We start from the raw sequence: 274,311 nt of genomic DNA on the forward strand, positions 1-274,311 counted from the left end.
ATCCACCTTTGTCATGGTAGGGAGAACACATCAATGTAAGGGTGGGGTCATCTAAGATAGCACAAGGGTTTAAGACAGGGACAAACCATACTGGAGACATGAGGGAGGGGAAAACAAACTAATCAAACATTCCAACTAATTAATCTATGATTGCAAAACAGGAAAACAGAAAAACAAAATTGATACAATATAAAGGTAGGCTTCAACAAACGGTGAACTGAATAATTTCCTTTAAATTAGCACAAATAAAGTCCATGAGGAGAGTTGGTAATCCCTGCAGTTCCCCAGTAGATTTTCCCAATATCCTCTGCTAATTACTATGGATGGGCTCACCTGAGATGGAAACTCAGGAAACAAACAAAAGTTAATAAACTATTTTACTCACTTAAAACAAATTAATCAAATGTGTGCACCCATTGTTAATTTATTTTAATTAAACAAAGTAAAAAATAAATGTTTTAATTTAAAGAAAAATAAACAAATACCAACACCTATGTGGTGGTTTGAGGTTCAACCACCACGACTATTGTTGTAATATTGGGCTATATAAATAAAGTTGAATTGAATTTAAATTGAATACGTGCTGACAGATGGAGAACACAGGAATGCCCACTTTGAGCCCTCTCTCTGTCTAAACAATACTGTAACTTAGTTTTGCTGAACTCCAGCTTGACGTTGCCCTATCCGATCAGTCAAAAGTGGCCAACCAGGACTTGTGCAGCATAGCCAAAGCTGACAAGTGTTACCCATCAGGCACGTCTGACGGGCGCCACCTGGTGATGTAAGCTCAAGTCCCGTATGCTCATTTCAAATGTGGTTTTGTGTTGTCTCACTAGTTCTCTGAATTACTTTTTTTTTAGTACCAGCTCTAGTTGTAAGGTTCTTGTGGCTGCCCCTAACCTCCGAACAGACCTTCAGAGAAGGTCACAGCATCATTTAAAATCACAAAGAGTTTTCATCTGAGGTGAATTGCAAACATATTTTCAGGACAAGATTGTCTTGATCTTTGTGTTTATTCATTTAAAAGCTTAAATTCACAAACATATATTTGACCTTTTCACTCATCCACCCACCACACACCGACTGGTCTGTCTGCCTCCTTAATGATGCAATGGTAAGTTTAAAAACAGACACACAACTTGGCCGTCTTTAGTCAGTCTCTCTGCAGCAACTGTGTCTCATGTAAGAAAAGAGTGAACTCATAATGAGAGCTGAGGCTGCATTGTGTGTGTGTGTGTTTGCGAAACTGGCACTCAGTCGCAGTATGCACGTTATGTACTCAGCATGCCAACTCAGCCTCAGCACTGCAATGCAGCGCTATGCATTTGGCCAAGTCATGCCACACAGACACACAAACGCACACACCCTCAGAGACTCACACACAATGAAGCATGTGTGAGTCCACACTGACATGTAGCGGCTGCGTGTGTGCTTGGTGTTTCTGCATGCTTTTGTGTGACTGTTAGCCCTGCTGTGTGTTTGTCTCTGCGGCGACGAGCTCTGATGATACTGTCTCCCATCCTCTGCAGGGCAGTTAGCCGCATTAGCTCCCTGCTTGTCCTCAGATGACTCCTCCTCCTCCTCCTCTTCCTCCTTGGCTGTCTGCTGTATCGCTGCCTCCCCACACACACCCCCCCTCCCTTCTGTGACACATCAGACGATACGACTGAGCAGAGGAGAAGAAGAAAACCTCTCCCAGCACGCTGTCCTGCCTGCTGCATGGAGGAGAAGCAGAGGAGAAAGAGGAGCAGGAGGAGGTGAGGAGCTGTCCTTCTGTCTGTGTGACATCCATCTTTATTTAACTGTATCTCTGCTGTGTGTCTCTAGAACTGTCAAGTCTCTGTAAAGCAGTCTTTCTCTGTGTTTACACTGTTGTCTTCTGGCCATCCGTCCGCCTGTCTGTCTGCAGCTTTAATGTACACAACAACAACCGTGACCTAAACTTACCTGAACTGGACTTCCTTGGACCAAACTAGTCAGTGTCAGAGCTGTAATGGGCTGCGCTGTGCTGTTTTTGACTGTAATGGGCTGCGAAGGACAGTGCTGGACTGTGGAGGGTGGAGGATGACTGTACCTGAAAGCAGTAGATCATAGGGACCTGAATGACTGCACCAGACTGTAGTGTGTTCTAGAAGACTGCTCAGAGCTGGATTCTGCTTGGAGGTCTGCAGTAGACTGTTTCAGACTAGACTGGTATCCGGAAGACTGTTTTGGACCACACACTTAACCATGGAGGCTGTGGGCAGTGATACTTTTTAGTCACGTGACATGTGGGCTAACTTGGAGGGAAAAATGAGTCCATGTCCAAGATGTCAGCTGACAAACAGCAGGAGCCGGATAGTTCTTTTTCAAAGTTTTTGTTTAATAAATACTTTCAACACCTCATAAAAATCTAAAATGAATAATTGTAAGTTTGAAATTTGGTTCATAGCACCAGCAGAGTATTGCAGTTACTTGTTTCTTCAGAGAAACCTTGAATTAAATTGAAATTCAGGTCTCTCCACGGCAGGACTTTGGTGATATTTGCTTCTATCAGGTGGAGTACACATACAAAAGATTGACTTGGACTTTGTTTTCAAACGTCAGGTAAGCCACTCTTGCTGGCAGCCTGTGTCTTTTTTAACGTCGTGAATTTAACTTGCATCAATAGCTGCGTTTCCATTGACTATGAAATTATACAAATTGGATTTGCGATAACAAACTCGCTGAATGGAAACACAATTTCGAAAAATGCTCACTTTTATCAAAAAAAGGTTTTGGCGCTTGGAGAAGGTGGATTTGGAGGGGTTTCCAAATTTGACATATTTTGCAGAACTGTAATGAAAAACTTTTTTCGAATTAAATGAGCCACACAGCTCGTCAAAAGTTGAGCGTGTCATGCAGAATTGTTGGTTCTACAGCTGCTTTGTAAAATCACCGACCACCATTTCCCAAAATGGCTTCATCTGTAAACGCTCCCATGAGTAAGGAGCTCGCCGCTGCATGCCCTGAATAAGACGCCGACGTCTCATTTGATAGATGATGATGGGCGATAGTGCTGTGGCAAAAATTTGAATGTAACTGCTGTAAATCACATGAGTTGGTTTGTGTTTATCCGCATAAATATGATTTAGTGGAAACGGTGTAATTGTGAATTTGTGGGGGTTTTTTTACATTTCTGGAATTTTAAAGTTTTAATAATAATAATAATGGATTGGATTTATCTGCACTTTTCAAGACACTCAAAGCGCTTACATTGTGTCCATTATTCATTCACTCCTCATTCACACTTGGTGACGGTAAGCTATGGTTGTAGCCACAGCTGCCCTGGGGCAGGCTGACAGAGGCGTGGCTGCCATTGCGCGCCTACGGCCGCTCTGACCATCACCGGGAGCATTCATGCACATTCACACACCAGTGGAGCCACACTGGAGGCAAGGAGGGTGAAGTGTCTTGCCCAAAGACACAACGACATTTTGGCTGGTGGGAGCAGGGATCGAACCGCCAACCCTTCGGTCATTAGACGACCAGACAGAAACGGAGCTAATGAAAAGTTAAAATTATCACTATGCAATGGTCCATCTTGCAATTAAACAATTAGCCATAAACAAGGAAGTATTTGCAAATATAGTGGATGTAGGAGACTGACATCACCTGCTTGACCCAGGAATGCCAATGCAAAAGTGCAAACTCCCCAGTTGTTATGAAGAAATTCCATAAAAACATCAATTCTGCACTATTTAACTGTCATTATCTAACATTTTACCAAATATTAGATAGTGACAGTTACATTTTGTGGATTTTTTTAGGGCAATTTTCCTTTTCTCTTTTTTTACAGGGCTTTGTGCTCTGCATCCTGATTGGCTGTTGCCCTTGTCAATCAATTACTGTGCTGTGTCAGAGTTGCATAAAGCTTTCATCACGATCAATATCATTCTATAACAGTGGACTTATTTTTCTATGAAAGTTTGAACTTTGAGAGTTTAAACACTGTAAGAGAATGAGAAAATGTTCATGACTGTCTGAGAAAAGTGAATGAAGTCTGTAGTGAGGAGTTTTACAGCGTTAAAACATCTATAACCCTACTTTGCAGATTTCACCTATTGCTGGTTATTTTTAGAATGTGACTCCCCACAACAAATGAGGAAACGATGTAGTTGGAACCTGAACAGTATCTTCACAGACCACATGTGGTGGTTCCAGTAAAGCGGCAAGTTTGTTATTTGTCTACTCCTGGCTGTTCTGACCTATGGATATTGCAACAAACAGCAATAATGGTGGACCTCATCAAACTTTTGGGACTTTGTAGACTGAGACAGATTATCTTGAAAGGTAAAAAAGATTAAGGGAACCTCCCTTGACTGTATAAAAGAACTGGACTGAGCGAGTGTGACGTCACCTATAGAAATGCCTACTTCCAGCTCCAATGAAATGAAGTTAATTCAGTTTCTATCTTTCCGTGATAAAGTCGCCGCCATTTGAAGCCAGATGACGACAGTAAGCAGTGGTTGGTTCGGGTTGGTCTGAGTGAATATTTCTATGGCAACTACTGTTGCCAATCAGGAGTGAGCTTGTTTGAAATCCACACCTCTTCCACTGAAAGTAGTCTTGGGAGAATCTTTCAATCAAACATTTCAAACGTTCAAGGTGGGAGCCAGTGGGCCCCACATACTTCTTCCGAGGTAACTAATTGGTCAGTTTATAACTTGATTAAATTGCACTAAAGAATTGTATGAAAAGAGGATTATCAAAAACATGTTTTTTTTTAAAAAGGTATCGGAGAAAGAATGGTTATTCTGACGAATCGACCGACTGACTGAGTAATAGAAGTTTCTTTCTCTAGGGGATTTTGGGTTCTTGGAATCAGCAGGTACTTCCTGTTTGGAACGCCAGGGGGAACTCAGTCCAGTTCTCAAATACAGTCAATGGGAACCTCCAAAAGAGTGTTGTAAAATGTTGTAAAATGTTGTTGGATGTTGCAGACTTGAGAATGTAGACTGTAGTGTTTAAAAGGCTGTTTGTTACGATTCTAAAGGATTACAGTTAAGTAACATGCAGCTTTCTGTCCAATACTGTAGAAAAAGTATATTTTATGGGCTGTTTGAAACTGCAGCCAGAGACTCTGTCAGACTTCAGCATCAATCTGCAGCGGATCTTGTGGATTTGCAGCATAATGGACTGGACCAACGCAGTCTCTAGTGGATATTTTTCAGACTGCCTTAGATGCTTTTTGGTGGAGACTAACTATCATGGGCTGAAATAAACAAGGAGACTGGGAAGGACAATTGTAGACTGCAACTGTACCAGAATCCAGTGGACTGTAGATGATGTTCCAGCCGACGAGCAGTAAGTAAAGCAGTCTGTCTTGGTCCATGGCAGCTACACGTTCTGAACTACAGCAGATATGGTTGGAAATACGAAATTATGCGTAATTCCAGTCCCCACAGTCCTGCATGTTTGCCAGATATTCTTGCCCTTACCTTCTGGTGATTCCCTGGGTGAGATATGTCCAAGAAGTCTGAATTTTCAAGAGCAGGAGTGGCAGAAAAGAAATCAAGAGAAACCTGGAGTTGTTCATTTCTGCATCAAGTTATCTGGTTAGAATGACTCCATGGGTTAAAGTCCCATCAGTTGTCATATATAGGTTTCTCCACAACAGACCCATTCCCTCGAGAAGCAGTGAGCGGCAGTCAAGCCATACTCAGGAACCATTTGGTGGTTTATCCCCCCAATCCAATGCCTAATGCTGAGTGTCAAGCAGAGGCTTTGGGTACCATTTTTAGTGTCTTTGGTATGACCCTACCCTGATTTGAACCCACAACCCCCCCAGTTTTAGGGTGTAAACTCTACCAAAAGCCTTCCAGTGGAAGGCTTTTGGTAGAGTGGAAGGCTTTTTGACTCATCCTCCCCCGAGGACATACAGGAGGGATGTCAGGGAAAAATATGAAAAGCTGGAGGAAGGTGTTTGGGAAAGAGAGGTGTTGGGCTGTTTGGACACATGGAAAAAAATGATTTTCGTGTCCACATTCTTTCAATTGCATTTAAGGTGTGATGACTTTTTTTTTTCTTTTAGTTAAACAATTGACATGTATTATGTAAGAATATATTCTTGCACTAAGATTGTGTATTGCCTTCCACTGACACTTTTCTTTTCAAATCTGTAAAAAATGTCACAACATTATTCAAGTTGGCTTTCAAATAGAGCAAGTTAATTTTAGAGACAGATTCCGATGGAGAATTTTCATTGTTCTGCTGCTGGATGAGAAGTTAAAAACATCTGAACCTGTACTACAACTCCACCCCTTGTTTTTTATTCCAGCTTTTCTGCTTCTCTCTGATGGCTTCCTCCATTTTGATCCACCGCTTCTTCCTCTGACCTTGATCAGACACAAACCTGCGTGACCTCATGGATCTGAAACATTTTGGTGGAAATCTCCTCAGTATCCCTGACACCTAAACACCTCACCACCTCATACTGTCAGTCACTTCCTGTCCCATCTCGTCGTGGAGTGATTCACTATGTCGGAGGGACTGCTTCAGGTGGAGATCCCAGACTTCGGGAGCAGCGTGCTGGGCAGCTTGAATGAACAGCGCCTGCTGGGCCACTACTGCGATGTTTCCATTCTGGTGCAAGGTCGGGCCTTCAAGGCGCACCGGGCGGTGTTGGCTGCCTCCTCGCTCTACTTCAGAGATCTGTTCAGCTCTGCGGCCGAACCCTCCTCTTCTTTGTCATCTCCTTTACCTTCCACCTCCCAGGCCGTTTTCGAGCTGCCGTCTTCAGTGACGCCAACATGTTTCCAGCAGATTCTCTCGTTCTGTTACACGGGCCGCCTCAGCATGGCTGCCAGTGAGCAGCTGGTGCTCATGTACACCGCCGGCTACCTGCAGATCCAGAACATTGTGGAACGAGGCATGGAGCTGATGATGATGAAGGCTTCATCTTCCCCACTTTGCTGCGATTCTCAGGTATTAGAGCTACAGGCGGTCCATGTACTCAAGATAAGTTTGACACCCTGAGGAATTTAAGTAATCAGGTAGTGATGGTGTGTTTGATCAAATGCTACAGTACAGTCAGCAAGGGGACAGTAGACTGACCTTCTGGTACTTCAATGTAGCCACCTTTCCACATTTATGTCAGTGCAAATGTTGGACCCAAACAACACCTAATCAATGTTTTCTATTAATTGTTAGCATGCCGATCTTGGCATAACACTGCATTACTTCTATCTATACAGAAAGAGCTATTACTGGCACTTAGTGTTTGTAAATTTTACTGCAGGTTCATGGAACCAAGAGGTCTAAAGCTACGTTCACACCGTCTTCAGTAACGTGCGTTCAAGCGACCACTCTCAATGAAAAGTAAAAACGAGTGAATGTGCATTTTGGGCTTTTCCATTCAAAACTCTCACGTTCATGTGGAGCTACACACATTTATGTCAACGGAAGTGTCAATAGTTTGAAAATTGATAATGGAGGAAAATTTAAAATTGCAGTTTGTGCCCGGCTGAATTTATTAGTCTTTCATATATAGAGCTGTGAAGAATAGAGCTGTGAAAGAAAAGCATGGGGCAATTTTTACCTAATTTGTACCACTTTGACATTTTGCACCAAGCCTCTTCCAACTGTAGGTGGTGGACATGTGCTAGAAAACAGTAGAAAAAGAAAAAGAAGCCCCTCCCTGCTTTTTTCCCTTTTGACTTCAGTTGTTTCAATTTTTTTCCAGGAATGAGGGAAGATAACGCTATATAGAAAGCAACAAAGTAAAAATAAACAGGATAATAATGTGAAATAAACTGAAGAATTATCCTTTTAGCTTAAAATTTCATGTTTAAATGTCTTTTCCTATTGAGGAGGGCTCAAGATTACATGTTTTGAATTTGTGCTACAATGAGTGTCAGTGTCTTCAAATAATCTGTGACCGTAGTCTAGTAAAATGCTAAAATAAAATTAAAACTTTGATTTATTGCAACCAAGGTTGTCAAATACAACCTAAGGATATATTAGCTGACATTTATCTTCAGAAAATACATACTAAGGTTACTGAGTACTTTACTGTGATCTGTCAGAAACTAAGAGAACTGCAGAAAAACTACTGTATTTTTGGATTTTTTTTAAACCTCCTGGTTTAAAAAAAAACGTTATTTAACACAGATTTCTCACGTTTGTTACAGACAAAATGTAAAACTATTCCATTTAGTTATTTTAAATGTCAAGAACCAAGAGTCTGTCCTACAAATAACTTTAGGACTTGAACAATGGTCATGGTTAATTTGATTAACTTTAGTAGCAGTAGCAGTAACATTTGTTTACAAGGTATAATTTATTTAGCAAAGGCGTGGCATAAACAAAACTGCCTCACTCTTTATTTACAGAAGAGAATCTATAAAATCACTTGTTCGGCTGACGTTTTTTTCAACTATACTGTGTTTTGCTTGTTTTGTTTTTTCCTTTGAATTTATCTAGACAACCTCAGCAGAGGAGCTTGGAGGTTTTGACGCCCCGACGGTTCAGCAGCAGCAGCAGCAGCAGCAGGTAACCCCCCTGTTGCAGGAGGTTAGTCTGAACCAGCCATCCCTGAGCCCAGAGGAGCTGCTGCTGGCTGTCAGCAGGATCAAGCAGGAGAGAGCCGACACTCCTCCTGCAGAGGAGAATGGAGGCGAAGCCAGGTGTGCATAGGAACAACTTCAAATCCACTTCATACACGGGATGATCAGACATTAACCTCATGATGTATTGCACCATTTTACTGGATAAAACAATTTATAAAAATGTGTAAAAAGCAGGAATCAAGAGAGCATTACTTGCACGTTTCTGATTACATGCACTTTAGTTTTAACACGTATACATAGGGATTAAGAGGATACTTAAAGCATCTCAAATTTTTATTTTAAAATTGTTAAAAACCCTTTAGTAAGAGAAGTAAGAGAAGGCCCCACTGGACATGCTGTAGCTGTGTGTGACAGCAAACCCAAACAAATAAAGAAGTGTGAATTATGAAATAGCTTGACCATCTCATGGCTTCATGTAGAGTTGTGAGAAGATACAGGTGCCTAGTAACCCTTTAACACCGGAGCTTTAGCTCCAATGTTGACATTCTGTGAACTAACGTAACTCTGCAATCCTTAACGAGATAAACGTGATTCCATCAGGTTCTGACGCAGAAATAAGTGGCTCAAAGCGTCGTCAGAATCAGCTGGAGTTACATTCATTGGGTAAAAGATTGAAGAGCTAGGGTTTGTCAAAGAGTGTGTTTCATGTAGGGGTCCCCGACAACATCTCTGGTGTTGCTATGTTCACACTGGGCATCTTGAATGTGCTTAACGTGCTTTTCTGTTTGTGCGTTTAGCCCATGTTCACACTGGACTAGTGAGAAGGGGCATCATCTTCTTTTTCTTTTGTTTACTAGCCCATGTCCGCCACCTAAATTTGGAAGAGGCTTGGTGCGAGATGTTGAAGCTGTGCAAATCTAGTGAATCTTGCTCCAGGCTTTTTCTTTTACAGCTTTCTTTTAATATGAAAGACTTGAAATCAAAGAATTCTGGTCAGGCACAAACCCAATAACTTCTCTTCCACGATCAATCTTCAAATTGTTGGCACTTACGTGAATTAAAGGGACGCCATCCAGACGTCACTAACAAATCCAAGTCCCTGATTGGGCAAAGATCAACCTGGTTTAACTTTTAACGTGTGTTCAATGGCCGCACATTTTGTATGACAAGCCTGAAAATGTGCGTGAAAATGTGCATGAACGCAAGATTTTAGAATACTGGTACCCAAAGCTCACAATTAGCGCGTTTACATAGACTTTTCATTGGGAGTGGTCACTTAAAAGTGCGTTGCGAAAGGCGGTGGGAATGTAGCTTTAAAAGGGTAATATTACCATGGGAAGATAAATAACATGGCTTGCTGGTTTATTACATTTTTCTTCTGTTCAGAGATTTTTGTGCAAAACTGCCTCCAACAAGCAACTGTTGAAACCGTGAGATTCTTCCAAAAGGTTTTATCTGCTTTGGTTTAGTCTTGAGAGCGACAAGTTAACCAAATCACACGAAAGTAGATCAATTTATCTGCCCATTTCAAATGTCCACTAATGTCATAGAAACTAAATCCTTAAATTAACCTGTGCATTCTTCTGTCTTCCATGATACACCTCCTGGTTACCCCATATACAGAGCAGATGTCGTTGGCGACCTGCAGTCAACGAGGAACAGTGCTCTGTGCTACCTGAGCACTGGTGGCTTGATTCCAGGGCTGCAGTCCTACCTGCTGGCAGGCGGGGGGCGAGCAAGCCCCGCAGGGTCCAGTATCCCAACAGACTCGCCTCCTTCTCATCCACCAACTGAGGAAGACCTGGAAGAAGATTACTATGGCAGTACTATCCACCCGGGGCTCTATCAGCACATATATAGTCATCCTGGAAACCCCTACAGTCCGTCTTCAGCTTTCCATGTAATGTTTCATTTACCCAAACACATTACGTTTGCTACCTAGTGTTCTCTTTTTGTTCTTTAGTCCCAGAGAAGCTGGAAGTGCTGCCCCTGCCACTGGCTAACGACCGCCGGCCCTGCGTGCTGGTTGGCCGGGACAACATGGCCTTGCCAGCTAGTCTGATCAGTCAGATTGGGTATCGCTGTCATCCGTCGCTCTACACAGAAGGAGACCCTGGAGAAAAGGTGGAGCTGGTGGCAGGTATTTTGTGTCATGGTAATGGGATCATGAGTGGGAGAAGACGGGAGGCCTGTCGTCAGAGGCAATACATCTAAAAATATTGGCGTGTCCTTGTGTTTTTTAGGTTCAGGCGTGTTTATGACACGTGGTCAGTTAATGAACTGTCACCTGTGTGCTGGAGTGAAACACAAAGTGCTGCTCAGGAGGCTGCTAGCCACCTTCTTTGACAGGTGAGTTTGAACACCCCTCAGTTGGATGTGGTAGTTTAAATTTATCACTGAAATAGGAAGTGTGCGAATGACAATATTTTGTTAGGGATTAATTATGCCACCACTATTGCCACAGCTAACCAAACAGTAAGAACAATGTGAGCCTTAGATTACCTTTTTTTAAGCTGGTGTTCTCTCATCAACAAAGAGCTTAAGTCTGAGTCACATGCACAGATACCGGAGGTCGATCCTTACGAGTGCTGCGGGTTTATGGGTTTTCCGAGCTGTGGAGGAATATAGACAGGTGGGGCTGCATCTTAAGTGGACCACAGGTGTGTCTTGCAGTTGCGGCTCCTTTGAGGCTCATACGGTCACCTCTAAAGACTTCATTAAAATAGAACGTACCATTGTCGTGCAAGTGGTTAGTGCATTGTGAAACATTTGTAAGACTATTGGAAGTTGGATGCACTTATGATGTACGGGTGAGGTGTGAGTACTGGCCCCTTACTGACCCCGCAGGAACGCCGCATGCACAATAATGAAGTGTACTGTGAACAGGAGGTAGGTGCCGTAGTGTAATTTCCTAATTTCCAACAGCCAGGCTGTGCGACACTTATCATGCGAACAGCACTAATAAGCTCCGTGCACAGTCTGCAGGATTTGGGGGGTTAGAAAAAAAGGGAAAATCCATGCGACACACCTGCATCTCACCTTTTACCCTCATTTATTCTTGCATGTTCTATAAGAGTTCACGATGACCTGTCGCCCATGTTTGTAAAAAAAAAAGGTTTTGCTCTACAGGTTCACTGAGCAACCTTGATATTTTGTGCAGGCTACTTGTGTGCCCTGAGCAGGTTTGCCTGTTTTTTGGCCGCAGACTGCTGGTATCCACCCATAAGGCCAGTTGTGACTAAGGCTTTAAGTTTGTGCAAAGGATATGAACCCATCTAGAGAAAGTAGTTGTGCATCATCAGCATAGAAATAATAGCATAGCCATGCATGTAACCTAACATTTTATAAGGTAAGTGCATGTTTATTCCCACTATTTAACTCTTGTGCTAAACTAGGCACTTTGGGAACTTTTGGGTGCTATACTTCACACATTGGGAGTTGGGTCATCTGGACCCACTAGACAGTGCTTTGAACCTTTTCTCTTCAATGATTTGTGATCTTCACTGGTGTCCATGGATTACATGAAATCCTGTCCACCTTTATCCACCTTTGTCATGGTAGGGAGAACACGTAAATGTAAGGGTGGGGTCATAGGATAGCACAAGGGTTAATAGAACAATTAATTACAGGGGATTTTTCTACTGCCCTGGAGCTCCAACTATGTGTCTTACTTGTGATAAATGTTGATTAGATTGTTGTGGGCTCTTTAGAAACACTTTAGCCAACAGCTGTGGGACAGGGATCCGGTCATCCACCAATGATCCAAGCCGAAAGCCCCTGGACAACCGTGTGCTAAACACAGTTAAATGTAAGTCGGATTGTTTTGGTAAAAGCTCAGTTTTTAATCTCTTCAGCCATGACATGACATTCTCATTCTCCTGTTCCTCAGTGTACTGTCAAAACTTTGCTCCAAACTTCAAGGAGAGCGAGATGAATGTTATTGCTGCCGACATGTGCACCAATGCCCGAAGGGTGCGCAAACGCTGGCTCCCAAAGATTCAGTCCCTTCTTCCTGATGGCCTTCACACTCCTGCCAATGTCCATCCTCGCAAGAGCAAAAGGGGCGGAGGTGCAGCAGGAGAGGTGGGGCCACAGCCCAGCGGAAGCCCCTTCGATCTGGACCTGCGGCAGCTTGGTGCCTCCTACCTCGGCTTGGATGCTCCACTTTTTGGAGATCGGCGAGAGCGAGAGGCTGCAGGCGATAAGGAGGCCCCGTCAAGCCTCCTGCCTCACCTGCAATTTGCGGGGTCTCGTGGAGGAGGAGGGGGAGGTGGGGGACAGGTGGAGGAAAGGCTAACCGGGGAGGCACATGGGGAGGAGAGGAACGGACAGACCACAGACCTCCCCCTCTCCTCCTCTTCCTCTTCTTCATCTTCCTCCTCACACCCTTCCCCTCAGCCTGCAGAGCCAGCCCCTCCTCAAAGAGGATTGGCTGACACAGATGAGAGGAGGGAGGAGCCTCTGGAAGAAAGCCAGTAAGCTTTCAAATGCATCTGCCTACCTGTACGTTAAAACAACAGCTACCTGCCCCCTTCCCTACACCCGTCTGTCCCCACCGCCTCACTACCTGTCCGCCTGTCTACCTCTACGCTCCTGTCTCCGGCTCTACTGCATGTGAACAGCCTCTGCAGTCCAGTACACAGGCCCATACACCAAAACAGAAGATAATGGCAAAGATCTGAAAAAAGCATTATAAAGCTTCTTGATAATCAGGTTGACATTTTCTGTGTTTGATCCAAAACAAATAAAGTCTGGCAAAAAACGTACACGACTTAATTTATATTTTGTGTGTGTGTGTGTGTGTTAGTCTGGGGGCGGAGCTGGCAGGCCAGACTCTTCCTGGAAGGGGCTGTTCCTAACTTTCATACGTATGAATACAATAACTCACTCGTTTTTGTGGATTGAGAGGGGCTGGTGCTCAGAGGGGAGGTTTTTAGAAGAATGCTCAGAAATACGTGAACAGATCAAAATACCACTTTGGAGTTGTTTTTTGTGGGGAGTGAACATTATAATACACTTAAAAGCTCAAAAAATTAATTTTGCATGATTTGGCCCTTTTATCACCATGGTTAGGTTAGGCGGAATAAAGAGGTACTGTAGGTTGTCACATTACCATGGTTCTCTTCCATCATTATATTGCTCTAAGTGTGAGGGAGGTAAGCATATAATGCTAAAGGAAAGCCAAAATTATCCTAATTTGCTTGATAAATACTCAAATGAGTTACAACCTACAATAAGAAATAATAGCAAGACGTGAAAGGAAAAAATATATTTAAATTCCCCCTTGAACATTGCTTTGTAACTTTAACCCTCAACACCTAAAAATCAAACATACCCTAAATCTTCAAGCATGTTCGCAAACAACACAAATCAGCCGATTCTGATGCAGAGAAAAGCAGCTTTTCTCCGCATCAGAATCAGCTGATTTACGTTGATTACATGAGCACTTCCCTATTGTTAAGCATTGTGGGTCAGCGTAAGGCTGCTTTTCTCCACTTCAGAATCTGCTTAAATGGCACTAATTGAATGAACAGTTGAAGAGTAATGGTGGTTGAAAAAAATTTAAACACTGGAGCTTCAATTTCATTGTACAATGAACAATGACAATAAAATCTAATCTAATCTAATCTAATCTAAAGCACATTGTGCTGCTGAGAGTTTTGAAAAGATAAGCTTTTTTCATAGGCTGTTTAGACTATTGGCATTGGATATAAAATGCTGAAGAGTGTGCTGGAATACAACAAATGTGCAAAAAAAAAACAGGAAGAACAAGCAAAAAAAAAACTGTTAAAACAGTACATAAACATATGTAAATGAAGAAACAATAATTTTTTTCAAAAGTAAATGTAATATGGAGACAGTAGCAACAATTAATAGGCCTGTTTGCTAATCATGCTAAAAAAAAGAAGCAAAAACAAATCCAAAATTGATTAATGTATTAAACAATCTCAATAATAGACTTTAATATAATAATTATAATAATAGACTGGAGAAGGTACCAGTCCTCTGGAGGACATCCTGCCTGGTTCCGGTTCCAAAGGTACCTCGTCCTACAAAACCGAACCACTTCAGACCTGTCGCTTTAACTTCCTGATGAAGGCCATGGAGAGGATCATCCTCAGCCACCTCCGCACCCAGGTGAGCTCAGCACTGGACCCGCTGCAGTTTGTATATCGACCAGGTATCGGGGTGGATGACGCCATCATCTACCTGCAGCATCGGGCCCTGTCTCACCTGGAGGCCCCTGGGAGCACTGTGAGAGTCATGTTTTTTTTTATTTCTTCAGTGCTTTCAATACCATCCAGTCATCACTGCTGAGGAGGAAGCTGGAGGTTGCAGTTGTGGACCAACATCTGGCTGCTTGGACCATCAACTACCTCACAGACAGGCCACAGTTTGTGAGGCTGCGTGACTGTGTGTCTGATGTGGTGGTCTGCAGCACGGGGGCATCTCAAGTGACTGTGCTCTCCCCATTCCTGTTCACCCTGTACACATCAGACTTCACCTACAACTCCCACCACTGTCATCTGCAGAAGTTTTTTATTTTTTTATTTTTTTTTATACACTGTATTTTATCCCACGAAGGGAAATTCTTTTCTCGGCATTTGACCCATCCCCTTGGGGAGCGGTGAGCTGCAGCCGAAACCGCGCTCGGGAGGCATTAGCGTTAAGGGTCTTGCCTAAGGACCCTCACTGGGTGACGTTAACTGCTCGCCATTGATATGGTAATTGCCCACAGTACCATTGCTCATTCCCCTCCGGGAATCGAACCCTGGTTTCCTGCGTGGTAGCTTCCCACCTTACCAACCGAGCTACCCAGCCGCCTTTCTCAGATGACAGTGCCATTGTGGGCTGTGTATCAGGGGGGGATGAGCAAGAGTACAGGGGGGTCATCTCTGACTTTGTAGGCTGGTGTGAAAATAACCACCTGCTGCTAAACACCTGCAAGACAAAGGAGCTGGTCCTGGACTTCAGGAGGTCCTCACCACCACAGTCACCGGTGAACATCCAGGGTTCAGACATTGAGTTTGTGGACACATTTAAATACTTGGGTGTTCACCTCCACAATAGACTGGACTGGACCAATAATACGGATGCTTTGTACAGGAGGGGCCAGAGTCGCCTTCACCTGCTGAGGAGACTGAGGTCGTTCGTCGTGTGCAGACAGCTGCTGAGGACTTTTTACGACACTGTGGTGGCCTCAGTGGTCCTTTATGGAGTTGTGTGCTGGGCGGGAGGCAGTAGAGGCAGAGACATGAGGAGGCTAAACAAACTGGTTAGGAAGGCCGGCTCTGTCCTGGGCTGCACACTTGAGTCTATCGAGGAGGTGGCGGACAGGAGGATGTTGGCCATGCTAACATCCATCATGGATAAGCCCTCCCACCCCCTGCACCAAACTGTAGAGGCGCTGACCAGCTCCTTCAGCACGAGACTGTTGCACCCACAGTGCAAGAAGGAGCGCTACCGCAGGTCATTCCTCCCCACAGCCATCAGACTGTACAACACAGTGACACACTACGGACCCACAGGTGTTTTTCATTCATTCATTTATTTATTTACTTTTGTTGTAGTTGTTGTTTTTCAAATGTTCTTGTTCCTAAACGGTTGTTTGATTGGTGTGTACTTTTTTACTAATTTATTTTTGGATATAAAACGAAAAAAACATCAACAAAAAAGCTTGTATCACATGTTTGCAGTGGATCACACGCCACTTTTGTAGCTGTATTTATTTATAATGAGAATGTCACTTTTGATGTCCTTTTTTGGCTGTTATTTATGAATGTTGTTTTTGCTGCCACAGATAAGTGAATTTCACCATCGTGACATAAATAAAATCATCTAATCTAACTTTAGAAAGATTAATTCAGTCCAGACCTTTTCAATAGAGGCATAATTTGTTGAAATGCCCATTTAGGCAGGATAAAGTGAATTGAACCTTTTGCTGTATAACCATGGATCCACCCACATGCCAATCACATGAAAAAATAACTTTCCCCCCTAAATAATGTCAAAACTTGGTCGCCAATGAACTCAGAACAGTCCATGTGTATACAGTAGGAATAGACTAACATACAGGGTAATGTTCCCTCACTATAACACGGCTCACCTTTTACTGACTAATTTTTCTTTGTAGGTTTGAACTTGGAGAGCTTAAACGAAAAAAAAAAATCAAAAGAAAACGTGTGAAAATGTTCATGTCTGTGTTAGAAAAGTGCATAAGGTGTGAGGAGTTTTACATCAAGAATAAATGTAAAAAAATATGACTATCAGGACAACTTAATACATTTTGTATCGGCTTTAAAGTAGAAAACATGCGAATCAATGCAAATTTGCTCCTTCGTAACACCAACCTATAGTGGCCATTTGAGGAACTGAAATGTTTAACACCTCATAAAAGTGGAAACCCAACCCAAACCGAAATGCTTTTTATTTTTTTTAAACCAACATCTGTTTAGTAGATAACGATGTTTGAAGTTTGAGTTCCATTGAGAATGAGGTTCAGCTGTTTTTAGCAATGGCAAGTGTTGTCATGTTGCTTATGTCAAACTTTTGGTTAACTGTACACTTAGCAACCATACCAGACTGTTTTTACACTCCGGTCCTCATCTGTGTAAAGTGGCTTTAGTATCTACAGGTGTAGTAAAAAAGTAGCAACAATGCTCAACCATCAATAAAACTAATAAATATTGAATTCATCCATCTTCCTCCGCTTATCCGGGACCGGGTCGCGGGGGCAGCAGTCTAAGAAGAGATACCCAGACTTTCCTCGCCCCAGCCACTTCCTCTAGCTCCTCTGGGGGGACCCCGAGGCAGTCCCAGGCCAGCCGACAGATAGTTTCTCCAACGTGTCCTGGGTCTTCCCCGGGGCCTCCGCCCAGTGGGACATGCCCGGAACACCTCTCCAGGGAGGCGTCCAGGAGGCATCCGGACTAGATGCCCAACAATATTGAATTGTTTTATTTTATTAGCTTTAAAAAATTTTTTTTCTAAAAGGTGCATATGTTAAATACCAGTGAGGACAGCTGTTTTGTCCCAACACGTCAGAAGACTCAAAACTACAAAGAGTAAAAGTAAAAGCCTATGTTGTCATGGAAAAAAAGTAATAAAATGATAAATATTCTGCAAACATCATGTAGTTAAAACATTGTGCATACTAACGTTTTAGAAAATCACATTGTAGTTGAGGATTGGTCCGTATAAAATTCTTTTAATTGATGCCATCAATCAAAAGGCTCTGCTTTTAAACCGGATGTTGGGAACTCTGAGCGCCATTCTCATCAGCTAATCAGAGTTGGCCAGGTACATCATCAGCCAATCACATCGCTCCAAACGCCACTTTAACCAATCACGGAATCTCATTCCTCTCGCAAAACAAATCATGGAAATACCGTCAAACGTCAGCCAATCACAGCGCTCCTCCCATCTCACCAGCCAATCCTGCTACAACAACATCCATGATGTTGCCCGAGACTGCGCTTGCGCACATGTTAGACAGCTGATAACTCATCTATTATGCTACTTGGCTAAATTAAAAAAAAAAAAAAATCTTCGGAGACCTGACAGATCCGCCGCCAGAACACCGGAGGACCGAAACACAAAGTAAACACAACTCTTAGAACAGCAGCATTGGGCGGATGGGTACACGGATGCGACGGTTCGCCGTGGGTATGCTGCGACTGTGGCTGAGTTTCGGAGGCTGCTGGCCGCTCGGCGCCTTCAGACAAAGCTCAGCTAATAGGCTAACATATCAAGCAGAGAGCGGTGCTATTCCGCAAAGATCGGAATCCTGGCCACCTCAATCCACCCGTTACACGCCTCACAATCGGCCTGGGGTCTGGTAACCCCCTCCCACCACACGTTCACGCGACTAAACTCGGGCTATTACGACTATTTAACCCGTTTCGCGTCTTCGGTAAGTAGCCTAGCTCGGCCAGCTAGCTGCCGTGTAGCCGTGGCTTGCCCGCCATCTTTTGGAACTCGGTGGATGGATGTTTTGTCCGTTTGCGGGTCGACAGGGGCGAACTGGCGGCTGCAGTTACAGCGGGGTCTTTGCGTGGTTTGTGCGGTGCTTTCACGGCCCCGTTCGCCAGGGGGCACGTAGCTTGGCTGGCGCGGCTGAGTGTGCGCGATAAATTGGATGTTAGCCGTTGGCTAGCTCGTTAGCCACTTAAAGGGTAGCAGTTAGCAGCGTGTGGGGCTGCTGCCGGACTCCCAACAACAGCTGTTGATCACCGCAGGACTCACCGGGATCTGCTCTGCTCGGGCAAGGTAATAGGTGCGCGCGACACCTGACAGGCAGGTAAAACGCTGATTTTTGTTTCTATTAGGGGAAAACTTTGAAACGGTTGCTGGCCCGGTAATATGACACTAAGATCCAGACCGCCTGCCGGTCTTCAGAGAACCCACCATGCTCGGTGATTTTGGTACCGACGCGAAAGCTACGGTAATCAACCGGCAGCTGTTCAAACCGTAAAGAGCAGCTGGATGATCACACCTGACGTGTAACAGCTGCTGACACGTGAACCGTGTTTACATCCATCACCCGGGACTTTACGGAAGAAGCAGTTATCCGGGTAACCAGCGAAGGAACCGGTTTGCTAACGAGTTCTCGTCATTTGTGGGGTCTGGCAGGAACATGGAATTCTTTGAAGTTGTACTGTAATCTCATGAAAGTCACTTGTTGTTTGATCATTCGCATGGATTACTTGATTTCAAGTGGTTGAGTTTGTGTGATGCTGAGTTTGAGATGTCTGCAAGATCTGGGAGAAACATTTGAATAATGTGGTGTCAGCTGATGATTTAGGCTAAAATATATCATGCTTGGAGTTTTTTGATTGATTTTCTGTCAGCGTGAAGCAGCCGAGTCATTCTAGTTCTCCAGGTAAAATGATCTTTTGCTGATGTGCTAAAGAGTGTTCATTGATGAGTCTGACAGGAGAAAGTCCTTCATGATCAGTGTTGTCCACATCATTTGATCTTTATTAGAGTAGCTGTTTATTGTTTTTTAGCTAGAATTGCCTGAAAATAATGTTAAAGACCCACTCCGATCATTATGAGTAAGCCATTTTTAGCCACAAAAAGAAGTTGTTTACCAGGAATTGTTTTCTGCAGAGCGGCAGTAGTTCATCAGAAATTCACCTCTTGGGGGGGACAGGACCATTGGTGTGGACCAACCCCACCCCCTTTTCCCACCACCCATAAATGAGAGCTCTCTGTTTACATGCTCTCCAGCTCAGACGAGGACAACAAGGATGTACAAGTAAATGAATCAGAAAGGAGCATAGCAGGGAGCTTGTGGCCTTCCCACCATACTTTAAAAACAATCTTATCAAACGACGTTTTTTCATCTGCTCCAGTTTCACAGTGATTTGCATAATGAAATACTCAGAAACGGTCATTTTAACGTTAATTTTCTTTATATATGTCCATCATCTGAAAAATGCCACAAGAACTTGTTAAAAAAACACACACACACAATTTTTATCAGAGTGGGTCTTTAAGAGCTTTGAGATTTGATGTGCAACCAGAAAAAAGAAATCCGTCTATGAAGAATGAACTCCTTCACCTTCCTCTGATGCTTGTTTTTTATGGGGAAAATAAAAGGTTTGCATGAACGGTGGTGTCGAGTCAGAAATAGCTTGTGGCTTCAGTTTGAAGTTGGATTGTAGTGATTCTGTTCTGTCAGGGTTTCAAATGTCAATAAAGAGCCACGAACAGAATGTAAAGATCAGAGCTGCTTTACATATTCATTAGTTCCTGTACGGTTGTTGATTAATCTACAGGCCGTATCTCAAAGTCCCACTCTGATCATCTTTTGATCTGTTTTCTAAGCGTTCCCAGCGTACTTTTTATGATGTCGTTTTTAACCAAAATCCAAAAACTTGTCTCGTTTTCTAGGACATAGTTTCTGCCGAGCGGCAGTAGGTCACCAGAAATTTACCTCTGATTTGTGGGCGGGACTGACATCTCATCATCCCTTTATTTACATGCTAGCTTACAGCCCCTCACAACCCCCAAGCTAACATTAGCAATGTAGCAAAAACAGCGAGCAATATTGGAGCTATCCAGTCGTTTAGCTTTGATCCAGAATTTCCGCGCAGACGAGGAACACATGAAACTATTTATCTGCCAGTGATGCATCAGAATGGAGCGGAGCGGGGAGCTTGTGCCCCGCCCATTTCAGTTTCTTCGTCACAACTGAGATCATTTTCAAACAGCATCTTAGAAACGCAGTTTTGATCTTAAATTCTTTAACTAATGTCCTCCATTGAAATGCTGCAAGAATGTGTTAAAAACACGATTGCTGGGATGTTTTATTTTTTTTTCTTTGTTTTGTTCAGGTGATTGCTGGTGTGGTGTTTGCAGCAGACTGTTTTATTCAGATTTTTAATTCATGGTGAGATCTACCCCCCAAAAAAAAAACAGCTTGAGCCAATTTCAGCTTAATTTTTGTGCAGCTTGATGAAAGGATTTACCAAAGTTAGGTTTGTGCTGCTGTCAGATGTAAGTCGATGTAAATGGAAGGAATCATAAGTGTAGGCTATTGTTATTCATAATAAGGATATTATTCATCATATAATAAAGTGTCTCCTGTCAGATCTGTCATGCAGCTCCAATTATCACCAACATCTCACTTTTTTGTGGCTAACGTTTTTTTTTCTATGGATTCTAATACATAATAATGCATTGATTATTCAAATTAAAATAATTAGAAGATTGTTAATTATGCTAATGAAGTAGAAGGTAAAACAGCAGTCAAAAGGAGAAATACCTGAAAAAATAACAGATCAAAACCTGTTAACTTTTTTTTTTACTTTCGAGTAATTAAATCTTAATATATAGTAGGAAAATTAACAAATAAGAGCTCCAGTATGGAATGCTGGAAAATTCAGCTTAACTTTAAACTTAAAAATTGACATTAAAAAAATACATTACCCTATGATTTAATTGAATTAGAGCTCCTGGTTTTTGATTGTTTCCATTTACAAATGAATAATTTAGTCTCTATGTAGTCAGTGTGATTATTTTTTGTAAAATAACCACATGTATATACTTTTATATAAATGTTTCTGCCTCATAGAGAATCTCGATCAGCCATAATTTATTCTAGAACAGCACAGGGTTACTAAATGTTATGATGTTTACATATATATATATATATATATATATTGTGATCTCACACTTTTATGGTTAGTTTTTCATTGTTATTATTTGGAAATTTAAATTTACAAGCCATGGCTGCATTTTCAGTTGTTTCAGCTAATTGAAATATTTATTTTTAATTATTATTTATTTTTATACATTTTGATAAATGTGCCTCTATTCACTCTCAGAACATGTTAGAATTTATTTTTCATTTGACATCTCGAGGTTTCTTATTTGTTTTTTGATGTGTTGCCATGGTGATTCCATAAGTTTGAGCTCTGCTTCTTCCTATCAGTATCTGTGTGGTGAACCCAGTATTCTCCTCGTCGGGGCAGCAAAAGCTGCAGGAACAGTGCTGAATTAAAGCCGCTGTCCTCTGCTTTAACATTGTAACAACATAAAAACATTTTCTTTAGTCGTATCAATCCATTTGCTCCTGTGTTCTTGTGCGATCTGATCTATTCTGGGCCAATCTGATCAGTCAAAGTAGGTCTAATGTTTTAGAAAGACATCGGTCTGATCTGATCTGGTCCAGTTTGATTTGTTCTGAGATTTTATGGAGTTTTCCTGTCCCATCAGGTCAGTTCTGGTTAGGGTTGCATGATATGAGGAAAACTTACGATGTCCGATATTAGTGATCAGTATCACAATGACGATAGGATTTGCGATATATGAGCAAAAAGCCATACAAATAACAACTAAATACATCATTTCCATTTCACTGCATTAGTTTCTCCAGATAAAAGTCAATATAACTTAAATTATACATCAAATGACCCACGTCTACACAGGGAAGGCGGGTCAATGACATTAAGGGGTCCATCCGATTGGTCAAATGAGTAAAGGGTTTTATTTAAATCGTTGATTACTTCAAGCCAGCGTGAGACCGTTTTAGCATGTGAGTAAACTTTTAAGGTAACCATTTATTGCAGTTTGCGCTGTCTTGTGCAATACGACGATACATTTCAGGGGTTGACATAGCCCAGAAATTTGCACTGGCCCACAGGGCCAGTAGTTTTTGAAAGTTACTGGCCCGACACCGCGCACAGCGAGACCCGCCGCTCCGCAGGTGCTTGCAACTTTAGGGGGGTCCGGGGGCATGCCCCCCCGGAAAATTTTAATATGGTGCAATTTGGTGCATTCTGGTGACATCTAGCACTTATTTATACACTTTTCAATGACTAAAAATAGAGCATATCAAACTTAAATCTGCTCTAGTCTGTTTCAGAAGTTTTGGAGAGAGCACTGCAGTGTAGTAGGTAACACTAGTTAAGAAGTTTTCATGCTGCTTCTAATCACTGCTATTTCACATTTGTTCCTAATCAATAGTTAAGAAGTTTTATTGACTTTTTTGCTCTGACTGCCTTAAGGTTCTGCTTTTTGTTACTGTTGCAAAGTTACATTTACTTTTTAGTTACTTTATTTACCTAATTAAATTAAATAATTGAAAAATTAAATACAATTAAATTACTGAGATCATTCAGCTAACTAGAAATACTTACTGCTTACAGTGTTGTAAAGAAAAACAAAATTAAGTAGTTTGACCTTATACTCCATTTGAGTCTGAGATTCAGGTATTTTGAGTTGCCTTTGATTCTTTGACATTCAGCTTAAAGCTTAGTGCATACAGTTTCATCTTCAATGCATTCATTAAATATCTTGCTGTCCATACTACTAATTAATAACTACTAACATATTCCTATCTATTCCTGCCATGTCTTCCACATCTCTGACATGCTTCAGTCTCTCTTCAGTGACGGTGTTGGATTTATGATCATTGCGGTGAAAAACCACCAGGGGGCGCGCTGATATGTGTGTCAGTTTAAATATATCTGCCTAAAATGTAATAATAACCCACTGGCTTGTTCCTTCGTTGTTGCTGTTTAACATTGTTTAGTATTGAATTGTTACATTCAATAAAGTTTGAAAAAAAAATTGATTGAGCGCGTGCCGCGTGGTGCTCGGCAGTGACAGCCACGCCCGCAGGCGGGAGAGGAGGAGAAGAGTGATAAAAGGTTTCCCATAGAAACCCTTGAAGTCTGAACACAGGACTAGCAGAAAAAGTGAATTATAAAGACGAGGTAAATCTACACGTTTTCGAAAAATATACTTTATTGTAAAAGGTGAAAATTGTATTAATTGTTAGATATTTTAGTGGCCCGAGCGGACAAGTAAAAAATAAAGTCTTGTGGTCCTTACTGCTCGAAAAACAGGACCGGGCCAGCGGACAAACGGCTATGTCGAGCCCTGCATTTGTGAATTTTTTTATTGTTGGGAGTCGTTTCTCCTCTGTGCCGGGTTGTTCTGATGTGATTTCATGGATGCCAGTGGGAGGAGCTCATGGGCTTGTGTGTCTGTGTGTTGCAGGTTGTGCGATGGGATTTGGGGGAGTGTGGATCTGAAGCGTTGACAGCGGAACTGAACTGAACCCCGACACACACCCGCACGCACACACACAGGGAGTTGTGTTTTCTCACCCGCAGGTCAGACGCCGCCGTACCACGCTGCATTGCTGCGTCACTGTCGTCCACCATGTCGGACGCCCCTGAGGCTGCCCCCGCCAGCCCCCCTTCCATCACCAACCCACCTCCCCCAGAGGTCACCAACCCTAACAAACCGGGCAGGTAGGAAGCGTCTGTCTGCAGCACACGTCCACAGTGGGTGGAGCCACAATGAGACGTGCCTCATGGTCATGTGCCTTTGTGCTGCAGGAAGACCAACCAGCTGCAGTACATGCAGAACGTGGTGGTGAAGACTCTGTGGAAGCATCAGTTTGCCTGGCCCTTCTACCAGCCCGTGGACGCCATCAAGCTCTGTCTATGGGTACGCCACGGCTCCCGGCGCCACTCACAGCCACACTGCAGCAGAACTCCCGCCCACTAACCTCATCCGTGTGTGCAGGACTACCACAAGGTGATCAAGAACCCCATGGACATGGGAACCATCAAGAAACGCCTGGAGAACAACTATTACTGGAGCGCCAGCGAGGCCATGCAGGACTTCAACACCATGTTCACCAACTGTTACATCTACAACAAGGTTTGTCTGCACCAGACTGTCCCCGATGATAATACTGCTGCTGTTTTTGAAATTCATCGCTAGATTCTCCATCAAAACCATAAAAGCAGCTGACTTTGGACATCAGAGGGACTTTCTGTGTTCTTTACATCTCATCTCACATCGATGAATAATTTAGCAGGAGTTTTTGTTTTTCTAATGGGGTAGTATATGATCTATTCAGTGGAATATCGCAATATTTTATTTGGCAATACTTATATCAGTTTCAAATCCTGTCAAAAATGATTCTAATAATACATTATCTATGAGCAAACCTGTTGTTCAGCATCTTATTTTGGTTTTCCACCTAAACCCCTGACCACTAGTTGGCAGCGCACTGCACCGAGCCTCTTCCAGCAGCTCTACACCAAAACCACAACATCACAACACCACAACGAGAACCATCTCGTGGTAGATGTTCACTCATAAGAAGCGCATTTTTTTTTGTTACAGAGTTCAGTGAGACATGTTCAACTTAGTTTAACTATGAATTGGTACCGAAAACTTGGTGCTAAGTCGATACCGGTACCGCCGCATACAGAACTACTGGTATTGTGTAAACACATGAAATTTTATGTTTTGTTTCAGACATTTCAATCACTTGCATTTTATTCATTTTTGCTGTACAATTCTAGCCAATCATTTTACCATTGTAGCGATTGTGGGCGGGCTCATGTGAGAAGGGCTGAGGCTGTGAGAGTAGGCGGAGCTTCAGTCAAAGTGCTGAAGGTGAAGTGAGTGAAAGTTGTCATGGCGATGAGCGATGGAATGCGTGTTTACTTCAGCGTGTTTAAAAATGGAGATCCAGCGCCGCAGCGCAGACTGTCAAGGAAATAAAGCATCTTAGACACGTTCAAGCGCTCTTCATCATTCTGTCACACTGCTTCATCACACTTAAATGTTTTTGAAGCCCCTGTTCAGGCATTTCAACTGTTTTAAAAGTTTAAAAGTTCAACATCAGATGAAATCCAAACACTACCCATCTTTCATTTTGACCGAAATAAACTGATTGCCGTAGTGGAGATTGTTCCTTGTTTCTTTGGTCGTTTAATCCGGCAGCCGTTTTATCTCATAAAGTACATTTTAACCACCGGTATTTGTTTGTGAGATACAGCTGCACCTCTTAATGTTCTAATAATGAAATTAAATGAACTTAATACAGTTTTTGTTCACGTGAAAGTTGTATTAGTTTTCAGAAAAAAAAATTTCAAAGTCATACTCTTTCAAGAAATTGTGATATATTGTCTTTAGTGCAGTCTGTAGATATATTGGGAAAGATTTTGTATTGGGGTACGTATGGTAAAGTCAGACTCTTGCCAATAGATAGCCCTAATGTGTACATGTGTGTGAGAAAGACTTTAGGAGTAAAGTCTATTTTCTACTGGTCCGTCAGCACTGCGTTTCCAGCTGCAAGACGAGCTTTACGCACAAGTTCCATTTACAGTGTGTTGATGCATCAATTTTGCCGCAAGAAAACCCAGAGAAACGGGAGACTGGCGTGGGTTTATACATAAAACGTCTGTTGTACTTTCAAGAATAAATCTTCCTACATATGTATTTTATATTAAGGTGACGTCCCCACGCGATAACGTTAACACCACGGATAACACCGCCATGGAGAACTAAAGCAACATTTTGGAAGAACAAACACATAGCATTTATGACACAAAACGTGCATTTTACTATCGGGAAGGACAGGACATGGGGCCTGATTCTTTAAGTTTTGGGAAAGCAAAGAGAGCGGGACCAACTATTAGACACAAGGGTGGTCCTCTGGGAGCCGGGGGGGAAGGGGGGGCAGACCGGAGATGCAGCAGAGACCGTAAACTGACTGACGGTTGTTAGATGGACTTCCCACACAACGCAATGGAGATGCACTGCAGATGGTAAACAGTTGAGGGTTGGGATTCTCTGCCCAACCCTTGATTTGATTGGATGTAAATTCCTAGTCATGATGTGATCACTTTAAATTAAAGTTAAAAAAAAGATTATATTTGGTTTAAATGAAAAACAGTTTTCACAAAACTAGGGGTTGAAACTGAACAAAACTGAAACTTTTACTGAAAAACTTCTGAATATTTTAATTCAAACAAAAAAAATCAATGTTGTTTTTTTTTCTAAAGAAAATTAGAAATTGTTGCAGAGCATGGTTGCCTAACTCTGGTCCTTGAGATTCTCCACTTCCTCTACTTTGCTGCCTTTCCTGCACTTTTGCTGCTGATTACCTGGATCAGGTGTGTTCAGTGGGTCAGATGAGGACACACCTGAGTCAGGTAATCAGCAGAAAGCAGTGCAGAGAGAAACAGGCAGGGTGGAAGATCCTGAAGATCAGGGATGGGCTGCTCTGCTTTGAAGGAAAATCAGCTTCAATGGATTTTAGGAACTGACTTTGCATATTGTAAGTTAAGATCAGCATCAGTCAATTTTTTTAACCCAATTGAAACAGTGTGTGAATATATCCCAAAAAAGGAACAAAACATGAGTGTATCTGTTTAATTTCTCTCTTAAAAATGCATTGTTTGTGTTTGTGTTTTTGTGTGCGTGCAGCCCACAGACGACATTGTCCTGATGGCTCAAGCTTTGGAGAAGATCTTCCTGCAGAAAGTAGCTCAGATGCCGCAGGAGGAAGTGGCTCTGCTGCCTCCAGCTCCTAAAGGCAAGAAAACGGGCAAGCAGCCAGCGGCCACTACAGGTGAGACTGCAGCGGGACGCGGGAGCATTCTTCCAGTATGAAGTCATATTTCTGCCACCACTGGCTCAAAGATTCTCCACAGACGTCAACAACCTCACAGCTTAACAAGGCCAGGGTAATATTCCGCTGTTAAATAGTTTAGTTAAAGCTGCATGAGCTTCACAGACATGATGAAACAGGAGTTCTGGGACATGAAGTGATGTTTCTGCCCCCATATTGCCAACATAAGTCACAGTTTTAAGATCAAAATATACTAAATTGCAAACAAAATGTTCAGTTTTAAAGGCAAAACTTTCAATGTAAATAAAAAATATGAAACGTTTGCTTTCGAAATCTTTTTCTTTGCTTTCAAAATACATTTTTTGCGACAAACGCTTTTTAGATGCGTTGTCTCTCATGTCGCTTTCTCCCCATTTTTGATTTAACGTCAATAAGTTTCAGTTTAGTGTGACATATTTGTCACCAAACAGCCAATCGCAGACAAGAGGGTCAATGCTGATTGGTAGAGACCAGGGGTCGGCAACCTGCGGCTCCGGAGCCGCCCGCATGCTGTAACTATTATGTTCTAACCTCAGAACACGAATAGATTTGATGGTCTTTGACGGTTGATGGTTGAATGTACTTTGACTGATTTTGAATCATCTTTAATGTTAAAGATTCTGTCCATTGACTGCATATGAGAATTGGACTGAGTGTGACATCACCCATAGAAAATGAAATCAATTCAGTCACCATTTTTTGACGTTAATCGCACCAGAAATCATCAGTAAACAGTGATTGGTCCAATTCAGTCTTAGACAACATTTCTATGGCAACCGTTTTTTGCCAAACAGTTGTGAGCTTGTTGGAAGTCAACACCCCTACGACTTGAAAGCGGGCTCCACAAAAGCTGTCAAATGTTTTTAACGTTCAACCTGAAACCACATACCGGTAATTTTATTGAGGTATCTCATTGGTTGTTCATCTTTTGGGACATCCCTCCAAGGGTCGTCACAGCGAATTAGCTTGCATTAATTCGCACAGGTCGTTATGTCAGATGCCCTTCATGACATAAATTAGCATTTTAGCCGGGCAGGGGACCAGCGCACGGAGACTCAGATTTAGGCACCCTTGCGTCTACATACTGTAGTTAGGCAGTAGCATGAAGAGTCTTGCCCAAGGACCCACATTGGAGAAAGTTCATTGCACTACCTGGGAATCAAACCCTGATTTCTCATCAGCCAGTTGATTATTTGAAGAAGAAAAAAACTTGCACTAAAGAAAAAAATGATCTGAGGAAAAAATAAAAGGCGATAAACAAGAAGCTGTCCCGGCTGAACAAGAATTCCCGGATGGGGGACCTGAAACAGAATCACCAATGGGGGGACCTTTCTGTGTGGAGTTTGCATGTTCTCCCCGTGCATGCGCTGGCTTTCTCCGAGGACTCCGGTTTCCTCCCACCATCCAAACACATGCTTAAACATGCTACATTGTCCCAGGTGTGAATTAGGGGTATCGATTATGGTGATATGTCATTTGATTCTCAATGCGTTTTCATCAAGTATCGATCTTTTATTTACCCTGTAAAACGTTATATTAATCATCCTTTGGTAAGATGATTCCTCGGAGGGTAGATAGGGGCGCTCGTTGCGAGATTGGCTGTTGAAGAATACACACTCAAACAAAAATGGCGGAGGGGAAAAACAAGGAAAAAAGCGAGAGCAGCAAGTTAAAAGATGCGCCGGCAACATTGAAGCTGCGTCACCCGGAGTTGTGTGAGAAAGCCGTGGTTGTTGCTGGCCTGGAACCGACACAGCCCGGCATGGATACCTTTTTCCAGGAGAAGCTACCACCGTCTTCTGCGAGAGCAGAGGCAATAAGAAACGGGATTGCTGTTTAAGGGGAAAAGGGGCTCTGTCCCTTCAGCGAGGTGGAGTGCGAGGGATTTCGGTTTTTATTGAATGCATTAGAGCCACGCTTTGACAGTCCCTCTAAAATACTGAAAAAATGATCCCTGCACTGACTGTACGTCCAGACCAGAGCTATGGTTGAGATGGAAACAGCAGAAAGAGTGAGGTTCACGTTTGACGGCCGGTCCTCCAGGGCCACAGAGTCCCATGTGACGCTCATGGTGCATTTCATTAACTAAGACTGGGAAATGAAGTAGTATGTCCTACAAACCTGAGCAATGCATGAATCTCAATTCAATTTTATTTATATAGCCCAATATAACAACAATAGTTGTTTCAATGGGCTTTTTAATAAACATGAAATAATGAAGAACGTGAAGTCATATAATTCAATAGGTTAATAATTAAACGGAACTAAAGAAACTAAGCTAAAATACCGGTAGACATCCCTGCCCTTAGACCCCCTTCTCCTCCAAGCTGTGGTAGACGAGCGGCGTCTTGAGGCTAAAAAGCCTGTGGTTCAAGAAAAACATGAACATTTAAACATACATATGCAGCTTTTCCCATAACGTTTTGTTCACAAAGATGTTTACTTTTAGATGCACTTAAAGCTAATATATTTTATCCCTGGTCATTTATTTTGAAAGCAGTTTATGTCTTAAATAACTTAAAGGAAAGTTCATAGCTACTTGATTTTTATTTTTGTTTACACCACATTTGCCCCTAAATGGTGTCATTTATTTTTTAACAAAGACACTATAATTTGTTCACAGAATTAGTATCTGATTTACAGCTATTTAAAAAAAATAATGCGATGGCTATGGCTTTGTTTTTCAAGAGTTAATACCAATGTGCCTGACAGCTACTTGACTTATTCATTTTTTATCCTTCTTACAGCAATTCTGTACTAAATAATGGCACTGCTGTTCATGTTCACTATTGTTTAAACCAAATTTTACAGATATTTCCAAATGAAAATCGTCATATTTTGTCAAAGACAGAGTGTTACTGATATCAGCAATGTTACACAAAAGTCTGTTATTCATTACACTAAATAGGACACAAGTTGTTTATTATCATGGTGTTTAAAAACTAAAAAATAAATGGGAAATATTTTTCCAAAAAACATCAAGTTCAAGTTCTTCTTTCTTAAAGTTTGACATATCGTTAGTTGTTAGAGACGATATATATCTATATATATATATATATATATATATATATAGATATAGATATATATCACATTATCACCATATCGTGATAGTATCGTTATCGTGATCAATGTATCGCATCGTATCGTATGGTACACAGTGATTCCCAGCCCTAGTGTGAATGCAAGTCTGTATGGGTGTGTGCTTGGCTGGGATAGGCTCCGAAAGCGACAAAACGGGCTTGGAAGGTGGATGTTAAACATGTTATGGAAGCACAAATAGAATGACAGAGTAACAGCTGTTCATTTAACAATAGAAGTCTATGGGATTTTGACTTCTTGGATCAAGCCTTACTTCCTATTTGGAACACCTCGGGGGAGGAGTCACTCAGTCCAATTCTCATACAATGATTCTGATCTAAACTGATAGTTGAGAACTGTAGAGCATCATCAGCATAAAGTTAAACATTTGAATTAATGTGAGCCATAAACAGAGCTGACTGTTAGTCAGGCAGCTTTATAGAAATTTAAACCTGCGTCTGATCATTAAGTTCTTCCTGTGTGTTTGTTTTTCATAGTGAGCCTGCAGGCGGAGTCCTCAGCCTCCCCTCCCACCTCCTACCCCTCCCCCTCTCCCTCTCAGACACCTGTAATCTCCACCACACCCACTCCTGTCCAGGCCACGCCCCCTGTCCCTGCCCCACAGCCCCCAGCAACCATGATGCCATCTGCGCAGCCTGTTGTCAAGGTAACAACACATTCCACTCTACAGTGTTTGTTTGTCTGCTTCTCCTCTTAACTGGAGGTGTTTTTGTGTCTCCAACAGAAGAAAGGTGTGAAGAGGAAAGCCGACACGACCACTCCCACCACGTCAGCCATCTCTGCTGGCCGCGCCGACTCCCCGTCCGCCCAGGACACAAAGCCAGCCAAACTCGTCTCGTCCCGTAGGGAAGCTGCCGCCCGCCCCCCCAAGACCCGCCGCGAGACGGTGGAAGACGCGGCAGGCGTTGAGGTGGGAGGCGGCGGCGTGGGGGCAGCAGCCAGGAAGCCAGGAAAGCTCGGAGAGCAGATGAAACACTGCGACGCCATCTTGAAGGAGATGCTCTCCAAGAAACATGCCGCCTATGCCTGGCCTTTCTACAAGCCTGTGGACGCTGAGGCGCTGGAGCTGCACGACTACCATGACATCATCAAACACCCCATGGACCTCAGCACCGTGCGGGTAATGACATCAGCACACACCTGACCACCGCAAACATTAGCAGCTCTGAAGTCTTTTCAGTCTAAAATGAAGCTCTGGGAACGGCTTTTTAAAGGTGGGGGGGCAAAGAGAGTTGGGGATGTAAAGTTAGAGTTTGAGGTACACTGTATTCTAGGCTTAAAATAAATCATTTATTCCCTATTTATTTAAGATTGCAGTATCAAATGAATTTGCAAACCTTAAAAATGTTATTGCTTACATTTGTGGACTACTTTCTAGCACCATATTGGTTTTGGCTAATTGTGTTCCTAGAAAAAACAAAACAGATTTTTTTTCAGGAAAAATTGTTTAATCTGAAAACTGAAATTGTGCACAGAAGAATTTTAAACCTTTGCATAAGGATGTTCAGTTCCCAACTGATGCTAAAAAGAAAGCATTAGGTGCTAAAAGTGTTTGATGGAAACTAAAGATTTAGGTTTTGTTAGCTTCCCTTTTCTGAAAAACCTGTTTTTCACATTAAAATGGTACTACGAGAAATTCAGTATAAAAATTAAGCAATGTGTTGTTTTTTTGTTAGTTTTTTGGGGGTTGTTTGGTACGTTGTTTTTTTTTTTTTGCAGATGACGAGGATTCGGTGAAGGAAAATTGTTCATTTGTAGAAGTTGTTTCTACAGAAAAACAACACAATTTTTTTCTTTTTCTGTAGAGAATGCCAGTAGAACACTGAGAACTCAACCGAGGCTCAGATTATTTTTCAGGGCAGAAAGATTATCCATATTTAATTTTTACATAATTTCTGATGTTTTTATTTTTATCTCAGGAACATTTTCTATGCTAGTTTTTTTAAACAGCTGCCTGCCTAATTTATCTCTCTTTGAAAAGAAACATCTTTAGTGTCTGCATCTTTATTATCTGGAAGTGTGAAACATTCGAGAATCAGTCGCCATGTATTAAGCAGAGCAGTTTCTGGGACGTGAGAACAACCGTCTCAAAGAGAGAAAAACTCCTTAATTAAAGCCTCTGGAGTGTGCAGCGTTGATGTGCTTAGCGGTTTCCATTATTAGACACGCCCCCAACCAGAAATGTAAGAAAAAACTTTGTAGTCTGTTATCAAATCAAACTTTATTTATAGCACTTTTTACACATATGTAACACAAAGTTATTGCCATAGTAGCAGCAATTTTCAATTTAAAAACCAAAAACAAAGCTCTTTACACACACAATAATAAAATAAAACACACAAAATCCCTGCAAGTGGGGATTGTGTGTGTGTTTGTGTATGGAAAACGTGGAGAAACAATATTTGGAGCCCAGTCCACACGGCGATCCTCCCAATCCACGAAAACGAGTGGGTTCTCACATTGTGGCGTAGATAAGTGAGGAACCGCCCCTTCCAGGAAGAGACTCTGCTGCCAGCTCCGCCCCCAGGCTAACACACACGCCTACTTTCTCTGTGGAGCTAGCAGTGATCGACAGAACGCTTTCATTTTATATGCTCAACATGCACATCCATCTTTGCGAAAGTTTGGAAGTTGTTTGTTTTCGTGGGCAAAACGCAGACACACTGCAGAGGCTGGATGATGTCACGAAATGGGCGGCACCCACAAGGAGCGAAACGCGGGGCCTCAGAGATCATGTCGTCTACTTCTGTGTTGGAAATTGAGCTGCAAAAATAACTAATATTTCATAAGAAATTAGTTCATTAGTGTGGCAAAGGTAACGTGTTATCATATACATGGATATAGTTTACTCTGAAAGGCTTAAGAAAAGCATCATATGGACGTTTGAAATTTTAACGCACATTCAACAGCTGCACGTCTTAAAAAGTTGCGTCGCTTGTCGTGAATGTGGGAGTTTTGAACGCAGAAGCCCGGAATGCACGTTTTCATAGACTTTCCGTTGAACGTGGCTGCTTGAACGTACGCTGGGAAGTGTGAACTGCCAGGTTAAATGTCGCTAAATGAAGAGTTTAAAACGTTTTTTGACTTGTTTTAATTTCACATACATTCTTCTAGTCAGGATTACATACATTGAAGTGTTTTCACTGTAAATCTCTAATCAGTCTTTTATTTATTTTTTTACCTCAAAAGAAAAAGATGGATAAAAGCGAGTACAGCGACCCCCAGAGCTTCGCCACAGACGTCAGGTTAATGTTTTCCAACTGCTACAAGTACAACCCCCCAGACCACGAGGTGGTGGCCATGGCGCGCAAGCTGCAGGTACGTCGGAGCCTTTTCCCATCATCGGCTGTATCGGCCGGCGATCAATACAAACCTGTCCGCCTGTGCCCAGGACGTGTTCGAGATGCGCTTTGCCAAGATCCCAGACGAGGGCTTGGAGGTGTCCGTCCCGTCCACCACGCCGCTGGTCAGTAAAAGCACCGCCTCCTCCGACAGCAGCAACAACTCGTCCTCCGATGAATCGTCTGACTCTGAGGAGGAACGAGCCACGCGATTGGCTGAGCTGCAGGAGCAGGTTGGTGCTGTCGGCCAATCACAGGTTGAGAACTTTGTGGTTTTTATCATTTCAACATAATCAATATTTGATAATCTGCAGAAACACATTGATAATTGATTGATTTGTCAGAATAACTGAGCTCACGCATGCGTGGCTCAGCTGGGGTTGTGTGCGTGCTGATGGCCGCCGTTTTCCTGCAGCTGAAGGCCGTGCACGAGCAGCTCGCTGTGCTGTCGCAGGCGCCAGTCAGCAAGCCCAAGAAGAAGAAGGAGAAAAAGGACAAGGAGAAGAAAAAAGAGAAAGACAAGGAAAAAGGGAACAAGGCTAAGATAGAAGAGGAAAAGAAACCCAAAGCTGCTGCGCAGCAGCCCAAACCAGCCAATCAGAAGAAGGCGCCAGCCAGGAAAGCCAACAGTACAGTAACAGCCCCCAGGTACAGCTTTTCTCAGTGTCCTCTCGTAAGATTTACTCAGGTTCACTCGGTGGCAGACTCACACTCGTCCAACTCTTCCAGGCAACCGAAAAAAGGCGGAAAGACGTCGGGCGGGGGCTCGGCCAATGGAGACGATGGCGAGGAATCCTCTCTGCCCATGTCGTACGACGAAAAGCGACAGCTGAGTCTGGACATCAACCGGCTGCCGGGGGAGAAGCTGGGCCGCGTCGTGCATATCATCCAGTCCAGAGAGCCGTCACTGAGGGACTCCAACCCCGACGAGATCGAGATCGACTTTGAGACTCTCAAACCCTCCACGCTCAGAGAACTGGAGCGCTACGTCAAGTCCTGCCTGCAGAAGAAGCAGAGAAAGCTCATGCGTGAGTACAGCACCAATTCCATCCTCCCACGCTAGTCTAATGCTGCGTTCACCCCAGACAGCGTCCGCCACCTCTGTTTTGATCCGCGTCAAATTTGCTGGCCGATGCTTTTTCCAGACATAAATGTGATGCAGCTGCGTGCAGGGGGTTATAGTCACGAGTTCAAGTTGTTGTTTGTTAAAAATGTTCTTTTGTTACAATGTTTCACCAGAAGTTTTTTTACATGGAGCTTCAAAGTAGCCCGATTTGTTTCTTATTGTGTATCCATAATGGGTTTGTTTGTTTGTTACATTTTGTTACCGTATTTACGTTTTTTTTTTTTTTTAGGGGATCTTATCATAGTAAAATTAACTTGTTTTTAATCACTCCTGACATGACACTAAATTAGGAGGTCTTCATCAACCCTTAAAAATGCTCACATGTCAGATGACTAATGATGATAAAATCTATTGTCAGAACTGTTTATTATTAGATTCAGTTTAAAGCACATGCTCTTATCTTTTGCTGCACAGCAGGATGTATAGTTTCTGTTCAGAAGCAAAGTTCTTAAATGACAGACTTGCAGGTAGTCTTACTGCTTTAGGAGGATCTTTGACACATTTTTAATTTGAAAGGAACTTGAATATGCTGCTGTCAGATTAAAATAAATCCAAATTGTTATATGGCCTATTTAAAAATATAACACTGTTATAGTTTAATTACTATAAATATTTCAGGGCACGGGGTCCCGGAGCCTATATCGGCCACTTGTGGGCGAAGGCTGGACGTGTCGCCAAACTATGTCCTAAAAAAACGACAGGTTTTGTTTTACTTTTATCACTAAACAGCATAATCATCATTAAAAGAGAGAAAAGCTTTTACAATAGATCAAAAGATGATCACAGTGGGACGCTAAAGGTTCCCTTCCACATTTGCTAAGTGATCTTTGTTTTTCCGGGACATTTGGTCCTCCTTAGTTTTGGGTTTACTGCTCAGGATGCCAACCAAACCTGATGAGGGTCTAAGACTTGACATCAGTCTTCACCCGTTTGTAACAAGTTCAGAACCCACAGTAACGTTTGGTATCTCTATAACGTGATGTTCATAGCTACTCTATTACTGACCCCTCCCCCTGTCGTTCCAAACAGGAAGTACCCGTAGGTTCCAAGAAGCCAAAATCCTATAGACTTCTATAGAGAAATAAACAGCTGTCACTCAGTCATTCTATTGGTCAGAAGAACTATTCTTGCTCTGATCCTTTTTTTTTTTTTTATGTTTTTTATAATATTATTGTTTTCACTATATTTGTTTTTTTTATTGTAAGTTATTTAAGATATAAACTGGCCTATCAGATACCACAATATGTCTGCTGCCCCCACATCCAACAATCGAAACATTTGACAGATTTCATGACAGATTTTCAAGTGGTAGGGGCGTGTCCTTCCAACAAGCTCACTCCCAATTGGTGAGAGTGGTTGCCATAGAAATATTGACTCAGACCGACTCAAACCAATTACTGCTTATTGATGTAATCTGGCTCCAACGTGGCGGTGTCCGAATCGTAAAAAAATGTCAACTAAATTGACTTTGGTTGGAGGCGGAGGTAAACCGTTCTCTATGGGTGACGTCACACTCGCTCAGTCCAGCTCCCATGTACAGTCAGTGGTCACGTTCCTGGTTTGAACTCGTCCTCTGTCCTCTCATTTCAGAGAAAGCAGCAGGAGGTGGAGCCTCTGGGGGCGGGGCCAGTCGTCTGAGTGGCAGCTCCTCCTCTTCCTCCGATGACAGCTCCTCAACAGGAACCTCTTCATCCTCTGACACAGACTGAACACTCGGGGAGGGGGCACACGCCTGTTACTGATCTTACACACAAACACAGAATCAGAGAAACTTTGTTCTTGAACAAACACACAAACGACCCGCTCGGAACTTCGCACACACACACTCAGACGTGCAGACTGTATGTAAATAGGCTGACTTTGCTTTTTTTTTTTTTTTCCTTCTTTAGCTTTTAGTGTTTTTATTTTAATTTTCTGGATAGAAGCAGTCAGTCAGGAAAAGGGGGAGGAGAGAACAGGGGGCGGAGACAAATAAAACCATCGAAAGGTTTCCTCCTCCTTCTTCTGGACATCCGGCGGCAACCCCTGACCTCTGAGCACATTCCAGACGCACCACGAGAAGAGGAGCAGCCAATTGCTCGCACGGCGTCGGATTACTGATCAATCGAAAGTGTACGAGAAGAAGATGTGGATTATTGTTGGATTATTGGTTGATGCGTGGAATCCATGGTGACACGATAACGTGGAGATATTTTAGAGGATGTTGCAGGGAGGTGCTCCTGGGACCGAACTGATCCAAATAAAAAAAGCTTTTTTTTTTCTTTTTTTTTTGTGTGGAGCTGAACTTCACGATGCAGATCAGCTGACTGACGGAGCGTCTCTCTGCAACAAATTTTACCGAAATGTAAAAGTTCTTGGCAATTAAAAAAAAAAGACATTTAATGTGTGAAACTTGTTTAAATAAGGATCGTATTTCTGTTCAAATCCCCCCACGTCCTCCGAGAGCGACCCTGCTGGTCCTTCAGCCAGGATCTGCAACCTGCTGTCTGACTGAAGTTTGTAGGTACCAAAACGTAACCCTCCCCATACCCGTTACTAGCCCCGCCCCCATCATCTCCTTCAGAGAGCGAAGCCAATCAGGTTCCTCCCCGAACACTACATTTCCTTCTTCTGTTTGAACTTTCAGGTTGTGTGCCGAACTTGTTTGTGTCTTATGCAGTTCTGGATATAAAATGTCTCTGTACCGCTGTCCTGTCCTCGCAGGCCCGCCCACACCTCTCTCCCAGCTCCGCCCACACCCCCTCTCCCAGCCCCGCCCACACCCCTCTCCCAGCTCCGCCCACACCTCTCTTCCAGCTCCGCCCACACCTCTCTCCCAGCTGTCCCAGAGCTCTGCATGGTCTTTGACAGAATCCAAAGTCTCCTGCCAGTGCCGCAAATTACGGCTCTGGGAAATTATGTCCTGTGTTGCTTTCATCAGCCAATAGGGGAGAGGTGGGTGGGGCCAGCAACAGCAGTTTGGAGTAAAATTCAACAGCAGACAGTGCAGTTTATGTCTCATCCTTCAGAGCAGCAGCTCGGTGGCAGTTTCCTTATTCTCTGCTGTTTCTGACTGGTCCCTTGTGTCTGCAATCTTTTACGTGATTGGCCCTGTTCTCAATTTTTTTTTTTTTTTTTTTTTTTAAATGCTCCTTGTTGTGGCTTCCCCTGAAGGCTATCTGTGGCATTACTCTGTTTTTGTTTCAGCTTTCAACCAAAACTCATGGCCTTCCTTTGCGTGTGATGTCACTGGTCACCACGGAGACGGTTCAGCTCTTGTGTTTTCACATTTGTGGTCTGCCTTCTCTCTTCGGGTGAAAGGACGGCCTGAAACAGTCGCTCAGAACAACATTTCCTGTCTGAGGGTGAAAGACAGACAGCTTGTTGCCACAGCAACCCTTCTCTGTTTCCTTTTAGTTAATGGTTGAGCTTTGAAGCGAATAGTTAATTTTTGTATTTTAATAAGAAAAAGGAAAAGGTGATTTTATGTATTTGCATGCACTCCGGCCGTACGTTCTTTCTTCTGTATGTTTGAGCACTGTATAGTAGCTGTATAGTAGCTGTCTGAGGTGTAGAAGGAGCTCCGCTCAATAGAGACGCAGAGGACGAACCATCAAAAACCAACAAGTGAATTATTTGATGTAATTACTGATATGGGATCCTTATTTTCTGAGTTAATTTGTTTTCATAAATAAACCATATAAACTGAGGAATGTCGGCTAATTTATTATTCTTACCTCTTCTTGTACGGCATATTAATTTACCTGGAGGGGGCGTGGCTCCCGTTTACTTTCTGAGATCAGTTTATTGTTATAGAAGGACATCCATTTCCTCCTAAAGAATATAAAAGCTGATGCCTAAAATGTCCTTTGCTGATTCAGTTGAGGTGCTAAAGGCTTCATCGGTGCAAAGCTGTTGATAAAAGATGCTAAATGAAACGCTAACTTTTTAAAGACTCCCTCAGCTAAAAGTACTTCAAGTGTACTATAAGCATACTTGGTCTATACTAAAAAGCAAGGCAGCATACTTGAAGTTTACCTTTCATAAACTATATACACTCACCGGCCACTTTATTAGAACCGCCCTGATAGTACCGGGTTGGACTCCCTTTTACCTTTAGAGCTGCCTGTGTCAGTTGTATCCTCAGTTTCCTGTTCTTAGCTGACAGCAGTGGTACCCGGTGTGGTCTTCGGCTGCTGTAGTCCATCTGCCTCCAGGTTGGACGTGTTGTGCGTTCAGAGATGCTCTTCTGCAGACCTCAGTTGGAACCAGTGGTTCTTTGAGTTCCTGTTGTCTTTCTATCAGCTGGAACCAGTATGGCCATTCTCATTTGACCTCTGGCATCAACAAGGCGTTTCTGCTCACTGAATATTTTCTCTTTTTTGCACCATTCTCTGTAAACCCTAGAGATGTTTGTGGGTGAAAATCCCAGGAGATCAGATCAGCTCATCTGGCACCAACAACCATGCCACGTTCAAAGTCACTTTAATCACCTTTCTTCCCTGTTCTGATGTTCAGGTTGTAATCCCTCGGGTCACATTGGTTGCAAAGCCATCAGAACTGGAGTTGCAACACAGGCTGATGACATCATTTGAATTTTACGCCCTTGTGTTGGTCTTGTGTGGTTTGCATTCTTCAGTTGTAATTATGCAGCCCTCTGCAGACAGTAGATTGCATCCTGACAGCCTTTTCAATGCTGCTGTCCTGAACTGCAGTGGTTATCTTTGATCTTTCTTTGTAAGGCCTGTTAGTACACCAGCAGCTTTTTTTCCTCTTCGAGGATTTCAAACGGTTGAACCGGTCGACGTGTGTCAAAAACCAAAGGTATGTCTGAATAAACCCCTTTTGTAATTGAGGCCAAACTTTATTAATTTCAATCATGTTTGAAAATCTTTGGTGTTGGACCGGACGGAAAAGGAAAGAGGGGAACAAGAGAGAGGGACGTTAGAGAGAGGGGGGGGTAGGAGGGTGATAATAGGAGGGGAAGGGGGGTAAGACCATGAAGCAGCATAGAGCAGGCAGGTTTACTGGTTGTTTATCGTTACGGTACGGTTCACATGTAGTACAAAAAGGGCGGGGCCTGTTCACACACACTCAAATATTATCAACACACCTGCTAGCCGCAAAAATGTCCACATGTCAACATGCACACAAAACAGATAGTGTTCACGAACGCATACTTATGCCTTTAAACCAACTAGTGTGAAATCTTTCATTCATTCAATCATGCAAACTATTAGTGCAAAGGTGAGCTAACACCTGTGCTCAGGTGAGTGTTTATGTTCTTCTAAAATGGATGGTGGAATGTGAAAAGAAGGAGGAGGAGCGCCCAGCCACCCCCACACCCATACCCCCGCCGCAGCAGCAGCGGCAGCCGGAATTCCCCCAGCGCCACACGGGAACAGGCAGGGAACAACCGCCCCCCGGGCGACCAAGACCGCCACCCAGGCCAGGGCCAGCAGGACCGCCGCGAGGCCCCCAGAGCCAGAGAGCAGGGAGGCGCAGAGGGAAAAAGAGCGCCGCCCCAGCCCAGCCAGGAAAGCAGCCCCCCGCTGCGCCGGAAGAGCCCAACGCAGGGCCCCACCGGAGAGGGACGCCCACAGCCCCAGACGAGCACCCCACCACCACCCAGGAGTTCCGGGCATCCCCCCGCCCCAACCCCAGGTACGAGCCAGGACCCCCCAAGGGAGACCCGCTCCGCACTCCAGGCAGCCACCCACCCGGCCCACGGTTGGTCCAGGTAGGAGCAAGGCAGGGGCCCGCCGCCCCCGCCCAGGAGGGGGGAACCCCGGGGAAAAAAGGGCGGCCCATAAGGGATGTTATAAATATGGCCCGACCAGGCTCGGCCATGTTGGAAGTTTGGCGGGGCCCAGCGCCCAGGGGCAAGGACCAGGACCCACCCCCCAGGGACACGAACACCCCCGGCTCAGGTGTAATATGAACCCCCCCACCGTGCGGAGAGAGCACCGCCGGGCCCAGGGAGCCGGCACCCAAGGGACACGGCCGCCATCGCCAAGGGGCCCGCACCCCCCACCAGGGACGGGGTAGGGGACAGATGGACCCAGGTCCCACCTTCCTTGTAAAATGTGTGTGCGTGTATGGGTGTTTGAGAGGGTGTTTGTGTGCATGTGTGTGTGTTTATGTTTGAATGTATATATTGAAGGGGGAGGGGTGTGTGTACTAAGGGGGGTGCAGTTAAAATTGGCGAGTAGGGCACTAAGGGGACATCTCCTGATTACTCACAGTGATGTCCCCTCACCCTCCACACCAAGGGGCCCTAAATGTCTAAGGTGCGGTTAAAATTGGCGGGTAGGGTGCCAGGAGGACATCTGCTGCTTGCTGGCAGTGATGTCCAAGCACCCCCCCTACCAAGGACCCTACGTGTCTAAGGTGCAAATAAAACCGAAAGAGGGGGGGCCCACTCCATACGGCAACCATAGGAGGGGGGCCACTCCCAAGTAGCCCCCCCCCAAGGCGCATCGCAGGCTAAACCCCCCACCCCCTCACCCTAATATGAGGTTATATAAGGAAGGGGGTAAATTGGGGACAGCTGGTAGACTGTCCCCCGGTGGTCAAACAGCCGTCCCCCAGCCCACCCCCAGCAAAGGGGCCAGGGCCACCCAGCCCAGGGGCCCACCCCCGGAGGCGCCGACACCCCAGGCCCGGCACCACCCACCCCACACAGAGAGAGAGGAGCCAGAAAGCGTCGCCCCCCCCCGGAGCAAGCCCAGGCCCCCACCCCCAGACGCCGGCCCTAGAAGAGCTCTGGTCAGGCCTCGACGGGACCGAGGAGGCCAACCGGCCGAGGCAACCACTGATTGCCTCAGCGGAGACCCCGACCCGCTAGCCCCCCCGACCCGTACTAATAATGGGCCCCCCCTCCCCCCAGAACGCCCCCCCACAGGACAGGGCCGACAAGCCCCCCACCCCACCCCACCCCAGACCCCGCAGCCGAAGCGGGTGACACCCAGAGCGACCGGGGGCCCCGAGAGGGTTGCCCCGTCCCGTCCCAGAGCCAGGGAAGGGCCGATCCCAGCCCCAGGTGCAGATGGGCAGCCCATCCGGCGCCGCTGGGCCCCCCCACCCGAGCAGGGCCCCCCGCCAACCCCCCCCAGCACAGGCAAAGGGACCACCCCCCAAGCCAAGCCAGACCACCACCCCACCCCCCCACCACGCACCCCCACACCCAAGCCCAGAGGACCACGCAGCGCCCCAGCCCGCCCCACCCAGGCACCGGACCCGACCCCCCGACCAACGGAGCCCCCCACCGCCCCCGCCAGGCACCGGAAGCCCCGACCCCCACCCCAAACCACGGCAGAAGGGCAAGGAGCAGCGACGACCAAGCCCTCCACCCCCTAAGTCATGGAGTCAACCACAGGAGACCAGAGAGACTGAATTCTTTCAAAGTTACTTGAGCTTTGGGCTGACATTTTTTCCAAGCTGATATGATCAAACAGCAGATTTCTGTGTTGACTTATGTTTATATTTTTCTTGTTTTTCCAATTTATTAAAATAGTTTTTTTGGCAATACAAAGAGTTATGAAAATGATAGATGCTAATCCTTCTTCTATATCGATGGCACTCATGTCACCAAGCACACAAAGTGACGGTGAGGCAGTGATTGAAACCTTAAGCCAGACTGATAAATCGGCACATACCTGCTGCCAGAGAGCCCTGACAGGAGTGCAGAACCACAGTGCGTGCATGTAGCTGTCGGGTAGATTATTATCACAGTGCTCGCAAATGTCTGAGTTACTGAGACCCATCTTGAACATCCTCTGTCCAGTGTAGTAAATTCTGTGAAGAGTTTTGAGATGGATTAGCTGCAGATTTGGACTTTTTGTCAGTTTAAAGGTGTTTAGACAAAGTTCTGACCAGAAGCTTTCATCTGTGCTGATGCTCAAATCTGCATCCCATTTTTTTGTTGGAAGGGCAATATTGTTATCTAAATTACATAAAAGTTTGTATATTTTGGAGAGAGTTCTATTCATTGAAAAATTAATCAGAGTGGTAACTACATCTGGTAGCTTTAAATCGTCGTCTTTAATTTTATACTTTTTAGTAATACTTGATTTAAGTTGCTGATATTCCAAGAAGTTATTTATTCCATGTTTGTCTTGAAGTTCCTGGGGGGTTATGAATCTTCTATCAATAATTACGTGCTCTAGTTGTTTTATGCCCCCTGCTTGCCAAGCTGGGAAGTGAATCATTTTTTTGTTAATAAGGATGTCCGGGTTGTTCCAGATGGGTGTCATTTTGCACGGTTGAATTGATGATTTTGATATTTTGAGAAATTCCCACCAGGCTGTTAAGGTGGCATTTATATTAATGCTTTTGAAACAATCCTGTTTTTTAACTGTATGGCTAATAAATGGTAGCTGTGACAGGTTGATCTTTCCACATAACACCTGTTCCAAGTCTAACCATGAGTTGGTTTCTGGATTATTTTTTAACCATTTTAAGATATATTGTAATCTATTTGCAAGAAAGTATTTGTGGAAATTAGGTAGTTCTAATCCTCCACAGCTTTTTGCAGATTTTAAAGTTTTTAGACTAATTCTTGCAGGTTTGTTGTTCCATAGAAAGCTTGATATGGATGAGTCTAATGTTTTGAACCATTTTAATGGCGGTTGTGTGGGAATCATTGAGAAGAGATAATTAACTTTGGGTAAGATTTTCATTTTAACCGTGGCTACCTTGCCCATAAGGGACAGAGGCAGGTTGGTCCAGCGTGTTAGATCGTCCTGTATGCTTTTCAGTAATGGGGTGTGGTTTAGCTGCACCAGTTCTGATAGTTTGGGGGAAAAGTAGATACCCAGATATTTGATATTTCCTGTTTTGACTGGAATTGTGAGTCTTTGTTCCATATTCCTGTTAAGTGGTAATAAAACAGACTTATTCCAATTAATGGAATAGTCTGATATGGAGGAGAATTCATTTATGATCATTGCTGTTTCATTTACAGAATGTAAATTCCTTAAAAACAGTAATATGTCATCCGCATAAAGACTAATTTTATGATGGCTGTGTTTGGTTTTTATTCCTATAATGCTCTCATTCTGTCTTATTGCTGCAGCTAAAGGCTCAATGAATATAGCAAAAAGAGAAGGAGAGAGTGGGCAGCCCTGTCTGGTTCCTCTTCCAAGAAAAAACCTGTTTGAAGTCTGTTTATTAGTTCTAACTGATGCATTGGGGTTGTGATATAATATTTTGATCCAATTGATGAATGCTTCTCCAAAACCAAACTTATGGAGGGCAGCAATAAGGAACTTCCAATTAACTCTGTCAAAGGCTTTTTCAGCATCCAGCGATAGTACCGTCATTTCCTGTTTTTTAATGGTGGCAAAGTCTATTATATTAACTAGTCTACGGACATTATCATCCGAGTGTCTGCCTTTGATGAATCCAGTCTGGTCGAAGTGAATTATGTGAGGAGTGATTTTTTCTATTCTCTGTGCTAGTGCTTTGCAGATAATTTTTACATCTGCATTGATTAAAGAAATGGGGCGATAGCTTGAAGGACTAGTGGGATCTTTGTCTGGTTTTAGAAGAAGAATTATGTTGGCTGAGTTCATGTTAGGTGGCATTGATTGGCTCTCATTAATAGATGTGACAATTTTATAAAATGTTGGTGCCAGTAGTGCTATTTTTTTGGTAAATTACAATATATATTTGTTTTTTATCCCTTGTGCTATCTTAGATGACCCCACCCTTACATTGACGTGTTCTCCCTACCATGACAAAGGTGGATAAAGGTGGAAAGATTTCATGTAATCCATGGACACCAGTGAAGATCACAAATCATTGAAGAAAAAAGGTTCAGCGCACTGTCTAGTGGGTCTAGATGACCCAACTCCCAATGTTAAAGCGCCTAGGATAGCACAAGGGACCAATAAGGTTCTGTAGTTAGTGCATGTCTCATGACAACAAACTGAACTGAATATTTTAACACGAGCAATTGGGGACCAAGATGGCGACCGCGACCGCATGTAAGAAACTTCTGTGAGTTCTTAAAACTTGGAATTCGCTGCACAAACTGTTTTTTTCGCAGACCCTTTGCCTTGAAACAACAGCTAAAGTTTCTTCAAATTCAAAAGATTCTTCAAATTAATATTTGAAAATCTAAATTAACAATGATTAAGAAATCAAAAGATAACCGCGGCTCTCTCAACCGCAGCAGCTCTTCGGAAAATATGGAAGTGGATGCTTCTAAGGAAAAACGACACATCAAAAAAACCCATTCCTATGCATGTCAAATGAAGGATGATGAAGAATGCTCTTCAATGCCAACTACACTTATGAAACATCCCCCCAAGAAGGTGAGAGGAGAAGAAAAGCAAAATAATCCTGATAAAAGCGCTGCAACTGAGCCGACTTTGTCTGAGCTTCAGTCCACCATTATCAAAGCGGTTACCGAAAAAATTAACGAACGAGCAGACAAAACGGACCAAGCTGTGCATTACAATACTGTCCAAATTGACAATTTGAAGAAGTCACTTGAGTTTTGCCATCAGGAGGTCTTGTACTTGAAAAAACTAAATGAGAGCCTGGAAAAGCAATGTAAGGAGATGGAGAAGAAGGTTGGAGAGATGGAAACCAAAATGAATGATGCAGATCGCTACAGCAGAAGAGTGAATCTACGCCTGTCTGTTATCCCTGAAAGAAATCCAGAGGACGTCAAATCAAGAGTCCAAGATATTTTTAAAGAGATGTTACCTACCAAAGATTCTGCAGTGGTGGTTTCAGCAATCGACAACGCACACAGAATTGGAAAACCCAGTGGAAATGGAACCAATCAACGTCCCCGGCCCATAATCATCAGCTTCCTGTCCAGATCGGCCAGAGATCTCCTGTGGAAAAGTTCTAAAAAGAACGTCTACCTACTGGATCATCATCTTCGTCTCCAGGAAGATCTCACATCTGCTGATAAAGAAGCTCACAGCTGCCTATGGCCAGCAGTGGAGGCAGCCAGGAAGAAAGGAGAGAAAGCCTACTTTATTGGAATCAGGGCTTTCATGAACGGCAAGGAAATATTACTGAGTTAAGCTGATCTATGTTTGTAAAGGTCGGTATGACAGGATAAAACAGACTCAAAGTTTAAGGCATATTGAATATGTGCAGCGGTTCCTGAACAAAACCAGGAAGTTCCTAAGTGAATTTTCTCTTTTTTCTTGTTCTCAATAGTTCATGTCATTGTCTGTTCTGTGAATGCCAGGGGTATCAGAGACCAACTGAAAAGAAAATGCGTTTTTTTATATTGCCAAAATAAAAATGCAGACTTTTATTTCATTCAAGAGACACAAGATTCTGAAGCAGATAGGGAGTTTTGGAGAAGTCAATGGGGTAAAAATGTCTAGTTTTCTTTTGGTAGCAACAGGTCAGCAGGGGTAATTATTTTACAGGGCAAATTTAAAGGCCGCACTCTTGAGCATTTAATTGACAAAAATGGGAGATTGATTATTCTTATGGTGAATTTTGACCTATTTTATTTTATTTTAATTAATACATATGCCTCCAATAATCAAACAAATAACGATACAATCTTTTTAACATTGGAAGAAAAAATTAAGACACTCCTACAAAAATATCCCAACACTAAGATTTTATGGGGAGGAGATTTTAATGCTGTAATGAATGGCCATCTTAATAGATTTCCCCCCAGAAAAGAAGACGCCAAAGAGTTGAAAAACATATGTAATAGACTTGATTTGATTGACATATGGAGACGTAAACATCCTGATAAGAAAATATATACTTGGAGCAATAAGGACAGATCTCAGTGTTCTCGCATTGATTTTTGGCTCATTTCTAGTGACATAGAAAATACAGTTGATTCCGTTGAGATTATACCCAATATTTTTTCAGACCACAATACAGTGTCCATTAAAATTAATATGGAAACTGATGCACCCAAATGCAACGTAGACTATTGGAAATTGAATAATTTACTATTAAACAATAAAAAAAATTCTGATGGAGTAGAAAAACTAATTGATAAATACTGGAAACAAGCATTTACATTAAAAAAATATTCCAATAGTTGGGAGTTAATGAAGTATGAAATAAGATCTTTGGCAATATCATTTGGAAAAATAATTGCTAAAGCAAAGCAAAGAAGAGAATCAGAACTAATAAGAAAAATAATGATTATTAATGAAAAAACGAATTTATCTGATCTAGAACAAAACTTATTAATTTCTTTGCAATCAGATTGAATACAGTATATGAAAAAAAAGCTCAAGGAGCATTTGTTAGATCCAAAAGAAAATGGTTAGAACAAGATGAAAAATGTACTAAATATTTTTTCAACTTATAAAAAAGAAATTTTGAAATTTCCTGTCTACGTCAAATTAAAATTGGCAATTCAATAAGTGAAGATACAAAAAAGGTTTCTCAATATGTTGCAAAATTCTAACAGAAACTGTGTCAAACATACGGCCCGCGGGCCGGATACGGCCCACCAGGTGGTTTGGTATGGCCCACACATGAAGAGTAAAAATCACAAGGATGTTTAAAAAAGAAAGCAAGTTTCTAGTCCATTCCTGTGGCGAGTTATGATTTTTTAAAGAAATAACCGAAATGCGCAATTCCGCCACTAGGGGGAGCAAAGGAAAAGCTTAACAGGTGAAACAACATATCTCTGCATGTGCCAAAAACGAAACCTAACAGCTCTGTGTCTGGGTAGGCAGTAGTTTCGTTCCCTGTGAGCTTCATCACTGAAGGATGATCAGTAGTGACACCCTAATGACCAAAATGTTGTCAAAAAAGAAAAAAAAGGTTGAAGTGAAGTCCTGAGCTTTCCAGGAAAATGGAAAGCGTTTTATTTGTTCACGGAGCTGAATGCAAACCTGCATGCCTGGTATGTCATCAACAGGTTCTCCAAGAATATAACATTCAGCACCACTATGAGACTCACCATAAAGAAAAGTTTCACCATTTGCAGTTAAGAAAAAAAAAGATTTACCAACTATTAGCTGGACCGATAAATAACCATCTGGATTTACTGCAGCCGTGACGTCAGTGATGGAGCAGTGGCACCTAGCTACCTTATTGCAGACAAGTTGGAGCAAACATCCAATCCATTTTCTGATGGTGAACTTATTGAAAAATGCTGAAGGCTGCAGAAGTTTGTTTCCAAAAAGCAGTCGACCTTAAACATGAGTCTGTCAAGAATTATGACTCCAGACACAACATCTCTGAGGAAACATGGGCAGCCATATGAAGGAATCCAGTCATTTATTGTATTTTCAGTCACTATTGATGAAAGCACCAACATCACAGATATGTACAGCTGTGCATGTTTATTAGAGGTGATGAAAAGACCGTCACAGTGGAGTTTCTTGAGTTGATGGTCACAACAACAACTGATGACACAGTCAGCTCTCTAGTTACTGTGCTGGACAATGTTGGAGTGAACTGGTCACATTAAGTAATTTTGGTCACTGATGGTGCTCCATCAAAGGTCAGAAAGAAGGCAGGTGTTGCCACAAAATTCAGGTAGAAACCAGGAAAAGATTCTTATAATAATGAATGATAATAATAATGGACATTTCATTGTGTTTTGCACACTTGAATGACAGTAAATGTGTTTCTGCACAGGATTTGAATCCTTATATTAACAGTCTGGTGAAGTTTCATTTGAAGAATCTTTAGACATTGGTATATTGCCCCCAACTCTCAGACAAAGCCTCATCAAACTCATCCCCAAACCACAAAAAGATATATTATGCATAGAAAACTGGAGACCAATTACTCTTTTAAAAAATTGATGCTAAAATATACGCTCTTGTTTTTGCCAAAAGATTCAAACCAGGACTGGATAACATTATTGATGAAGAACAATCTGGTTTCATGCCTGGTAGAAATATTGCCAACAATATCAGATTAATACTTGACATGACTGATTATAATGAATATATTAAAGATGATAGTTTTATCTTATTTGTTGACTTTTACAAGGCATTTGACACAATAAGTCACAGTTTTATGATTGGAGTTATTAAAGAATTTGGATTTGGTAAAAGATTTTTAAAAGCTATCGAGGTTCTATACAATGGATGCAACAGCTCCATTAAACTGGCACATGGCACAACTCCCAGATTTGACATCAATAAAGGAATCCGGCAGGGTTGTCCTCTTAGCCCTTTTCTCTTTTTACTAGTTGCTCAGGTTATGGCCCTTCATATAAAAAAATGTCCATTTCGTGGTATCACAGCTTTAGGGAGAGAATTTAAACTCTCTCAACTAGCAGATGACACAACAATTTTTTTGCCCAATAAACATGAAATAACAAATGCAATCAAAGGAATTCAGGACTTCTCTGGAGTCTCTGGATTAGAAATGAACCTTAACAAATCGGTCCTGCTTCCACTTAAAGATTGTGATTCACCAGAAATCAACGGTATTCCAGTTAAAACTTCACTTACATATCTTGGTGTAATTATTGATAAAAATGAAAAAAATCGCAGTGAAGTTAATTTCAAGCCAATAACTAAACAAATTATCAAAAGATATAACGTGGTTAATGAGAAATCTTTCTCTGAACGGTAGAATCCTGTTATCTAAAGCTGAAGGAATGTCTAGACCTGTCTATATGTCTCTGTCTTTAGAAATGCCAAAACACATCTGTAACCTATAAAACAAAACATTATTTGATTTTATTTGGAGGAAAAATTGTCATTACTTAAGGAAAAATGTTTTGTGTAACACCAGAAAACACGGGGGCATGGAAGTATTAACCTTTGAAACTTTAAGCAACTCTTTTAAAATAAAGTGGTTAAGTAATTTATTGAAAGGGGAAGACAATATCTGGAATGCATTTCCCAAATGTTTGACACAATGGGAGGCATTAAATTCTCGCTAAAATGTAATTATAAAATTTAAAAATTACCCACAAAACTTTCAAACTTTTACAAAAAAGCCCTGCTGGCCTGGAAACTCGTTTATAAACATAATTTTTCTCCAACAACTTGTTTTATTTGGAATAACTGTAATGTACAATACAAGAATAAGTCACTTTTTTTCCCAGATGGTATGATAATGATATTGTTTTAATCAGACAACTTTTCAATTCTCATGGACATCTTACGTATGAAGAATTTCTTTTAAAATTCTGTATTCCTGTTCCACCCAGAGAACATGCAATAGTGTTAGATGCCATTCCAACCAGTCTACTTCAACTGTTTAAAGGGATTTATAACACAAGTCAATTAAGAACCCAGACAATTTTTTTGGACAATGTGGATACTTTTGTTAATTCAGTTTCCAATAAGCAAATAAGAAATCTTTTACATACCACAACCTTACCTGCTGGGATGTTTTATTGGGACTCCAAATTTGTGGACATAAACTGGACTTATGCTTGGACTATTAGTAATAAATACTGTCTAACTAACATAATAAAGGAGGTGTCCTTCAAAATATTGCATTGTATATATCCTACCAAAAAACCTTGAGTAGATTTGTTGTGTATATGGACCTGTCTTGTTCATTCTGTGGAACTAATAAAGGAAACTATTTATCATCTGTTTGTGGATTGCAGACATACAAATATACTTTGGATGGAAGTGGGAAACTATATAGGAAATATAACTAAACAAACTGTTACTTTTTTAGATAAAGACATTATTCTGGGTTACCTTAATGTCAAAGTAGACAAAGATTGTATCTTCATTACACAATTGTTTTTATTATTAGCAAAATTCCATATCCATAAAGCCAAATGGTCAAACTCCAAACCTAAATTCCAGCATTTTTGAGTGAAATCAATCAGTACTGTACCATTATCAAACATCTGCAAAACCAATTTAATTTTTGAAAAATTTAGAATTTATCAAACCCCAAAGATTTTTTAAGTTATGATTCGTTTTTATCTTATGTTGTATATGTATGTGTATATATTTATATATTTTTTGTTTTATTTTTGTTATATTTTTCTGCAATATGTACACATTTCAATTCCCCCTCAGACATTCACATTGTTATTGTATAATGTTGATTGTCAAGAAAGTATGAAAAAAAAGAAAAAAAAAACAGTCCTAGAACCGGAAAAACAATTCAGAAAAATAAAAAATGTTTTTTTTAACACGAGCTGCTTCTCGCGAGATCTTGCAGTTGTTTTGTGCGGAGCTGCTCAGAGAGGGTCAGTATGCGTTGCTGCCATCTAGCGGATGGGGGTTACAGTGGAAAACAAGGGTCAGACACTGAAGAACGCTCATGAATGATTTAAAAAATATCGTTGTGGCAGCGTTTTGAATCGGTACAAGTATCGCCACATGAAATATCGCTAAATCAATTATTTTCTTACATTCCTTAACGACCTAATTTCTATTGGTTAAAGTTCAACTTGGTTAAACTTTTAACGCTCATTCAATGAACATTTCGTTCATATAAGCTAAAAAACTGTCTTAGAAATGTACGTAGCTATACGTTCTCAGTAATCTGAACGCCTCGATTTTATCCTAAAAAATATGAAAAAGTCCGAAAAAGATGGTTTTCTATGTAAACAATAAACTTTGAAGAAAGCACTTTGATCTTTATCTTTTTAGTCATTACTTTCCAGTGGTAAATGTAATTTAAAAAGTCGACTTAAGCAGTCTTATAAACATACAAAACACATTCTTCTTTAATGGACCTCCTGTGTGTAAACAAATACTGTTTGCATGTAAACAAACATTTGATTTTCTTGTAGCAAAAAAAAGGGAAAAGTCTATTTGATCAAATTATCTTAATTTTCACTATTAGTTAATATTTTTCCTGAATATTTAAGAATTATGACCTGAATTTTTAAAAACTTCCTGTTTACTGAAAAATGTCACAAATGAACCGATGAATAGCTGCTTTGTTTTTATACTAAAATGAAAGTGTGTAAAAAAAAGTGAGAATAAAACAGATTGTAAACATTCTGAAACGTAGGCTGCCATGCTGCAGACGCAGCAGTGCATTGTGGTCTATGTAGGCGTTTTGCCATCTCCTGTGGTCATTGGGTTTAATCTAAGAACTCGGGTCCGACTTTGACCCGTTTTGGTCCTGAATCCCGTTCACATGATGCTGCAGATCTTGGAGCGTCCCTCCGGTTCCGACAGGCCGCTCTTGTCTCGGATCAGCACCGCCTGGTTCCCGTAGCTGCTGTACCAGGCTGACTGGCTCCGGTTCAGGTAGGTGGTGGGCGGCGCCGCCTCCGACTGCTGCTGCTGCCAGATCAGCAGGGACGTGTCCTGGTACCGCAGCCGCGCGAACGGTTCGGATAGAGCCTTTTCTGCCAGCGGGGGCCGGACCCGAGCCGCTGCTGGACCGGAGGGTTCCGGTTCTTCTACGCCGTCTGACATGGCGCTTCGAGGAGCAGCATGAACACTGGGAAAGCCGAAGTTCGGTCCAGTCTGGACTGGCTCACGTTCAGGTTCGAGTCAGCCATGTTGCGGACCTGAAGGAGACCAAAGGAGCGGCGTGATGAGTTCACGGCTCAGATTAAACGTAGGAAACTGGAAGTTTCACCCAAATCCAATTAGGCATTTAACTGAGTAAACCAATCAAAATGGATCCAGAACCAGACTGCACCTCTTCTTCTCGAAGTGAAAGTCCAATCTGTGACCCGGCTTTCTCCTCCCAATCCTCTGTTAATCTGCTGACATCTGCAGTCCGAAGCTCGCGTCGGATGCCGTCGGGTCACCGGAAAAAACACAAACGTTACAAAGTCCCGGATGTGTGTCCACTTCATTTAAAGTCGGATGCGATTTCCCGTCCTGTTTGGTTACAAACAAACGTTTTTTCAATTGTAAGAAGAGCGTCCAGTAAGAAGAGCGTCCAGTTGGGTATGCAACCCCTAGCAACCGTGTGTCCGCTGTTCAGTCCGGGTATGGACAAAGAACAGGGACCTAAAGTTCCGCCTTAACCTGGCTGACAGACAAAACGACTACAAGGGAAATGCTTTAAAGTGTTTTAAACATACCAAACAATCTTACTTTGAAAGTTGTTTAAAAACTCTACATTTACAAAATGGACGGGTTTCGGTGTGCAATACAGATTTCATTTTTTTTATTCAACCAATCATTCATCAAAGTTTTTCCACAATAAATGTATTAGTATTTTTTTGGCCACAAGAGGGAGACAAAGTCTCGATTCATGTCCCTCAATTGGCTTTAACTTCAATTTGTCGTTAAACTGCAGTTTTAAAAACCTTGTTTTAAATTAAAATCTGAATGGCAGATCACATCACGCACCTAGAAAACATTGGACAATCAACATATTTACAAGGCTGTCTAACCAATTTTTCTTATTTAAGTTGAACAAAAACAGAAGAGGGGCATGTGTTTGAATGTCCAAATACATAAAGAACAATCAGACAATGCCTTTGTTCAACATACCAACAACATACAGCAATTGTTTCAATAAAACTATTTAAAAAATTGTAAAAAGTACCAAGAAAACTGCAGCGATGCACTGAGACTTCTTACAGACCCAAGATTCAGATTCAACATTAAAATTTTTAATTTTATTTTTAAGACTTTATTACGATTCTTTACGTCTAAATTGGGGTGTAAATAAGCAAATATATATATATATATATATATTTTTTTTTTAATTAAAAAAAAGGACATGTTCATGTTTGCAATGTGCTGCTACTTGATAATCCATGACATTTCTCCCTATAACTTTGGTGTTTACTATTTGATGGGTATGTCAGCATATAGATCACATATGTGAAAGTTTTGTTCTTAAGCTTTTAATCGATTGTTTATTTTTAATAGTTTTACAATCACAGATTCTTATCAGATTGGAAAGAGAAAAGGAGTTTACAAAGAACTCAAAATGGTGTTCATCCATCATCAGAAAACATTGTTTTCTGATGATGGATGACATATATAAGAAAAGATTACTGTTAAAACTGTATTTCTGAGTATTTCTTTGTTCAAATCGTTGTGAATCGGGAGCAGATGAAAGAATTCAGAAAAAGCTTGTAACTGACGGAGACACTATCAGCAGGCCACAAGCTCCCTGCTTTGTTCCATACTGATGCATCCACTTGCAGACAAATAGATCCACGAACGTCTTTGTTTTCCTCATCAGAACTGGCTTAAAACCGTACGGCTGGATGGTTCTGATATTGCATACCATTTTTGTCCTTCCATCCATCTTCTTCTGCTTATCCGGGTCTGGGCAGCAGTCTAAGCAAAGATGGCCACACTTCCCTCTCCCCGGCCACTTCCTCCAGCTCCTCTGGGGGGACCCTAAGACATTCTCTGGCAAGCTGAGAGGCGTAGTCTCTCCAGCGTGTCCTGGGTCTACCCCGGGGCCTCTGCCCTGTGGGACATGCCCCAAACACCTCCCCAGGGAGGCGTCCAGGGGTCATCCGAACAACATGTCCAAACCACTTCAACTGGCCCCTCTGGAGGTGGAGGAGCAGCGGCTCCACACTGAGCTCTCTCTTGGTGACCGAGCTTCTCACCCTGTCTCTAAGGGAGCGCCCAGCCACCCTACGGAGGAAGCTCATTTCAGCCGCTTGTATCTGGGACCTTGTTCTTTGGGTCATGACCCAGACCTCATGACCATAGGCAGGTATTAGAACGAAGATCAACCGGTAAATTGAGAGCTTTGCTTTCTGGTTCAGTTCTCTCTTCACCACGGACCGGTACAACGACCGCATAACTACGGACGCCGCTCCGATCCGCCTGTCAATCTCACGCTCCGGTCTTCCCTCACCCGTGAACAAGACCCCAAAATTTTTAAACTCCTACACCTGGGGCAGGGACATGGTAAAAAAAATAATAAAACATTTCTTTGACAAACGGAAAATATGAAATACACTGAGTAATTAGTCAAGTTCGACAAAATCACTTTAAAAATATCAAACTTCAGGTTGTTTTGCCAAAAAGGTTTTCTTTTTAGTTGTGTATGAGCTGTTTGTTTCTGGGTACACACACACATACGCACCAACACAAACACACACACGCGTTCTGTATTTAGCCTGAACTCAGTCCAGCTTGATCCAGTTTAGAAAGCAGAATGCGAGCGGATGATACTCCATATGAACGCTGATTTATTCCAGAGAAGAGCTGCTTTATGAAGTCTGATGAAGAAACCAAATCTTTTTTTTTTTGTGATCTGTGTTCACCCTAATGTCTTGTTCTATTGGACACTGTGCTCTGTTTGCCAAAACAATATAAATACCTTACAGAAAATAAAACCAAAACGGATTTGTTTTTTCATTACTTAAATTCCTGAAAAAGGGAAAATATCAAAGAAGTCCAAAAGAATGGCAAAACGTTTTTTTTAGTTAGCTATAGTAGTATAGAAAACTCCACTATAGTAGTAGTACTATAGTGGAGTATCCCTTGTGCTATCTTAGATGACCCCACCCTTACTTTGACGTGTTCTCCCTACCATGACAAAGGTGGATAAAGGTGGAAAGATTTCATGTAATCCATGGACACCAGTGAAGATCACAAATCATTGAAGAAAAAAGGTTCAGAGCACTGTCTAGTGGGTCTAGATGACCCCAACTCCCAATGTTAAAGTGCCTAGGATAGCACAAGGGTTAAGGAAGCGCATTAGGGTGGAGGAATAAAAACAACAAAAACAGAAAGGTTAAAATAATACCAATAATAATTTAAACACATTAAAACCCAAACATTTGTTGTTGATTTACAACAGTTGCTTTTTTGGGAGATTTTTAGTATAAAATGCAACATTTTCTCTCATCTGTTCTGAATGAAACACTGGGTTCTACAGAAAGAAAAGATGGATGCAGCACTCCATCTTGGGGTGGCAGTGGCTCAGGCGGTTGAGCAGGTCGTCCAATGATCGAAGGATCGGGTTCGATCCCCGCTCCCCCCAGCCAACGCTGTGTCCCTGTGCAAGACACCTCACCCTCCTTACCTCCAGTGTGGCTCCACTGGTGTGTGAATGTGCAATGTGCATGTGCATGTCGTGACCTGGTCGTGTGTTGTGATGATAAGCTACAACAGTAGCTTATCATCACTAAGTATGACTGAGGACTGAATGAATAATGGACACACTGTAAGCGCTTTGAGCGTCTAGAAAAGTGCAGATCAAATCCATCCAACTCCTCCCAAAAGCTTATTTCTCCAAGCTAAGGGAACATCCACGTTTTTTTGTTGTTGACTTTCATTTCTGAATTACATGTCTGATGCTTCGTTCACACCAAGCATGAGTCGCACCTTCTTGAACTCGCTGAACACATTCTTGAACGTGTTCACACTGTACAAGCAGGGAGGGGATTCTTCTTCTTTGTTGTACTGTGAATAGCGCACGTACGGTTGGACGGGGCTTGGGTGCAATATGTGCAGATCCCGAATCCTGCTCCAAGATTTCTCTTTTCTCTTTTCCCACATATGAAAGACTTGGTGTCACTTAATTTCCGCCAGGCACAAACCACAATTAATCATTTCTCCTCCATGATCAGTTGTCAAACGGTTGACACTTTCATAAATTAACCCCTTGTGCTATCTTAGATCAGTGGTCCCCAACCACCGGGCTGCGGACCGGTACCAGGCCGCGGGACACTTGGCACCGGGACGCACAGAAAGAAAAAATAATTTCCATTTTATTGTTTTTTTTTTTGTTTTTTGTTTTGAAAAGTGACCGGATTCTCTCTGTTACATCCATCACACTTAACGCACGTCAAAGTCGCGACACCAAACATCACGTGATACACCCCGCTAAAATTAAACCCAAACAACCAAAATGAGCAAAAAACAAACTTCTTTAGAAAGTTGGTTTGACAAGGGGAAACGGTCCAATGAAGGGACAGAAGAGGAACCTGCACCCGCTAAAAAAGGGAAATCTGCCTTTAATAGGCAGCGGTAAACGTGCCTTGCGTTGCACCTCAACCCCACCCCCCACCCACCCCCCCACCGGTCCGCGGTATACGTGTTTCGCGTTGTACCGGTCCGCGGTGACAAAAAGGTTGGAGACCACTGTCTTAGATGACCCCATCCTTACATTGACATGTTCTCCCTACCATGACAAAGGTGGATAAAGGTGGAAAGATTTCATGTAATCCATGGACACCAGTGAAGATCACAAATCATTGAAGAAAAAAGGTTCAGAGCACTGTCTAGTGGGTCTAGATGACCCAACTCCCAATGGTAAAGTGCCTAGGATAGCACAAGGGTTACAGGGACACCATCCATATGTCACTACCGACTGATTGGTCAAAGTTATTCTTTCAATGCATGTTCAATAGCTGCACATTTTGTAGGTAGAGCCTGAAAATGGTCTAAAAAGAGTGTTTAGTTTTGAATCCGGAAGCCCAAAACGCGTGTTTTACATAAATAGTCTTCACTGGAAATGGTCGCTTGAACAAGTGTTGCTGTGAATTAAGCTTTACAATATGGGAACAGGCTGCACGGTGGTGTAGTGGTTAGCACACTCACTTAGAATGTCATGGTTTGAAGCCCGGCTGAATTCTTTCTGTGTGGAGTTTGGATGCTCTCTTTGTGCTGGTTTTCTCCAGTTTTCTCCAGTTTCCTCCCACAGTCCCAAAACATGCTTCAAAGGTTAACTGGTGGTTCTAAATTGACCCAAGGGGTGCATGTGTGTCCCTGTGACAGACTGGTGAATTTTTCAGGGTGTACTCTGCCTTCGTCCACCTTTGCCCGACAGTAGCTGGGACAGGCTCCAGCAACCTTGTGACCCTCAAAGCGATTCAGATGGATGGATGGATGGATGGATGCATGGATGGATGGATGGATGGATGGACAATCATAAAGTCTTCACATGTTCCATGTCTATTTACCACCTTCCTGGGCTCATTTGGTGTGCTGAGCAGCTGGTAGAACTTGTGAACTAAAAGTGAAATAAATCAGATAGAAGTTAAATCTATGAACATGTTTAACACATTCAAACTCCAAAACCAGAGCTAATCTTTCTAATTCAAGTGTTTTGTTCAAATCCACCTTCAATGTTTCTCTTAACCTTTTTTTTAATAGTTTCCAAGTTGGCAGTTCTAGTGTTTAAAGAAACTGTTCCTTTTGCCCCCCCTCCCCCCCAGCACCCTAAACAGCTGACTGCAGAAGAAGGTCAGCTGATCTATTTATAGCATATAGTCTCTCTGAGTTGGAGGTGCTCTGTCACAGTCCCACACACCTCCTCCGCCTGCCGACAAGCCTGCCTCCGTCATGCCCGGCAGCCAGGCTCGGAACCGGGTCAGAGACCGGAACAACGTCCAGAACCGCCCCGAGTTTCTCTCTCTGAACCAGCCGCCACGCAGGGAGCATGCTGCGGGGGAGGGACGGGGGGCCGGTGGTCCGAGGAGACCCGTGTTCAGACAGCAGAGTCAGCAGGAGGACGCAGGAGGGAGGTAAGCGGTCCGGAGGCTCCACCCAATGGCCCCCCCTGTGACATTTAGAGTGAAAACAGACCTGACCCTGGACCCGGTCCTAGAGCTGGTCCCTAAAACGGAGAATCCTGCAAAGATTTGGGTTTGAACTCAGTAGAAACCTCAGTAGAACCTAAGGGTTTTAGCACTCGCTCCTTTAGCTTCATTGCATAAAATTAAAAATGTATATTTGTAACAATAAAATAACATCAAAAGCCTTTTTATAGATATTTTTTCAGTTTAATTTTAAAAACTTTTTTATTCAACTAATGTTTTACTTAATAATTAGAGGCAACAGAAGATAGATTTGAAGATTAAGAGGAGTTCTTGAATATGCTTAATGGGCTCCTTCTTGAAAGGAGGACTCAGAAATAGAAGTGAGAGTACAGAATCTATAAATTACACTTTAAGTGTGACTAAGAGATCTTTCTAGACATCTAAACTTTTCAAAGTCGGACACCTAAGAACAGAAAAAACTTCAGAAAGTCCTGATGCAGAGTAAGAAAGTCCAGAACCAGCCTTGTGTTTCTTTTACACCGGGCTCGGAAATGTGGGTTTAAGCTTCCACTTTCAATGAAAAGTTTATGTAAACACACGAAGATGTGCGTTTTGGGCTCACGTATTTCAAACTCTTGCATCCACACGTTGGTATGCAAGTTTTGAAGTCCTTTTTGGATTCTATGTACAAAACACTTTTGGATTAAGACGTGGATTTGGTTGTGGCAAATGGATGGCGTCATTTTGAAAACACGGAAGTGTCAGATAGTCTGAAATCAATCATGAAGCAGAAATTAGTAATTGGGGTTTGTGTCCGGCTGGTGTTATATGACACCACGTCTTTCATATATCGGAATAGAGATGCTAAAGAAAAAGCCTGGAGCCAGATTCACCAGATTTGCAGCACTTTGACACTAAGCACCAAAACTCTTCCAAACATGTGCTAGTATTACTTAGCGACAGTCCAGTTTGAACACCATATGCTAAAAGCGCAGACAAAAACCCGTGTTCAGCACGCTCTTGAACATTTGACACATGCCCAGTGTGCCCGTAGTGTAAGGGCAAAGTGCTTTTATTTTGAAAGTCTAAGGACTGACAAAGGCCAGTAACGGAACGGAAACATCTTTGGGATTTAGTTTCACTTTCTGCAAAGGACAGGTGTTGAAGTTGGAGTCTAGTCAAACTGTCTTTGTGTGGTCTTCAGGGGGCCCAAGGAGTCCTCTGAAGGGGGTCCTGCTGCAGACGGGGGACCAAAGGATGCGTCCCGTTGGCCAGAGCAGGACTGCATGCAGCTTAACCCCACTTTCAGAGGCATCGCCATCAACTCTCTGCTCGCCATAGACATTAGCCTGTCCAAGCGTCTTGGCATGTGCGTGGGGGCCCACAGCCCTGGGGCCCCGCTGCGCTCCATGGTGAACCTGCTGGCCTTCACAGGACACGCCTTCCCCTGGATGTGTGGGACGTTGCTCTGCCTGTGGAGGAGCAACACCTTAGCTGGACAGGAAGTCCTTGTTAATCTGCTGCTAGGTGAGAAATGTGACAGACAGGTGACATGTCCAAAGTCCGAAACACCACTGTCACAGGGGAAAGTTGTCTGTCTCTCCGGTGTTAAATACCACTCCTGTCTGTCTCTCTGATCATTAATAACATTCCCGTCTTTCTCTCTTGTCGTTAACAACTCACCTGTCTCTCATTTTTTGTTAACAACTCACCCGCCTTTCTCTTTTTTTCCCCAACAACTCCCCCGTCATTCTCTCTTTTTGCTAACAACTCCCCCGTCTTTCTCTCTTGTTGCTAACAACTCACCCGTCTCTCTTTTTTCATTAACACCTCACCCGCCTTTCTCTCTTTTTCCCAACAGCTCACCGGTCTTTCTCTCTTGTCACTTAAAACTCCCTGTCTGTCTCTCCACAGCCCTGTGCTTGGACCTGATGACAGTAGCTGGAATGCAGAAGCTGGTGAAGCGGAAGGGCCCGTGGGATTACCCTCCAGGACTTTTGGACTACTTAGCTATGGATATTTATTCTTTTCCAGCGGCCCATGCCAGCAGAGCTGTCATGGTCTGCAAGTTCCTCCTTAATCACCTCGTCTTGGCGGTCAGTTGATTGTCATTTTCTTTAAGAGAATTGTGGTCCTGACTCAGGGGTGTCTGTTATCTTAACTCAGCAACTGTTCCACAGGTGCCATTGAGGATCCTTCTCTACCTGTGGGCTTTCCTGGTGGGTGTGTCCCGGGTGCTTCTGGGTAAACACCACCTTTCGGACGTAGGTTGTGGATTCGCTCTGGGATTCCTGCACTTCAGTCTGGTGGAGTCAGTCTGGCTGGATTCCGCTACCTGTCAAACTCTCATCTCCTTTGGCACGTTTCGCTGGACTCCACTGGTTTAGAACCAGTTCAGTCAGGAGTGAGACTGCTGCAGACTGTTATGGTTCAGTTCAAACTGGACTTTTGGATCCTTCAGCCTGCCAGACCGTCACCATTGTCACGTTGCTCCACTGGATGCAACAGACGCAGACTGAGCGGAAATGTGTCGGAATGGTTTTCACAGATCTCTCTGAGACTGGAGTGAACGGGTGAGGTCCGTGTTTGGGCAGGTTTGGACTTGTGTATGATGGTTTCATGATGGTTTTGGAACGTCTGGTCTGTATGGGTTCACTTTTACACACTACCTGGGGGATTGACTGTGGTGTCAGAGATCCTTTATGAGTTTTGTGGCAATAAACACATTTTTAGCTTCAGCCTTTGGTTGGTTTAGATTGATGACGTTTTAGGAGGATTTTTTAGGTTGGACCACCTGTTTCACTTTATTGTTAACTTGTGAGTGAGAAAGCTAAGCTACTGTGTTGGGAGGGGATGTTTACAGGTGGAGAAAACAGCAGGTTTGACTCTTTAAAGTATCGTCTAATATTTTTCTATAAGAGTAGACAAATAGATTCATAATAACATAATTTTTGACAAGTTAAACTTTATAATTACGTCTGACCTCTCGTAGGTCCCGCCTCCTTTAAATGTCAATAATAATGTCAGCAAAATAAAACTATGGAAGAAAATGTTCTTTTATTGAAAGAAAAAGAATATTAAAACAATTGTATGAACAGTGGTCATGGAAATTGTTTTTAAATGAAGCGTGAACTAAAAGGGTTAAGTTTCACTGTTGTTTGATATAAATGTGGTTTCATAATAATAATTTCCTTTTTGGTTTCTTTCTTTTTTCAGCTTTGTTTTTCACTGAAGGGATTATTTTTGTCATTATTATGATTCTTATGGCAGCTCTACACTCTTTCTTTTGGAAATGTCATGTGAAAGCTGGTGCCTCAATTGCAAAGGCTTAAGCTGCTTATATACTAGTAAGTTCTAACTTACTGTTTAAGTGAGCAGAAAATGCTCAAAAAACTTTAGTTTGATTTGCTAAACAACTAAAAAGTCACCCAAACTGTTGGAAACAAAGCAAGTGAACTCTGGTCTGCTGCAGATCAGCTGAAAAGAAACAAGAAAAATCAACTCTAGAGAGTTAAGGTGTTTCATCCTGGAAAAAGGAAACCAACCATCAACCTATTCTGAGAGGCCAAGATCATCTTACAGGAAGTCAAGACAACCAATTGGCTTGACAACCAAGTTAAGATTAGAAGGTTTTATTGCTTCTTCCGTCATCAACCAGCAATCTCCTACCTTAACGGTCTGGTACGGTTTAGAACGGTCCAGGCTATTCAGGTGAGGGTTTCCACTCAAAGTTGGACCGTGTTCTTGAAACTAACAACAACAATGGAGGTCATCCAGCAGCTCATTTTTTCTCGCTTGGTTTTTGGTGCTTTGTATCTACAAAACATTAAATGTAGTTTGAGAGAGGATTGCGGACGGTGAAGAGGAAAGCCGCTTTCTTGGAGCTTCCTTTTCTCATAAAGACCTTCAACCAATTAATGGGTTTCAACAGTAGCTCCGCCCCAACGGGTCTGTTCTCATTTTCTATGGACCTATAAACAACAGGGGCCCAATAATGGTACGGTTCGGTCCAGCTTAATGGGTCGATTCTACAATAAAAACTCTCAAAATAAGAGACTGGGGAGTGGGAGTTGGCTCATCCGTGCTCCTGTACCTGACCGTGTACCTCGTCTCTGGCTTGCTTCTACCACTGCTCCTACACCTGGTTGTGGATCCTGTCTCTGGCTCGTCTCACGCCCCCAGCCGTCCCCCAACTTCAACTGGATGAAGATCATTTGCTGAACATTAAATATGCAGTTGTAGAGTTTGATAAGTTAATTCTTCTCTATGAGTTCTGGTAAAAATTGCCAGTCCGTCCTGGGGGAGGATCCCTCCTTGATGTGGACACCCCTGAGGTTTCTTTGTTTTTTCAGGATTCCAGTTTTTCAGGAGTTTTTCCTAACCGCGATGGAGGGGCCAAGGGCAGGGATGCCAGTTTAGTTAGTCTGTTTAGTTTAAGTTTTAGTCTTATCCTATTGAATTCTATCCATTTATGATCCATTTTGATTGTATGTTTTCTTTACAATTACCGGCACGAAGCCCATTGAGACGACTGTTGTTGTGAATTTGGGCTATAAGAATAAAATTGAATTGAACTGAATTGAATTGAATTGACTGTACCCCTCAGTGTAAGCAAGACTAGTGTCTTTTGAAAATAGCGAGTTTTGACACCATACCTGACAAATAAAAACACCAAACAGTTGTGTTTGTGTTGCTGTGAGACCCAGGAACACAACAGCGACTGCTTTGTTTGTAAAGCAGATCTGCGATAACCCGAGATTAAACTTGAAACTTTGTGATGGGGGGGGGTGTGACAAAAGAGAAGCCCAAAACTCTAATGCCGTGCAGAAGCACACACCCAACCACCTGGGACAGATAAGCTGTGCACCAAGATCTTTCACCTTCACTGCATGAGCCATAAAGACAGCTACACTCATCCAAATACTTACCTTTCAGTAGAACGGAATATCAGAGGATCTACTGATCCCCCAAACATTCAGTCCACATCAGGGCTGTGTCCGAATTTCCATCCTAATCCCTAACTACTAAAAAGCGATATAGCGCAGAACTATCTAGTGCCCTGCATTTTAAAAGTAATTTGAACACGGTGCTCACGCATTTTTTTTTTAAACTGTGACTATGATGCCACAGATTTCACAAAGAGAAAATCAGATCAATACGAATTTGACTATTTATGAATCCACTTTGTTCTAATGACGAAAACGTTGATGGTTTATTTAAAAGAGTGCATTTAAATGTACGTTTTTTTAAATATAAAAGGAGTTTCTAGACTTAAAATAATGTTTTCTTCTTGAACATTTTAAAAATTAAAAACCTTTAATATGTTGTGATATCATTTGAGGTGTTGTACAAGTGTAGGATCAGGGCCAGCATCATCAAAACACATTTTTTTTATCAGGCATAATTTTTTGTTGCTAAGATTTTTTTATTAATTTTTTTTATTTTGGCTGGGTAGTTTCCGTGGAACTTTCATGAACTCTCCACAGTCTGGGAAGACTTTGGTTGATAAACACGGTCCATTTAGAAAGTGTTGAACAAAGACAGGAGCGTGCACGAGTGCAGCCTGGACCCCTGCACCAATAGTCAGGAAGATGGATCAAACACAAGCTGGCTTCACTCTCAAAACCACACAGACTTCAATGTGTGGCTGCAGGAGAAGCTTAAACTGAATCCTTCCTGATAAAAAAAACTGTAGCTTGAATGTTTCTGGAACAAACAACATTGAGACTGAAGATCAGGCATCTTTCAATGATCTGGATGGATGTGTAGGCTATATCAATTTTGTTTTGTTTATTTTTAATTTCCTCACATGTGCTTTTTCTGTTTTTGTCTCGATAGTGAATTTGTCTTTCAACATGTTTATTTTTCTGAGCTGATTTTTTTTCCATCTTCTTCACGCATTCTCACCTTTACAGCAGTTTTTCTTGGTCTGTTTATGTGGAGAGGGGTTTTTGTGGGTAAACTTGGTGCTGTGATATTCTTGTACTGGCATCGCAGATTAAATCTTTATTTCTGCCGTTGGTGTTATCCATTGACTGTATAAGGAGAACTGGACTGAGCGAGTGTGACTTCATTCACAGAAAATGCCTTGCTTCTGATTCCTACTAAATTAAGTCAATTTAGTCGCCATTTTTCCCACAGTATTTTCGTCGCCATGTTGGAACCAGATGACCTCAGTAAGTCGTGCTTGGTCCCAGTCGGACTGAGTCTACATTTCAATGGTTACTACTCTCTCCAGTCAGTAGTGAGCATGTTAGAAGGCCACACCTCTTCCACTGAAAGCAGACTCAGAAGAACCTGTCAATCAAACGCTTTGAACACTTGACGTGAGGCCACCTACTTTTATTGAGGCATTGGTCAGGATTGACTGATCGGTTAGTTTATGACTTGAATAAATTGCATTACAGAAAAGGGGGGGGGGGGGTAGGATTAACAAGAACGTGTTTAACCCTTGTGCTATCTTAGATGACCCCACCCTTACTTTGACGTGTTCTCCCTACCATGACAAAGGTGGATGAAGGTGGAAAGATTTCATGTCATCCATGGACACCAGTGAAGATCACAAATCATTGAAGAAAAAAGGTTCAGCGCACTGTCTAGTGGGTCTAGATGACCCCACTCCCAACGTTAAAGTGCCTAGGATAGTACAAGGGTTAATAAACACAACCAAGACACAACCAGACTTAGGGGGGGCATGGTCCCTTGGATAGACCTGACAGGTTTGTCTGACGGCATACACCTGATGACAGGTATGGTGATTCCTTTGTGTTTAACACATATGTGAGCACCTGCATCAAAATGGCAAAAAGAAAGTGACTGTATTCATCACAACGCTGAGAAAAATGATTTTAAAAAATGCATTTTAGCATGAAACAACTAACAGCTAACTCCTGTCGTGTTGTTTTAGGCCGATTTCTCACTTTGCTCATGATCATGGAAACCCCACCAGGTGAGATCCCAGACCTACAGGTGGATTGAAGATCACGTTCTTGTATTTTGGCGCAGTTGCACCAACAGCTGTCACCTTAACTTCTGGTCTTGTGGAAGTTCAAGCCATCTCATGGCGTGCATTTGCTTTAAAGTGTTCCACAGAAGTGAAGAAGTACACATGAAGCTTTGGAGCTTTAGTTGCAGATTTGCTGCCGACACTATAGTTCAGTCAGTCAGCATGGCATCCTATCATGCTTCAACAGCATGTTTGTACTTGGGGTTGAGGCCAGATAATGAGTAAGGTTGACTGACTTGACAATGGAGGACCATTTGTCTTACAAATAAGGCTTTTTATTGAGTTGAGATAGTTTGAAAGGATTTTCATACACATGAGTGTGTGACGGCTGGACGCTGTTGATAGTCCAGCCTCCTGAAGATAACCTGTCAACTGTTAAGAGAACTAAAGGAGTTCATCTTTTTTGTTTTTAGGTCATGTTGCAGGTTTTTCTTTGTCACATTAACATTTGACAGCTCAGTAGAGTTTAAATGCTCACATATTGATGTGTTATTTAATAAATTTGAGTCTCATATATCATTTATCTGCTTCATAGTGGCAAAATTTCCATCCGAGATTTTGTATACTTTACATTCTTTGCCGTTAATGTCAGTTTTCACATCTGTGTCTGCATTGACACAAACATTAAAACATTCTGGGGTTTTTTTGTAAGATGTAGCATCAAAATGTATGAAAGGAAAGATAATCAGCTGCACTTGTCTAGTTAACCTGTTAAAATTTTGCAAAGACAAACATTAACGGTTAATACAAAATATGTCTAACTTTTTTTTCTCAGCTTCATTACAATACAGTAAAAACATTTGTTGTTTGAGATGAAGTAATTGAACTAATGGAGTCAGTTTTGCCAACGAAAATGTGAACACAGCTGGTTTTGTTTGATGCAGCCTCCATTGGAGTAGCTTTACAGATCATTTTTAAGAATCCATCCATCCATCAATCATCCATCTTCAAAACTCGCTGAATCCCCTATAGGTTCACAGGGCTGCTGGAGCCTATCCTAGTTACTGTTGGCCAAAGGTGTGCCACACCCTGAACAGGTCGCCAGTCTGTGGTAGATCAACAACTTCTTACTGAGGTCAAGGATAATGTTTAAGGTTTGTTTTCAACTATTTGAGTGATCTTGGTCTACCAATCATCTTCTCCATGAGGGGGCTGAACGCTCTTCCCCTGAGCTCAAATCTCAATACCTACCTCTTCAGAATTGTCTTTCGTTCCTAATTTTATGATTTTAATGTCTTTTTATAACGTAATAAATGTAACTACTGTTTAATTCTTGTAGTTCTGTTTTATAATTTGTTCTTTACCTGTGAGGCATAAACTGCAGACAAACCCATCTGGGACCCACATTTTCTGCCCATTTTTTTACTATATGGGGCCCACTTGGCCTTGCTACTAAGATACTTCTTCAGAAATGTGCTGATTCAGAAAATCTTTTAAACGGATGGATGGTGTCCAGTTGTTTTTGTCTTCTGAGGTCGTCAGTCCACAAATGAAACATTGACATTTTTATTTATTTTTTCACTGACACACGCCTCCGTTCACTTTGCCTTTTCTTCATCAGTTTGGTGTTAACTTTTGGTGTTATTGGGATGACTTCTGATATTCCCACACAGAGTCAATGCTCAAAACAGGGAATAAAATCCAAATTCTCAATTTAAAAAAAAATAAATCAAAAAAGTGGCCCAAAAGCAGAAAAAGAAAGCCAGCTCAGATCACAAAAGGGGAGAAGGTTGAACAAAAGAAAAACTCACAAAGTTGGTCCAGAAGAGAGTCATGTACATCCAAACAGAACCATGAACAGGAACTTGATAAGTCTGAGCCGAGAAAGAAAGAAAACTGAAACCAGGTGTGAATGCTAGCAGGTGAGCAGATGAGGCCTGAGTGCATGTATGGGAAAACAGAAGGCTCAAAAAGGAGTTCATCATGTCTGACGACATATATGTCTATGGGTCTGACTGTGCAGAAAAATGTAATTTTACCAAAATGTTAACTTTATTTGGTGATTTTACTTTTCAGACACTCAGTAGTTTCTGTTATTGTTTCAGTAAAAGACTTAAACAATGTTCTTACTATGACCTTTTCAAAACTGGCTGAGTTTTTCGGTCTACAATTACCTGTGTCTCATTTTTTAGTATTGCTAATCTAGTAGAATCCCAAGAAAAACCCCTGGTAAATCAACGAGGAACACCTTGTGGATTCTCTGTGCACTGCACAAATTTACATTTGTGGGGTTTTCTAAAGGCAGGGTCCCACAGCCATTACGCACATTTTGACATATTGTACGGATGAAAATTGGTCATACGTGGACAAAGTGAAAAAAGTTGTGGTCTTTACGTGAAATTTTCACAGATGTATCACGAATGAACCACATTAAAACCATGACGGTACGAATAAACCACGCAAAGAACACTTAAATCAACGCAGAACTTGAACCGTGCATGATTATGGCGATGATTATGTGCAATTCATTAGTGATTCTTGCATCAATTATATAACTTTAACATTATGTGTATCCCATCTCATTAATATCAATTGCATAAGATTTACATAAATATTGCGTATAAACTACGTAAAATACACGCAAAAACGTAATTCTCAACCGACCCAAAATTTTGAACAGCTCAAAACCGAATTTACGTAAAGACCCGTCAGCTGACATCTGCTCACATAGATGAATGACGCTAGAAACACTCGTGAATATCGTAGATCACACATGTATAAGGCAAGACCGAAACTTCATCCGTGGAAAATTCACAAAATGTACGTAATGGATGTCTGGTTCTTGCAGGTCAGTGCCAGTTTGGTCAAAAGATCTGATCTGATCCTAAAACTGCAAAAACAAAGAAGTGTCACTCAGGGAACCGTTTATCTGCTACTTATTCACACTGGACTCGGTTTGAGCTGCTCTCATCTCATTTGGGTTTGAGTTTCCTCCTCTCACGCCTCCAGCAGCTTTCACCAGGTGATAAGGTCAGATTAACTCACCTTTTTTGAATAAAAGCCTCCTGAAAAGGAGTAGGATTTCAGAGCCTCGCAGCATCTCTGAACACCTGCAGCTCTCCTTCATCTGAACAGGTGAGTACACGGACTCAAACTTGACTTGAGCTGGATTTGCTTTTTCTTTGCTTCATTACTGTTTCCATAGATGCACCAAAGGTGAGCAACAGTTGTCTGTTTTACTCTAAATATGTGGAAAATTCACTCTTTTATTATTTTGTTTACTTCAAAGCTGCTTTGGCATGACTTGCTCCTCTTTGAATCTTTCAATGGAAACTGTCAGGATGGAATACAAAATAATGTAATTTTTGACAGTTTATTTGTTTATTTCAAAAGCTATATATCTTTGGATTAAGGAATTCAGGTAATTTGGGCTCCAAACTCACCAGCTGGCAGAACTCCTGTTCCCCCAGCTGGAAGCACTAGTCAGAGGGTTTCTGGTTCAAATCCCTGCTGGGTTCTCTATGTTCTGTGTGCATGCAGCTCTGACTGACTGACCAGAATGTCCACAGATAGCTGAGAAATCTCCAGTAACAACAGTTAAGGGTAATGTAATGGCTCTCATTCTGCTGTATTTTGTTGTTCTACAGTCTGAGGAACCAAATTTGAAGACAGCGAGAACGAGGAACGATGTCTCCTTCCCTTCTTCACTCCTCAAAGTCCACTGTGTTTGTAAGCAAAACATCCAAAAATGATTGACAAGCAGGAAAATTGATTTACGTAATTTATCTAACAATTTACTATATTTTCTTAACTGTGAAAACAAATTATTTTCTGACTTGATCTTTACCTAAACTTTGTTTTCGCCTTTCAGCTTTTATTAGGAAATAAAATTAGGAAATAAAATTTGTAGCTGTTTGCATGAAGTATTTGTTTTTACTTTTTGAGAATAACTGAACTTATTTCTAGCTTAAAGTGCGAGCATAAGAACCCAGAGAAGAAGAAAGAAAAAAGGGACCCAACTATAAAACCAAGATTCAGAATAAAGTCAAAATTGAATTTGAGGAAATTGGTGCAGGAAGTGTTAATGGGTTTCAGGTGGCAGGAACGCTCAATAGAATCCTCTGGGAAGAGCAGAGAAGCAGGTTAGTAACATACAGGTTCAGGGGCTTTGTGCACAGTGAAGGATAGGTAGGCGCAGGGAAGCAAGATCCAGTTGGATGATCTAAAATCCTCCACAAGGTCCGATGCCAGAGATCCAGAAGGCAGCGTCTAAAGGAAGGAGGCAGATCCAGGGGCAGGAAGAGAGTCAACGGCACCAGAGGCAGACAGAGAAGATGAAGAAGTCAAGTCAAACCCAGAGCTAGAGAGTATATTGGGTTTAAAACTGGGGTTATAGCAAGAACTTATTTAAACAGGACCAGAAACACACAGATGAAAGTAATGTTATGAAATGGTTGAGGGTTTTTTTTCTCATAAATTGCTCTTTCCCGTTCCTTCCAGATGGGGTTGATGCTCCTGGCGCTCTTCTCAGTCAGTTATCAGAAGACTGTGAAAAACACTGAGGACAGCAGTGGTAAAACCTTTCAGACACACCTTCAGAAGCAAACTTTTTTAGGGGAAAATCTGATAAAGTGGTTTTTGACCTTTCTGTTTCCCCGAAACAGATCTGAACAGAAGAGTTCGTGAAGTCTCTCCTGAAAAGTCTAAGCCCATTCATCAGCGTGTTCAGCGTGGTGCTAACAAGAAGGAGAACTATTTCATCACTCCTCCATCCTCCACGGCTGACAGTGGGGCCAAACTGAGGTGGCAGAAATGGGAAGGTTCTCTGCCGAAAGATGCAATTTCAGTCCTCAACAAAGACAAGGCACGTAGAGAATACATTTGCAGACTCACAGAGAATCCATGCAAAGCTGGGTTTTACACTCCTTCTGAAGGTGCATTCTGTCATTATGCTGATGGAAGAAACAAGAAACAATCTGACTCGTTTGAAATCCTTGTTAATGAAGATAATTTTGAAGATGTTAAATGGGAGACCTTTTCTATTTTTGCATTGCCTAAAAATCCAGTAAGAATTTGTGAGAATGAAGACTTGTATGTGGGACTGAGTATAAACGGTGTCCTGGTGGTGCATCCTAATGAAAAGTGTGCACCTCTGATATCCGACTGTGCAGCTTTGGTCGTTAGCTTTGATGATGTGGTGCGCCAGCAAATCACTGATGTCAAGTACAGCAATGAAAAGAAAACAAGCGAAAAGCTTCTGCCAGAAATCTTAGTCAAATCTGTTGTTTCCAATGAGGCCACAAACGACATCAATAAGAAAGTTGAACTCTCAAAGAAAACCACCAAGACAGAATCATGGACCGTCTCTGGTACTCTCAACATAGGTATCGAAACAAAGTTTGAAGCAGGAATCCCAAAGGTTTTATCAGGAGGAGTTCAGGTCACCGGTCAGGTCTCATTGCAGCTTTCACGTGAAACCTCGAGGACAGAAGAGATCAGCCATTCTGTTTCCCTAGAAGTTAATGTTCCAGCACAACGAGAGTGTACGGTTGTGATGCAGGGTTTTCCAGTTACAGTGAACATCCCCTTCACTGCACAACTCACTCGTACGTACAAAAACAATAAAAGCAAAACTGTACCCATCGTAGGGTCGTACAAAGGCAGCTACGTTGAAGAAACTAAGGCGGAAGTGACAGAGTGTGCTCTGAAAAAAATTAAAGGTTAAAAAGTCAAAAGTCAAGTAGAGCTGGAACGTGTGTCACCTAAAGACTTCTTCACTCATCTGTTCTTCAAGCAGCTGTGCTTTGCAAAATGAATGAACATGGAATCAAGTTTTTGAGTTCATGGACGACAAATAACATCTTTTTATTAATAATAGTTTTTGTTTTTTGAGGACACAGAAGTTTTAGACTTTAAAAAAGTCTCCAAAAAGTTTAATTGGTTCAAGAAAAAAGCATAAACAAATGCTTGTACTGTGAACTGAAGTGTAATTGTACTTTACTGTAGCCGGCCATGCTTTGCTCTTCTGTTATATCTAAAGACAATTGAATAAATGCTATTTGAAAACTAAACTGCTGTCTCATTCAAAAAGTTAAAGATATTTGAAGAATTTCTTGAGTGAACAAATAAAAGTGAAAGCATAAAAATTCAGTCCAGAGACAAATGGTATCCATGGTGGAGCCTAACAAGCACTGAGAACAGGTTCCACTTATACTTACTTAGTGCTGGGTATCACCAATACTTTCCAGAATCGATTTGATTCACCAGAGCCTGGATCGAATCCAGTCACAACCCCTCCATCCTCCACGACTGACAGTGGAGACAAATTGAAGTGGCAGGGATGGGAAGGTTCTCTGCCAAAAGATGCAATTCCAGTACACAAAGACGAGGCACTGTGGAAGCTCATAGAGCTTTTTATTTAAATGTTACTTTGATTCAAAAAGACTAAATGGTTCACTTTACGTGAGTTTGTCTCGTCATTTAGTTGAATGGGATAAAATATATTCAAGTTGGCTTGGCAATGGACGTAACAGCAAAAAAACTAAAGAGTAATTTAGCAAAACTGGAGGCAGATTCACACCATCAATCAGACCTGCTGCCAAGCTCAAAAGCTAAGCTTTACGATAAGAACTTAAGCCAAACTTCACCAGCCGCCTTGTTCAAGCACAAAACTTCTGATTCTGTATCCTACTGAACAATCAGATGCACATTAATAATCCTATTTAATATTAACATGAAGCTAGTAAACACTTTAATGTAAATCATAAAAAGAAAATGCTCCCCAACTGCAATGATGCAAGTGTGAAAATTAAAGCCATTTGTTGTTTTTTATATCTCCTAAAAATACAAATGCTTGAAATCAATTAAACAGTGAGCCCTGAATATATATTCTAAAAATAGTTCAGTTTTTTTAATGGAATTATGAAAATGAATACACTTTTCCATTACACTCTAATTTTTTAGAAAGGGTCTGTATGTTAGTATGAAATACACAATATTACCAATAGTATTGGCTCACCCATCCAAATGATCATAATCAGGTGTCCTAATCAGTCGGTCTGGCCACAGGTGTAAAAAAATCAAGCACTGAGGCATGCAGGCTGTTTACACAAACATTTGTAAAAGAACGAGCAGGTCTCGGGAGCTCAGTGACTTCAAGCGTGGAACTGTCGGTCATAGGACGCCACCTGTGCAACAAATCCAATCCTGAAATTTTATCATTCATAAATATTCCACAGTCAACTGTCAGCTCCATCAGAACAAAATGGAAGAGTTTGGGAACAACAGCATCTCAGCCATGAAGTGGTAGACCACGTAAACTGACGGAGAGGGGTCAGCAAATGCTGAAGCCCATAGTGGCAAGAGGTCACTGACTTTCTGCACAGTCAACTGCTGCACAGCTCCAAGCTCAAGGTCACCTTCAGATTAGGCCAAGTCCAGCACACAGAGAGCTTCATGGAATGGGTTTCCATGGCCGAGCAGCTGCATCCAACCCACACATAACCAAGTGCAATTCAAAGCATTGGATGCAGTGGTGGGAAGCACGCAGCCACTGGACTCTATACCATCTGCTATAAGTACCGTAGTGCATGCAACTTACTATTAACATGTTCAAAATAAATTTCAATAACAATTAGCTGCCAGTTGGCTGCTAGAAGTTTGAAGCTGGGGTAAGTATGGTGCCCTGGGCTCCTGTCCTCTATTCTCATTTACTTCTCTTCTCTAGTCCATTCATCATCCCCCTCTGAGGGAGCAGTAGTGATTCCAGATTCCCGTCGACTCATCTGTGCTCCTGCACTCAGCTCTGGACCTCGTCTCTGGCTTGTCTCGCAGCGTTGCAGCCGTCCCCCAACTCCATCTGGATGAAGTCCATCTGCTACACTATGTAAACATGTATTTGTGAGTTAGATGAGTAAATTCTTGTCTAAGAGTCCTAGTACATCGCCTGTCCATCCTGGGAGAGGATCCCTCCTTCATGTAGACATCCCTGAGGTTTCTCCTTTTTTTCCCCCCGGAATCCATGTTTTGTTTTGTTTTTTATACTTTTTCCTTACTGAGAAGAAGTGTCTGAGGGCTGAGATGCCCAGTTTAGCTTATTCTGTTTAGTTTAGCATTCAGCTTTTATATTTTATGACTGATTTCATGTTCTTATACAATTACCCATGAAGCCCATTGAGACGACTATTGCTGTAATATTGGGCTACGTAAATAAAATTGAATTATAGTGTTCCGGGATTAATGGCACAGATGAGTCCCATCTCACGGGAACTCACTTAATTTCAGCCTGAACTCTTGAAACTTTATTCAAACTAAATACAAATACAGAACAGACATCTGATTGTACAAAGAGTAACAATTACACACTAGGATCAGACTCATGGTTACTACAGAAGGAAACATTTTGACTTCAGAGATGAAAAACAAAAACCTTTATGAATGTTGTCTCTTTTGGTTGGGACAGCTGTGTTACTGTCCTCAACAGTGAGGCAGTGTGGCGTTGAAGTCGACAGAAGGTTGTTTACATTCAACACACCAGATGAAGACTCCAGTCAGGCGACGTATTTCCTGGATGGAGATGAGATGTGAAGCCCTTTGTTGGAGGTGACTGCTGCCTGAATGTACAAAGTCTGTTTGCCAAACTGCTCTCATACATGGAAATCACAGACTGCTGCCATTTTGTCGCACATGTTTCTCTTGCAATAAGCTGCAGCCGCTACAGTTTGTCACAATCATACAAGCACAACACAAACTGAACCCTCAGCTTTCAGTGAACAAACATACACACACGCACATGCTGCACCCTCCACTAACTGAAAAATTACCAAACAAAAATAAGACACTGCTTTACAATACAAGCCTACACAATGTGTGTAAAGTGGAGTTGACTCCGCCCACCTCCAACACCAGCAACTGAGCGAAGTTTGAAGTTCCGGCAGGTTCACTCACGAGTCCACCCCCTGGACGGAAGAGATTTTATACAAGGAACCCCCCTGAATGCCGGCCCATTCTTCTGTAAAGGCATGAACAAGTAATAGATTTTTTTATACTTGTGGACAGGAAGGAGATGTAAACACTTGACTTCAATCTGTCAGAGTGAGCACACAAAAGCTAAAGCAAACTCAAAGGAAGCCACACAGGAAACAACTACAAAACAAAAGATGAGACGCAAAATAGCAGCAACCATAACATTTGTAGACACGATGTTTAATCAACAGCAGAATAACTGGATGTTTGCACAGACATCCCATCATTACTTGCCTAAGTAATGAGTGTCTTTAATCTAAGCTCACTAGACTTCCAGGTGGACGGGGCTCGGGCAGGTCATCAGGCATTCATGGTGTTCATTCTGTGCCTAGCTGAGGCTTTTTGGTCCGTCTCCCTGGTTTAGTCACACTGTGACTTGTATCTGGGAGGCCCAATCTCAGGGGCAATTGGTCAAAACTACAAGGACGTAATCCATCAATCCACCTTTAGGTCTGGGGCTCCAAACCAGATCTGACCTGATGGAGTTTCCATGATCACGAGAACCGAGAGAAATCGGCCCAAAACAACACGACAGGAGTTAGTGGAGGATCTCAAAGCAGCTGGAACCACAGTCACCAAGAAAAATCCTTTGTCATACTTTACACAACAAAGTAGCCCTGCTTAAGAAGGGGCCGTCTGAAGTTTACCAATACCCACCTACGTGATTCAGAGAGTGATTGAGAGAAGGAGTTGTGGTCAGATGAGACCAAAAATCTTTGGCATCAACTCAACCTGTCACATTTGGAGGAGGAGAAATACCGCTGATGACCCCAAGAACACCATCAAGCATGGAGGTGGAAACATTGTCTTTTCTGCACAGGGCTACTTCACTGTGTAGCCAATGGAAGGATGGGCGGAGCCATGTACCATCAAATCCTGAGTGATAACCTCCTCCTTGGATGGCCCAAATGACCCAAAACATTCAGCCAAGAGAACAAAGGAATGGCTGGAGAAAAAGCATATTAGGGTCATGGAGAGTGTGCTTGACATTAAGGGTTTTGCCACTAAGTACTTTGTGTTTCTGTCAAGAAGGATCAAATACTTATTTCCTCCACTGTAAATATAAATCTCTTGAATGTGAAGAAGGTAATATAATAACTTCATTAACAGTAAAATCAGCAAAAACTAGATGTTAACGACTTCTCTGGGTTTGCTCTGCTGCTGGACAAGACAAAAAGGAAATATGATGGCGCACAGACCATTCCCAAAACACAAAATACACAACATATACGCAGAACATGTAACAAAATGTCCAGAAGAAACGGAATACTGCACATGCAGAATATGCACACCCAAATCTTCAATCATATAAGTTCTTTGGGTGGAGTTTTCTTGGTCCAGTTTGGATGGAATTTCTTGCTGAGAACTAAAAAGTTTTAATTGCAGCAAGCCTCACCACAAACTTCATTTCATAAAAGGAGGATAACAATCCTGCTTTATGGGAAAAATAAAAACTTTCAGCTCCAACACAGTTTCTGTCTTGAAGCTTTGGATGCTCCAATGTTTTTTTTTGTTTTTTTGTGTGGAAAAAGGGATAGATACTGATGTGAACGCGCTCTGCAGAAGCTGCTGCATCTTCTGGAACATCGTGAAGCTGGTGTGAAACTACAGGCATGGATGCAACTAATGAATCCTGACAGTTTATCTAAATTGTACCTAAAAAACACATTTAATGTTTCCTAATCTCCAGAACATTCATGAAAATGGTCAGTTCATCCTTCACATATCTTTCTTGCCACATAGTGAAGATAAGAAGGCGCTCTCGGTCATCCCCATCCTACACGATGACCCGGAATTCCTGGAATTCAAACAAAGTTTACAACCACAGATGTTATTTTTGACACACTGAAACCAAACAGCTCTGGACTGATTCCATCTGGCTCTGATGTTTGAGTTGTAACTGCATAAAAAGATAAGAAAATATTCAAGATCCCACCGATAGAAAGATGGAATTTCCCTCAGATGCTTTATTCTGCAGGTGAGTCACAGATGCACAAACCCGACAAACCCTCTGCGGAGTTGGAAATGCATCAGCTCCTACGACCACCTGAAGACACAGTCGACAGGTTTCCTTTGTAATAACTTTGAACAGCTGTTCCCCAAACGATTCATGACCTACAGGTGACGTTTTGATTTAAATAAAGCAGTTTATATTTGTGCAGTGAGGCACAAATGTCACAAACATTCAAGGACTGTCAGATTTCGGTAATGTAGAAACTACTTCGAGAGCAGACTGAAGCAGGTCGAAGACACTTGCGACAAACCTAATATTTTCTGACTGTGGTTCATATTCCTGTGAGATAAGAGAGAGGTGCTGCGGCTCCTACAAGCTAATGAAGCCTGTACTTGTTTTAAGACATCTTGGAATCTCCTGCGTACAGGCTGCTAGCCTGATGAGGGCTGGAAACGACCACTCTGCCGCGCCTGAAACACCTTAGTTTCCACGAAGAGGTTAGAAGTCTTGGAAATAGAACCTCTATCTGTCGACTCAGCACATGAAGAAACACGTGAAGAAACCGCAGATGGGCATACAGACAGATCTGGAGAACAATGGTCTCCAAGTTACCCTCACTTGTTGAGTCATTTAGATAAATGCCTGGGTGATCGACACAGTTTATGATAACCTTTACAACCAGGAGCCTAAGCAAAGACTTGATCCTGCGTACGGCCATCGACATTATCAACCACATCCAGCTAATCAGGCAGAGACTCAACTCGCAGGGGTCAGTTATGGTTTAGTAGCAACAAAGGCAAAACTGGTTTATGTCCTCAAATTCTGCCTAGAGCCCAGAGAGATCTACAATAGCCTTTATGAAGATGGTTTCATCACGGATGTACGAGTTCTTGGAGTCCAGCTTAGACAGTGGACAGAAGAGTGGGCAGCCACTGGCGATGTTCATGTCGCTGACGGGCCTTTGGAAAGATGAGGACGAGATGTCGGGCCGGAAGGCGTCGATGATGTGCTCCCTGTTGTTCTGGTCCAGCAGCATAAGCGTGACCTACAGACGGTGGGAATGGAGCGTGTTATCCTGTTTTTGTCCGTTTGTCATCTAGTCAGACATGGACTGAGGAGAGCAGTAGACCTGGCTACAGTTCAAAAGCTGCATTCACACTAACCGTGTCATGGGCGTCTAGTTTCAGTGTTAAAGTCCCACTCTTATCATCTTTTGATCTACTGTATAAGCGTTCCTGGTGATCTTTTAATTATGATTATGCTGTTTTTAGCCAAAATGTAAAAACCTGTGTTCTTTTCTAGGACATGGTTTCTGCAGAGTGGCAGTAGGACACTAGTAATTTGCCTACGAGTTGTGGGCGGGACTGTGGCCTGGAGTAAGCGCACCCCTGTAACTCGACATCCATTTGTTTTCATGCTCTCTCACTAGCATACAGCCGCACACAACCCCTATCTATCATTAACTGTGCTAACAGTTAATGCAAGCAAGTTTATAGCTATCCAGCCGTACAGTTTTGATCCAGAGTCCAGCTCGGACGAGGAAAACACAGACGTTTATAGATCTAGTGGTCTACAAGAGGACTAGATCTATGGAATTCAAATGGTTAAAAGAGGATGTGTAACGGTCATTTGTTTTGGTTAATAAATGCTGGTTAAGTTATGGGGAGCTTTATTTTGAAGGTAATTTTAGTTTGAAAATACCGGTAGTGGTTAGAGCGCTTAAAGCACATGTTATTGTGCAGAAAGAGACTGCTAATTTTAGGTTGAGGGTCTGTAAGATGGCAGGAACAGAATGTAAAACGGGGGAGATGGGAAATGAGTAGAGGCTTACTTCCTGCCATCCCGCCCACAACTCAAAGGTGACTTTCTGATGAACTACTGCCACTTTGCAGAAACAATATCTTAGAAAACGACACAGGTTTTGTGACCTTTGGGAAGGCTTTTACATTAGATCAAAAGATGAGTGGAGTGGGACTGTCAGCACCTGAAGTCATGACCACGCCGGTCATGTACACACCAGTGGTTCACATTTCTTTGCATCCTGCACGTTTCCCTTTGAAAAAGGATTTGACCAGCTGGTCTTTTACTTTTTATCAGCTAAATTTTCTCCACACTAAGGAATGAAAAAGCAGATCCTTCCTGCCTGGAGGAAACGTGCCTGGCTGAACACACCAACTATCTATAGGACAAGTGGAGGTTGATGTGTCTATCTCAGCTATCCCTGGAAGACGAAGATATGTAAATATTTGGATGTTTGATAATCCGATTTCGCACACTAGGGATTGGAGGATTTCTGATTTATCTGGCTGTCTTGAAGCTGCCGACAGTTAGAGGCCGGCTAATTGGAGCTTTATGTAGAGATACACCAGGCGGCTAAGACTCAGACTGGTAGAGATGTAGCTTGACCAAAAGCTCAATGTCCTAAACTTGCCGACAGAATGCTTGCTGTCCTTGAGTTTATTTGGACAGTCGCGGTTGACGTCACCAGCAGGTGTCACATTCTGCAGCGACTGGATGGCCGCTCCGATGGCTCTGCGACAAATCGCTTTAAAGTTCAAACCGGCCCTGAGGCTGCAGCCAACCGAAACGGTGTACTGGAGCACTTGGACCTTGCCTGCCCTGGTGCTCCTGGAGTACGGTGGTCCCCGCTATATCACGGTTCACCTTTTGCAGTTTTCTTAATGTAAAGTTTAGCATGCTTTTTACATCCTTTTTAACAGCACATTGTTCTGCATCCTGATTGGCTGTTGACATTGTCAAGAAATCTCTTCCATGTCGTCGCCTGTTCAGAATGTGTTCAGTTTGCAAAATATACACAAATCTTTGATCGCAGTCAGATCTTCGTTTTCATTCTAGAATCATGGACTTATTTTTCTATGAAGGTTTGAGCTTTGATCATTTTAACAATAGAGAAAAATGTGAAAATGTTCATGTCTGTATGAGAAAAGTGTAGAAAATGTGTAAGGAGTTTTACAGCCTTAAAACATTCGTAATCCTACTTTATGAATTTCACCTATTGAGGATTATTTATTGAACGTAACTCCCATGATAAACAAAGGAATCGTTTTTCCAATTTTTTCTCCTTTGCAATGACAAAGGCAACATGCAATTAGATTATTCATGTTTAGATGAATTTGTTTTTTCACAAAGCCATTTAGTCAGAGTCTGACGGGAGTCCGTGCTCTACACCTTTCAGGTCAATCCAGCCTCCTCTCACTGTCAGCATCGGATTCCGTCAGGGACTTTATTTTGCTCACGAAGAAACTAATTGTCTTCTTGCTTTTTCTACTGGTTGCTTTCTTCTGTAAAGAACCCGTGTTTCCGACATTTTGGTTAGATCAAAAGAATATAAAGCCCAGTCACGGCAAACCTTGGCTTCCAAAGGCTTTTGTCATTTATTTACCTTCTGATTAAAAGGCCACTTGAGAAGCGCGTCGCTGTGTCCCCGCATGACCACAAAGAACAGAGACAAGTGCGTACCGCGGCCCGTCCCGTCACCATTCAGGTAGATCCGCAGACACATCTTGTAGCCGTATTTACTCGTATAAAATGCTGAAATCCAGAGTTGGCCGTCAAATTCTGGGATGTGTCCAGAAAGAAGTTCTTAAATTGAAACACTTACCAGGAGAAAACATTGCTGGAGCTCGTCCAGCCATGGCGTCCTGCCTCTTCTTGGTGAAATCAGAGATTTTCCATATAAAGATGCCGTCGTAGGTGGCTGCGGACATGTCCTTCATTTTGCCCTCCATTTCCACGATGGACAGGTCCCTCAGGCTCACAGTCCTTTCCAGCTGACGGACCTGCAGCACAGTGGGGGCAAGACTTTCACTAATGAGGTCATTGTTAAATCACACTAGAAACAGCAGATGCAGCTGTAAGCAACAGAGCTATAAGTCACTCCTCACCTTATTACTAAGGATCTCAATCTTATCTTGATCCAGTCGATGCTGGCGGTTGTAGGCCTCCATGGTGGCGCAGGAGCGCTCCAACTCTCGGTTGAGGATGCACACGATGTTTTCAAACGTGCTCACTTTGAGCTCCAGCTCCTGGCACCGCCGGCTCAGCTCCGCCACCTTGGTCTTCTCGCTCTGCAGCTGCAGCTCCAGAGCAGCACCCATGGCGCTGTGGAGCGGGGTGAAGGAGGTGGCCAGAGTGGCGGCACATACACCCTGCAGGGGAGCTGTGCCGCTCCTGCCGAGCTGGCTCATCCTCAGCTCCAGATCCCTGAGAGACTGGTGGAGCTCGTGCAACTTCTGGCTGGCCACCTCCAGCCTCTGAGGCTGCAGGCTCTCCAGGCTCACCTTGATGCCCATGATGAAGTGCAGCAGCAGGTTGAGGTGCTCGTAAGAGCACTGCCGCTCATGGTCATGGATCTTCTCCTTCTCCACCTTTGAGAGAACACAAACAGAAAACAAAATGTTATTTAGCCACAATGGTCACAGAACAACCAAAGTGAATATGATTACAAAATTAGATTTTGAAAAAAATTTAAATTTAAAACTAAAAATCTGTCATGACAAAAAAAGATAGTTAAAACCTGATAACCTGGGGATTTAAAGCAAAAATCCTTACAATTTTCATTTTATCACAGCAACAGTCGGATAAAGTAAAGGTGTGCTGAGATAAAAACAACCAAATCAAATAATGTGAACAGATAATTGTGAGAAAAGTCAGCGAAAAGAAGCAATTCACATTTATTCTGACATGAAATGTTCCAGAAAAACTCATTCAAGAAAGATTTAATAACAGAGGGAAAGCAAGCAAAAACATTCAGATGTGTAAAGGCCATAAAATACATTCGAAAGTAAATAAAATGTATATTTAAACAACTTAATCAGGGCCTCAAAAGTCGCCGGAACGTGACAAAAATTCACAGCCCGTCAGTAAAATAGTCGCCTGCTACTTTTTGATGACAAAAGTTTCATTTAGTACCTTGCAGCAAATAATCTGTATACGATATAATAATAAACGCACCTTCACTTTGAGAAATATCCCTTGCCTGTTTACTTCATGGGTGCAGCCATTTTGGTTTTGGTGGACACCGAAAGGCATCAATCGTAAGGACATCTGTGATTGGTCGATAGCAAGGCTGCAGCCGTCCTTGACATCGGCCTCACAGAGACAGATCATCATCATGATGTTGCTGGATTCATGGCTACATGTTTAAACATCTACAATCTAGTGCACCTTCTTCTTTCTAGTTGGTATTGGTGTGGTGACCATGAAAACCTGGTTTAAATTCTGCATAAATTACAGCACTTGAAATTTAAAGTAAATCCCCCAAATAAAGCTGGGTCTGTACACCTCTGCACTGCCTTTTTGATGCAAAGCTATGAATGTTTGAGAAAAGAGTATTTTTGATTTTTTCAACGAGCTCTCAGGCCCATTTTTTAAATGTTTTTAACAATGATGTGGGACTTGGGCCTAAAAAAGCAGGTAGTTGGCTTTAACTGGGAGAAAACTTGACTTAGTGCCGTACCATCAGCCAGAACAAAACTTTAGTGTTTCCTCTGAAAATACAATGCTATAGATTCATTCAAACCAAGTTAAAGTTAAAGTTAAAGTTTGGAGTTAAAGGACTAAATCTAATAGCACTGATTTATACCTGAAATAGTGTGTGAAACTCTCATATGTAGCATCTGAAGCTGCCATGGAGGACCCCTGAAAATCTCTTTTAGTTAGAGTATCTGTTGTTTTAAAAATAAATTTAGGGTCATTTTTGTTCACTATTATTAGGTTTTAGAAGTGGAGGGTTATATCTTGTTCTACAGCATTACTGTATATAGTTTCTTGTTCTTTCAAATTTCTTGATGAACAGTTAATTTAGTTTTCCTCCACTTCCTCTCTGCTCTCCTGCATTCTCATTACGATAGTTTTGATCTTTTCTTTTCTCCGGGTTGCTGCAGACCACATACTTGGACAGAAAACACACTGGTTCAACAATGCAGCAAAAACATCACAAATGCAGGAATGACAAGGAGGAAATTGAAGACAAAAACATCTACTTACAGACGTGTCGCAGCCAACAACATGAAATCTGCATGGAGCTTTAAATTTACTGCAGAACTTAATATGGTCCACATACTGCAAAACAAGAACGACAGAAGCCACAGGTGCAAACAACATGCTGTTACATTTCATGCCTGTCCACATGGAGGAGAATTCTGACTGAAGAATGCGCCTCACCTTTTCTCTGGGGATCTTTTTCTTGGCACAGCCCTCACACATCATTGGGTACTTTGGACAGATTTCATCATGAGCCTGGAAGATCAACGAAGACAACAACTGACAATGTTCCTGCAGGCAGAAACACAGTGATGCCATTGTGTTTGCCCTCATTCCTTACTTGTTTGCATGTTTGTTACACTTCAACAGACAAATAAAGCAGGTAAGCTTAAACAAATTTAAGTAAGGGGTAATGGCCGATGGAGTGTGCAGTATCAGAAATTAACACATGCCGTGGAAGCCTGAACCATTAGACGCAAAATGTTCATTTGTGTAGCCCTTTGTAGCCCAGAACTACACAAGGGGCCTGAAGAGAGCTGGGACCACAGTAGCAAAGGTTATAATAAAAACCCACTAGGTTGTCATGGATTTAAGTCCTGCAGAGCTCTAAAGGACCCCCTGCTTCAGAAGGCCCATGTCCAGACCCGTCTAACGTTCTCCAGATCCTGTTCCAGAGGAAGACAGGTAGAATGTCATGTAATCAGATTAATTCATTTTTCTATTCCGTTTAGTACCTTTCGGGGTCACGGGGCTGCCGGGGCCTATCCCGGCCACTTGTGGGGGAAGGCAGGGGACACCCATCTAATCAGATGAAACCAAAATTGAACCCTTTGGTTTAAAACGCCACTTGCTCCGTTTGAAGTGGGAAGAATGCCGTTAAATCCCATAACACCAAACCTACTGTGAAGCATGGGGGTGGAAACATCATGCTTTGGGGTTCTGCAAAGGGGACAGGATGACTGATCCTAATTAATGAAAGGATGATTAGGGATGTATAGGGGTTACCGTGTGTACGACGGAGTTTTAGGGCCACGGTGAGGAAAAAAAATTCTGGCCAACACGACGAGATTAAAGTCGTCATGTCGACTTTAATCTCGTCATGACGAGAAAAAACTCGACACAAAGTTTCGAGAAAAAACTCGTCCTGTCGAGATAAAAGTGGAAATAAAGTTTCGAGATTAAAGTCGCAATGTTGCGCGACAGCAGTGAAGCGGAGTCTTTCAGGAGTATTCAGTGTTATGGCTAATGTTAGTGAGCTAGTGGCTTTGTATTTAAGAGTTTACGACAGAGTTTTATGGCCACCAAAAAAAATAAATTTTATAAGGAGATAAAAACTCGTAAATTTACGGGAAAAAAGTCATAGATTAACAAGGAGAAAACCCCGAAGTTGTCTGTTTATCGGAGCATCGCTTGAAGATGAAATATGTGGAGCCTTTTGTGAAGCTTTATTTCCGGATTATAGGTTTAAAACAAAGAGATGCTGAACCTTTTGGCGACTCAAAATCAGATTATTTTCCGTGTAACAGTCTTTCCGGGGTTCGGTGTCAGTAAAGCGGAGTTTCATATGTAAAATAAGTAGCTCAGAGACACGTTTGGGTGTAGAGGACCGCTGCAGCCTTTATTCTCCTTTTCATTCACATAACCTGAAGTTCATCTGTCACATTACGTCATGAATCTGTCATCCGATCACCAATGCGGAAGTAAACAGTGTTCCATACGCCCCCTCCTGCAGATGAAACGACCCGTTTGATCATTAAAAAACAAAGATGAATGAAAATAGTCTGTTATATTAGCATTACAACGTTGAAAAAGTCAAAAAGTGCTTCTCCTCCTCAGACGGAAGCATCACACAAACATAGAGATCTGGTCTTTGGTGGAGGAAGAAAGGATTCAAGCAAACAGCTGCAGGGACACCGATGACGGCTTCATCGGGCTGCAGTGATCCTACAAACCAACAATCAATAAATAAAACTTTAATAACTTGTAAATCAAACAAATGAGCTTCCAGACATTTGGAACGTTATCAATTAACATTCAGCTCACCTGTTCAACAAAGTTTAGTCGGTCTGCTCTGCTGCTGCACGGCGTTCACCTGCTGCTCTGCGTGCTGCTCACTTCCACAATAATCTCGTAAATTTATGAGTTTTTTTCGCTCGCGCGCAACATTGCGACTTTAATCTCGAAACTTTATTTCGACTTTTATCTCGACAAGACGAATTTTTTCTCGAAACTTTGTGTCGAGTTTTTTCTCGTCATGACGAGATTAAAGTCGACATGACGACTTTGATCTCGCCACGTTGGCCAGAATTTTTTTCCCTCACCGTGGCCCTAAAACTCCGTCGTACCATGTGCAACATGATTTCCTGGATTCTTTTTCACATCCCTTTTCTCACAGTTCCATTTCAGTTACAGACCAAACTTTTTGGATGGGAAAACCTGCAGAATTACTTGTTTGGCCCCTGTAACTCAGTGGGGCTGCATTCCCTAGAGGTGTTGCGTACATAGACATGACAGGAGGGAATTTGGAAGGTTTCACAGGGTGAGCACGAGTTCACATTTTTATATCTCACACATCCACAGGTGAGATATCACAGCCCCAGCTAAAACACAAGTGAGATATTGGGAAGCAGGCCTGACCTTGATGTTCTTCAGCAGGAAGGGCTCCTTGCAGTATTTGCAGTTGAGCGTCCTCTCCGGACACTCCCTCTCGTTGTGGCGCTCCTGCTCGTTGGCTCTCATCAGCTCTTTGCAAGAAGGGCACATGATGATAGTGAAGTCACAGGAGCCCTCATGACTGGCCTGCAGGTCACAGGGATGATGTCATTGTCTGTTTTCAGGTGATATTGTTTAAATAATGATTAGTAATTGCAGAAATGAGAAAAATCCTTTTTTTTTTAAAACTTTTTATAACTTTTATAGCCCATTTTTTAATACATCCCTCAAATCCCACTCCTATTAACAAACTTGGAAAGAGAAACAAATCAGGGCGAATCTGAAAAGTGTGATTGGTGAAAAACTAGAGAACTAGAAAAACGGTTCCTTTTCCTTCTTGTTTAAAAGTTCTTTTGGGAAAGGCTGCCACCGGGGGAGCATCTGTTGTAGCTGCATGTTCAGGCAGTTTGGTTTTGTCCGTTTTAATTTTAGATGATCTGCTGTGAGGAAAGCAAACAAAGCGTAGGTGAAAAACTACAATTTGAAAGGATTCTGAGGGACTTTTGCACTCTGATAGAAAGGCTTTCTTATGATTTATCTGAGAATTAGAACCCAACCTCCCCTTCCTGAGCAGGCAGCTTAAATTATTAGAAGTGCTGAAGTCCTTTTGCTGCAGGAGAAGAGTGCAGATGTTCAGACGTACATACAGCCACTAACCTCATATTCTTTGACAGTGCCCGTCCACGTGCATCCTTCGTTGGGACAGACTGCAGCCAGGGCCTCCACCTCCCTCCGTGCTGCATTGTCGTGGAAGGCCTGTGGAAGAGGAGGAAAGGGTTACTTCCACTGTGTCTGCTGCTGCAGCGTTACACGTCAGTCATCAAGAGCCTCGTGCTGCAAGGTCATTTTTCAGCCCCGGCTCTTCTGTTCATGTCAGGTGCAGTAGGGGAAAAAAACAATGTTCATAACAAATACAGAATTTGTTAAAACATTTACTGATAGAAAAAAACGTGAATACGATCCGGTCTAAGATGAGAAAAGGAGGAGATGGAGTTAAACTCCAGAACAAAGTAAAAAAAATCTACATTTGGAAGCATTTTCTATCATTGTGATTCAGATCTTCATATCAGAATCCAGAGCAGTGGGCTGCAGAACTACAGGAGAGTATTTCAAACAGTATCCTGCCTGGTCCAAACAAGAAGTTCCCTCAAAGGTCAAGGAGATCTGAAGAGTTTCATCTAGTGGGGTGAATAAAGCCTTACCCCATAGCTGGATTAGCACAAACCATAAGCTACATACTATCTTCTTAGTAAATGAAATCCATCAAGAGACTGGTCCCGACAGTTCAGACATCTGTGAAGGTCTCTGACCAAAACAAGGTCTGAATCCAGAACCCAAATCTGGCAAATCGGGTAAGAGCCGAACCAACGCCTGAAAAGCACAAATGGAGATCCATGTAATGTGGACTGATGAGCTGTTGGCTTTGGTTCTGCCGTTCTCAGGAGACATCATGAAAACGTTTGACCCTGTTCACCAACGATTTCCTTCCATTTCAGCGTTCATTTCATAAATATAATCGGGGTATTGTACTCTAATCCTACAGCTGTGGTGAAGACAGAACTTTTCTCAGTATAATCCTAAGCAGTCAGCAGCTCATCCCATTTCTCTGAAAGCAAATCTCCACTACAGTTCCAAATAAGTGGATGACATTCTTTTATACAATTAAAAAAAGGGGAATGAACTTTAATTTATTCAATTATCAGTTGTTTTACGGACACATGAGGGTAAAGAATTATTTAGATAAGATCTGACACCCTATTGATGTCACTACTTGCTGCTGCTCGCTTCTGGGATCACTTACAGAGTTTAATGTTAAGTTTGTTGGGAGTGGTTAACATCCTTGTCAGTTCAGACTCTTAGGTCTAATGGTGAACTACCTTGATCCAACTTTCAAAACCACTGGGGACATACTTTGATCTTTAAACTTCTAGTATAATAATACGATCAAAGTAGTGTGTGTGTGGGTGTGTGTGTGTGTGTGGGGGGGGTTATCCATTCAGGCTGAAGGTCCACTTTAGTCGTATTTTGGCTCATCTGATGCCTGTTGGGAAAGCTCCCGGTATCTCATGTAACTGGAATCCATACTTAACATTTTTTGTGCTCTATAACTTCTAACAAATGAAGATGTTGTAAAGTGTTTTGACAAAATGAATCCATTCTCTGGACGCTTGCTTGGGGTGAGAAACATTCATTCTTTTCGGTAGCGTTTCATGCAGCTGAAGTAAATCAGTAAATCCTTCTTATTTCTCACATTTTCTGTATTAATATTGAGAGAGCAGGGCAATCGTTTCTTCTTCTTCACAGATGTGCCCGATCTAGACCCCATTTTTGATTGGAAAAATGTTTGGAACACAGGCCAGCACTTTTCTTAGAACCCAGATGATCAGCGATATGACCTTAGTTTTATTGACAAACCAGTTCGGACCACTAAACTAACATCACAATATGAAATTTAAAGACCCACTCTGATAAAAGTCACGTTTTCTGTTTTTTAACATGTTCTTATGGCATTTTTCTGATGATGGAGACTATATATTAAGAAAACTAAGAATCAATCTGCATTTCTAAGTATTTCTTTATTGAAATCATTGTGCAGCAGGAGCAGACAAAAAAAACCCACACAGTTTGAAAAAGATTGTATTTGTGACAGAAAATACGCTGGGTGGGCCACCAGCTCCCTGCTCAAGCTCCATTCTGATGCATCCACTGATGAAAACTGTACGGCTGAACAGCTCCAATATTGCTCACTATTTAAGCTACCCCGGTAATTTTAGGTTGGGATTGTGAGGGTCTGTAAGCTGTCATTGTGTCCTTGGGCAAGAAACTTCACCCTCCTTGCCTCCGTGTAGCTCCACTGGCGTGTGCATGTGCACGAATGTCCCGGTGATGGTCAGAGGGGCCAAAGGCGCAAACTGGCAGCCACGCCTCTGTCAGTCTGCCCCAGGGCAGCTGTGGCTACATCAGTAGATACCACCACCAAGTATGAATGAGGAGTGAATGAATAATGGACACATTGTAAGCGCTTTGAGCATCTGGAAAAGCGCAGATAAATCCATTATTGTTATTATTATTATTATTAAACAACAGATGAATGATGGGAAATAGGAGTGGGCTTACGCCACACAAACAATATTGCCACAACTTGGAGGTGAATTTCTAACAAACTCTTGCTGCTCTGCAGAAACTATGTCCAAAGAAACGACACGTTTTTTTTTTAAATTATTATTATTTTGGCTAAAAACGGCATAATCAGAATTAAAAGATCACGAATTACTCTTAGAAATAACATAAAAACATGATGAGAGCGGGACTTTAAAGTTGTCCCTAACTGCATTGTAATGCCTTTCAGTTGAAAACAGAACTCTTAGCTTAATAATACTTATTTATTGATTATAAACAAACCTTTTGACACTTTTAGACTTTGAGGACCAATGGTGGAGGATCTTAACTCCTTGACGCCTAATTTTATTTTCACATTCATGCATGGACTTAAATAATTGTCAGTTTAAAACAATAAAAAAAAACCTGTTTTCATGTTTTTATGATGCAGTAATGCAGAGATAATGCAGAAATGATGTACTTACACCCCCCTGCTTGAGAATGGAGGTGGGTTCTTCAAACAGGTCCTCTTTGATGCACGCACTGCATTTCTGTGGCCCAGAGCTGGGAGGGATGAAGAACAACGCCCGTGAGTATAGAAATGCATATGCAGAGCTTCAATGCAACTCGCAGTCTCGTGCTCATGCTTTGGTATTCTTTCTATTGGTATTGGCCTAATTTTTAAATTAACCCTGAAAGCCAATCAGGTCCATTTAAAAGTTGGTTATTTGAGCTCAGATGCAGACACGCCTCTCTACATCGCCATTGTTGCCCCGCCCCCAGCGCTTTATGATTGGCCACAACACAGGTAAGGGCCAATTAGAAGCAAAAGCTGCATGTTAAAAAGGTAAGAAGATCTGAAGTCTTCACACACAGATCAGCTCAGCAAAGCTACATAGAGCAGCCACAGGACACATGTTGAAGCTACATAAACAGTCAATATGTTCAACGTGTGTTATACCCTTAGCCTGCCAGGTTGAGAAGTTAAGGATTTTCTTGTATCAGGATGTCAGAACTGTTCCAAATGGCAGTAAGTTTACTCGGTATAGAATAAGAATTGTCGTTTAAAGGAGGTCCCACCATGCTGTTTAATATTAATACATTTAAGAAAACATACCGCTTAATGGAACTGCTAATAAATGGAAAATAGGATAGTCTAATCCTTTCACATTAGCGGGCTGTTGGGTTATTATTAGACCATTTCAAAATATACTGTAGTCTATGAGCAAGGAAGAAGTTGTGTTTGGAAGTTTGGAAACTCTAAACCACCATGAGATTTAACATTTTTCAAAGTATTTTAAGCTGAGTCTTGATGGTATATTTTTTAAAAGGAATGCTACAGCTGATCGCCACTTTATACACCGGGAGGGAAAATAATAAATAATGACGCCATCCAATTGTGAAAAATGTATATTTCTATAATTAGCAAACTTGGAAAAACATTGAATCTTACATGCAATAAAAGCACCATCACAATTCACTTGGATGAAGTTACTCAGAACCTGTTTCATAACGTAACAAAAGGTGAATAAGCCAAATCCATACATATTAATGGTTGTGAATATGGCTACAAGATATAATGAAAATTTTAAGTGATCAATGTTGCGATGACGATATAACTTGGGATACGTTAACAAATAGCAAAACAACCAAAAACATCTTTTCCATTTCACTGCAACAGTTTGATTCAAATAAGCGTCAACATAAGTTATACTCCAAATGACCCTCGTCTATATAGTACAGGAGGCCAACATCTAACATAAAAAGGGCTCCATCCGATTGGTCAATGATGTAAAGGAGTCCATCTGATTGGTCAAATGCATAGAGGGATTTATTTGATTGATTAAATACTTCAAGCTGCCATAAGATTGTTTTAGCACATTTAAGGCAACCATTTAGCGCGATTTTCTCCGTCTTTTGCGATGTGCCTATTGCACAGCTTCACAATAACGATAAATTTGGGAGTTATCTTGCAGGCCTAGTTGTGAAGTTCTTAGAAATATTGATGGTATTTTGTTCAGACGTATCCAGTTCTATTTCTTTTAGGTATGGCAAATCACAAATGCAGTACTTTTGGTTTAAAAAAAACATACCGGTAGTTGCAATACTATTTCAACTTTGACCTATTTTTTTTTTTTTGCATTACTGTAATTGTTTTGAGTTGATGCCAAAATGTGTTTGAAAAAGCTATCAGAACTGCAGTTTATAAATGTAATACAATTTCAGAAATGTTTTTGTATTTCTTTGTAATAGAGTTTATGTTACAGTTGATGATGGCACAGTTGTTAAGGAGATTTCAAATTGTCATAAACCTTGCTGACCCCTGGTGCAAGTCTTTTACCAATGACACTTTTGCCAAAATGTCCATTGAAGTGTTGGAGCCGGAGGATCAATGACCTAGATGAGAGGTTTTCCTAAGACCCAATCTGATGAAAATTGTGTTTTTAACACATTCTTGTGGCCATTTTCTCATGAAGGAGGACATACAAAAATTGTAAGCTTAAAGTCACGTTTCCCCGTATTTCTTTTATTAAATCATGGTGAATCAGGAGCAGACAAAAAAAAGGACGTTGGAAAAAGAGCTTATGTGTGTCGTAGAAAATATGCCACAAGCTTCCTGCTCCGCTCCATTCTGATGCATCCACCCGCAGACAAACAGATCCATGTACGTCTTTGTTTTCCTCGTCTGAGCTGGAATTTGGATCAATAGCTCCAATACTGCTCGCCGTTTTTGTTGCATCGGTAATGTTAGGTTGGGGTGTGAGGGGCTGTAAGATAGCGGGAGAGAGTGTAAACAGAGAGCTCTCAGCAACATCTCAGAGGTGAAGTTCTGATGAACTCCTGCAGAAACTATGACCTAGAAAACACGTTTTTTGGTTGTTTTGGGCTAAAAACAGCATAACCTTATTTGAAGGACCACTATTGGAGTGGGTCTTTAAATACAGTAAACAACAAAAAAAATTATTGTTTTTCCCAGGAATTTGGGTTTAAAGGGATTCTTTGAAATTGGATTGTTTTTGTGTGGGTCCACATTTTAAGATCAAAACTCATTCAAGATCAATTTCCACTAACCCCACATTTCTATTGGGGAAGGGCCCCAAAAATGTCCCCCATTTGGTCCCTGGTTGCGCACAGAATCCATTCGTGTAAAAATACACCTGCGGATCTGCTGTCCGAACCCACCATTGAGACAGCAGTACCATGGTGGTCCGGACGCCCGCCGGCTTACAGAACCCGCTGCCAAACTTAAGCCAAACAGAACCGAACATCAGCGCGCGCGGCTCCGTGTGCGCCTCAGCCCAGGTTCTGCAACCGCACAGGTCAGAGGCAGCGCCGCTAACCGCTGTCATCCTCGGCTCGTCCACCTTCAGTCGGCGCGGCGTAACACGGGAGGAACCGAGACCGGAACGGTTGGGCAGCGCGGACTCACCTGACGGTTCTGTTGAAGCAGAAGCAGCAGAAGCGGTGTCCGCACTGGGCCTGCAGGGGCCTGCGCAGGATCTTCTCACACGAGTTGCACAGGTGCTTGTCTTCGAGGCAGTTGGCCAGGATTTTCCTCGGGAAGCCCGGCTTGCTGCCCTCCAGGGAGGACGGCGGAGACGGCTCCTGCTGGGCCGCCATTATTCCGGAACAGAACCGGACTCAGTGGGGTGTGTTCAAGAGCGCAAACGCAGCCGGGGGTGATTTTCGAAATAACCGCCAGCGGCCCCTCATCGCTTTTTCTCAGATTCATTCAGGCGCGTGCACCTGCTTATGTCACGAAGCCATGCAGACCAGGCGCGTTCACGTGGCGGCCGGGAACGCCGGGGAGCGATGCTGAACCAGGAGAACACCACAGAGGAGAGAACCTCATCAGCCAGCGGCTGGACTGGACCGCAACACCGAACCACCGAAGCTGCGCCAGCACCGGAAGTGGGGGGAACAATCGGTTCCCTTTACATGGGGCTCCATTAAAAAAAAGAAAGAAAAAAATGCTTTTTATACAAGTGAATCGGTTTGCGTGTGTATTTATATACTCTACATTTATGTAGAAAAATCTGTGTTAAAGAACAGAACCTTAACTTGCAAAATTACTAAAAGAAAACAGTTTTACCGCCATTTCTTCAATCTAGAAGAGTTTTGTATATTTTACCTTGCAACTGATAATTGTGATCAGGTACGATTTGCTAAATAAAAAGGTTAATCCATGACAGGGTAAATTAACGGCTAAAGCAATTATAGATTTGAACGTTTGATTTATTATTTAGAAGTCAATAATAGGGTAGTTAAAAAATAACCCAGCGAATTGTGATTTTTAAAATTATACACTAAAACCCTGAATATAAATAAACAGCTCGTGATTCACAAGGTTTTTTTTAATAAACATCTGAGTGCATACATACATGTTTTGTACCAAACAAATGGCAAAGCGTTATAATGCTACACAACATTTTAAGAACGGTTTAAACCAAAAGCGAGTGACATTGTCTTGTTTTTTTATTTAGTCCGTCCTTTTATTTTGAAGGTTTGAAACGGAAGTTGAACCTGTTTGCGCTCCTAACCCAGATCCGCTTTTTGCGGAGGAATGTGGCTGCTGTGTCCCCATCGGGAGAGCTGTATGACAGATGGAGGAATGCCGGGGGCGCGCAGGCTCCCGCCGTCTGATTACCGTGAGTAGCGGCTGTCACCGTCCGGGTTACTGTCGTTACCTTTGCGGCTGTCGCTACTCTGGCCGCCGTGTAAGGAATTTAAGCTTGAAGTACTAAGCTAACGTCTGCCGGGAAGCTAACACATGATAGAGCCGGTGAGGGACAGCGCTTCTCTCCGTTATAATTGGCTGTAAAGTCGACAGTGGGGGTCTGCACTGACCTTGACATACATCGTGGGTAACCTGTCTTTCATACTTTTAATGCGCCATTTTCTTAAAATTAGAATAGTTCTTCTCCATATGGATCCTCCTCGCGGTGAATTGATGCTAGCTATAACGGGATACCTTTTGGTTAGCTCTGCCTACGACTAGCTTAAGCAGCATAATGTTGCCCAAAAAGACTGCGCATCTGGGGCTATTTGAACTAAGTAGATTCTGGACAATCACCACCCACAATCCACCCTCCCCCAGCCTCTCGTATCCCTACACCGCTGCTGGTTGTCGCCTTGTAAACCGATGATAGCTAATTCATTGTTAATGGAGCCAGAGCAAGGCAGTCAGCTGACTTGTGTTGTGAGGCAGCTCATGTGTTTGATCGTCTGAAGGAGGTTAGAGTTTCAGAAGTTCATTAAGAAGATCCCCTCATCAACATCATCATCATCCAGTAAGGCCTGCAGGAACACGATTCCCTGAAATCCTTGTCATGTTCCAATGTTTTTTTGAAAACCCTTATCCCGTCCTTCTTTGTGTGTATTGTACAGGTACATCTGATCGTATTCATCTATAACGCTACACGTCTGAGTGTTTGTTGGTAATCTGATCATTCCATTTGTTGTGGAAAAACAACAGTGGGCTGAACTTTAGGAAACTAAAATGTGAATGGATTTCCCATTCATTCTTGATTACTTGTTTGTTTGTTTGTAGACATATCTAATTCATACCTGATTATCTTGCAAGAAATATAAATTAGAAATGTGTACAAACAACTTGATTATCTGGGGGGACCTTTCGGTGTGGAGTTTGCATGTTCTCCCTGCGCATCCCTGGGTTTTCTCCGGATACTCCGACTTCCTCCCACCGTCCAAAAACATGCCGTCTAGGTTAATTGTTTACTCTAAATTGTCCCTAGGTACGAATGTGAGTGTGCACGGGTGTGGGATTTAATAATAATAATAGATAGATAGATACTTTATTTATCCCGCAATGGAAAATTCTTCTCCACATTTGACCCATCCCCTTGGGGAGCGGTGAGCTGCAGCTGAACCGCGCACAGGAGGCAGTAGCGTTAAGGGTCTTGCCCAAGGGCCCTCACTGGGTGATGTTAATTGCTCGCTATTGATATGGTAATTACCCCCAGTACCATTGTTCATTCGAATCCTGGATTCCTGCGTGGCAGCCCTTTACCTTATCAACCGAGCTACCCAGCCGCACTATTTGTGTGGCCCTGCGACTGGCGACCTGTCCAGGATGTCCGCTGCCTTTGCCAATGAATGGCCGGGAATACCGGGAATGGGTCCGGCAGCCCAGTGTCCCCCAGAAAGGGACAAACCGTGTTTAGAAGATGAATGATTGAATATATTGCAAGAAATACAAGGAAACTGATAAACTTAATCTACGGGGCTGCACTGCAGGGCAAACTACAGCAACAACTGCAGCTGTGAGATTTATGATTACTTGCAGAAATGTGACATTCTGTGACTTTCCTTCTGTTAGACCGGAAAAATAGTTTAGAAAATTTACATTTTTTTACACATTTTATTAATGGCATGAACGAACCAGGACGTGAACATTAGGAAAGGGGTGCTTCACTGTGAAACTCCAGGCTGGGTTTGCCTCCATAGTTTACTTCGATGACATGCTGCAAAAAGACTGGAGTCTTGGAGAGACAAGTTCAGGAAAAAGCTTAATGCATAACGTTAAAAACAGTTACGTTTTTTCCTGGCATTAAACCTCTGCCTTGGCAAAGGCTTCTGCCACACTTAGGAACTGTTTTGTAGATTATTTTCCTAATTTCTACAGAGTTCAGAGCAGGAAGCTTGTGGGTTCTGTAGTCTTTGGAATGACCTAACTGTTCAAATCTCAGGGTAGAAACCTATTCACTATGCCAGGGGTCTACAACCTGAGGCTCCAGAGCCATAATTTGAAAAAATAGTGGGTTTGTAGTTTTTGTTTATTTGATTACAAAAACTACAGATAACTGAGCAAAATGTTGGTAAAAGGTTTTATTAATCTGTCAGTGATTTATTGTTAGAATCATCTTAAAGCACATATTATCTTCAGCTGAACAATGTCTGCCTTCCAGAGGCAAAGTTTTGAAAGTATGTATTTGCATTTACATGTATAGATTTTATTTTTGAAAGTCAGCCATTGTTTTCATGTTTATACTGATAAGTAAAAAGGGAAAAAGGATGAAGGTGCCCCAAAGTTATAATGGTCAAAAATGTCATGTTTGGTTTTCTTGCTTTTTTTTTTATTTAATTAAATTTGCAGCAGCAGGAGGGTCTTATGTGACACGGGGTGTATTTTATATTGAAAGGACCTTGTATTTGATGCTGTCAAAAGTAAAAATAAGTTTAAATTGTTGTACATAAGAAAAATGTAACACATTTATAATCCAGTTATAATAAATATGTAAAAGCTGCATTTTATAAATGACTGGTTTAATGGCTGCAAAAACAAAGTGTGTTTTTCTAAATGGTATAGTGCAGTGAGCCACGGCACACTTTTACGTTGTCAAAAATCCCGCGGCACACTAGCATCTAAAAGTAAAAAAAAAAAAAGGAGAAACTCATAGTCTGTATTGATCTACAACCCTTTTGCAATCTCACATGCATTTTAGTGATAATTGTGGCAGAAAAAGCTGGAAGTTGCAGCTGTTTTTCTAAAAGATGTAATAAAAGATAATTTAGAAGATTTAAAAACTGTTTGTGTGTTCGTTGTGGTTTCAAGATGTTTACGAGGAGAGACTCGTGCGCTGAGAGGTTGTCACTTTAACCCAATGCATCATGGGAGATGAAGTGCAAACAGCCGCTGAACGCACACAGACTCGCGTCTCTGAGCTTCATTGTTTTGTTCACTTGTTCCACGGTCTGACACCGGATTCTGTGAAAAGCTACACCGCTAAAGACGAGCTTTGGCTGGTGTTTTTGTTGGAACTGAGAGACTTTATGAGCTGAATCGGAACAAGGAAGTGAAGACTATTTTTTTTTTTTTTTTTTTTTTTTTACAACTTTATTGAACAAAGCATAAGCATACAAAATCCAGCATCAAAGATTCAGAAAGAGCATCAGCAGTGATAGTCAATGTCATCAATCCAAACTTATTGAATCATTTCAAGAAGAAAAAAATAATAATAATAATAATAATAAAATAATCAGAAATATATCCAAAATAGAATATGCTGATAGAAAAATAAATTATCTTAAAATATATAAAAGGGGATTACAAAATAATGATAATAATAATATTTATAATACAAAGTTTTCTTAGAGGAGGGGATTACCTATCAAACAAAAAAGCACAAATTATTTCAGTGTTACTTGCTTTGGGTGTATTAATTTTTTTTATATATTCATAAAATTGGAGCATCTCGAACTTAAATATGGTGAAGTTGGGAATTGTTTTTTTTATTCTGCACTTATGAATGTAAAATTTGGAAAGGAGAAGTAACAAATTAATACTTTTTTCTACTTTTTTATCATCCGAATTAAAATATGCAACTATTTGTTTCAAATTTAAAGCAACGTTACAGTTAAATTTGCTGTTTACAAAGCATTCTAATTGGTTCCAAAATTCAAGGGAAAGTTTACAAAAGTAGAAAAGATGAAGAACTGATTCAGGGAAATCAATACAAAAACTACAATTATTTTCTATATTTGAGAATTTGGATATAAACATATTTGTGGGGTAAATGTTATGTAGAATTTTTTTGTGTATTTCTTTAACTTTGTTATTTATACAAAATGTATCTGGCAATAACCAAGCTTTTTTCCAATTTATATCATTTAAAAGGTTGTTCCAAAATATTTCTCCTTTTGGTGTGATATGTCTTTTTTCACTTAAGGTATTCCGAATATATTTATTGTTGCATTTTTTATTGAGAATATCAATGCCATTAATCATTAAAGGAGAGTCAATTTTAGAGGCGTCTTGATATTTAAGGTGAGAGGTCATCAGCTGAATTAATCCTGAGGGGAGAGCTTTCATTACACCATTAAATTCTTTGCTGGTTACTGGAAAACACATTTTATTTAGAAATCTGCCATAATCCAAAATCGTACCATTCTCGTCAAAAAGATCCGAAACATAAATTATTTTTTTGTCAATCCAGTTTTGTTTAAACAAAGATTTATTTTGTATTGTTATGTCTTCATTGTTCCAAATTATACTTTTGTGTGGTGAGAAATTGTGATTATAACATAACTTCCAAGCAAGAAGAGCCTGCTGATAAAAATTTGAGAGATTGACAGGAATCTTTTTGATATTATAGTTACATTTTAATAGAAATTGAAGGCCACCAATTTTATTAAAAATATTGAAGGGGATGAAATACCAAATTGAATTTGAGTGTTGAAGGCATTTTTTAATCCAGTTAATTTTAAATGTATAATTCAAATCAGAAAAATTTATGAGTTCAAACCCTCCTTTACATGAGGGGGCATAAAGTTGTTCTTTCTGGAGATAGTGACGTCTATTTTTCCATGTAAAGTTAACTAAGAGGTTATTTATTTCTTTGGAAGTTGAATCAGGAACAAATAAAGATAAGGCAGGATAAACTACTCTTGAGATCCCTTCTGCTTTAGTCAAGAGGATCCTGCCAAAAATAGATAGATCTCGTTGAAGCCACATATTCATAACATCCTGCATTTTTTTAATTCTCAAGGAGAAGTTTTGCTTTTGTCTAGATTTAATGTCTTTAGTTATACTAATACCTAAATATGTAACTACATCTTTAATCGGGATACTATGAATTTTTTCATATTTTACGTTTTTAATACTTAATATTTCACATTTTCCTAAGTTAAGGTGTAATCCGGAAGCATTTGAAAAGGAGTTAATTGTGCTTATAGCAAGGTCAACTTGGTTTCTGTCTTTTAAGAATAATGCAGTATCATCTGCTAGTTGTGTTATTTTGATTTCTTTCTGAAATATAGATAAACCTAATAAGTTTGGACAATTTTTAATTCTTAATGAAAGTAGTTCTGCAACAATTAAAAAGAAAAATGGAGAAATTGGACATCCTTGGCGTACTGATCTATTTATGGAGAATCTTTGGGATGTATTAGGATAAAGAAGAATAGAGCTGCTAATGTCTTTATAAAACATTTTAGCGATGGAAATGAAATTTTCCCAAAGCCAAATAATTTCAGTGCATTATAGAGAAAGGGATGTTCTACAGTGTCGAAAGCTTTGTAAAAGTCTAAAAAAAGAATGAGTGCTTCAGAATCAATATGTTCTGAATAGTCTAATAAATCCAAAATTAACCTTATATTATTGCTAATATGTCGATTTTTCATAAAACCAGATTGAGTCTCGCTAATAATTTCGTGTAGATTACTTTTCAATCGTTGGGCATAAACAAGAGCTAATATTTTATAATCCACATTCAAAAGAGTTATTGGTCTCCAATTTTCTATCATAACAGGGTCTTTATTTGGTTTGGGTATTAAAGTTATTAAACCCTGTTTCATTGTAGCTGTCATTTCTTGTTGTACAATGCACTCTTTGTACATCTCCATTAGATGAGGATTGATAACATCCCAAAAGTGACAATAAAATTCTTTAGAAAGACCATCATTTCCTGGAGATTTCCCATTGTTCATCTTTTTTAAAGCATTAAGCAGCTCATCTTTAGTTAAATGATCGTCACAGATAGATTTGAATGTGTCTGAAATAGAAGGGATGTGTTCTTTTAGGTTACCTAAAAACTTTTGACTGTATTCTTCATTAAATTTGGAAATATATAATTCTTCATAGAATCTTTTTACATGGTTTGCGATTTCTGTTGGATCAGTACAAATATTATTATCAATTTTCAAGTTTGTAATTGTATTTCTTTTAGAATTTCGTTTTTCTAAAGCAAAAAAGTAGCTGGTATTTTTTTCTCCATTTTCTAGCCATTTTGCTCTAGATCGAATGAAGGCGCCTTTTGCAGCTTCGATGTATAATTTATCTATTTCATTTTGAAGCTGGGTTAAATTTGTCTTTTCATCATCAGAAAGAAAGGTTTTGTGTAATAAAGACTGTATAGCTTCCATTATCATATTTTCTTTGGCCTGTTTGTTTATGTTAAGAGTTTTACTACGTTCAATTGCTATGGATCTAACTTTAAATTTAAAGAACTCCCATTTCTGCTTAGCATTCATGCTTTTATTTCCAAATATATGTTTTGCTTCTTGTCTAATGGAATTTTCAAAATGTTCATCTTCAAGTAATTTGTTATTAAATTTCCAATACCCTCTTAATTTATTGTTTGTTTTGTGTTTTGAACCATTTAGTTGGATAGTTATCATTTTGTGATCAGAAAATGGGGCATAACAATGTGAAATATTAGTTATATATTGTAGACAATTACAGGATGTTAACCATAAATCTATTCTTGATTGCAGAGTTTTACGAGAGTTACTCCAGGTAAACTCTTTGCTATTAGGATTGAGAAAACGCCATGCATCAATGAGGGAAAGTTTATCAATTAGGAAATCAGTCAATTTAAATTGAGAGTTTAGAGCTCTTACCGGAAATCTATCCACACAATCATTTGGGGCATCATTAAAATCTCCCCCAATAATCAGAATTGCATCTTTATATTTCTTTATAAAAGTCTGTATAATATTGTAAACATCTGTGGCTAATTGTTTTGTTTGTGCTATTATATTGTGACCATACATATTAAGGATTATGAAAATGGAATTATCCAGCTTTAACGCCATTACTATCCATCTGCCATCTTCAGAACTCTTTTTTTCTAAAATATCCCCAGTAAATTTGTTAAAGAGTATTGAAACACCTGCAGAATGATTAGAAGCATGAGAGAAAAAATACTGATCACCCCACTGAGATTTCCAAACTTTTTCATCCAACTCACAAGAGTGAGTTTCTTGCAACAGAAAAATATTTCCGCCAGTTCTTCTAAGAAAAAGAAATAATGCTTTTCTCTTGGTTGTATCACGTAGTCCCCTAACATTTAAAGAAATTATTTTTAAAGAGTTAAACTTAAAATCAGTCATAGCTTATAGAACACAGAACTTGAAAATAAGAACTAAGAACAAATAACGATTCTATACCAACTTACCTAGCTTTAGGGATAAGTTGGAAACAAAAACTTATCGAAAGTTTGACATGCCTTCATGAGGTAAAATTCTAAGTCAACAAATGATTGTTGCAAAGGGAATATTTCTTAATTACCGACCTTTACAGTTACATAAATCAGTCTTTTAGATTTTCAGCTGAAACTCTCTTTCCATCGATGATGGCATCCTGTCCTCTCCAGGTGGCTTTCTTCCCTTCTTTCCGAGCTTTTTCCACCAACGGCCAGATCTTTCCTCTGTTCTGCCTTTCACGAAAGGTCAGATCTTCGGCGATGCGAAGCTTCTTTTCCTTCATGACTGCAGCATCCTTTGACGCCCTCCAGATTTTCTGCCTGAAGACTCGCATTGTGAATTGAATGATGACTGGTCGAGGCCTGTTTTCATCTTTACGCTGTCCCACGCGATGCACTGTGTCAATGAGAAAGCCAAATTTCTGCCTTTCTTCTGGAGCAATCTGGGCAAAAACCTCAAAAACTTTTCCTCTTGTTTCCTCCGTTGTTTCATTTGTGGATTCAGGAAGGTTGAACATCTTCAGATTCCACCTGCGACTGTACCGTTCCATCTCATCGGTCTTCATCTCCAGATCTGAAAATCTCTGATTCACCTCTTGCATCCTTTCCTCGCTTTTTTTAACCTGATGATCCAATCCTTCCACCACTTCTTTGATGGTTACAATATCTGCAGTGTTTCTGCAGATCTTTTCTTCAAGGGAAGCAAATCTGCCTGTTAATTCGCGGATTGCGTGTAGAATATCAGCATTTGACACATGTTCTTCTTTTTTTCCTGAACACTGTTTCTTTGAGAGAGGACTTGAAGCAGGAGATTCAAGCAGCAGTGCACAAGCAGAACCTGCGCCCTCTTCATCTGTGTCCATTAACATGTTCCCTTTGATTTTATCTCGTTTCGGCATGGCGTTAGCAATAGCTAGCTAGCAATTGCTATTAGTGGTGGATTGAAAGATCTTCCCCAGCAGGAACTCCCAGAGCGAGTAAGTAATGTTGAGTTCGTTTTTTTTTTTGTTTTTTTTTTTTATATTTAAGCAAGCTCTCTTACCGGTAGTCAGTCACTGTATTCATTTGTTGTCTTGTTACTAGGGTTTGGCACGCAAACTTCTGCAGAGTTTAGAACACTACAGGCTCCCGGTCCGCCATCTTGCCGAACCTCGAGTGCTCCTCCAAAGTGAAGACTAATGAGGGCAATTTCCCACGGCACACCTGACCATCTCCCACGGCACACTGGTTGAAAAACACTGGTGTTGTGGGACTTTTGGGCTCTTGCTGCGTTTTATTCTGTAAGAAACTGGCCCAAATGACTCTTAATCATTTTTTGATCTATTTTAAACGCGTTCTAAGTGGCCTTTCGATTATGATTATGCCGTTTTTAGGAAAAATCAGAATAGCCGTGTCATTTTCTACGACACAGATTGTGCAGGGCGGCAGTAGTTTACAAGAAACTCACCGCTGAGTTGCATCCAGGACTGTTGGCGCAGAACTAAGCCTCCGCTGATGTCCCACTGTGCCTCTGTACACCATCTTCCGCTAGCTTACAGCGCCTCACAACCCCAAGCTAACATTAGTGGTGAAACAAAAATGGAGAGCAATATTGAAGCTTTGCAGTTGTACGCTTCTGACCCAGATTCCAGCTCGGATGAGGAAAACAAAGACGTACATGGATCTGGGGCCGGGGCACCGGAGCGCCAGATGCACCGGGTGACACGCGTAGTTCCTCCGAGTGCTCCTCTGCCCAAAAGCCAGCAGAGGTCCAACAGGACGGCTCGAGGAAGTCGGAACCGACTCATAAGCCACTCGTCCTCGTTTGCCAGCAAGTTTTCTTGCTGTCTAAAGATGCGTTCACTCCGAATTCTTCCATTTGCCACATCTTCTAAGAGCGCAAGATCAGCCATTGTGCGTCATTACGCCTTGTGATGGGGCATTTTATTTCCCTCCATTTAATTACATCTGACAAGCTACAGATGTCGGTAATAATCGACGTGGAAATGGGAAATTGTTCAGCGCAAATGTAATTTCTTGTTGCTTTCTGAACGGTTGAGACATACGCCATACATTGTTTTATCAAAAATAAAAACAAACTAAAGGCATATGCATGAATACCATAATTCCATAGCTTATGAAGAAATGTTTTACTATGAAAAAAACTTTCCCCAGTGGACAATTAGTACGTCTGTCCGTCCGTCCGCCCGCACCTATATCTGCTCCGCCAGACGGACACACTGACGAGAATATCAGTTTGTACATTATTTCGTTCTGTTAACTATATTATTTATGAGGATGAATTGCACAACATGCCAATATTGCAGAACATATTTCACTTTTCTTTCTGCAAATAAGTGTTCGTTTGAATTTCTGTTGTATTTTTCGTTTGATTTTTTTTTGTTTGTTTCACTGCTGATCGGTCCAACGGGTGTTCGTGTAGGCTGTTAATTGTAAGACTTGCTTTGTGAAGTCTTCATGTAATTTCTGAGAGGCAGTATTGTCATTTTCACTTTCACGTGTTTCTTCCATCTGCCGACGGTGTCGCCGTTTCTCATTTCACCCGTTTTTGTGCGTACACCTGGGTCAGAGCTTGCGTGAAGGACTGCACATTTTCCCGTCAAGTTTGCTTTTTATAAATCTCAACTATTGCATAGAGAGTGGCGTACGCCTTCTTTTGTGCGTACGCAACGTTTATAAATGAGGCCCCAGGGCACATTCTGCAGGGGTCATGGCTCAGAGAACAACAGCATCATGAATGGAACACCGCTGCTTTAAGAAACGTCACAGCCACCAACGCCTTTCTTGTTTCCTTCACAGGTGACACTCCAAACATGGTAGTTTTCTTCAAAACGGACCACCAAGGAAGAGAAGCGGGTCAATTTTGAACAAAGTTGAAGCTCTCCACACAATCTTGGGTTCATGCGTTTGCTCCTAAGCATGGACTCTTAGGCTCCCAGTCTTTAGGAGAATCTGCTTCCACTCGTCCCGCTGTCACTTGACGGGCTGTCCTTGGAGTATCGCTCCTTCACCTGGTGCTGCTGCTTGACTGTCGGAAGACCGCACAATGTTCTCTGCTCTGAAGAAGCTGGTGGGATCTGAGCCGGGGCAGCTCAGGGAGAAAACCATTCCTGCCGGACTGCAGTCCATGAATCAGAGTCTGCAGAGGCGATTCGCCAAAGGAGTGCAGTATAACAGTAAGAAACCCTGATCCAATGGGATGCCTTTGTCAGACCCCCTTCATAATTGCTTTGCCACCTTTGTCTTTGTCAGTGAAAATCGTGATCCGAGGCGACAGGAACACTGGGAAGAGCACCTTATGGCATCGGCTGCAGGGCAAGAAGTTTGTGGAGGAGTACATTCCCACCCAGGAGATCCAGGTCACAAGCATTCACTGGAACTACAAAAGTAAGTCTTGGATGTGTGTGCCGTGCTCTTCTCGGGGCGCCACCTTTGGTCATGCTGTTGACCTGTGCTGTTTTATTGCAGTGGCTCCATATCAAGGTAAAGCAGCCTCGTTTCTGAGCTAGTTTCAGTGAACTGAGCTGTAGCTTAGCTTACTAGTGCTGACGTTCGCTCGTCTTCCTCGGTGCTGCTGTGTAGTTGTAGCTCTGCTGTGCTCCAGCAGAGCAGTGACTCCAGGCCTGTTCTCTCTCAGCTACAGATGACGTGGTGAAGGTGGAGGTGTGGGACGTGGTGGACAAAGGTGAGCCTTGACCTACAGACTGACCTCATCATCTTTTCATGCTGCTGTCAAATTCCAGACATTAAACTGGTCCCTTTCGTTTGCTTGTTTGCTCTCCTGTTGACGTCTCTCCTGCACTCATCTCAGGACAGAAACACCTTTTTCCTGAAGGTGTGGGTGAGCAGCTGTAGTCAGTAGGAACTAGCTTGTTTGCTGTGGGTTTGCCTTCTTTTGCTCTCTCCTGAAAGTCAATACTCTCAGGCCCTGGCTCCCTTCAGGTTTGCGGATGGGTTACATGTCAGCGTGGCAGATTTCTTTTCTTTGCAGTGTTTGCGCTGCACCTTCATGTGTGATGAGGGTTGTGAATTCAAAGTTGCTGCAAGTTGCTTAAGCTGCAGCTCCTGCTTTGCTCACGATCGACTAACTTTAGACCGAGAGCTTTCAAATCGACATGGAGCCATTTTCTTCTGCTCTGACTTGACTTTGTTTCCCTTCCAGGCAAAGGCAAACGGCGGGGAGACAACTTGAAACTGGAGAATGAACCACAAGAGGTGATGATCAGCTGACTGTCGTTTCATGCTCAAGGGCGACTGGGAGCTTTGTTCTCCCACAAGAACTTAATTCCTCAAAGCTTGTTTTTCCACTCTGCTCCCCCTCTGAATATTTTCCTAAACTTCTTACTCTGTAGGAAGAAATCAGTCTGAATGTCTAAAAAGTTTTGTCTGCACGTTTAAAAAAAAACTATGCATGGATAGAAGCATAGCTGCTTGCTGTTTTGTTGCCATATTTAGGGGGCTTCAGTGAATATGTTGGGGAAACCTTTCCGATCTGGATCTTGAAGGTTTGATCTAGATTTTTTCACCTGCAGATGAATATTCCCCCCCTAACACCTGTTCTCCTCTAGAAGCACGAAGCATGCTGAAGGACGTAGGCCTTTCCCGGCTGCCCTCACGATCATGTTCTCTTTCAGTCAGACGAGGTGGCGCTGGATGCAGAGTTCCTGGATGTGTACAAGAACTGCAACGGAGTCATCATGATGTTTGACATAACCAAACAGTGGTAAGAGCTCATGCTGCAGTCTGCATGTGAAGCCCCCCCCCCCCCCCCCCCTTTTTACTTACAGTTCCCTGGGACCAGGTGAGGGCGTTTGACTCTTAGCATGATGTATCTGAAGCTTCGACTGTACAGTGGGGCAAACAAAGTATTCAGTCAGCCACCAATTGTGCAGGTTCTCCCACTTAAAAAAATATTAGAGGTCTGTAATTTTCATTATAGGTAAACCTCAACTTTGAGAGACAAAATGAGAAAAAAAAATGTCTATTGTCTGATTTTTAAAGAATTTAAAAACCTGTATTAATGGGACCTGTTTGAACTGTTATCTATATGAAAGACACCTGTCCACAGCCTCAAATAGTCTCATTCCAAACTCCACTATGGCCAAGGCCAAAGAGCTGTCTAAGGACACCAGGAAACCAAATTGTGGACCTGCACCAGGCTGGGAAGATGCAATCTGCAATAGGTAAGCAGCTTGGTGTGAATAAATCAACTGTGGGAGCAAATATTAGGATATGGAAGACACACAAGACCACCGATCATCTCCCTCCATCTGGGGCTCCTTGCGACATCTCAAATTGTTCACAAGAACGGTGAGTAAAAAATCCCAGAAGCGCACGGGGGACCTAGTGAATGACCTGCAGAGAGCTGGGAACAAAGTAACAAAGGCAGCCATCAGTAACACACTATGCCGCCAGAGACTCAATTCCTGCAGTGCCATACGTGTCCCCCTGCTAAAGCCAGTACATGTGCTGGTCCGTCTAAAGTTAGAGAGCATTTGGATGATCCACAGGAGGATTGGCAGAATGTCCTATAGTCAGATGAAACCAAAGTAGAACTTTTTTGTTAGAACTCTACTTGTTGTATTTAGAGGAGAAAGACTGCTAAGTCACATCCAAAGAACACCAAACCTACAAGGCCTGCACAATAAATAGCAAATTTATCTTTATTGTGATATGAAGCTGTGAAATATGCACATCACAAAAGAAATGATAAATGGTTACCTTTGATGTGCTAAAAACAATCTTATGGCAGCTTGAAGTATTTATTGAGTCAAATAAATCCATTTATGCATTTGACCAATCGGATGGACCTCTTCAGCGCTTATACGGTATGTTAGAGGCTTGCCTCCTATATAGACTAGGGTCCTTTTTTGCTATTTGTTCATGTATTGCAAGTTAATATTGTCATCGCAATATTGATCACTAATATCGCACAGCGAGAGTTTTCATCAGATCATGCAGCCCTAATACCTACTGTAAAGCATGGGGGGGGGGGGGGGGCATCATGCTTTAGGGCTGTTTTCAAGTAAAGGGACCGGGATGATTGATCCGTGTAAAGGAAAGAGTGAATGGGGTCATGTATAGTCAGATTTTGAGTGAAAACCTCCTTCAATCAGCAAGGCAATTGAAGATGAAACGTGGCTGGGTCTTCCAGCATGACAACGATCCCAAACTCACTGCCCGGGTAACAAAGGAATGACTTCATAAGAAGCATTTCAAGGTCCTGGAGTGGCCTAGCCAGTGTTCAGATCTCAACCCCATAGAAAATCTTTGGAGGGAGTTGAAAGTCTGTGTTGCCCAGCAACAGCCCCAAGACATCACTGCTCTAGAGGAGATCTGCATGGAGGAACGGGCCAAAATCCCAGCAACAGGTTTGTGAAAACCTTGGGAAGACTGCTGTCATTACCAAAGTATTGAGTTGAACTTTTGTTATTGACCAAATACTTATTTTCCACCATAATTTGCAAATAAATTCTTTAAAAATTAGACAATAAGATTTTTGAGATTTTTTTTCCTCATTTTTTCTGCCATAGTTGAAGTTTACCCATGATGAAAATTACAAGCCTCCCTCATCTTTTCAAGTGGGACAGCTTGGACATTTGGTGGCTGACTAAATACTTTTTATCCCCACTGTATACGAGAACTGGACCGAGCAGGTCTGGTATCACCCATGAAAATCCAGGTCCAACAAATTGAAGTCAATTAAGTTGCCATTTCTTGTGAGCCGGGCCGTTCGACGTTTCCATGGCAACCGCTCTTGCCAACCAAGAATGAACTTGGAAGTCCACACACCCCTACCACCTGAAAGTGGGCTTGGGAGAATCTGTCAGATGTTTAAAGTGAGACTACATACTGTTACTGAGGCATCTGATTGGTCAGTTTATAATTGCAATAACTTGCATGAAAAAAATAACATAGTGAAAAATATTAGGATTATCAAGAACACATTAAAGAAGCTTTTTGGTGTTTTGGCTTAATGGAGCCAGCAGGTACTTCCTGTTTGGAGGGGGAGGGGTCACTCAGTGTAGTTCTTATATATGATCTGAATGGGACCTTCATGAAGAGGGGGGCAGGGGTTCATTGTGTTGAAGCATGAGATTTATGATTTATGACTGTTTAGAAATTGTCGGGTTTAAAAAAAAAAACGAAAATCTGTTAAAGAATGACAAGTTTATTATTGTGAGATCAATTATTTAATATGATATGTATTATGTTTGTACGTCTTTTTTGCAAATCACTTTTGTTTTGCTTAATAAAAAGTTTTAACAAAAGTATTTTGGTTTAAAAAGTTTCCTGAATTTCATGAATTGATTTTGCAGGTTGTAAATACAATCTGTTCCAATTTTAAAAAAATTCAGCCTTAAGAAATGTAAGACGAGAAAGAAACCTGCTGGTCTCTTTAGTCTGCAGATGTGCGCTTTTCTGTGTGTTCATTTAAAAACAAAACCTGCATCTATTTGATAGATTATTTGATTTTATTCATCAATGACTGCTCTTCAAAGATAAAAGTCCCTGAAAGGTCTTTTTTGTGTTTTGTATTTTGAAATTAATTTTACAAAGAGGAAGGAAAACATTTAGACTAAATGCAGATAAAAAAGACCAAGTTGGGGCCTCTGGACTATTTCAGCTTGATTCAGAATGGATTTGTCTGACGATGTTTAAGTTTGAACAGCAGCTGATAAACCAATGATTGGTGCATAAACTGAAGCCCATAAAAGAAAACATTCTTCTTGATCAAGCAGTGCTCATTGTTTCTCTCTTTGCTCTGAAGATCAGCATTAAAAAACCTTTGTGCGTTCATCACCCTTATGATGCTGCTTGAATCGGTCTATAGCGGAACATGAAATCCAGTTGTCGTCACTTTCCAGAACGGATGGAAATGTCTGTTTCCCTTCATTTCTCCAAATGTTGCTGCTGAAAGCTCTCTGTCTGCAGCCTTTGAAGGTTCTCTCTTCTTTATCACTTCCAGGACCTTCAGCTACATCATGAGAGAGCTGCCCAAGGTGCCCACCCACGTCCCGGTGTGTGTTCTGGGGAACCACAGGGACATGGGCGAGCACCGGGTCATCCTGCCCGACGACATCAGAGACCTGATCGCTGGTCTGAACAGGTAACTGAACGTTACTATCAGTTCTGATGGTCTGCTTTTTGACCCACAATCTGACCCAATCCGAACCGTCTTCTGCTTTAGCTGCTTATTACAAAAAGACATTTGCTGCCAACTTGTCTACAAAAAAAAAAGGATTTTTTAAAATATTTTCTGTCGCTTCAAATAAAAGTTGTGGGTTTTTTATTTTAAATCAATACAAACATCCACATTGGAGACAATAAAATGAGAACTACTGGATCTTGGTTATTTGTTAAGATTGTTTTTGGAAAACCTTCCAAAAAAGAACAAATGCTTTTCAATGAATCAACAGATGTGGTCTGAAGACAGCAGAAATGGAGGTTTTTAAAGCAGTTTTTACTCATTAAAAAATAATCGATTCCTCCGTCAACATCCAAAGCAACAGTTTTTTGCCACTAAAAAGTTTATTTTTGTGGATCAAGGATTCACGAATACTGAAAGGTTCCACCACCGTTTCACATTCCACTTCCTGTCCACACAGCCCCCTCAGTAGCTGATCGTTGCTTTTATGTGCATGTCCACACTGATTAAACGCCGTGGGACTGGAATGGTGTTTCCTGCATTAACAGGCAATGAGGCGCTACACCGGTACACTTCCAGCTAAGTCTGCAGACACAGACAAACATGTTACTGTTTGCACTGGACGATCCGAACATCAGCAACCTGGAGTCAGAATTCCTCTAAAGACGAGGCTGTAACAGCAAGGCTGATGGGAGGACGGACTTTAGGACATGAATGTCGGCTCATTTTTAGTCCACACTCATGCAAACTGAAGGGAAAGCAGGAAACCCCGTCAGGAATGGTTTTGTAGCAGTGGGAGTCCTACATTCATCAATCACAGAGCTGCTTACAGCCAAAGAGTCGACACACTTTGATCCCCTTTGTTCAGATGCTAAATGAAGATGCTGAACAATTTTAAGGTGAACTTTGACCTCTCATTGTGAGGACAGTTAAGCTTTTCTTTACCATTAACTAACCAGCGGCTCTTTCTTTTTTTTCTTCTTTTTTTTGCAGGCCGATGGGATCCTCTTACATCCACTACGCAGAGTCGTCCATGAGGAACGGGTTCGGCTTGAAGTACCTCCACAGATTCTTCAACATTCCTTTCCTTCAGCTGCAGGTCACTTTTTTGTCCTTCACCGTATCGCTTCAGTCCTGCAAATGTCCCATGTGGCCTCGGTGTATGTGTGCAGAGAGAGACGCTCCTGAGGCAACTGGAGACCAACCAGCTGGACATGGACGCCACGCTGGAGGAGCTGTCAGTGCAGCAGGAGACAGAAGACCAGAACTACGACATGTAAGTGTCTGAGAGCTCAAAAAGTTGAAACAGATGCTCTGTTGACATCTATGGGTTTAATCATTGTTAACGTTTTTTGGGCTGAAACAACTTTCTGTTAGCTTTGAATGGTAGAAAAAGTTTTCATTGAGTTCAGTTGACCTCTGTAATCTGTCGGTAAGCTGCCCCGATCTTTAGGGTTAGCGGGTCAAATTTGACCCATGATTTAAGTCAGTCTGTCTGGAAACACTAGACATGATCTGGTTTTGTTTTTCATCTCAGAACTAAAATAATATGTTTTCATATACATGAAAATAATGTTTTAAATTTCCTTAGAGCTCCACAGGCATTGTATCTTTTTTAAATTGTTTAAATTCAATACATTTCCGGAAAAAAATGAGTTATTATAGTGTCCGTGTCTTTGTGTTTGTTTGTTTGTTTTGGGACACTATTAGTTTTATTAGGCCGGTATTCTGTATTGGGTCATATTTGACCGTTTACATTACAAACGGAACTTTTTTTGGGAGACTTCTAGAATTTAATAAAAAGGCAATAATTAATTTTGTTGCTTTAAAATGTATATCTGAAGAAAGTGGGTCCATTTTGACCCGAACCCTAAATAAGGGTTAAATCCATAATGTTCTCATAACTAGGCAAATTTTGGTATTTGGATGTAAATAAAAAAAAATTAAAAAATGTCCCCCTCTCTGCTTTCAGTTCAGGTTTGATCTCCTGACAGACGCAGCGGTTGTTTTCAGACGTGTTCTCGTTCTGATGTCTTCCTGCAGTTTCCTGGAGAACCTGGAGTCTCGCAGTAAAGGCTTTGGTTCTCCTGGTCCAGCTAATGGCCAGAGTCCCTCGTCTGGCTCCCAGTCCCCCATCATTCCCCCCAGCGGGGCTTCCACAGGCAGCTCCAGCCCCAACACTCCACAGCCCCCAGTTCCAGCCCAGATGCTTCCTCAGTCAGCCTCTGCATCCATCTCCTCCCCTCCACCTCCCCCAGTACCACCAGCAGCAGCAGCAGCAGCAGCAGGTGGTGGGGCCGTCTCCCCCACGACTGAGATGAGGCCATCTGCGCAGTCACCCGAGTGTCAGCAGTCTGCAGCTCAGAAACGTGGCTTCATGTCCCGCTGGTTTGGGTCTGCTCCCGCGGACACTCCTGTTCCTACAGCCGGTGAGTCTGTTACGCTGCATGAATGAAGCGCCGAGCAGCGATTTAGTCGTTGCTCCAAAAGTCGGTTCATAGACCTGACGGTCCCACCGCATCTGGGAGGGGCTACTGCCAAATGTTTCTAGCCTGATTGCTACATGGAGCAGCGTCTGTATCTCATTTACAATGTATGGAAGACATGGAGGATGCTGAGAGATCAGGTTTATTTATCGTGAGGAGCTCTGCAAAAGCATCAGTTAACACATCTCCATGTCTGGGTTCACGACATCATCCAGAGACTCTCCCAGTACGGCGAGATCCACCATCTACTGCAGGAGCCGCATCTGCGTCACGTATACGACAAGCTTCTGTCCAACTGATAAGCAGTGGTCATGAGGTCATGGTCATCCAAGTTCTGCAGAAGAACGGCTGAAATGTGGGAAAACCCTCTGACTGTAGGAAATCCCTCTGAGGGAGACGGAGCATGCAGCTCGCCCTGCTTCTGTCCTTCGAAGGTTTAGACAGAATGATGCTGTTCTCTATAGTGACTTAAAAGAATGATTTTAACAAGATTATAAATCATATTATTCCTGCATTTTATTTATAAAGCATTCATTTTAGTCAATTATCTAATAAACTAATTTAGTTTAAAACAAACAAACAAAAAAAGCACAAAAATGATCAGCACAAGATGTCAATACACATCGTTTTGATCAAACTCAAAGAGGCAGCACAGAATATATTGGTAAGCCTTTACTACCCACCAACATTTACTAATTCATTCCCGTTCGACGGTGGTCCCCTGATTTGTGGATCACTTGATACCAGGACAAGCAGAAAAACTACACAACTTACATTCTTTCTGTTTTGATTATTATCTGATTCTGAACAATGTGTTTCATTTTGAAAACGACTAGATTCTCTCCTCCACATCTGTCCCAGACGTTTGGTGTGAAGTGCAGGGACCAGTGCTGTAGGTGTTGAAGTTTGCTGTTAAAGTAGAATTGTTCTTTCAGTTTGTGCCTAAAAAGTATCTACAGTGGAGGAAATTTGTCTTTGTTCCCTTGCTGATTTGATAGGTTTACCCACCTAAAGAGGAATTGACAGTCTGTTATTTCAATGGCAGGTTCATTTGAACAGTGAGAGTAAATCACAAACACTTTATCCATTTTCTCAGACCGACCTGAACATCTTAACTCTTTCCACTTTTGTTTAAACTCTAAAAATGTAAACCTTTGTAGAAAAATAAGTGCAGTTTTATTTAACGAAGACAAAGATCTGATCGCGATTTAAGTTTTATATGGATTTAGTAAACTGAATACACTCTATATGGATTGACAAGGAGTCAGGATGCTGATAAACATAAAAAAGATCACAACATACATAGCAAGAAAACACAGTATGTGCCGATTTAGCATAACTCTTCTGGTGAATGAGACACAGGCTCGGATCTAAAAATACAAGTGATTCCTAAAACCTCTCTTATGCATCACTGTCTCTCTGTGATCTTTTAATGAAAACTTTGTCCAGAACCTGGACGAACCTACAGGACCTGAGCTTTCATGTTTGCTTGGGTTTGCTTTTGCTGCATCTTTGGCACTCTCAGCCCTCTTCTTTGCTCAGGGTCTGCCGTGTTTGAAGTCTTTTTAAAACCATGGGATGGGCAGTTCCATCAGATTCAGATGTGTGCTTCTGTTTGAAGGGATTCCTGAAGTTTACAGGGTCGTAATAATCCGTCACAAGACCTGAGGCTGAGCAGCAGAAGTGAAAGGGTCCACAGACTCTCTGCTGGGGGGGTGATGTGATCTTGTTCTTTCAGACAGGGCGGCCTAGGATCTCTTTGAACTGAATGTTAGCGGTCTTCACTAACTTGTGGATGTTTTCCCCAGAGGAGCCTCCTGCATCCTCCGGTCCTGTGAAGGTGCAGAGTGTGGATGACTTTGTGCCGGATGAAAGACTGGACGGGAGCTTCCTGGAGGACAGCCTGCCCTCGAAGAGCAAACGGCCCCCACCCGCATCAGCTCCAGCCATGGACAGCGACAGGTCAGGCCTCTGTGCTTGTGTGTTCGTCTGTGAGCGTGCGCTCGCCGGTTTCCCCCTTTCAGCATGCCTTTCTGCGGCAGTGACGGCGAGGGCAGGGGGAACCCCATGGTGTCCGGGTTCCTGGACGAGCTCGATCCCGATGACAATGAACCAACCCAACCCCGGGCTTCCAAACCACCCCCCAGTAAACATGTCACCCTGACCAGCGATGAAGAGGGGGGAGAAGAAGCAGCGCCCATAATTACACAGGACCAGGACGTGGACAGCGAGCCCGAGCTGAAAGTGTACGTTAGTTTGAGTAACTCAATGAAACAGTCATTCTTATTTGAGAGGAAACGGCTAACTAATCAATTCCTTACATTTTTTGTAAACATACAGCTTTTTGATTTTCAGTCTTAATGTGAAAAAGGCAGCATTTCTTTCTTATTTTTTATGCTAAAATGTGTGTTGGTAGCTCCTCCCTAACGCAGCGGGAGCGTCAGGTTTATTAACTCCTCCCACACGCGGCGGGAGCGTCAGGTTTATTAACTCCTCCCACACCCGGCGGGAGCGTCAGGTTTATTAACTCCTCCCACACCCGGCGGGAGCGTCAGGTTAGTAACTCCTCCCACACCCGGCGGGAGCGTCAGGTTTATTAACTCCTCCCACACGGGGCGGGAGCGTCAGGTTAGTAAGTCCTCCCACACCCGGCGGGAGCGTCAGGTTTATTAACTCCTCCCACACGCGGCGGGAGCGTCAGGTTTACTAACTCCTCCCACACCCGGCTGGAGCGTCAGGTTTATCAACTCCTCCCACACGGGGCGGGAGCATCAGGTTTATTAACTCCTCCCACACACGGCGGGAGCGTCAGGTTTATTAACTCCTCCCACACACAGCGGGAGCATCAGGTTTATTAACTCCTCCCACACACAGCGGGAGCGTCAGGTTAGTAACTCCTCCCACACACGGCGGGAGCGTCAGGTTTATTAACTCCTCCCACACACGGGGCGGCAGCGTCAGGTTTAGTAACTCCTCCCACACACAGCGGGAGCGTCAGGTTAGTAACTCCTCCCACACACGGCGGGAGCGTCAGGTTTATTAACTCCTCCCACACACAGCGGGAGCGTCAGGTTAGTAACTCCTCCCACACACGGCGGGAGCATCAGGTTTATTAACTCCTCCCACACACGGGGCGGCAGCGTCAGGTTTAGTAACTCCTCCCACACACGGCGGGAGCATCAGGTTTATTAACTCCTCCCACACACGGGGCGGGAGCGTCAGGTTTAGTAACTCCTCCCACACGCGGCAGGAGCGTCAGGTTAGTAACTCCTCCCACACGCGGCAGGAGCGTCAGGTTAGTAACTCCTCCCACACGCGGCAGGAGCGTCAGGTTAGTAACTCCTCCCACACACAGCGGGAGCATCAGGTTTATTAACTCCTCCCACACACGGCCGGAGCGTCAGGTTTAGTAACTCCTCCCACACGCGGCGGGAGCGTCAGGTTTATTAACTCCTCCCACACGCGGCGGGAGCGTCGGATTTATTAACTCTTCCCACACGCGGCAGGAGCGTCAGGTTTAGTAACTCCTCCCACACGCGGCAGGAGCGTCAGGTTAGTAACTCCTCCCACACGCGGCGGGAGCGTCAGGTTAGTAACTCCTCCCACACGCGGCGGGAGCGTCAGGTTAGTAACTCCTCCCACACGCGGCGGGAGCGTCAGGTTAGTAACTCCTCCCACACACAGCGGGAGCGTCAGGTTAGTAACTCCTCCCACACGCGGCGGGAGCGTCAGGTTAGTAACTCCTCCCACACGCGGCGGGAGCGTCAGGTTAGTAACTCCTCCCACACGCGGCGGGAGCGTCGGCTTTATTAACTCTTCCCACACGCGGCGGGAGCGTCAGGTTTATTAACTCCTCCCACACACGGGGCGGGCGCGTCAGGTTTATTAGTACTGCGGCGGAAACCACAGAATTTCATTACAAGGTAGAGGCAAGGACAGATGTTCCTGCGTTCTGGGTTGTTTGTGACCCAATCCCACTTCATCAGGCAGGAATCCCCACAGAGGATCTGTGTATCCAGTTCGTTTTGTGAAAACAAACAAAACGGATGCTGAATATGTAATCAAATCCCTTAAAGTGGATCAGGAATAGTACAAATGTGTCAATTAGACGTCTGGCAGGGACTTCCTGCCCTTTTCATGAGTGACTTCCTGTTCCAGAGCTGCACCACCTCTCACCAAACCAAAGGCGGGGTCTAAACCCACGGAGCGCACAGGCCACGCCCCCGTCTTCCTTACGCTGACCCCAGCAGCAGTGGAGCAGCCGGCCCGACCCCAGAAGAAGAAGAAGGGTCCCTCGAGGGCGGAGGACTCGGACACAGACCCAGAACCCCCTGTGGCCCAGCAGATGCTGTCTTTCGTCATGGATGACCCTGACTTTGAATCTGAGGCCTCTGACACCCCCAAGATTGTAAAGGTACACCGCTGGACGGCAGTGCCCAAGCTCCCGGCGCTGCCAGCACGCCGCCTCATCAGTGCTGTTTGAAGGGGGGAAGAGAGAGATGTTTGTTCACATCTGTGTGTCTCTGGGTTCACCTCAGGAGACGTTTCCGCTCAGAGACGACCTCCTGTCCGACCTCTCTGACGAGGACATTCCTGCAGTCACGGCGCCGGAGCCGCTGAAGCCCACTGTGATCTCCTTCAAGCCCAAGGACGACGCCGACCTGTTCGGCCTGGGCATCCGGGAGGAAGCTCCTGCAGCGAAGGACAGCAGCGAGGAGCTGGAAGGTGAGCCGCTGTGGAAGAAGTTCCCGTGATTCCTGGGTTTGCTCAGCAGCTCTTCTTATGTTTTAACTCTGAAAGGACACCTGCCCCTTTAATGACCTCAGGCTGGGAACAAACTTAAAAATTTAGGTCACTGATTCTGGCCGGTCTGTGGAGCTGTTCATGCATGTTCTGAAATAACGCAGCGTCCCTCTTTTTCTTATTTTTTAGAGAAAGACGGCAAGCCCTCCTCCAAGGAGAAGAAGAAGAAGAAAAAGAAGAGCAAGGAGGTACATTTTTCAGCTGCTGCTCTTCTGCATGTGAGATGCTGCACTCGAGCGTCAAAAGGTTTAGAACCGGGTCTGCAAGCTGAGGCTCCAGAGCCACAACAAGGGCCTCCTTCTGCCCTCCACTGTGGCTCTTTGGCTCTGAAGAAAAATGCTAATAATTTGAATCAATTATGGGTTTGTATTTTTGATCCATTTGATTTAGGTAAATAAGTTTTGTCATTTAGGTTTAGATATTTACCATGTCTGATAAGCATCGGTAAAAGGTTTAACCTACAGGTAGAGTCGTTTTTAGACCCTAAAGCACATATTCTTATCTTCCACTGAATAGCATATTTTTGCTGTTCAGAGGCAAAACTTACATTTAAATGCATATATTGTTTTTAAAGTCAACCATTGTTGTCATGTTTATACTGATGGTAAACAGGGAAAAAAAGATAGACCAAAGTTAAAACGCTAAAAAAAATTCCATGTTTGGTGTAGCTTTCTTGACTGGTTAATTCTGTTCAATCTGCAGCAGCTGAAGGATCTCATTTGACATTTTATTTTAAAAGGAGCTTTCATTTCTGCTGTCAAAAGTAAATAAGAAAAATCTGACACTTTCTTAATCCTGTTATAGTAAATCTGTAACACTATAATGTATGAATGACTCCCTAAAAACCATCAATAGAATGCAGTGAAGGGGGGCTTTGGGGCTCTCTTTGGGCTCGGTCAGTTGGTCCAAATGGATCTTTTTGCGTTTCAGGCTGCAGACCTCTGGTTTAGAAGTTTAGCTGAATCCAGTTCAGGTTAAAGCCGTTTCTGCACATCAACCTTTTTGACGGTTGCAGATGTTGAGATTACCGCTAATGATGTTCTGTCATTAGATGGAATATTTCCAAACTTGCAGCACTGATACGGTTTACAGAATCGACATGTTTGGCGCTCCTGTAAGCTGCAGAACACGCCTAATGTGAGCTTGTTTTTGTTTTTGAGGAGTTTATCATGGACATAGCTGGTCGTGAACCATACTGTTTCAAACAGAAGAACGAGAAGTCTTCTGGTCACATGAAAGAGATCGGCTGTTAAATGCTGAGTTCTTGTCCGCTTGCAGGAGGAGGAAAAGAAGAAGAAACACAAACACAAGAAGAAGGAGAAGGACGAAGCTGCAGCTACAGAGGAGAAGGACAAACGGAAGAAGAAGTCCCGGTCGAAGAAGTCTGAGGTGGATGAGCTGGAGGACTTCTTGGGTGGGGGAGAAGGATTGGTCAAACGAGATGATGGAGATTATGAAGAGCTATAAAAACCGGCGCTGAAGCGAGACGTGTGACGTCCAGAGGAGCAGAGAGGAAACATCGGCAGTCGCTGTGAGCGGAGAGCTTCAAGCCATAAACCAAGCGAGGCTGCAGGAGGCTCCATCTCTACTCCTGCTGTCACTCCCATTCCAGCCAATAAGAGGAGGCAGCAGGAGCCATGCAGACTGTGTGGCTGCAGAACCTGAATGAGTGTCTGGATTTCAGTTGTACACGTGGTCTCCGCTGAGTGTTTGTGTTAACGTGTGAGCATGCTCAGTGATGACGGTGTCTTCATCTTCCCTTTAATTCCTTCGTCTGCTTGTTCTTTAGTCTTTTTTTTTTTTTTGCCTCTGTTGTGCAGGAGAACCATGTGACCCACGCTCCTACCCCGCCGCTTCAACGAAGCTGTGCATCACCACTCGCTTTCAGTTTACAAGCTAACAGACAAGCCGCTGAGCCACAGCAGAACACTTCCCGGTTCTGGTGGTTCTGAATCATTAGAACCTTGTTCTGTTTGGCTGCTCCACCCTATTATGTAGTTTCTGCTGACACAAGCTCCTTCTGCCCATAACATTTGCTGTGGAGAATTGATTTGTCCCCCCCATTTCAAGTGTTCTTACTGTAAGCTGGTGGGTCACATGACCCGGCTGTCACCGCCTTTTATTGGTGGATTTGTTGGCTCATTCTTCTTTTGTTTTCTTTGTTCTATTTATTTCTGCTTTGATGCAAATGTCGGATATTAGTCCTGGTTTTGCTTTTGTTTCTGCTCCACAGCCGCTCACTCCGACAAACTCCATCCAGCTTCCGGCTGCATAGCTGCAGGCGGGGGGAGGGGGGGCGTGAGACACGATGGACTCAAACGAGGCTCTTCAGCCCCCCCATCACCCGAATTAACATTTAATACTCCCAGCGTTCATCTGTATTTGCACACATTTCCACTCATTCATGGTTTAGATGAACAAAAATAACGATTTTGACATTTCAAAGTTGAAGCTATGCAGCATTTATCTCCAGTACTGTTAGCATTTTGGACTCTTTGTGAGGATAAATGCTGAAGGCCGTTTTAAAAGTCCACTCGAGTGCTGAGCAGGAACAAAATGGAAATAAACGTTTGAAATCTTTGTTCCAGCATGGAAACGCTGTCGGCTTCCTGCCTCTTCTGGCGGCAGTGAGGACGTCAGAGACGCTGTATCATCATGAATAAAGCTCTTGGTTTTTCTTTTCTCTCATGACCCATCTGTGCTCTAAGAGTTTACCCATGTTTGTCAAATAAAAAACTTATTTCTTCATAACAGGACAATATATTTGTGTGTTTATTAACTCTTTTCTGTCTTCCTGCATGCCTTTCATCTGACAAGCCCCTTAGAAATAAATTTTTACCCCTTTGACAAATTTACTATAAATAAGCAAAAAATCTGCCAATGGGGCAAGAAAAATGGTCTTATTGTTTTTTATATACCTGGAATTATTCTATTATATATAAATATTTAATATTTCAAGAAAAACACTTCTCAGATTAAGATTATTTTGCTAATAAAATCTTTTAGGTAAGATGAATTTTTCTTGCAAGACAGAAAATGTTCTTTACTTTAACCCTGTTTAACCAGGGAGGTCCCACTGAGATTTAAAAACTGTTTTTTTCTCTATATTTAGGAGAAGAATCAACAAAAAACACAACGAGCAGGCAAAAGCCCTTTTATTATGTCTAAGAATAATTTCTTGAAAACACAAGGTTCTTTTTACTTTTTTAAGATTTGTTTTTTGCAGCGTAGAGCAGGAAACGTGCAGCTCCAGAGCTCAGAAGGAACCTGTTCAGAACATTCTGGATGATAATCCTCAAACTCTTGTTCAGAGCAGATCTGCAGAATCTGTTCAGCAGAATCAAAGCATTACATTGGAAAAAATTAAATCCCTTATCATCCTAATATAAAAAAAATGCGTTCACATGGGTCTGAGTTTGTCTGGTTTCGGGTGCAATAAGTCTGGCTTTTTATGTTTCCAGTTAGTCTCCCTGAATCCACGGCTTTTATTTTGAAACGCCGGACACGCTGTAGCAGGCGCTTTCATTGGCTACGCCCTGAGCCAATCACAGGCAGTTTTGTTTCTCCACGCTTCCTCGCCCACGTGACTAGCATCGTGAATCTTGCTAGCATAATCCTCATCATGGTAAGTAGACTTAAATCTGTGAAAATCTATCGGTTTAATGGTTTTGTTTATTATTTAAATAAAGTTTTAGTCTGAATCGGAACCAGGAAATAATAAAAGGTCTCAAACGAAGTTCAGCTTGAGGCTAGATTATCCTGCCGAATGTTGAAATACTTTAAACTTTTTATGCCGTCTTCTTAGTAGATCGACTTAAGCCATTGTTTTCCCGTGAAAATCTGTTGCTCTGCATTTAATTTGATTATATTTTTTTTTGCTTTTGGGCGTTTTCGTTTTCGCCTAGACCGTAAAACCTAACCATTATGGATCAGGTTTTTGTCCAACGGCTGCTGTGCTAGTGTTTTTTTTTTTTTTTCAACAAGCTCAAGCTGCTGCACGTGTTTGTCCTTTTTACATCCTTGATTCTGTGATCGATTCATGTCGTCTTAGTCTTACTATCATTTTTACTCCCTACACCTGAATGGACTCAGCTGATCCTGGTATTCAGGTGTGGCAAACACAGAGCCGTTAAGGAAAAGGTCAGCACAGGTTCCTCAGACTAGTTAAGGCCAGAATTTCAAACCTATCCTGGCTGGATGTCATCATTCAGCTTCAGTGCAGAACCTCTCAGATGGACAGGATGAAACTCTGCTGTGAAACGAGTCCATCCACCAGGCGCAGTAAAAAAAAAAAGCTGCATGTTATGTTTGTGCTGAAAGCCCCTGAACCATCAGAACCCCTTTCACACTGGGTCTGTCGTTCTGGATTCCCCAGGTGTGAACATCTGTGTGTTTGAAGCTGCCTCTGTCCTCCTTTCTGCAGCTTCGTCGGCAGGTCAGGCTGAGGCGGGAGTACCTGTACAGGAAGGCCCAGGAGGACCGGCTCCGGACCATCGAGGAGAAGAAACAGAACTTGAAGAGCGCTCTGGATGGTGAGAGGCTGCTTTTTGGTTAGAGGATCTTGGACTTTTTAGGGCTTCCTGCCATTCCTTTACACTGAACATTAGGAATTAAATACCCAGATCAAAAAATAAATAAAATAGGGCTTTTGGTGTTTTTAACGTGTTCTTGTAGCATTTTTCAGACGATGGAAGACCTATATAAGGAAAATTAGGCTGTAAATTGCAATTCTGAGTATGTTTTTATTTAAACTGTTGTGAATCAGGAGCAGACAAATATTTGCTGCACAGAAAATACGCCGGGTGGGCCTCAATCTCCCTGCTCCGCTCCATTCCGAAGCATCCACCTGCAGACTTAGAGATCCATGAACGTCACGGGCTGGAAAACTCGCGATATTAGTGATCAATATTGCAATAACGATATAACCTGTGGTATATGAACAAACGGCCAAACAACCAAAAAACATCATTCCCGTTTTATTGGAACAGTTTAAATAGTATACTCCAAATGACCCTCGTCTACATAGAACATAAACATCTAACATAAATAAGGCTCCATCTGATTGGTCATGAAGATGTCGATCTGTTCGGTCAAATGTATAAACGGATACATTTGATTCGTTAAACACTTCAAGCTGGCATAAGTTGTTTTAGCACACTTATTTACCATTTATTGCAATTTTTGCCGTCTTTTGCGATATGCATATTGCACAGCTTGATATCGCGATAACGATACATTTCCCATTTATTGTGCAGGCCTAATGAACGTCTTTGTTTTCCTTGTCTGAATCTGGATCCAAACTGTACGGCTGGATAGCTCCTCTAATGCTAGCCATTTTTGTTGCAGTGCTAATGTTAGTTTGGGGCTGTAAGCCAGCAAGAGGCAAATAAACAGATGGGTGACGGGAAGTGGGAGCGGGCCCGCGATGCGCCAACAACCCTGCCCACAGGCGAAATTCTAATAAACTCATTCTGCTCTGCAGAAGCTAAGTCCTAGAAAATGACAGAGGTTTTTAAAATTGTGCCTAAAAACGACATCATCATAACTAAAAGATCACTGGGAACGGTTTGAAAAATGATCAGAGTGAGTCTGAACCAAAAACCATCTCCATGGGGGGGTAACAAGGATTCATCGGTTGTTGTTTACCCTCCCTGACACACTACAGGTCAGCCTTCCGGTGCTCAAAAAAGGTCCGTCAAAGCTGATGTTCTGTTTGTGTTCTGGGGGTTTTTCTACCAATCACAGTACTCTGGTGTTTGTGTCATGTGACCTGAAGGTTTCGTAACAATGTGTTTGCGATATTTACACGCAACTTCACTTTTTCTTTTTCCCCCCTGCTGCTTTTGGTAACTCGGCGTTTCCCCCGTCGTCTTAAGGTTAACACGAGCTCCCTTCTCTCGCCGCAGAAAACCGTCTACTTCCCACAGAGGTCCGCAAGGAGGCTCTGCAGCTGCAGAAGCTGCTGGAGTACGACGACGAGGGGGCAGAGGGTAAGTGCTGCCGCGTTCCAACTTCAGCGCCCTGCGGCTCCTCGTCTCAGGTTCGATCTCCTCAGGTGTTAGCTCCCACATGGACGATGAGTACAAATGGGCCGGAGTGGAAGACCCAAAGATCATGGTCACTACATCCAGAGACCCGAGCTCCAGACTCAAGATGTTCGCCAAGGTGGGTTCAGTTTGTCCACAGCTCTGCAGTGGAAGTCCTGAGGATGAATACAGAGAAGAAGAATTGAGTCACACTTCAGGAAGTTTTTAGATGACCTTGGAAGTTTGAGCTGACGGAAACCAGAGTGAAGACACCACATGGATCCATCCTGATCCAGATGTGGCTCATGTCTGACGGTCCTGTTCTCTAGAGAAACAGGAGCTTCCACCTCTTTAAAATAAGTTTTCCAGTTGGTTGAATCACAACAAAACAGGGTGAGTGTTTCTGTGAGGCTGTGCACCAGGATGATGCCTTCACTGTCCTCTCTGCAGGAGGTAAAGCTGATGTTTCCCGGGGCGCAGCGCATGAACAGAGGAAACCATGAGCTCCCAACACTGGTGCGAGCCTGCAAGGCCAACAACGTGACAGACCTGGTTATTGTGCACGAGACCAGAGGACAGCCAGGTATGCGCTCGTTCAGCGTCACTCCTGCGTTTAACCAGGTGCTGGTTATTTAGACTACTTGGTGGCGGTTAAGTCCTGCAGAAACTCTGTTGTCTCTGCAGACGGCCTGGTGGTGTGCCACCTCCCCTTCGGACCCACAGCCTACTTCACGCTCTACAACGTGGTGATGAGGCACGACGTTCCTGACATTGGCACCATGTCTGAAGCTTACCCCCACCTCATTTTTCACAACTTCACTTCCCGGCTCGGCAGGAGGGTAAGCGGTGGGGCCGCCCCGTGCACACTCCTCACAGCTGTTCACACCGAACGTGGATTTGTGTCCGCTGCCGCTCTTTTGACTTGCGTCAAATTTGCTGCTGGATGCTTATCCAGAGATGTTCTCATAAACATGACACTCCCACCGCATGTGGGAGGAGCTACATCGCTACGTGGAAGCAATGGTTGTGTCCAAATTGGTGGTCTGCGTTCTTCCTGGGCTGCATTTGAAGTGCTGTCCAAATTCAGCAACTCCCACAAATGCGGCCATCCAGCACTGCCCTCTTTCTTCCCAAATTTCAAGGATTGGTCTGCTGTATTCTTCTATGCTGTCCATATCCCAAGATGCATTGCAGCCAAACCTGGAGATTTTCTGACAACAATGACGGACTGTGAAGTGGGACCTGGAGTTGGAATAATTACACCTTTTTATAATTACTCCTCCAAGATTAAAAGTTGGATCAAATAACACAGGAAATTTTTGCGCTCCATGCCTGGTTCGCTACTTCTTTCTGTTCCGGACTCACAGTTTCTAGGCGACAGGACATTCGCCGATGTAATGGCTGCAATCATCTAAAGGCTAGACTCGTCCAAATTCACAGTCGTTAACATCCGGCCTACCCGCTCAAAGAAGGACCCGGCCAACGTCGCCTGGGAAGGATGTGGCTGTTGAAGGATGCAGCTTTAATTCATGGAAGACTCAAAGGATGTTGAAAGATCATATTTATTTATTTTTAACAAGCTCTAAAAAAACGGCAGTACAGTGATCCATGTTTGGGTTTGTGAGATCAATCAGAGACCCTCCCAGGACGGTGAGATTCACCATCTACTGCAGGAGCTGCAGCTGAATGACGGACGCTTTCAGCGCTACTTCTGTCTCTCTGTGACCCAGTTTGACGACTTGGTGGGAGGGAAAAGATACACATCGAATAAAATTACAGGACCTTACGGTGCAAATAACAAAAGTATCATAAAGTTCAGGAGGACGATCAGATTTTCCTCCATGTAGATTTGGATGCCACCCGCTGGTCACATCATCAACACGTCACGGGCCAAAGCAGAGTCCCTGATTGGCTAACTCAATTTGTCTTTTTTGCCAAGGTTCAGATATTTAAAATGTGAAAACACTGCGCCGCAACGCCTGAAGTTCACTGGTGACAAAATGCGGCGCATGACGGTCAAAACGCGTCGCAGGACCTCTTGATTGTTTTTGTTAATTGACTTAACATTGAAACTGGACCGTTGACTGTATACGAGAACTGGACTGAGTGTGGCGTCAACCATTCCAACCAAATGAAGTCAATTCAGTCGACTTTTTTTTTTTCCAGCAATACTGCCGTCGCCATGTTAGAATCAGTCGACGTCAGTAAACAGTGATTGGTCCAAGTTGGTCTGAGTCAGGGTTTCTATGGCAACCTCTCTCACCAATCAGGAGGGGGCTTCTTGGAAGTCCACACCGCTACCACTGGGAGGCGTCCTCAGGAGAATCAGTCAAACATTTATACTTTCATTCAGACATCTGATTGGTCAGTTTATAACTTGCAATAACAAATTATATCATGAAAAAAATTAGGATTAGCAAGAATATGTAGGAGAGCAAGAATGGTTATTCTGACAAATAGAATGACTGAGTTATCGCTGTTCATTTCGCTATGTGATTTTGGCTTCTTTGATCCAGCGGGTACTTCCTGTTTGGAACGCCATGGGAGAGGGGACATTTAGTCCAGTAATATGGCCAATGAACTGGACATGTGCGAATAATGCTTGGTGTGAACGTAGCCTGTGATGCCCTTTGCCCCTACAGGTCTCCAGTATCCTCAAGTACCTGTTTCCAGTGCCAAAGGACGACAGCAGGCGAGTGATCACATTCGCCAACCAGGACGACTTCATCTCCTTCAGGTGGGTGTGGACCCGCCCCTCAGTCAGAGATGAGAATGCAGCATCTCTGGAAAACAACCCAGATCTTCTGTTTCTCCCTCAGACACCACACCTACAAGAAGACAGACCACAGGAATGTGGAGCTGACGGAGGTGGGACCCAGGTTTGAAATGAAACGTAAGTTTGGAGGGAGGAAAGTTCCCGCTGCGCTCGTGTGAGCGGCTTTAAAGTCCCTCTGTTTTTACCTTCAGTGTACATGATCAAACTGGGAACTCTGGAAAACGAGAACACGGCAGAGGTGGAGTGGCGTCAGCACGGCTTCACGCACACGGCGAAGAAAAGGAGGTTCCTCAGCGTGCAGTGAGAAGAAGTTCCAAGACCACGACGGACTCTTGAACAACGATGGCTTTATGCAGCAAAAAGGGTCTAACGGGACCTCGGTCACCATGGATGGACTATTTTATCTGTTGCTGTTTTTGTAATTAAAAAACCTTTCAGCTAAAATCCACAGGCTCTTGTTTTTTTATTTTCTTTTAAGCAGAATCAGCTTTAGTTTGACAAAACTTAAAACTCTAGGAGAAGCTTTTATGTGTCAGATCTTATTTATTTCATCTCAGTTTAATGTTTTATACTTCCAAAATAAAGCCTAAATTCAAATTTTTGTTTGCAGCGTAGTTGTATGACAGAAATAAAAATGCATTTGTATAATTTTTTAATTTATTTTTATTTCATTTTGTACTGTATTACATAATTCTATTTTGCCGTCTTGTTTTTCATCTTAAGGAAGATTTTGTTTAAAACTTGCTTCTAAATTGTCTCATTATACAATATATTTAGTTTTTAATCAAAGAGGGTCAGATTTGATGAAGTGAAAATGTGTGAGGGTCAACCATTTGACCAGGATTCTTTGAATTATTTTATGAACAATAAATGCAAATGGATATTTTATTGCAATGGGATACTTGTCAATTCAAACTAATGTTTAACAAAAATCACAATTTTTTGCTTGTCTTGTATGGTATCCCCTCTTTCTATTGACCAGCTACTCTTGAAATATCAGGCAGACACTGTTGTCTCATGTTTCGCTGAAAAAATCTGCCGGTTTCCACTTGTCCTGGAGGAAGTGGCCCTCACTGTCAACTTTGCTTTTTTATTTCCTGGTGGCATTTCAGAAATGAGCTAGAAAGTTTCACAGAGGGGTTGCACGACAGGTTAACAAAGGTTTAAAATATCAACCACAATCAAGAAATCATACACGGGTTCTAGAAAAGGCGGGGGGCCACATATTATTGATTTATGAAAGGAGCCTGCGGGCCGGTTCATATTTGAATGCGGGCTGCATTTGGCCCATGGGCCGCACTTTGGACATGCCTGATTGAAAGGGATTGTGTTTGGGAAAATGTGGGGTTGAAGTCGTGCTAAAACATACAATGTCTAACAACCTGGCAGTTTGAACCCTGGAGCAACCAATTGGTGCACAGTGCCAGTCCTGAGCTATTCATGTGCTGTGATAAATCTGGAAGGAAAAACTTGGGATGAAAGCAGAAAGTGCCTATTTATTCATAAAAATACAGATTAGAAAAAAATTGCTCTATAAATTCAATAAGATTGTATCTATGTCTCTAAAACTTAAAATGATTACACTTAAGGAATTTTAAGTATTAACAAGTTTGATCGCAATTATTTTTCTTAGATAAATGCCTGTGGGCCAGAGGGAGATTGAACTCGGGCTGAATTTAGCCCATGGGCCGGACTTTGGACACACCTGATCTAGAGCTATTTTCAAATCCGTTTCTGCATTTGGGAAAGGTTGAAGCCTTGCTATAACACACAATGAATATAACAGCCTGACAGTTGAACCCCTGAGCAAACAATTGGTAAACACAGATGAACCTACAAAGATGTACCTGCCTGCACAAGGAAACACTTTTGGGATAAAAGTGCAAAGTGACTGTTTTTCCCCTCATAAAAATCAGAATTAGAAATAAAATAAAAATTCATGGTAGGATTATATTTATGTCGCTAAAACTTGAAAACATGAGGCAATTTCAAGAATTAATTAAATTTATCGTTTTTCTATGTGTTTTTCATTGGTAAAAAAACTTTTTGAAAAAAAAACCCATCTCATGTTGCATAAGCAGATGTTGAAAATCTTGCGCGGGATTTGCACCCTCATTCTGTGCTGATGCTAACAATCACTCGTTTACGTGACAAGTCAGTTCGCAGCGCCCACCTCTCAACACCCGCAGGTGTCCTTGTCCAATCGGAGGACGCGGCTGCTGGAATCAGCCAATCAGGAGGCAGCGCCGCGGAGTTTTTCCGCTTTCCCGAACTTCTTGACAGACTTCAGATTGAGACAATTCAAGATGGCTGCTTCAGGTGAGACCGAACTTTTGGATGTGAACTGCTCCAAAACACCGTGAAGTGAGTCGGCCGGGTCTTCGCCGTGGCGCGGCGGCTTGGATGGGTGCGGGCCTGTCAGCTGAGCGAGTGTTGGTTACAGTAAGCGGCGCTAATGGGAGCTTCTGAACCGACTCCGCGGTTACACCCGCAGGTTAGCTAACATTAGCCGCCTAGCATCAGAGCGGCTCGCGGTGAAGTGTGTGCGGCAGCGGGATTATCTCCTTCCGCTCCTGGAGCTCTGCAGCTTTCAGAGCGGACACAGCAGAGTCCCCCACTCAGGTTAGATTGCTATAATGTCATAGAAGTTTCCAGGGCGTCACTTTTGACCTCCGCGAGACCCGTAACAAACTTATTTGGCTAGTTAGCTGAAGTGGTAACGGGCGCCTCGGCTTAAACATGGCCTCCCAACTGAAAGTGTGTGGCTGCTCAGAGGCTGCGCCGCTGCGGCCGAGGGGGAAACGTGAAGCGCCTGAGCGGCCGGGATGCGGCGGTACACGGTACCGTGGGTCTCTCCCAAAGGTTCTGACAGAAACCCAGCTGCGTCTTACCCGAGTTCGGCTCTGTCACTCAGACGGAGCCCTGTGCGCCTAAAAAACCCGAGTATATTCCCAGAGATTTTCTCTTGATTATGGATTCTGGTTGAACGAGTTCGGTTGGTTGATCCAAACCCACTTACATGTATATTAATATTATTGGTTTGCTTCATTTTTAGGCATTTATGTGGTTAAGGCAATATTTTCTATTTACTTCTGACACAAAGTAAACAAAACAAATGCATGTAACAAATCAGTTTAAAAAAGGTTTGGTTTCTTTATGTTAAAATAATCCACATTTTTTATTAGTTATCATAAAACCTTTTTCCTTTTTAAAACCACACCAATGAAAATGAAGATATTGGTGTTTCAGAAGAGTTTGTTGCATTTTCTTTCCTAACATTGTAGAACATATATTAAGAAAATTTAAGATTTTAATAACTTTTCTGAATATTACTTTATTCACATAATTGTGAATCAGGAGTAGACATAAAAAAGTTGGAAAAAGCTTTAAATCTGTCGTAGGAGTTAAAACTGCAAGTTCCCTGCTCCGCATCCACTTCTACACAAACAGACCCATGAACGTCTCCGTTTTTCTCGTCTGAGCCGGAATCTGGACCTAAACTGTACGACTGGATAGCTCCGATATTGCTCGCCATTTTTGTTGCACCGAAAATCCTAATTTGGGGGTATGGGGGGCTGTACGCCAGCGGGCGAGAGTTTTTTTTATTTTGGCTAAAAACGGCATAATCATGATTGAAAGACCACTGGGAACGCTTATACAAAATCAATCAGAAGGTGACTGTAGTGGGGCTTTAAATACATTTCTGCATGACTACAAAGCATTTTTTATTTCTATGAAGAAGCATTCAGACTTTAAAGTTTCATTAAATCACTGTGTACTCAAGGTTTGAACGTCCTGCACTCTTGTTACATTTTGTGTCTGTGCGTTTGCAGGTTCTGAGTGAAGGGCTTCTCTGGATCCCACCTGTGCATGCTGCAGCTCTCCTGAGGTTGCAGTTTGAGTGCTGCCCCCCCACCCCCACCCCCAGCTCCACCTGCCTCTCATCATGTCCTCCACCTCCTCTTCATACTCCTCCTCAGGGGAGACCAGTCCGGAGGATGTGCCTCGGGGCGGGGGTACCATCCGAGTCTACCTCCCCAACAAACAGAGGACAGTGGTGAGGCGACTGCGCATGCACTGGTTCTAATGTGTTTAAAAACGTATCTGTAGCACATCTATGAACATTCATTCATCCACGTGGTTCTGCAGCAGAAACGGTTCTAAAAAGAGTCAGTTTTTTCAAGTTGAAGACGTTTAGCCTCTGATCCAAGAGACTTGCCTAACTCTGAACTCCTTTTCTGTTGTCGCTTTTAACATGAAAAACTGCATTTTTCTCTGATAATAGATGTGTGAATGTTTACAGTAGAGGCTAGAAACTGAAGCTAAAGCACCAAAGAAAATTAGGCATGCCGAAGAAAGATGATGAATGCAAAAACCTGCAAAATTGGTTGGAAATATGGCTAAAATGTTGAATTCAATGTTGAATTAATCTGACAGATCTTTTTTTTTATGAATTTGTTCACTAAAAAATTGAAATGAGAGAAACGAGCCTAAAAAGGAAAACATGTTTTGATATTAAAAAACTATATAAATACTGAAAAAAACAAAACATATAATCCTAGTTACCAAGGTAAATAGCAATGTATTATTAATACATGTAAGGGATAATGCCTGACAAAGTGTCCACTATCAAAAATTATCTGATGTGAACTGTTGCGTCAGACGGTTAGTTATCAATTGATTGGTTTGTTTTTAATGTATCTAGGTATGAATATAATTTAAAAAATACTTCTTATGATCTATTTACCAGGTAAAAATCTGATCAAACTGTTCGTGTCTCGAAGCTCCTTCACAATTCATGCATAAAAACTAATTTTAACATAAGAAACAAACTTAAATGCTCACAACAAGCTGCTTTTAAAGGAAAGATTTCAATTAAAAGAAGCTGATGTTCTTTAAAGATTCTTAGTTTCAACCATTTCTCCAGCTTAAAGTTTGCTAAAGTTCTTTGCGCTGAAAGTTTTTCTGAGATATTTTTTACGTTTTCCCCAAAAATATTTATATTGATTCCCTTCACCCTGAGCCTGCTGATACCAGAACAACAGTCATATCTGACGCTATGATGATTTCAAGTGTTAAACAGACTAAAGAGCCAAGAGGATCTTCATTGTAGTTTAAAAACAGCTTCCACTTGTCTTAATAACACACCCAAGACTGATAAATTGTTCTGCTTTTAATATTTTTTTGTGCTCACAAGCTGCACAGCGGGCATCAGGTGTCTCAGACGATCCCGCCGCCACCATCCTTCATGCTCCACACGCCAAAGATCCATCTCATGTTCCGCTGTGTTGTCATATCAGTGTTTGTGTCACATCACAACAGCAAACACACATGTTTGTGCCATCAGGTTCTTCCTGTTCCCTTCTGCTGCTGAAAAACCTAACCTTTCCAAACAAAAATTCCCAGCATGCAAAGGGGGTTTTTTCCTCTCCCTCTGACATGAAAGCGTCACAAAGTTCAGTTTGATATCTGCAGCTTAAAGCGTCTTTGGAATTCCGATGATTTTCACCTTTTACCTCTTTTTTTCCCAAGTGCGGGGTTTAGCTATCTGTAGCTGTTGAGAGGAAAAGCCACTGAAAACATTTGACAGCAGGTTTGCAGAGATTATCATAAAGTAATCCCTAAGAAAGAGGGCGCTCTCTAATGAAGGAGCTGCCAGAGCCCCGCCCCCTCACAGCTACCTCCATCAGAAGGTTATTTTCTGTGGATACCTTCAGAATGACTGTCTAGCTGCAGCATCTGAATGTGAGGAGGATTGCAGGTACCTGGCCTTGAGAACTGGTCTGAAGAGCAGAGTAGTCAAAGATGATGACATTGAGATCTTCAGGAACATGGCTTATAGTCCCATCTTTGACTCTGGTCAGTAGCCTCTGTGGATGGAGGCTGGTGCTGAACCACTTTGACTCTGGTTTAGGAGTGCGTCAGAACACAGGGGCATATAAGGCTACATACACACCTGGCAGGGAGGCAAAGTTCAACGATTGTGACAGCTGAAGTCCTGGTCTGTTTGAGCCGTTGTGGGAATCTGCCCCATCTGCTTGTTTTGACCATCAGGTGTCTTTAAATGCCCACTCCAATGAAAATGGTCTTTTTTATGTTTTTAAAATGTTCTTGTGGCATTTTTCTGACGACGGACGCAATATAAGATCTATATATATAATAATATAATATAAGACATCTAAGATAGCACAAGGGTTAACCTTTAATCACCAGTGAAGATCACAAATCATTGAAGAAAAAAGGTTCAGCGCACTGTCTAGTGGGTCTAGATGACCCAAATCCCAAGTGCCTAAGATAGCACAAGGGTTACAAAAATTAGCCTTAATTTTGGATTTCTGAGAATTTCTTTATTCCAATCATTATGAATCAGGAGCAGATGAATAATGCCTTTGGAAAAAGATTGTAGCAGTAATTTATTGACAGACAAATGGATCCATGAACGTCTTTGTTTTCCTCGCCAGAGCTGGAATCTGGCTCTAAACTGTACGACTGGATAGCTATAAACAAATGGATGACGGGAAGTAGGGGCAGGCTTGTACTGCACCAACAGTCGCTCAATGCAGATGGGAATCGTTTAATGAACTCTTTAGAAAATGACAGTTTTTTTTTTAAAATTTAGGCTGGAAACGACATAATTACTATCAAAAGGCCAGTGGGAAGGCTTTTACAGTAGATCAAAAGATGATCAAAGGGAAACTTGAACTTTTCACCGCGGTGTGTGTCTGCAGGTCAACGTCCGCCAAGGTCAGACTGTGTACGAGAGTCTGGATAAAGCTCTCAAAGTGCGAGGCCTCAGCCAAGACTGCTGCGCCGTGTTCCGCCTCCTGGAAGGGTAAGCCCCCCTATCTGCTGTATGCCCCCCTCACATCCTGATTGAAAACCACAGCACACACAGCAAGACTAGTTTAGGTTAACATAAACTCATCAAGGTGATTTGGAACTGAAACGAGTAAAACATTTTTATGAAATGGACTCAACTGGATCTGTTTTGTTTTTAACCACTATATTTAGTTTTGTCTGCTTTAAAAACCTCCAGCTCACTTCAGTTTCATCGTTATAATTATTGTTTGAAAGCTCGTGCACAAAACTTTTTTCACCAAAAGTTCTTTATTTAAACCAAAGTTCTGATTTAGACACCCAGATGGTGGAATCCATTCAAACATGCAGGTTTCTAAAACTGTGTGGTACAGACTTTAGTGCAGACCTCTCTTTATAAACATCCATCTGTGGGTAAACGAATGTGTTTTTCCATCATCCAAGCTAATTTATTCATGAAGAGCCATATTCATGAGAAAGAGGAGATGAGTGGAGATAGAAGGTGGAGGGCGTCTCAAAGGGGAAGATGATCAGAAACAAAAAAGATGTATACTGATTTGATTTTTGTCAGTTGGCGGTTAGCACATGTCATGCATCAGCTGCCCCTGTTTCACAGCAGCTGTGCAGTTTATGCAGCAGTTGCATCGTTTTCACGGTAGTGTTGCATGTCATGCAGCATCTGCACAGGTTATGCTCTCGAGTCTCATCCACGTTTCAAATTTAGCAAGTCACAAGCTTTATCTTACAGGTATGCTCTGTTTTTAATTCTTAAGGCCTGTACAAAATAGTATTATACGGTAGCCGTTTATTAATTTAATCTTGATGGATCTAAACCATAATCATCAACCAAAACCTCATGTTGCAGCGATGACAAACTAAAATAAGTAATACTTTGTAATATTTGCTAATGGAAGTCACGTCCTCTGATAATAAGTGCACTTAAAGTTTAATTTTTACAGTTTCACCTGTGCAGAAACATCCAGTGCTCCACAAAGTGTCCTGGAGTCTAAGCTTCACTGACGATTGCTTTCTGCTGCTAGTTTGCACTCGACAATCTTAGTTAAATCCATCTGAGCCTCCGTCCAGCTGTGCAAAAACTCTTTACATCTCCACGTCTTCATGTTTCTCTTTTCCTCCTCTTCCTCGTTGCTCCAGTCGTAAGAGACTGACTGACTGGAACACAGACATCACTCCTTTGGTTGGAGAGGAGCTGCTAGTGGAGGTTCTGGACGACATTCCTCTCACCATGCACAACTTTGTGAGTGTCTGGAAGCGCACAGCATCCCATAAAAATCTTTGAACTGACTGAGGTTTTCTATGCATTTTTGTCTCAGTCTTCCTAGGGGACGTAATTAATGTCTTGATGGCTTTTTGTCTTCTTAGGTACGGAAAACGTTTTTCAAGCTGGCCTACTGTGATTTCTGCCACAAGTTTCTTTTTAATGGCTTCAGATGTCAGACATGTGGCTACAAGTTTCACCAGCACTGCAGCAGCAAGGTCCCCACCGTGTGTCTGGACATGGACACGGTGAGCAAGCGGTGAGTCGGACTTCCCTTCTTCTTCTTGATCACATGAAGCAACGAGAGCAGCAGATGCAGCAGACCAACACCGACAAGGAAACATCCACAACATGTCAAAATAAAACGATAAAGAAAAAGGCGAATGAACCCAAATAAAATCCAAATTTGAGGTTTGGCATCACAATCTTCATGTTTCATCCAAATGCTGATGTTTTCTGCTCAGAAACGGAAAGTCTTCAAGAACCAGTTTATTTTAAATATTAGAATATAGCACCATTTATTTTGCAACATTTTGCTTTGTTTTTTGATCAATTTTGTGCAAGAACTCACTGACCTGTTGACATATTTATTGTTGTGCAGATTGTGTGAAATACATGGGGAAGTCATCGTCAGTGTTTGTTTGTGTTTGTGTCATTTTGATGCATATCATGTTAGTAAATCTAGATTTCAGAACTTTTGATATTATTCCATCCTGCTCGTGCAGGTTTGTTCTGCATGGACATAGTTTCTACATTCCACTCCAGGTTTGAACAGCAGCCAAAGCAGAGTCTCCTCTTCTTTTCCTTGGATTTAGCTCAATCTGGGTCAGGGCTCCAGACTGCGAGCAATTGGTCGCATTTTGCGACCAAAATTTGAGAGTGTGCGACTGAATTTTACATCCAGTCGCACATGTGCGACCAGTAAATTTGCCTCCCCCACCATTCGTATTTTTTTATACATTAAACGTGGAAGGGGCACGTCAATGATCAATGAAATAATCAATGAGACGCGAGCGCACACGCACGCAGGCAGACACACACACTCGCGCACATACTCATGAAACGCGAGCACACACTCGCGTGATGCCTGTGTGTGAGGCGGCCACTGCGTGTGAGAAGAATAGGTAAAGTCACTGAGTGGTTAAAATGCGTGTAGGGGGAGGGGCCTAGAGCTGACCAACCAATCACAGTGGGGTATATGACTCTTGGGGGCGTGACAATGACAGGGTTTTGCAAGCAGGAAACCTGACAGCCCCCTCCCCGGACCACATTAAGGAGTTCTTTACTTTCCTTTCTAGAACGTATTTATTCGCTCGTAATTTTCTAAATACATGCAGTCCGTGCTGAACTTTTCTCTGGGTCACACAGACCCGGAGGAAGGTTTAGGTTTTGGTTACAGTTACGGCGGCGCATCATACGGGTTACGGCAGCACACCGCACCGCTCCCGCGGGAGTCGGGTCAGCTGAGGAAGATAAATGTCCCACACCTACATGCGTGACAGCTAACGGGGCTTGAACTTTAAACACGCTCGAGCAAAAACAACACTAGTTTTAGACTCACTGAAAATACGTGGGGAAAATGCAACGATAGACGTGTTTGAGATGAACCGGCACCTCGCCTGGATCGTTTGGGGGGGGGCTGTGAGATGAAAGCGAATCTGCAGCAAGACTGAAGGAGAACAGGAAATCGGAATTGTCCTTAACATTCAATTTAGATTTAATATTCTTCTCCCCCTTAGTATGATCTGTGTTATTATATATTTTATGATTATTTTAATGTTTTGTGATGTATGTAGCCTTTTTTAATGAATTGGTATTTTAAATCATTTTAATTAATCACTCCACTACAAAAACCATCAGGTAACATGTCCCATAATGCATTGTTTTGTAGCCTGTACGGCAGCTTTCAGTCAGTTCAGTTTCCAGCTGTGTCCGGGTAGGTTTGCCCCTTGCTCCCACCCCTTTCTCGCGATATTTTTGTGATGATTGACAGTTAATGTTGGAGCAAAAACAAAAATATACGTCTCACACCAGGTGATCTGTGCAGCGTTGAGTTCACCTGGGTGATCTCAAACACACTTGTTGTGCATCTTGGCTGCACCTATTTGGTGTCACAAAGATGAATTTCCATCCATTTTCTTTACTATTTGTACTGTCATGACAGCGATAGTGCTGTCAGTTTACCTGTTGTTGCATTTTCAAAAGTGCAGAATAAAATGTGACACTGAATTAGAAACAGCACATTGTAATTTCTGCATCTATTATTAAAGTATTAATTAGTAATACAGTGGAAATTAGTAGATTTGGTTAGCATGTTGATTTACGGTATGCGCCCCTAAATTTTCTGGTTGTGCCCCTAAAATTTTCAGTTAGGGGCCACTGTGCTCCTAGTGAAAAAAGTTAGTCTGGAGCCCTGTGGGTGATGGTTGACTTCCGGGTAGGGCATGATGGTGCCTGTGCCGGCTTTGCCGCTGCTCTGCCTCACTCAAGTTGTTTTTCTTAGCTGGTTCTTGCCACTTACATCCTTCATATGAATCCCCTGGCTCTTCTGTAATAACGTAAGATCGAAGATCTTTACTTTGGATTCAGGTGATTTTGAGAAATCCCTTTGACCCTTGGGAGGACTGCAGACAAACTTTACCAACCCCATCTGTATGGCCTCCCTCCCCGCCTGAATGTTGACTTCTCCGTGCAGCCTGGTGGTCTGATGATCGTTGGAAATGATCCAGGAGAAGAGGCTGCAGAGCTGCTTTAAGAGCGGAAAGCCATGTTGCTCTTAGGAACGTGGGTTTTTGCTTCAGTCGCTGTAATGGCACCACATTGGCTGCGGCGGGTTTCCCTCCAGGATGCAGCCCCTGCCCCCCCCCCCACACACACACACACACATGCACACACTTGTACTGACTGTTAAACTGATCTTTTCCTTCTGTGGAATTCCAGCTGATCAAAATACGTTTTGATATGTTTTATTCTGTTTTGATGCAGTTTTTAACCTGTGTCATTTAGCACTTTATGTTTTTTGTCTTTTTTTAAATAAAGTTAGCTTTCTTGCTTTCTCAGGTGTGACTCCAACTCCTGCACAGAGGACTTTCCTGTGATAGTACTGCCAGAAAGTTCTCCATCTCAGAGAAATTTAGCCTTAACCCCAGAGCCTTCTGGGTAAGCCGCCCCAATACATCCAAAAATGCTTTATTTAGAAATAAAAGCACGCTCGAGTTTCTAACCTTCCTACTGGCCGGCCTCTCTCAGAATGGACCTCCTGTCTCCACCCTCGACCTTCCACTTTCCCGTATCAGGAGGAGAAGGTCAGTCTCTGCAGAGGCACCGCTCCACATCCACCCCCAACGTCCACATGGTCAGCACGGTGGACCTCGCCAGTGTCAGCATCATTGAGGTCAGGCTGACCGCCGATGTTCTGAGTTCATTTGATGTGGTTACTGAATGTGGATGGTAACTGTCTCTCCTGTTTTAGGAAGCACTGAAGTTCAACACAATAGGTAAAACTCCTCCATAGATCCCTGGGATTTCATTCCCTTAACTACGTTCTTACTTGAGGTGATCTGGCTCTTGTTTTTTGTAGGTCCCGAACCCTCACCCAAACCCTCCACCAGTCCGCCCTCTTTTCTTGGTTCTCCTGGGAAAAAGCCTCCGAAATCCCCCTCCGAACACAAAGAGCGCAAACCTTCCTCGTCTGATGACAAGAAAAAGGTGGTAGGTGGTCTTCAGCTTCTTAAGGATGTTGTACAGTCGCTTACTTACTTTGCACTAAAGCAGCAAAAAATGCATAATAAAGAAGAAAAAATCACATAGAAGTCGCACTTGTGGGAGAAATAACAATATTTTAACAAAATATGGGAACAAGAGCAGACATTTCATCTTGAAAGGCAAATTAAAATAACACAAGAGATGACAATAATTGTGAATATAAGCATGCTTTACTAGCATAACCTTATTCATGAAACACAGGAGGACTCTAGTCTATTAGCACAACATTTGAACAATTATTCAGACAATCAAATAGAACATGCTAACAAGTTAATCAAATCACTTAATCTGTTGAATTCTTCATCCTCTTTGTCACTTTGGAACAATTCTGCCAAACCCGGTATAATACTGATGCACACACTTACCGTGTCCTCTAGTGGTTGTTGCTGCTATTATTTATTTTTAAATCACTTCGAAGTGGCACCATCCGTCTAACTATGTAGCTTAAAAACGCTACTTATACACCGAAAAATACAGTAACTTTGTGATGCTGCAGCATCGAGGCAACAGGGACTCCAGTTACTACTGGGAGGTCCACTCTCGAGAAGTCCAGATCCAGAAGAGGATAGGCACCGGCTCCTTCGGGACAGTCTACAAGGGAAAGTGGCACGGCGACGTGGCCATCAAGATCCTGAAAGTGAAGGAGCCGACACCTGAGCAGCTGCAGGCCTTCAAAAATGAAATGCAGGTTCTACGGTGAGCAGCTCCGACACTCCTTCACCACAACAGATGAAGGAAAATCAACGTTGTCCTCACAATGAGCGTTGTTTTTACCTCTGACCGTGTCTCTCCCCCGCAGGAAAACTCGCCATGTCAACATCCTGCTGTTCATGGGATACATGACCAAGCCCAACTTCGCCATCATCACGCAGTGGTGTGAGGGCAGCAGCCTCTACCGCCACCTCCACGTGTCGGAAACCAAGTTTGACACCATGAGGCGCATTGACGTGGCCCGACAGACGGCGCAGGGCATGGAGTAAGAACCACTGTCACGTGAACACGCTGGGTCGAGCTGTCTGAGCTGCACATGCATTTCTGTTCCAGATTTTTGACTTTCTGTCCTTTTGTGTCCCACTGCAGTTATCTCCACGCCAAGAACATCATTCACCGAGACCTGAAGTCAAACAGTATCCCTTTCTGGTTCATTGGGTCTTTACATTTGGGTGTATGGAGGGCTTTTATGTGAAACACTCAGGAACTGGAGCAGAGTTGAAAAGCAGCTGCCAGTCGGCTGTGTTCTCACGAACGTTTGCTCTGTTGAAGCTTTTCCTGAGCTCCGCTGCAGACATTTTTCTCCACGAGGGCTGGACCGTAAAAATAGGAGACTTTGGTTTGGCCACGGTGAAGGCTCGATGGAGCGGCTCTCAGCAGGTGGAGCAGCCCAGTGGATCCATTCTGTGGATGGTGAGCTTGTTTCACGGCCATGAAGGCATGAACAGCGGATTTTAGCAGGACCCATCCTACCTTTGGTTCTGTGTCCTGGTTCATTGCCTTCACAATGTCTGCTGATGTTCCGCCTAACGCCTCTGTTTACGGCTTGTGTTCCTGTCAGGCTCCTGAAGTGATCCGAATGCAGGACAACAACCCGTACACGTTCCAGTCGGATGTGTATGCGTACGGCGTGGTGCTGTTTGAGCTCATGTCGGGAACGCTGCCTTACTCCAACATAAACAACAGAGACCAGGTGGGAACCTGCACATTCCTGCCTGCTGTCAGCTCTTCAGGCACACGCGATCGATTAAAACACTGTTTGCTACTGAGGTTATCATTAAATCCTTTCTGTGAACAGATTCACACCTTTAGGCCAAACCTATTGTCATAAAAACGCTGTATTTTTTTTTTTGCGGTTATGCGTACATTCTCGCGCTCCTACATGGTGTTTCCTCTCTGAGACGTTTTCTCCGTCCACCTTCCCAGATCATCTTCATGGTGGGACGTGGGTACTTGTCTCCTGACCTCAGTAAGCTCTACAGCACATCACCCAAGTCCATGAAAAGGCTCATCGTCGACTGCTTGAAGTTCAAGAGAGATGAGAGGCCTCTGTTTCCTCAGGTGAGAGCTGCACTGGTGGCTGGAGGAGAAACACACTCAGCTGCACGTCTATTGAACTTAGCAGTTTAAGGGTCCCGGACGAACCATAACGTGGGGCCCTCTGCAGCCGTTGGATGAATCATTGTTAAAAAATGATAAAGTAGCTAAACGTCCGGCGAATAACTTCTTCACTGGTCTAACTTTTAAATGGCTTCAATGCCAGAAATCCGACTGTTTTGATAGACATCTGTCGTGAAAAACCTGGAACAGAAAAATGAAATCTTCTGTAAAGTTTAGGAAGTCATGAAACTTTGATATTTTGGATCCAAAAAACATAAATAAAATAGTTTAACATGAGTTGAATTTAAATTGCAGCCAAAGTTCAACCTCACTCTATTGGTGATGGGAGTTTACGTTGCCGTAAAGCAGTTTGTTGTCGTCGGTTCAGTGTGTGGCGCTTTCAGCTTTCTGTTGTGAAATGCTACAAAATGCCGGCAATTGTAACTTTACCAATGAGTGGCTTTTCAAGGAGAGGTGTCAGCTGTGGCCACAGAAAGACCCTGAAACACATTTGGCACCAGAAACGTGCAAAATGCAGACTTTGCTTCAAGTCCTTCGACATCAGCATGACATCAGCATGACAGAGGCCGGGCTGGTGAGCGTCATGAAAGGGCCAAACACGCTGGGCTCTAACCTCACGTGTTCATGAAACCAGAAGATGAGCTGCAATTAGAAGTAGAAAAGCCACAATATGTCCGTGTCGTAGACATGTTCCATTTCATGTGTTTGTCAGGAAATCACCCGCCTGGTTTGCTCTTTCTACTGACTTTATCCACAAACATTACAGAGTAAAACGTTGGGGAAGTATTAAACATTGACTAGTATGAGCAGTTTTATTGATATTGTTCATGAGTCAATCCTGACAACAATATCTGTTACAAAGCTGCAACGTCTTTGGGTGACTTTGTCAATTGCGTCATAATCTTATTCTGATTTTTGCTATAATTAATTTAGAATTTGCTTTGTTTTTTGTAAAACTACAACAGTTGTAGTCCTAAAGCGAGGAGATCAGGACGCATCTAAAACTTGCATTACTCAAACACGCTGGTTCACTCGGAGAGAGAGGAATGATATAAACGGATTTCTGTGGAGTTTGTTTGAACAATAAACTGTAATGAGTTGTTGTGATGATTTTGAGGTGATTTATGGTGAGTTACTGAGAAACTGCTATTGTTTGTCTGGGGTGTTTTCCTGTACTTGATTGACGTTCCTGCCTTCCCTCTGCAGCTTCGCATTAAGGCAAATTCCGGCTGTAACTCGTTTTCTGCATCACCACAGACAAAAATAAACAGTACAAACCAGTCAATAGAACTACTTCCAACGTTTTACTCTGTAATGTTGGCGGATAAAGTCAGTAGGAAGAATAAAATAGTGATACGGTGATGAGCACATAAACAAAACGGATCATGTCTATGACACGCACACTATGGCTTTTCTTCTTTTTTGAATTCCTTTGAATTTGTTCTTTTCCTGTTTTGTCTTCCTGCACTTTTGGAAGTGTGGCAACAAATTTCTTCTTTCCTTCTTCCCTAAACTACACTTCATCTTACTACTTTTTTTGTAAATCTCCTTCAAAGAGTCTCTTTCTGCTCCTCAACTTGCTGTTGATGGAATAGTCCATTCCTGCAGAGAGACGGGGAGGAGACAACACTTTTACACGAGCAGGCTTATGCCACATCAGTGATTTGAGTTTTTTTTACGACAGAGTTGAATATTAAAGGGTGTGGAAATTATTTTAGACATTTTTTTATTCAGTGTTTAGCCGAAGGGCAATCGGGAGCCAGTTTAGCTCGTGCTGGTTTGCGGCACCTTCCGTCCGTGACACCAGGGTTCGAATCCGGGCTGCTCCCTATTCCCTTCTCTGCTTCTGTGCCGGTCCCAAGCCTGGATAAATTGAGAGGGTTGCGTCAGGAAGGGCATCCGGCGTAAAACATTGCCAAGCTAACCATGCGACTCTTCCTCGAAAGAGAGGTTGTTTCGCTGAGGCTCCCCTTGATGGGAAAAGCTGAAAGAGACAGAAGTTTAGCTGAAGGGCAATCACCTATCTTTGCCTAATGGTAAGTCCACCCCTGGCTTTCGGTCAAGACGAGCTTTCTGCTAGAGAATGACACTTAATACTTCATGGGTTAAATTTGTTTGAGCCTTTTTTGTTTTCTTTTTAAATAAGACAAGAAAAAAATCTGTCACGTTTTGTGACTCGTATAACTGGCTCTGGCAGTCTTTTCAAGGTTCACACCAGCAGGTGGTGCTGTTGAACCCTTGAAACTTCTGTAACTTTTTGGATTCATGTAGATCTTCAGTTTTACACTAGGTGTTCCTAAAATCCAACGCACTGATGTAACGGCATTTCAGATCCTAAAATAAACACAATAAAAGCAGAATAAAGCAGCAGTTAAGTTCTGAGAGAGTGTGTCAGCTAACACAACATTCCTGCTTGGAAGTGAGTGACCTGTCTTTGAAGTATGGTAACACCATAATGAATAATAATAGATACTTTATTTATCCCATACTGGGGAAATTCTTCTCCGCATTTTACCCATCCTCTGGGGGAGCGGTGAGCTGCAGCTGAACGGCGCTCGGGAGGCGGTAGCGTTAAGGGTCTTACCCAAGGGCCCTCACTGGGTGATGTTAATTGTTCACCGTTGATATGGTAATTTCCCCCGTACCATTGCTCATTCTCCTCCGGGAATTAAACCCTGGATTCCTGCGTGGTAGCCTTTCACCTTACCATGCAGATTACAGCCTTTTTTGTTTTGTTTGATCAGCTATTGGTGTATAACAAAAGTGCAAGTGATTATTTAATCAAATAGTTAGACAATTAGGTAATTAACTAGTGGTAAATTTTTGTTATTATGATAGACGGACCAACCTACGAGCACTTTAAATTTTGTTGTGCATGTGACAATCAAAAAAGTATCAATCAAATCTGTCGATCTATCGTTCTGTCAATTGCTCTATTGATCATTCCGACTATCATTCTTTTTATTGGTCTATCAATTTGTTTTTCTGTCTCTTCTGTCATTCTTACTATCATTCTGTTATTCTATCATTTTGTTTTTTTTATTGTTCATCTATACATCATTCTATCCGTTTTTCTATCATTCAGTCTATTCTATCGCTCTGTTCCATTAATCTATTTTGTTCATTCTATTGTTTGGTATCATACTATCAAGTGTTATATATTTTGTTCTATTTTTTGTTAATTGTGTTGTTCTTTCTATTGTTTTAATCTATCATTCTATTTGATCTTTCTATCTATTCTGTATAGTTTTATTGTTTTGTCTATTCTGTTTTATTTTTCTATTGTTTTATCTATTATTCTGTTGTTCTATTATATCATTCTTTCTATCATTCTATCTATCGTTCTATCTCTTATCTATTACTGTTCTATCTATTCTATTTTTGGGTTTGGGTTCTGGGTTCTTCTGGAGTAACCCCGGTTCTTCTCCGTCTCTCCTCAGATCCTGGTCTCCATCGAGCAGGTGCAGGACCTGTTACCAAAAATCGAGCGCAGCCGCTCAGAGCCTTCGCTCCACCGGGCCGTCCACGCTGAAGACCTGAACCCCCTCCTGTTCCAGACCACCAGACTCATGCCCCTTTAACCCCCCTCCCTTGTGGCACTGGTTCCCGGTCTGCCTCCAGGTCCAGAACTGCTGCCTGCAAGGCTCAGTTAGCCGGCAGGACCTAGCTGCACTCCTCTACGCCGGAGTGCACCTTTCCAATTTTTAAATTTTTTTTTTTTACATTTTTTGTGTTTGCGGGAGGAGCAAAACAACTAAACCTCATCTTATCAGACTGTGAGCCAAGATCTGCCCAGCAGGCCCAGGTCAGGCTGTGAGGATCACGGAGGTTCCACCTTTGTGGCTGCAGAAGTTTGAAGCTTTGAGGTCACAGCCAGAACCTCCAACACCAGCAGGAGCCGCACACCCACTGTGCCCTGACTCTTTCCTCACGATGGTTCCGGACAGACGTTCAGCAGAGCTCCAGCTGAGACCGACGGCAACTATGCAAGTGTTCCCTCAACGCTTTTTTGAAAATACTCGAGGAAATGGGTACAGAGCTCCTTCTGTCTGTGGAGGAGGTCCACGACCATCAAACTTAGAACTCTTCATCTGGAGACCGGGTTTCTGGGGTGGTGTGGGGGAGGCAGCTGACGGCTTCGGTCATGGAAGTCTCTGAGGTGACGGGAATTCAGCTGTGAGGTGATGGAGGTGTTGGCGCCGCGCTTCATCAGAGGCTCAGTCCTGTGGCGGCTGCAGCTGCTGGTCTCCCGCGTTGTGATGGTGCACGCCGCCTGAGCCACGACAAACGAAGAAGCACACGTGAAGCTGAGGAAGACCAGCATTTGTTCCCGTTGGCTTTTGTGGATTTTGGGGCAGCGTGTCGGGTGTGTTCGGCTCAGGTTGGTTCTGGTGGGACAGCCGCTCCTGCGAGCTCTAAAGTTCCCGGGACAAAGCTGGCAGGTTGAGATCAGTTCGGTGTTTTGTTTTGTTTTTTCCCCCTCTGCTGTGCGCTGCTGCACAAACCTTCCTCTGTGGAGTCGGCTACAGCCAAGTATTCAGATTACACAGCTGTGACACGGTCTGTGTGCAGGTCAGTCTCTGTCTCAGATGCAGCGTGGAACCAGCACCTCCTGCTGCAGGCAGGTGGACTTCAATTCTGCCTTGAGCTCTGAGCAGGGCTTCATTCAGCTGTGCTGGACCTGCAGCCCTGTCGGTTTGCCTGCGTGCTCATGCAGACGCACGTTAAGCCCGCGCGCATGCGCCTGCGTAGCCCCCTCCTGCCGGCTGTAGGTGTTTGCTGGTTTACAGGGCAGTAGGTCAGTGCCCCCACCCTCAGGCCAGGCTCCTGACCTTGCAGGTGTGTGGCCGTCTCCTCAGCGGGCGAGGTGTGAGTTCAAAAGAACACAAAAGCGCACCACTTCATGCTAACTCCTAACTCTGCGAAGGGCTGGACTCCCTGACAATTTCTTCGGTTCATTCCAGGTCTGTGGGTTGGTGGGGTGGGGGTTATGATGGGGGCAAGACGAGACTGTGTGTTTATTTATTGATTGTAGATGCTTCGTCGTGCGGCGCTGTGGTGCGGTTCTTAAATGTTCTTAAAGACACGGTACGTCTGCTCCTCCACGGCGCCCGCCACAAGGTTTCACTACAAAACACTCGTTTGCAGCAACACTTGAGAAAACTGTAGAGTATTATGTGGGGGGTTAAGGGGATGAAACGGCTGTAGGAAGTTCTACTAAACATCCCCGCATCATGAGCTCGTGTAACGGGGCGGGAACAAGTGCCACGGCCCCAGGAGCCCTGCCGATGCTGCACGCTGCTGCACTACACCCAGAGGCCTGCAGGGGGAGCCGGCAGGGGAGGGGTGGCAGAGCTGCAAACCAGTTTCTTTTGTCTTTTCATATCTGTAGGTGAATTGCAATACTTGTGTGTAGGTCTGCGGTGTCAGGGGTGTTCAGTTTGCAATAAATGGTATATTCTGCTGTGTACAGTTACATTTTTTTTTAATTCAAAAAATTGTACTTCTATTTTTGTGAGACGTTTCACAAAGAACAAATAATTTTAAAGGAAATCTTAGTACTTTTTGTCTTAAAATATTGAAGCAGGATTTATTCTTGAGATAAATAAAATGGATCTGTCTAACTACTGGTTCCGTTTCCGGTCTTTGTCCTCGGCTTATGGGTTGGGTTTTCAGGAAACTGAAAGATGTGGGTTTCTGCACCGCGGATGACGGAGCTGAACAGGAAGTGAGTCGTATGACAAACAGCTGTACATGTTCTTTATTGATGCACATTTGTTAAAAATACAAAGCAGATTCACACTGATTTGACTGCTTGCATAAAGCTTTCAGGACAGGGAGGGGGTCTTACTTTAGCTGCATTAGAAAGATCAGGAATCACAAGTTTTCTGATTTTAAAACCAAGATGCCACCACCGTTCTATAACTTGTAGCCCAGTCCGGAGCTCGTGATGTGACAGAAGAGCGTGACGGCGAAGCACATTCCCAAAACCTGCGACACAGATGGACAGACACGTCAGCTGTGGAAGCACAAAGGGTCCCACTCCACGCAGGGGTGGGAGGGGGTTTGATAAAGCATGAACGACCCTCTGCCATGATGGATCGTGCTATTCCTACTGATCTGCCCCACCTGCCTACGTCACCAGAGCTCCTTTGACTTTGGACCTGTAGATCGGTTGTTGATGCACAAGAAAGGTCTCATAGCTCCATGATGCAGATGTAGAGCGGTTAGCCTCTGATTAGAGGGTTGCAGGTTTAGTTGCAAGGGGGTTAAAGTATACGCTATTTACCATTTATCTGACCTTGGTGGCTCCTATGCCTATGGACACACCATGCATGTGATGCACATTCCAGGACGGGCTAAACGCGTGTTCTTGAATGTGGTGTTTACGGTCGGTGCCTGATCTGAAACAGCTGCCCAATCTGTTCCACGTTTTGCTAATCATACCTCTCAACATTACAACCACTAAAGGGTAACAAAACAGGAAAGTTGGAGGCTGACTCCACTCTCAGCCCAAGTCTTAAAAAAATGCAAAAAAAGGGGGGGGGGGGGCGTGGCTAAGGGAGGCTTTTATACCCCTTGTGCTATCCTATAACCCCACCCTTACATTGACGTGTTCTCCCTACCATGACAAAGGTGGAAAGATTTCATGTAATCCATGGACACCAGTGAGGTTCACAAATCATTGAAGAAAAAAGGTTCAGAGCACTGTCTAGTGGGTCTAGATGACCCAACTCCCAATGTTAAAGTGCCTAGGATAGCACAAGGGTTACTGGAGCTGCAGTTTCATGACATGAAACTTCTCAAAAGGGACTTGCATCACTTGATGCATCACAAATTGAACTTTACCACCTTGTTTGAACCTCTAGGGGGCAACACACAGGCAGTTTTAGACTTTAATTTCAGTAATTAAACAAGTTTATTTTAAATAGTCAAAAGTGTGACAAGCACTTTCAAAGCCCCATTTGTACAGGTAAACAGACAAAAAAGGTTAATTTACGGTTTAGTTAGTTGTTTGAATGAGATTAGCTCCAGTGTTTTGTTCATTTTTTGTTCCAAGATTGTAAAACTTGTAATTCATTAAATTACAATTATTTTAAATAAAGTTAAAAGTATTAAAAAATCATCACTTTTCGGTAGCATTTTCTAACAGTTGCCGTAAAATGCTTTAGCAGAAGTATACGCCTTTTTGCGCATTCGGGAACAGATTGGGTAGCGACATTTCACACTGGACAAGCAGGGAGGGGCTTCTTCTTTTTCTACTGCATAGTAGCGCATGTCCACCACCTACAGTTGGAAGAGTCTTGTGTGAAATGTCAAAGTGGTGCGAATCTGGTGAATCTAGCACCAGGTTTTTTGCTTTCACGGCTCTATTCCAATATATGAAAGGCTTGGTGTCATAGACAGACACAGACCGCAATTGTTCATTTCTCCTTCAAGAGTATCACTACCAAATCCAAGTCCCTGATTGGTCAAAGTTCAAGCAATGGATGCTTGAATGTGCATTGCTGAGGGCAGTGTTAACTAGCTTTAGCCGTCACATAAAGGTGACGTCAGATTTGGTAGCTGTGTAAGTAAATTATTTTAAGGAAAGTACCACTGTACATTGAGTTACAGTTACTTTTACTTAAGTAAATTAGAAATAATCTTACTAAGCTACTGTCCTGATGCCCAGCCGTTATCCAGAATGACAAGTCATGAACTTTAAATTGGGAGAGATACAAGGTTGCATCTTGAAAAACTGTAGAAGTATCAGCATACAGAGTTTGTTTTTTACTCTCTTTGTACTCATCAGCAAAAGCTTTGGAGCCAAAAACAACTCAACAGGAGGAAGTTCCTGTTTATTCACTTCCTTCAACCTGTAACTAGAAACGCCAACATTTGCAGATTATTTTTCTGTCCTCCTCATTGCTGAAGGCTTAGAGTTTAAACCAGATGTTCTTTTAATAGTTTCTCTCACCAGTTCCTTTATTCCTCTTTCTCTAGTAATTTAAGTAATTTTTAGTAGTAGTAATTTAGTACATTTTATTTCTACTTTAGTGATTCTGCTTTAAAGTAACAACTTTGACGGATGTGCAGCAGCTGCAGGGGGCAAACTCAGGCGTCCGTCACAGACAGCCCACCTATTTTAAGCAGACACCGTAATAAACCTGTAAACCTCAGAGGTGTCTTTTTTAAACCTGACGTTTTAGAGCTGCAGCTGAACCAGAATCATCAAAAAGAACACAGATGTCGGATTGATGAGCTGTTTTTTTTATGCTCGTAAGGATTTTTCTAATGAAAATAATCTGCACATGTTTTAGATAACTGATCTGCATGTGATGTGTTGATTTAAAAAATAAATCTGTCTATTTTACATAATATTAAGTAATTCATCTTTGTCACGAGATTTATTGATACTTAAGGTTTCTTAATTCTTAATAATTATTCCGGATAATGATGAATCATGTAAAAAAATGGTAATGGTAGAACAGGGTTGGTATTATATAAGTTCTTGGGGGAAAAAATCAAATAAAAGATTCTCAGAATCAAACTCGCATCACGGAAGATGATGTCTACTCATCTCAAGCTAACAGGAGAAGCTCTTCATCCTCAGATGTCTGACTGAGGCAGGAGTGCAGACCTCTTACTTCCTTTTCCTGTTTGATCCGGGCACCTTCACTGCATTAGACCACATTTCTTTTTTCTGACTCTCCCTTGTTTCAAAACCAAAGTCCAGCAGATAAATGAACGGCCTAAACCATCACGGCAGAAGGTCCCAAGATGACCTGGCTGCAGACATCAACTACCAGAACTCCCCCATAATCGCTAAAAAAATGTAAACTGCCAACTCTAACAGTTGGGGTTTTTCCAGTTTGAAGCGCTGATAAAAGTATTTTCAGCCGGTGATGTCAGACGTCACTCTGTCTGCAGCCAGGTCCCTCTCGCAGGTCTTACAGCTCATTCTCCACTGCATGATTTCTTCTTACCTCAACTATGCAGATTGAAATGACAGTAATCCCAGCGAACAGATAATTCTCTTCAAACCATTCGTTGAGCGCCTCAAGACATCCCTGCAAGCACAGAACCATGAGATGATGCTCCCGTTCACAGCGCGACCTCTGACCTTGGTCTGAGGTGAATTGTGGGTGTACCTTTTTGTAGTTTGTTGGGTTGAGCGAATCGCAGTTTTCTTTGCAGCAGGTTTTGGGGGTGGGATCCCCCCAGTCTGTGTAATTGTTGACTCCACAGCACTTAAACTGCAAGATTTCAGAGAGAAGACGACTGAGAGGATTTCACGGCGGCGGCTGCCTCGGCTCTGACGGTTCTCACCATCGAGTGCACCCAGTTCCAGTCGGACTGATCCGTGGAGTTCTTCTGCTTGGCATCATTCAAGCCCTTCTTCAGGTCTTTTTCCAGCAGTTCTTGGATCTGAAGGTGAGATCAGCAGATCAGACGTGAAGAAACGGGGAAGAAAGCCTGCACTGCAGCGTTTGCTGACGCAGCCTCACCTTCCTTTCATACCAGAGCATCAAGCAGGCGGCAGTCAGCTCCACCAGCATCAGCAGGAAGAGAACCAGGAAGAACTGCGGACAGAGAAGATTGCATGTTGGTCCTGAGACCCTTTACAGATTTGACCTGCTGGAGCAAAGATGGTCTCGTCTGTAGCTTTCTACGTCTGACCAAGACCTTACAGAGGAGAAATCCTTTGATTTTCACTCTACATGTTTCTATGAATCATGATTGTAGCATTCAGATGAACTCAGGTGAAGGACTGATTTATTTAAAAACAAAATGAGCCAGACACCAAAACAAGGTTCAGCTTTAACCGTCAAAATCCTCATTTCTCAAGCTGATCCTGAAATGTGACCCTGTCAGACGAGAACCTGAGCTTCCAGAATCCAAAATGTACCAGGAACAGGGAGAAAGACCAAGCAAGGGGGGGCAAGTCCAGGTCAGGAGACGCAACGGCCATGACCTTCATCAACATCATTATTTTAAACAAAAACAGGAAAATTGATCTGAATCTGAAAATCCGCTCCGTCTGTGTTGACCATCTCGGCGTCTTGTCAATTTGCTTTTCAGAAAACAAAGACGAAGCTTTAGTTAAAACATTAGCAATTCCATTAATTTAGCTGCTGCCTTCAACTCGGTGGCCCTCTGGTAGAGTGTCTCTCCCAAGACTTGAAGGTCAAGAGTTCAAATACACAGCTGAGTCACACCAAAGACTCTAAAACTGGGACCAAAAGCCTCCTAGCACTAGAGGGGTTGGACCACCAGAAGGTTCCCAAATGTGGCTCTCTATGCAGCTCTCTGCTCCCCCAAAAGCAGAGAACACATTTCACACACAACCAATGGAACAAACGTTGATCCTCCAGTCAGGAAAACACAGGCTCAAAATCAGGCAGGAAGTCATCTTAACCTGTAGAGGTCATGGCAGCTAACAAAGGTTCAAACATAGCTGTCGCCTTGGTGACGGCCCAAACCTTTAATTCAGGATTCTGAAGCGGGTGTAGCAAGAGTGATGCTGCACTAGGGACTGGTTTGTTTCTTGCACTGGATTGTGGGTCTAACCTGTAGATACTGACGAGGGCTCTGTACGAATTCCTTTCCTGACTCCCTTACTTCTAAAAAACTATATAGTTTGGAACTATCAAGTTGAAAGCAATTCAGACAACAGTACATATGAAGTCACCAATATCCTGAGGGTGAAACCTAATAAATATGAAAATTCAGACTATTTATGAATCCACTGTGTTCTTATGATAAAAAATTGAAATTACAACAAATTTTCTTCTGAGAAAATGTGTTCAAATGCAATTCATTGGTGTCTACATTCACCGAACACTTTATTGGACCCCCTTTTACCTTCAGAACCGCCTTAATCCTTGGTGGCATTGATTCAACAAGGTAGCGGAAACATTCCTCAGAGAGTTTGCTCCATATTGACATGACAGCTTCACATAGTTGCTGCAGATTTGTCGGCTGCACATCCATGATACCTCTCCTGTTCCACCACATCCCAAAGGTTCTCTATTGGGTTGAGATCTGATGACTGTGGAGGCCATTAGAGTCCAGAGAACTCATTGTCATGTTCTAGAAACCAGTCTGAGAGGATTCCAGCTTTATGACATGGAGCTGTATCCTGCTGGAAGTAGCATCAGAAGATGGTTACACTGTGGTCAGAAAGGGATGGACATGGTCAGCAACAACACTCAGGTAGGCTGTGGTGTTGGAACCATGCTCAACTGGTACTAAGGGGCCCAAAGTGTGCCAAGAAAATATCCCCCACACCATGACACTACCACCACCAGCCTGAACCGTTGAAACAAGCCAGGATGGATCCATGCTTTGAAGTTGTTGATGCCAAATTCGGACCCTACCATCTGAATGTGGCAGCAGGAATAGAGACTCATCAGACCAGACAACGTTTTTCCATCTTCTGTGGTCCAGTTTTGGTAAGTCTGTGTGAATTGTAGCCTCAGGTTCCTGTTCTTAGCTGACAGCAGTGGTACCCGGTGTGGTCTTCTGCTGCTGTAGTCCATCTGCCTCCAGGTTGGACGTGTTGTGCACTCAGAGATGCTCTTCTGCAGACCTCGGTTGGAACCAGTGGTTCTTTGAGCTCCTGTTGTCTTTCTATCAGCTGGAACCAGTACGGCCATTCTCCTCTGACCTCTGGCATCAACAAGGCGTTTCCACCCACAGAACTGACGCTCACTGGATATTTTCTCTTTTTGAGACATTTTCTGTAAAAACCCTTGAGATGGTTGTGGGTGAAAATCCCAGTCGATCAGCAGTTTCTGAAATACTCAGACATCGACCATGCTACATTCAAAGTCACTTCAATCACCTTTCTTCTCCATTCTGATGCTTGGTGCATCGGCTGATTGGAAAATGCATTAATGAGCAGTTGGACAGGTGTGCCTAATAAAGTGGCCGGTGTATAGTATATAGTGCAAACAAACAGTATATAGTATTAGTATAGCAAGTGTACTGTAGACCATCTATGGGTAGTGTAGTAGGCATCCTAACTAAATACTTTGTCAGACTAAATTGGAACATTTTCTTGCGAGTATATAAAACTTCAAGTCTACTGTCTTACTTTTGGTAAAGACTAAGTATATTTTTAGTACACTGAAATAGACAACTTTTTGCTGAGTGGGACACCCCCCACCGGCTGTGGTCTGGGGGGGGGGGGGTTGTTACCGTGAACAGCAGGCAGCGGTTCTCCTTCAGCGCGCCCAGGAAGCCCAGGAAGGACAAGCAGGTGATGACGATGCCGCAGATCAGCAGCAGGCTGGGGATGTTCAGACTGGCCAGGCTTGGGACAAGGCCTTCCATTTTAAATGTTGCCATCAAGTACCCCCCCAGGCCCATGAGCGCCACACCGCACATCTGACACAAGACAGGAAGGGAGGAGGAGTTGACATCACAAACAAGACAAATTACTCTCATATGTTCTACCTACATCTGTGCTAAAGTTGATCAATTAGAGCTGAAAGCCTCAATGTGTGTGTGTGTCTGTGTGTGTGTATGTGTGCGTGCGTGTGTCAGGCATACGTACAAAACACAGGAAGTTGGCGACACACATGGTGTACTTCAGAAACTTGAGGCACCCTTGAGCCATGGTGCTGCTGATCACGACTGCAACAGAAATCAAACACCAACGTTTTCGGTCCGTTGAGACGGTTTGTTTTGTCCTTGTGAGGCCGTGTGGGTCTGTGTGCGACACGGCGTTGTGTTGTGGCAGGCAGCACACAGGACAGGCAGAGCAGCACTTCCTGTTGTCTCGACTGGCAGAAGAAGCAAACTGGCTGGTTGCTCTTCAGAAAAATAAATACGTTTGCTTCTTCGCAGCGGGTTCAACGTGGAAGTAAAGACTTCCCCACAACGCTGGATTTCTGGATGAAACTTCACAGAAGCACCACAAACAGACTTACCCACTAAAACTCTGAGAATGTTTAGAATTATGTTTGCTAGAGAAAATTAAGTGCTAAAGCTTCTTTTTCTTTATGGCTGTGGGTTTCAACAAAAGAAAAACCCTAAACTTTGTTTCTTTAAGCTCCTGAATGTAACTCTTTTTTTTAAAATCCTCCCTTCCTTGTTGGGACTTGGAACCAAAACTGAATTCTTACCTGCTTGGTGGAATTTTTGCTTCTTCAGGCGTTCAGAGTGAGTCTGTTCGTCGCACTTGTCCTTCTCATTATGCTGCGGACCGCTCACAGGCTTTCAGCTGCGCGCATCACTTCCTCTTTTTAGCATTAGTAACCTGGAAAAGAGCGTCGGGGTGCGGAAGTGATGATTCTTATATTTAGATGGCACCCACGCCCAGAGAAACCCCCCACCTCTTTGCAGCTGATGTGCCTCAGGGTTCAAAGATTTTAAAGTTGTCAAGCAGACGGGTTGGAGGAAGACCCAGAGATGAGTCGTGTCAAAGGTTTGAAACTCAAACCTTTGACACGACTCATCTCTCTCTGGGTCTTCCTCATTTCTTGCTCATTTCTTCAGTTGAAATCAGTAAGCTAATGTTTTGATTGGAAACTCATCCATAGCATCTCAAAGATCTGACATGTCGTCTCAAACAGTCCTCGTTTCTTCAGGTTTGCTGGTTGGAGGCAGAGCCGGACTTCTCTGTAATAGACGCAGATTCCAGCGTCAGCCTTTTTAGGCCTTTTTTTGCTCTCGGTTAAGCTGAACCATCCTGCTAGTATGGCTTATTTTTGTTAAATCAAACATTTGTGACTTTTACTAGTTTTTTGTCTCAATAACAGATGTTCCAGTGTTTTCCGTGTCTGTCTCTTTTCTGTTTTCGAGATTACAGATTTTTTGTCTTCTCTGTTATGAAGAACTGATTTGAACCTGGGCCTCACAGTGGGGTAGTGGTTAGCACCCTCGCCTCACGGTGAGTGGGTCCTGGTTCAACTCCCAGCTGGGTCCTTTCTGCGACATGTTCCTCTTGTGCAAAAACAGGCTTCATTGCTTCACTGGTATTTCTAAATTGCCCCTAGGTGTGAGGGTAAGGCCAACAGTGGTGACCTGCAAAGGGTGTACCCCTCCCCCTTGCCCAACAGCAGCTAGGATAGGCTCCAGCGACCCCATGATAGAATTAATGGGTTCTGATAATGGAAAAACTAAAACAAAAAAAATGTGCTCCAGGTCTTCTCCACAGGTGCAACACCTGTAATAAAATGACGTTTACCATAAACATTTTTGGGATGATAATTGTTCAATAATCACAACACCAGTCACAACAAATCTGTTTAGTTTTCTTTAGGACGGACATACTGAGAAAAAACCTCTGTTTTACAAAACAGGAGTTAGTGTCAACCTACAGTGGCGAGCCACGCTCAGGGTCTGTGCATGCATCTGCCATAAAGGTCACATAAAGGTCAGGAGCTTCCTCCTGGGCGGTCAGTCCACGCCGCTGCAGCAAAATGAGCTTTCATGAAAAGGTTTTCCTCCGTGTGCGGTTCAACACACAGGCTACATGTTCTACAGTCGGAGCAGAGCTCGGGTGTCTTCAAAGAAAAGCTGAAGCTCGGATGAGGTTTGCAGTTGGGTGAAGTCTCAGCTGGCAGATGTGAAGCCGAAGCAAACGGGAGCTCAGCGCTGAAGCAGCTTTGCACTGAAGACCCGTAAAGCTTGGCGCCACTGCCTCCATCTTCAGTCAGCGTGAGACAGCAGGGCAGTGGTGGACGAGAGCCGATCCTGAAGCTCCGACAGAATGTTTCTGCAGACCAGTTTTACCGACATCCTGCAATCATTCGGTCCTTCATGAGAGCAGGAGTGAGATCGGTCAGGGACCAAGACACTGCTTCCCTCCTGCAGGGGGCGCAGTCATCAGAGCGGCGCTCACAATCACAGATGAGCTCTTTGAGGCGCGCTCCTGAGCTGGTGCTGAGCTGGAAGTTCTTCATCCTGTAAAAACACGCGTGACCTCTTCATCTGCACAAAGACAGCGTGAGCTCAGAGGTGGAAAAGGTACGTACAGTCTCAGCCGTGTCGTCCCCCTCTGTGTGCTCACTGCCAGGGGTGAAGGCCTCAAAGTCAGACAGAGCGCTCTCCACGGCCTCTTCGTCGTAGTCCGTCTGGCACTCGTCAGAGATCTCCTCTGGGGGCCAACAAACAGGAGATCAGAGAGGCGGCACAGCTTTCAGGAAGCACCACAGGGAACGTTCACTGACCACTAACGGCAGCGCTCTTCACGGGCTCGATCCTCGACACGATTTCTGCCAGATCCGTGAAGGAGGCGTTGGGACACGTGACCACCTGAAACAGGGTAGAACTTTAATTTGGCGGCCACTCTGGCAGGTGAGGCATTGTTCATCATGTCTGACAGGGGACTTCAACTCACAACCATGACTTTGAAGTGTCTGCCTCCCCTCCACTCGGCTTCCACAAACATCCATCCCAGAGATGGTTGAAACATTTCATTCTAACATTATTGCACAGATTTAATAGCACGCGGTGCGTTCAGGGACTGCATGGATTTCTGCACTTATGTGCTTTTATTAAGATCTCACTATTGTTGCATTTTGGTACTTTCTAGCGTTTGCTCACACTGACCTCAGCCAACACAAACACACACTCACTTGTTGCTTCATGTCAGTGTAACTCTTTAAAATCTATAACACTCACAACAACAGCACAAAGATCTGTTAAAACACACAATAATGCAAAACGCTGCACATATTTCAATATATGCAATTTGTTTTCTATGGATGACATTTTTGAAAAAGAAATTATTTTACTTCTTTATTTTAATCTTTACTATTCTGTTTTACATTAAAAAAAGACATTTGTCATTTGAACAAAGTTAATTAAAGAAAAAACTTTCATAAATGACCATGCCTAGAAATAAAAATAGGGGCTTTGATGAAAAGTTGATGCTTTAAAGAAAGGTATGTGTTCATAATAAAAGGTTAGACATAAGACGACACTTTCAATTAGTACTGTTTTGTTTTTGTTTCGTTTTCGAGAGAATCAGTAACTGAAACTTTATAAAAAAAATGGTAATACCTGTTTGGCTTTCAAATACGTCATTTCCATTGTTTTTCCAGAGAAATATTTGGCTAGTAGAAATGTAACAGGCAGACTTTGGATGTTACCGACTAGAAACCAAAAAGAGAATTTAGAGCCCTGAGTATGTTTATGTTTAAATATGTGTGTGTCCTGTATTTAAAAAAAAAAGTTTATTAAGGTAAACGTCATGATTACTTTTTCATCTTGACGGTTAAATTGTTGACTCTTGTGTTTTTGATCTTCTTTGGTTTAGTTTCCGTTTCAATTTTCTTTCTTTCTGTAAATTTGTTTTGGTGTGTGAGCAAAAAACCCAGACGGGTTTCCTTCACACATCATCACATTTTTTGATTTTCTGTTCTGATTAATCTTGTCGTCCATATTCAATGTTTTTTTTTGTTTTTTATATATGTAACTAAATCAAATTAAATCAAACTGCGACAGACTGTGCTCCTCCATCAAACTTCAGTGTCGTGTGACATCACTTCCTGTCAGAGGCTGACACGATTCCAAGCAGAGTTAAAAATGATCTCAACCGTTCTCCGTTGGACTGAACGTCGGCTTTAAGGGATGTTGAAGTATTTAAAAAAAAAAAATAAAGATTACTGAAAGTTGACACAAGCCGCTCCTCCAGTCTGAGTTGGCATGTTTTTTTTTACATTCCATAAAGTAAAATCTAAAAATGGCTCAACTGTTACATAACAAAAACCCCAAACTTCATGTTGGGCTTACTTAATGTTAGATTGCTGTCATTTCCTGCTTTCTCTGGGAACATCAGTGTATTTAAAAGCACAGACCTTCGTCCTCCTCCTCTATATAAAGATAAAGGTCCTACAGGGTCTCCTGGTCACCTCTTTTATTTTATTCTCAAGATCGTTCAGAAAGACATTTGCCAAGAGGGGGAAGGAAAAGAGAACAGGAAACGGTGAAAATGAATTTTTAGAATCCAGACGCTGCGTATGTCTGATCGGATGTGATGCCTGCCAGAAACAGAGGACATTGCAGGAAAAACACGCCTGCCCAGCATTAGACGGTCACATGTCAGTCTAATGACTACACTCACATTTTTATGCATTATTTTGCTCTTAAAAAATCCCCCAATTCATTTATGTAATACATTTACTCATGAAAGTGGAAACAAAAAAGGACTAGAGGCTAAATGTGGTTTCTGTTGTGAAGTGAATGAAAGTTTTAAAGACCCACTCTGATCAAAAATGTGTTTTTGATGTGTTTAACATGTTTTTGTGGCATTTCTTCTCATGGTGGAGGACATATATAAAGAAAAATGACATTTCTGAATTTCTCGTTCTATCTTTTATCGCGGGGGTTTCTATAAATATCCCTATGATAGGCAAAATCCTCAAAGTAGGGTTTTAGATGTTTTAAGGTTGTATAACCTTTTTTCCTGTTTAAACTCTCAAAGTTCAGACCATCACAGAAAAAGCAGTCCAGTATAATAGAAGGAAAATGAAGATCTGATTGCAACTGAAGATTGATGTCACTCTGGCAAGCTGAACACAGTAGATCAGTGTTGCCAGATCACAGTTTTCCAGCCCAAATGTCATCTAAAAAGTGCCAAATAATCGCCCAAAATCCTATTTAACTAGAAGCCACCAAACCAAATCACGTCCACCCACACAAAGCAATTTTTGCAAATTCAAAATCAGGCAATCTGGCAACACTGCAGCACACAGCCAATCAGGACGCAGAACAAAACAGGGCATGCAAAACTGCACCGAAAAAATCTGCAAAACAGCAAGAACGCAAAAGGTGAACCGTGTTCTGTGAAGGGAACACTGTATTTCTTTATTTAAATCGTTAGGAATCAGAAGTAGACGTTAAAAATGCTTTTTGAGAAAGAACCTGACGTAGAAAATACACTGAAGCTCCATTCTGATGCATCCACTGTCAGACAAACAGATCTATGTCTGTCTTCTGGATCTAAACTGTACGGCTGGATAGCTCCAATATTGCTCACCATTTTTGTTTTGTGGTGACAGGAAAGGGGATGGGATCGCTCCTCTCCAATGTTCCCGCCCACAACTCACAGGTGAATTTCGAATGAACTACAGAAACTATGTCCTAAGAAGCAACACAGGCTTTTTGATTTAGTCTAGAAACGGCATCATCATCATCAATAGAACGCCACTGGGAATGCTTTGAAGACATATCAAAAGATGATCAGACTTTAAGGAAAAAAGGGGAAGTGTTTGTTTTTTGAGCACCGCCCGTAAAGCAGAAATCCTCAGTGTAAAACCAGAATTGAGTCACGTGTTTCTCTCCAGCTAAGGCTCATTCACGCCACAGATATAACCGACGTCGCACTCACATGTCCGGCTTTGGTCTTATGGAAGTCCTCCTGATGTCGGTCTTTCATCATGCTGCTCACCACGCCGCTGCGCTGCCACACGTCGAACAGCGTCTTCCCGTGCTGGTACCCCACGTCCTGCAGCCACAGGCGGCAGGTGAGGCGAGATCAGGGACACGGACGGAAGTGAAGCGGAGGGAGGAGGCTCACCGCGATCTCGTCGAACTTTCCAAAATCCAGAGTGCCGTATCGGTCGATGGGGGGCCGGATGTACTCGCAGTACTCGCTGTCTTTGACCAGCTCCAGCTGTCGAACGCAGCACACGTAGGCGAGCCGCGTCTGGATCTCTGCCATGTTCAGAACCTAGACGGTAAAAGGTGCCGTTAAGAACTGGTTCTCCTGCGTGGTGATGTCCGCTCTGAGGGGACAGACCTTGACTTTCTCAGCCAGGGGGTTCAACCTCTTCCACAGCAGCCACCAGCCGCTCAGGGAGTCGCCATAGTTGGTCAGGCTGGTCTCATTCCGGCTGCCAACGTCGATGGCGATCACCACCTTGGCCCCCATGGAGCGAGCCACGTCAGCTGGACCCCCCATAAAAGAAACCCTGACGTCAGCAGTTCTGCACAGTCATCATTTGACCAGAAACCAAACAACCAATCATCAGGGACCTTCTGGAGACGTCAAACCCCTTTATTATCCTTATGCTTCATCACCCTCATGTAAACACTGCAAACATGTTTGTTACTCTGGAAAAACCAGAGAGTAAAACGCCCTGAGGCCCCCCCCTCCTAACGTTCTCACCAGGAAGATTGTTGATGTAGCCCCCGTCCATGAGCAGGTGACCATCTTTGGGGTCACAGAGCGGCGGCAAATACCCGGACAGGGACATGCTGGCCCGAACGTAACGCCACAGCGAGCCTGCAGGGGGCAGAGTGCTTGTGTCATAAATGAAGGTGACCGGCAGCCGTCATCGGGACGCTGCTGGCCATGCTGTGAAGTGATGAAGGAGGGGGCGTCTGACCCACCATCAGTGTGGACCCTCATGGACGAAGCAGTGATGTCGGTGGTGATGTTGAAGTATGGTAACCACAGGTCCTGAGGTAGGACACAAGACATCAGGAGGAGAGTTCTCTTTCCAGGTACTTAAGATGCTTCTGCTCTGCAGTTTCTTTTCTTTTGTCTCATCTCGGAATAAGCTGCTGTGATGTTTCTGATATCAAATCTTAACTTGATCCCCCACAGTCAGACGTCAGCTATAACAAACCTCTATCTGTCGGTCACTGAAGACGGAGCTGATGCTGTAGTTGAAGGCAGCTCCAGAAAACATGGAGGTAACGGGGTAGGTCAGGTCCAGAATCCTCTTGAAGTGTGAGGTCATGTTCTGAAGCAGACAAGAGGAGGGACGTCAGCATAGACTGAAACTGCAGTAGAGGAAGAACAAGCGGGAATGCGGTGGAGGCGGCTGACGCTCTTACCATGGCCCACTCTCGAGCCCGGACCCTCATTCGGCTGATGCTCTTCTCCTCTGCATAGAGAGCTCCCATTAAGGCGCCGATGGAGGTGCCGCCCACCATGTCAATGGGAATGCCCCCCTCCCTAAGCGCCCGCACCACCCCAACCTGAGAGCAGCCCCTGAAACGAGACACGTTCAGGTCCAACAAAGCTGCACCTCAAACCCCTCATCCTGCCCCATGTGGGCTTTTGCTTTTATACAAGTAGAAATAATGAATAAAAACAAATGTTTATTTAAGACAAGGACAGAAACAAAAAAAACAACAACAACGAGAATCTGAAAATCAACTCTGGTTTCATTTGTATTTAAACAGAAATCAGGCCATATTAAAAGAAAATTCTTGATATATTATTTAAGGTGTTCAAAGTGGAAGTGAGAGGCTCACAATACCATACATACTCCTCCATGCACATGCACAACTATTCATGCATGAGCACAAGTAAGGAGTCTCTGCACACTGACACATGTGCAGATTGCTGAGTTTTATGAGGTAGAAATGTTTATCTGCGGGTAAACGTTTGTGTTTGCAGCTGCCGTACCTGGCCCCACCTCCCCCGAGCACCAAGGCGATGCTATTTCCTGTCAGGATCCTGGCGAGGCGCGAGAAGTCGGAGTGACAATCCGGAGACTTCTCAAACACTCGCTGGTAGAGCTCTATCTGCAAAAACACCCGACTATCAGAGGAGAAACGGCATCCCGGGTCAGACCTCTCAAACCCTCCCTACCAGTTTGGGTAAACTTCTCCTGGAGAAGACTCTGCGAGGACAGGACAGGTGATGGTGTCTGGAGATCCAGCTGCGCATGTTCAGCCACTCGGCCGTCCCGCTGGGGGGCGGGCCGTCCTCCCTGTGCAGCAACACCAGCTGCTTCTGAGCTCGGACCGAGCTACTCTCCAACATTCGCTCCAGCTGTAGGACCAGGCGGAGGACATAAGGAGAACTACCAGCTCAGAGGGGAGGCATGCTAGATGTCTTTGTGTCACCAAACCAAACTCATGTTGTCTCAAGATACCAGATCAGCATCAATTCTTTTACCTCCCCAAGAGTGGGCTCCTGCTCACCCAGCCCAACGATGATGATGCAGTCTGCCTGGCGGATGCAGCGCTGGGTCCAGGGAGTGAGGCTGGAGTCAGACTGGTACAGGACGATGCGATGGATGTCCTCCTGCTGGCCCAGCCAGCTGGACAGACGATACTCATGGACGCTGTATGAACAACACACACACACACACAAACACACACACACACAAAGCTGCTGCTATCATGTGTAGACCAGTGTTTTTCAACCAGTCTCCCAGTGGGAGATTGCCCTCATTAACTGGTCTAAAACATTTTCCATCTCCAGGATATCAGCTCTGTGTTCATCCAAACAGGCCCTGATAAAACACTGAGAAGTTAGGAATATGAAAGATCATAAAATACTTTTCTTTGTGTTTATTTGATTCTAGTAAAGACATTTTGATAAGAATGACGGTACCGCGATTTAGCCGTAGCGTCAGCTGTTTTCGGAAAAGTCCCGCCCCTTTAACTGTCTCCACCAATCATTCTTGGAGGCTTAATCACACGTCATCAGTCTGACCAATCAGAAGTGGTAAAAGTCTTCACTTCCTTGTTCTGATTCTGTTCATAAAGTGTCTCAGTTCTAACAAAAAGACCAGCTAAAGGTCGTCTTTAGCGTTGTAGCTTTCCACAGAATCCGGTATCAGACCGTGGAACAAGTGAACAAAACCATGAAGCTCAGAGACGGGAGTCTGTCTGTGTTCGGCGGCTGATTGCACTACATCTCCCATGATGCATTGGGTTAAAGGGACAGCGTCTCGCCGCACAATGAGTTGTCCTTGTTAAACGTCTTGAAACCACAACAAATACACATCAAACAGTTTTTAAATCTTGTAACTTTACTTTTATCACATCTTTTAGAAAAAAACAGCTGCAGTTTCCAGCTTTTTCTGCCATAATTATCACAAAAATACATGTGAGATTGTGAAGGGACTTTAGATCAATACAGACTAAAAGTTTCTCCTTTTTTAACATTTTTGGATGCTGGTGTGCGGCGGGATTTTTGTCAAGGTTTAAGTGTGCCGTGGCTCAAAAAAGGCTGAAAAACACTGGTGTAGAGAGCCGTGCTGAGCCAGAAAGGACGAATCTGAGGTCAGAAGTTCTGCTGGAGACACAAATCAGGACCAAAAAGTTGACCCTAAAACCAAAACAGATGAAATCGTTGAATTTTGAGCACAGCTTTACTTTTGGCCACTGATGACGAGAACTTTCAGACATCAGAACATCATCTGACAGCAACATTTTGGAGTGTTTCATGAGTTTAATACATAGTTATGTAATGTACACAGTAATGGGCTGTATTCCCATTTCAATTATATTTTTATATAATTGAAAATAATATTTTTTATAGTTGGGTTTTTAAATAATGCTTGTGTTATTTTTTAAGACATTTTTTCTGCAGCACGGCAGAAGTTCGTCAGAAATCTGCCTCTGGGGTTGAGGGTGGGACCGTTTGCAGGGAAGTAACCCTACGTTGATCTCCCAGCATTCCTTTGATTACGTTCTCTCCCACTAGCTTACAGCCCCTCAGAACCCCAAGCTAACATTAGCACGGTGAAAAAAACGGCAAGAATAACGGTGCTATCCAGTCGTACAGTTCTGATCCAGATTTCAGCTCAGAAGAGGAAAACAAAGACGACCATGGATCCATTTGTCTGCATGAGGATGCATCAGAATGGAGCGGAGCAGGGAGACTGTTGTTCACCCGTCACAGTTGCTGCGTCCCAAACAGCGAGTTTTTATCTGCTCTTGACCCGTCACGATTTGAATATAGAAATACTCAGAAATGCAATTTTAATCTTAAATTCTTTTAAATGTGTCCTCTATCACGAGTAAAAAGCAACAAGAACATGTTTAAAACACCATTTTCTTTGGAGTGGGTCTGTCAACTGTTTGCAAATGTTTGATCGTTTTCTCCTACAAATTCATCTGTCCATCTATTCCTGATGACTTTATACATTTTAATTTTCTTTTAACTGTTTCGTTCCACTATTTGGAACCTGAAAAAACTATTTAGTCTTTGTCTTTGTATTCAGCAAAAATACTGGTTATTGTTTTGGGATTCATTTCAATTTGAGGGAATCATTTCATTTGGGGAATCATGCGACTGAAGTAATAATAATTCAAAACATTTAAATAATGTTGACTTTTAATAAACCTTGAGGGAACTTCTGCTTTGGATGACAATATTTAGTTTAGCTCTAGTTTCAATTCATTCTTCATTTGCCGTATTTCTTAGGTTCATTTTCAAAATGTTTGATTCTGGTTTCTAGTTCCTCTTTAGCCTTGAATCTGTAGAAATTTTTTTTTTTTTTCCTGTGGCTTTTCCTGCATCCTATAAAGTAAAAGATTAATTCATTAAATTATCATTATTATTATTATCCTACCACTATTATTCCAGGCAAAATAGTAAAGTATAGCTGATCTTTTCTCTTCTCATATTTCTGTTTTTGTCAGTAAAGAGACATTAACCTGTTGTTTTGTATATATAATAATTTAGTCCTAAAACCTTTTTCCTGTAGGTGGAGGTGGTGCATTTTAACATGAGACTTTTATTATCTACTTCATTCTTCTTTGGGGTTTTAGGTAGGGATGGGCGATATATATTGGTGCCAGTATCAGTGTCGGCCGATATTTGTATAATTTCAGTTTATCGGTCTAATGTTAAAAAAATCTACCGAAATTGTTCTGACTGTTTTCCGATATGCTTACCTTTTAAATGTGTACTTATTTTTAATAGATCCCTGATACTGGAAGGCTTATGTTTACAGTTATGTCGATAAACCGTCGGACCGTTTTCAGATATATTTTTAAATTTTTAAGTGATTCTTGTTCCCTTGAGATCCTTTGCTCCCTTTAAAAGTTCAGGTATGGTGTCGTTGTAGAGCAAAAGCAAAACAGAGGAACTTTAAATATTGTGTTACTTTAGAAAACTTAAATATCAGTAACAGCATATATTGGCTATCGTTGCAGGGGAAATATCAGTTTTCGATATCGGCCTGAAAAAAAATGTTACTGGCCCCTCCCTAGTTTATTGATCAGTACACAATAAATATGGACGGTCCTCATTTGGTGCATTAAAGTTCAGAATACTTAACTTTTGTCCACCATTGGTATGTATGACCACGACACAGCGCCTGTTTTGTCCTGATAAATCTTCATAGAATTAAAAACAAAAAAACAAACAGATTTATGACTTATTTAATCTGGATTATTAACAGAACCTTGAGCTGACAGAAACCAGCGGTGCAGGACCCAAAATACAGGAGGCGGGGCCTCTAAAAGGAACCGAAACTCTTTAATAATCATGAAGAAACTGAGCCGTGAGAGAAACAAAAAACAATATACCAAACACTGAGGATGATTAATGACTGTACATCTGCAACGGAGAAGCAGCTGCAATTATCCAGTTCAAGTTCAGACATAAGATGGTTTCAGAGTTTGAGCTCAGAGAGCTGAACCTCCATGAACTGAAGCCAGGCCCGGCAGAACAGCCTCTCTGGAACGACTCACTGAGATGCTGCTTCTGAACTCTGACAAACAGAATTATGGAACGTTGTGTTGTCGATCACTCATGTCGCAAAATTGTGTTTCCTTATAAACCTGTAATAATTGTGTAATACCGAGCAACAAATGTCTAATGAACGTAGTGTTTTAGTAGGAGCTTAACTGAAAAATTATAATCAGCCGAAAAAACGAGCAGAGGACATTCTTCATCGTCAGACCCTCCACTCGATGGAGACTCACCTGTCCAGCGCAGCAGAGCCCAGTCTCTGTTTGATGATGTCACTGGTCAGCAAGGAGGTGGGGCCTTTACAGGAGAGTCACAGAAATCAGAGCCCACACAGAGACGGCAAGGCAAAAGTGCACACCCCGGTGTGTGCACGTGAGGCATGCACGTACCGATGGCACCGAGAGCATGCTGCAGCTCCAGAGTGAAGGCAGTGAGGGGAACCTCCTCAGACACGGGCAGGATGGCAACGGTGGACAGGTTGGAGTCTGGGTTCCCACTGTCCCACTTACTGCTGGGGGTGTGCAGGGCCAGACTGCGACCTGCAGCACAGAAACCATCAGAGTCAGACCTTCATCCGACAGCGGGTAGCATCACCACAGGGCTAAGAAGTGGTCCACCTACAAAAACGCCCAGCTGTTGTCATCTCAGCAGCTCTGAAAGTCTCATTCCTGTGTGTGTGCAGGTCTCGTCTTGGCTACCGTAACTTATCAACCGTTAACACATTTAATGTCATTCCAGCAGATTCTGAGGCAAAGAAAAGCAGCCCTGGGCTGATGTGCTGCAGTGCAGTTGTGAAGTCTTTACGTGATCAGCGTTTATCTGCTGTGGAGCAACGCGGCTTTGGAGCTCTACGTTACCAGCCGACATGTGTTGCATGTCGAGGCAAAGCCAGAAAGAAAAGCCGCTTTTCTCTGCATCAGAATCAGCTGATTCACGGGGAAGATTTGTCAAAAAGCCATTTTTGTTATTTAGGTGTCGCTGCAACATTATTGCTGTTAAGGCAGATGTGTCAAACCCAAGGCCCCTGCACCAAATGTGGCCCGCCATGTCATTTTATGCTGCCCGTGAGAGCATAAAAGTTTTTAATTTCTTAAAATAAAAAGTGTGTATATATTTATATCTAGGGGGAATCTGACTTGAAATATTGGGCAAATATACATTAGGACTTAAACCCTGTTAATAACCTGTCAGAATCAAATTTTAAAGGATTTATGCTAGAGATACAAGCAAACGTGTTTTCTATGCAACTGTAATTGTCACTTTAAAAAGTTGTAATCAATAAATAATGAGTTATTTAACATTAAGGAGTAGTTACATTTATTTTTCATTACATTTAGTTACATGTATAAGTTATATCTGGCCTTTTGAGGACAACCACTATGCTGATGTGGCCCCCGGTGAAAATTAGTTTGACACCCCTGTGTTAAGAGATTAACTATGGTGGCCCTGAAGTTCAAATCACATCAACAAATCATTCAATTAAAAAAAAATCAGAAAGATCACAATGACAAATAAATAAAAAAATCAAATCCAATAATAAAAAAATTCAACATTACATTTCAGAAATCAAAACAATTCCTGATTCCTATAACTATTCCCAAAAAAAGAAAGAAAAAAGAGAAAAATAACAAAATGAAACTCTTCAGAAAACAAAAGTAATTTTCCAAAATGAAAACAAAATGTTAAAAATGACACAAAGAAGAAACTGGAAAAAGTAGATATTATGGGACATTGCTGATTGGAAGAGGACATTTGTCCATTATTTTGACAGACATTTATTTAGCATGAAGTGCCTTAAACCACAAACATGACTGTTACTGCAGACCCAAACAGCTGCTGCTGTCAAAGAATATTTTAATTCAGGACATGCCTATGAAGAGATTCTGGATATGCCATGTTAGTTTTTTCTAAACTTAAATTTCAGCTCAGTGAAGCAATTTAAAGTCCCACTCCAACTTTATTAATATTCATTTTCAAAGCATTTATGCCGTCTGTCGCAGGGCCAAAATCACACATCCATTCACTGTCACATTCACACCTATGGACAATTTAGAGTTGCCAATTAACCTATGAAGCATGTTTTTGGACGGTGGGAGGAAGCCGGAGATCCCGGAGAAAACCCACGCATGCACGGGGAGAACATGCTCCAAAAAAAAAACTCCACACAGAAAGGTCCCCATAAATGTTGTGTTTTTTATGTCCCCCAGTTGGGACTTAAACCAGGGGCTTTCTTGCTGTGAGGCAAGAGCGCTAACCACTGTGCCACCGTGCAGCCCATGTATCTCATGCTATCTCATTACAGTTCTGATCCAGATTCCAGCTCAAGGAAAACAAAAACTTTCAAGGATCTATTTGTCTGCAAGTGAATCCATCAGTTTGGAGCAGAGCAGGGAGACTGGAGTGCGCCCATTTCTATTGTTGTGTCACAAATTAAGAGTATTTTCAAACGCCATGTTTTTATTTGGTTCGATTTGGTTAAAGAAATGCAGTTAAATTCTTAAATTATTTTATATATCATGAGCAAAATTCAACAAGAACAAGTTAAAAACACCCTGCAATTAATCATTACTGTACAATTGTGTTTCAAATGAAGGTTTTTTTCTTTTCCAGTTAGTAAGTTAATCATTTTAAAGTCCGAATGCCGATACTGACAGCGAATATAAAGGAAAGTAATCATGTAAAAGTGCTGAGTGTAATGCATTGTGGTTGAAAAGGTGGCTGCACCAAACGTTCATGCTTCTGGGAAAATGTTAGGCACACTGGTGCAACCAGAGCAAAAATTCAGTTCTAGAGCCCAGCACAGCTATTTGAAGGTTACTGCAGCAGCTCAAAAACACAAAGACATGAGTGACAATCAAGTCTTCTGATCGCTGCACAACAACATGTGAGAAACCTTTCTGTTCTCATTCTGCGGTTCTACTCAAACAAACCTCAAAGTGTGAACTAAAGCATGCATGCTAAGGATTAATAAAATAATAGCTGTACAACATTGATTTTTGCAAACACTTGCATAAATATTGCACTGTTTTCATCCACGCCCATGAAAAACCTGGCTGTTATGCCAACATACTTCTACTTGGACTAAACTGCAACGATCATGCATGCATCAACACACCTTTACCACAATGTAATGTCAGCTAACGTGATGGGTTTCATATATCAGGAATAGGCTACAAAAATGAAGTCAGTGCTTGTAAAACATGTCAAAAATAGCCTTGGTGCTACATCTTTAATTAAAAGGGTGCTTTTAACGTGTAATTGTGGTATTAATCTAATTATGGAGAACATGCATTAAGAAAATTAAGCTTAAAATCGCATCTCTGAGTATTACTTTATTCAAATTGTTGTGAATCCACTTATATGAGACAGAAAACACACAGGGCAGGCCACAAACTCTCCTCCGCTCCATTGCAGACAAATAGATTCATGTACGTCTCTGTTTTCCTTGTCCGAGCTGGCATCTGGCTCAAAACTGCACGGCTGGATAGCTCGGTAATGTCAGGCTGTGGGTGTGAGGGCCTGGACGAGGCTCGCATGCAGCTTGGCTGGAGGAAATGAGCCAATTAGAGTATGTTTGGATATCCTACAGGCACCTCTATGTCACCTGTACATCCTGTTTGCAAAGCTTTTGCGCACCGTCACTAAGGAGGCAGAGATAGCATCACCTGTAGGTCACGAGCGCGTGTTACTTACATTAACCTACCAAATGTTGGTACATTTCATTATCATGACGTTCCTTAAGGTGGGCATACTAGGCTCAAGAGAACTTCAAGACACACCTGCGCTCAGTTTAAGACGCGGTCACTCCTGTCTCTGACCCTCCATGGGCCCAGATAACCCAAAAACCTGACAGGGACAGCCGGACAGGTCAACCCCCCCGTACACGTCCATGGGACTAAAGCTTAAACTGAAAACCACAGTGGTTCGGATTGATGCTATGACAGCTTGTTTAAGCTTGTATGGATGCGGCAGCTTGACCAACAGTCGGTTCCAATTCGCCTCAAACACTGATCACCTGTCAGCTGTCCGTTGACCTGCTGCAAGTTACCCAGGATCTTCTCCCCCAGCACGTGGATCAGCCTGGTGACCACCTGGGGGTACCTCCTCTTGATGCAGTTCAGCGTTCCCTGTGGCAGCTTGGCAAGCTCCGAGTCCCTGACGGCGTGGACTGTTGTGGCTCGGTCCAGGTGTGTCAGCGCCTCCACCTGCCCGCCCCCCCCACAAAAGGTGTCAGTCAGTTTATCTGTTTTCAACGTGAGGAGGCCTCGAGTCGGACAACTCACCACGCCAATCAGATCTCCGCGCCCGTACTCCCCGACCAGCTCCTTCTTCCCATCATCCTTTGTGATGACGGATCGCAGCCGGCCGCTGAGCACGATGAAGGTGCTGTCTGAATTGTCTCCTTGTCTGGAAAAAAAGTCAGCGGGGAAAAGACTGTTTGGTCCCTCCCGAATTCACTTCTGCAAACTTCTGTCAATTTGCACCTAAATTCTAACGACAGATCATGTAAAAAGGAACCAAACAAGCTCCAGGGTGTCTTCATAACTGCTGGACGCTGAGTTTCATCTCTGTTCGACAGCTGCGCTCCACAGAGCAGGCTACCTGTAGACAGCCCGGCCCGCCTCCACAGCCATCCAGTCCAGAGCAAAGTCGGTCTGCCGGACAAACGGGGACATCCTCCTCACCACCGTGTGAGCCACGTTCAGCACCATCCTGGGCTCCTCCCGCATTATCCTGCAGGGGAGACAGCGGACGCCGTCACCTGCTGCTTGCAGCCCAAAGGGACGATCCTGGAGTGTGATCTTGGCCCTACTCGTAAAAGTGGGTCTTCGTTATGGACAGGAAGGTGCAATCTCTCTGCGCTCGCACTGAAAAGATGAGCGGCTCGCCGGTCAGAACTGCCAGGTGACCCACCATCTCTCCTGGATGGGTGACGAACAGCAGGCACTCGTCCTCCTGGTCGATCTTGCGCTGATAGACATGCAGGACCCCCGAGATGACAAACTCCACGCTCACATCCTGCAAGATGCAAGGGGGCTATGGATAAGTGTCAGTGAAGACTAAGCTTCTGTTCAGAACAACTAAAGCTCCAACTTCACAAACTGATAAAAATATGAAGATGTGTGCCACTTGGCTCTGCATCAAATCCTGCGTGATTGCAGCGTGGCATGCAGGCGATCAGTCTGTGGTTCTGCTGAGGTGTTCTCTAGTCCAGACTGTCTTCAGTTCTTGTGTTGTTGCTCTGGTGTTTTCATCAGCTCTCTTTGGGGTTTAGGTCAACTTGGTCTCAGATACTTGCTGCTTGATGCTTAACCCAAAAACTGGAAGTTTTGTCCGTGAGCAGGTGAGAAGTCCCGATAAAGGAGATGTAACCAGCATGAAGCGATGGTCATAGGCAGGTCCCTCCACAGCCCAATCCACAGCAAAAGACTCCAACCATCAGAACATGAAACATTCCCTCAATGAGTGGGAAAGAACTGAACTTCTGTGGGAGGTCGAGCCTCTTTCCACAGAAGGACCTGTGGATGCTGCTAATGAAAGGGCTGCTGTCGTCATTCTGGTTCAGTCTTGGAAGGTTCTGGTTCAACTTCAATGACATGAATGGATGTCCACCCTTTTTGAGTCCTGTTCAGGTCCTGACTTTGACAGTTTTAGATTATTGGTTGAATGCTGTAAAGCATTCAACCCTTTGTTTTCCTCTTATGCTATCTTCCGCCGTTTTTCGGCACTTAACTCCTTCTACAATTTTCAGCCTATTTTAATCATTCAACTATTAAACTGTTCAGCTCTTTCAGCTTATTCCTGCTATGACCTTTGGTTTTTCAAATCCTTGAACTTTTTAAGATATTCCAGGATTTTCCAGGATTTTTTCTCCATTGAAATACATGGAGAATTGTTCGTGCAGAAGTTCACAGTTAAACTTCTTCTACAATTTTTCACCTATTTTAACCATTCAACTATTAAAATGTTCAGCTCTTTCATCTTATTCCAGCTATGACATTTTGTCCTTTTAAATCCTTGAAATTTTCCAGATATTCCTGGATATTCCCGGATTTCCCAATATTTTTGCGCCATTGGCCACACCTTTGCTTCTTTAAACAATTGTAACTTTAACATTCTTTTGGCTAGAGACACAGGTTCAAACATTGAAATGTTCACAAGGTTTTGGACTTCAATATAAGGCTCAAAATTATTATGGGATGGCAACACCACCTACAGTTTGGCGGCCATTTTGTGCCAAAATGTGAGGCAATTTTAAACTTCTTCAAACTATCACCTATTTTAACCATTCTACTATCACAATGTTCAACCCTTTCAGCTTATTCCTTTCAGCTACGACTTTTAGTCTTTCAAATCTTTGAACTTTTCAAGATATTCTAGGATTTTCCAAGATTTTTGCTTCATTTAAATACATGGAGAATTCTTGAAAACCTTTGTTTCTTTCAACCATTATAACTTCAACATGCTTTTGGCTAGAGACACTGTTCAAACATTGGAATGCTCACAAGGCTCTGAACTTCAACATAGGTTTTGAAGTTATTATGGGATGGCAACACCACCTACAAGTTGCGGCCATTTTGTGCCTAAATGTGAGGTGTTTTTAAACTTCAGGTTGTTTTACCAATTTTAACCACTCTACTATTACAACGTTCAACTCTTTCAGCTTATTCCTTTCAGCTATGACATTTAGTCTTTCCAATCTTTGAACCTTTCAAGATATTCCAGGATATTCCAGGATTTTCCAAGATTTTTGCTTCTTTTAAATACATGAAGAATCCTTGAAAACCTTTGTTTCTTTCAATTATTATAACTTCAACGTGCTTTCAGCTAGAGACACCGTTCTAACATTGAAATGTTCACAAGCCTTTGGACTTCAACATAGGTTTTGAAATTATTATGGGATGGCAACACCACCTACAATTTGGCGGCCATTTTGTGCCTAAATTTGAGGCAATTTTAAACTTCAGTTTTTATCTATTTTAACCATTTTACTATTACAATGTTCAGATCTTTCAGCTTAATCCTTTCAGCTATTACCTTCGGTCCTTCATATCCTTGAACTTTTCAAGGTATTGCAGGATTTTCCAGGATTTATGCTCCATTTAAATACAAGGAGCATCCTTGAAAACCTTTGTTTCTTTTAACCATTATAACTTCAACATGCTTTCAGCTAGAGACACCGTTCAAACATTGAAATGTTCACAAGGCTTTGGACTTCAACAAAGGTTTTGAACTTATTATGGGATGGCAACACAACCTACTATTTGGTGGCCATTTTATGACAAAATCTGAAGCAAATATTGCAATAAACTTCATCCATGGCTGGAACTGAACATATTGAAATTCACTGGATCTGGACATATAAGGAATGTGGGCGTGGTTAGCCAACAAATTTCGTTGCTAAGGACGTCCAAAGGTTTACTTTTTCCGATTTGTCTGAAACTGACGTCGATTTGTTCATCATCCCATGCCGACCCAAACGTAAAATGGTTGCTATGGAGATAAAATTAATAGAAAAGCCGGCATTTTGAAAAAAGTGGATTTTCTGTCAACTTAGAACATGTAGCTTTTACCAATATGATACTCTTAAACAATGTGGTTTTTTGGGTCAGTTGATGATGCTGAAACTAGCACTTTTAGCCATTTTAGCATCATCTTCAAATTTTCAACAGTACATCCATTTTTTCAACAATTTCATCTTTCATGCTTAACTCCGTCTACAAATTTTGACCTGTTTTGGTCATTCTACTTTTACAATGTTCACCTTTGATTTTTGGTCCTTTAATTTTTCAAAATATTCCAGGATTTTCCAGGAGATTTCAGCCATTTTTTTTCAACAATTTTTTAGCTTTCATGCTTAACTCCTTCTACAATGTTTGACCTATTTTAGACATTCTACTTTTACAATGTTCAGCTTTTTCATCATATTTCTGCTTTCATTCAGCAGTACAGCATTCAACCCTGCATTTTCTTCTGGAAATGCAGCTCCTTCTAGTTCTCTTTGTCATCATCCTGTTGTATATCTCCTGCTACAGTTCATGGTTCTGTTAAATCTCCATCTTGAGCTTCAACTCCTCTGACTGCAGACTGGCCCACATCATAAAACGTCTTCCTCCTTGCCAGACAATGAGTCCGAAGTGAAAATTTAGTTTTTTCATTTTAAAGAAGAAATTTGTTATGATCTAGTTCTAAAAAAATCCTGTGTTCTCATGTTCTTCTCAGACTGAGGAAGCTGAATCCTTTTTCTTTTCAAAGGTATGCGTGCCCCCTGAAGTTCACTTCATGGCAAAAGGTCAGCATCATTTGAAAAAAAAAAAAAAAACAGAAGGATGATAAAGAGACTCGCCTGGTCTCCTTGTTGAGCCACCACAGTTCCAGCTTTGACCTGGCGCAGAGTCACCCTTCCTTCCAGCAGACTGGGGTCCTGTGAGGGGGAAACATGACCTGAAGTAAACCTTCCAAACTCTTAATCATAACCACCCCACTCCAATTTGTATTGGCTTTACAGTAGGCAGACGTTGGATGACATCCATGTTATTCAAAAACGTTTGATAACACCAGACTTGTGTTATCATGACTTTCAATGTCGTTAATGCATTTTTAAACATGTGTTCAAGATGTTTCAGAGCCAAAAGCTGTAAAGACAGGACTGCCGATTGTGAGTCTGTGGTGAATTTTTATTCAAAGAAAAGCTTTGATCTCTTAAAAGTAGTGCACCCATGTTAAACTTAAAGAGGGGATCATTTTAAATTCTCCGTATTGATGGGCGTTATAGTAAAGCACAAATAATGACAGGAAGTCATTAACATTAGTGAGATTTTTCTGAAACGCTTGGTACCTGCAGTTGGATGACCTGCAGCAGGTCCTTTTTGGCGGCTTGAAAAATGGCGTTAACTCTGTTATGGGGGGGGATTTCTGCTACGGTGTCGTTGTAATGGTAAACTGCAGACGGGGCGGGCTGCATTGTCACACTCTTCTTCAGAATAGACTGAAGGAAAAGAAAACAGAAAACACAGTTAGCCACAGGTTTTCAGTCTAGAGCAGGGTTGCCCAAACCTGGGCCTCGAGGGCCGGTGTCCTGCATGTTCTCCAATCATCCTTCTTTATTGGCTAAACACACCTGGTAATCATCAGCAGACAAGGCAGTGTTTCTGGAAAACTAGCAGGAGGCCGTCCCTTGAGCCCTGGATTTGGGCACCCCTGGTCTAGAAAATCAACTGACCCTCCCAAGCTAAAGTGCAGAAACAAAACTGCCCCACAGAGACCTTCACAGGACTTTGAGAGAGGCCCTCGTCTCTAGAATGCATCTGAAAAGGTTCTTTGTTGGTGTTTGCATATATTTCACCTGAAACAAACAAACAAGACAAGAAGGATCATCAGAACAAGAGGGGTTAAAGTGCAGTCATGTGATCCTTCCTATCATGTGATTCCTACAGTCAATCGATCCCTGTTATTAATTGATCTCTGCTTTCACAAAATTGCTACAGTCACAGGATCCATGTAGGATCCCTGCAGTCATGTAATCCTTGCAGTCAATGGATCCATGCATTCATGTAGTCACAGGATTCAGTCATGGGGTGCATGCAAACAAGCGTCCTCCCCAGATTACCAGATCAATGGAGTAATGTGATCCCTGGTAGAACGTGATCCAGAGTTACCTGATTTCTGCAGTCATGTAATCCTTGCAAATGTGGGATCCCTGTAGTCACTTAAAGATTTGCAGTCACTTGATCTCTGTTTCCTTGTGACCCCTTAGGGGCATGATCCCTGTAAACATGTGTTCATCCCTTTACATCAGGGCTGCTCAATCCTGGTCCTTTGGATCTACCATGCTGGCTGCTTTCCCGTTCTCCCTGCACTGCCTACTAATAAATATATCGAAATGCTCTCCCTGGCGATGTGTGGCCCTTGCAAACACACGATCCCTGTGATCAGTTGATCCCTGCTGACATGTGTAACGCAGCTGGTTTCTCGTGTGAATGGACGTGTGCGTTGGAGCGTACTTGCTAGAACGGCTGGGTTGGAGACCGAGCGGGATTTCCTGTACTTTGACACAGAAGAGTCTGACTGGCTGGACTTCTCTGTAGATGTTGAACAAGAAAGCGTCAAACAAACTGAAGCCATGTCACTGCAGTCGGGCCCAGAGGCTCAGAGACCGAAGTTCAGACCTGTGTCAGACTTCTCAGAGCCGGCCTCGTCGGAGTGAGAGTGCTGCCGACGGACGGCTTTGAGTGGATGCGGGTGACCTTCTCCCACGACGTTTGCCACGTTCGCCAAAGAGATGGCTAAACTTTCCTGTTAGACACACGGACACCCCAGCCCCAAATCACCACAAACAAAGAAAAAAAAACAATGCTTTGATTTTGATACGCACAGCATTTCATGAACTATGATGAAACACTGATAGCAGCTAAAAGCGTTAACAATTGTGGAGGTTATAAGGGTGGAGGGTTATACTGTCACAGAGTACAAAACGTATGACTAAGCGTGAAAATTACTCTGTGAATTAGAAGTATGGAGGTGTGGCTTTGTTGTGAATCAGGAGCCCACGAAAAGATGCCATTTGTAAAGGTTTGTAGCTGTCATGTACAAACTCTAATCCCTGCTTGCAGGGAGCTCGTGTCCCGCCAACTGTAGCAGCTGCGTCACAGCTACTAGCTTTTTCCAACGGCATTTTTTCATCTGCTCCTGATTCACAACCATTTGAATAAACACATGGCCAGAAATGACAAATTTTAACCTAACTTGCTTTTTATATTTCCTACGTCATCAGAAAAATGCCACCAGAACATGTAAAAAACACCACTTTTTCATTGGAGTGGGTCTTTAAGTTCACTGATGGTATTACTTATGCTGGAGACGCTAAGCTGCACTGTGCAGCAACTTAATCAACCTTTCAAAAGCTTTTGAGAATAAGTGTTCATCTATCCATACATTTTATAAAGCTGCTGAATCGCCTTTTTCAAAAAAAGGGATTCATCTCCAGCAACCTTATCCCAGCTACTGTTGGGCAAAAGGACTTACCCCTTACACCATGAATGGTTCACCAGTTCATCACAGGGCCACACACTCTCACATTTGCACCAATAGACTAGCCTTTTTAGACTGTGGGAAGGGGCTGGAGTGCCCAGAGAGAGCCCATGTGTGCACGGGGAGAACATGCAACCTCCACAAAGAAAAGAACCCAGCTGTGCTGGCTGGGAAAAAAGATACCAAGGAGAGTTTTGTAAATCAGCCTTAATTAGCTCATCTTTCTGCAGGTGAGTGATGGTGCCCAGTTTAGTGAGGAGTGCAGTGGTAAGGGCAACGCTGGTTACTAATCAGATGGCAGAGTGGTAAAGGGGGTGAAGCGTTCGCTGCCTTTAAATAAAGGTCAAGTAAATCAAATTTTCAAACTGTGGCAAATAACTGATTGTGATTTGTGAGCATTTTGACTTCACGTATCAATCCAACCTTGTTGAAGAGGGACCACCTCCTGCCCCGATTTTTCTGACAAAAATGAAGGTTTTTAAACATAACAGGACAGTGTTGACATCACATCTGGCAGCGACAGAATCAAACATTTCTGTGGGAGGAGTACCGGGTTGAAGAGCTCAATGGTCAGGCCCAGGTAGTTGTGTAAGGCCAGGAAGGTCACTCTCTGGAGGCGCACCATTATTATCTAGATGGGGGCAAAAAAACAGGAGGCGTTATCGGCTCTGAGCTCGGTCACCACCTGTGCAGATGGACTCACCTGGATGACACGAACGAGAGTCTCTGGGTATTTCTCAAAGACGGCCTGGAACGCCACGGCAGGAAGGCGCAGCACTGTGGAGGGGACGGCGGCCCTGGCAGACACTGTTTTGTATGGCGCCGGGTGGCCCTGTTGTAAAGGCAGGTGGGGAAAGGGGGGGGCATGGAATGAACCATTTTCTAAAAACAGAGCTGTCAGCTGGGGGCTGCATACGTACGGTGATGATGTCAAGGATGCTGAGCAGACTGTGGACACTGTCTCCTGGTAACACCTCCTTCACCACGGCCTCCGTCCCATCCTGCAGCAACATACACTTTGATGTGGGAGGAGGCACATGCATGCAGGGAAACTGAAGACATTATAGGCACGCAAATACCCCCTTGAGTATCTGCAACCCCCCCTTAGTGGAAAAAAGGCCAGATCTAGACGCAGCGTTTGCGGTTTTTGACACCCAACCGGAAATTGAGAATTAAGAATCGCATGTGCAAACCTGAAACTTGTCCTGTGAATTGGAGAAAAACATGTCAGTAGTTCCAGTGAAGCAAAAATCCAAGTTTTTCAGCATGTTCTCCAACCAAGCAGCTTCTCTTGGACTCATAAACTGCAGATGACGGAGATGCACGAAGAAACTTTCTCTGATGTTTTGCAAGTGGTGTGAACAGCTGTTTATGCTGGCGCTGAGCAGAGGAAAGAGGAGCTGTAGTTGTGTTCAGGCTCAGAGCAGCTCAGGCAAACCTTCACTTTTTCAAGCAAGATCAACAGCGTTCAAAGACTTTTGCATCAACGAGTTATTACTGTGTTGAAGGTGACAGCCCTATAGCTGCTAGTAGTGTTACGTGTAGAGGGCTGATTGCATAATCAGATGGCGCCGTGGGCGGGCCAATGCCGGAGACGAAGAGGTGCCGCTGCAGTTCAATATCGGCACGTAGATTAAAGAAAGGCAGATGTTGATCTACGGCAATATAACAAATATCTGTTCCAGTAATCAGCCGAACCCTATTCTGAACCATCAGGGTTTCTGTCATTTTCTTGTTGTGTTGATTTTAGGGCTGAGTTGATCAAATCGATTATTGATCTGAATTGATCCAAGCTTAATAAACCAATGATCGATACATAACAGTAGAGATCGATCTTTTATGCCTTTCCTTTTCCGGTGCCAAATGGGCAAATAATGGAATTTCCCATAGGACGACTAATGCTAACGCTCGGTCGACCTAAAACATACATTGCTGACTAAATGAACTGCTGTATACCCTCAAAGGCAGAAATTTTTGAAACTCTTATAAGGAAACACTCTTTTAAATAAATATTTGTGGTTTAAATCACAGTATTTTGCTCAAAACGTCTGGAATAAAGTTGTAAAAACATCAAATGAACAATTTTCAAAAAATTATTAAAAATTGCAGAATCCCTTGAATAACGTCCTGTGACAAATTGATGTGTTTAGAGCACAGTTAGGGAAGATGTGGCATCGAAAAAGACTAAAAAACCTGGATATATCTACCAAGTTTTCCCATTGTTTTCTATTCGTAAAACAAAGGCAATCAGCAAGACGTAAAATATTAATAACTTGCTTAATTTTAGGTCTATTGATCTATTTGATTTATTTTTGTGTTCAGAATTGGAAGCTGTATCATTTATGGTCACCAATTTTTATCTCTTGAGAAAATTGCGGCTTGTGGTCCCTACGTGTCAAAACTGAACCGGCCTTCAGGAGAGGCAGAAGAAAATGATTTGTACATTTTTGTTGGATCTTCATTTGAGACATCATTTAACAATCGATAATAAATGTTACACAATGTGAACTGTGTCAGATTAATAAGTCTGTAAGTATAGATTTATAGTGTATTTCTATACAAATATGTCTAAATGTGTAAACAGTGAAAATTCAAAATCGTAAGAATCGGAAAAAAAATGTGTGAATCAAATCAATCTCTGGTGAATTGAATTGAATAATTTCTGGACATTTTTGGTGATACTTAGCCCAAGTTGACTTTGTGTTACTGCTGTTGCCTCCACAGGTTGTGTAAAGGACTTTTTTTTCTGCTCGTTTTAACTTTGACCGTGCAGAAGGAGACTTGTGAACATTTCAGCCTTCAGAGCTGTTTCTCAGCCGCTGATGTTCAACCATCTTTTCAAGATTCTCTCCAGGTTAGGTATGATATGCTGGTGTGAACTCCTGTGCAGCTTTAAACCTGAGAAAGAACTCTTCACTTGGTTTGGTTTTTCCCTCAGCGGCTGCTTTTTTCAGACAACCCTCATCCTCAGAGAAGCTGCAGAACAAAGTCTGGGTGAACGTGTGGACCCCAGACTCACACTCTCGTGGATGCACAGCTCCAGACGCCCGTCTTGGACCACGTAGATGCTGTCATCAGTGTCACCGGGCCGAAAAAGCCCCTCTCCCTGGTGCAGCTGGATCAGCAACATGTGGCGGCACAGCTCCAGAAAGAGCGGCTTTTCAAAGTGTCCCAACACCCTGAATGCACAGGCAAAGCTGCGTTAGCAACATTCACAGCAGACACCGCTGTCTTCGCAGAAACCTCACTGCAATCTGGAGTTAACCACTAGAGGGCGACATATCTCTGTGCAGAATCTCGTTCTACAACTCCTGACCCACTGTGTTCAGCATGCACTCCAGAAAAAGATCCAATTCCCCTTAACTTAACCTCTGAGCAGGTCTAAGATGATTTTTTGGGAAAATGAGGCCAATCACAGGGCCAGAAAGAGTTCTGCCAGTTTATGATAGGACAGAAAAGCAACAATGCATTCATGAAAATGTTTAGTTTGAAGGAAGAAAATTTGTGTTAAACCCTGAAATAAAAGGTTCCTTTGTTTGATGAGTTCAGGGTCAGTATGGGTTCATCTGACACAACCTGTAACCTCAGGAACTACTGTTGATTTTTTTTCCATTTCAGGTCAAGATGTTTGATTTCAACTTCTGTTGTCCAGTTTCTTTCCAATAAAGGAAATCAATGAGCGGAAACCTGCTGACGACCATTTCACTCCAGGACTTCATTCTAACACAGAAACAAAGGACATCTGCAAGAATGATTACAGCAAATCTCAATGAACTTTAAAATCCAGAGATCTACATCTCAGATTTGATGAACCTCAGTTAGCATGCCTCGTGCTAAAAGTGAACTGTATGCTTGTGAGGGAAAGGATAGTAGCATCTCGAGGACCCAGGGTTTCATCTAAGGTTAGTGGTTTGGGCATTTTCCACATCCATCTGGTCCATGAGGAACTTCTCTGTGTTCTACCGTGGGTCGGGAGCAGCAGGAATGTGACTGTAGAAAGCTGTAAGATGACTTCATCTGCATCACTCTGAAGATGGATGTGGAAGCTGCTAAGTCCATGAGTGACAATGTGCACGTAGGTGCACCTTCTTATGCTGTCTTACTCCCATGTGGATCATTTTCGGCTGTGAAGTCTTGGTAACTGCTTCTGTCCTGAAGAAGTTCTCCCAGAAACTCTCCAACCCACCTGACGTTCTTCAGCATGTACAGAACCTCCGATGGGAGATGAGAGTTCTGCACATCAAACTCGGTCAGATCTGCTTCCAGCAGGCAAGGAGGAGGCTCTTTGGGCTGCAGGGTGGGGGGCTCCTTCCTAATCCGCATGATCCTGACAAACACAGGATGGATGGAAAGGACACAGACGGTTAAGCAGTTGTTCTGCGGAGGAGCCCTCAAACATCACACTGCTGGTTCTGGTTAACCCGGAGCAGCTCCTCCACCTGACATACAGCCAAGACTATAATCAAAATTTGACATTTGAGACCTCACAGATTGTTTGAAATCATTAAACTGCATCCTGAGAGCTAAAAGTATAAACAGAAACATGAAAACAGCAGCTCAGCTAAAGAATGGACTTCAAACACAGAGATATTTTCATTTAAAAAGGTCTCACTTGCGGGCGATGGACAGAACTTTGGTCCTCTTCCTGGTCCTGGAAGCTGGAGCTGTGGACAGCGTCTGAACCTGCAGGTGGAGGAAAAGAAGGAAGCGATTTAGACAGTGCAGGTTTCTGTGAACACTGAAGGATAACAGTCCCTGGTAGCTGGTGGGTTTATAATTCAGACAAAATGTACTTTTTTTTGGTACAAGCACCAAATTGTCGACCTGGACAATAAATCACAAATTTATCTTTGTCGTGATATCAATCTGTGCAATTTGCATGTCGCAAAAGTTGCCATAAATGGTTACCTTAAATGTGCTAAAACAGTCTTATGGCAGCTTGCATTATTTAACAAATCAAATAAATCCCTTTATGCATTTGACCAATTGGATGGACTCCTTTACATTGTTGACCAATCAGGGGGAGCCCTTTTAATGTTAGACGAGGTTCATTTGGAGTATAATTTAAGCTATGTCGACTCTTATTTAAATTAAACTGTTGTTTTGCTATTTGTTCATGTTTCGCAAGTTCTGTCGTCATCCCAATACTGATCACTAATATCGCAAATTGCGGGTTTTCCTCATATCGTGCAGCCCTTCAAGTACCATAATTCATTAGGTTCACCTAGGAACAGTGGATCCATATTTCAGAACTTTTACTTCTACATCAAAACCGTTTTAGTGTCTGCTGATGATTCTGACCCTGGGGTCAAGGGTCAAACTCTCCACCAGCAGATCTGATCCGAGAGCAGCTTCTCCCCAACCAGCAGAAGCTCTGACCTTCAGGTCAGGTTACACCGTTTATTCTGAACGCTGAAGCAAGGCACGTTCCGCTGGTTCTATCACTCTGGTAGACTCTGACAGATTTAATAATCAGTGGTAAAGATGATTATTAATGGTAAAGATGAGGCTGAAGACATCAATGTGGACAACGTTGAAGATGAAAAAGAAGGTGAACAACATGAAAAATAAGGAAAATGGAAGACTAAATGAAAGTGAAGATGAAGAAGATTATGAGATTAAGAAAGACGAAGAGGATAAGAATGAAAGTAAAGATGAAGAGGATCTCGGTGGGAATGAAAAGGAAGGTGAACAGGAAGGAAAAGGGGAGGATGAAGGTGAACAACATGAAGATGAGGACGAGGGAGCAGATGAAGGTGAAAATGCAGCGACAATAAAGAAGAAGATGAGGATGAAGATAAAAGGCAGTGCCTCTGTTAAACCCAGATGATGAAGGTTAGTGATGCAGCAGGTGAGCTGGAGCTTAGGGAAGCTCTGATGTCATCCAGGCTGAAGGCGAAGCTGGTTCTGGAGGAAACGTCTGACTGCAGATGCTGCACTGCTCTTCTCCTGACCCACATGGAAGCTCCGCCTCTTTGTTGACCTCAAAAGGGAACAGTTTTGTCCTGAGGCTCTGAAGCGCAGTGGAGATGCTCCTCCACTTCCTCCACTGAAGTTCAGGACTCGCAGCAGAACCCAATGAGCCGAAGAAACTTCTGGAGGAAAATCTTCATCTGTTCTTTAGAAGCTCTTGAATGATTCAGACTTTAAGGTTCTCTGTTCTGTTCATCGGATTTTAGGTTTTTAATGCTCTTTCAGTTATTGTGTTCCTGCTAAGACTCCCTAATAACTAACTAGTCTAACTAACACGTGATGTCAGCTGACTGAGCTGGTAAAGACTAACTAATGCTGATAACCCCAGAGAAATCCAGACTAACAAGAGAGAAGATGATGGAGGAGAGGAGTGAAGGCTAGGTGTGAATGTGTGAATGGACCAAAGGATGAGTAAAAATTGGCCAGATGAGGATGATGATGAGGAGGAAGAGGAGGGGGTGTCGTCTGGGTGGTACTGACCTTCCTCATGATCTTTCGTCCGTAGAACATCACCTTGTCTCTCTTCCTGAAGCGATAGTGTGGAGCACCAGCCTCCTCCTCTGAAAGATCAGATGTCGTCAGTGAGACTCCTACTCAGTCCAGATGATGAAGACTGAGCTGCTTCCTGAAGATGAGGAAGCAGCTCTGCTTCTACAGTGTGGAGCGTTCAGCAGATGCCTGCATGTTTGGTCATAATCTGTCAATACGTTTTGGTTGAATATTTAGGTTGACCCCCACTGCCCTGTGATGCATGTGTGATGATGATGATGATGAGTGAGACCCATGTGTGCATGTGACGCCCGCCATGTTCAGACTGACTTGACAGCTTGTATCTTCTGTAGAGAAGCAGCACGACAAATCCAACAACAGAGGCGGTTGCCACGGCGCCCAGCAGCACAGAGACCCACTGAAACACAAGCACACAAGCGTGTGTGGCGGCCCTCTCAGACTGACACACAAACACGTTTGTGCGGCTCACCATGTTGGCCTCCAACCGGTCCTGCACAAACTGCTCCATGCGGGTCCGGATGTCGCTGCTGAGAGGAAGCAGGTTCTGAAAGACAAACGCACAAAATGCACAATGACCAACAACACCAATGTCTTTTCAAATCTCTGCTGTGTGAAGACTTTTCTGAACTGTGCAAGTTTCACAGAGGAAGATGACGTACGGGCAGCATGCTGCAGATCTCCTCCTCGCTGCGCTCCTCCATGGCTTCCTGATGAGAAAACGCCAACAGGAGGCGCCGTTAGGGTTTCAGCAGATGAACACTTACAGTAATAAAGACTTTTACATTCCTGATTACTGCATCACTTCACAGATAAAATGTGGCTTTTAATTGTGCCGTTTTCAGGCAAAAGTTTTCCTGCAGAGCGGCAGTAGTTCATCAGAAATTCGCCTCTGAATTGTGGGCGGGACTGTTGGCGGGAAGTAACCCCGGGCCCCCTTCTCATCAACCATCTGTTTATGCGCTCTCCTGCTAGCTTACAGCCCCTCACCCCCCCCCAACCTGACATTACTGGTGCAACAAAAATGGTGAGCAATATTGGAGCTATCAAGCCATACAGTTTAGATCCAGATTCCAGCTCAGACGAGGAAAACAAAGACGTGCATGGATGATGCACACATGAACAAGGAGGCATGGATCCATTTGTCTGCATCGGAATGGAGCAGGAAGATTGCGGCCCAGCCGGAGTATTTTCTACGACACAAACAGGATCTTTTTCAAACAGCATTTTTTCATCTCCTCCTCATTCACCACCATTTGAATAAAGAAAAATTCAGAAATGCAATTTTCTTCTTAACTGTCTTTATCTATGTCCTCTATCATCAGCAGAACGCCATGGGAACATGGCGAAAACACCATTTTCATCATTGTGGATTTTGAAAAGCAAAACTATCAACCCCAAAGCAGATAAACGTTGATTAATATGAATGCAAAAAGAATTGAATTAAAAACTGCTGGATATTAACAACAAAAGAGTGTTTTGCTTCATGATTTTATAGTGGTACGGTCCGAAATCGCATGCAAGCGTTGTTTATTATTACTGGTGTAGGAAGTAACTCATTACCTGAGTAAAACATTACAATTACACATTACTTTTTACTGTAACAAAGTAGTATAAAGCATTACTAATGATTTTCCATGGTTATTACTTATTTAGTAACTTGTGTATTAGATTAACTCTCTTTTTTTTTCTTTAAGCAAATATTTCCTAGACTAAACCAGTCCTCTGTAAGTCATTACAGTTTGGAAATGATTGGCTTATTTCAGAGCTAGAATCTGAAAAGCCCAGGATGGTGTGAAGCTCTGCATGCTGAGCAAACCGTCATGCCTGATGAAGACAAGAGACGATTTATGGTTTTGATCGATCAGAAACAGCTCATGGATCTTTGGACTTTGAAGCAACTGATAATGCCCCTCCAGGTCTCTCCCACCCCCTACAGACCCCCCCCCCCCCCAGACCACAACCTCTGGAGGCTCCTCTGACACTAAAAAAAACAAGAAGTGATGAAACAGAGCTGCAGCATTTTTACCAGTTAAAGTCTGAATAAACTGGGTAGTAATGATGAGCTCCATGAGTTGTTGAGGGCTCCTGCAGCCTCACTGTAACCGTTATTTGCTGTTGCTCCAGTAACTGCAGGCTGTGCTGCAGTCTCCGCTCATCTCAGATCTCTACACTGACAAAATCATTTGTTGTTCCCAGAGATTAATCATTTGTGGCCATGAATGATTATTATATTTTATTATTATTAATTAGTATCGAGTGAACACATATTACCATTTTTTTAAAAAGTTCTCTTCTATTTTTCAAATTCTTATTTTGTGCAAACAATTTTTTAAATTCTAGTCCTTAATTTAGTGTTTATGCGCACAAATTAGTATTAATACACACAACTGCTTTATTAGTTCTATTCTATTCCTCAAATTACGACTTTGTGGAAAAACAAATTAGAATTTTTTTTCTTATTTCCATCAATTTTTAAAAATTCTATTCTATTCTTCAAATTTCTCTTGTGCTGCTCGCCATTTTTAAATTCTATTTCCAAATTACTATTGTATCGGCACAATTTTTTTTATATTCTATTTTCCAAAAAACTGTTTTGTTCGTATAAAGTAGTTTTTTTTAATTATATTCTAGTTTCTAGTAGGGGTCACACAATTGTATTTTGTGTTATATTGTGTATTTTGTTTGCATTAAAAACTAATTGTATTCCCTTAAATTAGTTTTGTGTGGCCTCAAAATACTCATTTGTGCACACAAACGATTAATTTGAGGGAACATTTGTCTATTTATCTTCTTTGTAGTCTCATATCCAGATCTATAGATATTTGATGGAAGCTGTCAGATTGAAGTGAACTTCAGGCAGGATTTGGGTTAAAGTCCCTCAAGTCCACCTGTTTCCCTGCAGCAGGGGGTTGAGGCTCTAACTGTGCAATCATCCAGTACAATTAATATCTCATTTTTGCGCATGAGTGTTTGGGTTTCTGGGTCCAACGCCAGTAAACGGAGTTCTGAGTACTTCAGGAGAAGCTGGAAAAGGCAGCATTGATCTTAAATCAAACGCTGCACCAGGATTGATCTGATTTTCCCCTTCCGAGAAGGCTTTCATGAGTCACGCGCACGGCTAAGAGCCACGCGCGTTACAAAATCTGGGTCAAAGTTCAACCCAAGAACGCCTGGAACAAGATCCCCCTCCAGAACCCCTGTCTCTCTCCAAAGACCTGCAGGGATCCCGATGAGGACCCGATCTTCCTCTGCGAGCGTCATTCAAATCTTCTGACCTTTGCTGGAGCTGAGTGAGGATCATCAGACCCGCAGCAGCCGCGCGGGCAAACTCACCACAACAACAAACTCACAACCCCCCAGACGCACAACAACAAAGCCACAACGACGAAACGCGCAATCATCGGACAGCTATGAGGAGACCGCGCATGCTCAAATACACAAGTCGTCTCTTACCACGGTCCTTAAAGTGTGCGTGTGGGTACGCGCCGCGTGCGCGTGTGAGAAGTTCCTCTCCAAGTTTGAGTTCAAACCAAAAGAATGAATCTGCTTCAAAGATCGCGCAGAAAACTCTGCTCACGGATGCGCATTCACACGTGCACGCGACCAGAAGGAGGAGGTGCACGTCCCCGTGCGCGAAACGTCGTGTTTTGTGTCTGAACGTGACTCCGCGTGAGCTCCCGTGCACTGACGGGCCGAGAGTCCCGCTGCATGTCTCCGTCCCCGGCGCCAGGAGGCGCTGTTGAGCAGACGAGAAAACTCCCAGTCTCGACGCGCAGCCGCAGATGGAATCCTTGACTTCACTCGAGAATAAAATCGTAAAGTTATGACAAAAAAGGTTGGGTTAAAAAACAAAAAGTCTTTGCCGTTTATATATCTCGAGCATTTATTTATTTACATGTAAAGAGACTAACTTTTGTGCACTGATCACTGATTGTTGTCCTATGGACAGACTCCTCCACCTCGGCTGTAGATCATCTCATCTCTGCAGTTCACTGCATTCTCGGATCAGTCTTCTTGTTTGAGCTGAAAGTTTAGAATTTGTAGATTTGCAGTGGTCTGACACTATTTCCATAGTATCACTTGCACAGTGCTCCTTGGGATGAGTAAAGCTTGGTAAATCTTTTTGCATCCAAATAAGGCTTTAAACATCTCCACCACAGAGTATGGCGGACCTGCCTGGTGTGTTCCTTGTTCTTCATGATGCTCTGTGCTTTAAACAGACCTCTGAGACCATCACAGAGCAGGTACATTTAAACAGAGACTTGATTACATCCAGGTGGATTCTATTCATCATCATTATTCCTTTAGGTCAACAAGGGACCATTCAGAGGTTCTCACTGAACATCTGGTAAATGGTAAATGGCGTATACTTGTATAGCGCCTTTCTTCCTACAAGGACAAAGCGCTTTACAGTCACAGACCCATTCACCCAGTCACTCACACATTCACACATCTGGAGAGAGTTTGCTGCACTGGAAGGTTAAACGTTATTAATTTGTCAAATAAGTTTGAAATATCCATTAAATCTCGTTCCACTTCATGATTGTGTCCCCCTTGTTGGTTCTTCACAAAAAATTACAGGTTTATATCTTTATTTGCCTGAAATGTGGCAAAAGGTTGAAAAGTTCAAGGTTTGCAAGGTACTGTGCATGTTCGCCAAAATTACAAAAATGCTGCAAAAAACATGTTAAATGCACAAAAAAAACAAAATTTTCATGGAGTGGGTCTTTAATTTTCTTTACTGATGCACAAACAAAAATAGAAGAAAGACAACCACAGGAACAAAGAATCCAGTGCTTTTAAGTACCTGTCTCAAGTGGGGATAGATGCAGAGTTGTGTCTGATAGTTCTCTTCTAAATAAACTTTATGGCCAAGTTTTGCTCATACAAAACACCAAGAAATGCAAAAAACAAGCGTTTTAAGAGCCACAACAAAAAGGAGAAGAAAAAAGACTTTTCCAATCAGCACCTTTTACATGCAGTAAAATGACATACCACTTTAAGGATGTTCTGGCTATAACAGACACTTAATCACCTTCTAGTATTTACTTTTTGAATAATTTTTGGACTCAAGAAAATAAAAATTCATTTGATATTTCTAAGTCAGAATAATAAAACAAATATTTTAGTCGGTTGGTAGTCAATCACATGAAGTCATAAAACAATAAATAATTGGGGTTTGATGTCAGTTCAAAATAGTTGAAAATAACTGTGAAAATAGTTACATGATTTTGTGAAACACAACCGAAGAATATGCACTATAAATATTCGAATCAAATTTAATAAACGAATTTCACCAAAATCACTTTAAATCATGAACTGTCCGATATCAGGCCATTAAACGCAGCTTTACGCTGTCACGTGGTGTTTCTTGGCTGCTCCTCTGAACTGTCAGCCAGTATTCCGTGTTCTGGTTGGTCGTTGGGAAAGACTTCTGGCCAATCACAGAGGCTTTCCTTGGATGGTGAGGCACGCTTGCTAGAGCGGTCTGGAAGCAGCTAACCAGTGTGTTCAAGGTGAGAAAAGGTCTTTTAACATTCTAGCCGCTTTGAATCCCGCTTCATGTTAGAAAAATACACTTTGGAGCTCGTCGAGCACCGTGTTTGTCTGCAGCTAACGAGACGGAAGAGGAGTAAGCTAGTAGCTGTGGTTTGTTTTGGCTAGTTTAGTAGTTAGCAACTAACTCTGATGATGTCTATTATGCTGTTCAGATGATAACAGTAATCTCACAACTGCAGTAATCTTGACATCTTCTACTTGACATTAATAATCTAGTTGTTTTTTTAAACCTGCTTTTCATTCATCGATTATTTAACAGGAACACCTGGGGGGTCAGAGCTGTCTCAGACTTCACCTGCCACACGTGATTGAATGTTTTTGCAGGATAAAGCGTGTAAAGTTAGTATGACACTAACTTTGTTTCTGTTAAATACCCGTTTGGTGTTTCACTCAGCCTGTGACTACACCACAATTTCTTTTTAAACCTACCCAGACGTAAAAAATGTTAAAGTATTTGCATTCACATCTTTCTCGTCCAATAAATCAGATGATAATGATATAGATAACTTTACGGTTACTGGCCATGTCACAGATTAAATCAGAGACCTGGTACTGAGAATTAATGAATCCTTTTTTATATTTGATGCATGAACAAACTGAATGTATCGAAACAAAGGACAACTTTGTGGAGTTGTAGAACTGTGTTCATCTGAAGAAGTGAAGGAAAATCACCTCCATGTTAACCTGGACATAAGACATGAAAGCAGAGACAACAAATGGGGATAAAGCATCATTAAGTACAGTCTGCTTTACACGAGGATGATGAAGCAGACTGTACTTCATTATGAGGAAACTGGAGTTCTTCCACAATTGGAGCAAGATTAACCATGTCTTCTTTAAGTTTGTCACATACAATGAAGTCTTATCTGTTGAGGTAGTAGCATTAGAAGACAGTGACTGAAAGAAGCTGAACAATTTAAAATGAAGGCTGGATCGGATCTGCAGTCGATTGACCAAAGAAGGAAAAGACAAAATCCATCAAATATAGGAACAGCAGATGAAAACTCAAACTGTTTTAAGCTCAAAGTTGTTGACAGTTTTACAGTAATAAATTGCACCGGATTCGCAACGATTTGAGGAAAACGAAATGCAATTTCAAGTTTAAATTTCTTTATACATGTCCGATCATCAGAAAAATGTTACAAGAACATTTTAAAACGACCAAAAATCACCGTTTTCTTGGAGTGGGTCTTTTTAGGATGTTCACAGCCAGAAGGTCCTTTAGATCCACCGTAAGACTGATCGCTTCGGAAGATGCTTCCTGTCCTCATCTAACCCTGGCCTTCAGTGACTCTGAAACTAACTGCTCTAAATTATTTTTGAAGTAATCAGCATTTCATAGAGGACGTCAGATTATGTATTTTGCGGCACCACTGGAAGAAAAATAGAGATTTAGGATCAGACTATGTGACCCGGTTCATTAATGATGCTGTGGTTGTGACTGTGATGTGGTCCCATGTCTGAAGAGCTCCTGTTCATGTCCCTCTGCCAGCAGCAGACCTGCTGTCCTCATGGGGGTGTTATCCACACTCATCAGAGGTCTGGTTCGAGGTGCGGACAGGATGTCCGAGTTCACCAGCAAGCGTGGATCCAGGACCCACAACAAAGGGAGGGGCGCACGGCCTGCGGGACTGCGGCTCTCCAGCGGGAAGTTTGTGGCGGTGCGGGCCATGATACCAGAGTTTGTGGTGCCCAGTTTGGAAGGCTTCAAGCTCAGGCCGTACGTGTCGTATCGCTCCTCGGAGGGAACTGAGCCTCCGGTCACAGCGCAGAGTTTATTTGATGACGCTGTTGCTCCTCAGATCAGGAAAGACTTTGAAGAAGGCTCCTTCAACCCAGAGCAGCTGCAGAAGTATGGCTTTGAGCCCACACAGAAAGGGAAGCTCATCAAGCTGTATCCTAAGAACTTTGTGCGCTAGCGGCTTCCTCCTGTGCACAGCTCCTGCAGAGGGAACCAACTCTGTTCTGAGAGCTGGTTTATGTCAAATGAACAAACTGACCTTCTGCTTTTGCTTTCACATGTCCCGTTAATACAGAACATTTTACAAAAACCACAGTTGTTTGCTGAAATAAAGATGACTGACTGCTCTTTGTGTCTGAAGCTATTTTTCAGTCCAGACTCCAAACACGGAAGTGTTTGCAGAAAGGCTTGAATGCAAATGTTTACCTGCATTGGTTCAAAATCGGCATCAACTCTTTGCTGATTTAATAAAGACAAATTTCCAGTGAGGCGAAAGCGCCAGCCTCTGTGCCGCCCACAGAAGAGAATAGAGCACATGTCAAGACTTCAGTCAGACTTGGTTGATCTTATCCCAATTAGATGTTCATGTTCAGAAGCTAAAGCGCCATCAGCTTAAGTTTCCTTCTTGAAAAGGTTCTGGTGGAGGACGGGTCACCATCATTCTGTCTGCTCATTCTGGGCTGGTCTACACACTGGGTTGTACAAAAGTGAAGCTGGTGATTTTGTGTTGATGCTACAAAACAAAGGAGTTCAGAGAGTAGACTAACCCAAACGTTTACTGAGGGGTTTTTAGAATGTAAGAGTCACCATTCAGCGGAAGAAAAGGAGACCTTCCTCACTGCACCTGCTTTTCTTCCATTCTGGTGTGGACCGATCGTGTCTCTGTGGTTACGGGTCAGTCTGGGTCTGGTTCCTGGCTGCTCCGCTCTGGAGTCCAATCCCAGCGCCACACGTGAAGCACGTGGTCGTAGAAGGAGCAGCTGGCCAGCAGGCACGACACAGAAGCGGCGTCCTCCGTGTTGAACGCCGGACCTGCAGTGGGGGTGGCGACGGGCGCAGCGATCCCCTCTGGGATGTATCGTCCTGAATCGTCCTCCAGAGACGTGTCAAAGCTGGCGGTGGGAGACTCATACTGGATCCTCAGGTGCCCCCCGCCCTCTGCGGGCCTTTCCTCAGGGGCTGTGCTGGCGGGAGAGCAGGAGGCGGGCCCCTCCGGGGACACCCTGGACCAGTCCGCTCCATAAGCCAAGGAGTTGTGGAGAATGTAGGAGGCGACAACGGGACACGCTCCTTCATCCCCCTCTGATCAACAAACAGAAATACGGTGAGGCTTTGATCTCAGACCCGATGACAGAGTGTCTCCAGATCTACAGAAGTTCAAATTAAGGGCTTTTTAAAAAAACCTTAAAATCTAATTTAAGAACGTATGTACAAAGAAAATGAAACAAAGCTGGACGTTTCTTGCCTCACACCTGCGATTTGATCGTCATGATCTCCATTGTGCCAAATTTCTATGTCTTTTGGCAAAGCGTAAAGGTTGCCTCAAAAAGATTTCCACTAACCCATTTTAACCACCACTTTCAAATAATTGCTTTATGAATTTGTACTTTCGCATTTTTCCACACCGGTAAACTTGAGCCAACTAGCTGGCCGAGATTTAACGACTTATGACCCGTTCACGGCCTTTTGGCACGACGCAGCCTGGAAAGGTTTTTTTTTTTTTTTTTAATGACAGGAAGTCAACATTGCATTGTTGAGAAAAGTTTCAAGTTTCAAGACCCATACCCCAGAATTGAAGACAATTTCTTGCTTAATAAGCCCTTATTTTATTTATGTTTGATTTAAGACTTTGTAAGGATCCACAGTCACCCCGGACGACCTTTGCTTTGAATGCAAAGTCATGGGTTTACTGATGTTCAGTCCAATCGGAGTTTTATTTTTTTAATTTGGCCCGGTTGTCTTCTTATGTTCGGTTACATTTTGGTGTGTTTCTATCCAGTTGTCGATTATCCATAGCAATTATTGTTTGAGTAAATTAGTCCTCATTTTGTTTGACTTCTCGTCTTAATTTCTCGTCCCACGTTTCAGGTTTTGCTTTTATCACGTTTCTGTTTATCCATTACATGAAGTTTCTTCTCAGATCCTCCATTCAACAAACACCATGTTTCACTTTGGAATTTACTCAAATCTAAATAAGTCACAAATAAACAAAGTTTAATCCTCTTAAAGCTAAAGATTCCTAAATTCCTCTAAGTTGATGAAAGAAGAGAAAAAGGAAAACAAATCGAGGTTAAGTGACCACAAAACCTTTTTTTTTTTAACCTCAGCTTTATGTTGTTTAAGAACCTGGTACTTTTTACAGTCTAATCCAGTTTGTATTTTCTTTTAAATGGCTGGTGAAGGAGCGACAATTGAATTTATGTGAGAATTGGACTAAGTGACTCCTCCCCCCTGGCGTTCCAAACAGGAAGTACCCGCTGGTCCCAAAAAGCCAAACTCCCAAAGACGTCTACTACCATTTTTTTAACATGATAATCCTCATTTTTTTTCTCATATTTTTACTTTATTGCAAGTTATTTAAGTTATAAACTGACCAATCAGATAAAACGTCTGAAACGTTCGACCACTTTCAAGTGGTAGGGGTGTGGACTTGCCCCAAGCTCACTCCTGATTGGCAAGAGTGGTTGCCATGGAAACGGTTTAAGACCAACTCACTCCTGAATGACATCTGGCGCCAACATGGCGGCGGCTATATTGCAAAACATGGCGTCATTTCACCCATGTTGCACGGAGGAAAATTCGTCATATGTGAACATCCGTGGAAAAAGGGAGAAACGTTGTGGTCTTTATGTGTAATTTTCACAGATGTATCACGAATGAACCACTTTAAAACCACGGAAGACGTGTGAATAAACCACGCAAAGAACAGGTTTACTAATGTAAAAGCTAAATCCGGCCCAAAATTCATGCATCAATTACATCATATCAGCGTGACGTGCGCCATGTATGCGATATATAAAAGTTCTACAACGGTGGGACATGAGTGAAAAGCCCATTAGACATACGTGGAACGATTGTGGAAAGCTGCAAATTTGCAAAAATCCTTCACATATGCGTACGATTTATGTAATAATCGTGTATAAACTATGTTAAATACACTTGAACTGCATAATTGTCAACCGACCGTAAATTTTAAACATCTCAAACTTGAATTCACATAAAGACTCATCGGCCGAAACCCCGACTGTCTTCTGCTCACATCGACGACTGTCCAAAGCGAGAAACACTGATGAGTTGCGCGAGTCACGCACGTATCACACAAGACCGAAGTTTCGTACGTGGAATATGTACGTAGTGGCTGCGTGTCTATGGATGTTGTCACACTCACTCAGTCCAGTTCTCCCATACAGTCAATGGGAACAATAGCTAAGGCGAATGAAGAAAAAGCGGCGTGAATGTGAGCTAATGCTAAGGTCAGCCTGTGTTAGTGTGTAAAAACAGCCAGAGGGGCAGATGAATTAACTGGTAACATGTTTGCTGTCTGTTGCAGGAATGCTGATGCGTTCAGGGTCACTCAGGCTGTTTGGTTAGAATACATCGACACAACTTTAATTTTGTGCCAATATGCAACAGTTAATGTTTTCGATAACAATCTGAAAATACCAATATTGTACTGACATCATCGCACATCTCTAATGTTCATGTACTTGTCGGATTCAAATATCAGTATTTTTTCTGTCCTTTAAAGCAGCCTGACCTTGGGATTTGCATGACCTTTGATCTAAGGTCAGGAAAACAACAAGAATGTTTGATTGAGGTCATCCCTCCACCTACCGAAGGCTTGCTTGCAGTGTAGAATGTGGAAGTCGTTATGCATGCAGGCTGCCAGCAGGAGGTGCTCGTGGGTTGGATGCCATTTCAGCCTCCACACGCCCCCACCCATGGGGGTGTCGCTGAGGGGTCGCCGCATGTTTCTGCTGTCCCACAGCAGAACGTGCTCGTCGTAGCTGCAGAGGCGGGAGATCAGATCGGTCAGCTGAGGGAGGACTTGCCTGAAAAGGGCGGCTGTGAGGTACGAACCTGCCCGTGGCCACCACGTGCTCTCTGTGCGCGCTGCTGTGCACGCTGCACACCCCCATCGAGTGCCTTCAACAGAAAGAAGACGTTTGTCACAAACCACACTGGTGCTGCACAGCAGAACACACTAAGGCTTTGATCGGTCTGAGGAGCTCAGCCTTTTCAGCTGCACGTCCAAGCAGGACGCCTGAGAAAACCTCATCCAGGTTAGGAATGAGACACGCACACAGGTAGAGAAGGTAGGAAGGACAGCTCTGAGCCTCCTTACTGAGACATCTGCCCCAAACAGCATTGGTGATATTTGATCGTACATCAAAGATGCAGAAACACACATTTAGAAGGTACAAAGGGGTAAATCACAACACTATGTTAACCTGCTCTGGCCCGCACTAATGTTTTGGAAAGAAGTTTTTAATCCTGACTCAAAATACATGTCGTCATTTAAGTCCCACTCCATCTACTTTCCATCTATTGTGTTCTCAGTCTTTTTATTATGAAATAAAACCAAAAATCTTGTGTTGTTTTCTAGTTTTCATAGTTTCTGCAGCGCAGCAGGAGTTCATCAATGATTCACCTCTGTCAATTCACTTCCTGTCATCCATTTGCTACACCCTATCCCACTAGCTTACGGCCATAAGCTAACATCAGCGGTGCAACAACATTGGTGAGCAGTGTTGGATCCATCCAGCTGTACAGTTTAGATCCATTTCAGACGAGGAAAACAAAGGCGTTCATGGATCCATTTGTCTGACAGTGAAGGCATCAGAACGGAGCGGAGCGGCGAGCTCGTGTTCCGCCCACCATGTTTTCTAGACCCAAATCCGATCTTTTTCCCCAACAGCGTTTCTTCATCCGCATCTGATTTAAAACAATTAGAATAAAACAACACTTCAAAATGCAATAATACGCTTGCATTTCTTCATGTGTCCTCTATCATCAGAAACAAGAACATGTTAAACACAACAAAAACACAATATCATCAGAGTGGGTCTTTCATTTGATTGGTTCATTATGACCCTTCATGCTGAAAAAGACGCTTCAGAGACAAACAGACAGGTTTCAGTCAGGGCTAAGATTCTCATAGATTGAGGAAAAACCCAATTCAGTTTTTTCTCTGTTTCCTTTAATGGTTCTGTCATCTTAAATACAGAGATGAAGGGTTTAACAATGCTTTCTAAAGATCATTAATCAGTCATTTTTCATGCGTGATGTTTATTAATAAAACTGTGTAAGGATTTTCGGACAATACAAGTCCTTTTTTGTTACATGACGATTTATAATGAGGATTTCTGCAATACTGTCAAATCTTTTGATCATAATCAATAGGCGTACCATTTTGCTTCATGATGTGATGTCCAATAAAGACTTCTGGTGCTGCAGTTATGTAATAAGATGTTTAGAACACAATCAATAAAATCTGCAAAGACTGAATTACCGACTTTCATCAAATGTTAAGAACCAGATTGTGACAACTATCAGAATAAAGTTTGGTCAAACATAATAGAGGTGGAAGTAAATAACCGTTTCTTCCTATTTAGGCAATTAAACTGTATTTGACAACCCTCATGTTAAATGGACTCAGTGTGTTGTGTGTGTAAATGGATTGCGTGTACAGTACATATAAGTGCAAATATGGCTATTTATGATTAAGAGCAATAATGATGAAGATATCAGTTTTATTTTGTAATCAATGAATACATCAATATCCTAAATATCTATTTTTTATTGTCTTTTTTTCCCCCCTTGTTTTCTTTTTAAACTGCTTGAAATAAATGAATCAATGAGCTTCAGCATCAACACACACGCACACACACACACACACACAGCTACTACCTTTTACTGGTGAAAGCGGGGCTGGAAGGGCCAGCCCGAAGGTCCCAGCCTTTCAGCTTGCAGTCGTCCCCACCTGGACAGGAAACACTCGGGTGATGCAGGACCGAGGAAAAAAAAAGTCTAAACTGCCTGATATGATCCGTTACAGGTGTTACTAACAGCAGAACATGACTTATCATGTCATCAGTAGCAAATACCGCCTTTCAAACAACATGTTGGATTTTGGAAGCGAATGTCTGACTTATATAGCATTTGTTTGATTTTGTATAGAAAATATTTAATTTTATACACCCATCTTCAATTTTTTTAATATGTATATTTTCGTGGCAACACTTTAGGATAAGATTCCTTAACGATCTTAGAAAGCTGTTAACAAGCTCAGTAGAATGCATTCACAAACTATTAAAAAAATGATCTTAGAAATGCCGGATAAAGTGTTAATAAGCCGCTTGTCTGGCTCCAAGGACGCTCACGCTCGCCCAGTCCAGGTCTCACATACAGTCAATGGTTTCACCACACAAATTTTCCACCCGGGAGTGGTCGATCTGAATGAATGCTTCTGGGCAGGTTAATCCTGATAGACAAATCTTAGTTCGATTCTCCCGCCATTGATGGGCCTGCATGGACAGTGCATTCCAAAGTATTATGCAAATTATATTTAAGTGTCAAAAACAAAAAATTCTTTGTTTTTCCAATTAAACTTGTGGCTGATATTGGGTCTTGGGTCTCTTTGGATCACTGACATCAACCTCAGACACCTGTGATAACCAGGTGAGTTCAATTCAAAAGGAAAAACTACGAAACAAGAACGTTCCACATTGTGAAGCAGACCAACATTTGTAAGCAATATGGGAAAGAAAAAGGATCTCTTCTGTTGAAAAGCATGAAACAGTTAAATGCCTTAGAAAAGCTATGAAAACCTTGGATATGTCACGAAAACTTAAGCGAGATCATCGTACCATTAAGAGACCTGTGGCTGATTCAGAGCACACACCGGTTGGTGAAGAGGAAAGCAGAATGAAGGAGGTTTCTGCCAGACAAATACATCGGATTAAGCTGATCAAATACCATTACAACAGTCTTGTTCGCTGATGAGTGTCGTGTAACCCTGGATGGTCCAGATGGATGGAGTAATGGGTGGTTGGTGGATGGCCACCAGATCCCAACAAGGTTGCAAAGTCAGCAAGGAGGTGGCCGGTCGGCCCCTCTAGGGTCCCTGAAGGTGCAAAAATGATCCCTAAAATGTATGTGGAGTTTCTGATTGACCACTTTCTTCTGTGGTCCAAAAACCCACCATACTGTCCATAATCTTCAAGCATGACAATGCACCATTTCATGCTGCAAAGAGTAGCTCTGCATCATTGGCTGTTATAGGCATAAAAGGAGATAAGCTGATGGAGTGGGCCCCCCATCCTCCCCTGACCTCAACACCTATGGAGCATCCTCAAGCAAAATATCTATGAGGGTGGGAGGGAGTTCACATCCAGACAGCAGCTCTGGGAGGCTATTCTGACATCCTGCAAAGAACTACAAGCAGAAACTGGATGCAAGAACCTGTGAAGCTGCTTCCAAATTATGTTTTTAATAGGAAAAGCTTTTGATTTCAGTAAACATGGCCTCCTAATGCAGCAAATTCGACAAATAAACGTTTTCAGTTCTTTAGAATCTATCAAATGTTGTGTAACTCTGTCGTGCATAATGATGTGCAGGAGTGCATTTGAAGGTTCTTACTTTAGGAGGTTTGCTTAGTAACATTTAATATTTACTCCAAAAGGGTTAGTGACTTGGAAATTACAGTGCGTATTTAGAAAAATCATGGAAAAAATATCATTTGCATAATAGTAATTTGAAATGCACTGTTCAAGTCTGCATGTTTTATATGTGTGTGTGTGTGTGTGTACCAGAAAAGATCAGCTGTGTGTCCCAGTAGGAGAAGGCTGTGATCCAGGCCTCAAAGTCATGGGCTTTCCACTGGGACAGTGGCGTTAGAGCGCCTTCAGCAAAGGAGAACACGCCCACGCAGCCCGCAGAGTCACTGCAGGCCACACGCAGGTCATTGCTGCCGACACAAGTTTGAACACGGTTTCACAGGGGACTGTCAGTAAATGTGGACCCAGCAGCACCTGAAGCTTCCAGTACCCGTCCATTCTTCCAGTGGACCAGTCCAGAGACAGGAGCAGCCGCTCTGCCCCGACCTCAGTGCTGCTCAGAGGCTGCAGGCTGCGCTGGCCCACCTATAGAAAACACACATACATAAACACACAAACACACACAGGCCGTCTGATCCGACCATGCCTTCTCACCGGACTCTCCCACAGAGCGTAGAGCTGCAGCTGGCCGGTGGCGGCTGCCATTCCCAGCACGGGCCGTCCGGACACGGGCACGTGGCACCTGAGGACGCAGGGAAGTGAACACGCAGGAAACGTGAGACGGCAGTCACTCGCCACTCACCATTTCAAATCCAGGACCGCTGCAGTGTCCATGCGCTGCAGCTCAGTGAGAGGGGGGCCAATCGATCCACCGCCATTAAACTCAAACAGGTACAAGCGGCCAGTTCGGCTGGGGGGTGCATCCCCCTCCCCTTCCTGCAGTACAAGATGAAAAATGATCAGCAGCAACAGTTAGAAAACCAAGAGCCCACAAAAGCAAACTGGATAATCTTCATATTATGCATTTCTCTATGAACGTAAAGATTTTTGTGTTTTTTATTCAATATAGTTCTCATACTGAGGGAAATTTCATCCACACAGATCTAATTATACAAAAACCCCAAAATTCCAAACTTTATGCAAAGACTTCACTCACAAAATCCATTCAGAAATAAGACTACTACTTTAAAAATATTATTGACCTGAAATGACCTGAATAAACAGGAAAGGCCTTTCATCTCCATGCCACACACTGCCAATCCAATTCAGTGTTTTTTTCCATCCTCTACCAAACTTTTTTCAGGTTCTCATTGGAGCTGCTTCAAAATAAAACTTCGTTGTTGAGGTTCCGACATTATTTTTGTTCTATTTTAGGTTGTTGTCCAAGCAGAGGTTTCGATCTGGTGGTTTCTGATGTCTTCAGGTTCCTCCCCTAAACTTTCCTGCGTCGTTGGTTTATTCCATCCTGACCTTTACCCCTTTCTGTAGTTGGTACGTCCCACACACCAGGACGTCATGGCTCTGAGCGACAGGACACCACTCCACCGAGTCCGCGCTCAGCTGCGTGTCAAACACCTGCAGACTGCGGGTCCTCGACTTCCACGCCATGGCCACCTGACGCGCATCACGCTGCTCTGCTGCCACATAAGCACGCAAATTAACAATACATAACTTTGAAATAAAAGTAACAGAATACACTAAAATCAACACACAGAAACAACAAAATAAAAAAGGCAAATAAAGCGCAGTGCAAATTTAACATACAATCAACACGGAACAAAACTGAAATCACGAACACTAAAAAACAAAACGGAAAAACGGTGGTCAGTAAAGTGAAATTCATGTGCAGCAATTATAATTATAATAAGCTAACGAAGCTAACTAACTAAAGTCAGTAACTAGCGCGCCGAAAGTGACGCAGTTTACTCTGACGCGAGTAAACCTTACCGGCTAATCTAACTAGTTGCTGCAACTAACCAAGTCCACGGTAACTAAAGTTTAACTCACCCAAACAGAACCACAAAAGTTGTCATTTTTGCAGATAACATGGAAGCAAGCTCTGATCTTAACGTGCGTGCCTACGTCACCAGCGACCACGTTGGTGCGTTCAGGGACAAGACAAAAAGTACGTTTATTTACCTGTTACACTGACAAACGGGTGCAACGACCACTCTTTTCAAACCTTCATATTGTGTAAATAAGGTCATTACAAACAGCAGCATTTTCTCACAAACACCTGGTATCAAAGCAGACGAAGTTTCCTGATTAGACATCTACGGATCTGAAAATGAACATGAAATGTGTCCATTTTAAAAACAAAACACGGGAGCTGCGCGTATTTTTAGGCTTACAGAAAAATACATTTAATTAAAGGGGGTAAATTTAGACATAGAGCATTTACATAAAAAAATGGTTTAAATGTTGACACAAATATAAAAAAATACCGGTATTTCAATACATTTTCCTATTAAACCGTAGCCTGCAGACGACCAATAAATGATGTTCTCGATAATCAAAAGGTAATTTAAAGAAATATTAGAAATAGACGTGTTTTCCAGACATTCAGTGTTTTTTGTTTGTTTCACATTTTGGAGGATGACGTTTATGACCTACCAGGGAGGGGCCACGTCCGTGCCGGTCACGTGACTCTCTCGCTGTTCCATGTTATGTGTTTTTTTTTTTAAATTTGTGTTTTGTTTTGTCCTGCTGCTCCCTCTCATCTGTATCAGGGCTCGTCAGACGCTATGGACTTTAACGTGAAGAGGCTGGCCACCGAGGCTGGACTCTTCCTCACCCGCGCCGTTCAGGTGACGCTCGTTTTATTCTACATCACGAATCTTTTCAGTGCGCCAGATGCTGCTGTGGTGGTTCCCCCGCCTGACTCAGCACCTTTTCAATTTCATTATAGACACAGCGCAGCAGACAGTTTGCTCAGCGCGCGTCCTGACAAAGACAGTCGTATGTTGTACGCCAGCCGGAGCTGTTGCGTTCACGGTTCACATCCAACTGTTCGCATAAACGGGCCTCAAAACTTTCACTAATAGCCTTGGAGTCAAAATAGACTTTCAGAAACTTGTAGATTACATACGATATTTTAAGCAGACAGGTGTGCGAACCTCGAGTGTGATCCACAAGTGTGACCCGACTTTTTCATCGCTGTGTGGATTCCGTGATCGTTTTCCTTGTGTGATCCATGAGTGTGATACTTGTGTATGACCTGTGTCTGTGCTATCCTTTCTTCTGATCCATGCTTGTGTACCACCATCCTTGAGTGTGATCTTTGATTTGTAAGTGTGATGCTTGTGTGAAATCTGTGATTGTGATCCATTAGTGTGGTTGTTGTGTTTAAGTCTTGTGTTTAATCTTTGAATGCGATCAGTGAGTGTGATCTTTGTGTGTGCGTTCTCAGTTCACTGAGGAGAAGCTGTGGCAGTCGGAGAAGACCAACCTGGACCAGGACTTTGAGAACCTAACGGTCCGGGCGGACTGCACCAAACACTGGACAGAGAAGATCCTCAGGCAGACTGAGATCTTGCTGCAGCCCAACCCAAGTATGACACTGTGGCGGGCCCAGTGCCCCGCTGTAATCTTTTATAATCATATACCACCTTCTGTGTCTTTACTGTTACCACAAATAGGAACCTTTCATCCTACGAGACATGCTGTCAGTTTAGGTCAACATATGAGGTTCACACCTGTCTAATATACAGCCCACACAGCAATCCAAAGGTGGTACATTTACAGAAACAAGCATGTTGACAGACCGCACTACCACCAATGATGCTGTTTACACAGTTATTACTTAGATATGGCAATATTACTGTGCATCTGCAGCACTTTTTGTACTCAAATTTTATGAAATTGGATCCATTCATCCATCCATCCGTCCGTCCCTCCCTCCATCCCTCCATCCATCCATCCATCCATCCATCCATCCATCCATCCATCCATCCATCCATCCATCCATCCATCCATCCATCCATCCATCCATAGTTCCAAGAAAAACCTTATCACCTTATCAGACCTTTGTGTCTCTGTAAACTTAACTCCCAGTAATACAAAATATGAATTTAATTCAGGAATCCATCAAATTTACTTAATTTAATAACAAGTTACTGGTTTCTATTTGAAAGCATCCCAGCAGCTTTTATATCTGTTTTATCCGGTTAGCATGTAATGGCATTGCAGGATGTGGATGTTATTTTTCTGGCAAATCTTTCTCTGTGAAGTTTAGGACAATTTGAAATTAGCTGTACTGTGTGCCGTAAAGATCTAGAAGAAAAGACCGCTTAGCCTTTCTCATCTCGATGATATAAAAAAAAACTTTGTTTAGACATGGACAAGAGAGAAAAGTTGACCAGAAACTAACAATCTGGTACCAAAGAAATGTGATGATAAGTTTTTTAACCCTTGTGCTATCTTAGATGACCCACCCTTCCATTGACGTGTTCTCCCTACCATGACAAAGGTGGATAAAGGTGGAAAGATTTCATGTCATCCATGGACACCAGTGAAGATCACAAATCATTGAAGAAAAAAGGTTCAGAGCACTGTCTAGTGGGTCTAGATGACCCAACTCCCAATGTTAAAGTGCCAAGGATAGCACAGGGGTTAATTTCTCCTTAGGGTACACTCACACCACTCTTGGCCAAACGCTTAAGAGGCTGCTTCCAGTTAAAAGTTTATGTAAACGCGCATCAAAAGTACTATTCAGGCTGCCACATTCAAAACTCTCACGTTCATGTCTTGCTACACAAGTTTCTTTAACCGTTTGTTGGCTCTACGTACTGAATGCACGGCCGTTCAACGCGCGTTGACAGTCAAACCAGGTCACACTTGGACCAATCAGGGACTCAGATGTGGTAGTGATGTATGCATGGCATCCTTTTTAATTCATGGAAGTGACAACCGTTTGAATATTGATCATAGAGGAGAAATGATTGATGGCATGGCATTTTCCATGTATTTTAGTCTTGTGTGATATATGCATGATACACGTAATTCATAAGTGTTTCTTGAATTCGTCTTTGATTGACATGTGCAGATGTCCGTCAAGGGTTTCGGCCGATGGATTTTTCTGTGAATTCAGATTTGAGCTGTTCAAAAATTTTGGTTGGTTGAAAATTACGCAGTTTACGCATATTTTATGTAGCTTATACGCACTTATTACATAAATCTTACGTAATTGTGCATTACTTTTGCATACGCGTATTTCTGGCTTTCCAGGATCGTTCCACGTATGACAAATGGACTTTTCATGCATGTACCACCGATATATAACCTTTATATCGTGTAGACGGCGCACACATCATGTTCATATTGTGTAATTGATGCACAAATCTCTAATGAATTGCATATAAACAGTGCAATAATCAGGCACGGTTCATGTTCTACGTTGATTTACGTGTTCTTTGCGTGGTTTATTCTTTACGAAATTTCCGTAGTTTTAACGCGGTTCATTCGTGATACATCTGGGAAAATTTCACATACAGAACACAACATTTCTCACTTTTTCCACTAATAATCACGTATGATGAATTTTCATCAGTGCACTGTGTGCAAAATGTTACGTAAAACGTAGTGGCTGTGTGACACAGCCTTTAGATATCAGCAAGAGAACAGAACTGCATCACAGGATCAGTGTGAATGCAGGAAAGGACAGAATGGGAAATAGATGTTTTCACATCTTCATACCATCCACTTTGTCTTGAAACCACCCTCAGTTGTCAAGTCTAGCTTGATCTAAACTCTGACAATGATCTTTTTTCATGTTACAGGTTTTTGTGTTATAGATAAAATTTGCAGGATGGGGGGGGTCTAATGTGATTGTTTTCTCTGACTCTGCATGCTACAGTCGATCACACAGGTGAGTGTCCTGCCTCTTGCCTTCTGTTTTATTCTGATGTGCAAACTGAAATGCCTCTGAGTCACTGGGAGAGGGAAGCATCTGATGAAGAAGAGCTGAATCCGATCTGATCTTTGATTCTAAAAATCCCATTAGAGCATCACTGACTTGGTAATTGAATGCTGATGCCACAGAAGCAAAGCAGTGTTTTTATTTGTAGCCTCGGTTTGAGGAGCTCTGTCTCCTGCGGCTCAGGGATCTAGTCTATTTGTGTCTGGGTCATGCAGGATTCTGGACATGCCACCCAAACTGCTGCCGTTGAGTTAAGGCGCCAAACCTATGTTCAGGTGCTGAAACAGGTTGTGTACAGAAGAGGAAACGAGACCTGCCTCTGCTTGTGTCACAAAGAAGGACAAGAGGGTCCAGACATTGAAGCTGAAGATGAAACGAAAAAAGGTTGACACAGCTAAAAGCTCTCTGTGTCACAGAACAAAGATGAAAATCAAAGTGTGTGAATCACAGTCTAGAGAAGTGAAGAAAAACCTGAAACAGGCTTCTGTCACCGGCTTCAGTATGTGGAAATGTTCGTTTGTGCAGACATCCCAGTTAATACTCCTTCTTGAGTAGAAGTTCTGGTTTTTCCGGCACAGAAGGAAGAGATAACAAAAAGCTGCATTCCAGTTCTCGTCCCAGTTGGTCTAATGAACTTCCAGGTCATTTCTCTCGCTCAAACCTTTGTAAGAACCGCTCAGCATGGCCTGCTTTTAATCTGATCAGATGCTTCAGTGCAGCTGTTTGGGTATTTTTGGTGCTGCTGTGGTGAACTCATCTCAGTCTTTAATCAGTTGATGGACTGAAGGGAAAGAACTCTGATCGCGTCCCTTCACCATCATGGTGATCAGAACCTGCTCCAGGTAACCAGACTCCTTCGTCCAAGCTTCACTCTGTCTTATGGTTTGGAGCGTCCAACAAAACTCCTTCTTGGCCAGGCAGGGATTTCTCTGCCTTTTCAAGTGACATTTCTTCAGCTTTTCTCATTCAGCAAACCCATTCTGATGCCTCAAATCCAGCTAGCATGTCTTCATTTCTGATGAAGGTAAATAAAGGTTTTTCTATTGGAAGCGTGCTGACTCCACAGAGCTCAGTGCAGCTGTCCTGCTTCATTCACATCAATTCAGTCATTTGGTTTGTATTAAATGAATGGGGAGCAGAAGATTCGTGTTTTTCTGGATTTGGGTTTTAAACTGAAGTCCCAGACATATTTGTTTTTGCCCTCTATTAAAAAAGACTAAACTAAGAATGGTTGTTGAAATTATTTAAACTGACGAAGATGACTAATACGGGTTTACCAAAAATCCACCAATGAAAATCAGATGTCTTTGTTAAAGGCTTGAAACAGGCCTGGACAAAATGATTGTTCCCTTAACTTAATATTGCGTTGTACAGCATTTGCAGTCTATCGCGCAATCCAGTCATATCTTCTTTTGATTTGTGGCACCTGTCAACAGGTATGTTTGTGCATTCCTGGAGCTTCTGCAAACAGCACGTTTCATTCCTTTCAGTAGGATTCATTTTTTTGTTCTAAGTCAAGATTCTGTTTGAAGACCCATTACCTCTAATTGAGACCATCTTTCTGACACTAGGTCACACTTTTTACTTCGGAGTTTCTTGATTGTCTTGAGGTTTCGTTGCACAAATTCAGACAGCATGTGGCAGAGGCAGCAAAGCAGCCCCATACCATGGCGGTGCCTCCTCTGTGTTTTTACAGCAGAAACAGTCTTCTTGGTATGTTTTATTTTTCTGCATCTGTGAACAAAAAGTGTTTTGCCCAAAGATTTCATCTGTTCAAATAAAATTCCCAAAGAAGCTTAGTGGCTTCTGGATGCTGTTATCTGATCCTGATGCACTTTGACCTTGGAGTTCACCTTTAATATCTCTTTATGTTGTTCTGGTTTCTGAGGAGAACCTACATATTTTTTGTCTATTTAGTTTTGTTGTAAGTTCTCTTTTTATAAATGTATATTGGAACCAGAAAGGCTATTAAGAACCACTTATAATTTACAGTAATGTAGCTTTGACCTGGGTCAAAGGCAACACAAAAACAACCATAGATTTACATTTTAGAACTACATATAGTCCATAAAAGTATTAAAACAAAGATTTTAGGGCATATGCGATGATCAAAAATCAGCTCAGTTTGAGTCTTAATTTTGTAAGAGATTCCAGTAACTTGAAGCAGAAAACTCGGATGAAGTTTATCTGAGGGTGGTACAGCTTTTAGGGAAGAGCGGATCAGTTAAAGACCTTGAAGGTAGGGTGCGAGAGCGTTGTTGTAGGTTTCGAGTTAGATGGTGTTTTGTAAATAAACATGGGGCTTGTCTGCAGTCCTGGATCTTATACTGCAGAATAACTTGTGCTTCTGTAGTCACAGGAACATCAAGCTTCTTGAAAATTGTCTTTTTTTTTTTTTTTATCTTCATCATGTTGGTTGGAGGCTGGATGGTGACACAGTGGTTAGGCCCCAGCTGGGTTCTTTCTGTGTGCATGTTCTCCTCGAGATTGTGTGGATTTTCTGCAAGCACTTCGGTTTCCTTCCACAGTTCAAAGACACGCTTCTAAGGGTAATTGGTGTCTCTGAATTGCCCCTAGGTGTACACGTGTGTGTGATTGTGTGGCCCTGCAACAGACTGGCGATCTGTTCAGGATGTACCCCACCTTCACCCAACAGTAGCTGGGTTGAGCCCCATGACCCTGACAGGGTTTCAACAGGTTCTGAAGGTGGATGGATTCTGGTTGGTGATGGTCTTTCTGGTTTCCTTCTATGGTCCATGTGCGATGTGGGACACTGTATGTCTGTGAACAGCTCAGGCAAGCAAACTGACTTATTACAGGTTTGAAAACAGCTGTAGTTTAAGGACATGCCTTCATGCCTGTGATCAAAGGATTAAATGGCTTTTGCAGGCGTGCCATCATTTTTGTCCAGAGCTCAATAGTTTTGTTAAAAAAAATTCAGAAGCCTGATTTCATTGGCTGATTTAAATACTTTTTTTGTTTGTTATGTTTACCCGTTTTAAAAGCGGTTTTATGACTACGGTATTTAGAAAATAAGACCATCAAACAAAACTTGCTTCTAAACAGTTTGGGTTGGATTGTTAGACATAGTTGCGAAATATCTTAAAAATTAGGGATCTTCTAACTTAGGTATACTATGTGGGGGTCTCACATTAAGCTATAAGAAGCTTTCCTTGGTAGTAGTATTTACTATAGCAAATGCAAATTTTAAAACGTATTCCTCTCTTCTTTAAAAAATGTGTCAATGTGGGTTTAATAACAGAATAACTGTTATTTGGTTTTCTTATTGTATTCTGAAGTTGCTGCTGGTTGTTATGACAGCCAGTTGTTTGGTGATCTTCAGGTTTGTTCTGTATGTTGCCATCACATCGTCTTTGTTCAGAGAAAACAAGGCGCTGCTGTAACGTAGTCCTGACTGGAGTCTTTCTGCAGGCGCCAGAATCGAGGAGTTTCTCTACGAGAAGCTGGACATGAAGGCCCCCTCCAGGGTCACCAATTCGGAGCTACTGGGCCAGCACATGGAGGACGCGGCAAAGGAGCTTGGACTTGAAAGTCCTTACGGTGAGTCACCCAGGAACATGACCTTCAGGGTGTCACATGCTCCGTTTGTTGTGCAGTTAAATCACTTATTTGCATGAGGTTTTGCATCAACAGTTGACCTTAAGTGTACACGGGTCAAGTGGCACATTCTCTGTCACCAGCCCCTAACCTGCTGGAAAAACTTTGTCTTGCAATTTTTTTGCTTGATTGGCGGCTCCTAGTGAAGAACAGATACAGGTTCTTCTTGGTGTGGCCTTCATGGACTTTTTTCCTTCCTCCTCCACCTACTACAGCCTTGGTACTGCGAAAACTCTGAAATGTACCAAATAGGTTCTCCAACTTATGATATATTTAGGTTAACATTACCGTTTCACCAGACTACAGTAAACAAACACTAACTAAGCTAAGCTCGGTCTGTTCTGTTACAACAAGGACAGGATCAAGGAAAAGGAAAGCACTGCTCTTCCATCCTCTCTGTAATCATTACACTGCAGGGAAGCAGAGGTATTTGTTAGGATCCATTTCCATCTGAAAGATCAATATGGCTTCTAACCAGGTCATCTGCTCTGCATCCGCTGCAGCATCACGAGGCCGTAAAGATGTAAGCGCTCTCAGGAGCCAACGAAAGAGTCCGAATTATTAACGAGACAAAAACTGAGTTCTGCTGAGTTTCACAGCGTCTGTGTTCCATCATCATTCCACTAGGGGCAGTAGAAGGGCTTTTCCTGTTAATTTTAATATGGCTGGTTCCATTAAATTCTAAAAGGCCTATATCATGCTGAATCAGCTTTTTGATGATTTGATGATTTTTAACAGTCACCAAATCATTAGAAATATCATGAGAATTTTTTTTTGGAAATGACTTGATTTGTGTTTCCAGGCAGCACTTTGGTTAAGGTGGGTGAATGTGAGAGGAGGTTGGGAGCAGTGGAGAAGGACTTCATCCAGACAGCAGACATCAGTTTTCTGAGCCCCCTGAGGAACTTCCTGGAAGGAGACTGTCGCATCATTTCTGTGAGTCTGTTACCTGTCCTTCTTTCAGCCACTGCTGCTATACAAACAAAATTAAGCTAAAAGAATGTATTTCTGAGAATTTCTTTATTCAAATCTTTGTGAATCAGGAGCAGAACAAAACATGCAGTTGGAAAAAGGTTGCATTTGTGACGTAGAAAATATGCTGGGCGGGCCACAAGCTCCCTGCTCCGCTCCATTCTGATGCATCCACCTGCAGACAAATTGATCCATGAACTTCTTTGTTTTCCTCATTGGAGCTGGAATCTGGATCAGAACTATACGGCTGGAAACGCCAATATTGCTCGCCATTTTTGTTACACTGCTAATGTTAGGTTAGGGGTGTGAGGTGCTGTAAGCTAGCAAGAGGGACTGTAAACAGAGAGCTCTTAGTTATGGGTGACAGGAAGGGGGTGCGGGATTACTCAGCACCCACAGTTTCGCCAACATCTCAGAGGTGAATTTCTAATGAAGTACTGTCGTTCTGCAGAAACTATGTCCTAGAAAACGATACAGGTTTTTTGATTTTGGTTAAAAACGGCATAATTATAATTTAAAGAACACTGGGAATAGATCAAAAGATAACTGGAATAGCTCTTTAAGACAAAGTGTTGACACGTATGACACCATGAAGCAGAGTCACTAAGAACAGGAAACCTCTCCATTTAACTGGCAGTGACTGGGACAATTGTCTAAAAGCTAAAGAGGAAGCTGCTCTGGTTTCTGCATTTGCTGACTCAGCCTCTCTGTGCAGAAAGAGCGCCGCCTGCTGGAGAACCTGCGCCTGGACCTGGATGCCTGTAAAACCCGAGTGAAGAAGGCGAAGGCGGCCGAGGCGAAGGTAGCGGTGAGTCACTGCGTGCACGTGGCCCGCACTCACTAATAGACGTACTAACGCATCGCTGCCTCTGACCTCCTCTGTGTTTCCGCCGCCTTTCAGAGCGAGGCAGAAGTGAGTATGAATGAGCTGCAGTGATGCATGCCTGGACTGTTTTCCTGCTTTGCTGAGGCTGATCCAAGCTCTGCTGCTTCTGAGACCAAGACGAACAGCCGATAGCTTAGAACTGGGATGCTGAGAGATTTTTATCCTTTTCATGGCTGTTGGTCTCAGTAATCAGTTCAGACACGTCTGTAGACGCTCATTCATCCAGACTGACTGCATCTAAGTCGAAGGTAAAGCAGGTTAGGAGACGACTTGGCCAACAGGCCATCAGCTCCATCACTGTCCAGAGCTGTCGTTCTGTTCATCAGCCATGATTTGAACAAAAGGCTTATTCTGGAAAAGATCAATCCAATCGCTATAAACGTGTTTACATGTGTTGCAGAAGCAGAAATACTTTTGTTTGCATATTTCTGAGAATATTCAGAATAAAACGGATATTGAAGACGTCAACATGTTGAATTTTTGGCAACAACTTTCTAAGATGACAACTGTCAAAGTTATTTTATAGATTTTTTCTACAATATGCTACCTTTTAAAAAAAAATGAAAACTAGCAAATATGTTGTAGTAATTCTTTAAGTGGAACTATAAAGTTTTTTCTTTTAGTTCATGGGAGAGTAAGGCAAAGGTTTAGAGTTCAAAAACAGAACATTTTACTCAGGAAACACTCCTTTCTCGTCTGGTGGTTGTTGTGTTTACATGCAGGAATATTCGGATTATTCCACACATCTTATCCAGAATATGAGCCAATAGGATGGAGGAATGAGCGTTTATGTGACAGCGTTTCATCCAAATGTTCGGGATGGGATTGGAATAGTGGCGTGCATGTGAGATGTACAACTCTGAAGATTAATCATTCAATCAAACTTTATTGATAATACTTTACAACAGCCAAAGCTGAAGGGACGTGCTTTCCAATTCATTAAATAACAAAAGTAATCAGAAAATACAGGGCAAATGAAAGCAGATGTAGAATAAAAGTGTCAAATGTTAAAGATAACACAAGTTAAGAAGATTAGTACATAAGAAACAGAGATCAGTCCTTTAGCAGTGATGTTTTCCATGCATCTCTGCCAAAAGGTTTTTCATTTAAATTTTTCTCTTTTTTTCATTTAAATCAAAAACCAAATTAATTTGGTTGTGAAAAAAACTGCTTTCATACAGTTATGGCCAAGTGAAATACTGGATTTTATGATGTGTTGCAAATAGGCTACCTGTGGCATGAAGGGGTTAAAAAGGCTGTAAAATGACTTTGCAGAAAAGTCACTTTGCCTTTTTTGAGAAAGGTGTTGTTCAGCTTTCAGCTATGGAGTCCTATACTGTTCATAATTAAATACCTGTAAATAAATATTTAAATAAATAAATAAATATGACCTCATGCAAATACACAATCAACCAATAAATCTCTCATAAATATATGAAAAGATCATGAAATTTTGAAAAACCTGCACATAGATTTTAAATTAGCCATTATATTATTCTATATATTTCATTTTGCTTTAAAAACCTGTTCATTATTTTAACAGCATTTTAAAATATTCATTTTTAATCATGTTGAATATTATTATAATTCTACGTCTTTGTTCAGAACCTCGGATTTCAAAATCAATAATTTCCGAAGTAGCTTTGTTTTTATTTCATGTTGCTGTTTTTCACAATGGCGTATTTATTTCATGAAGAGCTTTTTCAGGACACTGAGTCTATCTGTCAATCAGTGAAAGTGGGCGGGATCTAAACGCTCATTGGCTCATCTATGGAAATCGACTCATATTCCTGGATACCCGCTCAGCGGTGTGCCAGTCAGAGAGATGACACATTTCAGCGATTTCTGCACGGCTTTGCTGACATTTGAAGATCAAATAGAAAGAAACTATCTGTCTGCTGCAGAAGATGCAAACATGGACGACTCTGTTTTTGTAGTTTGAGGGTTTGTGTGGACCAAACCACAGAGGAGCTCCGGTCGTCCACGTCTCAAAGCCCCCTGGTTGAAACACTCCTCGTTCTCACGCCATTCTCTCAGAGCTCGTCTCTGCTCTGCAGCTAACAGCTCGGCTGTCTGTGCTCACAGATCCAGTCTGACGTCACATCGTGCCTCACACTGTGTCGGCTCACGGGAGGCGAGCTGGTGGCCAGACCCGCTGGGGAAAGCCGAACAAGCCTGCTCGGGCCTCCTGAACCTTATGATAGCTCTTCATGAAATAAATAAGCCATTGTGAAAAACAGCAACATGAAATAAAAACAAAGCTACTTTGGAAAATATTGATTTTGAAATCCAAGCTTCTGAAAAAAGACGTAGAATTATAATAATATTCAACATGATTAAAATGAATATTTTAAAATGCTGTTTTAAAATAATGAACAGGTTTTTAAAGCAAAATGAAATATATTGAATAATATAATGGCCAATTTAAAATCTGTGTGCAGGTTTTTCACAATTTCATGATCTTTTCATATATTTATGAGAGATTTATTGGTTGATTGTGTATTTGCATGAGGTCACATTTATTTATTGAATTAAATATTTATTTAATTATGAACAGTATAAGACTCCATATTCGGAACATCCTTCCAGGGGTCGTCACAGCGAATCAGCTCCCACCGATTTGCACAGGTGGTTTGGCAGAGATTTTATTTTGCCGGATGCCCTTACAACTCTGTATTTTATGCGGTTGTATTTTAATGCTTGTTTTTTGCATGCCAGTCCTGCACACAGCTGAGTCAAGTGGAGAAACAAAAATAATTCAGACAGTTATCAAATAATATTTGGTTAAATCTAGACAAATAAACAATTATGTGCGGTTGATGTTACTGACCACTAGATGTCGCAATTCAGCAGCGTTTCCTTGAAAACTGGAGGACTGAAGCTCTCTTACTAACTTTCATAAAAGCTGCGAGAATAAAACCTTAAATTCTGAGTTGCATGGCTTCATGAAACTGAGATATATAATTTCAGTCACCTCACCCTTAGCACAACGACAGAGATGGCTACTGTGGAAGAGGCCCACTCCACCATCCCCATGTCTCATCTCTACAACACAAAGTCATTTATTCATTTATCTTCTGGCGTTTTATCCCTTTTGGGGTCACGGGGCTGCTGGAGCCTATCCCGGCCACTTGTGGGCGAAGGCAGGGGACATCCTGGACAGTTTGCCAGTCTGTCGCAGGGCCACAATCACACACCCATGCACATTCACACCTATGGACAATGTAGAGTTGCCAATTGAGCTATGAAGCATGTTTTTGGACGGTGGGAGAAAGCCGGAGACCCCGGAGAGAACCCACGCATGCACAGGGAGAATACGCAACACATTGTCTATTTCAAAAATGAGGGAAAAAAATGCTTGAAATACCAATTTTATAAAAAACACTACCAGATACTAAAATCATCACATTGAAGAGGAGAACGAATGGGGGAAAAAAACACATTTACTATTAAAAAATATATATTTATTTATATTATTTATCATTACGTGTGACCTTTAAAGCTGCATAGTGGTGCAAAGGTTAGTGGTTCCGCCTCACAGAAAGGCCCTGGTTTGACTCCTTGTGGATGTGTGGGAACTCTGGCTTCCTCCCACAGTGAACGCTGCCCTTTGATCCTGACAGGGATTCAGCGGGTTCCCAGGGTGGATGTGCCTATTGTTTCTGTTACTAGGATAAGCATGGCCTTATCTTACGGGTGGTGGGAAGAGTGTAAAAAAATTAATGTTGTATGAAAGAAGGGTTAGAAAATAAAAAAAATAAAAAGAATTTCAGTGTCTGCTTTAAAAGCAGCCCCCCTCTTTGCCCCGTTGAGTAAATGCATCACATGAGTCATAAATTTTCCCCTTAACCCTTGTGCTATCCTATGGGGTCCAGATGACCCCACCCTTACATTAATGTTTTCTCCCTACCATTAAAAAGGTGGATAAAGGTGGAAAGATTTCATGTAATCCATGGACACCAGTGAAGATCACAAATCATTGAAGAAAAAAGGTTAAGCGCACTGTCTAATGGGTCTAGATGACCCAACTCCCAATGTTAAAGTGCCTAGGATAGCACAAGGGATAAAGTGAATGCTGTACAGAAGGATTTCTATCATCAGACACAAAAACACATGCATCCTTTTTATATTATATTAATTTTCATGTCTACTGTTTATGATTTTTGTGTTTTTATTTAGTCCATGTATGTTACGGCCCCCCGACAGGCAAACCTGTCCCAGTCTAGGGGAAATCAAAAGGGGGCCAAAACATATGGACACCAAAGTTTAGGAACACAGTTTATTAGGTGGTAGAAATAATCTGTGTCCTGTAAAACAACAAGAAAGATTTACTGTGCTGGTCCCAACAAAAGACAAAACAAAGTGATTGGAGCCTTGGCCAAACAAAATAATTCAGGGAGACAACTGACCCAGCCACGCTGACCGTCTGAGTCAGCAGCTCCCTGCTAAGGCTGCCTAACAAAATCTAACTATTGAAAGTAAATAAACAAAACCCGCAAATAAGGACTACCAAGGTCCAACCCCAAACTAACATAACAAAACCCAGCAGTATAATTCTGCTGAGGACCAAGAAGGAATCAAAAGGGAACCAAACAAACCAGCACAGCTCCAACACAAAAACAACTGCTCCTCAGCCTCCTGCTCTGCTCTCTCTGCATGCCTCTCCCTTTGGTTGTGGCCTCCTAAGACTTAAATACCTGGCAGGTGAGCAGAATGTAAGGGGATGCAGCAAAGCAGCAGCAGCAAGACATAACACCTCCACCCATAAACTTGTGAACATGGGGGCCAATTTCCTGCAAGTAGAAAATGAAAAGGCATGTTCACAAGCAATACAGTCAGACAAAATTTTGTTCTTTTTAGAGGCAACTGTGAGGTCTCAAACTCATAACAAACTTCCTTCTTTTTGATTCTCAAACGGAGCAGTTCAACCTCAAGCTCCTTAAGACAGAGAGACGTAGAAGATTTGCTGTCCGGCTAACTCATCCTCCCAAACCAAACACCTCCAAGTAACAAAATTTCACTCAGATCAAAACAGCTGACCCTGAGTCAACTGACAGGCAGGGGCCTAACAAAGAAGCAAGAGAGAGAGGGAAAAAAACTGAAGCAGAAGATTACACAAAAACAACAAACTGGTGTCTAAAGATGTGCAAATAACAAATTCACACAAACGAGCAAAAATGGCTCAAACAAAGTGTCAGCATGAGGCACAAAAAAAGCACCCCAAAATTAAGTGCTAACACGAGTCACAAATGCGCATTCCAGCGCCAAAACCCTGGGCAGATGACAAAGACAATACAGGCTGTATAAAGACAGACCTCCAAATAAGTATTGCCAAAACAAAAACTGCCACTGGTCAAGCAGGATAAAGCTTTTAGAAAGAGCCCCCAAATAAGGGCTCTCAAAACAACTGCTCCTCAGCCTCCTGCTCTGCTCTGCTCTGCATGCCTCTCTTGGTTGTGGCCTCCTAAAGGCCCGTACACACCGGGACGAATATTCGCCAGGCGTTATTCGCCAGCGTTTTTCGCCACGTTTTTTGTGTTCACACCCAGGCGATTTTCGCTGACGATGAGTGGAGTGAACATGCAATTTCATTCCCTGACATTAGATGGCGCTTAATGTAAAACAGAAATACTCCTGTACACAAGGTGGCGCTGCGCAACTTTACGCTTCTTAAAGTCGCTTTTCACTCAGAAGAAGAGAGCAAGTATTTACCCGCTTGTCAGAATCAAACAAAGAAAACATGAATATTTCAAGCAGTGAGTCACACGGTGTGAACAGGCCTTTAAGGCCTTTAAGACGAATTTCGCAGGCGATTTTCGCCGACGTTTAACGCCTCGTGACTAAACAAAGGGCACCAACGAGAGTGTGCACACCGACGCGAAAAAACGCCACGCGTTAAAGCGTCAAAAAAAAAAAAAACACCTCGGGTTCGTTTTTTTTTTTCGACCAATGAGAATGGCGCTTTTGCTCACGTGTCTGGAGCTTCTGAAGTTACAGTAAAACACAACTTGGGGGCGCTCAAACACAAAACTGCCTTGCTGAGCACACATACCAGCGAAGAAGATAGACGCCAAGTAGCGTCTACACTGCCGCGAAGCAATAATGACGGACATTCTAAAATATCCCCGAACCAAGCACCAGTTGGAGCTACTGGTGCTTGAAATATTCATGTTTTCTTTGTTTGATTCTGACAAGCGCGTAAATACTTACTCTCTTCTTCTGAGTGAAAAGCGACTTTAAGAAGCGTAAAGTTGCGCAGCGCCACCTTGTGTACAGGAGTATTTCTGTTTTACATTAAGCGCCATCTAATGTCAGGGAATGAAATTGCATGTTCACTCCACTCATCGTCAGCGAAAATCGCCTGGGTGTGAACACAAAAGACGTGGCGAAAAACGCTGGCGAATAACGCCTGGCGAATATTCGTCCCAGTGTGAACAGGCCTTAAGACTTAAATACCTGGCAGGTGCTGATCAAGATCATTGGCTTCACCTGCCAGGTGAGCAGAATGAAAGGGGATGCAGCAAAGCAGCAGCAGCAAGACATAACGACGTAATTATCTGCTTTCGGATTTCAAGGTTTCTTCCAGACGTGTGCATCAACACAATACAAATGATAAATACAGTATATATTGTTTTTTTTTTTTGCCACAGAATACTACAGCAAATTAGTCTTTTATTAAAAAAACATTCTTTTGTTTCACCTAAACTGTTGGAGGGTCAGTAAGTTGGACTACTGCTGTAATTTTCAAAATATTTACTCTTATCTTTTTTCCAAAAGATTATGTAAAATTGGGTGTAAAAAGGTTTGATACCATATTGACTTTTAAGACTTTGTTTTTAAATCGTCAAAAGCAGCAGGTAGCAGTTTTTCATATAGAGTCATATAAATATTTTTATAGTGGGGAAAAAATAATATCCGTACTGCCAGATCTGCTGGCTGGAGGCAGCAAAACATGGCAGAGCGCCCTGGCTGTGTTTCGCTTCATGACAATGTGGAGCAGCAATGCCTCCCGAGGGCTTTGAATTTGGCTGTGATAGTGAAACATGGCAGAGGCATTCCTGCACCAAGAAACCATTTTTTCCCAGCGCTGAATCTCGGCCACGTCGTCTGCACTATCCTGTTCTCAGGAAGGCAGTCTGGAGAGTAAAGGTGTGACTCACTGGTTCCAGTTATTTTACAGATTGTTGGCAGTCTTCTCCTCTCCTTGCACACACGCCTCATGCAGCTCACTCGGGGTTAACTTAATTCATTTGATTTATGTATTTAGATGGCGCCAAATCACAACAACAGCCGTCTCTATGGGCTTCGTAGCGGTAATTGTAAGATACACATAAAATCCAAGGATCATGAATACATGGAATTTACCGTAATAGGAAAATTCTAAACAGACTAAACTAAACTGGGCATCCCTGCCCTTACACCCTCCTTTGAGGTTGATGTGGAGCACTCCTTTAGTCTTATGGTAAAGGTCAGAGAATAATCTGGAGTTATTGATCTCTTTTAATATTTGTATTATGGCACCATAGTCTGTAAATTAAGAAGATGAAGCATAAAAGTGTGCAGATGAGACACAATTCTGTGCACCTGCATCAGTGCACTGTGTTAAGTTTACTGTTTTTCTTTTTTACTATTAGAGGCTAACTGTTTTATTTCTGTAGGTGGTTCCAGATTTTCAGGAGACCAGACCTCGGAACTACGTGCTCTCTGCAAGCGCCTCTGCGGTAAGGAGACTACGGTCCTGAATCAGTGAGCTTGCATGTCAGGTGGGCTGCGTGCTGCGAGCCATCGGAAGACGGGATTGAAGCCGTAGAAGCGGTCAGAGCTGGGAAGGGAGAGTTGACCTGCATACTTCATCTGTGTGTCAACTCGTGCATGACAGCCTGCAGGAACACCGATAAGAGCTATCCAACTGAATGTTACTCATTACACCGTGTTGTCATTAACAGCCCTCCTCTCTGTCAGATTGAAGACACTTCATGATTTGATTTATGCTGCTAAATTACAGGAAAGATCCTCCTACCACCTTAAGGCAGCCGCTTAATTTTAATTCTTGGTGAAACCTCGTTGTGGTTCTTGAAATGCTTCTAAACGTTGAAACATTCTTGTGGTCTCTGAAATGACCATGGAGCATAAACAAAAGTATTTGTCCGTCGCAGATTCTGTGGGTTGTTCCACTAAAAAGGAGGAGATTGGTCTTTGATCTCAGCTTTCTCCTACTCTGGTGGTCTGGCAGCATATGACCAAGATGAAACAAACGTTAACAAGCAGATCATTTAGCTAAAAAAGGACATCCAGAAACTCTCTGATGTGCTGAGGTTGAAGTATGATTTGTGGAATTCTCTGCTGGACTTAGCCCATTGACAGTCAATGCACATTTCCTCACTGAAAGCCACTGTGTGAGACACGGTTCACTGGTACCCGACACCTCGCCACAGCCTTCCTCCAGCTCCACACCCGAGCCCCTTTGGTCGGAAGTGGTCTGCCGCAGGAAGGAAGCCTTGTCTGTGACAAAGCCGCGTCCTCTCCAACCGCTTTGATGTTCTGTTGGTTCCAGCATCTGACAGCTGCTCCACTCAGCTGTGAAAGTCATTTTGTTGCAGCTTCTCACACCAGGTGAGGAGGCCGACCCACACCTTAAGGTTCATCTTCCACCGAACACCGGCAGCTTTTTAGAGACGCAGGCAGTAGGTGTCCCGACGCTCGCTGCCATCCGGACGTAGTTTGTCTCTCTCTGGGAATGGACAACATGGGTCTTCCATTTGCGGTTTCAGCTGGGGCATCTGGATCAAAGTCTGCTGCATCTCCTCTTGCGTAACCGCCGCCTCCTCTCCAAATAGGCCCTCTGCGATGGGCCTGTTTACCTCAGCGGTCAGAGATGATGACTGTGGGGATCGCCCAGACTCTTTCATCATAAGAACTTTCACGGTCATCCATGTCCGCATAAACAGGCATCCCCCACTCTGCCCACCAGCTTGCCCATCACAATCCCTCAGTCATGATATCATGGGTATTTTTAGAAGTTCACCAGTTTAATCTGTTAATCTACTGACCACCAAAGCCTCCTTTGTTATTTATTCAGGAAATTTCTGAATTGAATGACCCTCACAGATTAAGTGTCTGTGTGATGAATATTAGACCTTTGTTTGATTTTTAAGCAGAACAACTTGCAGAATTTGGGACTGACTTCATGTGGAATGAATTAACAAAGCCAATGCCTTCGCCTGGGGAGGCCATGTGGGTTACTGGAAAGAGGGCAAATATTGACCTCTGCTGCTTCGTAATGGAACAAGGATTGCATAAAAGGGTCTCTGTGTGTTGATCATAGGCAGCGTTTGTGTCGTTTTATTCTGATCCAAACACAAGAGGGCAAAACCGAATGTGGAACTCATTTTTGGTTTGAGAGCCACTCGCATTGAAATTGTGTGTTTAACATGGTCTTGTAGCAAGAAAAATAAGATTTAAACAGCTTTTCTGAGGTTTTATTCAAATCATCATGAATCACTAGCAGATGAAAAAAAATGCAGTTTGAAAAGTTTGTTGTTGTTACGTACAACCTACAATCGACAGAATCAGAATAACTTTATTTGCCAAGTACAGCGCATGTACAGGGAATTTGACTTCAGTAACTTGTGCTCTCGTGCAAACTGGCAAGGTATAGAAGGTGTGAGGGGTAAGACAAAAAAAGGATAAATAGTAAAAAGAAGGTAGATATAAGGTAGCTGTATGAATAAATAGACATAACTAAATAAAGAAATAAAATAAAAAGTCAAAAATGCAGCAGCAGTAGTTCCAGTTTGACAGGCCACAAACTTCCTGCTCTGCTCCATTCTGATCCACGAACTTGCAGACAAATGGATCCATAAATGTCTTTGTTTTCCTCATCTGACCTGAAATCTGGTTCAAAACTGTACGGCTAGATAGTTCCAATACTTTTCACCTTTTTTTTGCACTGGCCTTGTTAGGTTGGAGTTGTTAGGGGCTGCAAGCTGCAGAGTGTAGACAAAAGGATTATGGGAAATGGGGGAATGTTTACACTGCATCAACAGTCCTGTCCACAACTACTATTACTTTCATCCGCTCACAGCTGGTTTTAATTATGTGTTTCTGCTGAATGAGAGACTCATTTTTCTCCTTTTCGGTTTTTGGCCATCAGCTGTGGACTGAAGAAGTGGAAAAAGTAAGTGTTCTGATATTAGAAACCCGTTCCCTCTGTTGTGTGAAGACTTACACTTGTTTTTTTTATTTTGTTGTTTTTGCTGTTTTAGGCTGAGCAGGGGCTGAAGACGGCCCAGAAAGAGTTTGATCGGCAAGCTGAAGTCACACGTTTGCTGCTGGAGGGCATCAGCTGTACTCACGTATGTCCCTGAGCACACTGCACAGCTGCAGCAGCCCTGGAGTTGTATTTTGCTCAGTACGCCTCTGGGGTTTTTATATACCCTCATGAATGTGTTTATTGAGCGGTTCAAGTGTCAGCAGCTGTTTCCACACACACACCACTACAAGCTTAGCAGCTGAAGCCCAGAGATGGCGGTTTTTGATTTGGACAAAGTGGGCGGTGGCCCAGGGTGCAGCCCTGTAGGGGACGGCATTTTCCGTGCCCGCAGCGTTACACGTTAGGAAAAGGGCTCCAGCTTTTATTTTGACATGCCTGCAGCAACCAGCACGTCGCACTTTTATTTTGGCATATTTCCAGTAGTGGCGCCCTGTAGGGAGCGGCATTTTCCATGCCCGCAGTGTTACACGCTAGGAAAAGCTTAATCAATCAGCTCATATTTTGACAAGCCTGCAACAACCTGCACGTCGCACTTTTATGTTGGCGTATTTCACACTGAACATCCCACCAATGTCTTCATCCTCTCCCCCCTCCACACTTATGGTGCAAAAAATAAAATAAGGATGAAATAACTCAGAGTGAAACAACATCAAACAGCCACATGAAAAGGAATTAAGGGGCGTACACACTGGGACGAATATTGGCGCACGTAATTCGGCAGCGTTTTTCAACACATTTTTTGTGTTCACACCCAAGCGATTTTCGCTGAGGATGAGCCGAGTGAACACGCAAATTCGTTCCCTGACATTAGATGGCGCTCAATGTAAAACAGAAATACCCCCTGTACACAAGATGGCGCTGCGCAACTTTACACTTCTTAAACTCGCTTTTCACTCAGAAGAAGAGAGCAAGTATTTACGCGCTTGTCAGAATCATACAAAGAAAACATGAATATTTCAAGCACCAGTAGCTCCAATTCCAGCGATGAAGAAATTATTGTTCTGTTGAATGATGAAAGATGGCAGAAAAGACGCAGATTTTGGGTACATCCCATAGTTATGAGAAGAGGAGAACATGGGGAGTTTTATCGACTGGTACAAGAGCTGAAAATGTATCATTAGCGTTTTCGGGGATATTTAAAATGTCGCGGCAGTGTAGACGCTACTTGGCGTATATCTTCTTCGCCGTTATGTATGTGTGCTCAGCAAGACAGTTTTGTTTTTAAGTGCCCCAAGTTGTGTTTTACCGTAACTTCAGAAGCTCCAGACACGTGTGCAAAAGTGCCATTCTCATTGGTCATATAGGTGCGTCAAACCAAAAAAAAACGAAAGGCGTTTTTAAAAAAGTGACGCTTTTACGCGTGGCGTTTTTGGCGTCGGTGTGCACACTCACATTGGTGCCCTTTATTTAGTCACGAGGCCTTAAACATCAGGGGAATATCGCACGCAAAATTCGTCCCGGTGTGAACAGGCCTTTAGGTAGAAGAAAAACTTGTGCTCAACCCAATTTCGACCAGAGCAGGCAATGGGGATTATTTCCCACAATTCCCCGCTTCGACACAGCAGACCTGACTTGCACGGCCTCTGCTGCAAGACACTTGCGCCCACACCTCTTTGCGGTAGTCTTTGGAACATACCAAGTCAAAAAATTCGAGAGGGGGGGCACACTCACCGGTGGCTGGGTGAATCACACTAACAGGTAATTGGGAGTCTTTTTCACTCTAACAATCATCTCTAAGCCGCAGCTGCGCGCTCCCATCATAGAGACGGAGCCGCGTATGTCAGAAGGAGGGAAGAGGGGTGGTGGGAGCAGACAGAGGAGCGCAGCCTGCATTATGCAACACCTGGATCATCGCGTGCTGTTGGATCACTCAGCAGTTCATGTTAATAATGTCATTATTTACCAAATATTGTAGATATTTTTATTACGTGTCTTTTCTGTGGTTTAGTTTTCAGTATTTGACATAGAGAGAGCAGGTAATGCAGGAAAACAGCTGCACTTTATGAGATCGTTAATAAACTATAGATCATTTTTCATGGATTTTTTTGAGGATTTTTATTATTGGTGTTGCAAAAAATTAGGGAAATACCAAATATTTTTGGCAGATTCATTTTTCCCACTGATGATTTCTATGGTTTAGTTTTTAATGTTTTATAGGACCTACAAATTATATTCACAATAAGTTTTTTTAGATCCAATCCCTCTGATATGTTTCACAAAGACATTCAGGACGTCACACACCAAGAAATTATTTCTAAAAATGATTCAGGAGTCCATCGCTAAAAAATGATAAAAGAGCAAAGAAAACGGAAAGACATCATTTGTAATTTCTTATTTTTAATATTTCCAGGCTTTGTTTGTTTTGTTCTGCTGCATTTTCATATTTTTATAATTTTGAAAGAATATATATTTTTATGGAGTTACTCACCCAGGGAGCGAGTTAGTTTAGAACCACCACTGGATCAAACAACCGCTAAATGCTTAGTTTTTCCATTCCTCGTCTTAATTTTGAAACTACTGTTTGTACAAATCTGTGGATGTTTTGTTTGTGGCTCTGCAACCCTCCCTGTTACTCCAGGACATGGTGAGGGGATTTCCTAGGAAGGTTTAGTTTTAAGCTCAAGTGTTTCCTGCACTCTCCTCTCCGTTCTTCATCCTTGTTGGAGCTTTAGCAGGAAGAGGTAGTGTCAGAAACCGAAATTAGACCAGGGTTATGGCACAAACTCAAACATTTAATAAAGAAACGTAAACACGAATTTAGAGAAGAACAAAACAGTTTAGAGGAATGACACCATTGAAGGACTTAGGACCTCATCTCATCGGGAACAAACTGGCGGTTAAGAAGATAGCAGGGGGCATCAGTCAAGTCACCTATTTCTCAATTCCAGTGTAGGCGTCTGAAAGTTGAGTCAGTTGTCATGACTCAACTTCAAGACGACATCACCTGGGTGTATGAGAATCTTTCACCCCCAGTGTTGGTAACATTGAACCTGACTGAGGATGGAAGGACCAAATCGGGTTCATGAGGCTTGCTTGCATTCTAATCAGCTTTAACATTCTGGTTACCAGAGCCGCACTATAAGGTGAAGTTGAATCTAGCAAAGAACATGGACCAACAAGCTTGTTCATAGTTCAGATGTTTAAAAATTCCAGGTTCTTTTGGTCAGTAAACCCAATGAAAGACCTTCCAGGCAATGCCTTTAATACCCCCCCCCCCCCCCCCCACACACCAACATCACGGTTTCTATCTTTGGTTCTAGTGGCTCTTTTCAGATGACGGAGGATATAAATTAGGTTTAAAACTGTATTTCTGAGTATTTTCTTTATTCAAATAGTTGGGAATCAGGAGCAGACAAAAAAAACAGTTGGAAAAAGAGCTTAGTTGTGACGTAGAAAAAGAACACAATCTCTGCTCCGCTCCATTCCGATGCATCCACTTGTTGACAAATAGATCCATGAGTGTCTTTGTTTTCCTCATCTGAGCTGGAATCTGGATAAAACTGGATAGCTCTGATATTGCTCGCCCTTTTTGTTGCAGCACTAATGTTAGGTTGGAGTTGTGAGGGGCTGTAAGCTAGCAGGAGAGAGTGTAAACAGATGGGTGATGGGAAGTAGGGGCTGGGCTGCTCTGCACTAAGGGTCCCAAACTCAACTATTTATTTTATTCAACTAAGAAGAAGCACAGGTTTTTTGATTTTGAGTAAGAACAGCATAGTCACAATAAAAAGACCACGGGGAACGGTTTTACAATAGATCAAAAGATGATCGAAGTGGGACTTCAAGTTCCAGCTGACAGATGTGATGTTTGCTCCACCCCCTCAGGTGAATCACCTGCGGTGCCTGCATGAGTTTGTGGAGGCTCAGGCAGCCTATTACAGACAGTGCCATCTCCACATGCAAGACCTGCAGGAGGAACTGAGAAGGTGAGTCAGGAGACATGTGATCCAAACACCATGAGTGTGTGCTGCAGGTTTTGGCTCTGTACGCAGCTACAGCAGCAATTTTTATGATGAAATGTGGTGAAAAGTTGGCCCCTCAGGATTGCTTTCTTCTAACCAAAGGTGTGGTTCTGCTTGGAATCCAGCAAAGTCTAGTGTCTCTGTGAGTCCCTGCAGTTTTTCCATAGTGAATTAGACAGAAGACCCTTCTGAAAAGGCATACATCCGCCTCAGTTTGCAGGGATAATTCGTAAGATTTACTTAGTATCCCTGTCACAGACTCACAGGATTCTTATTGTTCATTGTTCAAATTTTATTCACATTTGAGGTTTTGTCTTCCAGGCTTCCTGGCGGTTTTGCACAGAATTCCAGTCAAAACGCCCCCCCTCCTTCCCTTCCGGAGCCGGAAAGTGTCAGCAGCCCGGTGGAGACGCTGACCATTGAAGAAGTTCAGGCTCCAGCCTCAGGGACCCGAAAGGCCAAAGTCCTGTACGACTACGATGCAGCAGACTGCAGCGAGCTGTCGCTGCTGGCAGATGAGGTGAGCTTTCATAATCAGTGCCTGGTCCCTGCAGGTTAAGATGTCCCGCCTGCATCCTCCATCCTGCCAGCGTTAAGTTCCGGTATTCATAGAGCAGTTAGTGAGTAAATATTTGCACCTCTGTTGTGCTGCTTGGAGCAGAGGAAAAGACTTGCTTACTGCTGCTTGATGCTTTTACTCAGCAGGCCGCCTTGTCCACAAATGTTCGCCTTGTTTATTTGTCTCTCCCAGGTTGGAACGGTGTTGCTCCGCCATGGTTCTCTCTCAGATGCAGCTTGTTTATCTCCACCTATTTCTAACTGACTTTTTTGGTGTTCCTGTTTACAGTCTATACTAATCCATCCTAGAGAACAGTTTTTCTCGTTCTTCCTGTTTGAATCTCAGCACACCTAACCTTTTAAGACCAGAGCTAATATTAGAGCTAGCCCTCTATACACACAGTCACAGGGCCCCAGAAATGTATAATCAACTTGTGTGGTAATATGACCCAAAATGTAATGTCCACGTATATGGACACGAGGTCTAAAGAGGTAAAAAATAATACCAGATCCATACAGCTGAGTCCACTGAGCTCTGCAAGACAGGCAGGTAGACCCAAATGTGGTCATGGAAGGATTGTCCAGTCAGTGTAACCAGGCCTTTGTAAGCTGCAATGATGCTGTTGCATCTTCCCTAATGAGCTGGGCCAATGGTTCAATGCTAATAGCTTCTAATAGCAAATAAAAGCAGCGACAAGGGACACCCCTGTCTACAGCCCCGCTCCAGATTGAATCAAGCTGATCTGAAGGCGTTTACTTTAACAGCTGCTCGAGGGGAGGCTTTTTATTGCTTTAATCCAATGAACAAATCTGGGTCCAAATTGAAACCTTTTTAATGTAAGTATCAGGTATTTCCATGATACTCTATCAAATGCTTTTTGGACGTCTAATTTCATGACTGTTGTTACAGACTTACCCTCTTTTTGATGCAATTCAATGTTTAACAGACGATGCAAGGTTATTTCCGTAGTGTCCTCTGGCAATAAACTCAGTTTGATCAGGGTGTATAATTTGGGATATGATTTAGTTTAATCGTTTGGCAAATATAGCTGTTAAGATTGTCACATCTCCATTGAGCATTGACAGTGGTCGACATGAACCAGAATCAGTAGGGTCCTTCCCTTCTTTATGTATTACTACTATGGTAGCATATCATTTTAGCTTCCAGTGCGTATCCATAAGAATCCAACATCAGTGGGGTAAGCATATCACTAAAACATTTATAAAATTCCGTAATGAAGCCATCTGCTCCAGGGCATTTGTTGTTTTTCAGGGATAAGATTTCCAAGTCTTAAACTGGCTCATCCAGTTCTTTTGCTACTGTATCAGTTAGTTCAGGGACATCTATATTTTTTAAATACTGTGCTACAGAAGATTTGTCAGGACAGGTATCAACATCTTGGTAAAGATCTTTACTGAATTTTGCAAATGTATCCGCTATTGGTTTTGTAACAAATATATTCCCCAATTTTAACTTCTGAACAATATTTGATGATTGTTGTTTTCTTAAGTTTAAAAGCTAAGAACCTGGTCGCTCTATTTCCATGTTCATAATATTGTTGATTGGCAAAGCGAAGGTTTCCCTCAATCTTCTCTGATAACAGTTCTTGCAATCCTCTAGTATTAAAGTCAGTCTGGAGGTTTGGCACTGCACCCTGCTTATGTCTGTGTTCCAACTCTTTGATTCTATTCTCTAATTTCCTCTGTCAGTTCAAACTGTGCAAATGACAATAAACCTCTTGAATTGCTGCTGTTTAGCCAACTTTTGTCCTTTTTTTTTGCTGTTGCACAAGAAATGATGCTACCTCTCAAATATGCCTTTGCACAACCCCCCATTGATATCATAAGTTGTGGTTGATGATACGATTTATAGTTGATTTTGGTCCCTTTAGAACAATCTGATTCACTGACCTAAGATCAATCCAGAATATCTTTAGCTAAAAGTTCAACCAATGTGACTCAGATAAAAATACCTGGTACTGAACAGTGCAGGTGAAGTTTTCTAGATTCCTTGGATTTCTTCGAGATCATCCAGTGTAAATGAAATATGTGTTTAAACAAACAAGTAAACAAGAATGAATGTCTAATTCATTCACATTTTAGTTTCCTATAGTTAAGCCCACTGTTTTTTTTATGGGGGAAAAGTCTGTTTATTAAGAAAAATATATACAAAACAAAAAAGAACCAATGTCATGTTTTAGATTGAAAAACGTAGAGCTCACTTCAGCATTGGTTTCACAAATAAGGAAACACAAAGTGACTCAACATTATTGGAAGTATAAGGACATTTATTTGCGGGAAACTGGGCTTCAGAAGAACATTCTTGACCCACAAGGAATGGATTTCCGGCGGGGGGGTCGTTTACGCCTTCGGCAGTGTAGGTGCAAAGAACCAAATGCATTATAGCACATGGATTCCTATGATAAACTAAAACCATTTTTAGTCACTTTATTACTGGTCACTTTTTTTATTTTTTATTTTTATTACTGGTCACTTTACGCTACTTGCTGTGTGGCACTTTGCTGTTTTTTTGGGTGTCTTCTTTCTTCTGTGCTGCCGCTGACAAAAGGAATTTCCCCATCGTTCGATTAATAAGGTCTTCTATTCTATTCTTTTCTTTTCTCTTTTTTTAACTTGTTTTGTCCAACAACTGAGCAAACAGATTAGAGCTGAAGGCCTTTCGTGTTGTACAGGTTTTACTATCACAAAAAGAGGTTACAGAACTTCGATAAACCAGAGTGTCGATTTGTATTAACCCCTTTTTGTTTTTATTATTTTTTATTTATTTGTTACATTTAGTGTGTGGAGAGGGATAGGGGAAGAATGTGAGAGGGGGTGGTGGTGGAAAAGAGTAAAAGGGAGAGTGGGGGATACAAGCACTGATTTGAATAACTTATTATTTTAAGCTGTGTAACAATTATACCAGATCTGCTGGAAAGACAAACATTACATCCAAAGGTGAAATTCTGACACGAAGATGAGCGGAAGACATCTGTCCATCAATACACTGTGGGTTAGGAGGGGGGATGAAGCAGACAGGGAGCAGTGTGGCAGTGTGCACGTGCGGGTGGAGATTGGGACATGGGCCAAGGGCGAGGCCAGGGCCATGAGCCGCCCACCACTCAACCGGCGCCCCGTCTCCACAAGCCAGCCCCGGCACCCGACCCAAGAAACCAAGAGATCACCGTGCAAACACAGCTCCACCCCCCACCCCCCACTACTCTACCCTATTCTATTCTATTCTCATGGTGTGAGGAAACTGGAGATTCTAAACAGGACTGTAAAATAGGAATATTTTTAGGTTCGTTCCCCTTCAGCTTCCTGCACACAGAAATGAATGAATAAGACTCAAAGACAGTTACTTAGCTTTTGTGGAGGTTTTGCCCGAGGCTGTCTGCAGGCTCGCGCACTCTGATCTGTGAAGTTGGTCCCCCCTCCCTCTACTCTGTCCTGCACTCTGATCTGCTTAACTTTCCATGAAATGCATAATCTTTAACCCATTTATCCAGATACTTGATTAATGTCTGATCCTGACTTTCCACATACTTCCAAACTTTATGAAAAGCTTTCTGGACCTGATCAATGTGCTTTCTTACTTTTTAGTGAGATTTTGTGAATGAGCCCCACCCATGTGTTTGAGGTGTATGATCGATGATCAGCCACAAACGCTCTCAGGAATTCATCGACCACGTCAAACTTCTACAAAGATAGTCTTTGCGGATGTGGCTGTCATGAGAACCAGCTTCTCAAATTCAATCACAAACCAGAGTTCCCACCCAAGTAACCCGTTTTATGGGTTCTGCAGCGCTGAATCTAATCAGCAGAAAAAGCTTGGAGAATCAGAAAAGAAACCTATTATTTGTCAACTGAGTCACTATTTTGTTTTTGAACGAGGCATTAATCAAAGTGAGAACACACCGCAGAAGCTGTCGAAGAGAGCACACTCAGACCGACACAGACAGAGAGACATAAGAAGCGTCACAAACACATAGCTTCCCCGGAGCTCCGTTTCTTCCATCTGCAGCCCACACAGGACTTTTCAGCACAATTTAGTACATGTGCGGTCACCACCAGACCTTCAGCACAAAATAGTTTGCAGCCCACACAGGACTTTCAGCAAAACTTAGAACATGTGCGGTCACCACCAGAACCTCAGCACAAAATAGTTTCTCGCGGCGGTACCTACACTTATGCCTACACTTCACGCTTACATTGCCATCCCTACACTTCCATTCCACCGCGAAAGGAAGGCCCTTACACTTACAGCCTCGCGCGCTGTTCACATGTTTTCCGTCCGCGGAGGATGACTCGTGCACGCGCAGCCTCCTGACTGCAGGCGCTGCCCTATTCAGCGTGCCCGCGCAGCAGTCAGGCTGCAGCCGTGTCTCAATTCTTCCCCAAAGTTGATGCGCGCACACACAAAGACACAGACACAGTCAAAATAAGACCCTAACAAGTAAAGAGAGGACAGACTTTCTGTGTGGCGTACTCACTTCAAGCAATGAACCTCGTTATTTGATGAGGGTCCGACGCCGCCGAGGGCACCACTGGATCCAGGGGCAGGGCTGCCGATCCTGAAGGCGGATGTGTCAATACTGAGGCTGTGATCTCAGACCGAGCTCGGTTTTCGGGCAACCCCCCCAGGGGCTCCAGCGATGTCCAAGACGTGCCGGCCGGCTCAGAAGGACCAAATGTGAGGAAACTGGAGATTCTAAACAGGACTGTAAAATAGGAATATTTTTAGGTTCGTTCCCCTTCAGCTTCCTGCACACAGAAATGAATGAATAAGACTCAGAGACAGTTACTTATCTTTTGTGGAGGTTTTACTTCATACAAACACGAAGGGGACAGACAGATGAACATAGTGCATTCAAAGTCCGAACCAACGAGCTCAGGGATGGGCTTAGTATAAAAACCCTGCATTTGCATATTCAGAAGATCGTCCGATGGACCCCGTGTGAAAATCACACCCACAGGTTACTGCTGGAGAGAAGCTCCAAGGCTAAAGTGAAGATAACTCTGAGGCCTGCTCAGCAGATCACACATGCACAGAAAAAAGGGAGGATGAGAATAAACTCTGAGAACAAAAGCTTGGCTGTGCTGTCTTCAAATGTAATATAATTTTGAGATGACAATACATGCTTAGTGAATTAAGTTTAAACCATTAGTGTAATAAAAGTTAAAGGCAGTTTCTAACTATTCTTCACACATGGCATCACCATAAATGGATTGATGGATGTAGTCGGCACGTAATGTAGATGGAGGCTAACGCAACAAACCTTATTTTCAAAAAAAACATGGCTTGTGCTGTCACAATGTTTTTCTCACAGTTTTACAGTTTATTCTTTTTTCTCGTGATTTTATGAGAAAGTTGAAAAAAAGTTTAAAAAAATTACCAAATTGATCAAAACTTTTCTTATCTTTCTAAATTGCTTATCTTTCTTGTGCTTCATGTTTTGTCCCGTCTCCTGTGTTCCAGATCATCACAGTTTACACGATGCCGGGGATGGAGTCTGATTGGCTGGTCGGGGAGAGAGGAAACCAGAGAGGGAGGGTGCCGGTCACCTACCTGGAGCTGCTCAGTTAGTTTGTGCTGGTGTGCACCTGCATGAGAGGGAGCACACACAGCTCAGGCCACATGCTACAAAACTTCCATGAACGTCTGCAGTGACTCTCAAGTGCACATGACCATGCACATGACAGTGAGAATGGAGTGCACGTCCCAGTTTGTGATGGTTTGTTTTTCTGTTGTTGTTTCCTCCTGAGCTGCAGCTGCTGATCCGTCGGTTTCTGTAGTTTGGGGCTTCCTCGTGCAGAAGAGCGTGCCTGTGATGTGCGTCAGCAGCAGAGACAGCTCTGCAAAAGCAGAACACAATATTGGATGAAACTCTTCAATTCAAAACATAATGAGGAAGTGAAATCTGCCTGATGTCAGTACTTGTAGGATTGACTTGATTGCCTCTGAGTTTATTGCAGACTGTAGTTTTTCCATTTCCTGTTTGTTGACGTTCAGAAATGGAGAAGGAATTTATTGCAAATGCCTTCTTTCAGATGATTGCAGTTGTGAGCAGCTGTGTTGCATGGTGGACTGGTCAACCTCTGACTGGAGGTTTGGTTCCCACCCATGTGTGTTTGAGGGTCCTCGGGCGAGACTGAAAACCCCACATTGGTCCAGTGCATTGGTGAACGGGTGAAGGGAGTGTTATTTGCAAAAGGCTTTGAGCCTTAAAGGTTGACAGCTCCCCATCACCATCACGTGTTGGATTGTTGAGCATTGGTGTCCTGCTGAGATCTTTGGTCTGAATCCTTCAAAAACACAGACACTCTAAACCGAAGACGATGAAGAGACGCTCGTGCATCTTTCCTCTCGCTCGTATGGGGCTTGGCCAGCCTGCAACCGTTTGTGCAAACATCCACATGCACTTTGTGCGCATGTCAGCGTGCACGTCATCGTGCTCTCGAGGGTCCAACATCCCTGTAGCTGCTGCATGTAACAGGCTGCGTGTGATGCTCCTTAGCTGCATCCAGCAGTGTTTTTTTTTAGGCCCAGCATGCTCCCCCACCTAGAACGTGCACGTACGTGCACACGCGACTGATTCTGTGCTGTTTCAGAAGCAACAAAGTCGATTCTCGGCTCGTGCACAGCTCCTTTGCTTTTTACTTTGTAACTGCAGCTGCCTGTTTCCTTTCGACTGACTAATGTGTGGGATTTAATAAACCTAATTTATTGGCTTTATCTGCTTCTTGTCATACTTGATGATTATGTGCGTTGTCAACAAAAGCCTCCTCCCAATGTTGTTTTCCCCATAGGGCCATTCTGCCATGAGTCACTTCCCCATCATGAGGAAGGAGAGGAAGCCAGAGCTGTGCCCACTGGATGATGAGTGAAAGCTGTGGGAACGCCAGGCTGCATGAAACAAAGCTCCTAATGAGAACTCAAACATGCTTTTTCTATGAACTCTTCCCATTTTTTAAGTTGAACAATTGAAATGTGTGCATCTTTTTCGGGTAAAAGTGTATGTGTGCCAAGAAATATGAATTAACTAAAAAAAAACCCTGTGGTGACATCAGTAGCTGTGTTTCCATGAAGTTGCACAAATTGGATTTGGGGTACTAAATTCGCTTGATTGAAACACACACAAAAAAATGAAACTGGCTGCCTTGGGCATTGAAATAACGGGCTCCGCAGGAAGCTCATGCAAAAGTGTTGCATCCACAGCTCTTCTGCAAAACCACCAACCACCATTTCCCAAAATGCTTCATCCGTACCCGCTCCCCCCTTTAAAGAGGTCGCTGCTTCATGGTCCAAATAAGACGCAGACGTCTCCTTTGATAGAATATGATGAGCACTAGTGCTGTGGCCTAAATTTGTATGCATCTGCTGTAAATTAAAGTATTGTTCACATCCTCTGTGTTGTTTTTGAATGACTCACCTGAGTTGGTTTGTGGTTATTTGCATCATTAATATTTAAAGGAAACGGTGAATGTGTACTTCAGATTGTGTTCTGTGGTCCACTTGGTCTGCTGAATAGCCCACATAATTTTCCCTTTAACCCTTGTGCTATCCTAGGCACGTTAACATTGGGAGTTGGGTCATCTAGACCCATAAGACAGTGCGCTGAACCTTTTTCTTCAATGATTTGTGATCTTCACTGGTGTCCATGGATTAAATGAAATCCTCTTCACCTTTATCCACCTTTGTCATGGTAGGGAGAACACGTCAATGTAAGGGTGGGGTCATCTGGACCCCACAAGATAGCACAAGGGTTAATGATAAGAAGGTCCATTTCTGTATGGGTTTATTATGTTTTTAGGTTTTGAATTTCCAAATATTTATGCCTCTCATCAAATCAAATCAACCTTTATTTGTTTAGGACTTTTCCAACTCATGTCACACAAAGTGCTTTGCATAAAATACAATCAAATTTAAAAACAAAATGACATGCCAAATGCAGACAACCCCCCCCAGACACACACACACACACAATGATTAAAAGAGTGATAAAATGATGGAATGTAGAGACCTAGCTTTGTCCTAAAGTAGGGAAACGATATTTTGGGGACATGTCCACATCAGTGACCCCCCACCCAAGTTCACGGAGTACACTACCACAGGACCCCCCAGATCCAATCAAAAGAGTCCACTGATCCCATTCACTGAGAAGGGCCAGTCACCGATGTGGAGGATCCCTCAGAGGAAAACACTGGAGTTACAAGTAAAATGAAAAAGGAACAAAATTAAAATATATTAAACACAAGAACAAAAACAAATAATTACATTCTCAGGCATCCATAAAATTGCTATGGATGCCTGAAAAGACACGAGACAATGAGACAATGGCAAAAACTCCCCAGGACGGGTTTTCGTTTGTATGTGGCGCTAGAGGGGCTTTTTTTTTAAATGCAGGATGGCTGCCTTTACCCGAGGTCAAAGGTCAACGACACTTCTGTGGTGTTTGTAGACTGGAGCTGGCAGCAAGTGTGTGCAATTGCGTGAAAATCGCTCAAACAAAAGTGTTGTTTTCCCATATCGTGGGAAAACACAAAAATCGCCAATTCTCAGAGTTCGCCACAAAATGGCCGCCAAGCCGTAGGTCGTGTTGCCGTCCCATAATGATTTCAAAACTTCATTGGGATATCCCCAACACGTGTGTTTTAGTTTTGTAAATGTCTTTTGAAGTACATTTGTTTTCGGCCCCATACGCGATTTTCGGCCCATTCACTTTTTTTTTTTAACTTCTCCTGTCCAACAGCTGGGCAAACAGATGAGAGCTGAAGGCCTCTTGTGTTGGACATATTTTACTTTAACAACAGGGGTTCTGAATTCTCTGAAAACCAGAGGTATGTCTGAATAAACCCCTTTTGTAATCAAGGCCAAACTTTATTCATTTTAATCGTATTTGAGGATTTTTTGTGTTGGACCGGACGGAGAAGGAAAGGAGGGAAGAAGAGAGAGAGATGTTAGAGAGGGGGGAATAGGAGGGTGATTATAGAGGGGGGGGGGGTAAAACCATGAAGCAGCATAAAGCAACAGGTTGCTGGATGTTTATCAATACGGTCAGGTTCAGATGTAATACAAAACTAGAAGGGGCGGGGCCTGTCCACACACACCCTCAAATGTTATAAACACACCTGTTGTCTGCAAAAATGTCCACATGTCAACATGTACACAATACATGTACACACACATACTTATGTCTTCAGACCAACTAGTGTGAAATATTTCATTCAATCACGCAAAGTGTTTGTGCAAAGGTGAGCTAACACCTGTGCTCAATTAAGTGTTCATGTTCTTCTAAAATGGATGGTGGAATGTGAAAAGAAGGAGGGAGAGTTTCCAGCCATCCCCACACCAAGACCCCCGCCGCAGCAGGTGCGGCAGCCAGAACTCCCCCAACGCCACTCGGCAGTAGGCAGAGAACATCGCCCCTGGGTGACCACATCCGCCACCCAGGCAAGGGCCAGCCCCGAGGCCCCCAGAGCCAGAGAGCAGGGAGGCACCAGGAGAGCAGCCCCCCCACCGCGCCAGGAGGGCCCAGCGCCGGGCCCCACCCGGGAAGAGTGCCCGCAGCCCCAGCCGAGCACCTCATCACCACCCAGGAGTTCTGGGCATCCTCCCGCCCTACCCAAGGTATGGGCCAGGACCCCCCAATGGAGACCCGCTCCGCGCTCCAGGCAGCCACCCACCCGGCCCACGGTGGGTCCAGGAAGGAGTAAGGCAAGGGCCAGCCGCCCCCGCCCAGGGGGAGGGCACTAGGAGAAGAGGGGGTCCACAAGAGATGTTGTGAACATGGCCTGACCAGGCTCACCCACTGTAGGAAATTTGGCGAGGCCCAACACTCAGGGGCAAGGACCAGAACCCACAGCACAGGGACACGGACACCCCCGGCTCAGGTGTGATGCGATCCCCGGCTCTTGGCCTTGCCAGAGAGCTCAGGGATCCCTCTCCCTGCGTGGAGAGAGCACTGCCGGGCCCAGAAAACTAGCACCCAGGGGATGCGGCCACCGTTGCCAAGGGCCCAGTTCCCCCTACCAGGGCCCATTCATTTTTTTGACTGGATCGCTCACCGTTATGTCATCATCTTCGGGGGGGTGACGTTGACTTTGTGAAAAGTTCATTTGCAATTTATCCCAGGTGTGTGCACATTTTGGTGACTTTTCAAGCATGCGGCGGGAGTCACATGTTCGCTGAAATGCGGGGAAGTCGTTCCAACTGCGAAAACAACATGGTCCTTGCAGTCAGTGACTGTTGCTGCGGGCCATAATAATTACATAAATAAAGCTTAACAGACGTATAAAATGGTAAGTGAGACTGAAAAATTAAAAATAAAGAAAGAAATAAGTACAAATAATTGGATAAATAAATGTATATACATACACATATAAAACTAATAAAAAGAGAAAAGAAATTATAAAAATATCAAATAAATTCCTAAAATTCAATTAAAAGCTAAATTAAAAAGGTAGGTCTTAAGCCTTCCTTTAATGCTATCTTAGATGACCCCACCCTTACATTGACGTGTTCTCCCTACCATGACAAAGGTGGATAAAGGTGGAAAGATTTCATGTAATCCATGGACACCAGTGAAGATCACAAATCATTGAAGAAAAAAGGTTCAGAGCACTGTCTAGTGCAGGGGTCACCAACCCTGTGCCCGCGGGCGCCAGTGCGCCCGCGAGCACCCCTTGTGGCGCCCGCAGGGAATGCACCCAAAAAAAATCTTCTTTTTTTTTAATTGAAGCAAATATTCAACAAACAACCACGGCATGTCTGTCAATGACAACAATATTAATTCTGAGATAAAGGTAGACAAAGAAAACCCAAATATGTAAACAAATATAACTTGAAAAATAATCAATAAAAGTAAGGGTCTATTACAAAAGTTTAAATAGATCAAATAAATTACACAATTTCTGGACATTCTTATGATTCATGTAATGTAAAGATTTTGAGAATAGGTTGAGGTGGTTGAGTAATCCGTTAATGTGAGGATTAATATTCCTGCCTGTTTTTATTTACATTTATGTTTAAAAAGTTAAAATTAAGTTAAAGTTTTAAAGGTTTAAAAGTTTAGCTTTAGTGTGTTCAATAAATATTTATCTTGTTCGGCTGCAACCTAAAGTCTGTTTTGAATTTAGGCTCCCTCTGCAACTGAGTTTGACCCCCCCTGTAATACGAGTCTAGAAAATTCATGCATGTTTTTGTGTGAAAAATAGGGCACACAAAAGGAAGTCCTCAAATTGTGTTGTTGTTTTTTCTTTTTCTTTTTTTTTTTTGGGGGGGGGGGGGGGGGGGGGGGCTAGGAGGGTTTTAGTGGCGCCCTTCATACCACTTGGTGCCCATGAAATAGCCTTCGGTCTCAAAAAGGTTGGTGAACCCTGGTCTAGTGGGTCTAGATGACCCAACTCCCAATATTAAAGTGCCTCGGATAGCACAAGGGTTACAAACATGAACAGTCTGTGCGGCCCTGAGGCTCTCTGGGAGGCTGTTTCACAGGCGAGGTCCGTTAAAAACTGAATAAAGCCTCGCCGTATGTTTTAGTTCTAACTTTTGGAATAACCAAAAGGCCTGTATCAGAGGACCTAAGGGTCTGCGAGGGCTCATACTTTAAAATCATATCAGATAAACATGACGGCCCGAGACTATAAAAACATTTACAGTACAAACCAATAATCATGTGTTTGTGGAGTTCATCTGAAGGTCATGTTTTCTGGTTCTGCACTTTCTGTCTTGATTTCTGCTGAAGCGTATTGGTATAAAACCGATTGTTTTGTTGAAACTGCTTACTGTTCACTTGTTTTATTTGAAGCCTCGGCTTTAAAAGTAGGCACATGTCATCAGGGAAATAACCAGAGAATGGGCAAAAACGGCCATTTGGAGGGGAAAGTCTGTTGATGCCCTAAAGAGGCCCCTCATGCACTGTGCTGAAACTGCAGGACAGTTCTCATGAAACAGACAGATCTAGAACATGTTTCTCATTTGATAGCTTTGTGATAAAGTATCTTGTTGCAGCTTCTCTTTAGGACTGTAAATATTTAAAAGACTTAAAAAAAACCTCATAAATAAACGGCTTTACTTGAATGAAATGTTGAACATTTAAAGATAAGCTGTCATAAACTGTCTTTCTGGACTTTGACCACAGAAATTGATAGATAGATAGATAGATAGATAGATAGATAGATAGATAGATAGATAGATAGATAGATAGATAGATAGATAGATAGATAGATAGATAGATAGATAGATAGATAGATAGATAGATAGATAGATAGATAGATAGATAGATAGATAGATAGATAGATAGATAGATGACTTTATTAATCCGCCAATAGGGAAATTTCATTTATCTGTGGCAGCAACACGACATTCAGAAATAATCTATATAATATAACATCAATAAAGGACATCACAAATTACATTTATATTAGATAATTAAAAATATTACTAAAATTATTATGAAAAATTATTATCAAAAATGAGATTCTTATTAAATAAAGAAATAAATATTAAATAAATACAGCTGCAAAAGTGTAAAAAAACATGATGCCTGGAAAAAAAAGACAGTGAAGCCGTTCAGCCTGATTTCTTTAAACTAAATGGAAATTTTAAGTTTGAGACTGCCTTGGTCACATTGAAATCAAATGGGGGGGTTGACACTTACAGCTTCTGCGGGTTTTTGGGATGTCTAGGCCTGTGAAGGGTCGTGGAGACGAGTGGCTATGGGCCAATCTGCAGGTGAAAAATGAGCATATTTTTGCAGGGCAACCCATAAATCCTGCACACTGTGCTGGAAGCCCATTAGTGCTGTTCACGTGATACGTGCGCTCTCGTCTTGCATCCCTTGCGAACAAACCTTGTTGTTGGAAATTAGGAAGTTACAATCATCGTATGACAATCAGAGCCTAATTTGTGTGGGCATCTTATCGGAACCTATGTATCATGTGCACACACTGTGCGTGCAGCTTTTGCATGCGTCGGTAAGGAGCCAGCAGGGCTGTGTAACCTACATTATTCATTATTCTTAGACATATTTCAAGAGACACTCACCACACGAACAACAATGGTACATTTTGCTTTCATGAGGCGGTTCCACAAGCCTCAAGGGAAGTGCAAGACACACCTACGCTCTCCTTAAGGTGCAGCTCATCGTCTCTACAACCCTCTAAGGGCCGAACAATCCTTGTATGGCACCCATATAAGGGTTGTTGCGGAAGGTATGACTGTTATGCTTGTGAGACGAATGGAAGTTAAACGCACTTGTGACGTAGAGGTAATCCTGTTGTACAGTATACAGTGCCCTAACACCACCCTCTATTCACCAGTAAGGTGTTCATGTCACTGCACGCATGAGGTGAGTGACTGCTTCGTTATCTTTTCTCAGATGAGGAGTGAAAGCTAAAACGGTGGATTTTGATGAATGTGGCTTAAGCTTAAGCAATATTCAGTCCCACTTGAAAGTGATGTGCTGTAAATGCTGAATAAATAAATAAAGCAAAAGGCATAAGATCAGACCAAATGCCAGAGATGATAGATCTGTGGACTAAGCTTCTCTCATGAGCTCAGCACAGCGGTTCTCCAAAACCTAACTCTGTTCTTTCCCTTCAGATGGATTTCTATTCTCCCAGCCTTTCATTCCTTAAACACAACAGAGAGATTAAAATTGTGACTCATGTCAAACACGACTCGGTTGCCACTTTATTTTTTGGTTCAAAGTGTTTTTTCAGTCCAGGAATGTGCAGATCTCTCTGTGGAGCTGCAGTTTCTTCATGCATCTCAGCTGAGCACACACGGCGTGTTCAAGGATTCTGACCTCTGACAGCTAGTTCTGTTCATGTGATACTGCATGTGCGCTCTCGTCTCGTCTCGACCTCTGACAGCTAATCTCCATCACTTCCCAGAAGAAGAGAATTACACAATTATCTCCAGCAACTACTGTCATCCAGTTTCATTTCCCTCTGGCATGCGTGTGCGCGCACACATGCATGTTGGTGTGTAAAAGATGTTTCACAGTTTGTCATCTAAAGATGAATTTCCTCTCTTGATTTGGGACACTTAAGCCTTAAAAAAAGACCTTAAGCATTTACTTTTTGTTGGTTTCTTCTATTTTGGGTGAATTAGTTCATAAACCACTATAATAAAGAAAGGCATTGTAAACCACACTGCATACTATTTTTGCAGCTGCCGCCTGAGAATAAAAGTTATATATTTTTTTTACAAGATCCCTGTCACAGAAGCTATCTGGGGATTGTGATGAGCATCTTAATGCTGGTGGGACTGAGTCAGACAGAAGTCGGTCCTGCAGCTGCTTTTGCTTCATGTGTAAAGCTTTTGATCAGTCTGACCCAGAGTCAAACTTGGATTTCCTTCTCTCCTATTGGATTACAAACATGTTAAATTACCAGTAAGCTGGAACAAAGTCTTGAAAAAGTTCAGAGTTTTACATCAGATCACAGAACTATTTAAAATAAAATCCATATGCACAGCTGAAAAGTTTGTGTTCTATGTTAAGTTTGTGTTAATAAAGTCATCTATCTATCTATCTATCTATCTATCTATCTATCTATCTATCTATCTATCTATCTATCTATCTATCTATCTATCTATCTATCTATCTATCTATCTATCTATCTATCTATCCATCCATCCATCCATCCATCCATCCATCCATCCATCCATCCATCCATCCATCCATCCATCCATCTATCCATCTATCCATCTATCTATCTATCTATCTATCTATCTATCTATCTATCTATCTATCTATCTATCTATCTATCTATCTATCTATCTATCTATCTATCTATCTATCTATCTAATTATAGTTTTCAGGTGATAAAAAAAATTAAATTCAGCCTCCAAACATAAAAAGTTTGTGAAAAAATTCCATGACGCTCACGATGTCGCCTTTGATCATTGCTGTGGAAGTTACTTCAAAAGTAACCCTTTGCCTTACAATATTACTCTCTCCAAATTGTAGTGCGTCTCATGAGTCCTATTTTACTTTTAAGTTCATTTCTTGAAACGCAGTAAATAAAAAAGTAAAGTAAGTATTTTATATGTACAAAAAGAAAAATATGGTGTAATTATAATTACCAGAGGCCTCAAACGTTTTTAGAGAAATAGGCTACTGAGGAGAGGGTGTGAGGCTATCACTACTAGGTGTGGCACGGTAGTCGAGTACTGAAGGTGCCAGCCGTTTACTGAGTCGGGGTCCTGCTCCAGGAAAATTTAAAAAATTAGGGCCCTTTATGCATTTTCAGATGAATTCTTACAGCTCAAGAGGGATTTAGTACTTACAGTTTTTCTCAGTCGCTTTAGTACAATTCTCAGATCAGAATGAAATTCCCAAAACTATTTGTTCAATCTTCACATCATGATGTCACTTGTGCACATCATATAAGCAGTTTTTCACTTCTTTGAACAAGTTGCAATTGCTTTGGTACATCAATGCAAATGATTATGTACAATTCTCTGCTCTTTGCTACATTATCAATTGTTTATGTCATGTTGATCAAAATGTATTATGTAGTTCACTGTGCAATAGTCTGACTCCTCAAAATACCTAGTCATTAGTTCATCGTGTAAGTCATTAACTGCAAAATGGTTGACCAAGTTGTCATAATGTGACAAACATATTTCGCTGCATTGCAAGAGAGGATATTCGCTGTGATGTGGATGAGAATTTGTGGCCTAACATACAGGAACGACAACACCAGTCCACACCAATTCCTACTGCACTGCCTGTACTGTACAGAATATTGTCCTATCTTTTTTCCCCTTTGTGTTACTGTTTGCAGTGGGTTTTTTCTATGTTGGTATGACATGGTCTGTCAACAAATTACAATATGAACAATAAAAGTGTAAATGTGAATCTTGTCCAGTCTCTTGCAATCAAACAAAAAAGGTGAAACTTACATTTTACAATAATTGTCATCCAAACTTTAGCCATAGTTTACATCAGAACCTCCCTCTAAAGTAAACAGTTATATTGACAACATGACTAAGTCATTTGACTGTCTTGTTCGTAGACAATGACACAAGGACTTGACATTCTGATGGCACTGACATGTTTAATGACATAAAGACTTAGCTTTGAGAGATGAACTAAAGATTTTGAGCAAGTTACAGGCTTTTGCAAGAAATCCATAGTGTTTTGCTGTTTGTACAAATTGTTTTGAGAAATGCACACGCGTATTTAATAACTTAAATTCTGGTCTGAGAATTGTACTAAAGCGACTGAGAAAAACTGTAACTTATGCTCCATCGCTGTTGACAACCTGTTTTCCTGTGACTGCTTATCTACGAATCAAGTTCCAACACTTTTTGAGTAGGACCATAGTTTGGAAAGTAAATTTACTTGTAACATTCAAGTAAGTTCAGTTAGTACTTTACAAACAACTGCTCTTTCCACATTCAGTTCCACAGTCAGTTCAGCTGCTACAAAAACTGCTTGGCCTTCCTCCTTGCGGATGTTGGATTCCCTCCAGACACTAGTTTTGTGTAATCAAGCAGAACAAAGATTTTGTTCATGACATATTGCATCCTCTGTTGCCTTGTGATCTCTCTGCTTTGAATGATTGCATTATGGGAAACAAGTCTGTTGTAACGCCATTTACTGGGCAGGTGCTGAGTAAACTCAAATGCTCTCTCAGTCTGGGCTTGAAGCTATGCAACAACAGGGAAAGCTGCTGACTGGACAGATGGGCAAGAGACAGAAACACCCTTTACAAGAAGGACAAGCCAGGAAAGGTTTTTAATAAAGTAGCTGGGAGTCACAGAAAGCTGTGCAAGCCCAACTGTGGTGTGAAAAAATCTATCAGTAACTGTACAGCTTTTGGAATCAAAATACTTTAACCCTTGTGCTATCTTTTTTTTGAACACATTTTATTCAAGTATGCAGATCAATTATTGACTTTTACAGCTTAACGAAATGAACAAAGAACAAGTGGCATCTCAGCAAAAATGAAGGTATCAACAGGAGTCTTTCAAAATTAGTTTCCCAGGGCTCAGAAAACATTACCATAAAAATAAATAAACAATGAAACAATAATTGACAAAGAAATATTACATCGTACACTGATTATGAGTGGAAAAGCTGCCCATAAAGGTAAACAAAACTGTCCCATTGCAAAACCACTCTATGTAAAAATTTATCCATCTGGCCAACCAAAGTGTTCAGTCACATAAGTCATAAAATATCTCTGACCTCAAATGAAGTTTAGCTGTTATTTTCTCCATCAAGTAAACTTTCCTCAAAGCCTCCAGCCACTGTTCAAGAGTCAGGGGTGAGGTTTTAAGCCAAGATCTGCTAATCATCTTTTTTGCCACCAGTAGAAGAATTTGTATGAGTTTAACTTTTTTCTTCCTTGTGCCTTCTTCTGGAAGGATGCCTATTATATAGTAAAGTGAATTTAATGGAAAGTTGACCTGTGTTATAACTTTAATAATGTTTTGAATTCCTTGCCAATATGGTATCAGAACAGGGCTGACATGGTGTCTCGGTCAGCTACCTGCCTCCTCCCCCCCCTTCCTGCTCTGCCTTGGATGCGACCAGCTGGTTCCACTTACCTCATCATCTTCCCCGCCTTCTTAAGGAGATCCAGGACCTTTCTTCGGTGCCAGTTCGTTGTTACTCCCACGGTGCTTATGTCTGGCCAGCTCATGCTTTGTACCTTGTCTGATCTCAGCCTCGCTAACTGTTCCTCTCTGCTCCGCTCTCAGGAACCGTCTTCATCACAAGGGAACCTCGGGTCGCCGTCCTCTGCTCTCGCTCCTCATCCTTCTCCTCGGACTCAGCCGAAGTCACGCTCTCTGGTTCATCCTGCCACAAACCTCCAGTCAGCCGCCACGCCGCATCAAGAATCTAGTTCTATACTCACCTCCTGTGAATTAAACCACCTTAACTTACCTCACGTCTCCAAGTGTTCTTCTGGGTTCCAGCGTTTGGGTCGGTCTGAATATTCCACGAGACCATGACAGAACGAACTGGCCAAATTCCCGACCCAGCTGACTCGGAAGGACTTCGCCACGACGTTACCCTCCAAGGTAATCTTCTGAGCCGCCAAGCGGACGCTCTCGCTCAAATGTCCGCGGCTCAGCAAGATCTTTTTCGCCGTCTCGATTGTATTACCCATACACTCACGGAACTAACAGGACAGGCATCTACTGTCTCAGTCACAACTCAAGCTCCCGCTTCCGGCAACAGTTTCACTTCCGCCTCCGCCGTCACTCCCGAAAACTTCCGCCTTCAACCGGAACCATTCAGCGGTGACGTCACGGCCTGCGGAGGGTTTCTCCTACAATGCCAGCTCATATTCCAGCAGGCGCCCAGACACTACCAAACGGATCAAAGCAGAATTGCTTTAATTGTGAATTCTCTCAGAAACAAAGCACTCCAGTGGGCCCAAGCTTTTTTGGCTGCTCATCCAATCTCTCATCTTCCCTTCGACCGGTTCATAGAAGAGTTCCGTTTAGTATTTGACCAGCCTCGTAAGCAGGAGGAAGCCACCCGACGGTTGCTCAATCTAAAACAAGGCAACCGTTCGGTAAGTGAACATCTTATTGACTTCCGTATATTAGCTGTAGAGGCTGGCTGGCCAGATCCTGCTCTAAAAGGGATATTCTACCAATCCCTGAGTGAAAAAATTAAGGATCATTTATGTTCACAACCAGAGGCTAACAACTTTGAAGAGCTTGTCTCCGCAGCCCTCAGATCTGATATCCGGGTACGAGAACGTCACGCTGAACGGAGCATTAGACCTCCGGGCCTTTTTCAAAACCCTGTTTCATCCAACCATGTGGTCCCGCTACCTGCTCACGAGCCATCAGCTACCGCACCAGACGAACCAATGCAAGTAGGTCATTCAAAACTCACTGCTGAAGAACGACAGAAACGGCGTGAAGAAGGGTTATGCTTTTATTGTGGTCATCCCGGTCATCTTGTTTCCCAGTGCAGACAACGTTTAAACTCCAGAACCCCCCGTTAGATGACAGGCCACGGGGGGATAACGTTATTCATGTCAAGAAAACCAAGTTCTTGTTTGTACCTGTCAAAGTAGCTCATCAAAATCAAGTCCACGATTTGAATGCACTTATAGATTCTGGCGCCGAACATAGTCTCATCGACTTAGACCTGGTTAAACATCTCTCGTTACCTGTAGAACCCCTCGATTCCCCCATTAATGTCGCTGGGTTAGGTGGTAAACAACTTACCCGTATCACATCACGTACTAAACCGGTCCTCATTCTTACTTCCGGTAATCACAGAGAATACCACCAGTTTTTTGTCACTCGTTGCTCTCAGACTCCCATAATTATGGGATTTTCCTGGCTTCAAATTCACAACCCTCAAATTGACTGGACTGCTCCCCGCATCGCCAACTGGAGTACTTATTGCATGGCAAATTGCCTTCACTCTGCTATTCCGTCTGCTATTGCCCCTACTCCCACTTCAGCTAAAGAAATCGACCTGTCCAAGGTGCCCTCGTGCTACCACGACCTTAAAGCTGTGTTTTGTAAATTTAAAGCCAGTGCTTTACCCCCCCATAGGCCGTATGATTGCGCCATTGAACTTCTGAACTGCGCTCCTCTTCCTAAGGGCAGATTATTCAATTTATCCGGACCCGAGAAAAGCGCTATGGAAAAATACATTCAGGAGGCTTTGTCTCTTGGTCACATCCGTCCCTCCACTTCTCCGATCGGTGCAGGTTTCTTTTTTGTGGAGAAAAAAGACAAAACCCTGAGGCCCTGCATCGACTATCGTGAGTTGAACAAGATTACGGTTAAGGATAAATATTCTCTCCCATTAATTGATTCGGTTTTTGACTCTGTCCAGCAGGCTACCATCTTCTCTAAGTTAGACCTGAGAAACGCTTATCATTTGGTTCGCATTCGTGAGGGAGATGAATGGAAAACGGCTTTCAACACACCCCTGGGCCACTATGAATATTTGGTCATGCCGTTCGGCCTCACTAATGCTCCCGCTGTTTTTCAACGGCTTGTTAATGATGTCCTTCGCGACTTCCTTAATAGGTTCGCTTTTGTTTATCTTGATGATATCTTGATTTATTCTTCTAACCTAACTCAACATGAGCATCACGTTCGTCTCGTCCTAGAACGTCTCTTAGAAAACCAACTATTCGTAAAAGCTGAGAAATGCGAATTTCATACCTCCTCCGTTCCTTTTCTGGGGTATATCATTGAAGCTGGCAACATACGACCAGATCCAGCCAAAATTGAAGCAGTTACTCAATGGGAAACTCCACAGACCCGTAAGAAGCTACAACAATTTCTGGGTTTCGCAAACTTTTACAGGCTGTTTATCCGTAACTACAGCAGCATAGCAGCACCCCTCACGCAGCTTACATCTATTAAACAACCCTATGTCTGGACCCCAGCTGCCGATATGGCGTTCAGAAAACTCAAAGAACTTTTTGTCACAGCTCCCATCCTCATTCAACCGGATATCACGAAACAGTTCATTGTAGAAGTGGATGCCTCCGATTCTGGGGTTGGCGCCGTTCTGTCTCAGCGTGAAGAATCCTCCGGCAAGTTAAAGCCCTGCGCTTATTTTTCCCGCAAACTGAGTCCTGCGGAGCGGAATTATGATGTGGGCAACCGAGAACTTCTGGCCATCAAATTGGCTTTGGATGAGTGGCGCCACTGGCTGGAGGGGGCAGAGCTTCCCTTTATTGTATGGACAGACCATAAGAATCTTGCATATCTACGCAGTGCAAAAAGACTGAATTCACGTCAGGCCCGCTGGTGCCTGTTCTTTGACCGGTTTAATTTCAATATCACCTACCGTCCAGGCAGCCGCAACATCAAGCCAGACGCCTTGTCCAGGAAATACACCATCTCTGAGTCCCCCTCTGACTCTGCTATCCTCCCTAAATCCTGTTTTATAGGTACTCTCACCTGGGAGATTGAGAACAAGATCCAGCAAGCCCAGGGTGAGATACCTAATCACGTTACCTGTCCGCCTGGAACTTTGTATGTGCCTGACTCTCTCAGGTCCGAGGTGCTCACTTGGGGGCATGCTTCCCGGATCGCCTGTCATGGAGGGGTTCACCGGACTATCAATTTGCTTCGTCGAAGGTTTTTCTGGCCCTCCCTGGAAAAAGACGTTCGTGAGTACGTGGCAGCTTGTACCATCTGTGCCCGCTCTAAGAACTCTAATTCACCCCCCTCGGGTCTACTGCAGCCTCTGCCGATACCCAGTCGGCCTTGGTCGCACATCGCTCTGGATTTCGTTACTGGGTTGCCTCCTTCCCAAGGGCACACTGTTATTCTGACGATCATTGATCGTTTTTCCAAAGCCGTTCATTTTGTTCCCTTGGCCCAGCTTCCCTCCGCCACAGACACCGCAGAGATCCTGATCCATCACGTATTTCGCTACCATGGAATTCCCTGTGACATCGTGTCTGACCGTGGACCCCAATTCACGTCCCAAGTGTGGAAATCGTTCTGTTCTGCCCTCGGGGCCACGGTCAGTCTCAGCTCAGGTTACCATCCCCAGTCCAATGGGCAAGCTGAAAGGGTTAACCAAGAGCTGGAGGCGGCTCTCAGGTGCTTGGCAGCTCAGAACGAGTCGGACTGGTCCAAGTTTCTCATCTGGGTTGAGTACGCCCACAACATTCACCCCTCTTCCGCTACTGGCTTATCTCCCTTCGAAGTCTCATTGGGGTACTCGCCACCTCTGTTTCCTTCTCAGGAATTCGATCTGGCAGTGCCCTCGGTTCAGCTCCATCTTCAACGGTGCCAGGACATTTGGCGTCAGGCCAGGGCTGCTCTCCTGCGCACCAGGGAGAGCAACTGCCAGATCGCTAATCGTCACAGGGTGGTGAGTCCCGATTACCGTCCTGGGCAGAAGGTTTGGTTATCGTCTCGCAACATCCCCATTCAGGCGTCATCACGTAAGCTGGCTCCCAGATACATCGGCCCTTACGTGATTGATCGCATCATCAATCCCTCCTGTGTCCGCCTGCGCCTGCCTGCTGCTCTGAAAGTTCACCCCTCGTTCCATGTTTCCCAGATCAAACCTGTCAGCGATAGCCCTTTGTGCCCGCCGTCCTCTTCCCCTCCGCCCGCCCGGGTCATTGACGGTGCGCCTGCCTTTACGGTCAGTCGTGTGCTGGACGTCCGGCGCCGTGGTAGGGGCTTCCAGTTTCTCGTGGACTGGTTGGGGTACGGTCCGGAAGAGCGCTCTTGGATCTCCCGCTCTATGATTCTGGACCGTTCCCTGATCGACGACTTCTTCCGTGCCCACCCGGACCGTCGTCCTGGACCGCCTGGAGGCGGTCGTTGAGGGGGGGGTACTGACATGGTGTCTCGGTCAGCTACCTGCCTCCTCCCCCCCCTTCCTGCTCTGCCTTGGATGCGACCAGCTGGTTCCACTTACCTCATCATCTTCCCCGCCTTCTTAAGGAGATCCAGGACCTTTCTTCGGTGCCAGTTCGTTGTTACTCCCACGGTGCTTATGTCTGGCCAGCTCATGCTTTGTACCTTGTCTGATCTCAGCCTCGCTAACTGTTCCTCTCTGCTCCGCTCTCAGGAACCGTCTTCATCACAAGGGAACCTCGGGTCGCCGTCCTCTGCTCTCGCTCCTCATCCTTCTCCTCGGACTCAGCCGAAGTCACGCTCTCTGGTTCATCCTGCCACAAACCTCCAGTCAGCCGCCACGCCGCATCAAGAATCTAGTTCTATACTCACCTCCTGTGAATTAAACCACCTTAACTTACCTCACGTCTCCAAGTGTTCTTCTGGGTTCCAGCGTTTGGGTCGGTCTGAATATTCCACGAGACCATGACAGAGGCAGTCCCAAAAAATATGTGTGTGATCTCCAATTTTATTGCATTTCCTCCAACATAAATCAGATTTATTTTTGTCATATTTAGATGTAGTGTACGGTGTCTTGAAAAAATCTCATCATAATCTTCCAGTTGAACTCATTCCATGTAGGACTGTTTGAAATTTTATGAACCCCCTCGCAGATTGCTTCCCACTTATCATCCTCAATGACAATGTTTGCCTCCAATTCCCATTTTCCTTTCAGATCTAATGAATTATCTGATAAGTGTGCCTGCAGACAATGGTACATATTTGATACTATCTTCTTCCTTGATTTATCAACAATGCTTTTGATCATTAACTGTTCTATATGAGTTGGTGGTTGTCTCAAAGCCTCCCATTCCCCACATGACCTTAAGTAGTCCCTTATTTGCAAGTATCTGTAAAAATCCTTGGAATCTATACCGTATTTATCCTGTAATTGTTTGAAAGATTTTAAGATGTCCCCGTCAAATAATTGATGTATTGTTAATAAACCTTTTTTGCCCGAGTCCGAGAAACCAGGATCTATCTTGTTTGGCAAAAAGTCAGCTATTTTGGAAATTTTGAGTGCTCTTGAAGTAGTCAGGGGAGCGCCAATGTTTTTCCTCACGGTTGACCATACTCTCTGTGTACAACCCTTGTGCTATCTTAGATGACCCCACCCCTACTTTGACGTGTTCTCCCTACCATGACAAAGGTGGATAAAGGTGGAAAGATTTCATGTAATCCATGGACACCAGTGAAGATCACAAATCATTGAAGAAAAATGGTTCAGAGCACTGTCTAGTGGGTCTAGATGACCCCACTCCCAATGTTAAAGTGCCTAGGATAGCACAAGGGTCACAGAATGTGGGGAGGCTTAACATGGAATGGACTGAGAATAGACCATTAAGAGCCACAACACACAGACAAATACAAGACAGTGAGGCATATTTGAACACTGATTTTTCCACTTTGAAATCATCGAGGGGGTCTGACATTTTCATCTTAGGTGCAGGTCCACTGTGAGAGACAAAAAAGTCTGGAAATCACAATGCATGATTTTTAAAATAATTTATTTGTATGCTACACTGCAAATAAGTATTTGAACACCTGAGAAAATCAATGTTAATATTTGGTACAGCAGCCTTTGTTTGTGATTACACACGTCAAATGTTTCCTGTTGTTTCTCACCAGGTTTGCAAACACTGCAGGAGGGACTTTTGCTCACTCCTTCACACAGATATTCTCTAGATCAACCAGGTATCTAGACTGTCGTTGAGAAACAAGGAGTTTGAGCTCCCTCCAAGGTCTGGAGACTGGCTAGGCCACTCCAGAACCTTGATATGCCTCTTATGGAGCCACTCCTTGGTTCTCCTGGCTGTGAGTGGGTGCCATGAATTAAGTGTGGTCTTTCTTATGGTGAATGAATATAGATTTGTTTTGATTATAGGTCATTGAGTAGGGTAATCAGCTGGTGGGTCACATGTTTGTGGGCGGTGACATTAATTGACTTTAACTCACCTGTGGTTTTTCCCTGTGTAAGATGGAAGGGGGGGGGGGGGGGTGAGCTGGGTTGCCGTATTCTTTGTTGACCGCTTTATATGCTTTATACGCTTTATTCGCTTTTGTGGTTTTTCATGATTCCTCGTTTTTTCTCTTTTTTGATCACAATATAATAAGTGGATTTAATTACCTTCATTTTTCATTATTAAAACTTCAAAATACATACTTTGTTATGCTTTATGGTTTTTTGAGCGTGTCATTCAATACCTGGACCCACCCAGCGTCAGCCACTCAGCGACTGTTTGGTTTTGAACAATTGAAGTCGCTACACTGTGTGCTTCCAGTCATTGTCATGTTGGAAGATCCAACCAAGACCAATCTTTAGGTGAGGGAAGAAAGTTGTTCCCCAAAATCTTGCAAAGCATGGCCCCGGTCATCCTCTCCTTCATACAGTGCAGTCGCCCTGTCCCATGTGCAGAAAAGCACCTCCACAGCATGATGTTACCGCCCTCATGCTTCACAGTAGGGTTATTGTTCTTGGGATGGGATGAGTGCAATTAAGACCAAAAAGTTCTATATTGGTGTCAAAATGACTTTCCCCCATGATCCTCCGGATCATCCAAATGTTCAGTGGTAAACTTGTTACAGACCTGGGCATGTGCTGGTTCAAGCAGGGAAACCATGCATGATTTCAAATGTCTTAGTGTATTACCAGTGACGGTTTTTCATTTGGGCAATGTGGGCAGTTGCCAAGGGCAAAAATAACAAACCAAAAAAAAAAAGAAAAATTGCCATTTTTTTTCCACTCGCAGATTTTCTAGAAATTTTGTTGTTAATAAAATGTTGTGTCATATTGCTGTCATCTCATATTACTGCTGTAATTGTCACGGTGCCTCTGTCAGCTGTCCTCCCCCTCCCCTCTTTGCTTGGCTCCTTATTCGACACAGCTGCGACCACTCACCTCATCACCTACCTGCCTTCAAAAGGAGATCCAGCTCCAGCATTCATTGCCAGTTCGTTGCCCCTGATGGTGCATAGTATGGTCATCAAGTTTATTACTCTCGTACCTAAGCTATTGCCTAAGTCTCGTGCTCTACCTTGTTCCCAGGAATCCATTACCACGAGTGGTCGCCTGAGTCTTCAACTCTCCCGGATCCAAGCTTTAGCACTTCTGCCAGTCACACCACGAGCCTCTGCCGATTCTCGAGTCACGCCACGAGCCACGGTTGTATCCTCCAGTGACTCCACAAGCCACGGACAACAAACCAGCCACGTCACGGGTACTCTTCAGGTTTTCCTGCTACGCCCACAACCACACAGGATCAAGAAAAATAAACTTTCTTACTCACCTGTGTTTCCTTCCGGGTTCCAGCATCTGGGTCTGTTTTGTCTTGCTAGTTATGACAGTAATGACTGTATTTTGCGCTGTCTGTGCAGTATACGCACCCGATCATCTCACTCATCTTGTTTCTGGGTGTTTGAAAGACGGAAAAGTCTATTCAAGGTTGAGGAACATGGGCAAAAGACCAAAGGAAACATCAACGCCCAGTTTAGAAAGAAGAGGAAGAAAAACACTCAAAATATGAAGGAATGCATACACCAAAATTAAAAACTTGCTAAGTGCCAAATAAGACCAAATTTACTGTTTGAGGAGTAAAATTTAGAGCAACATTTGGCTAAAGAAGGTTTGAACTTAATTAGACCAATCTTGTTCATTTGCTCACTGGTGGATTTCATCTAAACTCTGTCATTCTCAAATACAGTCAGTGCTCCAGATGCAAAGTACACAATTGTTTGTCTTTTTTTTTTTTTGTTCAGTTTTGTGACACTTAAGCACAAAAACAAAGAACATGTCCTTTAGTTTCCATAGATGTTCATTCATGAAGTCAGTGAAATTACCACAACTATTAAGTCATAATTCATGTCAGGGTTGTATTCAGCTCAAGAAAAGAAAAATATGAAGATTTTTATCAGACACATCTTTTGCTTCATATTTAATTGTGAATTCAACTATAAAAGTATATTTTATGATTAAAGCAATAAAATAAATCATTCTGTTCTTGTTCGTGTTTGTATGTCTGTAGGCTTTGAGTTATTGAGGGTTAGGGTTATCTCATCAGCTTCTCCTGGAGGTACAAAGAGGAAGCTCAGTAGGGAACAAGTGTGGGACACATCGTCACTAAGCATTCGGCAGGTATCTTGACAGTTTAGTTTTAAAAAACTTCTTAAAACCTATTTCTACTGCCAGTCTTTTGAAGCAGCATGAGACTCTGCTCTGCTGGCGTGTTTTACTGTTTCATTGTTTTGCTTTGCTCTTAACAGAAACAGGAACCACAAAGATGCAAGACTGTCCCCTGGCATAGAGTCAATGATGACTCATTAACAAAAGATGTACTGTCAAAACACACAAGGCCTGTAACACAAGACTATTGCCAAGTTAAACCTGATCAAAAAGCAAAGTTTGTCAAGAATATTATTTGTGTGTCTGGCAGAAATTATTGTGTTTAAAATCATTATGTCTAAAATGGTGTACCGCAAGAATTACTGAGGGATATAAAGCTTCTGAAATATTCTTCTTGCTATATTTTGCAGAATGCAAAAAATTATTTGACCAAATATTGATCCAGTATTATTGTTTAAGATATAAAGTAAATCATAATTATGGTACTTATTTGGTTTGGCCACTGAGTGGAACAATTCTTCACATTTTGGTTTGATGTTAAAATGCTGTTTCGCTGAAAGATTTGATATTGTTCCTTCCGCTAAACATCTGTTTATCCGACCGTCCATCCATCCATCCATCCATCCATCCATCCATCCATCCGTCCATTTATCCATCCATCCATCCGTCCATCCATCCATCCATCCATCCATCCATCCATCCGTCCGTCCATCCGTCCATTTATCCATCCATCCATCCGTCCATCCATCCATCCATCCATCCATCCGTCCGTCCATCCGTCCATTTATCCATCCATCCATCCATCCGTCCGTCCGTCCGTCTGTCCGTCCATCCGTCCATTTATCCATCCATCCATCCATCCATCCATCCATCCATCCATCCGTCCATCCATCCATCCATCCATCCATCCATCCATCCATCCATCCGTCCATTTATCCATCCATCCATCCGTCCATCCATCCATCCGTCCGTCCGTCCGTCCGTCCATCCATCCATCCATCCATCCATCCATCCATCCATCCATCCATCCATCCATCCATCCATCCATCCATCCATCCATCCATCCATCCATCCATCTATCCATCCATCCATCTTCTAGTCCTGCACAGTCATTAAGGTCCATCACAGGGACTCACACTCTCTCACATTGTTTTGGACTGTGGGAGCACGTTTCTGGAGAAAACCCACACATTCAAGAGGAGAACATGCTAAACTCTAAATAACCCAGCTGGGATTTGAACCACAACAGTGCTAACTATCACACTGCTATGCAGACAACATTATTATTATTATGATGATTATGATGATGATAATTATTATTAATTCCGCTTTATTTGACTCTTCTTTTAGGCATTGATGCTTTGACACCAGAGTGAGCTTGTTCAAGCTGCAGAATAAACATTAAGATGTTTGTTGACCTCACTACATATTCTCCAGTGTGTGGGCAGGGCACAGGGGCTGTTCTGCAGAATCATTCCCAGACAGTATCGCCTGAGCCTCCAGGCATGCTTCAACGCACTTTGAAACATTTAGCACAACTGAATGAGATCAACAGTTTACATTCCATTCAAAGGTTTGATTCAAATTTGACTGATGGGAAAAAATGGAGGCTGATTATACAAGGAATTCATGACAGGCCAGGTATTTCCTGACTACCTGGTGAATTTCCCTGAGTTGTGTAATGAAACATTTTTATCCAAGTGTGGGCGGCTCGGACAAAGAAAAGACAGAAACTGCTGCACATAACTAAACACAACTTTCACACATAACTAAACACAACTTTCACTATGGATGAGTTGAGCAGTTCCTGCAAGAACTGTCGAAGAAAATCACCAACCCAAACCATCGTTTCCTCTTTTGTCCACACTCTGGTAACAACTGCAGTTTTTAAGACAATAAAGTGTCTGTTGTACATCAGTTTCAAGCTAATCACTTATGAAACAGAAAGTGTTACCACAGCAAGTGATATTTCCAACTAATGGCATTAAAAGAAAAATCAGCTGAGTTTGCAGGAATGCCACATGACTGATAGAGAATGATCTAAAATTATTAACTCAGCATGACATTAAAAGGAAGGCAACAAACATCAGACTGTCATGAAGCTTAGAAACGGGGCTGCTGCAAAAGCAGACACCTGAAACTTGAAATCAGTCCAATGAACAACAACAAAAAAGGATTAAATCGTGCAGTAAAATGTTTCCAGGCCTCCATAAGTTTTGGCTCCAGAACAAAACAAAAACATTACCCGCTGTTGCTTCAGCGTGCTTTCAAAAACGAATGTTTCCTAATAATGAATCCCGAGTCCTGGAAAACAATCTGCAGGTTGAAGGACCTTGATGTAAGTCGGAAGTCAGCAGAAATCTAAAGTGTCACAGAAACAAAACCCAGATCTGGATCACCCCCCCATCTTCAGAACTGCTGAATCGCTTTTGGAGCCATGGGGTTGCTGGAATCAATGTAGCTACTATTGGATGATGATGGGGGTCACCCTGAAACCCTCACTTAGAATCACAAGTTAGCCTGAGGGAAGAATCCAGAGGAAACCCACACATGCCCTGGGAGAATGTACAAAGTCCACACAGAAAGAAGCAGCCAGGATTTGAAACAAAGCCTTCTCACTGTGAGGCAAGAGTGCTATCCACTGCTGCACCGTGCAGCCCGTATCTACACTTATCAAATCCCTTTTACTTTTATGGCGTATTAACATGATCAAAGTCAAACGAGGGGCCGTTCATTAAAACTTTAAAGATTACAAAACATCAGCTAAAAGGTTAAAACTAGGGGTATAATGAACTTTAGGAAACTAAAATGTAAATGGATTTAACCTTCATTCTTGTTTACCTGGTTGTTTGAACACATATTTCAGTTTACAACTAACTATGCTGCAGGAAACTCAAGGAATCTGGAGAACTTCCGCTGCGCTGTTCAGTATTTCAGGAATTTCTCTCTGAGTCACACTGGTTGAATGTTTGTCTAAGGATGTGCTGAATCCATTTAGGTCAGTGAATGGGATCATTTAAAAATGAACCAAAGTCAACTTTGAATCAGATCAGCCACAAATTAGGAAATGAAAAAAATCGTTAAAATGAATCGTTACACCTCTAGTTTAAAACAATCAAAAATGGAAGTAGTTAAACAATAACACTGACAATACTGATGAAAGCAAAAACAAAATAAAAGACAAAACGCCTGTCCAAAAATGTGAGATTTTAGATGTTTTTGAAAAACTGCAGACCTGTGTTATTTCATCATAATGACGTCTTTAAAGGAGTTTATGAAAGATTTTGGCCCTCAAATGAATGATGCATCAAGCAGGCGTGGTTTGTTATCGCAGGCATCAGGCTCAGATGCATGTGAAAGATCTGAACTACAATAGCAGTTTCACTTGTTCCTGCCTCATACTTGAAATAACCTCCATCTCACTCTTGGTTTTGGTTGACATTTTTTCCTGAGTAAAAAGGTTGTGCTTGTTAGCAGCTGGAGAGAATTAATTCTTGACTGATCATCCTCAGTGCTTTGACGTTTCCTGAATTACTACTAGAAAAACAACTTTGATGCGGAACCACTTTGTTCCACACACGATTTCCAGTGAACGTAAGAGACAGAAACCAGCCTCCAGTTTTGTGTGTCTACCTTCCAGATTAAACAGGAACTCTGTTGATGAGAAAATCTTGATTTCATGGCAGTAGGACCTGAGGATGCAGCCATTCATTCATATTTTGCTGTATTTTTCCAAGTTCTTCATAGGCTGAAAGCCGAATATTAACTGGGGTCATTCAACCAAACCAACATAAAGATGATCAGAGGTCTGGGCTCACAAAATTATCATTTCAGTCACATACACCCGTATGGGGTTTGCCCAAAGAGGTGCTAGAGGTTTTTCGGTTGTCGGCCCCGCCGCCCCATAGAGGAGAGCACCCGCATCTTAAAGGAATTGAAGCCTTGAGGATTGTGCGAAGTGAAAATGGAACGTACCATTGTCCTGAGGCAGGTGTTTCGTAAAGTAAGGATAATGTAAGTTCCCTTACGTAGTTTCTTTTTGGAATAATTTAGTTTATCATTTAGAATGGAAAAAGATTTGGAATTTACCAGAAAAATACTTTTTAACCAATAAAGTGAAAGAAATCTCATTCAAATTAATCCATAAATTCTATCCATCCAAACTATATCTGCAAAGGTTCAAAGAAGATATTGATGTTGTCTGCTCTTTTTGTCAAGAACACCCTGAAGATGCTGTACATTTATTTTGGTCATGTCCCTTTTCCACCACTCTCTGGTCTAAAGTTTGTCATTTCATTTCCGCCCGCATTGACCCTGACTTTCGCCTGTACTTAGAGAATGTTATGTTTGGCATCACCCACTGTCCATCTCATAAAAAAGAACAGTTGTACTTCATTAACCTTTTATTGTTTTTTTAAATGGCACATTCATAAATCAAAAGTTACGAATCATACCCCTCATTTCTCAATCTTTATCAATGAGTTCAAACAATACATTAAGACAATAAGAAACTCTGATAATAAGAAAGCCATCAAAACATTTGATCTGTGTGTCAGTTTCAATATATCTGCGTAAAATGTAATAACCCCCTGACTTGTTCCTTCGTTGTTGCTGTTTACTGTTTAACATTGTTTTGCATTGAATTTTTACATTCAATAAAGTTTGATTAAAAAAAAAAAGGATAATGTAAGTTACACACACTTATGACGCACATGATATGCTGTTGTATGGTGTCTTAACGCTGCACTTCAGTGAGCAAGGTGGGTGCACTGGCTCCTAAGTGTGTGCATGTGGGGGCTAGCCTGGTAGAAACCACTGTTTGCTCTCTCTCATCAACTTCATAGCTTAAATACCCTGCACTCCGAATCAATGTTTCCCTTACCTAAACTTTTGTCTGATGGGGGGGCAGGGTCACGTTCAAGTTCTATGACTGGGGCAAAGTGAGGTTGCAGTAGCAACATTTTTAGCTTGGCCCACATTTCCATTGAAAGAAGCTTTATTAACGTGAGGAAACAATTCCAGGGATTCCATTTTCCGTGCTCCCATGAGTCTCGATCACGTAGCCAGGCTAAAAATATATATATATAATAACGCAAAAAAAAAAAAGGGATCTCTCTTTGGTATCGTTCAGGGAGCTGGGTCAAATGGGTGGGCTGGCTGGCTCTGGCCCCCGTCTGTAGTTTGGGGACACCTGCCTAAGTGCCTCTAGGATACCTGTAGGATAACCACACAAACTACAAACTAAGCACAACAGGTGTGCAAAGGAGTGCGCACTTATCAATTGAAAAATGAGAAATCTGCACGACTCGCCTACGCCTCACCTATTTCACCCTTACTTACCCTTATTATTTGTTGTTTAGGAGTTAGACCTGTCACCCGCAGCATGCCTGTAGAAAGAAATGTGCATACACATTTTAGACGTACACAAGAAACTGGACAAGCTGGCGAAGAGAGCTAGCTCTGTCCTGGGCTGTCCTTTGGACTCAGTGGACTCTGTAGGTGAGAGGAGGATGCTGACCAAGCCATCCAGCATCCGGAACAACCCCTACCACCCTCTGTATGTGACGGTGAAGACCATGAGTAGCTCGTTCAGCTGAAGACTGCTGCACCCCCAGTGCAAAGAGAAACGATACCCGAGGTCCTTCGTCCCTACAGCAGTCAGGCTATACAACAACACCGTCTAAGACTGCTGAAACCGCTGCTGTTGTTTAACTACTTAACTTGTGATTTTTGACGTGTATTTTCACTTCCACTTTCTATTATTACAATTTTATTCTTACTCAGTGCTACTTTATTTTTTCTAAGTGCTATATTTCTTGTTTTGGCTGCTGTAACAACAATTTCCCTCCGGGGATCAATAAAGTCCTATCTTATCTTATCTTATCTTATCTTATCTTATCTTATCTTATCTTATCTTATCTTATCTTATCTTATCTTATCTTATCTTATCTTATCTTATCTTATCTTATCTTATCTTATCTTATCTTATCTTATCTTATCTTATCTTATCTTTATGGGCTCACCAAGCCGTCTACGCTCTTAAAACTTCACGTGTGCTCAGCACGAGTTTGTTTATTTTTCACCAGCACCCTTAAGGGCAGTTCTGATTAAGTCTTTGCCAACAGCCTTTGACAATAGGTAGAAATAAGGTTTGCATCTTGTAAAATAAAGCTGGAATGGTTAAATGAGTACATGAGTTCATGTGTTCATTTGCTTTTTTTTAAAGTAGTAGTAGTTTAAGCATGATGTAATACTTTTCACCCATTCTTGAATTTCATCAATAATCAGTTAACTGCTCTTCAGAAATGCAAAAAAGGCAAAGAATGCAGGCAGATATGTGCTACATGTTACATCTGTTTACAAAAGCAGGGCTCTGGTGTGCACGTGATGAGTGTGCACAGCAACTTGAACTGGAAATGGAAGTCTTAGAAACAAATTATTTTTAAATCTCTCTGTGCTTTACTAATAAAGAAAAGTTCAAAACTCCAAAAAGCATAACATATCAAACTAGCAAAAATGACATTTTTTTATCATTTTCTGCATTTTAATTTTAACATGATCCTTATGCTGGTTTGTGCCTCGTAACTTTTATTTTTCTATACTTTCATCTATTTATTTGGGCCTGCAAGGTGAAAAATGATCTCAACTTTTTCTGGCAGTGTGACTTAAAATGAAGTAACCTCATCTTGCTCCCCGGATGCGGTGTGGCACACAGCCTCGCTCAAGTTATCCAGCTCTGTTTCTGGGGTGGAATAATAATCTCAGGGACCATTTTTACACGTGGAAGTTTCTGGTTTCATTGCTGTTGGCTCACTTGACATCTTTTAGAAAACCAGAGAAACCAGATTTGTTGCATGCGGCAGGTTTGGTGGAGGTTTCTCTTTCGGTGCTATAATGACATGTTCTTCAGCTGATCTTAAAATACCCTTGTGTCTAAAATAATGAAACTGCAAAGTGTCCAACAATGGAACTGAGAGTGGATTCATTTTTTGTTTTTTTGTAGCTCTCACAGCCCCTCTAGATGTTCTGGAGAAAAGGGAAGTAGAGTGAAATGTTTAGACATGTTGAGAGGAGGAACAGCAATGATGTGGGATAAAGGATGCTGATGTTGGAGCCACCAGGAAAAAGACCAAGAAGACCAAAGAGGAGTTTCATGAATGTAGAGGAGGGGGACAAGACGGGGGTTTGTTGTTAGAGAGGACGATAGGAAGGATGGGTTGGATTATTACAAAAAGGCACTGCTATACTATATTTACTCAACTCTTGTTGATGTTTATAAGTTTATTTTTTTCTTCTGTTTTAAATTTATTTAAGAACAGATTTTTTAATTAATTGGGGGCATGTTTTAATTTTTGGACAGGTGTCTGTCTGTCGCCACAGCAGTCAACTGTCAGCAAAGAATGAGCTGGCCTCCCAGCTTATCAATTTAGTTCTCAGCCCCACGTTTGGAGTGCATTCAGACTGGAATAATCCATTGGTCCGGTCCCAGTCCGCTTAATTTGGTTCGGATCGAGTCCTGAACCTTAGTTTGGTCTGTATTTAGACTGTCGTCAAGGGGACTTTACTGTTTGATTGGTAGCAAAATCATGTAACTAAAGATCTCTTCACTTTTATCAATAACGAGGGTGGGGCAAAACAACTAGAGGCAGAAATTATGGAAGTCCTGTGCTTTTAGTTCATTCAAACTCAACATTTCGCTGACTAATTTTAAACATCCGTATAAACTTTGGAGCCCTGCTGCAGGGCAGTTACTGACAAGAAGACGGCTAAGAACATACTCTGATACAATGTATCACGTTAAAAAATTGACGAATATGAATTCATCCGACATGTGTCTCTTTGTGGGGTTATGGCATTTTTTTTGTAGAATTCTATTAGGGAAACGACAAGGCAAAATAAACGTTCTAATAAGTAAACAGTTGGACTCTTTTTTTTCGTGATAACGCAACAATCATCGCTTTACATTTGTCCGCGGTGCGTCTGTTGGTTCATTCCTAGTCTGTTTACGTCGGCTACAATGGCTGTTCTGGTTCAGTTGTTCCACTTCCAGGACTGAGGAATCTCAGAACCAAAGCTCAGTCCGAAATGAATCGAGAGCAGTTCCTGGTGATCTTCCAAACCCGTCTTAAACCTCAAGAGGCTGCCTATCTCACACAGAAAGGTGTTAGATTTCGGGTTCCCCACTTAAACCGGGGGCCTTCTCGCTGTGAGGCAATAGTGCTAACCACTGCACCAACAAGCAACTTGGGTGTATTCAGCCTGAAAATTTGTTCCAGATTATCGAGGCAAACCAGCTTTGTACCCCTTTGAGCTAGATAAATGTGTCCAGTCTGAAGTGAAAGTCTGTTACGCTATGTACACATGGGGCATGTGTTGCACGTTCAAGAATGTGCCATACATGGTTTCATGAATATGCTTTTAAGAAATGGTGTTCAAACCAGACAAGCAGGGAGCAACAGGATGGGACTTCTTCTTCTTGTGTAGATTTATGGCGGCTGCCACACAGTGTATAGGTGTATTACCGCCACCTACTGGCACAGAGTTAAGGTTGTAATGTAGTCATTACTCCCTATTAATTTAATTTTTTTACATTTACAGTGTCGTGATAATTTCGTCTTCCTTCAGAATGAATTGACAGTCTTATAACTATCAGTATTACTTAAGATAACTTTATTTCCCAGTTTCTTCCTTTCCTTTCAAGATGCTTCTTCTTCTTCTTCTTTTCTTCTTCTTCTAATGTTTACCAGCACAAGTCCACCACCTACTGTTAGAAGAGGCTTGGGTGCAAATCTCACAAATTTTGCTCCAGGGTTTTTCTGTCACAGCTCTAGTCTGGTATATGAAAGACTGGGTGTGATATAGTTCTGGCCGGGCAAAAACCGCAATTGTTGATTTTTCCTCCATACTCTTTCTTGTTTGGCGTTTAAGCAGTCAAATTTTTAACAATTTGAACTTTCATTGCGTGTTTAATGAACCCCCGATTTTTACGTAGAGCCCAAGAATGGACTTAAAAACTATTATTTTGAACAAAGCCCGAAATGGGGATATACATATATTTATATAGACTTTTCATTGGAAACAGTTGTAAAAAAGCTGGTGTGTACATAGCTTGAAAAGGGAAGTTAAGAAGAGCTGCCATGTGGCCATGTGTGAAAACTTTTTCTTTGTCTTGTCTCATCCAGTGCAGAACAAAACCATGTAGAGTAAACACCTGTCAGTGAGAGTTTTGTCACTCTCCTGAAATGTATTTTTTTTAATCTCTGGGATCAATTGCAAAAAACCAGGGCGTTACCAAACCTAGAAGATCTGGTGCGTCTCCTCTACGCCATGCTTTTCGAAAAAAAAAAAAAGAAAAAAAAAGCTATAACTTTGAAAGGCAGTCAAGATGGGAATCTGAGGACAGGTTGGCCGAAGACATCAAACTTCTTACATTTGACACATGTCAGACAAAACAAACAACTGGTGACATGAAGATACATGTAGAACACAAACATAGATATATGTTAGGGATAGGGTTATTACATGAGCACTTCTCCTATTTGGTCTGAATTTTAATGAAACACGTAAAAGTTTCCTTTGATATTAATAGTAATAAATGACAAGAAACAACATTTTAATCTTTGAAAAATATTTTTTACCACCAAAAAAAATCAGAGTGTATTAAAGGTTGTCCCAAATAACAAACATTGACCATGTCAATAGCAGGTATTAATAATAATGTTAATACATTTTATTTCAAGCGCCTTTCAAGTCACCCAAGGTCACTGTACAAGGTTAAAAATAAGAAAAACAGAATAAAACATCAATAAGAAATTATCAGAGTAAAACATGAATAAACAGAAAGACATAAAGACATAAAAACAGGATAGAAAAACAGACAAATGAGGTTGTGTTTACTGAATGGATTAACTGTATGATTGTTTGAAGAGATGAGTCTTGAGTTTGGATTTGAACAGTGGCAGCGAGTCGGTATTGCGTAGATCTGGAGGAAAAGAATTCCATAGCTGGGGGGCAAAGCGACTGAAAACTCTGCCCCCATGGTGGCAAGACGGGCAGTTGGGACATGGAGTTGGAGAGAGGAAGTGGAGCGGAGAGATCGGGAGGGAATTGAAATGTGAAGAAGATCAGAAATGTAGGGTGGAGCCAGGTTAAGGAGTGCTTTGAAGGTTATGAGGAGAATCTTGAAACTAATCCCTTGTTTTATGGGAAGCCAGTGCAAATTTTGGAGAACTGGTGTGATGTGGTGGGATAACGGGGTCCTGGTGGTGATGCGGGCTGCAGAATTCTGGAGAAGTATTTCCGCCATTTGCTGCAATGACAGCTGGACAGCGACGTCATGTGGTCCTCACTAACCTAATGATGTTGTTCTGAGGCATTCCACTCTTCCACAAGTGCCACATGAAGTTCTGCCAGGTCACTTGGGGGTCAGATCATCCAGTCTCTGCCTCAGCTGGTTCCAGGTGTGCTCTATGGGGTTCAGGTCAGGGAACATCTCCAACATCTAACTGCCTACTACCAAGCCGAAGGTGCTATGGCCAGGTGGCACTGCTTGTTTGTTATGCAATTTTGTGCGTTCATGGCTTGTTTGAATGATGAACTTGGAATGACTGGCTTTGTTTACCCACAGAATGAAGAGGTGTGTCTATCACCCCAATTCAGTTGCCTTAACACAGTGTCAGTCTGTGTTTCTCTGTGCGGTTGACTGTGGCTCTCCTGGAGGACTCCACCCTCTTCCTGGTGGCTCTACATGGAGTGGCACACAGCTGCCTGCACTTTAGGTAAATTTGTTTGAGCTGTATTTAAGTGGTTCTGTTTCTGCAATCTGTGTTGGAGTGCAGCTTGTTTAATTCTAGCTCCAGCTCATCTTGATTATTTTGTATTCTGGGTTTGAGTTCTGTTATGGGTTTTTATCCCATCTAGGTTGGTGCTTTTTGTTATTGAATACTTTTAGTTCTCACTGTGGCTTGTCTTCTGGTCCTGCATCTGGGTCATCCTGATACCCCATGACAGGCCTCCTTAACCCCAAAGTGAAACAAACACTATGTTGAGGTTTTCACAGTATCCCTAATTCATTTGTGTACATTCTGAATGAATTGTGTTTGTCTGGGGGGTGAGGATTGTCAAGTTTTTTGTTTGAAAGTCTGTTCAGGGTGACGATTCACTCATTTAAATATTTATTTCTTGTTTTGAGATCTTGACCCCAACAGAAAGTTTTCCGAGGGAAAAAAAAACCTCATCTAGAGAGCTTTGGTAAGAAGTATGTCCTTCTGACCTTTAGTAGATACCTTCTGGAAACGAGGGTGAGGTCACTTAATGTGTGCAGCAAACTCATTTGAACAGTTTATGACTCAGCTTGTAGTTCAGCAGTCCTGTGGTGTGCTGGGTTGGAGGCAGCTTGAATAGGAACAGAAAAGACTTAAGAGGCTCGTCTAAAGAGCTGAATTTGTCCTGAGCTTAAAAAAGCGCAACAGAGAGGGTTGTATTGGTTTATTCTTTCCAACAGCAATATGATTCTGCAACACTGTGACAAAGAAGTTGTATCTACTTGTCACCTGTCTATCATAGCTCATCATTTTTAGACACATCATGCACAACCACCAAATGTTTAAGACTGGTTTGATTTTTGTAATGTTTCTCACCTTCTCTTCCTGTTGCCCAAGGAACAAAATGGTGGCAAAGGCCTTTCTATTCCTGTTTAATAGTTGGGCACAGGAAGTGGAAAAAATTTGGATTTCTTTGTATATACCTTTTGTTGTAATGATTTCAGTTGTTTGTTTATTTATGTATGTCTTCATTTGCAGGACTTTAACTGTATTATTTACAAGACATTTCTATCTTTTGTTGTAATTATTTCAAATATTTGTTTAAATTTGGCTTCCTTCCTGGGCGTGGCCAGCCAATTAACTGGAACCCAAAAAAGAGAAGGAGCTCAGTGTGAAGGGAGAGCATGTGTGAGCTGTGCAGCCAAGGTGTGAGACAAGCAAATAAAAACCTGGACCTGAACTTAAAAGTCATCTGCCTCCTTTGTAAACCAGGCCACTCTTGTCACATCACATTGTGACAAACACATCATATGACTTTGCCATATTTTGCAAAGAATGCCTTACATTTTTCCAACATTCTAAAAAAATGTTTAGCCTTGTTACAGTTGGAGTTTCCCAATTTTTCCTTTTAAAACAGAAAGTGGGTACAGAGACGTTTCTGAAAACGGCTGCTGTTGAAGTTGGAGCTAAAAGGCGCCTTTGTCTGGAATGAGCTAATGCATGCATGATTCAGTAACTAATTGTGGTCTAAGCTCACTTTGAGTGAACTGACAATATGAAATAATTTGAGGAAGTTAAATAAACTTCCTCAAATTGATTGCAGTTGTGATCTCATTTAGTCACAACTGCAAACCTGATGAACTTATTTTATTTCGCAGCATTACCTTATTATAATAATAATAAAAAAGGGCAACATCAATTATTGAAGAGGGCTAAATTGATTGATTTCTAATGATATTACTTCACTTGCTCCAAAAATTGATTCATGATTTTTCCCAATGAAACATAATTTTCACATATTTTTGGGCTGGTGGGAGGTTGGCGCCTGTGTTTGGCAGCAGAGGTGCCACCAGTGTGTGAATGTATGTGTGCATGGGTGAATGGGAGTGTGACTGGAAAGGGGCCTCCCAGGAAGGTGGATATATTACCATTTACCATATTTTTAACTTTCGATACTTGATCTATTTTTGCTATGAAGATTTTTTAAACGGTGTTATAATAATAATAATAATGGATTGGATTTATCTGCGCTTTTCAAGACACCCAAAGTGCTTACATTATGTCCATTATTCATTCACTCCTCATTCATACTTGGTGATGGTAAGCTACTGTTGTAGCCACAGCTGCCCTGGGGCAGACTGACAGAGGCGTGGCTGCCATTTCGCGCCTACGGCCCCTCTGACCATCACCGGGATCATTCATACACATTCACACACCAGTGGAGCCACACTGGAGGCAAGGAGGGTGAAGTGTCTTGCCCAAGGACACAATGACATTTTGGCTGGTGGGAGCGGGGATCGAACCGCCAACCCTTCGATCATTGGACGACCCGCTCAACCACCTGATCCACTGTCGCCCACTGGTTTTACTGATTTAGTATTATTTCTTAATCATATACAGGATTTTCGTAATTAACATAATCTGCATATATTTTAGATAACTGATCTGCATTTGCCATGTTGATTTCTAAAATAGTTATGTCTGTTTTTTGCATAATTATTCATCTTTGTCATGTGCTTCATTGATACGTAAGGATTCTTAATTCTGTCTGATAAAGTTGTGAACCAGATATTGAGAAATCATGTCATAAAATGGTTACGGTAGAAGAGGGGTGGGATTATAGTTCGCGTTCTTCCACTCCCTTTCAAGCAATATTTAATTTTATGTCTAATTATCCTAAGTTTGACACGTCATTGTATGAATTTATAACTAATGATTATATTGTTTTTGTGTATTATTCTTATTTGATTGCTTGAAATAAAGTATTTCAAATCAAATTAAAATATTTAAAAAAAAACTTGGTTAAGTACATGAGACACCGTTACAAAGATAAACAAGTTCTGGTGTTAGATCTGCAAACAAACCAAGAGAAAGGACAAACATACTAAAGATGCAGCTCATACTGTTTGATTTGACTTGCACTAAAAGGCTTGGCTCCACAACTCTAATGTCAGATCTTTGTGAGCTCAGATATATTGGACTATTCGGTCATAAAGACTCCTAATGTATTCAAGATGAAGCAATATTAAAGTATTCAAGATAAAGAACAGTCAGAATTCCAGCAGTACAGTAAGGGGGAATGCATTAGGCTGCAAGGCTGCTCTGTGCCAAAAAAAAAACTTTACAGTAAAAACTTCTTCAATGAAGACAGGGGCAAGTGATGATGGAAACTGCCCCTTAAGCACAGGGAATAAAGGAACAAGGTCTAGATCAGGGGTCGGCAACCTTTTTTACTCAAAGAGCCATTTGGGACCGCCCCTAATAAAAAAGAAAGCACCCGGAGCCACAACCCGTTTTGACATCATTATATATATTATGCATGTATATATTATATGCATGCATATATTATTCAAAGGTGAGAGATCAGGTTTATTATTTTGAAGAGTTCTACTTGGTAATCATGTTTCCATGTTTGAGTTCATAAAATCATCCCAGGGAAAGACTCTGCTTCAACTCTCGCAGTGAAAGCTGCGTCTCAATCTGACGCCCGTGTTTGCATCTCTCTGACAGAGTTTGAAGCCAAAGCCCCTCCTCCGCCACTTTACCTGCTTTTCCTCTCTACCTGTTCACCTGTGCACATCCTCTGCAGCTGAGTTTTGTTTCCCCCGCGCTCCTCAGTGTGTCCTACACAGTGAGCGCAAAATACGGTAGTCGGGGCGCTCCAGCGCCGCAGACGGATGAAAGAGCAGAACGTAGGTTATAGCGGGGATAGAGCGTGTTAAGCAAATGAATGGAAGAAGGGGCTCCGCTGAAGAAATATTCAATATTGCACACATTTTATTATTGGTCAGAACTATCTTTTATTTTGAAAAAACTTTTATTTTATCAGTCCAGTAGGAAAAAAACATCAACAAAAACTGTTTTGGGCGGTTTTTGGCTGGGTCTGGCGGTTTTCAGATGACTTTTCGGCTGGAAAACTGTGACTCTATCTGGCAACGCTGGCGCGAACTTTCAGTCTGTCATCAGCGAGTTGGTCTCTGCCCCGCAGCACGTCAAGTTCCCGGCAGAAGATCGGAGTGTTTATTGAAGCCGCCCCGCGTGTCTTCTCCTGCTATCAGCTCTGCGTAAATATGAGCTCATAACGAAGCTGTTTTTTACGTGGCTCGCGCTTTGTACGGAGCCATCAGCGCCTTTGAAATGCCATGAAAAATGAACAAACTAAAATAAAATTTAATTATTATAAAATACTCATTATTTTCCAAAGTCACAGGGAGCCACAACAGATGGAGGAAAGAGCCACATGTGGCTCCGGAGCCATGGGTTGCCGACCCCTGGTCTAGATGGATGTGGACGCGCTAACGCCTTAGGTAACAACAGCATGAAAGTTAGAGTGCCACTCCGATCATCTTTTGATAAATTTTCAAAGGGTTCCCAGTGATTTTTTTAAGTGGCTTTCGGCCCCCCACACCCCCAACCTAACATCATCAGTGCAAAAGAAAGGGCAAGCAATATTGGAACTATCCAGGCATACCGTTTTGATCCAGATTCCTGCTCAGACGAGGAAAAAATGAAGAAGTTCATGGATCTATTTGTCTAAAAGTGGATGCACTGGAAAAACATATTTTGGAACAGTCAAAGTTGAGCTTAATTTTTCTTATATATGTCCTCCATCGTCAGAAAAAATGCCACAAAAACATGTTAAAAACACAGTTTTCAATGGAAGTGAGTCTTTAACCCTTGTGCTATCCTATGGGGTCAAGGTGACCATTGATGTGTTCTCCCTTCCATGACAAAGGTGGATAAAGGTGAAGAGGATTTACTGTAATCCATGGACACCAGTGAGGATCACAAATCATTGAAGAAAGACTTCATCACACTGTCTTGTGGGGTCTAGATAACCTCACTCCCATTGTCAAAGTGCCTAGGATAGCACAAGGGTTAAGTAATTTTAACACAACACCACACACTGTAAGAGTACAGCTAAAGGCCCTCGATCATCCCCCGTCTGCTAGTCAGCAGAAACTCAGAAAGTTAGGAGAAACATGTAGACGATCTTCTGGCGTTTTCCCAGGAGGAAAGCTTTCTCAACAGTCTTTTCTTTCTTTAGTTAAAAAAAAAAAGCATTATTGCTGGTTTTAACCTAGAATCTAAAGTAATAGACTGTCATGAGAGAGCTGTATTGTCCCAGAACTATAGGCATTACTGGTCATGCTGACATTTGCATGCTGCCTGCTTCTGATAACATGGCTTCCCACCAGGGAGATGTGTAGAAAGAGGTGCAGAGGCCCCCCTCCAGCTTCTACGGTCTGTTTTTTTCCTGCAACTACAAATTAAAGCACACTTTAATCTAATCTGAAAAAAGACAAGGATACCAAAAATGTGTTTTTCCCAGATTTTTTATTTCAAAAACGCAGTACAACAATACACAGTTAAATATTTAAATAAAATCGGTGCCCCTCCGGATTCTTGGAGATCTAAAGGATCAAAATCAACCCTTGTTTACCCCATCCATCATTATTGCTTTCCTTTATTAAAGATGGTAGCCAACTCCTTCAGCTCAGAGCAGCTAGTGTTTTGACTGCTCTCTTTACTACTCTCATAAATTAATCTGCTCCTCCAGTCAACTCTATCAGATGAAGATGTTTGAATTAAATATATATATATTTATATATTTATATATCAATCATATAATCTTACAAATGTCCTAAATCCTAAAATAAAGCAGTTAAATCACTGTACAGCTCAGACTTTATCCCAGACAAAGGAATAAACCATATAGCTGCAAAAGTGAGTCTTTGCCTGCTTACTCTGCTACAGGATACATCAGCTCCAGCTAAAGCAAAAAAGTAGTGTTTTGTGGTATTACAAATTATGCCATTAAGAACGTCTTCCACTCAATGTCCAAGCAAACACACTTGATGTCTTTGCATGGATTTTCTTCACATTACATTACAAAGATACTAAAAAATGTTGTTTCCTCTTTAAAATGACAACATGTAGACTTTTCTAAATCTCTTCGTTTTGTCAAACTGATCAATTCAGTTTCCATTTTCAGTAACAGCTGACATTATAGTGACCCACTACAAATATTCCCCCTGAGAAGAACTAAATTAGACAAATATTTTGACAACAGTAATAAAAAAGTTAATTTGCTGATGTTTATATCACGTTTTCCTGTTAGTTAATTTTCTGAGAACACAGGTAAAGCATTTTTACACTCGGATATAAAATTGGCTTCTTTTATAAATATGTAAAAAAAAAAAAAACAACTAAGACCTACAGAGAAACAGGTGAACAGAATATTTACATGACAACAGCTGATGAGTTCATCTTTAACCAAAGCTGCTGCTGACAGTTTAACAGATTCAGATTGACAGAAGATGAACACTCCTGTTCAGGGTTGGCTGAAGAGCGAGGTCATTATCAGAACCTTTAACCAAGTTAATCTGGGAGAAGTTCTGCACCAAAAAACACCAGTTTTTCATCTTTGCTGATAATGTATGGTCCGTTTGTTTTCACTTTCAGCATAGTGTTTTCTTTAAAGGAAAACAAGGCAGATGTGTAAAGGGTTTTTATACAATTACAACATTCTACAAAATCATCTGTTTTAAGAATTTCCTTGTATTTAGGATAATCCTCCGACAGAGCTAACACGGTGCAGGAGAGGGCCTGGTTTTCACACTCATTAGGGATTTCGAAGGCGACCTGCAGGAACACCCTGTAAAAGCCGTCTCTTGGCACCACCAGATTGCCGTCAGAGTAATTAAATCCTCCGAGGAAAGCGTTTCCAAGTTCAGTCTCCCATTGTAGGGGATCTCCACTGGTCTGATTAACTTTAGCTAGAAAAAAAAAGAAAAAAACTAAATTTAATGCTTCACCATTTACTAGCAATATGAACATTTTACCAACCCAACTTCCAACAAAGTTTGGATTTGATCGTATGCTACATAACAAAACAACTTGATAATAATGTGTTCATTTAGTACGCCAAAGTAAAATGAGGTTAGCCCTAGAATCCCCCCCAAATTACCAGTAGTTTACAGGTAAACATTTTCTGGAAAACTGATGAGATGTTCCAAGAGAAACACACATACAGTACACACATCACAAGAGCAGAAAGTGTGCAAGTCCAGCCCCCAGTCTGGCTCCCAAAACACTCTGCAGAACCATCTCAAGGAATCGATGGTATTGAAAGTAGATGAATAATGGAAAGTGTTACATTTAAGCAGGTCATGGAGCTTGAAATCAACTGTCAATTCAGAGGGACATCTGCAGAAATACCAACCTTGAACCAGTGTATTGGAGAGGGAAGCTCTGATTTTACAGATCAGTGTTTTTCTACCCCCACCTACAGCCACACGCTGTGGGTTGTGAGCAAACGGTACAGGTGTTGAGGTCACCCTCAGAGATAGGAGGTGAAGTTTAGCCGTTCAGGAAATTCTTGTGAGTAAAGCCAATTCTTCAGCTGGTTACGCTGGTTTAGAAATCTGGAGAGAATGTCACCTGGACACCCTCCTAGTAGGAGGGCTCCACAATTGAGCCATGACATGCCAAAGAAGTTGTGTCTCTCAACTCTCAACTCAAACTACTGCTACAGCGACACAAACCTCAGAAAAAGTAGTGGGTGGATAAATGGATGGATGGATGGATGGATTGACGGATGAATGAATGGATGGATGGTACTGACATATATTTAGATGTGCATATTCCCTTTAAGACCCATGCCAGACAGAATGTCACATGACTTCCTTACTGCTGGTTTTATAGTTTTCTATTACCAACAGATAAATAAAGATGATCTTCCCTTTCTTATAGTATACAGTGTTCCCTCGCTATATCGCGGTTCACCTTTCACAGTCTTGCTGTTTCATGGATTTTTTTCAGTGAAATTTTGCATGCGTTATTTTACAGTACATTGTGTTCTGTGCCCTGGTTGGTTGTAGACCTTGTCAATTAATGTCCTTTTTGCTTTGTCTCTGCTCTAGATAAATCTTTAATCGTGATCAAATCTTTGTTTTGATTTTATAACACTGGACTTAATATTCTATGAAGGTTTAAACTTTGAGAACTTAAACAAGATAGGAAAGTGTGAAAATGTTTATGTCTGTCTAAGAAAAGTTTATAGTGTGTAATAAGAAGGTCTACAGCCTTAAAACGTTGATAATCCTACTTCACGGATTTCATCTCATTTTTAGAACATGACCCCCCCGTGATAAGTGAGGAAACACTGTATTGTTATTATAACAAATTATATAATAACAATACAATGTTTCCTCACTTATTACTATCATTAATTATTACTTATTAAAGTAATATATGTCTTCTACCAGAGTGCCCTGGTGCCAACCTGTACATGCAACAGGTTTGTCAAGTATACTGTACCCAACAACACATATTTCATCACACTACAGCCTAACATGCTGCTGTAAATACCTTACTGCTATCTAGTAACACAAATTCAGAAGATAAGAAGACAGTGACAACATCATCCCATAGTAGTTCTATGTTCTGAGCACAAACCAGGAACTCCATCCAACACAGGTCAATTGAGCAGTGATGAGTCAAGAGTTTAGGATTTGTTGTGTATCTTAGAAAACCATAATAAAAGTCCAAAGTCTGTGCAGGCTGAGACGATGTACTCATAGAAGCTTTCACTAGAGTCTGGAACAAATAAACCATTTAAAAGGCTGCTCACAAGGAAGACACAACTTTCAATAAAAACCCAAAATGCCTGTACCAACAAACATGTGCAAAAATGGAGTGCTGAATCTGACTAGAGGCCTCTGCTTCTACTCTTATAGAGTGTTTATCTTCTGGAGGGCATCTTAATGGAGTCGCTCCATCTTATCCGCACTTGTTAACAAGACAGACACAACTCTTCAGACCTGTCCTGACACTGTCCTGTAGAAGTATCCACTGATCTCTTAGAACAAGTCATCACTCCTGGCGTCAGTCAGACCAGGAGCACTTCACATGTGTATCCTGTAGTCATCTGTGCATTGATCTTCAAGCACCCTTTCCGCACGTTCCCTGTGACTATAAAGACTAGCAACAATTGACTTTCCCCATGACTTGTTTCAATGGTGTAAGGCATTGTCTAGGTTTTATAGAATGGTGGCATCCCGAGTAGACCTATAAGTTTTCATGATTGTGCACTAATCAACTTGAACATCTGTTCCTGGGACCATAGCAAAACGTTCAGACAACAGAACCTTCAAACACACAACTCCTTCTTCTGTAAGGTCATTTTGCTGTGTCAGATTGGGTCTTTTCAAAATACGGACAAGATTCTACCGCAATCCTTCCATCTCCAGTACTGCTGTGATCCAAATCCAGTTGCTTTTGAGTAGAGGATGAGTAAAGCTCAGAAAAATCACAGTTATATCAACAGTCTGATGGTGGAATAAACAAAAAAGGAAACCAGCAAGTTCAGCTTTGTTGGAGTAAGAACTGTGGCTTCAGTACTAACATGTTTTGACAGAGGTAAGGTGTTCAGAGTGTCTGCGTAGTTTACCTGCTGTCAGCATAGCTCTTGGAGTTCTGCCATCATTATGGCTCAGAGGTTTGAAAGTTTCCACTTGTTCCTTGCAGTCACCAGTGTCTGCCATTGGAGAAGAACAAAAACACAAGGTTTACTCCTGAGAAAAGCAGCTGTAGCAGCTTTCAGTCTCATTTTTTAGCTGGAGCTAATATTTACCTGGAGGAAGGCTGACCAGCCTGTCCTGAAGACACAAACACAATCAGCATCATCAGTGGACTAAATACACACCAAACTTTAGCAACAGAGGACAAGACGTTTGACTGTTCATGCACATCTGGTTTTCAGTACTGCAGCCACCACAAGTATAGCTGTATGACGCATAGGTGGGTTCACAGAGGGCATGAGGACAATCGAAAGCTTGGAGTGGTGGTTTTTAAATTATTCGCTTATAACAAACATGTTTTCCTAAATGGCTTTTGAAGTGCTTGTTTTTTTTACCCACACGTGAAGCTGGAACCCGTTTTTCCAGTTCCAACCACACATGTATAAACAACGTTTACGTTTACACTTGGCTTCTAAATCTGACAAAAAGGTCTTGAAGAAAGATTCAGAACATTGGTTCTAGTTCCACTGTCCTGTTGGACAGTTCTGATCCAAAGAAACGCAGCTGCTGTGTTTGATCAGATACAGACTGTTGTGAAATCTCTGCACATTTCAAGCCAAGACAAATAGATTTCTAAAACTTCAACCTTTTGACCAGTTCTGACAGAGGTTCTACTAAATCCGGTCTGCCAGGAAAAGGTGACAACCAAACTGCTTCAGCTGTGAAAACTTAACAGAAAGCCTCTGTTGCGCGCGCCGTGAACTGCCCTGACGCGCCTTGTTGTGAGGGACAGTTATAGCAAGGGAAACGTTTGATAAATCACCAGCAATTTGAGTAAGTGATTTATGAGACCTTCCGCTTGCCGAATACTAGGTCGTCCGGGCTTCGAGTCCTCGGTGCACAGTTGAAGATCTGTCGGATCCAAACTCAAGAACAGGCGTGTCAGTTCGCTTCCTTCCACTCCCTCAAGCAATCTTTGATTAAAAGTATAATCCTAAATTGATACGTCTTTGTATAAATGTATCAATGCTGATTGTATTTTTTTCACGATTATTCTTGCTTTGATTGCTTGAAATAAACCACTTCAAATAAAGATAAAATCAAAACAGCCGTGGACATACCCTGGCTGACCTGAGACGCGGTTCCGTGCGCTAACAGACACACCTCGGGATCAATGCGTAAAAGATCTACCCACCTGTTTGCCATGGGGCGCGCGCCAGTCCCTCTCGAGCCCAAAGATGACCAGCAGAGCCAGAACCGCCGACAGGAGCAGGAGCAGCGCCACCACCACCAACAGCAGCAGCTGCGTGGTGCGCTGCTGCCACTGCCAGCCGCTCCTGTGGCGGCGAGCGGCGCTCACGCCGTGCAGTCCTGCCTCCGCGCAGACGCATTCCTGTTCCATGCTGTCCGCTCCCCCTTCGTAAATGAGCTGCTGCCTCGCGCTCTGCATCTTCCTTTAGTACAGATCGGTCGCCCACGTTCACAGTCTCGGTGCAGGCGAGTTTCACCAAGAGAACTTCCTCCTCATAAGGGTTTGTCGGTCTCGGACGGGCGTGAGTGGAAGTGGGCGCACCCCTTAAGCGCAGTGAGAAGGCGGGAGGGCAGTTAAAGCGACAGAAACAAGCCCTCCAAACAGGGGCAGGTGAGACCCCCAGGTGTAGAAGTCCTTCCAGAAGATAATGTTGTCGTGAAAGTCATAAAAGCTCCAGAGCTGCTCCAGACCGTGACATGCGCACAGATGACTGACTCTCCTTTGCTGGAAGGGTGGCTCTCAGTCCGGGATGGGGGCTTTGCCAGTTTAGGTGGAGGCTGTTCCATGTCCATCCTCTTTCTCACATTATATTTCATTGAGAGAGAGAGAGTGTGTGTAGTAGGGGTGGGCCTGTGATGCAACTTCAGGGTTGAGCCCCCCACTCTGCATTCCCTAGGGAACTCTGGTCAGTTCACTTTCAGCTCCTCTGTGAGAAGCCCTTTATACCTCCCACCTTCAGCCATCTGCCTTGGTTTTGACCCCTCCACCCACTGAAAAAGCGGGAAAAGTGGGGTTGTGCAATTTACAAATACTAAACGTGTGCTAAATATGAACAAACTATGTTTACTTTCGAAACATATTATAATCTCGAACATCACCCATCATTTCTTGCAGTGTTATAGTGATGTATTTAAATCATGTTGACAAAACATGAAATAGTTATGTTTGATCCCTTGCCCGTTAATTTTGGATAAGTAAGCCCCGTCCATCCAGAAGCATTCCAGGAGGGGAAACTTTGGAGTGATCCAATATAGAGAACCTGAAAGCAACGCTAGCTGGAGAAACCTCTAGGCCTTGCGTGCCACTTTACAGCTGGTCATGAGCAGTACCCGAGCTGCTAATAAAGCATCTTCTTATCTGACCTCCGGATAGTCTCTCAGAGGAAGAAAAAGGCAGAGACGCAAACTTTCCTTTTCAGCATCAATGTCCATTATTTTTCAACACCCTCAAACAGCCGAACAGCATGGACCTCACTTCTGCCTCCAGCCCTCTCACTCATGGTTTCCCCCCATGATTCCCCACTTGCCATGAGACTTAGGGGCTGAATGCGGGGCCAACCCCCAGGCCGCTACAATACTCACAATACTTGCATGGTGCAAACAGAAAGATTCAGCAATAAACACGGTGATTTCCAATGATGTACAGGCAAGAGTGGTGAGTAGTTATGCCGTGGGAATTGGCTTTTGACAAATGGGCAGTGGGCGTGACAAGGTTTTTTTTCCCCCCCACAGACAGAAACTTTGCCAGGGGTATTCATCTTCACTGTATGGATTTCTTTTTGCTAAGTTCCACGTCGTGGAGACCAAAATTGAAAGAAAATGTGAGAAGCTATTATTACTATTATTTAGGTTTTCCATGCCGTTCCACCCATGAGCTAGCTTAAAGGATGGCATTATTTGATTAGCACACTCTAGTACACTTCTCTCAGTCAACTATCAATCATTCTCGGTGCACGTCTCCCGCACAGAATGAGTTCGGTTTGTCAAGTTTACATAATTCTTCGATTTCAATTAAAGCTTTGTTTTCGTTCTATAATGCTGAACTTTTTCTATGGAGATTTTAGCTTTGAGAGTTTAAAATGGAGAAGAAATATTCATGTCCTTTGTTAACAAGTGAATAATGTGTAGTACAAAGTTTAACATCCTTTTAAAACGTCTGTAATCCTACTTCTTCACAGATTTCCCCTGTTTTGGGATAAATATGGGAACCCTGTACATGGGTGGGGGGATTAGCTACTCCCAATCTGCTAGCTTAGTTTGCAGTTTCCATTTCAAAATTCGCGGGTTCTCAGTGGACGCGGTTTGTATTCTGTAAGGGGAGGGGTTAGGGGAGGTGGGGGTCAAATGGACTTTCTGGTCTAATTTCTTCAGATTTTTTTTTCCATTGCAGCTATTGATTTGAAAACAACGCATGTTTAGTTAAAGCTGTGGAGGTGTCACTCTATATTTATTTGAAATTGAACACGAAACTCAGAAATCTCTGTCCTGATTTCTCATCACACCCCAACCAACTGCTCCTCCCTGATGCTGATGTCCATGCTGCGGTCTTCACTGAGCCAGGTGGGTCCCCTTCATCGTGCATTTACCATATATTATTGGAATCGTTGTCTCCTGGATTGTAAATTGAATTGTCAAATTGAGTCGTGAGGTCATCAAGATTGCCAGTCCAACTCTTTACACGCACCTTTTATGCAGAGAGATACATACATTATAAAAAATGAAATTGTGGGGCAAATTTGTCCTCATCTGGGACAAAGGTCAATCAGTTATCCCACTATCTTTGGTAACATGGCACTAAGAATATTAGGATTTTGTTAACCCAGTAACTGTAACATTTATTGATGAGCCAAGGATAAGAGCTGGATTTTTCCAAAGTTTGCATGTGAATTTAAAATTTTCGGACTCTTTGTATTTCAGACTGCTGACCTTCTCGTCAACATAAGCAGGTGCAGGGGTTTATTCAAAGTACAGGTGCGTTGTGAATCTAGACGTTTTAACTAAACTTCAAATGTGAACTGTACACACAAATATTTTCTGTGTTCTTTAGAATGAAGACCATGCAGCAATCCCGGAGGCAGTCGAGAACACCCGGGTGGGAATTACCCTCATAATGGAAAGTGGCAGTGGAGAGGAAGAGGACATCATGGTCCACCTCTCCCAGGCTGTGGTGGTCGACCCACCAAGTGTCGGAGTGGCAGTTGCTGCTTGGCCTTATTTACAGCAGAGATCTGAATTACCCTCCTCATCTCAGAAAAACCTTTGAGGTAATCCAAAAACTGTATTAGAGTTGTAGGGCAAAGTTGTGTGTCTAAGGTTTCTGGCTTTAAGATCTGACTCTTTGAATAAAATTACCTTTAAATAGTTTAAGTTTTTCCTAAGAGGGGATTCCAGCTGCTTGCTTCGGCTCTTTCTGTAATCTTGTGTTTAATGAATAGTAGCAAGCCCCTTTTATTTTGATTTGTACTTTTTGCTTCGCTGTAAACATACTTTTCAAGTTTAGATAATAAAAAAGTTAAATCTGAAATTTGTGTTCAGTGTCAAAGTATTAGCTTTTGTATAATAATCTGCAATTGCAATTTGATTATTCAATTTAAATTTTATTTAAATAATTTGTACATTTAAATGAAATATTTGGTTAATTTCAAACAAATAATGGTGTTGCTAAAACATTTTATTGTGTTTTAAACGTTTGAAGAAATGAGGGTAAATGGCATAATAAAAGCTTGTTTGTTTATGTAAAATTATTAGGTGTAGTAACAAAGAAGCATTCATTATGGTAGAACATGATATTTTTATGTGGAACAATTATATTGGTTCAAAATGTTTTTTTACGCGCAACCGATGGCCATGATTTTTTTATGTAAATCCAACAGATCTTTTTTTTCAGTGCACCCTCATAGGGTGCTAAACCATACAGGCTATGGTGGGGTTCCTTGGGTGGGATTGGACGATACGCATAGAGGGCGTGGCCTGGCCTGGAGCTCCTGTTCTCTCTTGTGTTCTGACAGGGGGGGATCTTGTAGGGGTCTCTCCAGCTGGTGACGTCATCAGGCCCCTCCATCGTGGGGAAAGTTCAGGCCTTTGGTCACTGCGTGTTTAGTTTAGTTTGTTTTTTGCAGAATGTGTCGCAAAAAACAAATCACCTCAAAATACAAACATGGAAAGATGTGGACACCCCTGAAGCAGATGCTTATTATCAGGGGTCCAACATTTTAGACAAGCATGAAAGAATGAAAATGAGTTGCGGAAAAGAAAAATCTGATAATAAATAAATAAAATAATAATATAAGAATTTGATGGTGATATAAGTAGACCGTGTTAGTATAAAAGTTGATAAGCTTGAACAACATTAACTCAGATCTGTATCCATATACGCATCACAAACGGAGAGAAATAACAGACAGCAATAAGTGGTTTCAGCCGCAGCAACATTATTTACATACAATAAGTTGACAATATTGCAATTTCAGTTCCCTTTTAAATATGTATATTGTAGCAGACTGTTTGACATCATTGTCTAAATTGTTCCAAATTTTGTTGACCTCTTGTGGATCCGCTGGAAATGAATAAACAGAGACCATCTCAGAAGTCTGCATCCCACTGAAAGAGCCGTCTGGGTCAGTTTTTCACAGCCTGAAAGCCAGCGAAGGCCACAAAGTCCCACCTTTATCATTTAAAGCAATGCACTTTATGTTTTTCTGTTAATTAAGCCACTTATTTATCAAATGGAGCTTTTAAAATAATTACGAGAATTAAATTGTAACATTGTCGTGTTTTTCATTATATAACAATTTCAACTTCTTTTACTTTGACAATTGCACATGCAAGCTCCTTTCAAAATAAAAGTTCTGTGTATCAGCAGATTTACTTGAATTCAAAATGCAAGAAAGTAAACAATGACTTTTTCTATTAAAACATGAGTAAAGAATCAATTTCTTAAATCATTACATGTAAATGTGAAGATGTTTGTCTCTGAACAGCAACTAGACAGTAAGAATATGTGCTTTAAGCTTATAAAGCACATATTTTTTAAAAATTATTCTGATAACCCACTAACAGCAGGTTAAACCTTTTACCATCATTTTGATCCTAAATGTTAGAAATCTAAACACCAAACTAGTTTTGTTATTCTTAGATCTGATTTATTTTATTTATTCGATACAGGGACAGCACATATTAATACACATTCCTGTCAATATAACAGTTAGCCAAAGGGCTGTTTTTCAACTGCAGTCCCTGGGTAGACGTTAAAATTTTATTCAATTTATTTTTGTATTTAACTTCTATTTAACAAGGAAAGTCGCATTG

At 42.5% G+C, this 274,311-nt stretch overlaps 14 protein-coding genes and 2 long non-coding RNA genes across 58 annotated transcripts; 10 read left to right on the forward strand and 6 right to left on the reverse strand.

Annotated features, from left to right (window-relative positions):
* The first annotated feature begins 824 nt into the window (after positions 1-824).
* Positions 825-13,294, forward strand: LOC101158861 (nucleus accumbens-associated protein 2). Of its 5 annotated transcripts, none has more exons than XM_020706257.2 (9): positions 825-964; positions 1,530-1,757; positions 6,299-6,945; positions 8,443-8,645; positions 10,152-10,408; positions 10,492-10,683; positions 10,772-10,877; positions 12,239-12,336; positions 12,418-13,294. In XM_020706257.2, the coding sequence occupies exons 3-9, from the start codon at positions 6,499-6,501 to the stop codon at positions 13,005-13,007; spliced, it is 1,893 nt and encodes a 630-aa protein (XP_020561916.1). In that variant the 5' UTR covers positions 825-964; positions 1,530-1,757; positions 6,299-6,498; the 3' UTR covers positions 13,008-13,294. The 5 variants fall into 5 exon arrangements, with proteins under 5 accessions (XP_020561916.1, XP_020561915.1, XP_020561921.1 ...); XM_020706256.2 differs by having other exon boundaries at positions 1,535-1,757; XM_020706262.2 differs by having other exon boundaries at positions 826-964; positions 1,535-1,757; positions 10,492-10,668.
* Positions 13,295-17,998: 4,704 nt separating this feature from the next.
* Positions 17,999-38,717, forward strand: LOC101159110 (bromodomain-containing protein 3). Of its 4 annotated transcripts, none has more exons than XM_023958768.1 (12): positions 17,999-18,128; positions 24,042-24,298; positions 24,386-24,497; positions 24,576-24,713; positions 27,279-27,423; positions 31,038-31,207; positions 31,286-31,681; positions 33,751-33,879; positions 33,953-34,159; positions 34,318-34,550; positions 34,632-34,930; positions 36,619-38,717. In XM_023958768.1, the coding sequence occupies exons 2-12, from the start codon at positions 24,207-24,209 to the stop codon at positions 36,735-36,737; spliced, it is 2,040 nt and encodes a 679-aa protein (XP_023814536.1). In that variant the 5' UTR covers positions 17,999-18,128; positions 24,042-24,206; the 3' UTR covers positions 36,738-38,717. The 4 variants fall into 4 exon arrangements, with proteins under 4 accessions (XP_023814536.1, XP_023814538.1, XP_023814537.1 ...); XM_023958770.1 differs by having other exon boundaries at positions 33,953-34,135; XM_023958769.1 differs by lacking the exon at positions 17,999-18,128 and adding an exon at positions 18,478-18,797.
* A 19,352-nt stretch (positions 38,718-58,069) lies between these two features.
* Positions 58,070-61,529, forward strand: LOC101167373 (inactive phospholipid phosphatase 7). Its single transcript, XM_004072790.4, has 4 exons — positions 58,070-58,327; positions 59,547-59,869; positions 60,257-60,438; positions 60,523-61,529. The coding sequence occupies exons 1-4, from the start codon at positions 58,146-58,148 to the stop codon at positions 60,727-60,729; spliced, it is 894 nt and encodes a 297-aa protein (XP_004072838.1). The 5' UTR covers positions 58,070-58,145; the 3' UTR covers positions 60,730-61,529.
* Positions 61,530-68,348: 6,819 nt separating this feature from the next.
* On the forward strand, positions 68,349-71,359 carry LOC105354800 (natterin-3-like). The gene is made up of 4 exons (XM_011479627.2): positions 68,349-68,423; positions 68,936-69,017; positions 69,789-69,861; positions 69,953-71,359. The coding sequence occupies exons 2-4, from the start codon at positions 68,976-68,978 to the stop codon at positions 71,011-71,013; spliced, it is 1,176 nt and encodes a 391-aa protein (XP_011477929.1). The 5' UTR covers positions 68,349-68,423; positions 68,936-68,975; the 3' UTR covers positions 71,014-71,359.
* A 2,206-nt stretch (positions 71,360-73,565) lies between these two features.
* LOC101167626 (TNF receptor-associated factor 2) lies at positions 73,566-91,995 on the reverse strand. 7 transcript variants are annotated; one of them, XR_002290897.2, is made up of 11 exons: positions 91,514-91,995; positions 88,569-88,647; positions 85,642-85,740; positions 84,910-85,071; positions 82,453-82,563; positions 82,276-82,350; positions 80,172-80,654; positions 79,889-80,066; positions 79,670-79,818; positions 76,249-77,311; positions 73,566-76,110 (listed from the first exon to the last, which is right to left on the reverse strand). XR_002290897.2 is itself a non-coding variant. In XM_011479628.3 (10 exons), the coding sequence occupies exons 1-10, from the start codon at positions 91,702-91,704 to the stop codon at positions 77,093-77,095; spliced, it is 1,710 nt and encodes a 569-aa protein (XP_011477930.1). In that variant the 5' UTR covers positions 91,705-91,995; the 3' UTR covers positions 73,566-77,092. The 7 variants fall into 7 exon arrangements, 4 of the variants coding, with proteins under 4 accessions (XP_011477930.1, XP_020561923.1, XP_020561925.1 ...); XR_002290899.2 differs by having other exon boundaries at positions 73,566-73,853; positions 74,184-77,311; XR_002290898.2 differs by having other exon boundaries at positions 73,566-73,900; positions 74,184-77,311.
* A 528-nt stretch (positions 91,996-92,523) lies between these two features.
* rabl6 (RAB, member RAS oncogene family like 6) lies at positions 92,524-118,225 on the forward strand. Of its 6 annotated transcripts, none has more exons than XM_023958772.1 (18): positions 92,524-92,732; positions 102,828-103,204; positions 103,281-103,415; positions 103,497-103,511; positions 103,666-103,713; positions 103,840-103,869; positions 104,191-104,243; positions 104,663-104,751; positions 107,998-108,138; positions 109,171-109,276; positions 109,350-109,453; positions 110,221-110,606; positions 112,472-112,625; positions 112,706-112,909; positions 114,822-115,077; positions 115,202-115,388; positions 115,596-115,654; positions 116,745-118,225. In XM_023958772.1, exons 2-18 carry the CDS (start codon positions 103,075-103,077, stop codon positions 116,931-116,933), a joined length of 2,286 nt encoding a protein of 761 aa, XP_023814540.1. In that variant the 5' UTR covers positions 92,524-92,732; positions 102,828-103,074; the 3' UTR covers positions 116,934-118,225. The 6 variants fall into 6 exon arrangements, with proteins under 6 accessions (XP_023814540.1, XP_023814541.1, XP_023814545.1 ...); XM_023958773.1 differs by having other exon boundaries at positions 92,525-92,732; positions 103,840-103,863; XM_023958777.1 differs by lacking the exon at positions 103,840-103,869 and having other exon boundaries at positions 92,526-92,732.
* A 761-nt stretch (positions 118,226-118,986) lies between these two features.
* Positions 118,987-124,712, forward strand: imp4 (IMP4, U3 small nucleolar ribonucleoprotein). The gene is made up of 9 exons (XM_004072792.4): positions 118,987-119,091; positions 119,890-119,998; positions 121,373-121,456; positions 121,522-121,631; positions 121,943-122,075; positions 122,177-122,331; positions 124,135-124,229; positions 124,312-124,385; positions 124,460-124,712. Exons 1-9 carry the CDS (start codon positions 119,089-119,091, stop codon positions 124,570-124,572), a joined length of 876 nt encoding a protein of 291 aa, XP_004072840.1. The 5' UTR covers positions 118,987-119,088; the 3' UTR covers positions 124,573-124,712.
* Positions 124,713-126,471: 1,759 nt separating this feature from the next.
* On the forward strand, positions 126,472-143,867 carry araf (A-Raf proto-oncogene, serine/threonine kinase). Of its 3 annotated transcripts, none has more exons than XM_004072922.4 (16): positions 126,472-126,587; positions 128,102-128,325; positions 130,997-131,100; positions 132,240-132,342; positions 132,468-132,622; positions 135,424-135,522; positions 135,613-135,757; positions 135,836-135,860; positions 135,944-136,074; positions 136,625-136,824; positions 136,928-137,104; positions 137,209-137,255; positions 137,414-137,532; positions 137,681-137,812; positions 138,046-138,180; positions 141,681-143,867. In XM_004072922.4, the coding sequence occupies exons 2-16, from the start codon at positions 128,215-128,217 to the stop codon at positions 141,819-141,821; spliced, it is 1,824 nt and encodes a 607-aa protein (XP_004072970.1). In that variant the 5' UTR covers positions 126,472-126,587; positions 128,102-128,214; the 3' UTR covers positions 141,822-143,867. The 3 variants fall into 3 exon arrangements, with proteins under 3 accessions (XP_004072970.1, XP_011477940.1, XP_023814547.1); XM_011479638.3 differs by lacking the exon at positions 126,472-126,587 and adding an exon at positions 126,625-126,890; XM_023958779.1 differs by lacking the exon at positions 126,472-126,587 and adding an exon at positions 126,625-126,762.
* Positions 143,868-143,986: 119 nt separating this feature from the next.
* LOC101168124 (leukocyte surface antigen CD53) lies at positions 143,987-151,490 on the reverse strand. The gene is made up of 8 exons (XM_004072793.3): positions 151,356-151,490; positions 150,785-150,864; positions 150,427-150,615; positions 147,732-147,806; positions 147,553-147,651; positions 147,375-147,479; positions 147,210-147,293; positions 143,987-144,231 (listed from the first exon to the last, which is right to left on the reverse strand). Exons 2-8 carry the CDS (start codon positions 150,845-150,847, stop codon positions 144,160-144,162), a joined length of 687 nt encoding a protein of 228 aa, XP_004072841.1. The 5' UTR covers positions 150,848-150,864; positions 151,356-151,490; the 3' UTR covers positions 143,987-144,159.
* A 975-nt stretch (positions 151,491-152,465) lies between these two features.
* On the reverse strand, positions 152,466-183,737 carry LOC101159830 (patatin-like phospholipase domain-containing protein 7). Of its 7 annotated transcripts, none has more exons than XM_011479639.2 (36): positions 183,599-183,737; positions 180,805-180,852; positions 180,615-180,689; positions 180,455-180,542; positions 180,116-180,195; positions 178,275-178,345; positions 177,849-177,989; positions 176,682-176,841; positions 174,583-174,663; positions 174,366-174,494; positions 174,213-174,293; positions 174,086-174,121; positions 172,801-172,927; positions 172,636-172,713; positions 171,898-171,977; positions 171,471-171,620; positions 170,979-171,056; positions 167,445-167,650; positions 167,234-167,365; positions 166,915-167,038; positions 166,647-166,836; positions 163,021-163,170; positions 162,865-162,928; positions 159,095-159,263; positions 158,786-158,968; positions 158,600-158,718; positions 158,023-158,179; positions 157,812-157,928; positions 157,573-157,642; positions 157,349-157,465; positions 156,980-157,128; positions 156,758-156,910; positions 156,569-156,685; positions 153,405-153,489; positions 153,210-153,331; positions 152,466-153,138 (listed from the first exon to the last, which is right to left on the reverse strand). In XM_011479639.2, exons 2-36 carry the CDS (start codon positions 180,844-180,846, stop codon positions 153,079-153,081), a joined length of 3,981 nt encoding a protein of 1,326 aa, XP_011477941.1. In that variant the 5' UTR covers positions 180,847-180,852; positions 183,599-183,737; the 3' UTR covers positions 152,466-153,078. The 7 variants fall into 7 exon arrangements, 6 of the variants coding, with proteins under 6 accessions (XP_011477941.1, XP_020561929.1, XP_011477942.1 ...); XM_020706270.1 differs by lacking the exon at positions 183,599-183,737 and adding an exon at positions 183,479-183,545; XM_011479640.2 differs by lacking the exon at positions 183,599-183,737 and adding an exon at positions 183,421-183,515.
* Positions 183,738-185,318: 1,581 nt separating this feature from the next.
* Positions 185,319-187,793, forward strand: mrpl41 (mitochondrial ribosomal protein L41). Of its 4 annotated transcripts, none has more exons than XM_004072794.4 (2): positions 185,319-185,661; positions 187,200-187,793. In XM_004072794.4, the coding sequence occupies exon 2, from the start codon at positions 187,216-187,218 to the stop codon at positions 187,621-187,623; it is 408 nt and encodes a 135-aa protein (XP_004072842.1). In that variant the 5' UTR covers positions 185,319-185,661; positions 187,200-187,215; the 3' UTR covers positions 187,624-187,793. The 4 variants fall into 4 exon arrangements, with proteins under 4 accessions (XP_004072842.1, XP_011477954.1, XP_004072843.1 ...); XM_011479652.3 differs by having other exon boundaries at positions 185,530-185,661; positions 187,197-187,793; XM_004072795.3 differs by having other exon boundaries at positions 185,653-185,777; positions 187,197-187,793.
* A 102-nt stretch (positions 187,794-187,895) lies between these two features.
* dph7 (diphthamide biosynthesis 7) lies at positions 187,896-197,632 on the reverse strand. Of its 8 annotated transcripts, none has more exons than XM_020706273.2 (10): positions 197,618-197,632; positions 196,475-196,641; positions 195,807-195,940; positions 195,659-195,746; positions 195,495-195,589; positions 195,257-195,414; positions 193,356-193,428; positions 191,526-191,591; positions 191,280-191,452; positions 187,896-188,747 (listed from the first exon to the last, which is right to left on the reverse strand). In XM_020706273.2, the coding sequence occupies exons 2-10, from the start codon at positions 196,610-196,612 to the stop codon at positions 188,341-188,343; spliced, it is 1,332 nt and encodes a 443-aa protein (XP_020561932.1). In that variant the 5' UTR covers positions 196,613-196,641; positions 197,618-197,632; the 3' UTR covers positions 187,896-188,340. The 8 variants fall into 8 exon arrangements, with proteins under 8 accessions (XP_020561932.1, XP_020561931.1, XP_020561930.1 ...); XM_020706272.2 differs by lacking the exon at positions 197,618-197,632 and adding an exon at positions 197,012-197,583 and having other exon boundaries at positions 196,475-196,638; XM_020706271.2 differs by lacking the exon at positions 197,618-197,632 and adding an exon at positions 197,012-197,583.
* LOC101169212 (endophilin-B2) lies at positions 197,621-228,597 on the forward strand. 6 transcript variants are annotated; one of them, XM_011479643.3, is made up of 14 exons: positions 197,621-197,811; positions 198,414-198,555; positions 200,859-200,870; positions 204,354-204,482; positions 205,342-205,475; positions 206,227-206,319; positions 206,413-206,424; positions 214,056-214,118; positions 216,551-216,574; positions 216,663-216,752; positions 220,493-220,593; positions 220,951-221,149; positions 226,667-226,769; positions 227,998-228,597. In XM_011479643.3, the coding sequence occupies exons 1-14, from the start codon at positions 197,749-197,751 to the stop codon at positions 228,066-228,068; spliced, it is 1,236 nt and encodes a 411-aa protein (XP_011477945.1). In that variant the 5' UTR covers positions 197,621-197,748; the 3' UTR covers positions 228,069-228,597. The 6 variants fall into 6 exon arrangements, with proteins under 6 accessions (XP_011477945.1, XP_011477946.1, XP_011477947.1 ...); XM_011479644.3 differs by having other exon boundaries at positions 206,227-206,313; XM_011479645.3 differs by lacking the exon at positions 206,413-206,424.
* LOC111947930 lies at positions 226,839-239,375 on the reverse strand. Of its 2 annotated transcripts, XR_002873895.1 has the most exons (3): positions 239,097-239,366; positions 238,757-239,009; positions 226,839-227,043 (listed from the first exon to the last, which is right to left on the reverse strand). It is a non-coding gene; the product is annotated as an uncharacterized LOC111947930 (long non-coding RNA). The 2 variants fall into 2 exon arrangements; XR_002873894.1 differs by lacking the exon at positions 226,839-227,043 and having other exon boundaries at positions 238,066-239,009; positions 239,097-239,375.
* A 5,388-nt stretch (positions 239,376-244,763) lies between these two features.
* Positions 244,764-247,549, forward strand: LOC111947931. Its single transcript, XR_002873896.1, has 2 exons — positions 244,764-246,533; positions 246,612-247,549. It is a non-coding gene; the product is annotated as an uncharacterized LOC111947931 (long non-coding RNA).
* Positions 247,550-263,766: 16,217 nt separating this feature from the next.
* Positions 263,767-269,750, reverse strand: LOC110015654. Its single transcript, XM_023958781.1, has 4 exons — positions 269,168-269,750; positions 268,086-268,110; positions 267,903-267,989; positions 263,767-265,227 (listed from the first exon to the last, which is right to left on the reverse strand). The coding sequence occupies exons 1-4, from the start codon at positions 269,420-269,422 to the stop codon at positions 264,830-264,832; spliced, it is 765 nt and encodes a 254-aa protein (XP_023814549.1). The 5' UTR covers positions 269,423-269,750; the 3' UTR covers positions 263,767-264,829.
* Positions 269,751-274,311: the final 4,561 nt, after the last annotated feature.

This window comes from Oryzias latipes, chromosome 9 (assembly GCF_002234675.1).
Source record: "Oryzias latipes chromosome 9, ASM223467v1".
Taxonomy (NCBI): Eukaryota; Metazoa; Chordata; class Actinopteri; order Beloniformes; family Adrianichthyidae; genus Oryzias; species Oryzias latipes.

Excerpts from the sequence above, each read along its gene's own strand:
- LOC101158861 (XM_020706257.2), top strand. The coding sequence starts at position 6,499 with ATGTCGGAGGGACTGCTTCAGGTGGAGATCCCAGACTTCGGGAGCAGC. Across the intron at positions 10,409-10,491 it reads TCATCCTGGAAACCCCTACA|TCCCAGAGAAGCTGGAAGTG; the intron begins GTCCGTCTTCAG and ends TTTGTTCTTTAG. Across the intron at positions 10,878-12,238 it reads CTAGCCACCTTCTTTGACAG|AAACACTTTAGCCAACAGCT; the intron begins GTGAGTTTGAAC and ends TGGGCTCTTTAG.
- LOC101159110 (XM_023958768.1), top strand. The coding sequence starts at position 24,207 with ATGTCGGACGCCCCTGAGGCTGCCCCCGCCAGCCCCCCTTCCATCACC. Across the intron at positions 31,208-31,285 it reads CTGCGCAGCCTGTTGTCAAG|AAGAAAGGTGTGAAGAGGAA; the intron begins GTAACAACACAT and ends TGTCTCCAACAG. Across the intron at positions 34,931-36,618 it reads GAAGCAGAGAAAGCTCATGC|AGAAAGCAGCAGGAGGTGGA; the intron begins GTGAGTACAGCA and ends CTCTCATTTCAG.
- LOC101167373 (XM_004072790.4), top strand. The coding sequence starts at position 58,146 with ATGCCCGGCAGCCAGGCTCGGAACCGGGTCAGAGACCGGAACAACGTC. Across the intron at positions 58,328-59,546 it reads CAGGAGGACGCAGGAGGGAG|GGGGCCCAAGGAGTCCTCTG; the intron begins GTAAGCGGTCCG and ends TGTGGTCTTCAG. Across the intron at positions 60,439-60,522 it reads TTAATCACCTCGTCTTGGCG|GTGCCATTGAGGATCCTTCT; the intron begins GTCAGTTGATTG and ends ACTGTTCCACAG.
- LOC105354800 (XM_011479627.2), top strand. The coding sequence starts at position 68,976 with ATGTCTCCTTCCCTTCTTCACTCCTCAAAGTCCACTGTGTTT. Across the intron at positions 69,018-69,788 it reads CCTCAAAGTCCACTGTGTTT|ATGGGGTTGATGCTCCTGGC; the intron begins GTAAGCAAAACA and ends CGTTCCTTCCAG. Across the intron at positions 69,862-69,952 it reads AAACACTGAGGACAGCAGTG|ATCTGAACAGAAGAGTTCGT; the intron begins GTAAAACCTTTC and ends TCCCCGAAACAG.
- LOC101167626 (XM_020706264.2), bottom strand. The coding sequence starts at position 91,704 with ATGGCGGCCCAGCAGGAGCCGTCTCCGCCGTCCTCCCTGGAGGGCAGC. Across the intron at positions 88,648-91,513 it reads TGCTTCAACAGAACCGTCAG|CTCTGGGCCACAGAAATGCA; the intron begins GTGAGTCCGCGC and ends CATCCCTCCCAG. Across the intron at positions 85,072-85,641 it reads GCACTGTCAAAGAATATGAG|GCCAGTCATGAGGGCTCCTG; the intron begins GTTAGTGGCTGT and ends TGTGACCTGCAG.
- rabl6 (XM_023958772.1), top strand. The coding sequence starts at position 103,075 with ATGTTCTCTGCTCTGAAGAAGCTGGTGGGATCTGAGCCGGGGCAGCTC. Across the intron at positions 104,244-104,662 it reads TGGAGAATGAACCACAAGAG|TCAGACGAGGTGGCGCTGGA; the intron begins GTGATGATCAGC and ends GTTCTCTTTCAG. Across the intron at positions 109,454-110,220 it reads GAAGACCAGAACTACGACAT|TTTCCTGGAGAACCTGGAGT; the intron begins GTAAGTGTCTGA and ends GTCTTCCTGCAG.
- imp4 (XM_004072792.4), top strand. Across the intron at positions 122,076-122,176 it reads CGAGACCAGAGGACAGCCAG|ACGGCCTGGTGGTGTGCCAC; the intron begins GTATGCGCTCGT and ends TTGTCTCTGCAG. Across the intron at positions 122,332-124,134 it reads CTTCCCGGCTCGGCAGGAGG|GTCTCCAGTATCCTCAAGTA; the intron begins GTAAGCGGTGGG and ends TTGCCCCTACAG.
- araf (XM_004072922.4), top strand. The coding sequence starts at position 128,215 with ATGTCCTCCACCTCCTCTTCATACTCCTCCTCAGGGGAGACCAGTCCG. Across the intron at positions 135,523-135,612 it reads TTAACCCCAGAGCCTTCTGG|AATGGACCTCCTGTCTCCAC; the intron begins GTAAGCCGCCCC and ends GGCCTCTCTCAG. Across the intron at positions 136,825-136,927 it reads AATGAAATGCAGGTTCTACG|GAAAACTCGCCATGTCAACA; the intron begins GTGAGCAGCTCC and ends TCTCCCCCGCAG.
- LOC101168124 (XM_004072793.3), bottom strand. The coding sequence starts at position 150,847 with ATGGCTCAAGGGTGCCTCAAGTTTCTGAAGTACACCATGTGTGTCGCC. Across the intron at positions 147,652-147,731 it reads TGCTCTGGTATGAAAGGAAG|ATCCAAGAACTGCTGGAAAA; the intron begins GTGAGGCTGCGT and ends TCTCACCTTCAG. Across the intron at positions 147,480-147,552 it reads GGAACTGGGTGCACTCGATG|TTTAAGTGCTGTGGAGTCAA; the intron begins GTGAGAACCGTC and ends GAAATCTTGCAG.
- LOC101159830 (XM_011479639.2), bottom strand. The coding sequence starts at position 180,846 with ATGGAGGAGCGCAGCGAGGAGGAGATCTGCAGCATGCTGCCC. Across the intron at positions 174,294-174,365 it reads CTCTCGTTCGTGTCATCCAG|ATAATAATGGTGCGCCTCCA; the intron begins GTGAGTCCATCT and ends GCCCCCATCTAG. Across the intron at positions 158,719-158,785 it reads GGAGAAGTTTACCCAAACTG|ATAGAGCTCTACCAGCGAGT; the intron begins GTAGGGAGGGTT and ends GTGTTTTTGCAG.
- mrpl41 (XM_004072794.4), top strand. The coding sequence starts at position 187,216 with ATGGGGGTGTTATCCACACTCATCAGAGGTCTGGTTCGAGGTGCGGAC.
- dph7 (XM_020706273.2), bottom strand. The coding sequence starts at position 196,612 with ATGGCGTGGAAGTCGAGGACCCGCAGTCTGCAGGTGTTTGACACGCAG. Across the intron at positions 195,415-195,494 it reads TCCACTGGAAGAATGGACGG|CAATGACCTGCGTGTGGCCT; the intron begins GTACTGGAAGCT and ends TTGTGTCGGCAG. Across the intron at positions 191,453-191,525 it reads CACGTGGTGGCCACGGGCAG|CTACGACGAGCACGTTCTGC; the intron begins GTTCGTACCTCA and ends CCGCCTCTGCAG.
- LOC101169212 (XM_011479643.3), top strand. The coding sequence starts at position 197,749 with ATGGACTTTAACGTGAAGAGGCTGGCCACCGAGGCTGGACTCTTCCTC. Across the intron at positions 197,812-198,413 it reads TCCTCACCCGCGCCGTTCAG|TTCACTGAGGAGAAGCTGTG; the intron begins GTGACGCTCGTT and ends GTGCGTTCTCAG. Across the intron at positions 221,150-226,666 it reads TGTCGCTGCTGGCAGATGAG|ATCATCACAGTTTACACGAT; the intron begins GTGAGCTTTCAT and ends CCTGTGTTCCAG.
- LOC110015654 (XM_023958781.1), bottom strand. The coding sequence starts at position 269,422 with ATGCAGAGCGCGAGGCAGCAGCTCATTTACGAAGGGGGAGCGGACAGC. Across the intron at positions 267,990-268,085 it reads GCTGGTCAGCCTTCCTCCAG|ACACTGGTGACTGCAAGGAA; the intron begins GTAAATATTAGC and ends CTCCAATGGCAG. Across the intron at positions 265,228-267,902 it reads AAGAGCTATGCTGACAGCAG|CTAAAGTTAATCAGACCAGT; the intron begins GTAAACTACGCA and ends TTTTTTTTCTAG.